Genomic DNA, 288,358 nt, shown 5'->3' on the forward strand with positions numbered 1-288,358 from the left:
GTTAAGGCCAAACCCAGAAGTGGGGAGATCGAACTCAAAAATGAAAGGGAAGGGATACACAGGCTGGACCTTCGGGTGTCATTTACTGATGAATGCATCTGAGGAGGATTTATAAAGTTAACTTTAGTCGTAGCTTAAATCATTTTTCGGTCCGAATAAGCCGAAAATAGAGTTGACTCCTACTCTGTAATGATCTTCGCAGGGTGACTTTATACGCGCGTAAGTGTTGCGTTCCCGATATAAATCCGCTAAGACGGACGCAGGAACGCTGACAAATGACGCTGCTGGGTTGCGGATTTACTGATGACGGCGTTACTGCAGCTGGGACCCGAATCCCTTCGGGCTGGTGCGAAAGAGTGCTGACGGATCCACTGCACACCGTTGCTCTGTTTAATTAATTAGTTGCTCTGTAGACACTTTTATAAATGACTCATACTGCTTAAAATTTTACCCATTCGTGTTGGTATTGAACGGATACTGATTGCGTTTAAGTGCTTTTCCTGAGACTTAAGCCCCGATAATCGTTAAGTACTGGTCCCGGGAGATCTTGACTTGACGCCTGTTGCTGATGAGTCAGATTCGTAGTTACTTATAGACTCTTTGATGAGTTTCATTTTTTTGCGGTTAAACTACTGGAGCTAACAGTGAAGCTGCTACGAACTGTTAGCTGAGCCGTTGGTATGAGCCAGCAAAGAAACCTGATGGTAAGAATCGATGCTTTTCAAATGAATATTTACCCACAGAAAATTAAGCCATTCTGTTCCAAATTGACCTGAATTAAAACAAGTGCTGCACTTTTTCCAATCTTAATGCATTTGGCAAAAAAAAGTTAATGGAATCCTGTGTTCAAGTGATGTTAGGCATGAACAAGGATCTGTCATAATTAAAAGGAAAGTGGGGTTTAAATTAAGTGTGAAGAGAAGCAGTCCCATGTGCGCAATATCATTACCCACAATGCATTTCGCCGCATTAAACTCTCTTTTACAATAGTCATTATTGCTTTTTGCTCGAATCTGTTGCTTTTACTAAGTGCCTTTACTGTAATTACCGCTGCAGGTACCCAACGAAATATCTAATATGGAATATTTTTTCACCTGTCTAAATGCCCAGAATAATAATGAACAATGGTATGGTTTCATATTTAATTACTTGGTGGATAAAAGGATAAATATCCGCAGAAAATAAACGTCTGTTTACCTTACCTTGTTAAAAGCATGCAGCTGGTATTCTACACAATTAACTAAATGTCGTTTTTATATATAACAAGCCAAACCAAAAAATCAGGGGCAGCGGGTTAAATAAATGTTCTGGCGGAAAGGAAAATATTGTAATTTTCTGTTATGTTCACTTGGGATAATTGAATTGGATGTTTATCATTGTGTATGTTTATGGGTAATGGGAGTTTTACTGGGAGACTTTTATATTGTTCCAGTTATGTTTATTACTTTTTTCATTGTTCCAGTTGTGCAAATGTTAAGTAAGAGAAACGTTAACCGTCAATATTCAGTACATATAAAGTGAATATATTTCATCTGCTCTCTGGATACCGCAAAAAAAGTATCACTAGGGAAATAAATGCAATAATCAGGCTTGCTATATCTGACTAACACAGCACGCTGCTGTTAAATCGCCTCGCTTGTGAATTGCTAACCATTTGATAAATTGTCCGCGTGCCTGCGGTCCACATTTCACATACATTAACGTCGACTGGAAACTGACCCGCTTCTGAGAATTTCCAAAGGCTGCGCTGAAGTAGACTGCAAGCACAATGCACTGGTTTGCGCCTCACACGGCTCCCAGCCACAAAGGCACAGCGTTGCTTCCCGCTTTCACGTGGACTGCTTTTTACATTACCGTTTTCCAGCTGAGTAAACTGCGGTCTGTTGCTATTACAGACATTTTTTTTCCCGAAACACATTCACGTAGAGCAGCATGGTGGCTCTATGGGTTGCACTGCTATTCGCAGATGCCCTGAGGATGCGCTCTAGGTACTCCCGTTCACTCTCACAGTCCAAAAGCGTTTTGCAGTTAAGTCAATTAATATACGTCTGAATTACCGTACTAGTTTGATAGTGCCTACCCTGCGATGACGTGGTATCCTATCCAGGATGTGTCATGTGACTCCTAATGATGGGCTTGATGCCAAAATGTACTGGATAAGCAGTTATGGAGGACATAATGGCTGTATTCATGTGTATATGTTATGCTAATAAATGTATAACTAAATAGACATAATTATTTCTGCATGTAAAGGTTGTTATAGAATATATATAATGTTTTTTGAAGTATTAAATATGGCGTTTTCTGTAATTATATATTTTATGTATAATTGTATATTTGGTGTATTTAGAATGTTCTGTGATGGCACTGCAAGAGCGAACTGACTTCAATAGCGGCTCCGATGCAGTCATGAAGGCCTTTAATGACTTCAGCAGTTGCGGTTTCTGACTCGAGTCGGTCCAAGAGGAGAGGCCCCCTTACCCCATAAATCCGTCAGCATTGGCCCTCTGAGTAATTACCACTTCCTCGCGATTGTGAGTTGCGGGGTATTAATAAAGCCAATAAAGAGGAATTATGTGGCTGCGGGGGACTTCCTGGAGGGGCCGAGGGAGCGCGCTCATTATTCCATAATTCGCGGTTAGAAACGTCCCTGTGAAGATGCCGGGCAGAGTGGGAACAGCCGGAGGACCGATCCTCGAACGCACCCTGCGCCCCCTGCTTCTCCGGCAGAACTGGCCTCAGCTTCTGCGCGCTCAGTCTTTGCCGTGGGTATTAATAGGGTTAGCCAATCAGTGACAGTTAACCAGCAATCAGTGACACTTAGCCAATCAATGACAAGAATAAATCGTCAGAGCTTAATCAAGGAATGTCTCATTGGTTTCTCGCAGCGATTCTGGCGAAAATGAACCGAGAAGCATTTATCGGCTTGTTTATTTACATCCATATCGTGGTGGACATCAGCATCCGAATGCCAGCCTCTAAATTCGCTGTCAGCTATTCCGAGGCTCCAGGGCGTACTTCTACACCTCCTACCAGGCTTCCACTCCATCACGGAGACAGACAGCCAAGTACCTAAAACCAGCACCTATTCAGACAACAACCTGACATTAGCGTTACCAATTGGCCATGACACTCCTTCATTTACACTTAATGCTCTCTCCCTGCTCGTTCCCTCCCCTTGTCGTCAATATCTGTTACAGATCTGCTGAAACCTGGATCTTGCACGTCTTCCTTCAGATAAGTGCGTGGGAGGGGGCAAGGTGTTGGTTTACCTACTGTGGCAACATAATTTGGGGCATACATTCCCTGCAGCTTGGCTCATTTTTGGAGCGCGATTAAGAATGCAGTGATGAACAATCATGTAAAAAATCCCTACGCATAATGTAATGCAAACTGTCAAACATTTACTAATGAAAGTGTGAATTATGTCCATGTTTTTAACACAAAAGGTTATATCTGAGTTTTTCAAAAGCAAACAGAGAAGTGGACATGACTTAAAGCCACGCCCCCTTGTTCAGATGCGCGCTACAGGGCTCTACAGGGGCATAGGCCCCCCACCCCTCACTATCCATTTGATTTTTGAAAGCTGAACGTGAGATTTTACTGCAGCAAAGGGCATAAATCTGGCTGTAAATTCAACATGAAAGCAGCACACTGAGGGCGTGAGGCACAGAAGGTGATCAGAATTGATTGTGTCTGATCCCTGCTTGTAACCGCTAAGTGTAAATGTTACTCGCATCTACATTCTTTGAAGTGTCCCCTCATGAAATATTACCTTGTGTAACTTTTCTGTCAATGTTTAGCTGCCCTTTTTCACAGAGTCCCCTTAAAGGTCTGATATACAGTGTGTTTGAAAGCTGTCTCAGTATTTTAAGTGAGGCAGTGAACTAGGTGGCTTCTTGAAGTCCTCAGTGGGATGGTTATTGATCTCACAGAACTAGTTACATAAGCTAGAGAGTCCAATTTAGCCAATCAGACCAGGTGACTCTTGGCTTTGAATCCATTTTAGCCAATCATTTCAGGTGAGTCTTGGTATTGAATCCATTTTAGCCAATTGGTTCAGGTGAGCCTTGGCATTGAATCCATTTTAGCCAATCGGTTCGGGTGAGCCTGGGTATTGAATCCATTACAACCAATAGGTAAAAGTGGTGTTTAGTCCATTTAACCCAATCGGGTTAGCCTTGGCGCCCATGTAAAATACCAGATTGGCCAGGAGATCCACGCAGTTAATTCAAATTATCAAAGCACAAACTTGATACAGGATGGGATTTTACATGGCCTCTCTTTAGAAACATCATAGTTAACAAATACATCCCCCCCCTCCATGGTACCATTGTCATACCATTTTTTTCTTCTGCATAATGTACATTCATGGTATTAAACTGTGTCATTTAGCATTTTACAGTTTTGCTCATTTGTCTAAATATTTACAAAAGCAGTTAAGATTAAGCGTTGGTATTATCCGGGGGTCTGAATGGAACCGCGCTCTCCCTGGGGTCTCCCCCTTTGAGGCTGTTTTTTCCCCTTCCTCCTTTAGGAGACCCGGTTTGTTCCCCCTCTGTGGGAAACTGCCTTTTGCTTCTGTTGACCATAGCTTATTCTTTGGCGGCTTTGATGTTTCTGATTTTTTTTTTTCTCCCAAAACGGACTCCGTCATCTGCACACCAAACAGGTTTACATCGATAATGCTTGAAAAACATCCGTAGTAACGTATTTCTTTATCACTACATTCAATTTCTTTGTTTCGCGGCGCGTTGGTTTTCTTATGTGTTATTTTTATATCCAATTACAGGGACGTTACGGTGCATTTTTTTAAAACAACATAATTTAGTTTGTTTATGGCGTGTGTAATATTTCATCCTTTGCGCCGCATGAAGCGCCCTGGAGCACAATTTTAAAATGATTGCAGCTTTACCAAGTTAACAAAGCGGATCTCCCTACTGCACAGTACATTTATATTAAAAGTAGGATCAGCACGACTTTTTTCTTATAATGAACCGCCGTTGTTCTGCATAAGGCTTTCCAGACCCTCATTTTCGAAAGCGGATACAAGCAACTTTTAAAGTATTTTTTTTTATTATTTGGTGTGATCTGTTACATTACTGTAAACTCTGGCTATGCGTTCTGTAGAATGTAAGGGATCCCATGTATTATGTGACCCAGAATATGGCACCGGTAGTTCAGTGAGAATAAGGAAAATACGGAGACCAGCCACACGGATATCACCATCCCACAGCACTGGAGAATAAATGGCAAAATATATTTGTTATACAAAATAAACCCGCTAGGTCGAGAATGAAGCTAAAACCTGTTACATATGATATATCAAATATTCAGTGAGCAGTCTTTTGTACATAACTGGTCAGCAAGTACTTCAAGCCATATTAAAAATGCCATCCACCAAGGTGTAAGGTTCCTACAACGTACAGTACCTACACGGGACTGGCATCGTTTAGAACGCGGAGGCGGGGTCTGAGAGAAATGTCAAGGTTGGGCAGCGTCCTTCGCTTCCTAATTGGTCGGACTGCTTGCTCATGCAAATGAGGAGGGCGTGGCGAAGACTAGACGCCGCTGTCTGCCGGCGAGGTGGGTTTTCGCTTCTGTCCAGCAAGCGCGCGGTCTTCTATTCGCGCGTGTCTGTGGGATTACAAACCTTGCAAGAGCGAAAAACTGAGACATTTCTCGTCATTGCCGCGTTCATCTACACATCTTTCAATCCCTGGATTATTAACATTCTTTACGGTCAGCGCACAACTTTAAACAATTGCAGAGCAACAGCATACCCAGGTAAATTGCCGCTCATGTTACATGCGTCTTGTGTTCGGTCCGTTTACCTTTTCAGTTGTTTTTTTGGGGCTTGGATATGGCATTTCGTCATGTACATGAGTGCTCGGGTTATAACTTGGCGTGTGCAATATAAAGCACGCTTATTACGTTTGCCTAGGTCCGGACAGACGCTATCCTTCGCCTGTCACTGTAGCTTGTCTCCTGACAGCTTCTGCTATACGCTAATACGCATAAATATGCTTGTTGCAAGCTTCGCATACATTTAACATGTATGCATCCTGTTTCTATTATTCAAAGTTCACTTTTCACGATATTAATGACTGAAAACATGCGAGAAAAAAATTACCAAATAAGAACGTATGTCTCATTGAAGCAAGCCTTTTAGAAAATTACAATTTTATACATGATTTACTAATAATTGTCTTTTAACTTTGTTACAGAAGCTAATTTGTCCTTCCGTGCTTTAGTGTAGCAGCCAGATAGATCTTATTCTAAGAAACGGAGGGAGTTTTACATTTTTTTTCGATGCAACACAAAATGTGTGCATCCCGGATCTTGTGATTTTTTTTATACGCTAATTTGCTAAGACGCATAACCAGGATAATCGCCTTAAATAAAGAGCATTAAATCCCCCTAGCAGTTGAGCACCCGGACCGTATCAGATTTCAGTGCAAACTTCACATACAAGTCACTTGAATGTAGCAGGGATATATAATTAGCCGATTCGAACTCTTGCCAGTTTCCGTGCAAGTGAGATGTCATTGAAAACGGCGTTAGATGGTTTAAAAACACTTATGGGCATGCCGTTTTCTTCCAAGTTTTGACATGCTGAAAACATGCACGCAAGACTTGGCTGTTATTTTTAGTTTGCAATTACGTCTTCAACTACGGCTTGAAATACCAGCGTTATCTTGACAGCTTACAAAGCAGGCGCCGCTCGCTGACCCCAGGCTGTATTTTACCAGACGTGTTTCACATAACGTCGTGTAGTAGGTCATTTAGACGTGGGAGATTTGCCAGTAGAGCGATGGAGATTTAGCAGACGTTTCGCAATACGTCTTTTTGGAATATTTTTAAAGCACTTCACTTATCTTGTAATAATACAAAATTCTCGTGAGGCATAAAATGTCTTAAAATGACTTCTCAGATCCGACGTTAGCTTTATTAATCATTCCGTTTCCTATATGATATCTTATGGTGCATCTGTCAGTCAGATGTATTGTTAGTCAATTATATTTAACGTGATAAATGGATTTTTACCTGTTTTAAACTGGATCTAACCGAAGCCATAATCGACGACTGTATAGTTATTTGCATATGTATCTGAAATGAGCAGATATGCTATTGTTTGTATATGTCACATATAATATAATATACAGTACAGAAAGACAAGCTTGATTAACTGAAGTAAATAAAATGCAATATTCCCCATATTACTATGCTCAAGACAGTTCAATTGCTATTATTTACTGATATTGGTCTTTGGCAAGAAGTGCGGCATAAACTTTTCTCCCGAAATGGATTTCAGTGCATTACGCACGAATTTCACTATTGGACAATAGCGGTGAACAATGACAAAAATTCAGTTAAGTGTTGAGCTGCGGTGCGACATATGCAGAAGCATCGTACGCGTAACATCTGACCCTGGATCAGTGCGATTGTCTGGCTCGTAGTGAATATGGGTATGGTTATAGAAAAGGCAAACTGATTCTAAATCAGTTGTTAAGGACTGAAAGTAACCCGAGCTAAGGTATCCTCCGTGGATCAGTTTCAGCACCTGTTTTCCTTTGTTCATGGGGCATGTGTGGCCAGTGATGTTCCGCATAACGCCTGGACGCCGGATTCGTTATTCCAAATTATGATAATTTATTTTCGGTACGATTTGTTCCTGGCAAAGGTAGCTTCGGTTTGAGTCGATCTTCATTAATTTTTTTTATCTTTATTGTTCTTGAGCATCGACCATCAGTGGAAAATTGGCAAGGTCAGATCTGTTTCGTAAATTAATCCGCCGTTTTGTTGCTGTTGCCTGTTGAAGATAAATGTTTGAAGATGATTCATCGCTGGAACTGATTAGTGATTAGTATGTGTGTGTCTGTGTATATGCGTGTGTGAGAGAGTTTTTGAACTACACGTAAAACTGCATTACAGTAGGTTATTTAATAGCGCCACTTGGGTATATAGTTATCTCACGCCTCTCCTGTCCGATACGTGAAAATAACAGGTCAGTATATCATTAGCATTGCACTTTTGAAAAATCTGTCGTGTGTTTTTATTGATGTATTTCCGGGAAGGTTGCAAAAAACTCTACATTTGTATACAGGGCATAAAGCACATGTAGGTATTTTTCTGGAGAACTCTGTATTGGACTGGACAACATAAGCGCTGCTTATTGTCAGGTTTTACCTGCCCGGCGTCTTTTAGGACTTCACGCAAGGTTATGATTAGTAATTGATGATTATGATGATGATTTATTATTATTATTATTTTATCGCATCAACATGGAAACTTGCCACTATGTTGCTCAACGTTGGCTTATGTCTGTGGAAATCATGTCTTTGTAGCTTATAGAACTGTAGAGCCGCCAAGAAGTGTCTCATCCAATCTATTACTTATTTTTTGGTAAAGCCAGCGGGAATACGGTTAACGAGGGTATAGGTAAGAAAAGTGAAAGGAGGCATGCATACGTCTCGGCTTGTACCCGGGACCTGTGCTGCCTGGGGTATAGGCTCCAGGCTCCCCCAAGACCCTGTCCAGGAAAAGCGTCTGGAAGATGGATTTAAAACACAGATTAACTGCATTTATCACTATCGAGAAAATTATTTGGCTACCTCAAGCCAAAATGCAATATTTAAATATATAATACTATGTTGCTGAGGGGATTTAACGTCGATTGTATTTGTCCTTAGACACTTTATATCGAGGACAGCTTGCGCATCGCCGATATTAGGATTTATCAAACTACGATGGCAAAGTTTTGTTTTCAGTTCAAAATAAAAGTCACCGCTTTGGTCATCCTACTGTAAAGAATACGGCAGAAATGTAACGTAATAAATGCAACCTAGTCACAGATCAGAACGTCAAAGCCATTGTAGGATAAAGCAGCGAAATACCATGAAATCTGTTTACCGCAATGTTCAGATAGCATATACAGAGGTTCAAAGGAGGACTTTCATTTAAAATTAAGGTCTGTGTGCAGCAAGCACACTTACCAGCAGAAGAACATACAGTGAAATCAAGACCGTGATGGTTTTTGTGAGGTAGGGATGCCATGAAAATAGTTTACAAGAAAGGACCTTTTTGGGACATTTTTCAAGTCTCTGATTAAGATAATGCAGTGTATGTGTTTGTTTGTTACATTTTTTTGGCCAAAGCGGAACGAATCCCATGAAATATCAGGAGATTTACTGGGATATCGTGCTGTGGAGCCTGGGATACTGGAGCGGGTGTCTCAGTGGGTGGCTTTATTGCCGTGTACCTCCTGAGCTGGGCGTTTGCATCCCACCACCGCTGCATGACCTGTGGGTTTTGTCACACAGCCCAAAGACTCGCAGTTAGGCTAATTGGTGCCTCCCATTTGCCTGTAGCGCGATTGACTGGCATCCTGTCCAAGGTATCCCCCCTATACTTGCTCCCCTGACTGCCTCAGATAGGCTCCAGGCCCTCTCCCCGCGACCCTAACCCGGATAAGGAGTTGGAAAATGATGGATGAGGTTGCTGGAGAGACCAAAAGCGTTACCTGCGGTGGGGCTTGTAGCTATGGAAAACAGACCCACGATGTGCAGTAACCTCTGAGACTGCATGTATTACTTCTTGCGTGGGAGGAGGGGTCAGGGGTTTCACTAGCGGTGATGCTAATTTCTCTTTTGCAGCACATTCTTCCCACTGCTTTTTAAATAATTCAGGAGACAACAGCCACATTTAACCTTTGCTGTGATATAAGGAAACAGAAAGAAGTTCAGATGAGATATTTTAGGGGAGTCAGCAGATTGAAGGTTGTAGCTGTAACGATTGTTGTTTTTTTTTCTGATCCCAGGACCTGTTGCTTTGTGCTTAATATAAGCGATGTTGACACCTCAATGCTGTCTTGGATCAGTGGGCCTTGGTCTGTTTTTTTTATTTATCTTCATAATGTTATTTTTAATATACTAAGGCATGGATGGTGGAATTTTGCCTTTGGGTATGAAATATTAATGAGGAATGCTTTGGAGACTGTTTTCACATGTTTGCCTGATCTGTTGGAGATGTTTGCCTGATCTGTTTCTATCAGACACTGGGATCTTGGAACCTGAGCAGAAACTCAATGTTTAACTTTCTTCAGATAGCATAAAATATGGCTTATAATCTGACGATCAGACATAGGTTCCCAGATGTGTGCTATCATGCTCGAAGTAATACATAAATATGGTATTTGTCAAGCAGGAGCGTCACTAGAGATTTCTGAAGGGGGCGGGGCCTAAGTCTTTACTACGTGGGTCTGATGGAAATGGCCCACATATTGGGGGATGAACTAAAGAACATTTTAGGGCAGCTAAAGCATCACAAAAATAGTCCTGGTGCCCCCCTCCCCCTGAAGCCAATAGCAAAGGTATTCCAGTTGTTTTTTCTTTAGTATCTTGCTGATGAAATTTACCGGATGGGGGCATTTCCCCCCCAATATATTTCACTAAACAGCAGATTTTGTCGTGGACAACCACTGGTTAATTTTGAACGCATTGAAGCATTGAAATACTGCAGTATACCCAAAATACCACGGTATACCATATTAACGTGATACCAGCCAAGCCTAACAATTGATTTATTATGTATTTGTTTTTCCTTAAAAATGCACATGGTTTTCACAAAACGATTCATGTAGACATCCCGCTTGTACAGTGGGACCGTTTAATTAGTTAGACCTTATTCTAATGAGATATAAGCTTAATTAGTGGCAAGTTCACAAGCTCAGGGGTGTAATTAACTTTACACTGACAGCACATGACACCCTTGCATCCCACAGATTTGTGTGTTTTTTTGCAGCATTTACATATTGTTGATATATTGTAACATGCTAGACTTCCTGTTCCGCTTTTGTTTGCTCTGTTCGTATTGTTATTAACATCATGTTAAACCAAATCTGGCTGCCTTTCAATAAATTCATCTTTAAAATTAAATTCAATTAAAATTGTACGCTATTGTGTTGTTCCTTGCAATTTAAATGAAGCTTTTATTGTTGTTTTGTTAGCAATAAAGTGATTATTCCTACGTTTTGTTTTGCTGTGACCTTTTTGTTTTTTATCGTCTGGGTTACCGTTTATCTTTTCATAGCACCAAGGATTCATGGGAAACTGGTGATTGGAAACCGACAAGCAAATTGGTGCCATTTTCTTCAGAGCCCCCCCCCCTCCCCCCCCCCCCCCCCCCCCCCCCCCCCCCACACACACACATTGTTAACCCTGCATATTCTATGTTCACACAGCCAGCCTGGTCTTGCAGGCCTGTCTGTGATTGCCGTAAATTGCCAAGACTCTTGCCCGTGCATTTCCAATCCCTTTCTCTGCCTCGCGACACTCGCCTGATGGACATGCTGCTCCGGCGCTCCGCAAATGAGCCGGTTAGCTACAGCTCGTGATTTCATTCCTAGTTTCCGATGCGGTGCTTTTGTCTTAAATTAGCTGCTGGTGTCACTCCTCTGCCTGCAGGGGGCGATGAGCGCCGAGATGGCCGATGTGTTAAGGGATGACGGCATCTCGGGAAACCAGAATGTCTGGCCCCCTGCCAGATACCTCTTGAAATCACTCTGCTTGAACGTCTTTCTTCTGGATGGCGCCTAGAGGTTCCTCCACTGCGCCACAGGGTGTTGTGGGAGGAGCCCAATGTTGGCGGCGGTTGTCTTTAGCTGTGCCCGCGCACAGAGAAGAACCGCTTGGTTTGCTTGGCTTCAAACAGGGACCTGGCTGTAGGAAGTGCCTGACAGCACGTATTCCACTCTCAAGCCCCAATATGTCATTCCCGAAGACGTAAAGACATTACGACAAGATGCATTGTGTACATTCCGCTACTGTGCCAGTCATTCTCTAAACGTGTGTGAAGTATGGCTTATTAATTATAAATGAATAATTACATCATAATGTAGACGTGTGGAACATCTCTACTAACTATAGACAACACGTCTTTGCTGACTGAAAATAAGTCTAAAGACTAAACCAACTAACTAGTAAATAAGTAGTAAATTGCTTGAGGTCTAGTGCAGCGTCTGGGAAGTCCAGTTTCTCTTTTGTACAGAAGCGTGGGACTTCCTGTATCAAGTGGGGTAAAAGTGTTAGCTGTTTTCATGCTAGCAAGTTTAAATTTGGCATGTTGACGTGCACATTTTTTACATGTTAACGTAAAAAATATTCACATCAACATGTCAATTTTCAGCGTGAAAAAAGCGATACGTTTTGACCTTTCTGGCATTGTGTAAAATGGCGTCTTATGGAGTGATGTTTTGGGGCTTGAGTGGTCTGGGTGTTGACATAGGACTCGCTCTCTCAGGCTCCTCCTACAGCCAGATGCCTCTCGTCTTCCACACCGTGCTTTTTGTGCAAAAAGTGGGAGCGACGGGGCCGTCGCCTTGACGCTAATGCCGCCGCACCCCCGCGCTAACCCGCCAACGCCGCCGATTTCCCTGCCTGCCCTCGGCACGAAGAACACTCCTGTTCCCATGGAGAGAGAGTGATTACCTGTCAAAGCGCAGGCCCCGTCATCGTCCATGGCCCCGGGCAGGTGGCAAGCAGGCCCAAGTGTGGCTATCAGACCGTACTTCTGCTCGCACCTATTGTCACGCTGCATTCTGTGATGCACATCGCATGCTGACCTCTCCTTTCTCTGCATCCTGTCTCTCTCCGGGTTCTGCGGGGCTTAAGACCAGCCATACTCGTTCTTCATGTTCTCATGTTTATCTTTTAAGAAAACCTCATTAATTAACTTGGCTGAATGTTTTTAATGCTTACATTTTGTACGCATTACTGACTTTTTATGTTACATTGCATGGTGGCTAAGTGGGGGGGGGGTGATGCTTTACATCTCCATGGTCTGCATTTTCTCTTTGTGTGGTGGGAGTCATTTTCCAGGTCCAGATTTAGGATATTTGGCATCTTCCTGTGGACGTTTGTGTTCCTCGTGATGGACGAGCATCCTGTCTTCTACCCTGTGCCACCTGAGAGAGGTTGACCCTGACCGGGATAATCGTTTCGAAGATGGATGAATGAACCTGTCACATTGATTAACACGCCCAAATCGTCATTAGAGTCATTATGTTCCTGTTAACATCAAGAACAGAACCCAAAACCAGCTGAACAGACGGTGATGCTTTTTTTGTCGGTTGGTGCATATGCTGCGTAATTGCGGTCGCATTGCCTGGATTGCCACATTTTGGGGTCTGGGGGGGGGACTAAGCAGCTCTGCACTACGTCAGGCTGACGGCAGAACCCTCCCCCCCCCCACGGAGCCTAAGGGGGCTGTCAGCTGTTGGACTTGCTGTGGCACGATCCCGTCTGCTTGCAAGATTCTCTTTCATTGCAGTACTTCATTAATCCTGGAGTCACTTCTACCAGGATCTTGACTCAAACACTTTGACAATGCTGCCCCCCCCCCCCCCCCCCCCCCCACCCTCAAAAAACAGAGTGACATTCTGGCACCTATTAAAAATAAGAGCTTAAAATTGAAAAATAATGTTATGCAGGAACGTCTGTGGCTTTAAAGAAAGGAATTTTGTGAGCGAAAAGCGGGGGGGGGGGGGGGGGGGGATATTCTACTGCCTGCAGATAACAAGAGATGACTAATGACTAAGAATATTTTATTTATTCAGTTTCATTCCTCATCACTGCGTGATGGGGGCCACTTGCATTATATTTCAGTTTGAAGTGTGGCCTGTTTTTGTGCAAGGTGGCAGGCGGGAAGAACACTGATGTCTGGGGTTTGACAGAGTCGGGGGGGCGGGGGGGGTCATCCCTATGACACCAGAGAGCTGAGTTCAGTGTTGTGTGTTGCATGTAATGCACCAATTGGTAGAGAGACTTCATGCTGAGGGAGCCCCCCCACAGTGCTTCCCGTCAACACACCCCGTTCGGGGATCCCATCACCTGGGGTGAGGCTCCCCCCCCCCCCATCAGTATGACCCTCCCCCAGCTTTTCGACATCTGGGTGTCTGCCTCAGGCGCTTCCGGAGGGGTCTGGCAGCTGGGGAACATCTGGAGGTCGAGCTCGGAGACTTCCGGACCACATGCCCTACCGGTACAGTGAACTTCCGGGGCCTTAGAACCGCTAGACTGGTGCCCTCCATCACACTCTGCAGTTAGAGACATTCTTCACCCTCCTCTGAGCTTCTGTACAGTATAATCTTCTCAGCATCCAGTTTAAAGCAGACTGAAAAGCAAACTTAAAAGGCCTTTTCTGTAAGACTGCAATGGTACCCGCTAGCTGCCTCTTCCCTTCACATCAGCATCAATAAATCAGCCTGGTTTACATTCTGTGGGGTATAAACGCTCCCCCCCCACATATCATGCATTATCCCCTAAACCCTCCCATTGAGGAAACTCATGCAGGAGCTGCAGCTTGAGCGTGTGTGAGGCCCACTCGTGCACGTTGGTGGCTTCGGCTCAGCCCGCTGTCATCCCCCCTCTGTGGAAATTGCAGGCCTACTACTGGGCAAACACAAGCAAAGTTTTATAGTATGGCGTTCCAGGCATTCCAGGAATGAAGATGTAGGAGCAGGGGTGCTATTGTTCTTGGAAGATGGATTCTTATGCATTCCTGGGTATGCAGAAGGGGTTTGTACAATGCAGAAGAGGCAGTGGGGGTGAGGGGGAGAGAGAGAGAGAGAGAGAGAGAGAGGGAGGAAAGAGAGGAGAGAGAGAAACAGATAGAGAGGATAGAGAGAGGAGGGAGGGAGAGAGAGAAAGAGGAGAGAGGGGGAGAGATAGAGAACAAAGTTGTGTAGCTTTTAAGTCACCTCAGCAAATTCAGGATTTACTGAGAGCTCAAGATACATCGTGCTGATGAACTCCACTCCGTTCAGCCCTTTAACCGCAGGAAGGGGTATTTTATGAAATTTGCGAAGTGGAAGGTGTGCTTTGTTTGGATTCAGTCCAGCGTTTCTTTGCCATCAACAGATTTGCGTAAGCTAGCCCCTGGAAGATCAGTCAAAGGCTGCAGTTTGGAGGTGTTACGTTCTTCTAGATCATGGCTACATTCTAAATGTTTATGCTTGCGGTATATTGATTATGATATCAGATGGTGATGACTGTATTGCTTCGACTAAATCATTTGGGGAGTTTGCTTTTCTTTATGAAAGGAGCAGGGAATTTTAACACTGCTGCCAGAAGCCACTTCATCATGTGTGAATGCTTCATACTTTTCAGTTAAAATTCCAAAGAAACTGCAGCGGTCTGTCAGCCCTTTAAACAAAGCGCTTTAGCTGGTTTCCAATGAAAGCTTCTAGTTGAGGCTGTGATTGAGTTGGTGTACACAGTGCCAGCGGAACCTGCAGGCTGTAAAATAGTTTTACGGTCCGCTTTATGTTCCAATTCCTGCCTCCAGTCTCCCGCGTCCTCTCCAGAAGCAGTGATCTTCTTCAATCGAGTGACTGAAATCTTAGGTGCGGGGATCGCTGATATCCACACTCTGCAGGCAAGGCCGTGGAGAGGTGAGACAGGAAGTGAGTAACAGGGATGGACGTCTCATGAGTGGGCTGGGCCAAACATCTGGCTACATGACTTTGCAGGAGGCGTATCTTGTGAGGGGAGGGGTGATGGGGTGAGTTCAGTTGCTGGATCTGTCTTCTCTTTTCTTGAATTTCTACTATGTCCGAGCACATGGGCTATGTTAAAACCGTCAGTCACACTAGAAGTTAAGGTCGGGAGTCGGGATTAGTGGGCAGGGAAGACGACACCTAATAGTTAGCTTGACTCTGCTAAGTTTCCTTTACCGTAAGGTCACACCAACTCATCCGGGGTGCTCACGCCGACCTCTGCTGTTCGAGTTTATTCAAAATTGGATTCATCTGTGTCATCTTGGGATAACTGGGCTGTGATTTTTTTTTAACCCCTAACTGCTTCGTCCACAAGCAGGGCAGCAGTGTGCAGTGACACCTCCACAACTCCAGAGGGAGCTAGCATCTGCTCAGACCACACATATATCTGTGGGCCGTCTCTGCATCCTGCATGCTGGGATCTTGGCTTTGATCGCGCCTCAGCCTCTGTATACGACTCCCCGCCGTCGGTCTGACGGGCCCCGACAGAGAGATCCTCGCCAATCGCGCAGCTGTGCTCACTCTGACGATGTGTCCAGGAGCTCGCATTCAATTCTCATTTTTCTGCACCTCTTTTTCGCATTATTTCTCTGGCTCAGGCTGTTTTGGATTTGGGGCTCGATTATGAGTGATGCTTGTATGCAATAAAAAAAAAAAAAACTTTTTGGTATGAATAAGTGTGAAACCACTGGAGTTCACCCCTTGCCACCACATCTCACACGTAGACTGTTATCAGCCAGAGACGTCAGCGGTTGCTGGAGAACCAGCCCAGACGGACTTGATGTTAAAATCCGCTTTGTGAAACTGTGGTTTATACAAAAAGAAAGCCGGTCACATGCTGGCTGTTTTCTGAAGCTTGTATTTTGTCGCTACTTCACTTCTGGTAGTAGCTCTGTGGCAAGCCTTTAGCCTGCCAATACACTAGATTTCTAATTTTATTACCCTTTTATACACTTTCATACTAACTAACTCATGATTTTACCAATTTACAGATGTGTTTCTGAAGCACTTTAGCCAAGAATTGAGTCCAGTCAGCGGGCACCGCCTTAGGAACTGGTCCATCTTGACACACGAGCCGTTTGCAAGGATGATGAATAGGTTCACCAGTAGAATGCTGTTAAGTTTCATGGAATGCCTGGTGCCATCGCTGAACCTGTCCAGCTCACTGCAAGAAACAAAACCAAGGCTCAATATATGGATTGGAGCAGTGTTTCCCAGTCTGGTCCTCGGTGACCTGCAGACAGTCCATGTTTTCGCTTCCGGTTGGGAGCTGGGAGGGAGCAAAAACATGGACCGTCTCAGGGTCCCCGAGGAGCAGTTTGGGAAACACTGATCTAATCCATATATTGAGCAAATACTGGATTAGAGGAGAGACATGCATCCACGTTTCACAAGGCCAGGTTTTAATTATCCTTTCGCATATATATTTTACTGTTGCTGAAAACAAAATGTCTTCCTGACAGAGCCTGCTTTACTGCCTATATTGAGTTAACTGGATCCTGATTTGCCCGCCAGTATTGTATTCTGTATTCAACAGAGATCTTTTATAAATCCAGATTAGCATGATAATACCCGTACCGGGGAATTGCTAATCAGATTTCCTCTGCGCTAAGGCTGGTTATTATACAAAATTCACTATTGGTAGAAATAACACTCTGCCAGTCCTTCCTCCCATCTGATTATTATGGGCTTCATTCAGAAGTCGCTGTCGGCTGCAGAAATGCTCCTGGAACCGACGTGGAGGTGAATGTAGTGCCACATCGGCGCCATTTCCCAACTGGTGTTATTAACTCCGTAACACCGACGGAGTGTAGTCTGTGTTGGTTTTGTGTAATTTCTACGTTGTTCTGATCCTCGATTCTTTAGGCAGGTGTAAAAATGCCATCATCGTCATGCGTGCTTCCTTTGGTGGGCTAGCAGTGCTATCCATGACTGCTAATGGGAATTGGTTGGCCGTGATCTAGCATGACCCTTTGGGTAGGCTTGTCCGGTATTACAGTAACACGGTATACCTCAGTTTTTCGGTTATTCTGCAGTCTTTTGGGTATTTTTCATTCCTGGCGAGAAAATTAGCCCTGGGATGGCGGACTGTATGACTGCATGAAAGGTTAGCTACCTTTGGATTCTTTTCAGTGATGCCCCGCTGTGTTTGGGGTCTTCCGTTGGTTTATGAGCCTCCACAGAGGATGTGCCGCGGATGTGTCACGGGCATGTTGCGGATGTGCCGCGGATGTATTGCTGTGTCGGACAGGACCAGCTACGTGGAAATAATGAAGGGCCGGGGCTCAATCGCCATTCCGTCACCGTGGGATGACGTTTCTGTGGGACCTTGATCTTTAAAGTCTGTGCCCCCCCCATAAGGAAACCTTACACTTAAATCTTGTCTTTCTGCAATATCCAAACCTTACTGTGCAAAGAAGACCATGGAATTCAAATGTCATGGAATTTCTAAAATTCTACAAGGGGTGCAATAAGGGACGGACACCCAGCTAGCTCCAGAGCCACCTCCTGTGATTTTAAAAACCAAGTCATGTGATCACTCATATCTGGCAACACCAGGAAACCACATGAGGAAAAGAGGCATTCTGATTGGATGGGGCACCAGCTGAGTCAGGGTTTATGGACCACCATTGCCATCTAGATGAATAGCTAGTATTGATACATCTGTCCCCTAATCAAAGCATATCAAAGCCCAACCTGGGAGCCATTTACCCTAATTAACAGATCAACCCTATGTGTTCTGCCAGTGAACAATTGTACCCAATCTGAGCTCAGCAAGCATTATTAGTCTTTTGTGGAAAGGCTTTAGACACTATCTAGCCCAGGGGCGGCGAACCTGATCCATGGAGAGCCGATGCGTTTTTTTGGGATGACGACTCAATCGGCCAATAATAAAATAATGGTTCTCAACTCCAGTCCGGGGGACTGTTATTAGCTGATTGAGAGGTCATCACAAAAAGCCACACTAGCTCTCCTTGGATCAGGTTCACCACCCCTGGACTATCAAATCAGCGCTAAGAGCCAGAGAGTTTACTGGTTAATGCATGTAAGGTTATTTGTGGGTCGTGCCAGTGATGTCAGCGAGACATAGCCACCTGGTAGCCGAAGCAACAAAAGGGTTTTTGCATTTTTATGCTATAACAAGGATTGATTGAGCCATAATGTCAAAGGAGTTTCTTGCTGCGCAGACAGGCCAGCTGCTTTGAAGACAGGCCGTCTGCGCACAGTTCTGATTGTGCAAGTTCAGAAGGCAGCATCAGAACTATGCTTTATGAACAAAGTACGTGTTCACTGTTCTGACTTATTTTCCACTGTGTATCATCGGAAGCAGATGTTTCCATGGCATGGTTCCTCATTCGCAGTGGCTGGGGGTGGGGAGGATGGGGGGGGGGACCAAAACCATTTATAAAGCATTTAACCAGAGGCCTGATCCAGACTGACCCCCCCACCACAGTCCCCCTTGCATATTAGCCTCTGCTGAATAGGTCAGCTCTTTTTAGCATCACTAGCGAGCTGTTTTGTGAGGCAAACAGTGTGTCGAAATGTCACCTGGAATCCTGTCTTGGCATTCTGGAACCTTCCGGCCTCGTCCCGGAAGGTGACAAGTCACCAGTGTAGCTCGGGGTCAGCTGGAGCTGAAGACACTTTGCTTAAAACGTCCGATAAAGTAAACCTTACATCTCGGGATTAATTATTTATTATTTGCTACTCCATCGCTATGGACAGGAAGCCTGGCCATACTGAGCATACCTTGATGGTAGCGCCCGCTGGATTGCCAGGCGTGCCACGAGGTGAAACCATATCGCGATCGGGTTTATGACTTTGGCACAGATCGACTCGCAAGACGAAACTGTTTCAAGACCCGCTTTCAGGTCCGGATCCTTAGGTACATAGGAGGTTTTATTTCGTGTTTTTGAGTGTGTGTCTGCGTCTGTGTGTGTTTTCCTGTGCAGTTTGGATAATTTATGGATTTATGCAAAGTCTGTGTAAATAGTAGGAGCTTGTTTTCCATTTATGAAAAGTGAGAAAGGCTCTTTTGATGAGAATTCCCCGTTTGTACACAGTTAAAAGCTTAATAAAATACTGAAATCTAGATTTTTGAAGCCAACTCACACAGAAACTCTGAACAACATCCTCAGGATTATTTAAAGGTCCTTTCCCCTGCTTTTCCAATCAAACCTTGATTTATGCTAATAAGGTAGTTTATTAATGTGCAGTCTTGATTTAACAGGTCTCCTATTTAATCTCACGAACGTCATGCAGGCCCTGAATGTGTCTGATTTTTCCTGCAGTCTCTGCCACGCGAATCCTGCAAAATTATTCTAGACACAGTATTCCCAGTAGTATCCGTTGTAGAAATACTGGCAAACAGACCTTCTACAGCAAAGATTCTTTTTACAGACGAAAAGCAGGAGACAATCTAGATAATATACCCAGAAACGTCCCTTTGGTCAGTATAACCAGTACAGTCCAAGCGGTACGTTTTTCTCTCTCTTTGAGTCTCCAAGTCGTTCAAGCATAGCAGAATGTTTTTTTCATGTGTGATGGAAAAAAGAAGGAAGTCTACCTGAATCTACCAAACTTTAAGCTTTAGCTGCAGGGTTAGCTACCAGGCAGACCTGGAGAGTCCGTGTTCATTTGTGTTTCTGGCTGGTTCCAGAGTTTTGACTCGTTGCAGCTTGATCCTGGGCATGAGTGTTTAACAGCGACCTGATTTGGGAAGATGTGGTAACTTGGGCTACTTGGGCTGACCCCTCTTTAATCTTCCCTGTAGGCCGGTCTCGCTTGGAGTAGGGGGGAAGGGGCAGTGGTGATCTTGGGTTTCTGCTGAATTTAGGGACAGCGGGCAAGCTTAATGCTCCAGGGGAAAGATCTGAATTAATACTGAGTCAAAACATCGGCCACACAGCAGGAATAACGTTGACATTCTTTGTTGACAGCTAGGCCCCTAGAACAAGGTGCCCTCCAATGAAGGTCCAGGCCCAGCCATCTATGACGTGTTTTATTTTTGCGCAGGCCAAAGGAAAAATGAGCGTTGTCATGTTTTGCAGACATTATTTTCTTTCCCCTTATAAACCCCCAGAGAAACACTACTCAGTGTTAAGGGTCTGTAAAAGTGCACCTGAAGGTGTCTTGTTTTGGAAAATGATGCACTACCAACAGCAACTACATCTTTCAGAAGCTGCGGACAAGTAGGCGGTAGTCATAGTTGATGGGCCATCTTTTAAAAAAATTACAATGCATGCACTTCGGCATGGTCAAGCATGAACACAAGTTGTGTTGTATGATCCGTGCGACCACGACTTGTTTAACGATTACCTCAGTTAGCGACCATTCGTAAATACGAATATAAATGCATCTCTATTAGTCTACCGTGATTTTCAGTTAGCGACTATCATACTTAATGACCTGGTCATTGGAATGGAACTTCATCATTAAATGAGCAGAGGATGTATTGCCAGTCAGAGTTCAGTTTAGGTGTTCGTGAGTGTTTTGCAATCTTCCTGGTCGTTATCTCACTTATCCATCACACTGACAGCCTTTGGTCTACCAGATAGCTCTGGCCTCTGATAGGCCAAGGAAATTAGTTATTTTTTAGCTAGGTATACTTAACAAACTGCTTAAACTTGTCGGGCTGGAAATCAGGAACGCTCATTCTCAGAATGCAAACACCGGGGCCCTGTTTTGTTTATGTTGGAGCACAGGCCCATCCTTTGATGCCGTTTGTGGTCTCCCGCATCGCGCCCGAGCAAATCAGCTTGAGGAGAAAGCGATGGTTTGAAGCATTTTCTTTACTGCTAGGGAACTGGATGCGAACCAGTACTTCAGAAGTTGGGAACTCCGATAGAAAGCTGCTCCAAACATTGGGCGAAAGCGGGGGCTTCGGATGGAACACTTTTCCTCGAACGACAGACGGATGTTTATTGCACTTAATGGAGCTGGCAGTTTGGACTGCGAGGTTCCTGTTTGCAACTATTTGTAATTCTGCAGAGTAAACAGCAGGGTGCCGTTTACAGGCTGAACGACGGCGTGCTTCTGCGCCGGGGCCCCTAGCCATTAGCAACAGCTCCTGCTTGAATAGGGCAGTGGGGGCCCGTAAAAGCCCAACCTGGGGTAGGATGTGTAGATAAAAATTGTGTCTCTGGGACCGGTGTAAGATAATCAGCAAGGGACACTCGTAAATTGAGCCTTTAAGGTGAACTGTTGTGCTGGGAAGTTCCTGTCAGTCGCAAAGCCGATTAACCACTGGTGTCAGTAGAGGGCAAGGGGCCTGCTTGTAGAACTTTCCGGAACTGGCTCCTTTATACAACAAACCACTTCTCAAGAATGGGGTTAAGTCTACAAAGTCTACATCGCCTACAACCCACTCTGTTGTATTTTGCCAAATGTAATTCTTCATTTATTTTCTTTCTTCTTTCCACAGATTGGTCCTGGGATCTTGGATGCCCGAGAGGTGTCCCTTGCCCATCTGCCTGGAGACGTCCCCAACCCCCACCCCGCAACTGCCTGCTGTCGGAAGCCTTGCCGTTGGGTGCTGGAGAAGCAAAAGTAAGGTGCTACAGATAGTGAGAGGGTCACCACTGTCAAAGGCTTCGGCTGCAGAAAGGAGAGTTCAACGAAAATATGCCTGGCCCTGCCTTTTTAAAACAATCTCTCATTTAAAAAATGTGTTGTATCAGTGTCCAGGCCGAGGATGACACAGAATTATTATCTAATATTAGACTGGTATGCAAATTTTGCATCTTTTGAAAGTTCAACGGCTAGTTGCGTAGGTAGGTGCTGTTGCTCGGAAGGCTGGTACGTAATGGACTCCTACGGGGGTTTTTTTGCTGTATAAGCGGATATGGGCCCAGTTTGCACCACAGGAATGTTACGCAAACAGTGATTCGGCAGTGGAGGGAGAGGAGGAGGACCCTGCCTCTGCTAGTCTGCTCCCGAGCTTACAGGTCACATCAGCGCCACTCGGGGAAATGGGGCCTCCCATGTCTTGAATATTAAAGCTCTCCCCAGGTCCATTTTCACTGACCGACTTAATGCGAAATGTGTTTCCATAACAAATTTAATGGCATATGGTTTGGGCACTCCAAGATGAAGCAAGCTGGTTGGGGGTTGGGGGGGGGGGGGGTGGCTTGTTCCTGGAGATCGATATAGCAGAAGCTCTCCTGGGTTATTTTAGGAGCATGTAGTGACAGCGTTATTAATGGATTCTATTTAGGAGTCAGATTCTTCCAAGTTTCCCTAAGCTCTTCTCTTAAAGAGGAACAAGCACGATACGGATCTTCACAGCTTCAGCTGCTGACCGTGGTCTTGTTTATTTTCATAAAATCTAGCCTGGCTTCACACCAAATTCCTGTCAGGCCTACGGCTTAGGTGAAGACCTGAGGAGTGACACTTCATGCCTCTCCTTCTAAAAACCAGCAGAGACTCCTAAGCCTTTTTGTAGTCACGTGACCAAACGTGCCTGGCAAAGATTTCAGCCTCGGTATGGCGAAAATGTAGAATCGCGGCCTCACTGGGCCTTGCAATCCAGCACTGTCAGTCGTGATTGACAGTTCCTGGGGATTTCGGGGGAAAGACTTCAGGGCAGTGAAAGACAGAGCCAAGGTGTAACACTGACAGCCGATTGTGAGAGCTTTGCGCTTCCTAATTCCCAAGTCAGATCATATCATCTACGCATAACTTGGCTACTCATTGCGTTCCGTCGTGAGTTCCCAGCAATGACTCATCATTTTAAAGTTCTGTCTCTGGTGGTCATTTGCCTCGATTTCTTTAGATTTTGTAGGATAACCAACACTTTTAGATAACCTGCGTGTCACATACCCGTTTTGGTGTTGATCTCTGAATATCTTTCTGATGGCTTTATTGTATTTTTGGCATAGCCAGGTGCCGGTACAGCCTGAAAATGAACGAACCATGTCTTGCTCAGATTAGGTAACAGCATGTCTTGTGTGAAGTCAAACTTCTGTCGATCCGATGACTCTCAAGCGCCCCTCTCTCTCGTCCTGACTGCATCGGAGAGGAGGGAGGAAGCAGGTATTCATCAGCAGACCTCTGAGCCACGACCACTTTTTCCGTGTGATCCCAGCCCTCGACGGCCCCAGCAAGGAGAGACAGAGAGAGAAATGTCAGGCACGTAATTGGGGTGAGCAGATCCCCAGGAGAGATAAAGAGATGGTTTATTATGCTTCCTGAAGCATGCCTTCCCGGGCGCTGCGCTCTGCCGCTCTCGCACCGCCGTAACCCCCGATTCCCCCCCCAAGGCTCACTCGTAACAGACAGGAAAAATTAAAACACCGGGTGCTTAAAGAGAGATTCCGCACAGGCATTTCCGCACGTAGGAGGGCCGCCCTGCGCGCCTGAGTGCGTCAGCGAGCGACTGCGTTACGCACAGGGCTCCGTGTCGTCCTGATCTCCCCCATCTGTGCTAGGCCCTTTACGCTGCAGAAGGCTTAATTACTTTTATCATTACTTAGCAAACATTTCAGTGTCAATTGAAGGCTTCCTTATAAGGATGGAAAATTAGTTGTCCCATTTTTGTTGTCGGTTCAAAAGTTAAGAGCACTTGGAAAAATGGGAATTCAGTAAAAATGGCAAGTAATAGTTTATGACGATGCTTCATTTGCACAAGTACAGTTACAATGGAGTGCTTATTTACATATATCCCATCATGCTCTCATTTGAAACACACACAGAAGTAAAGCTTGGGGTCTGCCATTTAGATGCAACCCCTGGAGCATTTTGAGGGATGGGTTAAGGGCCTTGCTCAAGGGCCCAGTGGTCATGTGACTATGCAGCTGAGGACAGGATTTGACCCAGTGACCTTCTGATCACAGACACAGAGGTCTAACCCGTGCTAAGCCAATATCACCATAGCTCTGAAGTGTTGCCTGAAGTTAAACAAGTTTTTCCGTTTATTCACTTGACTTCTTAGGATCTGCTTTGTATCATAACGTCAGCAGGGGCATCTTGACACGTGTGCTGTTTACAGGACGAGATCGAACATGATCAGAATTAGCAGTCAAAACATCCACAAAAGCTACATAATGAGTTTCACCACAGCCTTTTTTCCGATTTAATTAGCTTAATGCTAGTTAGCTGCTTTAAAACAATCTGTGGGTCCGTTTGTCCATTACCATTATTCACATTTCAAAATAGCATAAATGGCTGCTAATCCACGTCGGTATCTGGAAGAGAGAAGAACCCAGCCTAGTTCATAGTTCCTGCCCGAATAGGACATTCCCCTGGGAGCTAGCGTCCGTGGCTGCGGTTCATGACGGGTGGCATAAATGCATGATATACGCACGGCAAGAGGGCCGGCAGCTGCGGAATAATACGTCACACATGCGGACAATAATCTGTCGCCTCTTAAACTAATGTGGCCGGGATTCTTAGGAGACCCAGGAACACAACTGTGCCATAAAAAGGAGAAAATCACATACGTGGCGCTAGCAGATGTAGGGTTTTATAGCTCGTATAAAGTCAGCACTGCAAGTGAGCAGGGAATAGTTAGCTGGTTTTTAAAGGAGTTTTCCCGTGGATGGTGTCAGATGCTCCGGAAGACTCTGGAAGCCCACGTTCCATCTGCAAACCTGCAATGGGAAGTTTGAGGTAATGAGCCTTGCGGCCGACCTCAGTCTGTCGTTTTCCGGGGGACGCCTCCTTATCGTAATTTTGGCCTTCTGAGTGCGCTGAAATTGGAGCAGTTTCATGTGTGCGTATGTTGAGCAGCCCTGTCAGCACATGGAGTGTGCAGATGGGCAGATTGGCGGAATGTCGCGTGGACGCGGTTTAAACCCGTGGTTTCAGTCTCTGATCCCGGTTCCACACCGGGCCGGGCTCCTAACGAATGATGCCTTGTCGAGTTGCCGGTGAAATGGTTTGTGCCATTACCTCAAACCGCATTCACGGCTCTCGCTGCTATTATTTTTTTCCTTTTAGGTGAATTGATAAATAGCTATGGGCTTTTTTAAAAATTTCAAATAAAATCAGTTTCTTTTTTGTGACCATTCGCAAATAAAAATTAAATAAATTAATAATTCATTTTTGCTTAATTAGTTTTTTTTTTGCTGTTAAACAATCAATTTTATAGTCAGTAAAACTTAATTTAATCTAATAACAGATGTTCAGTCCGCTCTCAGTCGGTACTCCCCACAGCTGACTGTGAGCTCCCCCCAACGCTGATTCAGAGATGCACTGTCCCAAGTGTCTAGCTATTATTTGGCTACTGTCACTCAGGCCTTTATCTCTGCCCATTTCTTCTGCATTCAACTTGTCGACTATGAGAACTAAATGTTAACTTATCCGTCTAATATATCCCAACACCATTTTTGCTAGATAGCCAACATTATTCACTTTGTATGGGTCATAATGTTTTGGCTCATATATTTAGCATGGGTTCAGTCATCTTTATTTAACAGCTCAATCGAGGATAATTAATGAAGGGGCAGGGATCATGTCCTGCTGTTGTCATGCTGCCCTCTGTCACCTGTCACAGTATAATATCATTTGCCAATATGATTGTTTGTTTAGAGTTCTCTCTCGCTTAGCAATGGAATTGGCTTCCCTGACGAGTGACGTTGAATCACAATCAGCAATTAAGTGCAGTTTCACGTTTCGAGAGCTGGCCGACCCCTGTTTGTCACACTCCTGACAACATCTCCTCGTCTGTTGGGTGTACTACCGGCCTTCGGTGCAGGGGGGGGGAGTGTTTTAGGCTCATCATGCTTTGTGTTGACTTGATGCATTTATCGGCAAATAGACTCTAGCCAATGATGTTTGACGCGGCGAGAGAAAGTGGCGTCTCCATAAAATGCTTTGAAAAGTCGTGTCTGACTGCAGACAGCATCACAACAGAGGGCAAATTAAGCTAGTAGGCGATCAGTCCTGCTGATCCACAGGGACACGAACTAAAGTTTGTGTATCTTACTGTATACAGCCAACAGCAATACTAAACATCCTTATGGACCAGAATCTGCTAAAAGAAATTTTTAAACTCAAGGGTAAAGATTCCATTGCAGGTTTCGCCGAATGTTTTTTACTTGTATTCGCATCAAATGCTGAGGCCACCATAGTTCTCTTGCTTGCAAATTGGATTCTGGGGAGCCGTTCAGGCTTGGGCAGTTCTGTCTGCCGGCTTAATAAATAAAAAATAATAGCAAGTTTTAGCTCGTTAACAATCCTCAAGTCGTCAACACATCCCACAGAATCCATCGCAATTTCCGAAGCATTCCTGGTCCTGGAGAAAGACTAAGAACGAAACAATGACAGATGGTTTGACGTTTCACCCACGTTTAACAGAAAAGGGTCACTGCTTGGCTCTCCACCTGAATCCTTAGCCCCCCTTGCCTTTGTGGTAAACTTCCAGGGGAATTCTGGGTCATCAGCAGGCATGTAGGAGCTCTGAGCAGCAGAGCTGCCCGTGTTCATCCACGTGCTTCGTTCTCTTTCCGTTAAACGTCAGCTTGAATTTGTCGAAAGCAAATGCGACACAGGCACTCTGAAAGCACGTCCTGGTGCTTGAGAACAGAAAGGCTGCCTTTTAAAAGCTGGAGAATCTTGGGCCTTTTACTTTTATTATTAGTCTGATGCGATAAGCATACAGGTAGAGGATGAAAAGCACCTCATAATTGATTTTGCACGTGGAGTAAAGTTTCCTTGAAACGTGTGCATGAGGTGAAATCGGATTATGGTTGGGGCTGCAGACTCGTGCTGTGGGTGAGCCCAGTGTGACCCGTTTGAGTCGACTTCTGCGTGTTTTTCTGATGCTACACGCTGGCAGCTATTTAGCAGCGACTGACAAAAATTGAGTATTTACACCAAAAAAATTACCGACCTTCTATGGTGATGAGGGTAATCAGCATGCGCCCGGCACTGCGCAAAGCAGCAAACCACCAGACTCTGATTGGATTTCATCTGTGCCACCTCCGAGTCCTTCAATCAAAGCTTGTGACGCCGTGGGAAGCAAATGGACAGTCCCTCCACAAACGGGGGCTCCCTCCCACCACTGAAAATCACAGCAGCTCTGCTCCTTGTTTGAAACGTATTGTAAATGGGCTGTCGCGGCTGTTTCTTTGTCAAAAAAGATTAAATAAACAAAATCATATTATGATTGAGAGTCGGAGCCAGTTTTATGAAAAGCACAATTCTGCATGATGGTTATTCACCGTGACAGAAAAGAAACGTTAACAATCTTCGTAAGGATGCGGCTGTTTTTATCGTGTGTTTGCAAGACTGCTGCTCTTTTGTTGATGTGACTGGCATCTCCGTCACATCCCTGTAAAATGACTTGATTTGCACGTTGAGCACATGGAGATGAAAATTAATGCAAAATTATTGGTTAGTGTTTTTCGTTTGACGGCACGCTCATCGCAGCGCCTGTCACACTGTGTGGACGAAAGGGTGCAGATTCCAGGGCTCCTGTCATGGTAGGGTGAGGAGAAACCTTTCAGTTGTTGTGAGCGAGGCTGATTTATAGCAGTCTGGTGCGTTAAGGGAACTGCTTACTAGCAGAAAGAATAGCAGCTTCTCATGGCAGTCAGCAGAAGGCCTGTGGGCCTTTCGTTTGGCCCCAGGTCGGATTAACCCCCCAGTCTTCACGCTGAGCCTCAATTTCGAGCAAGACCCGACAGAAGGAGGACAGATGTGATGGCATTTCATCTTCTTTGCAAAGGAGGATGCTACGCTCTTTTTGAGAAGCAGACTGGGCTGCTACAGTGAAGGAGGGAGGTGATTGCATGTAGATGCTCTGCTTCCCATAGCAGAAGGACCAAGAGGAGCATGTTTAAGGGAGGAATGACCAGCTAATTTAGCTTTTATGACGTAATTGCTCACACCGAAGAGTGATATGGTCACAGGATGTCAGCCCGTGTCACCGCATGGACCTAGGTGGCGGGGCAGGGTGTGAAATGGCTGTCAGGATGCCGAGGTAGATCTGGGCTCTATCCAGAACATTCTGTGGTGGCTGCAGGGTCGATTGTAGGATTTTCTTTATGGTGGAAGGCAAAAGAGGGGTCATAATTCACACAGAGGGGCCAACCTTATCATTAGCCAATGATTTGTTTTTAAGCGATGAGTGACAGGGAGGGGGCACTCAGGGAAACAATTTTTAGCTGGGGCCATTGTTCCTCTGGCCCCACCCCAGTAAATGTTCTTGGGTGCCTGGCACTTTGGGTAAATTCATAGCTATGGTGGACCTGTACCACAGCACTCCCCCACCCCCTCCCCCCCACTGCTCCTCCCACTTTTACTTGTCACATTCCCCATTTTCGGCCGGAGCTTTCTAGAAGGTGGCTCTGAAGTTTCTCCTCTGAGCTTCTAACCATCCCAATAAATCAGCTGAAACTCCCCTGTTTTACTCCTGAATAAATTAGTCTAATTTTAAACGCGTGCTAACGAACCCACTGGAGCAGCCGAGGATCCAGGAAACTTCCCCTGATTCGAGTCCACTTTGGCTTCGGCCTAAAATAACAGGAACATTTTAAATATAATCCTTGCTAGATTCCTTCCATTAAACTTATTCATGTTAAATGGCAGATATAAAAATAACTGTGGATCTTGAGTCTTTAAGGAAAAATAGCCACTTAAGCCAGCAAAAACATTTAGAGAGTGTGAAGTTCAAAGTTGGGTGGATTTTTTTGTGTTTCTGGCGATAGTCCATTCGCCGCCAGCTTGGGTGGTTGGGTAGCCCACTTATTGGCTGTTTGTACAGTCCCCAGTTTGCCCAGTGGCACAGTCTAGCTTGCTGCTTCAAAACCACTACCTCCGACACAGCTGGTCTGCCCATCAGGCAGCATAGGTGGCCGCTAGGCACGCCATCTTCTGAGGGGGCGCTGACGCAGAGTGAGGCAAAGGGAGTTTGGGCAGTGAAGTGAGGCCTGGGTGCTGCATGGACATCGGTGGTCTCTGGAGACGGGATCGATGGATCCATGGGTCCAGGACATGCTTGCTTCAAACCGACATTCTTGTTTACGTTTGATTGGCTGATGACATTGTCCCCCACCTACCCACAATCCCTTAGAGAAAAAAAACACAAATCCTTCTGAAAGCCATTGTGAATATTAAAACCTTTAATGGGTGTCATTTGATCAGTATTCTATAGAACAGGGTTCCCTGATTGAGGTCCAGGAGGGCTAGTCTGCAACACAGTTTACAAACACACCTACTAAACCTAGCAATTAGCCGGTGAGCTGAGCAAGGTGTGTTTGTGCAGGGAAGTCTGCAGACTGTGGAGCACCCTGCCAGCTATTGTACCTTTCGCCATATGTGCCCGTATGTTGAATGGACTGGCATCCCGCCTGAGGTGCCACCTTCCTCGTTATCTGTGCATCCTGGGTTAGAATGTCTGTACTGGATAAGCAGTTATGGAAGGTGGATGGAGAGATGGCTGGATGGATGGATATAATTATGTCATTATTTAAAGGTCTGCCTGATTATATACACAATAGCTAGTTTATTAGGTACGGCTGCTCATTAACGCAAAAAGCCCCTACAAACAGCCAATCACGAGACTGCGATTGAATACGTACAACAACCAGAAGGAGTCGGGAGGGGAGCGGGATGTCAAGGGGCTATAAATGTGACGTCGCTGGTGGCTCCAACGGCCTCCTGGCTGGGATTTTCTCACACTTCCGTGCCTGGAGTTTACAGAGAAATGGTTGATGAACAAAAAGCGCCCTGTGATTGCCGATCTGTGTCGGAGAGCTCCGTGCTCATTAGAGAGGTCAGAGGAGAAAGGCCAGAGTCACTCAAGCTATCCGGGGGGGGGCCACAAGTGCAAAAATAACAACTCAGGGTGTGCAAAAGCTTTCGCTGGAGACGCCAGGGTGTCCCGCATGGGGTGTCCACTGAAGGGGCAGGTGGGTGTCTCTGTCACCAGAGGCTGCTCTTCAGCTCCTCTTTTTCTTCTCTTTTTCTTCATCTTCTTCTCTCTCCTTTCTGTCACGACGGGGTTAGTAATCAAAGCGAATCTTAGTTCAGATCAAACGAGCCTTGAACCGAGCGGCACCGGGTGACGATCTGAAGTGACACGGTGACAATGACAGAGGGCCGGTGACCATTAACTCCACAGGCCCCCAAAGGCGAAGTAATTCATCTAATGGCCCGAACGGGGCTGCCGTTACTCTCAGCCATTTCAGCTAAGTAGAATTAAAGACGTTTCACTTCTTTGCTCTGTTTGTTCTTTTTCCGTTAGATATTTAGCTATTTTAATTAACTCGGCCCATTCTGCATCTGCACAGCCAATATTGGCTTTTATTTAGAATCCCCGATTAGAATAAAGAAAATGATTGCGGAGAAGTGAGCATTATTCCCGATGCAAAGGCACTCCTGTGCTTGTATGTCTAATGGGAGACCACTATTCACACAAAAAAAATTAGCTACATTAATTAGCTAAAGTGGATTCATTGCTCCTTTTTCCGATTCCTGTCTCATATGAGCGACTCGTGTGGTCTGTGTCATATGCTCTCTCTCTCTCTCTCTCTCTCTCCCCCTCATATTCTGTTACCCTGACCGCAAAAGCTGGGCTGTGGTTTTTTTTTTTCCCGGAAGCAGTGAGTGCAGCTGCTTTACCTCCCTGTCACAAGTGCGGAGAATTCCGGATCCCATGACCCACGTAGAACAGGCAGATCGGCGGCAGCCGTGCTTACTGCCACTGCGGCCCGGTTCCTTCTGCCATCTTCCGCGTCCTGTTGCCACCTCTCAGGAAACACTTCTAGAGCATTCCGCAGAGGTGAGGGCCAATGAAATACGTGTGAGGCTTTACCAGCCTGGCATTCCCAGCCCCTTTCCTGTTTGTGGTCTTGTGGTCGGAGCAAATATACGGAGAAGTGAAAATTTTAGAGGAAACCCACTTCTGGAAAAGTGTGTCAAGTCAAAAAACCATTTTTCTGCATGATGATGTTTTTCAGATCATCACAGGATGGGGGCTTGCTGACACCCCCACCTGCGTTAAGTGTGGTACGTTGTAATGCCTGATGATATTTACTTTTCTTCTTTTGGGATTTGGGGCAATTCCGGATTCCCCTGATCCCGTGCAAAGCAAAATAGCTAAAGACAGCATTCAGTTATCTGCTTAATGAGCTCATAAGCGATAAACTGTGTCTTTTTGCCTAATGGGCTTTACTGAAGTTGAGGGTTCATTCTTGTCTTGTACGGGTAAACGCCTCCCCCCGGGTGTCGCATCTCATGTTAGCGGCTTTCGCGGTTATGCATCATGCAGTGTCATACTCACTGATGCCATCATCACTCGCAGAAATGCCTGGCAGACATTACAACAGAAGATGCTGTAAACATTATCAGCAGTAAGAAAAGCACATGTTTTATTCATACTTTAGAAGTCGTTAGGGACCATCTTCCCCTCCCAAAAAAAACTGCCCCCCCGCCGTTAATGCCACCGATCTGCAGCTGCCTGGTTCCTGCCCAATTCCTGTCCACCCCCACCCACTTCTCCTCCTGTCCGTACTCAGCCCAGGTCTGTCTTTCTGGGCGAGCAGCTGCATTCGGGAGTCTTGGACCAATGGGGAGGGCGGGGGAGGGTCATTATGACTTCAATGTTTAGCCCGCCTCTCTCCCCAGCCTCCTCGCCGGCAACCTCCTTCCTTACTCTAATGGTGCAGGAACTTCAAAACAAGAGGGAGGAGAAAAAAAGGGGAGAGAGTGCAGCAAGCGTAAGTGCTGCATCTGAAGCACCTTGGCTGTGGATGTGAATGCGCTCCGCGGCGGGAAGGTGGTGATTATCGACGCTCTTCTTCCATCCAGGTGGGCCGCACCGGTTCCATTAGGTGCCTGAACACAAATGAATTATTAGCGACTCTGACCGGTGCGAATGAGGGAGAGGTGGCCGCTGGCCGAGCGCCGTCGCCTAACAGCAGAGAGCTAATTAGAGAGGCAAGAAGGCTGTAAAAATAAACCATGGCGCTGCTGTGGCTAATGGCCGCCGTTAGGGCCTGCAGCTTCCCGTCGCATTACATGCACCGTCAGCAAAGGCACTAAATCGCAGCAGAAGAGGACATGACAAGACTGATATCAGAACAGTTTATACTGAGTTGGGACAATGCCCCCCCCCCCACTTACCTGCACCACTAGCGCAAAAATATCACAGTCATGGCAACTGATGATGGGAGACGGCAAATTTTATACAGGCGTGCGTCTAAATATCAGCATTTGCATAGAATGTGTCTAGACATGATAATCGTGGGAACCCGCCTGGGTCTCTGCCCGATGAACCTTGACTGCGCTTGGCTTTTATTGGAGAGACGCGTAGCCATACAACTCGAGCTCGCCTGACTCCTGTTTCCGTGCATCGCGTCTGCATCTCCCTCGACCCACGCCGGACGTGCTTCCCATCATCCGACGAGGACGTGAGCCTGGAAAGCGGTAGATGGCCAAGGTCGAACTCCAGCATTGGCTGAAGGACGGTGGGATTGAGACAGGGGGGCCTGATTTCTGGCCTGGCACATCATCCTTGTCCTTGTAAGGAGGGGGTACCTCTGGGGGCCTTCATGCTCTTAAGTCGGCCAAACGTGAAGCTACCTCCCCATCAGCAAGCTCAGCGGAGTCCTTTCAGGTCATCCGTATCTGAGGAAGGGCCTCCTGTGACCAGCGGTAGAGCCGGAGCCACCGGAAAGGAGCTGCTGTAGAGAGCAGCCGGCAGTGTTGTTTTGTCACGGAATCGAGTGCGAAAAACCCCTGAAGGTTGCATCAGTCCTCCGGTGGAGCGATGGCATGAAATGAACTCGCTCCTCCAGTGTGGCGTATCCTCAGCAGCCTAATAAACATGCAGGAAGAGCTCGGAGCAGATGAAAAAGATCCCGACTCATTATTTGGCTAGTTGGTGGCAGTTCTTTGCGATGCTGCATGCTCTGCCCTCGATACGGTGGGGGGCATTAAAGTTTGATGGCTTTCACTGTTTACCCTGAGAAGACCGGAGAGGCGACGCTACCTTGGTTTGCACGCACAAGCTCGCGGTCGGAAACCTGAGCTTGGCCCCATTCAGAAGGACGGATTTAGGGAAGGCAAAGAAGGGACCCTGTACCACAGGCGAGGCAGAGTCAGATCGCCAAATTTGATACATCAGTTGTCCTCATGTCCCAGAGTGGCTCATATGCCCTTTCAAACAATGTCAGTCTTGCCAAAAGAGGCAGATTGGATGGGATGCATTTGATTGGTTCAAGCATTCAGGGGAGTCGCGGCCATTCTGAACCTTGCACGACACTTTTTCCGGAAGCCAATCATGTGGCAACAATGCTAATATTACCATGGAGTTTTTGTCGAGTGTCGTACACAGTGTACACAATGGTCAGCAATGGTGTCTCACTGAGACATTCAGACACTTACGGGCTGACCAGCCTGTCTGTAAAGCCTCAGGTGCAGTGGGACATGCTGGATGGGCGCCACGTTCTTCTGTTGTGAGGTCTGCCATTGGGAGGTCTCCCATCCAGCCATTGCAGGAGATAACAGCCAGACCAGACCCATTTAAAATGATGGGGAGGAAGATGTTTGAAAAAGCCATCCAGCATTTGCTACCTTGTTGATGTTGCCTACTGCTTATTTACGTCATTGTTGGGTCCGTTGGTGTTTCATAGTAACAAGAAACTCAATGTGGGGGGGGGGGGGTGTTTTTTCAGAGCTGCAATCCCATTTGCAGCCGTCCTACAATTTGTTGAGGTTGACCACAGGTGTTTCCTAGAAATTGCCGGAGAAACTGGCCACAGAATCATCTCGTCTGAATGCAACACGGTGCTTGTAGCTGTCAGGAAGCGCAGCATCTGCTCAAACATGCTAATGGCTTAGGTTGGTTGTACATAGACCTCTTTTGCAAAGACAAAAAGCCTCTGTCATTCGAAATCCGTTTTTTTTTTTTTGTGGCTGTTATTTATTTCCCTGCTAGTGTATTGTCAATAATTAACGCTTGGGGTTAAATACGCCTCTTGGGAAAGTCTACAAGGAAGGCAGATAAGGGGAAGCCAGTTTGTCAACAAGCACTGTTTTGTCACAGTGTCGCATTTATTATTTTGTTTTTTTTTTCCCCCGCATTTGTTCTTGTACGCTGTGCTGCGTCCAAGCGTGGGACTGTTTTCCAGTACTGAACATCAGACCCGTGCAGTCCAGCGCAGCCAGAGAAGTCCAGAACATCAAACCTTATCATCACCACATCGGTGTACTTCTTTGTTTCTTAAGAGTTTTACAAATAAGAAGCGGTTTGAGATTGTTCGACTATGTATTATGGGAAATTTGGGCTTTGTAGGTCACTGCTAAGGCAGGGAGACCGTGACATAAATGCCCTGCTACATACTGTAGATGATGAACTCAAAGGAAATAAAGTAGAGAAGGACTTATTCTCCAATCACCTTTGACATCATTTGCTTAGTTCCCTAATTGGACACTGCCAGGAACTTTTCTTAAGCATCAGCGTAATATACATTATATACGTGTTTCATTGAAACTTTCTTACTTCCTTAGGTCAGCACAGTAGACGCATTAAAAATCCTTTCTTGTCTGCGACTGGGATGGATCTTTTTACGCCTCAATCTGGGCTGAAAGCAAAGGAATTTAAGGGTCAGCTTGTTGCTGCAGGGGCGATCTGCCTTCCTAATGAACGATCTGTATCGGGACACTTCAGTGCCGGGGCTTAGTGCATCACGGCCTGCAGAGGCCCCTTTGAAGGCGTTTCCTTCATGAGTCTGTGGCCGGGCTGCGTTGGCGAGCTTCATTCATCCGCCACGAGGAAGGTGTTAGAGGGCCATTAAGATTCCGCTGCTCGATCCTCTTAGAGCAAGGCGGCAAAGAGACGGACGTGGGAAACGGGCCGGCTAACGATTGACCTAGAGCCAGGAAGATAAGACCGTAGAGGGAAACCGGAGAGCTTCCAGCAGGGGAAGTACTTTAGCGAGCTGGTTCCGTGCAGAGGCTCGCTCACTTTCACCTCGCTCAGCAACTCCGCCACTCGTTTTCCGTCTCGTCAGCAGGTGTCCGCACCCCAGCACCGAAGCTCTAATTGACTTTTCTGCCACATGCTCTGTAATTGAGTTTTAATCACCGTTTTACATCATGTTTTGATATTCAAATTAGCCATGTCAGCTGAGAAAATGGCTCTCTTTCTCCCCGTGTGCCCCGTGTGCCCCCCCACCCCCCCCCCTTCCAGAGCTGCCGCATAGGCGTGCTGGCATTAATTGCATGTTTCGTATCAATGTTTATTTTTCGAGAACAAGGTACCAATAGGACTCTTGGAACGAATATTGAGATGAGCGGGCTGATATTTATCTTGTGGATGGCAGCCGTGCGCTCGATATAACAACATAATAAGGCCCACCTACATCACAGCTCCAGAAGGTTTTTTTTATAGAGCTTTTGTTTAATATATTTCAGATTATAGGTTTGGGAGTTTGTGGGTGGCTAGATCCTGGTCAGCGTTTAATCAGACGAGATATGGTCCTTGAGGAGTCAGAAGAAGCTTTCTTCTGTGAAGCCTCCTGATACATTGAAGGTCTTCCCGAGGACTGCTGGCCAGATGGCATTAGAGATCCACAAAATGGCCTGAGCACAGTAATTCAAGGTCAGATGGCCACCTTCTCTGATACGAGAAAGAAAGGACTTTCCAAGTTTGTCTCTAAAGCAGCCATTCTGTAGGTGAACAGCTGCTGGACATCATTGGGATGAGTGCAGGAGATCGCCAGTATCAGTGGACAGTGATTTAAAAAAATGATTTACATTTTATTTGTATCGCAGATGCTTTTCTCCAAAGTCACATACACTGTTTTGGAAAAACAGTGCAATTGGGCATCTTCAGGGACTCAACAGTGACATCAGTCTCTCTGACTCTGGGATTTGAACCGGCGACCTTCTGGCTACAGACGTAGCATACTAATCCTCTCACCCTCTCCTTGATTTCTCTTTGTTCTTGTCTTTTTTGTCTGTTTTCGCCTGCAAGGATATTCCATCCAATCACAGCTTGTCGTAAATGTAACATGGGGCCAATCACGTTACTGCCAGGCACTGAGACCGGACAGATGGCCGTGTGACCTGTGCTCTTTATTCTGTGGTCATTGGACACGGCAGAGCGGCGGCACCCAGGGGTCACCCCTCATGCTGACTGGGCCCTCCAATGCAAGAGGATAGACAAACTGCTCGGAAAACAGCTCAGCCATTGATTGGATTGAGCTGTTTCCACACTCTATAATAGGGGGAGGTTCGAAATCCGAACCACCACCCCCCCAGACATTAAAGCACCTGGGAGTTTTACTTACACAAAAATGTTCTTAGGGCAGAAGGATAGATGATTGGTTCAGAGAGATAACCAGTCAGATTATAGAAAAGGTGGGACTAACCAATCAGATGTTTTGTTCCTGCCTCCTCTACAATCTGATTGGTTATCTCTCTGAACCCATCATTTTTGCTTCTGTCCTAATGACATTTTTTCAGGCGCCAGGCCCACTCCTTGACCCTAACCCTGATAATAGATTGCAAGATGGATAGTAGAAGGGGCCGACAGCCAAGTGTGTGGACCCCCATTAGACCCCAGGTCATGTACCTGCAAGGCCACACGAGACAGTGGTGGGAATAAACTCCTTATGTTTCTTTTTATATCCTACTACTAAAATGGTCCCGTAAACGGGATGATTGTGAACCGGGGTCGCTTCCACTGGCTGCGGACTCGCTCTTTACGACTTGCATTATGGCCGGCGTGTCGTGCTAACGTCCCCCTGCGGCTAACGCAACGGCGTGGCATGCATGCCCTGCAGGTCCAGAGGGTTACCTTCGCTTGATCTCTGACCACGCTCCACTTCCCTCCCCCGGCAAATATATTTTCCATCTGATTGAAACGTGGCCTCGTGCCTCTCAGCTTTTGCGCCAAACGCGCTAGAAGGGGAGCGGAGACGTTCCAGTCAAATCAGGCCTTGTGATTTACTCTGGCAAGAGCCCATTAAGATGATCAATGTGGACGAACAGACTGAAAGCTCAGTCGTGTACCGTTAACGACCTCCACAGACCTGAGAGACCTCGCCTCAGACCCATTCATCAACTGCTCTGGGGCTTCTGGAAAACACAAGACCTAAATCTGGGTAGTCTGCACACCAGGGACCATCCATTTTTTTTGTCGTCATATTTTTTGTTTTTTGTTACCTGATTGGTCAATTCATCTGCTGTTTACTTGACCGGGGGTGATTTCTGTGTCCTCGTGACCATGACACTTCTCATCCACAAGGTCAAGTGCCGTCCAAGGAACAGAGACATTTGCTACCATCAGGAGAAAAGTCACCGACATTATTTTCTTCCTCTGAAACACTTCACCTCCACGTCAAATCGCTCACAGCTCAGCTGTGCCTGAATCTCACCCCTATGCATGTTATAAAGGCTGTGTGAAATGAAAATAAATTCGCAAGGCAGAAACGTGAGCAGGAAAGGCAAGGAGAGCAACAGAAAATAACAACATACAAGTTCCGCTCGGGCCTCTCATTCGCCAAGATATTTTTTTATTCATGAACCTACTCACAACCTTAGAAATAAACCAAACCTAAAATAGAAAATAAACGTTACTTAAGCAGTAGAAATTAAAATGCAATTGCAACTCCCTTTCATACATCCCCTGGTAAATCTGTAACATCTTTATGTCAGTGTAATAATCGAAAGCATTTTACGACACACTGACGGGCCGCACATTTCTATGTGACAAACCAAATTTGAAACTTGAAACTCTGGTCATGCACTAAGGCTTGTGGGTCTTTCCTTATTAATTATGGCTATAGAATACTCCAGAGCAGTAATATATCTAGTGGAGTATTCTGGGTAATCTGCTTTTACAGCCTTGGTTTTGTTGGAAGGATGAACCTTTTTCTTGGGGGGGGGGGAACACTCGCCCCTGTTTTCTAATGTTTTCCCATTGTGATGTTAGGCTTTGTTTTGACAGTGACGTCTAACCACCCCCCCCCCCCCACCCCTGTTCTCTCAAACCCGAAACGGTCAGGCAAGTGCCCTGCTTGAGTGTGTTGTACTTCTCTGCTCTTTCCTTTCCTTCTTTTATCCTTTCTTTTGGTTTTACTTTTGCCGTATGTCTCTGGAAGGTAAATTCCCTAAATAAAACTCCGCTTCGCTTCCGAATTCCCTGCAGCACGCAGTTCTGTCCACTGAGGCCACCCAGAATTTCCTGCTTGGCGTAACCGGATCCCAGGCAGGTGTTTAAGTCTGGTGCAGTTGCTGGGTCCATGCTCTTCTGTGTCCGAATCTGGAGCTTGTGACTCAGGGTAGTAAAGGCTAGACAAAGCAGGTTCAGTGCCCAGTTGCTCCAAGACCCTTTTGAAAATAAGATGAAGTAAAATTAGTGCCTTAATCTGATTGAATTTTTTCGGTCTCCTTGTTCTTCATCTACTTGTTGTTCGTTTTCATTTTCACTGTTGTCTGCCAAACAGAATTCACTTAAGAAAAGGGAGGCGGGCAGGTACATTCACTCAGATGCGATACCTGTGGCTGATAGTGTTGCTCCCCTGTAGGCGATTCCGTACTTGCCCTCTGTCCCATGAGCTGCCGGCTGAACATCTGACCGCTTGATAAAATCTGGGAATTGTCTGATAGACGCATATTACGTTTCATTGCGTCTGAAATTGAAGGTGCAGCCCCTTAGTGTGCAACCTGTGGAGAACTTGCTCTCGGGCAGTTGAACAGCCAACCGCAAGGGGTCCTCCAGCAGCCCAGTCACGTTATTGGGACTCTGTTAAAGAGGAAAGTGGGACAGCTCTTCAAAGGGTGTCCGGGGAGGTCAGAGACACGCCCTTCCCACTTATTCCCTGGGTCGGCCCCCCGGGTCCGGCCCAGTCTCTGTTTCCTTCCTGAGGTGTTCAGTACATAATTATAGTGGTAGTAACGAGGATATGGCACCGGTCCCGCTTTCTCTCGCACGGAAGCACGTTTGACAGGCCACAGATCCAGCAGGGCATCTTCGAGTCGACTTCAAAGGGGATTATTGTGCCGGAAACGGGCTCCGGCGCAGCCGCCCCCATGACCCTCCCCCTCCAGCACTCATCCCTGCTGTCGCGAATTAATTTAACTTGAAGGCGCATCTGTTTACTTGTCACTTATGATGCAGAGCAAGGTCATGGATGGACGGCCACGCCCGTTGAGGGATGGGGGGGGGGGGGGGGGGGGGGAGAGTACCGCATGCATTCGCAGATGAAGCCATTAGGTTTCAGGAAGCACTGGAGTCACTCTTCTTTTGGAACCTGCTTGCTCACCACCCTGGAAATAATGTGTCACTGAGTGCACAGACTTGTTTGGGAACCTTTTTTGGAGGAGCTAAACATGACAGGATGATTTCAGGTGTCCCTGCCCCAGCCCGGCATCCCGTCCAGGGTGCCCCCCCGTCCCGGATAACCGATTGGATGGATGGATTCCAGGTGTAAATCAGGGGGGGGGCACCGTATTTATACCTGTGAAATCGGTTCTCGTCTTGTATCACCTCATAAACCTTCGAGGTGTCGAAACAGTTAATATTTTTTAAGGAGGAAGATGAATGTCTGCAAGAGAAACAAAGTCATTGGGCAAACCGGATTGAATCCATATCGGATAACCGCCGCGGCTTCCCAGCGCGAACGGGAAAAGCTGGGATTACGGCAGAGCAGGGAGCGGCTTTCTGGAGGGATGTTGGGATCGTGCCTGGAGGTTTGAAAGTCTCACGGCTATCCCATAAGCCCAGCTGGCCCCGAGACGACCGACAATCCCTGCTCCGTGGTGCCGGAAGGCCCCCCCTTTAAATCCGAGACGGGCGTGAATAGGGAGGCCTTATGTGAGCAGAAACTACATAAAGAAGAGGAAGGGAATATTGCAGCTACTGTTTATGGCAGCTAATCATATATTATTCCTGGAAAGGAGTTATGCAGACATGTGAGCACGGAACAGGTCATAACTACTTAATGAGATTGTTCAAGGATGTTGGCACAAGTGCCTTGCAGGGTGTCGTGTGCCGTTGGAATAGAGAGATCAATAGTCGGAGATAGAACGGCCCCAGGCAGAAAGTTCAGTGTGCGGCGGGGAGGAAAACTGCGACAGGGAAACAGAGAAGTGTGAAGTCGGCAGCCACACTCCAATGGGAGGGGGAGGGGGGCAAGCCAAGGAGTGAAGCCAGCCAATCAGGGGACGGTAAGGTGGACGATAGCCCACTGTGATTGATTGAATTCCGTCGATGTGTATATATAAAGAATTGGGGAACTAATTCCCATATAATTGGGGGCGGCATGGCAGTGCCGTGGTTAGCACTGTCACCTCACACCTCCAGGACCTGCATTCAAGTCTCTGCCTGGGTCACATGTGTGCGGAGTTTGCATGTTCTCCCCGTGTCGTTGAGGGGTTTCCTCTGGGTACTCTGGTTTCCCCCCACAGTCCAAAAACACTCTGAGGCTGACTGGAGTTACCAAATTGCCTGAAGGTGTGAGTGAGTGGTGTGTGAGTGTGCCCTGCGATGGGTTGGCACCCAAGCCGGGGTTGTTCCATGCCTTGGGCCCATAGGCTCTGGACTCCAGTGACCCCAAATGGGATTAGCAGTTTCGGAAAATGGATCGATGGAACGATTCCCATATAAATCAGCTGTCTACTTTCACTGTTTTGGAGTCCAGTTAAACTGAATTTCTATGTACTTCTATGTACGTATGCATGCATATATAGAACAGCATAAATCTGCCCTATGATAGTTTGCATCGTTAAACAGCACGCCCCCTACTGGCGATGCTCATTTATTGGCAGAGAATGTAAATATTGCATTAGCATTACAGATACAGAATGTCAAAACACTGACACCTTGCCCTTGCTTAGATCCGCCAGGGGACTCGAGATCTCATTTAGACCCCAGACTACATCCCCCCCCCCCCCACATTAAACACTGAAAGCCAGCCTTCACCAAGCGGTTGGATTTTCGGTAATCCTACGTCCGAGCGGAGTTCCTCCCAGATCTCCCTGCCTCTGAGGGGGGCTTTAAGTCTGATGCTGGGGATTAAACAGCGTTGAGCGTATCGATACATTATCAATGACCGTAATCCCTTTTGGCAACCAGGGGGTGGCAAAAGAATAATGGATAGCCAGGCCCCCGAGTGTGTGGCTACCCTTTATATGTTGGGGGGGGGAGCGGTGAGCACTGGGTGTGTGTGTGTGTGTGGGTGCGTGTTTTTTCACTCTGCTGAATGTACAGTATCATTGATATTAGTTTTCCGTGCCCAAACCACAGAACTGATTACTCCATGAAAATACGACGCGAAGGTAAACAAGGCCTCGCTTATTCCACAGCGTGACGAAAGGAAATAGTTTTCTCTGTCCCTCCTGTCACGTGGTATGTGTGGCCCCTGTGCCCCCCCCCGCCCTCCAATCCTGTCTCTTTTCCAGCTCTCCCCTGTCCCTGGGCTGCGTGACAGCCTGTGTGTCCTCAGCTAGGTTTGGGAAAACACTGGAAGTCATGGGCAAAAAAACATGCCTGCTATCGTTTTAATCGCTTATATTTATTCCTCGTGAGGTGTAAAGAGGAGAATGATTATCCCGTTGGCAGCGAAGCAGAGCACGGCTGCCCACAGGGGGCGCCTCCCAGGTTCTGAGCCGCGGATCCAGCCTGGAGCCGCCACAGCATGACATGGCAACGCCATGGCAACGCTATGGCAACATCGGAGGCTGGAGTACCTTCGCCAAATCTCCTAAGAGACGGCGCTGCCGAGCATCCATTGCAGTCCGTCGTCTCGGGCGGAGGGCTCCCTGCCATGGTCATGCATCTGCGATAGGATTTAAATGAGGACGGCAACAAGGCTGCGAGGTTTGCGTCTCGCTGGTCCCATCAGGCTGGCGGACCTCCGGCCAGGTGCCCTGGCATGACCCCGAGCCGAGCGGGCAGCCAATGGGGAGCTTTTAATCCGGCTAAGCTCCGCCCTCGGCCATCTGTTCCAGTGTTGACGGCACTACATCGGGACCGCCCGCAAGCAGAGGCGGGGGCCAAGGGGCCGGGTGACAAGATTCAGGGCAGTGGAGAAGGGGGTCGCTGCGGCTCCACGTGGCACCTTTCAGGGAGGTCCAGCTGGGGGCCCGGAGGCCTCCCGCACTGGTACCAGCCCCCCCCCCAACCCCACAGCCCAAGCTTCATAAATTCTGATGATGCCTGGGCATCCCAGGAAGCAGCATTTCATCACGCATCTCCCCATCCCTTATCCACCGAACATCCCTGAGCCCCCCTCCAGTGTGGAACACAGCCCCCCCATTGCAGTTTCACATCTATGCGCATGGGACCATGGAGAGCTGCACCCCGTGCTTGGGTGACAGACCCCTCCTTGCCGGGACATGTACCCATGTCGTGTTCAGCGAGACTTTCGGCCCCTTCCACTTCAGTCGGGAAATGAGAGCATATAAAGTTCTCTAATCAGAGTCTGCGGCTGCTGAACACAGGGGCGGGGGGGGGGGGGGGAGATGATGAGTGGGTGCCCCCTACTGCACACAAGCAGAAATGTTCCAGGTTCCGGGACGCCGGGCGGGTCACCGAGCCCCACACCGCGGTGAGGGAACTGTCACCGGGGCAAGTGCGGAAAGCCAGTTGCTCATTTGGCACGAGACGGAATCCACGGCCTGCTCTCCCGATGGCTGTGTGCCGGGTGTATGATGTGCGCCACTCGAACCCGATGCCACATCCCGTCGGGAAGAACGGGGCTGCCCCTCCCACTTGGCCATTCCTGTTTGCGCAGCTGCTCTGAGTCGGCAGGCAGACAAAAGCAAATGATAAAAAAGCAGGACCTAATCCACCAGCACAGCCGCTGTGCGGACAGAGCGTCCAGTGGGGCACCGTGCCGTCCTGCCAGCCTCTCCCCCTCCAGTGGCTGCGGAGCGCTAACTGGCGCTTCAGCTATGGAGGAGGGGGCAGGAAGCTTCTGGAACAGCGTTTGTTCAGACTTGGGCCGACTGAGATACGGAGCCCGCGGCAGATGGCGGACGCTGACACTCCAGTGTGGGAAGAATACTGCCAGTGTACTGAACAGGATTCAGTTCAGGAAAATCCCCCGTTATGTTGGACTGGACAGCAAAGGGAGAGTGATTGAGAACAAAGGCATATGAGAGACGCTTTATTTGCAGAAGTACAGGTATATTGGAATGCATATCCCATCATGCTCTGCTTTGAGACAGACATATATACAGGTGACAGTGAAGCTTGGTCATCGATCCAGCACTCCTGCGTCATGCCACCCCTAGCTTGTCATTACAGGGAGCACAAATATCTTACAGGGTGATTTTATTAGGGACATTACGGGCAAGCAATTCAAAGACCAAAACTTAAAAGAGCGAAATACCATGAGAGTCACAAGCTCTCCTTTTTTTCTAATAGTCTTCTTCTTTAAGAAACCCTTAATTACAGGTGTAGAGCACCCCCATAACATCGACGCCCTCCCCATGCTTACGCAGTGGAAAGGTAAGGGCGTGACACGCTGTCTGAGAAAGGGAAACTGCTGTGGTATTTCGGTCGGCCACATTCCTTAACGGAAATCAACACCGTCCTCGTGCTGTCTAGTCAGGCAAAGGAATGCCACAGTGCAGGATGGCCGGGTGTATTTCTGGGCTGTCAGTTTAGCGCGCAGGTCATCAACTGCGAGGTAAAGGTTAACATTCGGATGTTGTCACTTTACCTATGGATTCTGGCAACTTTGCACCTTGAACAAGGACGGAAATTAAAATGTTTCGCTTTGCGCCTGGACAGCTCTAATTAACTGCAGCGTTGCATGGAGGCAGGAGAACGGTGACCTCTGACCCGTGATGCACCTTCTGAAAACAATACCTTCCGAAAACAATACCCCCGATGACAGATCTACAGAGGCATGGGATTGTGAAAATAAGTGGCCCTTTTTATCTCGTGGAGCCAATCGCATATTCAGGAGAGGATTATGGGAAATTTCACCAGCAAATAAGTGGAGAAGTTTTTTGAAAATACCCTGGGCGAAACTTCTTTAGTCTGCAGTTCTCTGTGGCTCGGGCGCATTTTGGCGGATTGCTGGGCAGACACTGGAACTGCTGTCGAAACACCTGTGTTGACATTTTTGTAAGTGAATGGATAGACAACTCGGATTCCCCTGAAGGAATGAGGGCTTGAGGAATCTCCAGTACGCCGAGCCGCCGTCAGCACACAGGCCTCCGACTCTCAGTCTCGCCCCCGAGTATCTCTCACTTGTATCTCGACACAAAATAGCTACTTGTAGACACTGACGAAAGCGGCGCTTTTAGAGAAACATTGCGTGACTTCCAAGCACGACCATCTGATAAGATGTCTTAAGGAGCAGGCGATAGCGGCAATTCAGACGTCTGAGCGTGCTGCTTTCACTGGGGCGGCGTGGCCGCCTTTAATGATGTTTTCTTTTGATCCTGAGTTTTCGGATTCAAAAGGTCACCCACACCCACCTCAACCGCCCAACAGGGTTTAGAGTGCCTGTCCTTCACCAAAACCCGCACTCCTCATTTGGCAGGACTCTGCGGGACAGCAGCTGGCGATCCTCAGGCGAAGGGTCAGGAACAAAGCAGATGCTGGAGACGGGGCTTAGAGATACAGCGTAAGCCAGTTTGGGGTTGGGTCGTACCTTAGCAGTGTACCGGAACTCTTTCTTGACTTTCCAGTCACCATAATCCTTCATCAGGCCATGTGATCCGTTTTCAAGAAAATTTCTGTGGACTTAGCGAGTTTTGGAAATTTAACTGAGGTTCTTCCCTGGATTACTGGAGTGACTTAGGATGAGGAAGCCTGACTTTATGTCGTTGGTGGTCACATCTCAAAGACAACGAAAAATAGACTGAGTTTGAGAAATTTGCTCTTCAAATCACTGCATCACATCCTTCTCGTCTTGTATTTCTGACTGTGTTTATGTTTACTGACAATGTTGTGTGTGCATTTGTACCCGTATGCCTGCTAATTTGTGGCAATTTACACGATTGAACTGTCCATTGCAACAAGTTAGGCCTCTATGCTTTTGAACGGAAGGTCGCCGGTTCAAATCCCGTGCCTGGCAGAGTAGCCGCGTCTCCGTTGTTCCTTTGATCTAGGTCCTTACCTTCTAAAAATGCTGAAGGGGTCCTGGATGCACAGCCGATCCCCGTGCTTCACCGTCATGCGTGCCTTTAAAAAATCAGAGCATGATGGGATATGTGAAAACAAACACGTTCCAATGTGCCTGTTCACATAGCTGTGCTAATAAAGCTTAGTTTCTTTTTTTTTACGGAGTTCCTCTTCAGAAATCTTGAGTCGCCCTGATGCCAGCAGACTCATCCAATCCCAGCTTCCCATTTCTTGTGTTCGTATTACACCACAGTCTGCATTTGCGCCTTGTTATCTAGCACTTAGAGATGGCCCCCACATAAATAAAGCAGTGGGGGTGTGGAATTTTCATTCTGTTCTGTACATCCCAGCACTAACATTGTTCACGAGAGACCCGCACTGTCGGAAATTGGCCATCCCTCAGCGCTGCTGCGTTCTGAACACACGCCTAGCAGAAATGCTTCGGTCATGTGGCAGTGCTGAGCCACTGCGTGCTGAAGGCATCGATCATCGCAGTCCCTGTTAACGACGGATTCAGAAGCGACTCCAAGTTTGATCTGAGTGCCAGTGGGAGTTTGTTTCGCCTTGGAGGAGCTGGTCCTTGTCCGTGGGCGAGCATCTCCGTGCCGGCCCACATCACTCTCTGCTGCGCCGAGCTTGCCGTCAATTACACTGTGTTTTTCTACACCTTTGTAGCACCCTTGCGGCAACTAGTGAGGCATATAAGGGAAAAAGTCCTTCCGATGTGTGGAGACAGTCTGGTAAAAGGCAGGTAGTTTCCTGGGGCCATTCGGCGTGGATTTACGACCAATAGGCAAGTTACTACATGGTCTGTTTCCTGATCCCTGAGGGTGCAGGTATCTAGCCAGCTTACCAGTGTTTCGATCTAAAATCCCCACAATGTCTCCTTTTTGGTGTCTTTTTGGCTGATGGTGCGGTGCGCTAAATCAGACAGTGTCCCTTTGAAGGAAGGTAATGCCCACACAAACACACAGGTCTTGTGCTTGATGTCTCTTTTTGCGAGGCCTTTATATAGGATGTCCGACTCACATTCACCCCCCCTTCCCCACACACAGTTGGAGCCTCCCAGAATTGCATTCATTCTATTGGCTAATTAGTGCTATCGCATTAACAAGGACATTCCATCTTGAATGATGCGGGGGAGGAGGCAATAGCGGTCAGTCCTTGCCTCAAGCAGCAGTACGGTATCGGCAGATGTTTTGATGCCCCAGTGGTTCTTGTGGGAGCTCCTGTTCCAGTCCTGTCTCTCCCTTTAATAAGATGACTTAATATAGCCGCCCTTCACCACATCATGGAGACATGAACCGCTCAACCCAATTGTAGTGAGATGCCGTTTCAATAAAGACATCCAGCGAAATCTAGGTTGCCCGTCTTCACTTGGGTGACACATGGTCCCAACTGTGGCTGCATTATGAACTCCAGGTTAGATCCAGCAGGATAATAATGCTGGTATTTTGCCCCAGGGAGAGGCAGATATGGTCGCAGCAGAGAACCGGGGTGGGTTGCTGCAGGGAAGCGGTTCGCGGCTTATTTTTGGACTTGCGTGGGGACGGTACAGCAGATATCTGTGACCGACGGGTGAGACATTCTACCAGATAGACCTTCATGAAGTTCCTCATTTACGACTTGCGTCCATCACTCTGTGTTTTTAGTATATTTCAGCATGGACAAAAGAATAGATGAGTATGTATCTATACAGTAAGCCCTTCACTTCCACAAAGATTACGTTTCGAAGATCCTCACGAATGTAAATAGTGAATAATACTCTGCCCCCCCCCCCATGCTCAACCCAGAACAGTCTGCAAACCTGAACGAAAATAAAATGCCCATTTATTACCAATTTCAAACCAAACACTACTATACTGTACACTTTGCATGTTAAATTGCTTGTCATTTCTTATGTAAACATTTTTACTACTGTACGGACTGGGAACTACGTTTTGGACCCATTATTAAAAATGCTAAATTATCGGTACTGAAAAGTTTAAAAGTTACTGAGAGAGATGCAGGATGTAAGTGAACCTGGTTGCCGAGACGATGAGCAGAGGAGACTGCTGCTTCCGTGAACATTTGCCAGCAGATCCATCGACGTTCTCTGCCCAAGCCAAGACTTTTAAATATTAATGATGTAGTACGCACTTACACCAACAAATATTATGTATCACTAATATTTATATGTTATATAATTTTATGTGACCAGAATCATTTACGCATCGTGTTTCTGCGATCTTTCAGCTCCAAAATATTCCTAATTGTTCAAGTGCAACTCCTGAATAACTGAAATGTGAAGGTGTTACTGTATGTATAAAGCAGTTCTGTCCCTAGGATATTCTTTAGTAGGACATAAGAGGGGCCTTAATCCACACAGCCAGGTTTATTAGCCAATGATATGTTTCGAATTGGTGAGGTGAGGAGGCACTCTGGGGACTAATCAGCTTTCAGCTGGGGACAGCGTCCCTGTGTTCCCGCCCCTGTACTTGACCCAAGCCGAACCAGGCTGTCCACTTAGTCTCCGTGTCTCCGATCTCTGCATGTTTATGTGAGGGTGAGGTCGCTGGAAATGACTTTTGTTAGTTAAAAACTGCACACTGTTCCCATGTGCATAGCAGCAACTAATCACCGGTACCCACTTGAGCGGCCCTGGCAAGATGGAGGGAGACAGGGAACAAAGCGAAGGAGAGACAGATAATGGTTTTTCAAAATAGTATCTCGGGCCCAAGTAGGCTGGCTCGGAGCTGAAGCACCCCTTTCACACACTCTTTGGTAGGAAAAGGTAGAGAAGCCTGAGTTTTCGAAGCACACATCGACCGCATGCTGTATTCATGCTTGAGTGGCATAAGCGTCATTTCGGTTCATGTTAGCAGGGCGTACAATTAAATCGTTGTTAATTAGACATATCTGATATGGCAGAGGAGGCCCTGCTGCTTTCGTGAGCGTTTGCCAGCAGATCTATCGACGTTCTCCGCTTTGCTTTCGCGGAGTCCGATTGGGAATTTTCCCCGTGTAATTAAAAACAGCGAGGTTCTACCTGCAATTGCCTAGTCTTGCTCCGGAGGTCAATAGAGACAGGTGGTGGGAGGCGGCAGGGTGTCTGAGTGGAACGTACAGCCCGGCGGTCTTCGTAGACTGGGGAAGGGCATGTCAAGGTCGCGGAGGGTAAGGTCAGCGCCGGCCTCAGGGAAGAAGGCTAACATGCGACAGCCTTTGGCCTGGTGGGGGGTTGGGGTTAACGGGAGGTTCAGAGGAAGGGGGTCAGGCGATGATGATGATATTATCGTAATGTTTTTTTGCCGTGAGGCACAGGGGCGTATTGCTCGTGTTTGGAAGATACTCCCTGGTCCGTGGTACGGCTTCTCTTGGATCCAACGGCTGCTTGGTATGGAAGATGTGGATGTTTCGTCTCACGGTGTGTGTTCAGTGTGTCGCATGTGTACAGGCTTCACGCTTCTTGCGGAGTCAAATTTTTTTTGTTGTCTGTAACGAAACGTTTTTTACAGTTTCGTTCACATTCTACGAAGAAACTGAATGTATTAGTTCTTGCAGGTTTTTGACTATTGTGGAGTAAGATTATAAGCCACATTAAATCAATCAGGAACCTGTGCAAACGTTTGTGTGTGTGTGTGTCTGTTTGTGTGTGTGTGTGTGTTTGTGTGTGTGTGTGAGATGGGGTTTCTATGTGTTTACATGTCAGTAACAATAGATTATTATTACACATCTATTTTTGTGTATCATTCTGCTTTGTTCCTGGATTGTCCAATTTAAAAAGCAATAATAGACAGATAAATAATCACTAGATAGGTCAATTGCTATCTTATCCCAAGTAAGCCCTGGCCAAAGATTACTTCCGATCACATTGTACTGATTAAATGGTCTTTGTTGTGCTGGGATGGAACAGCACGGTGAGCATGTTCGAGAAACTCCAGGGGGTGGAACCCTGGAGGAGCTTCAGCAGCTCCAAGGCGGATAAAGTGCCGATCTGCCTGCAAGAGCAGAGAGAGATTAAGAGTTTGGGGGTTATAGGGGCCCCAGTAGGAGGACAGTCAGATCCAGGAGACAGAGAATGACTTATTATAATGTGGGCAGCAGGTGCGGTCACATGACCGCCGGCACTGCGGGACTTCATCAGAAACAGCCGGAAGGGCTGTGGGGTGTGGGCAGGTGGGATGGGAGCAGATGCAGGGTCTCTAACTTGCAAATAGAGGGCAGCCAGCGACCCCCATGTTTGCCTGGGGGAGGCAGCAACACAGATTTCTCACCAAGAGACGTCGAAAGTTTCTTTACAGAAATCACGGTAGTGACTGGCTAATGTGTGCCTCCCTGGGGTGTCACTCTGACGACCGTGGCAGCTCCCCCCGCCCTGGGCCCCCCACCTGCTCTCAGTCCCTCTCTGAAGGTGTAATTATATGTCGGCTGACTGGAACTTGAGGAAGCAGACCCCCCCCCGGGTGGCCCGAGATGCAGCAGCCCACTTTCCTGAAGACAGGGGTGAAAACAGCAGCTTTGCTGAAAGCGTTCCTCAAAGTCCGGAGGGTCATGGGTGATCAAGGGGGCCAAGAAGACCCCCCCCCCCCCACAGAAAGTCACTTTAGGTCCAGGCTCCTGACCTGAAAACCTTTGCCACAGTGTATACATAGCATCCTGCTCTGCCAGCTAATTAATGCAAAGCAATGCTTTCAGTACCCCAACACAACACTGTCCTTTAATGGCTTGCATTTCAGTGGGGGCGGGGGGCGGAATTTTCCAGAACAAGGGGGCAGAACTTCCCTATAAATCTCCTATACCGTTTCCCTGAATCGCATTATCGGAGCCCTCGCTCTTTGCAAATGGAGTGGGAATCTGATGAGATGTGGCATATGGGCGGGGGGGTAATGAGCTCCTGTTGCAATCCGTCGCTCCCTAAATCACTTTGCTTAAACAGATCAGTGAGCCCCCCCCCCCTTTTGCCTGTATCACCATTTTTGGACACCTGCTCCCTCCCTTTCTGTTTCAGGAATATGCAAGTATGGGGCTAGACCTTTGTTGTAGATTAATGCATCATGTGACAGTAGACAGCACTCGTTGCATGCAGCGCTAATGCGTGTTGAATCTGGGCCCATATCGTTATTTCTGGTGTCGGTGCTTCACGAGATAACTAACCAGTCCAGGCAGGAATCAGACTGGGGAGAAAGACATGTGTCTCACTGAGGCTGTGCTTTCCCACACGTTTTCCCCTTACGGTGACATTCTCTCTACCCTGCATTTATATATAAATATACGTTCCCTGGGTGAGACCACCCCTATCTTCCATGAAGCCACTGAGACAGAGTTCGCTCCTGGTCAAAACGGTCAATATTACCTCACTTTACTTCAGACACTCAGTGTCACATACAAGCTAATGTCATTTGAGAAGAGTCTCTGCTTAGTTCAAGGTCACGGAGGTTCCCTGGAGTCCGTACCAGGCTGTGTTGGGCACGTCCTGGACTGGATGCCAGCCCATCACTGGATACTCACTCACTCACGCAGTGTGGGAATATTTGAGACACCAGTTAACTGCATGTTTTTGGACTATGGGACCAATCTCAAGCACGTAGAAGAAACCCATGCAATACAAAGAGAGTGTGCAAATTCCCCCCACGCACAGAGCGGATGTGGATGGAACGCCAGTCCATCACCAGGCACACAGTTGAACACACACATACAAAATGGCTAATATAGAGACCTCCCATTCACTTAACCAGAAATAATTGGAGTGCAAGGAAAGCAATCAGTGTCCGCACCATGGGTGGGGTCAAACCATTTTTTTTAACATCTTGTGATTTTTCCCGGGCCTATGCTGATCAGGCGCCAACTCTAAAACGCAATCACACCTGGGAAGAACATGCAGACTCTCACGTGGGACTGAGCTCACAGCCCCGGAGGTGTGAGACCACAGTTCTGCTCATTAAGCCTCTCTGCTACCCTCAAGTTTCGCTTCAATTTAACTGAAATAAAGATTTGTGACTTTTCCCGAGCGCCAGCTCTCGATGTTCACCGCCACGGTTCATCGGGGGACGTCCAGGAGTGCGGGATACCCTAGACCTGTTTGTACCCCTGAATAACAAAGTCACTCCTTCTAATTACACGCCTGTTTGAAGAGGAATCCAGTCTCTCCTAAAGCAAACGGCAGCGACAGTGCGGAAGATTGAGAGGAGCTGCCCTCTGACGCAACTTTCGCATTCCAGCGCGGCGCTTGCAGGTCCCACGCAGACGCAGACAAAGCCGCATTTCTCCGCATCTCGCACGCACACGCATGCACTCGCGCAGCAGTCTCATACTCCTAGTGGTGAGGAACAAAAACTATGACCCATCCAAGGTTAAATTGCACATCATATATATCCACGGTCATATATTTAAATGGTCGCTGGATAAAAGGCCCACCTGTAAAGTGTTTGTCGCGATCAAAACGTATATCTTTATGGCGCTTGCCTGCCTGGACGCAGATTCCACTTCATCTACATACTTCTCCCACTGGCAGCCATGGTATTATTCTCTGTATATAAGAGCATAACGTTAACCATGATTCAGAGCTAAGCCCTACTTCCTATGTCGACATCACTGCACGTGTTATATCTGTGATGGGGTGGGTTAGGACCCTTTGCCTGTGATCAGAAGGTCACCATCAGCAGAGTGATGTCACCATCAGGCCCCTAACCCTAATCCTAACCCTAACCCGGGCCCTTAACCCCCAAAAGCTCCACAGCCCAGCTGACTCTGCAGAAATTTGCATCTCTTTGGATAATAGCGTCTGATAAGCAGATGTAAATACTATTTACCCAGGGTCGGAGGGGGGGAGTATTGTGTAGGGCCCCTGAAATCTACTGTCGTGCCCCACGTGACTTGGGACCCCAGACCGAAAGTGCCAAGTCTAGCAAGGAGTCTCCTAAGGAAGCCGTTCTGCTGAAGACGAGGGGCGGCATGGTGGAGTAATTCCGTAACTGGGCTTCCCCGTAGAATGGGTTAAATGGAATATTCCAAACAGGTTAACCTCTCTGAAATGGCATAACCATTGATATTATTCCGTACGGAATCCTGAGCCCCTGAGGACTGCCGCCTTATCCGGTTACATATTCATGAAACTGCCAGTGACATAAACAAAATGAAATATCGAAATAAAAATAAAAAAGAAATCAGGGATCGACTTGCCGCTCCTAATAGAGCCAGTATGGGCTGGGGGGGGGGGGCTTTTGTATTTTGTGTGAACATGTGTGTCATTCTGTCCTCATCCCTGCCCGTTCCAGGGTGCCCCCCATGATTAATCTGTACAGTAAACCTGTTCACTGCCCGCAGGTCCCCCGAATCGCACGCCGTCTGCCCTGGAGAGCCCTCGCACCCGGGTAGCACTCAAACTTCTGGCCAGTCCCTACTGAGGGAGCTTTACCTTCTGGAAGGTTCCAGAAGAACTTAGCCTGCTCTCATTTAGCCGCTGCCCCCTCCCCTAAGACATAGCAATTAATCCAATTGTGGCCACATTGGGAACCATAGCCTGGCCCCCACCCATACTAACAGGCAGTATGACAGCGACTCTTGAATTATTAATCTCTTTATTTCTGGAGTCGGGGAGCCTCCGGAGGGGGGTGGGGGGGGGGGGGGTCCATTGATCACCAGGAGAGCATGGCAAGCACACTTGAAATGCTGCCACTTTTAAACAAATTGCACATCACTTTGCCGGGGGCGGTGTTAGGTAGTGGGGGGGGGGTGGAGAAGGGGTGGTTTGGCGGGAAATGGAGACCAGAGAGCGGAAGGTGGGAGGTGGAGATGTGGGAAAGGAGAGGGAGGAGGCAAGGAAAACAGCCGGGAGTGAAGTGAGATGGGGGTGAGCTAGAGATGTGGTGGGGGGGTGGGAATATGAGGGATAGAAGAGGAATAGACAAGGGATTCAGGAGTAACACAAGTACAGAGTGTGGAGCTGAAGGAAGCCAGAGAGGTGCATGGTGGAGGGATTTGCACGTAGCCAGTGAGCCCCCCTTTGGCCAGCAGGGCAGCTCATTAAGGGGGGGCTATTTTTAGATGGACTATCACTTGGGGGCGAGCTGAGGAAATGAGGTACCAAGCAGCTAGGGGGGCCTGCTTCAAGGCTGAGGCACCGTCTGTCGTTAAAACTGACTGCTAATGAGTCACGGGCATGCTTCAGCCAGCGAGGGCCGTCTAAAGGAGCTTCTGGGCCACGTGAAACACCCCCCTCATTTGGGAGGGGAGGGGGGGCAACACATCAAAAATTAATCAATCAGTCTGCCAGCAGAAGTTTTGATTTAATGTGTATTTTTCCCCATCTACTTCCGATCTTTAACTAGGCCATTAGAAGATATGCAAATGTGGTATGTTTTTGTGTTGTGAGGAACGGTAATTATGCATAGCATCTAATTACCATGATTTTGCAAAGCACATGGCATGGCCTTGCATTTTCATCATTGATTATTGAATGTTTATTGACTTGGATGGATGGATGGATGGATGGATGGATGGATGGATGGATGGATGGATGGATGGGTTAAGGCTAGTGTGGCGTCCTGAAGTGACCTTGGTCCCCCCGCTGCCTTAGGTGAACCTCACACATGGGATAGCAGGTCACCGAGCTGCAGCATTAATATTCGGTGCCGGCAGGTAGGCATTACCACGACAGAACCCGCAATAACCGGCCCAAAGCCCATCAGATCAAGCCCATCATTTCTCTGTCCACAGATGTCACATTTTAATATTTTTTGTCATGAAATTTAAAGGATACCTGTTATTCTTTTTTCTATCCAATGTCATGCCATTATTTCTCTCAGAAACCGCACTTGAATTATCCATTGGGATGCAACGATTTTTTTCAAGGGTTCAACCAAAAATATCAATTTCACCGTCTGTTTTGTCATAGAAGCTCACACCCCCACTAAACTACATACCAAAATAAAGCTTGAAAAGTATTTTTTTCAGGAGATTCATAGCAAAATCCTACAATCAATGGGTGAAAATAAAAGAAACCCATATATTAAATATAACCTGGGCCAGTTTTCAAATTTGACTTGCTGGTGCTATAGAGGAGGACAAGCCTTGGTCCTCAGTGACTCCTAACATGTAGCCTCCTGTACAGTTAGTGTCTATTCAAATTTATGTGCTTTAATTTTTCATAATGTGCTTAAATCTTGTTCTGTGTCTCTCTCTCCTCTGTCACTTGTTCGATCTTGGTTCTGGTTTGAAATGAGGATAATTTGTGTGTGGGATTCCGTGACACGAATTCCCATCTCTTTATGCAACATTTTTGTTTTAATGCATCCGTTCGCTGACCTGCAGCAAGCACCATATAAAAACGACCCTTAAAAATAGGCCAAATGGTATTTCAGGAATGCATATCATTGCCCAGATGACTGTAGGTGCTATTTCGCGAATATATTATTAATGGTTTTCTTGTCAGCCTGTTCCAAGGTTTTCTGCTTCCCAAAGATAGAAAATACCCATGCTATTGTCTCTTAGAATGCGTCGTTGAACTCTGTTTCCAGCAAAGACATTAGCATCTGGCTTGGGGTATCTCGCTTAGCATGGCTGTGTTGCTTTGACTGCAGTTACATGCCTCCTGCGATTGACCTCGTTTCACTGCTGCTGCTGATACATTGCTGGAGAGGATCTTATGCATAGTAAAAAGTCCACCGTAGTGCTGGGCAGAGATCTCTTCCAAGACGCACCTCATACTGCACCATTAGAGACAAATTAAAATTGAACGATACTTTATTAGCATGAAGTACATTGAGCGAATGCGTGTAATTGCTTTTACTTTATTTTCTGCAGGGATTTTTTTTGGTGTGTTTTTTTTCCCTTTCTGTCAAGAGGGATTAGAGTTTGGATAATCAGAGGAAGGGAGATGGAATCAGACATTACTAATCACTCAGACATAAGTGACTGGTGATAGCAAGCCGAAAGTCTGGATGATGTCAGCAAGGCATCGAATCTATGAGTTGGCGCTGGAACGCAGAGGTGTTACGCAAAAACTAGACATCCAGCTGGCCAGTTTTCTTTTTATGACAGACTGTACAAGTTGCTCCAAGTACTCCGCTTTACAGAAGCACAGTGATAAATCTGACAGAGTGGCTTGCGCCGAGAAGGGGGTCATTTATGAGTCAGTCCTCGGTTCAGAGTCCGGCAGCTGGCTTTGTTTAGACAGCCATGGCTCGACTCTGTGAGGATGTCAGGGTCAAGTTTACGTTGGGTGTCGTTGACCCTTCCTGCTGCCATTGTCTGGTGTTTGCTGCATAATTGTCTTCCAGGATGTGCATCCTGTTTGCGGTATATATATATATATATATATATATATATATATATATATATATATATATATATATATATATATATATATATATGACTTCTGAGACATGTATCTCTGTTCCAACAGGACTTTGAGAAGGACCAGCCCTTTGAACCTGGATTTTTCTGTGGGGGTCCAACCCCCACACCTGCTCCCCGCTCGGCTGCTGGAGGGCGGTTGCTGAAGTGTCTTTCGATTGGGCGGAAACAACCGTCAGTCACTCTTGACCGTGAGTATAGCTTGAGGCTCTTCCTGTTGCTTTCCATCTCGCCACACGGCACTTTTCACATCCTGTTACACCAGGCTGTGGCGGATTTCACCTTTCAATTTCTGCGATTCTTTGAATTCATCGCGCCGTGAAGCTAGTCTTTCAGTGCCAGCGTGACTGTGAATGTTTAGCTTTTAGCCTAAAAACAACCCATGACTGTAACCACATTTTCACTACTCACATGAAGCCATATAACATGGGCCGCAGTTCTAGCGGCTGAAATACAAAAGTTATAATATTCTTTGATAATCAATTCACTTTTTCGGGATGATGTAAGTTGCTGGACAGCAATAATCATATGGGCTTTTGTCTCTCATCACCGTCCTTTTATAATAATAGAGTGAGCCATGCAGGGAGGAGGTGCAGTGAGAAGGGATTATTCCTGATTATTCCAGAACCATCTTTTGCAAACTTAAGCAAATTTCAAAGCAGATCTATATACATAGGGGAAAGCATAAATTAGCTTAGTACAGAGCAGGATAAAGCCTTTATTATGGAAGTAAATGATATCTGAAGGGAGAGCTTGGGGTACTAATACAATGCGAATTTAATGCGAGGCACGCTCTTAGGGCAGGCGAAATGGCATACAGCAGCACAGGCTGTCAAAATGACACCGGACTCCCGCCCCTCGAGCCGAAAGCCGAAGACCACCCTAAACGAGGTTCTGGAAGCGTCCGTGGGTGCCTCGTCCACACCAGCGGCTGTCACTGCCGTCCTTTGACCCCTGTTTAGGCACCCCCCCCCCCCCCATTATGTCACGACATCGGCAGTCAAAGGCTCGCCGAGCACAGCGGGGGCTGCTTACCACTGGGTCCTTTTCCACGGGGGCCTGAAGAAACTTCAGGCAAAAATGTACGGCAGCTAAACGGTGAAGAATAAAGGCGAGGAAGGTCCCTTCTCCCCCTCGCCCCCTCCTGGGACGCTCGGTCTGCCAAGCCACACAACCTCCACCGTCCTGCTGTTTCAGAGATCGGTAATGAGCAGCGACGAATTTCCAATATGACTGAGCTTTTAGCCTTTTCATGTTGCACACGGACACTGTGTGTCACCAAATGACCACTTATACACCCGGAGTTTATTTCATTCACGAGAGTCAATGTTATATTTCCGTGTCTGAAGAGAATGAACCGTTCATTAAATTCTCTTTTTTCCCTACATTAGCTTGGGCCCACGTACAGTGTGAACAGTGGGAAGCCTTTTTATGCCTTTTCTGTGCACCTGTACTCCAAATTTATTCAATTTTGTGTTAAATATTTCCAAATTACATTGTTTTCATAATCCTGTGTGAACAGCTGTTATTACGTGAGGATAATCATTTCCCTACTATCAAGCCGATTGATATATAATGGAACAGTCGCCGCCTTTGTCCTGCCTTCCGCAGGGTGTCATGCACACAGGCGTGACGCACCCGTATCACTGGCGTCACAGTTATCCCGCCCAGTCGGAACCCAACGCTCATGCAGAGAAGGCGTTCAGTCGCGTGTCTGTCAGCTCCAATGAACTGCGGGAGCTCATCTGTTATAAGAAGATACGGACTTATCTGACGCAGAGATGCGGCGCCCCCTGCAGGAGGGGCAGATCACGGCAGTGGGAGCAGCAGCTCTGCCGTGACCAGCGCTTTCCCCGTACGCGTGCTCTCAGGCAGCGTGTTTTTACCCTCCAACTTATGCCATTCTTTGAAATCATCGCACCATGAAGGTAGAATTTCATTGCCAGCATGACTATGAATGTTCAGCTTTCAGCCTAAAAACAAACCCATGACTGTAACAATGTATTCAGTACTCGCATAAAACCTTATAACACGAGTCCAGTTCTACTGGTTTGAATATAAAAAGTCGGTACAGTCTTTGATGTTTGGTTTCATTTATCGGAGTGATGTGCTTTTTTTCTGATGGGCGAGATGCCATTGCATGACTAACATCACAATTGTTTTCCCCGCCTTCCCATCGTTCATGTAAACATGCCCTGTTTTTGCACGCTTATATATGAATGGCAAGATGCCTCAGTAAAAGTCTGCTGTGACCTTTCGTCCCCTAAAAAGGAGGCTGGTGCCGGTTTAACTAGAAGTAGCACTCAGGGACTAATACAATTAAATTCCAGAAATTAAAAAGAGAGCCAGCACATTCCTGTTGTTACCTTATTTCACCCAGCAATTTATTCACTAAAACAGACTGACATTGAATAGGGACTTTTTCTGTGATTCTCTCGTGAATTTGTCATTGTATGGCCGCAGCAGGCGACGTGCGAGCCAATGCCGTTAACTCGTCACTCGTAAACTAAAACCCGTCTGCTCATGTGCTGCCAGGGATGCTGCTTTTCCCGCTCATGATGAAGCAGCCTGTGGCAGTATACAGGTGTGGGGCTGAAATAAAGAACGAAAAGCTACGTAGGGCAGGGGAAAAGAGGAAGAGAGGGATGGATAGGGGAAAAGAGGGAAAGATGGATAGGCAGGGAAAAAGAGGGAGAGAGGGATGGGCAGGATAAAAGAAGGAGAGAAGGATAGACAGGGGAAAAGAGGGAGAGAGGGACGATAGGGGAAAAGAGGGAAAGGGATAGACAGGGGAAAAGAGGAAGAGAGGGATGGATAGGGGAAAAGAGGGAAAGATGGATAGGCAGGAAAAAAGAGGGAGAGAGGGATGGCAGGATAAAAGAAGGAGAGAAGGATAGACAGGGGAAAAGAGGGAGAGAGGGACGATAGGGGAAAAGAGGGAAAGGGATAGACAGGGGAAAAGAGGAAGAGAGGGATGGATAGGGGAAAAGAGGGAAAGATGGATAGGCAGGGTAAAAGAAGGAGAGTGGGATAGACGGGAAAAGAGGGAGAAAAGGATAGACAGGGCAAAAGAGGGAGAGGGGGATGGACGAGAAAATAGGGAGAGAAGGATAGACAGGGGAAAAGAGGGAGAGAGAAACAGTGAAGAGAGACAGACAGCTGAGGAGTCCATCCTCATGAATAAAAGCTGTAACAAAATTACTGCATCTGTCTGTCCATTTATCAGAGATCAAGTACTAATCATCTGCTTCTTTCATGATCATGGTCGGCTTTTTATCTTCTGCTGCCTCATGCTTAAATGTAAATCCGTCGTATAATGAAGTGACCCGCATGTCAGAGTCACGGGGGGGCGCTGAGCCGCTTTTCCTTGCAAAATGAATCACTTCTCCTATGAAAAAGCATGTAAAGCTCACACAGCCATCAAGCCATTTCTTGGCTGTTTACACGCAAGCCGCTGCCTTACCAGCTGAAACACGCCGGCTGTTCTTGGCCCTCGTAAACACCCCCCCCGCCCCCCCATCGTTTGAATGAAGGGCTTCTTGAAGTCAGGGAAGGGGCTGGGAAAGAAACAGGCCATCCTGGCTCAATAACAAGCCCCGCATTGACTGCGCAAACTTTGCGCGGGCCCTATTCCCAAAGTATTCCTTTGTAGTGACCTCGGGAATCGCTGGGGAGATTCCGCGGATTGAAGCCGCGACAGGCCTCCATAAATCACGTTCCGTGGGGCCGGCAGACGATTGCAAAAACCGCAAAATGCATTCTGGGGGATCGGCGACAAAGAGGGTTATTTACGGGACCCCGCCGCCCCCCAACCCTTCTGCCGCTCCCTCTCCAGGGAGACCCAGGCCTAACGGAAACTTGCTTGTCAGGGAATAGCGGCTTAACATCCATGACTGTTGAGGCATTGGTTGTTTTCTGGAAGCCGCTTCACCTTCCGTGTCAGTTTGGCGCCGCCTACCTGCATGTGCTTTCAGATATGGTTGAGGGTTGAGTGGGACAGTGATTGCATTTATTATCAGTTGGTATTCTAGCAAATTCCACTGACATTCTTTGTTTGATGCCCCAGTAACCCCTCTGTGATTGAATGGTCAGCTTTTTGTGTAGCTACATGTCAACAGGCTCTGCAGTGTGAGATCTGACAAGTGTAAGGAATCCCAGACAAGTAAGGATGTACTGAATGCCAGTTTCACTTTGCAGCACTTTAAGGAAGAAAAATGGAAGCCTAGAGAGGCTCGGCTCTCGGTTATATTATCGAAATGTCATTATTCTTGCTGTTTTAGAAGAACGTGTGTTTTGATTCAGGGGAAAACCTGCTCCTCTGTGTCCACATTGGAATGGTGGGTGAATTCATTCATCGTGAGCTGGCTTTGAGAGCAGAAGCATGACACCGAGCCCCGCAGCAGCCTTACTTCTGGCCCGGCTTAAAAAGAGCTTGTTTTCTCCAGTGAACATTAATGCAGAAACGGCCCTTTTGCCATGTAAACTTACAGCAGCAAACCTGCTTGTAGATTCCAGCACAAAGCAGTAAACACTCTACAAGATACAAGATACAATATATATTTATTGTCACTGTGCAAGCGCAACACTGTGCAAGCGAGATGATGTTTGGATCCTGTAGAAGCTTCTATAAAAACACAAAAATAAAATAACATAAAAATAAATTGCATATAGCAATTATAAATACACAATAGAAAAGTATGAGGACTATTGCACATGAATTATCGCACATGACATAAATGATTGCACCTGAAAAAGGCAGCAGTTGATAGCTGTAGCATTGCTGCAAGATAATGATCATGATCAACGATATTGCACAGTGTTACATGGAATACATGGAACACAACTGTGGTGCCGAGATGAATGTGACAGCAACAGCATCATGGCATCAACATGGATGATTGTATGACGGCTGGGAGCCAGAACTGTTGAAGAGCCTATTCTCTCACGCCTATTCCACTGAGATCTGAAGTCTCTCTTCCTACTGAGACACCCAAAGCAACATGGAACGGAAAGTACATGCAGGCGTGTTGCTTGGGAGGAACAATCTTCTAGGACCTTCAATAGAGCAGCACCAGAGCAGGCTGTCTTAGCTTCAGATACATCTGAAGGGATGTGGTGACATCCTGTTGTTTTTTTTAACATTTACAAGACCTCTAGAGCACCATGAATTCAAATAATGATAGATAATGACCCAAGCTATGGAACATGACAGCCAATGGGTGGCTTGTTTTGCTCCAAGCCTGATTGGGTATATGTGGCCCACAGATGGAGAGATGATTGATAGGAGCTTCAGAGATGCGGTCATGGAATATGGTCCCGTGGGCCAGGTTCACGTTTTGGCAACGAGCGCATTTTAAGATGACGTCTCGGTGAACCTTGCCTGATTTCCTTTTTTCGCGTTGCAGAACTGTAGCCAAGTTCTAGTGGTGAAGCCGCGATCGGGCCAAGCTTGGTGACCGGGGCCTCGTCAGACGAGGATCCCAGTGTGCGTGCTAAGCATCCGCGTCACATCATGTACCTCTTCAACCCAGCGTTTAAAAGCCAGCACTGCTGGGCATTAGCCCACCTAGCCAGCAAACACATCTGCTGCTTAAGCTCACCCAAATAAGAAATGCTCTTATTTTTCTACTCGACCATCAGCACAGTCCTCTGTCTCCTACCTGGCTATTTCCCTCGAGGCAACACCAATATATCTCTTTATTAGACTGTGTTGAGTGGCCACTGCAGATGTTGACATATTAGCTGCTCTTTATTGCTACAGGCTCTCCTGATTAACGTGATTTACTCCATACATCTTCTCTCTCATTTCCCCTAATTACTGTCAGTCTAATTCTATTCCAGGCTAACTAGCAACGGCAATTTTTTTTCTTTCCTCTAATATGAAATATTTTGCCCCCACCCCCTCCACCTTTCTTTATTAATGTCAACTCAGAATAATTAACGTGACACCTCATAGGCGATAATCATGAGCAATACCCAAAGCTAGATTAGACCACGGACTCTGTTGCCATATTTACTCTGCCGGCCTCTTCGGTTTAAAGTGGCAGCGTCCCATCTGGCTTTTCATACTTGTCCATGGTGCGTTTTGGTCAGCGTGTCACTCTCGGGGATTCCCTTTGTGGTTTGGTGGGAAACGTCATTCAGGGCTGCTTTACTGGGTACATGTTTTTCTCCAGTTCCCTCCTTTCTGGAACTTTCCGTTAAAGGTCACTCAAAGTGCTGCCTTGCTTACGCATTACCTGCTCTGGCCCATGTTGGTATGCACGGCCGTTTTTGTGGAAATATTACTCCTATCAGATCGATATAAGCAGGACTTCTTTTGCTTAGCCAGGTAACAGATTGGTCTGTGGGGAGCACGTAGGCCTTCGCTATTTGCATAAAACATGCATGCGCCTCAAATGCACACGCCATTTCATGCACTCAGGCTCCCAGCCTCGGCTCCCTCACTCCCTCTTGCCCACAGACTAATGAGAACGTCAAGTCCGACGGCCAAAGTTCATCCATCACGCGCTCGCGCCCGATGGAATCACCATTGAGGCTTCGCGGCATACAGCGGCTGCTCTCCGCAGGTTATAAATGGGCCTGTTTTTCCCCCATTTGTCTGCTGTAGGTGTGCTCAAAGCTCCAGGCTCAGTGCAGAGGCACAACAAAAGACACCGACATCCAGTTCGCCAGTCCCTGTTTGCCCGGGCATCTCCCATTCTCTCCCCTCCTCTCCCCCTGAAAGGCCGGGCCCGGCGAATGGAATTACTGTCATTTCAAAATGGGCTATTTGTCTCACCGAGGCTTGTCGCGTCTCGCTTTCAGTGTTCGTGCTGTGGAATGTACCCCCTCTGCGGTCTGGTGTTCTGTTCCTTTATGTCCTGAGCGCCAACCTCCGCCGTAATGTTACCAAAAACCATATCGCACTGCAGCACAGCTCTGGCGGTCGCATGCTATTGTTCTCAACTCTCTGTCTAAGATCCCAGGCATCGTGCCAGCAAGCATCTTCTACGGAGAAGGAAAGGGGGTTACCAAGGAATATGACTGAAACCATTAAAATCATTAAAATCCTTTCAGGAAGATGGGGGATCGTAATCGCTTCGGAATGAGATGGGGGATTACGCTTAGCGGGGGGGGGGGGATCAGGGGCTGTCAGATCCGTCCCATGATAGAGGACAGAGGTTTAGGGGCTAATTCTGCAGGGCCTCTTCCCCACCTCCAAGATTCTTTGAACAAGACATTTGGTCTGCAGCCCAAAGGCTGGAGATGGCGCCCTCTTCTGCTCCTTTAGTGTTTCTTGTGGTGTTTCAGTGCAGTGGCCACTGAAAGAGGAGCAAAAACCCATTTACGCCCAAAGGAAATGAAGCTATATTCTTATCCATCTTCATCTTATTATTCTTATTTTCCATACTTGCTTGTCCTGTGCAGGGTCGTGCTGGTTCAGACCCTATTCCCAGAGGGAATAACCCAGTTCTTATTATTATTATTATTATTATTTTCATCATCATCATCATCGTTATTCAAACGGTTCGCTGGGCCTTGCTATACTCGTGAAAAAGGAACTTTGGTCTTCATTATCTCATTATGAAGCAGTGATGCCTCTGGGATCACCATGGACACGGGAGCCAATTATTTACATCATTTCAGCAGCCTGGGCCTTCTGCTCTGAGGTGATGTCATAAGTGTGGGGACACTTTATGTTAATTGGTCAGTGATGCCAGAAGGACTCCTGATGCCAGTGGGCATCCAATCCAGTCCCACCGCGACATGTTCTTGCCTGATGTAGGTCGCCACGGCGATCACCACAGTTGCTACGCCAACTGGGTCCATGGATGGAGCGGAGGGTGCAGCAAATGCGTGCTGTATCAGTTTATGGGAAGAGCAGGAGGTGCAACATTGCGACGATGAAGCATTTGAGGCCATCAGGCACGGTCATGGCTAAAACTGCGCACGGCAAATTTCGCCATTATTGCTTTATCGCCTGACATGTCTGCATTGACCGAGCCAATTGGAAAATCATTAATTTGAAAAGATTACCCATTGTATCCAATGCCTGCTACAGACACGGAGAACAATGACCCTGTCATTCATTTCAGGTCTTTTTTTTTCAAATTAGCCTTGAATTATGCGTTGAGAACTGCCCGAGTTTTTAGCCTGATTGAATTCTCGCAACATCTTCTGGAAAGATCCATTTAGTTGTATAAGTGTATTTTCCCCCCATCATATTCTATTATCCAAGCTCAGTGCCGTATTTGTACTCTCTCTATGGGCTTGATAATAAAGTCAGAATGATTCCTGGAGTGGGCACGGGTGCAGTAGTATCCTCTGCTGCCTGTTTTGCATTAGATTTTCAGTGCAGCTAGCTTAAGAGAGAGCGGTAAAATGCAGTCTGAATGTAAATCCTCAAATGACAGCTGGTTCAGGTCTACCCAGGACAAGCATGTGTAATATCCCAAAGTTAAGTAGTTCAGTAAGGTCCATGCAAAATATGTTTGCGTATGTAAATGGGTCACTGAGTCAGGTCAGTGATTTGACTGAATCTGGCTTTGGTCGGCTGTCCTGTTCCTACCTGCCACCCCATGTTCCAGCTGAATCAGGCTTTGGTATTTTCTCAGAAAAGGAAGCAGGAATTATTATTGGAATACATGTAAATGAAAAATAATACAGTACAAAGTTAACTTTCTCCAAAACGTTACATACATCTTGTTGGGTGACTAGAAGAACACCGTATTGGGGTGGGACTTCCTAACCAAGCATGGTGTGGTCTATAAAGTAAAAAAATATGTTGGATATATTAAACATTTATTACAAATTCTAAAGGGACTGTTTGTAATGGCTGAGCAAACCTGCTTTGAGTGACATAATAAGTGACAATCATTTATTGGCATTACTGAATGACTATGGAGCTAAATTTTAGTTAGCTAAGAAAGAATGAGATTTAAAGCCTGATTATTTTTTGGTGGGACGAAAGACAAAGATAAAACGTGGGAAATTAAGCAGAAGGTCATGAGGTTCTCTGCTAAAGACAGTATTGTCTTTGTTCCACAAATATTGTGAAATTTGTGGCGAGTACTGAGGTGTTCTTCTCCCCATGAACTCTTCTGGTTTTTCCCCAGAAGGGAACAAGATACATTTTAGTTCGCATCACTGTATAGCGATTAAAAAAAATTTCTGGGACACCAGATTGCAACCTGCATACATGCTCCTGCAGTCTAGCAGGCGGAAGTGACAGGCACTCAAGTTACCGGTGTGTTTGTTTTTTTTTCTTCCTAATTATACTATCCATCAACATTTTCCTTATCTCATTAAATGCTAATGACAGCTCATAATCAAGCTCCAGTACCATAATGCTTCCCATAATACATTTCACCTGAATGCCTCCCCCGCCCACCTCTGAAAACAGCTGTGAAGAGCTGATATCGGATTTAGAATGGCACCATCGCTGATCCAGGACTGTTGTTGTGGTTCTTTGTGCTTGAGATGATGAGGTGAGCTGTGAGATTGAAAGAGCAGCCGCATGGCGTTTGTCTCTCTGTGCCTGTATCTCTGCCACCCTCCTCCCTATCCCCCTCCGCCCGCCTCCATCAATTGAGTCCCATCTTGATAAGCGGCACTTCTGTGATACAGGCCATGGGCTTAGGTATTAGCCATTTTTCGGGAAACCTGAAAGAGCGGGCATGACACAGAGCAGCTCGGGAAATACCACCCGCGTCAGAAATCTGCCATTGTGCGTCCATCGGTCTGGTCCTGCGTTTCTGGAAAAGGCTCTCAGGAAAGAATAGCAGAAGAAGCAGGTCTAACGGGTGACTAATCAGAGGGATGGTAATGGGGACGATTCGTAGTGCAGAGAAGGAGCCCCTGCTTGGCCCCATCCACTGCTTTTTTGCAGAGGATCAAGACGATTTTTTATTTTTTTTAATCGGCCAGAGCCAGGGTACCGAGCCAGCGACAACAGCATGCAGGACTCGATGCGCCGCATGGATGCGGTTTCACCAGACAGTCTGGGAGGTTCAGAAAAGCAAAGCGATCGCTTTTATTAGCCAGAGACTCCGTGTCCTCACCACTGACCACAACACCCAGATGAGAACAAGGGCCCCAAGTTACAAACAGTGACTGTAACGTAACCTAAACGCCAGTTGGTCCCAGAGAGCAGAAAAACACAGGACACCTATCAGCCATGCTGCTCTGTGGTTTGGTTGGACGTTCAAACTGAATAATATCTGGTTGATTGGGCGTTTGATTGATTGCCCAGCTGCTCTGTCGCTGGGACATTCTCTTCCTCTCTTCCATATCAATTGCCTCCCTGGGGGGTACAGGTAATAACAGACTCCTAACTCTCAGCTCTATTAAGAGCAGGCTGGAGATGTCTTCATAAGTGGATGTGGAGCTGTCAGGAGGAGAAAACGCCCCACTGGCTTTCAATTGAAGCACATACATATATATTTACTGCTGCGCTCCTAGGGCACCCGTCGGGCTTTAATGAGCAGGCTACCCACGGAGCCTCACTAGTGCTCGCAGATGGAATACTTGATAGGAGTGGATTGTCTGGGACTATGGTGCTCCTCGGCACAGTCAGATTCTACAAGGTTTACTTCAGGCTCCTACAAGACAAAAATCAACATCTTCTTAAAGTGTATCTGGACTGAATTTTTGGGTAGAGCTTCAGTTTCTTGAAGGATCCTAAAAGGCATTCGCCAGTCGTACTTAATTCTAGGCCAGCAGACATTTGACAGAACGAGCAAGTGATTGTCTAACGAGACTAGATTTAATTGCATAAATGTACCTGTTTTTAAGGGGGCATTAAGACTAATTTTGAACATTAATTGCTGTTAATTCCTTAGTTTCAAACAAAACCAAGGTTGCCATTTTAATGGTATCACCAGTAATAGTTTTTTTTGTTCATACAGTTAATTATTTAACATGCTCACAAATACTCTCTCCTACCCTACATCCAGCCATGGATTTGTGTTCCCCCTCACTGCAAGCACAATTAAATTAAATGAAAACATAGCAGTGTACATTTTTCCACTCCAGCTGCCAGAGTTATAGCGTGGATCCATGCGACTGTCGTCAAGGAGGTCCCCAGTGCGCTAATTAGTGGCCAAGCCGGGAGTGGCTTGTTGCTTCTTAGCACTCTCCCCCCAGTCTGCTGCTCCCCTGAATTTCCCCTGGCACCTCCCTCAAAGACCTCCAGGGCTGCAGCATCGGTGGTCCACTCTAGTCAGCTGAAACAGGGGTTCTGAAGGTGGAACAACTCTCACACCCACCTCTGACTGGCTACACTGAAGTCGCCTGTCGCGGATACCTCTGTGAATCCCTGATGAGGGGTATTGCACGGCTCTGGGTGGCAGGCAGCTGTATTAGAATGAGAGAGGCCCATTGAGCAGGACGCGTTGGATCTTTAATTGGTACCGGACACACTTTTATGTTTTTATAGCGAGGAATGTCCTGCAATAGCCGACTGCTCTGTCTCCAGGCAACAGCTTCACTCATCATGGTCCCCCGAAATCAAATCAGTCCTTATTCTGGCATTGCGGGTGGTGCAGGTTATGGCGAGGGCAGCAGCAAAATCGAAAAAAAAATCCCAGTCAAATGCTTCAAAAGGATGGCAATCGATTTCCGTCTCGTCCATGTCGCCATCCTCTGGGTTTGCTTACAGCTGTGAATACCGTCGAGATCGTTGCCAAGAAGAAAAGTATTATATTCACTCCCTAAAGCATTGTTGCATTGCAGCAATTGCTTTGATTGCTTCAGAAAATATGCTGTGTTCGTACCTTATTGTATGTTTTCTTATAAGTAGATTATGGTATGCTTATTTGCCAATATATAGTTTTGAAATCCATTCATGCTGCTGAGATGACTGTAAAGCGGCAATAATGTTCAAAGACATGTGAGGGATAGACCTCACCACCAGCTCTGATTTTGTGTCCTTGTGTCCACATTGACTCTCCCAATGGGTCTTTACTCATAACTGGGTTTTTACTTCCACTTTTAAGTGTCCCGCAGGTTATGAAAGTTCTACAGATGGTGTAGGCCTCAGCCGCTCTTTGATAAATTGGTGTTCGTAGCTCTTCATTTACAGCTTAAATTTCTTGTATCTAGGGATCTTCTTTCAAGAACTAGGATTAGCAATCTCCATACGGTGACTTTGACAAGAAAGAGTTTGCTGGAACATCAGGTCAAGGGTCAGGCCTAGAAAGTGCTTGTAGGCTTTTCTATAGGGAGAAGGTGATGGCTGCCTGACAAGCCCATGAGGGGAGGAGTCTGCCAGTAACCCACATATGTTGTGTCCCTGGATGTATCTGACATGGTGCTTGACACGAGGAAGATGAGTGGCATTGATGAGGAAGGGGCACTGGCTTTTCCTGTCAAAATGAAGGCCCTTCTCACCTTCTATGAAACAGAGAATGCCTTCTGGCAGCCGGTTAGGGATGGCATGTGGTTAGCCATAGGATTGACACAGTCGGCGTCTATGTAGACTACCAAAGAAAACAGTTGATGCTTCTCCCAGTCTCCAGTAGCGACACTTGTCATATATCCTTAGCCTTCCATGCTAAGCCATCTTATGAGCTGCTTGAATAAATTTGATTATTCTGCCTTGGATGCTGGATTCTGTTCATATTTTCTGCCTCATAATCCTACCATCACTGTCTTCTACCTTCCGGGGGAATTGTAGCTCTCGGTGGCAGCAATGTCCTTGAAACTTTCACAGACCGACAACCGACAGTGTTTGGGACTGTAAACGACTATCTTGAACCCTTTGGGGCTCCTTGATTAGCACTAGCCTCTGAAAAGCCACTGTTCATTTAGCTAAGCCGCCTTGGCACCGCAGCTAATAACGGCTGTGAATCACTCATAAAGACTGTCGTACCAACAGCAGTTCTCCTGCAGGGCCATTTGCCAGAGATGGCTCTCTCTCTCCTCTAATCCTCTTCGGCTTCGCCGCCACCGCGCAGAAGCATTTACAAAACCGTCGGTCTAATTACCATGGAGAAGTTACCGATCGTCAAAGCAGCTTGTTTGGAATGGGTACAGCGGGTGGGCAGGGCACAAGTGGCTTGATCTGAGTTTCTGAGCAGCACACAGACAGACTCTCCGCTGCGAAGAACCTTTGTGTCTCCGCAGACGCCTAACGGAGGTGAAGGAGTACAGTAAGCTTGAAGGTGATCGGTGACCTCCTGAGGATTGTCTTCACCATCAAGCATGCAAATAGTCATGTGACTTTTGGTCAGGAACCACTAAGCTGCTGTGGCTTGGGCAGTAGGTTGAGAACAACTCCAGGGTCTGGGATAATTATATAGAGTCACATTAGACACCGTATTTGTGGCTCCCCGACTGAATTTTACTCCTGTTTATCTGGGCTACATTTTTCACTATTTCACCAAAAGAACAAGGGTTTTCAAGCTTTCTGAATCCAGGGACCCCAAAATTAAACCAGCCCAGAGCTGGGCCCCCCTACCATTAATGGGTGATTGTGTAAGTGAAAAAATAACTGAGGGCCTTAAAAAATCTTTTGGCTCCTCTGATATTTTTCATATTGCATAAACCAGATGATTATACTAACATTTCGACAATTTGCAATACATTGTGGACCCCCTGCAAATGTTCTACAGACCCCCAAAGGAGTCATATACCTCGGGTAGAAAACCCCTGCAAGGGGAAGGCTTGTCCCGAGTAGATTACACACATACATATCCTGACATGCATAATATATACCTGTTTACTATGTCTTTTCCAGTCCCTAACACATTAATTTACCACTCTGTTATTATTAGTAAATGTCCTTTTTGTGCTTTAACATGCCGTCAGAGGTGAAATATATTTGCATGTTGTGTAACTGTTTCCATTATGTTTTCCGTCAATATTTTTGTGATTGTTGGAGGGAACAGCTCGGTGAAGTGAAAACCATCAGTCTCTCGGTTGCCACTGCTCTGGCCCCGGTCCCCCTCGTCGCCCCCGCTACGTGATAGCCTGTGAAATGGGCAGGCTGGGTGGTAGTTAATGGCCTGTAAAGAGTATGGGCTAATGTGTCTGATCATGTTAGAGACAATATCGGCGTCCTGGGTGTTTTACACGCACCACGAGCGGGATGTAGGTGGGCAGGGGAGTATGGGGGGGTCAATGCTCATCGATTTAATGTTTTTTCATACTCAAATGGGCTGACGCATGACATAAATACATTCAGACGTGCATATCTGTTTTGAAGCAATCAAAAATACAGCTGGGTTTATAATGCCGCAGAAAGGGGGCCTGCCGTCGATCATGCCCGTTCGAAGGCTTTGTGAGAGAGCTTCAAGAGGCTCTCTCTACATACTAAGGTCACCGAGTCCGTTACTCGCAGCTTTGAAGGTTCCGCAACTGAAGGGTTACGCCAAGAATGGGCCAAGAACAATTTACTTCATATCAAAAGTGATTTGAAATATTTACAGTTTCATTAGTAGAATGAGGATCCATCCACTTGGGTCAAATAAGTGTCCTAATGAAATAGGTTACAGGCTCATTCCAAGTATGCAGTCTGAATATAATTAAGTATATATTCTAAATATATTGCTGGACCAACTGATTCACGCAGTGTATTTATGGAGGTGGACTTACACAAGAGAACCTTGAGGAGCATTACCTCAAGGTCATGTACTCCAACTCCATGATGCAAACTCAAGTAGACACCAGTCTACTGAATTTTACGTGCTTTTAGAATTATCACCTGACCTCATCAGTAAATGCCGTATCTCGGCTGAATGCAAATGAGGCCGCATGCTAATTAATCCTAAAGCGGGGGCAAGTCTTGGATCATTTCAGAGCCACTCATGCTAACATCTCAATTTAGTGTTCTTTGGAGAGCTAATGAGTTCCATAGAGCTAGCATCAGTGCTCGCCACAGCAATTCTGCTGCCTGGTTAGGTCTGTAGGTCTTGGTGCTCTTCCATCTCTTTTCATCCTCGTGATTGGTAGGAAGCAGGTCTTGATATACTCCTTGGCACAGCACTGCTCGCTGGACCGTTGGCACAGAATGGTGGGCTAATGTACCCAATGACACCGACGCTCTTGAGACATAGTCAAGAAGCCCTTTCGGTTCTACTGTTCTGCCGGACCGAGTGTAGATATGAGTTTGTAGCACCTGGCTGAGAAGCCAGCTAGTCTATTTTATCTCATATGATTACGGCATCAACCATGAGAGAGACATTACCGTGGCTGTTCAGACAGGGCCTCTTTTCCTCTCGTAATTTAATGACCAGACAGGAAGGAGGTCATCTCCACACTCATAGTTTGCTTACATAACAGCAGTGGAAAAGCTAATATCTGCTCTTCAGCAGGTAGGGGACCTTCCAGATTCACAGTCTGTGTTTCAGGGATGGTACATAAAGGTGTTTTATGGGGGTGACTCATATTGATTTCGTACCCTTTTGTTTCATGATAAAGCCTCGTCTTTTAATGTCTCCCCCATTATCTGACAGGAGGCTTATATGGCATATTGATACACAGAGGATATGTGCAGCCCGTTGATGATATTTAATTTACCGTTCAATCGTCACCAACGCCGTCAGTCTTATTTAATGTTGCCATTCTGTGCATCTGGGCCATGGTCTGATTGTCTGTGTTGTAATTATTCTCTTTGACAGAGCGACTTTCTTGTAGCTGACATCTACAATGTACTTCTGAAGCTCGGACAAGGACTACTTCTTGGTCACCACCCCCCCTCCAGTAACCCTCTCCCTCCGTCCAACATGGTGCCAGTTCCAAAGATGCAGCCATTCCTTGCCATAGTATTTACCCTTACTTCCTGCATCCTGTCCGTCTCCTCCACGGCCACGCCTTTCCCCAAAGACCTGGAGCCAATCAACATTGTCGGCCGGCAGCGTGAGTATAATTCTGTTGCCGATTGGTGCGTCAGCATGCGATGACACCACCCCTTTATTCATGCAGAAGTTGACAGTCACTAAGTGAAAATCTAGCCTCTACTATGACCTCTGCTAAGTTGGCCACATTCACTGTGTGACAGAGGGTGTAATTAAATAGAAGCAGCCCTGGAATCAGAGGTGTGAGTAACCCTGTCTCTGCTTTCCATCAGTGACACATCAGCGGTGCTCCCAGATATTGGTAATGTGTGGCAATGCGTAGGGTCGTCCCTGGAAATGATATATTGATTTGTATTCATTAGGCAAACTAGGCCAGCCTGTGTTTGCTCACCACCGGGCAAAACTTTTAAGCAAGGAAAAGCTGTGAGATATAATTAAACCGCAATCAAGGTGGGACACAAGACCGGCCCCTATCGTGTGACCTGCATTAGTCTGTTCTAATTGTGCTTTGGATAAAAAGAGAGAGAGAGACAGAGAGAGACAGAGAGAGAAGGACTGACTCCTACAGACTACAATTTATGTGGAAGGTGAACCGCTGATCTCACTGCCTCTAGTCAGAGGGGGGCGACCTTGAGTGCCTTAATGCAATGATGCCTGGTCATAGGTCGCTGTCCCCCCCCCCCTCATTGCATTGGCCATGACAACCTGAGTAAAGTGTGCTTGCTGTATTATTAGTCTGATAAAATCCATGCTAAGGTATTCCCGACTATAAAAGTGGAAAACCTGTCAGACTCTAAATTCTTAACAGACTAGATTTCTGAATTACCCTCTATTTAAAACTAATCTGGCTCCTTCCGTACCCCTGCATTAATTACATCAGTTTGCTGTTTCGGTCATTAAATGCTTCAGGTATCATCGGACATCCTAGATCAATGTTTCCCAATCTGATCCATGGGGACCCCCAGATGGTCCATATTTTTGCTTGAGAGCTGGGAGGAAGCAAAAACGTGGACCGTCTATGGGTCTCCGAGGACCGGGTTAGAAAGCACTAGATTAGGATATTGGCAAGAAGCTGGTCGTTGAACCGAAAGCGATCTCTGATGAAAGTGGAGGAGTAGAGGGCCTGGGGAGTCTGGGGGGAGTGCACTGCTTTGGATTAGCAGCATTTGGCTGTGATCAGGTGGAAAGATCAAATGGCTGAGCCGAAGCGAAGGGCAGACAATGAGCATTTCACTGTTGCTTCTTCCTCAGTGAAGGTGCCTCGCATTCAGCTCCATTCGGCATCTGTAGTAGACGAAATGTCTTTGTGTTTCGTGCTATTAATCAGCTCATCATTTAATTCCTTAATCAGACACTAATCATTTAATCCCTTAATCATTTAATTGGACTTATTTTACAAAGAGAGGTCAGTACTTTTGTTTCTATGTTCTTAAGTTCTTTATCAGATTTTAGCCGCACCTTCTGGTTGCTATTATCTTAACCCCCCCCCCCCCCCCATCCCTGTTCCCGTGTCCCCCTGTCCAATGGAGCAGCACCTAAGGCTCTTCTGTCTCACTTAATTTTCTGCAGCGAAAAAAAAAATCACAGTTTTAATACCGGGATCCACTCACATTATTATAAACCTTTTAGAAATGCACCAAGACTTTGAAACGCCAGGCCTACAGTCCTCAGGAAGTACATGGCTTGAATGTGAATCCTGCCAGAGGTGTCTTGGAGTGGTCGGCCTGACTTTATAAGCAAATGGCACAGGGCAGTCATAAGTAAAGTAATCTCTGATCAGCCTGTCATATAGGATTAATTTTAATGCAGCCGCAGACTGACATTCCAGGTACTCAATCAGCAAAATGCCAATAGAGGTGGATGTGAATGTGTCTCCCCAAGAAATCTCCTTTGGTTATACATGCGGTCCACCTTGGTTGAGTTAATGCGCGGATGGTGTCATTGGAATGGTGTCCCGCCTCACCTACAGACTCCCAGCTGCACCCCGGGTTTCAAGGGCTGACGTCGGACAACGACACAGCACGCTTGGGCCTGGACTTCCAGAGGATGCTGCGAATCAACCACATGCTTTACATAGCAGCCAGGTAGTGCCTGAATCTTCGTCCTACCCCAGTTCAGTGCCTGATTCTCTGAGGGTATTTGTTGTGAAAACAGGAATTAGCTGATATACTCCAGTAAGCTCTAGGTGTGCTCCATAGGCTATAGCTGTCTATAAATCAACCGTAAAGCAATCCTTTAAAACAATGGTACAACAATACTCTCAAACAACAGTACAACAATCCTATTAACACTAAACAATTCTGTCAAACAACAGTACAACAATACTCTCAAACAACAGTAACACAATCTTTGGAGACAACGCTAAAACAATTCTTTCAAACAATGGTAAAACAATAATCTCAAACAATAGTACCACTATCCTGTTGAACAACAGAAAAACAATGACCACCTGTGATATACCCACCTCACGGTCTTCATTTTAGAAGAAGTCTGATCCGTAATAGAGGGAAGGTCAATAAAATAATCATGTTTCCTGCACTGTCCGCTATCCTCGAAAATGAGGAGCGTGCCGGTCATATTAAGCTCTGAAAATGTGTCACTTGGTTTATGTCATGTTGACCGTGAAGTTGCACTGCTTAAGGGGATCAGCGGAGACTCAGGACTGATGGTTTTTCGTCCATTTTGCAGGGATCACGTGTTTGCGGTCAACCTCAGTACCTCGACGGAGCAGATTGTTCCCCAGCAGGTACTGTAATAGCATCACGCTTGCTTTTTGTGAATGACTCCGCATACTACGAAGGCCGGCCGGCCGGGTGACCTTCAGATAACAGCATGGTGTAAGGGCTTGAGAGAAACAATGCATTTATAATGTTTCTTGCAACATCAAAGAAAACAGTTCCTACTACATTAAATCAGCATTGACATGTGAAGAATGATGTCAGTTATTTCTCCATTAGAGCCATATTTATGACCACATTCAGGTAGGTACTCGAAGGTGAAATGCATTCACTTAAAGAAACATTTAAGGGCCGGTTTTAAGGGCCCCGTGATGGCTTGGATGGCCCCATCATCCTGTACAGGTTAAGTGATTGGAAGGTGGGGCAGTGGATGGTTTGAAGGAAAGGATAATGATGATTGGATAGGTCTGAAATGCAACGCTCTTGACAAATTGCATTGGCTAAATTATACAGATGTCCAATTGTTTTGCAAGATACGGTCATGTGACGGGGGTGAAAGCCGAGGCTGAAGCACCTTCGGAGATCACCCAGTCCATTGTCGTCGATAGGCATTTAAAAGTGAGGGGTGCTGCCTGCTCCATTACCCATAATTACTAGCTGTCAGCACATCCCACTCCCGTCAAAGAAACACAACGAGCCTCAGAGCTCCACGCTAAGTTTCTGCACAGATTGCAGGTTTCATTTCGTTCCCTGCTTCTGTTCTTCCCACTTCGGAGACCCCAAAGTCTCTAAACTGCCCCAGCAGCCTCTGGGGTCTGGAGAACATCAAAGCCTACAACTAGACTGATGGATCCCCTCCTACTCCAGAGTCTCGCTCACCTAATATGAGCTTTAGTTTCTGAGAGCGGGATGACGGCTCTAACAACACCCTGAACGCTGCTTCTTACCCTCCGGTTTACCAGTAGTTTTAAAGGGATTCTCCTGCGTTTTCTCTGTTCTCCCCAGTGCTATAAAACTTCACAGTATGACTGGTTCAAGAGGTGTGAATTGGAGCTAGGCTTGGGCATTATCTACCTTTTCATATCATCATAGCATTCAGACATTACACCACAGTATACAGTAAAAGTTTCCAAGATTTCAGAATACTGGAATCGTGTTGCATTTAAGTTCTTATCCATAGGTGGAAATCATCGGGACAGTGTTTTAAACTGGATTGGAGAAAGCACCTCTTTACTCAGCATGTAGTTAGTGTATGGAATAGTCTTATTGTCAGTGTAGTGCAAGGTAAAATCTTAGGTTCTTTTAAATCAGAGGTAGATAAGATTTTTACAAATTTAAGCTATTAGCTGAGTTCTTTCCAAACGAGCTTGATGGGCCGAAGGACCTCCCCTCATTTGTAAATTTCTTATGTTCTTATGAAAATACTATCAAATTACTTTTATCCCTGCCCACCCCATCTAACCAACCTGCTGCTACTTTGCACTGCACTTTACACATTACCTTCACCAAGCACATTACTGTATTTTCTTGATGTATATAGTTCATTATATGTGATCCGTCGCCACGAAATGAGTCTTAAGTCGCACTGGTAGAACTGCACCCATAAGACTCATTTCGTGGTGATGGGTCACATATTGATTGTCATTGTCTTGATTGTTCCTGTTTCTCATGTCATCTCAAAGCAACATTAGTGACAAATGAGCGATTCTGATTTTTAATACCGTCCAAGCCTAGTTGGAAGCACGGCACGGTTTGGATAATCGTACACTGTTTCCGTCACAGAAGCTGACCTGGAAGACGAAGGATGTGGAGAAGTGCACAGTCAGGGGGAAGAATAGCGTGAGTAGCAGGATCTGTGCGGCACAGTGTGGCATGGCACCGCCGGCTGGGTGCTAAGCGCGCACAGGAAAGCCCGGCGCAGGCAGAGGCTCCAGTCTGGCCAAGCGAATTAGCCGGTCGGCGGGGGGGCAGATGTCGAGAGCGGGGTCATGCTCTTGAGGAGGCCTATGTTGTGTTTTGCAGGACGAGTGCTACAACTACATCAAAGTTCTGGTGCCCAGAGACGACGAGACGCTGTTCGCCTGCGGCACCAATGCTTTCAACCCCACCTGCCGCAATTACAAGGTGCGTGAACATCCATGTCGCATTTATTCATAGGATTACTCAGTACAAATGCCAACCCCCAACAGTCCTGCTTTGGCTAACCTTCATGTCATGCGACTCTGCATCCATGATCAGAAGGTTGCCAATCCTAGGCTCGACGTACCGATGCCACCGTTGGCCCCTCGAGCCGGGCCCTTAACCCCCAGTGGTTCCGGGGATCGTTGTATAGGCTGGCTGACCATGTGCTTTACCCCCCCCCCCCCCCCCCCCAACCTCGCTTTCAAAAACATAGTTTCCCCATGACGATCAATAAGGTGTCGCTATTCTGTTCTAGGAAAGTGTATAATGTCTAATAATCTTCATTGTCACTTATGTAAGGCAGACGCGTAGTGCGGGGTTATGGCGTCTCACCTGCGTCACCTTTCTGCTACATATTGGCTGGGTATGAGAATAATGGTATGATTTACAGACTGCTTCTAGAAGAGGAGAAGTGTGGGCAAGTCCATAAATTCAGGAAAAAAGAAAAAATATGTATCTAGTGCAAAGTCAACCAGCGGTCAGTGCAGCTGACTACTCAGAGTACGGACCCCCCCGTAAATCACCCCCACCCCCTATCCAAGCCAAAAGCTGGGTATCGTAATCCATGCCGCCCGCATGCTCCGCACTCCCGCGTTGCTCGTCGTGGATCGGCCAGCCTGACAAACACCTCGATCATGGGGCGGGACACACATGTCCTGCCACTTCGGCTTTGCAGTGCACTTTCACAGTGTGAGGCTCGAGGAGAAAGGCGGGTTTGGGGGGGGGCTGGGGTCCACAAGTTATACTCCACCAGGCGCATTTTTCACAAAAAATGATAGCTGGCTTCTGAATGTGGGCCTGCGGGGGGAACAGAGGAGCAGGAAGGCAAATTGGGCCACAGGCTGTGTGAGCCAGTGGTGGGCCAGTGGTGGGCCAGTGGTGGGCCAGTGGTGGGCCGGTACACCCTCTGAATACTGCCCACATCAGCAAAGGCCCAGTTTATAATAATAGTGAGTATATCTGAACCGTTACTAAAGTATCCTGTACGATACGTTTCTTTGCATCGTTACTGTTTATTGTTACCTATTATGTATTGTCACTGTCTATTCATATCTAAATGACATATCTAATGTCATATCTAAATGTGCTTATTTAACCTGCAGTTTCCTTCAGTATCTATCTATCTATCTATCTATAAAAATGAAATCTTTGAAGTGTCTTTTTGGCAGTAGAGTCTTTTTTTGCAGCTCAGATTCAAGCCAATGGAAAAAAAGTCACTGGAGTCTTTTTTGAATCAGTTTTTGTTTTGCTGTGTCAAAGTTTCCTGCGAGACGCTGCAGATGGTGGCCAGGCCCCTGGCGTAACCTGAGCCGTTTGTTTTGGTGGGTGCCGCTGTGCACCTGCGTAGCTACTCTGGCGCTCACAGCCCATCTTCTGAGGGAAGTAGAGCCAGAGGTCAGAGGTTAAGGACTTATGGTGTGGGTGTTGCTGCACGCAGGGAGCGATAGCATCTCTCGGGGTTTGGCTCGGACGCTGGCCCGTGCTGGGCACCTTAGCAGCTGTCGGTGGCGCTGGTAGGAAGCGAAGCTTATTGCATCTTGCCACGCAGCCACTCTCTCTCTCTGACGCTCTGCATTCCGTTCCCAGCCTTCACTTCCTGTGAGGATTAGCGAGTGTCGCTATGCTAACCACCCAGAGAAACAATGACTGCTGTAAAGTCCCCTCAGCAGAAGCTGTCTACCGATTCCTGTCCTAAACAACTGGATCTCGTTTTTTTTCCACTCTTCTTGTGCTTTTAGTGTGGCATAGTGGCACGGTTCATACTTATACAGAAGTGCCTTTGCTCTTTGTAGGGCTGTGTTATGTTGCTTCATCATATCATGTTGTGACACAGAAATTCCAGCTTGTGTGATGCCCTGTAATCAAGTAAATGATAGTAAAGGTAATGAGGAAACTGCCTAGTCCTCATCTCCTGTTGTCATCACAAGGCAAGGTGCATATTGTCAAAGAAATATGCTTATTGCAAACATGGACTGAGCGTTCAGGATGCCGCGAGGCCAGATGATCCAGAATCAAAGTTGTTCATCTCCACTTCCTGCTTTCTGACTGGCAGTTCCTTAAGAGCCATAACTCATACAAGCCAGGAAGTGAAGTTTGAGAAGGTTGTGAGAAACATCTACTGCAGGAGTCCCACACTTTTTCAGCTTGCGAGCTACTTATAAATGACCAAGTCAAAATGATCTACCTACTATAAAAATGCAAAAACATATATTTATTTATATTTATTATTATTATTATTATTATTATTATTATGCTTTATGACACGCCTTCCGATATGGAAGCAGAGTGTGGGGACTTGGGGGTGGACTCGCCTATCTCTGGGGCGGAGGTTGCTGAGGTGGTTAAAAAGCTCCTCGGTGGCCGGGCCCCGGGGGTGGATGAGATTCGCCCGGAGTTCCTCAAGGCTCTGGTTGCTGTGGGGCTGTCCTGGCTGACACGCATCTGCGGCATCGCGTGGACATCGGGGGCAGTGCCTCTGGACTGGCAGACCGGGGTGGTGGTCCCCCTCTTTAAGAAGGGGGACCGGAGGGTGTGCTCCAACTATAGGGGGATCACACTCCTCAGCCTCCCTGGTAAGGTCTATTCGGGGGTCCTGGAGAGGAGGGTCCACCGTATTGTTGAACCTCGGATTCAGGAGGAGCAGTGTGGTTTTCGCCCTGGCCGTGGAATGTTGGACCAGCTCTATACTCTCCGCAGGGTTTTGGAGGGTTCATGGGAGTTTGCCCAACCAGGCTACATGTGTTTTGTGGACTTGGAGAAGGTATTCAACCGTGTCCCTAGGGGAGTCCTGTGGGGAGTGCTCCGGGAGTATGGGGTGCTGGGCTTCCTTTTAAGGGCTGTTCGTTCCCTGTATGACCGGTGCCAGAGCCTGGTCCGCATGGGCGGCAATAAGTCGGACTCGTTTCCGGTGAGGGTTGCCCTTTGTCACCGATTCTGTTCATAGCTTTTATGGACAGAATTTCTAGGCGCAGCCAGGGCGTTGAGGGTGTCCGGTTCGGTGACCTCAGGATTAGGTCTCTGCTTTTTGCAGATGATGTGCTTCTGTTGGCCTCATCGGACCATGACCTTCGACTCTTACTGGGACAGTTCGCAGCCGAGTGTGAAGCGGCTGGGATGAGGATCAGCACCTTCAAATCCAAGACCATGGTTCTCAGTCGGAAAAGGGTAGAATGCTCTCTCCGGGTTGGGGATGGGGTCCTCCCCCAAGTGGAGGAGTTTAAGTATCTCGGGGTCTTGTTCACGAGTGGGGGAACAATGGAGCGGGAGATTGACAGGCGGATCGGTGCGGCGTCAGCAGTTATGCGGGCGCTGCATCGGTCTGTCATGGTGAAGAGAGAGCTGAGCCAAAAGGCAAAGCTCTCGATTTACCAGTCGATCTACGTTCCTACCCTCACCTATGGTCATGAGCTATGGGTAGTGACCGAAAGAATGAGATCGCGGGTGCAAGAGGCCGAAATGAGTTTCCTCCGCAGGGTGGCTGGGCTCTCCCTTAGAGATAGGGTGAGGAGCTCAGTCATTCGGGAGGGACTCAGAGTAGAGCCGCTGCTCCTCCGCATCGAGAGGAGCCAGATGAGGTGGCTCGGGCATCTGATTAGGATGCCTCCTGGACGCCTCCCTGGTGAGGTGTTCCGGGCATGTCCTACTGGGAGGAGCCAGGACACGCTGGAGAGACTATGTCTCTTGGCTGGCCTGGGAACGTCTCGGGATCCCCCCAGAGGAGCTGGATGAAGTGGCCAGGGAGAGGGAAGTCTGGGCCCCCCTGCTGAGACTGCTGCCCCCGCGACCCGACCCTGGATTAAGCGGAAGATGATGGATGGATGGATGGATTATTCTTTATTATTATTATTATTATTATTATTATTATTATTATTATTATTATTATTATTATTATTATTATTATTATTAATAATAATAATAATAATAGGGGGCGGCATGGTGGTGCAGTGGTTAGCACTGTTGCCTCACACCTCTGGGACCCGGGTTCGAATCTCCACCTGGGTCGCATGTGTGTGGAGTTTGCATGTTCTCCCCATGTCGTCGTGGGGTTTCCTCCGGGTACTCCGGTTTCCCCCCACAGTCCAAATACATGATGAGGCTAATTGGAGTTACTAAATTGCCTGTAGGTGTGCATGTGTGAGTGACTGGTGTGTGAGTGTGCCCTGCGATGGGCTGGCCCCCCATCCTGGGTTGTTCCCTGCCTCGTGCCCATTGCTTCCGGGATAGGCTCTGGACCCCCCGCGACCCAATAGGATAAGCGGTTTGGAAAATGGATGGATGGATGGATAATAATAATAATTTCCCTTTATGATAAGTAAAATAATTTTGAATTGAACTGGGATTTTAGTTCCTTCACCTTTCTTTTTCTCAGCTCGCTTTTCGGAGGAAAGTTGATGTCATAGTTTTTATGAACAGTCCGAAAATGCCGCTTCACATTTCCTTTCTTCAGAATAGCGACGGTAGACTGACAGATGAGGCAAACGCACCTCGAATATGGCATGGTGAAAAAAAACAGTCCTCCTTCCATTCCATATGGAAGTGGTAGGATTTTGGCTTCTTACTTAGTCCAACTCCCCCATTCATTTTTATACCCTTTCACTCACTCGCTTGTTGGAGTTTTGCAGCAGCTGGCGCAGTTGAACGCATCATCCATCCTCTATTTTTTATGCCATGCCATCTACCAGCTCTACCTTTGCGATCGACCAGTAGATCACGATCGACATATTGGGCACACCTGAAGTACTGCATCACAGAATATCAACTGGAAATAAGCTCCTTCTTCACTAAGAGAAAGCTTCTCATCTAGTTCATCGCGTTAAGCGTGAAAGAGCGGAATCTAACACATGCTCTTTAGTAAACTAAAATTCTATCCGCAAACTCTTGGTTATGAATTCCCCAACATAGATACGTTTCTGTAGTGCTAAGGAAGATGAAGCGCTCCTGAAGTCCTCTATTTTATTCTGCAGATGTCCACGCTCGAGCAAGACGGGGAAGAGGTGGTTGGTCAAGCTCGCTGTCCCTTCGAGTCCCGGCAGTCCAACGTGGGGCTCTTTGCTGGTGAGTTTCCACCACTGACCACGTCATCGGCATTTCCCCTATGACCCACCGGTATAGAGCATCGGGGCATCACAGCTGCCAAGTTCGGGATATAGTTGCTGTTGAAACAGATTGTGAGCCTCAGGCATCACCGTGTTTACTCTTAGTCTTTACGACCTTCAGGGGGTGACTTCTACTCAGCCACCATGACTGACTTCCTGGCAAGCGACGCCGTGATCTACCGCAGCCTCGGTGAGGGAAGTCCAGTCTTGCGCACCGTAAAGTATGACTCCAAGTGGCTACGAGGTGAATGTTCTCCTTGGTTTGTTAAGTTCTTACCGTGAAATGACATAGACAGCAATAAACCCTATTATTATGAACGTGACAATCTGTTTCTTTGTGTTGGCTTGTTCCAGAGCCTCATTTTCTCCATGCCATAGAGTATGGGAACTACGTGTATTTCTTCCTAAGTGAGATCGCAGTAGAGTACACCACACTTGGCAAGGTAAGAGACCAGCAGACAAAGGATATATTTATAAGCTGGCAGGAGATTGGAGTCTTGAGACTTGCAGCTCTTTATATAGTAGGGATGAAGTCCGAAGTCCTACTGTTCCTGTTACTTGTCTAGGCCAGGTCCTTCAAACTCACTCATTGTTTCCTGTAACTTTCTACCAAGCCTTTGCTGCCTTCCCACTCGTCTTGCAAACCCTTCGCTAGCCCCTTCCCTTTCTTAGCCCCTCCCACTGCCCATTGCTCCTCCTATCAGCCAATAAAAGCCTTGCTGTATGTTCTGTTCTCGCTACATCATCAGTTGGCTCCTCCTACCCCCAGGTGGTATTTTCACGGGTGGCACGGGTCTGCAAGAATGACAATGGCGGCTCCCCACGGGTGCTGGAGCGCTACTGGACCTCGTTCCTGAAGGCCCGGCTGAACTGCTCGGTCCCAGGGGACTCCTTCTTCTACTTTGACGTGCTGCAGTCACTCACCAACGTGCTGCAGATCAATCAGCGGCCTGCTGTGGTGGGCGTCTTCACCACCCAGGCCAACAGGTCAGCTCCGCCTCCCCTCAGTAACACCAGCAGTCGGGACCGAGCTCAGACCATCCCGTTGAGTTGTGTGTAACCTCACACGATGTCCAGTCCTCTCACTACCTGCTTCCTGACCTCCACACGCCCCTCAGCATCACGGGCTCGGCCGTGTGCGCCTTCTACATGGACGACATCGAGCGCGTCTTCAACGGGAGGTTCAAGGAGCAGAAGAGCAGCGAGTCAGCCTGGACCCCAGTGCCAGAAGATCAGGTTCCCAAGCCCAGGTGGGATTAGGTAGCATCTTAGTACATGGTTCAGACAGAGGGAACGACCTTTATCTTCTATAAGAGTTTAACAGTCCACTATACTGTAATCCGGACCTCCCTGACATTCCCTCCCTGACACCAAGCTTTGTCTCCCAATGTTGACCTGACAGTATAAAGTATATTTATCTACTAATTTGTTTTTTCACTCCGCTATATTTAGATTATTTCTGCTGTAGGACCTGTAGCCTGGGCAACAGCTTCTAGGCTAAGTGGCCTTCAGTAAATTGGGTTCATGTATCCTAGAGAATATCAGAGCTTCTGGATGATTTGCTATGACATGATTTGCTGGAATTCATAATGGTACGATGACGTTGGAATTTGCAGTGAACATTCCAGGAGTCTGTACTGCAAGAAAATAACCCTGTAAATTATTTATTCAATAATTTAATTAAAACAAGCTCTGCAGCTTTGAGTTATTCGTTTTACCGCTTGGGGCAGATGCATTTTATTTTAATAACTGAAGAGCAAATTTCCCAAACTTAGTCTTACCTGTTGTGCTGGAGGTGAGAACGTTAATAGTCTAAAATCAGGCTGAACCGTCATATGTGAAAGTGAATTCAAAATTCACTTAGTCCTCATGAAATCCAAAAAAGCATATTTGTAATATTTCCACAACTCACATAGTCCACATAAGCTTTCTTGGAAATATATCCCATGGATTACTTGTCACTGGGTTTGTACCCTCGAGGGTCTGCTAATCACTGTAGGTAAATGTATCTTTTAGTCTAATTTAAGGCACAGAAATGAAACATTGTTGTACTATTGGGGTACATTAATGTTGTCTGTACCAGGGCTGTGCACTTTTTTTCTGACAGTAATGCACAACAGAATAACAGAATCTGCAAGCTTTCCCTTCTTACTGGTGAGTTCAGTGAAGTACGGGGGAATGAATTCTCGCACCTTGAAACAAATCCTCCCTCATCATCCTCTCAGGCCCGGATGCTGTGCAGGTGACGGCCCAGCGGCCGCCTACAAATCCTCCATCACCTTCCCCGATGAAATGCTGACCTTCATTAAGTCCTACCCACTCATGGATGAGGCGGTGCCCTCCGTCAATGACCGGCCCTGCTTTACCCTCACCGGCAGCAGGTACGCGCCTCCCCCCCCTCCCCCACAGCGTAGGTACGACTCCATGGAGCTGGCAGTGCCGCCCCCCATGGAGGAGACAGTGTGGGGCCTCGTACAGATGCTTAGATTTTGCCGCAGCCATCTAGCAGGGCTGATTTGTCTCTCCACATGCGTCAGGGAGACTGAGTCAGCAAGACTAGATGATGAAAAGGTAGATGACACACAGTCTGCAGTTCCTGTCCAAAATCAGCCTTGTTTTTCCATCATGCATAATAATGAAGCCTAATTTCAGAGAAGTGTTTTCTGTTTAATTGCTAGTGCAGCCTTTTCAACAGAATAATTTGACAACACAAATATACATTAAGCATTATTGCATTATTAGAGACGAGAATGTCACTTTAACAGGGTGTAAGTTGTTCTAATTATTTTTGTGTCCATAGATACAAGTTAACCCAGGTTGCCGTGGACCCCTCCGCCGGGCCCTACAGGAACTACACCGTGCTGTTTCTGGGCTCGGAAGATGGCAGGGTGCTGAAGGTGCTGGCCAGCGTCCACCCGAACGCCACCTTCGCCTCGCAGCTCCTGGAAGACATCGACGTCTACAATCCCTCCAAGTGAGCCCGGCGCGGTCTGCGCGTTTATCCCTGTTTAACCTCTATCAGCTGAAGGTTAATTAAATAGGTAATAATGTGTGAAATATGCAATGGCCCGGTAGTGCCGTGTGGCTCAGTGGGTTAGGATGCTGGGCCTGTGGGGGGAAGGTCACAGGTTTGAATCCCCATGATTTCACCTTGAGTACGGCCTTCACTGCCAATTGCTCAGTGCACTGTCTGACCCTCTGTTTCTGGTTGCGCATTGCTTTGGGATAAATAAATAAAATGTAAATGTCCTCATAAATATAGGGAAATTTAGCTCGTCTGAGAATGAGTTTCAGAGATATTGCCTTGATATCACTGCACTCTCTCATGGACTTTGGCTTCTGGTCTGGTGTTCTGATAGATGTTTCTCCTGGGTTTTACCTCACAGTGACAGGTATCCATTGACACGCATGCATCTTTAAATAGGCCCAGCCAGGCACCCTGATCTGACAGCTTTTCCAGAGTTTGAACCTGTAACTTTCTTGCTGAGTGACAGGAGCTGCATCAATCTCGTGGCCCCCCTGGGGGCTCTCTCTTTGTGTTCTTATTTCCTCGTGCAGGACTCTTTCAGTCACAACATTTTGGTCCTCTTGAACGAAATGTGCTGCCGTTTATAATCATGGTTTATCAGTTTCACAAATTTCCAGCCACCTGCAGCCAGAGTTAAAGATTTGGAGGCTCTAGGCAGAAACAGGACCAGGATCCTGCTCAAATATGTCTGTTTACCTAAGTTTGTAATGAAGCAGGGAGATTAAGATGTAGAATAGTCCATTACAACTTGGACGGGGGGAGCAGGACTTCATACTGAAAACCGTTGCTAAAAATGCTACTGACAATATTATATTCATCAATGTAAATTCTGTCTTCGTGGGGCCCCTGGTTTTTGGAGGATCTAGGCAGGGGAAGCCCAGCCCCACACACAGTTGCTGGAAGCCACGCTGATGTTGACTGGTTGTGCCGCTTCTCCAGGTGTAATGTGCACGGGGAGGACCGGAGAGTCCTGGGCTTGGAGCTGGACAAGGAGCACCACGCCCTGTTCGTGGCCTTCTCCAGCTGCGTCATCCGCGTCCCGCTCAGCCGCTGCTCTGACTACGGCTCCTGCAAGAAGTGAGTGGCATTCCGGACATCCAGTTTCCTCAGTGACAGGCTCCCAAAACAATCCGCCTGTCAGTCTGGGCGCACAGCAGCTCGTTACGGAAGCTGTCGCGAGCGAGGTGTCAGATTTGAGCTTCCGAGGGTCGAATGTATCCGTCTCAGGTATAAAGAGAAGCTGATGTCACTTCATTCTGCCGCTATCTATACACACACACACACACACACACACACACACACACAAACATACATATATTAGCCAGAATCATAGATTAAGTTGTTAAAATGGGATAGAGGAAGAGGGTTGTTCCCAAATGATCAAAAACATTCGCTCACATTTGGCACGTGCACGGCGACGCCCACAACATTGGTTTTCATTCAATAGCGACAGCTGATTGACAGCCTGTTCCACCAGTTACTGCATTCCTATTGGCTGAGAACCACCAATCAGCAGTCACTCTGTGGTACCGGAGGTGGTGAAAGGCTCCAGGCCGTGTCTCCAATTACAGTTGCCATAATGCATGCATCAGGCATCCCGGGATTTCGTGGAAATGACAGGTGGGCTCGCAGCCAGATCACCGGCTGTAAAGCAGTGCCACTGGAAACTGATGTAAATCTGTGACCATTTAACCCCAGAATGCACTGGAGAGATCTGGACAAATGGGCGTGGCATAATGACTCAGGGTTAGAGGTTTAAATCCCATCTCCACTTTGTATGTGTGTGGTTTGTATATTCCTGTGTTGTGCAGGATTCCTTTAGGTTTCCTAACACAGTCCAAAGGCATGCAGTTAGAATATCTGTCATCTGTAAATTGCCCATAGGGTATGACTATGTACGTGTATATGCCCTACAATGGACTAGCATCCCAAGTGATGTGCCTCTGCCCAGTACTGCTTGGGACTGGCTCCAGGACTGTCCAGGAAGTGTAGCAGATAAATGAATAAGCATATATTAGAACAACATTTCATATCTTTCCTTCAGATGAATGAAATCAGACTTGTATCCCTTTCTGAGTAAATCATCTGAGGTGTTAAGACCTTCAGCCCTAAATCGTGTGCTTAATAGGAGAGAAGATCAGACTTGGTACAGATGTCCTACCTTAAAAGTTTGCCGCACAGCTTGTTCGCATCCCCTGCGGCTCTGCGGCAGTCAGAGTTTGAGCGTTTCAGACAGCCTGTCACCAGAGCAACAGCGGCACGGTGTGAGACCTCATCCGAAAGCCCAAGAAGTTGCAGCCTTCTCTTTTTCTGTTGCAAGGCTCAAATAGACCTCACAGGTTTGGCAGGACAGGAGAGAGAGTTTGTGTCCCTAAGTGAACCTGAAGCCGCCTCAATTCTCGTCACAGCAAAAAACCACTAAAATCAGTGCAAGGCAATCCAGAGAAGCCCGATCACCATATCGGTGGATTTCTGCTAGATGAGGGTAGAGTAAGGAAACAAAGGAGAGGATTCATCTCCATCCCACCGAGGTTTCCCACTGCGAGCCTGTTCACAGTGACATCCTAAGACTTTTGTGGAGCATCCATTTAAGGATGGGGCTGTAAATGCAGGTGTTGTTCTTCCTGTTGTAGTCATGTTGACAGTCTGAGTTCCCATGGTCGGTCGAGCATCTTGACAAGGCAGCGTCGGACTCCAGGATCCCTGGGGCTGACAGTACATCTTCCTGCATTCCAGCCATGATCATTCTGGAATTTTGATTGGTTCTAAGAATGAATCCCTGAGGCAGCCCAAGCCGGAAGGTTTCATCCCCAAATACTAAAGGGGCCAAAGCCATACAAATACCAAGCCTGTAGATAATTATTTACAGTTTAAAGAAACAAATATAGGATCCTGATAATTAACAGACCTGCAATCAATTCCAATATCTGGCAAATATACCGACATTTTCCCATTAATGGGAAATGTAATTCTAGCATCACATTCTCTACAAAAACTATTTTTTTTTAATAAAAACTGTTCGTGTTTAAATTTAAAAGCTTGTAATTACTTTTAACATTTCAGTGGAAATTCAGTCTGAGCCAAAATGAATGATTTTTCTTTAAGTAGCTTGACTCAACTTAGTTTGCTCCCGTATGAGCTGGTGGATCAGGCAGTGTGACTCACTGTTATCTAATTTTAAAAAAACGCTCCTGTCCTGTTCTGTAGCCTCCATATGAAAACATTTACATGCGGATGCTTGAATGTCAAATTTATCCAAAGTGACTTTTTCCACCTGTGTGTACATCTGGGTATTTTTGCTGGAGGGATTCGGAATAAGAGCGAACCTTCTTCTGGGACCTTCACGTTACTTGTCCACTATGTCAGATGACTTCCCCCAGGCATGCTTATGGCTCTTCCAAAGTGCTGACATCACTTCTTCCTTGGTCTCCTAGAAGCTGCTTGGCTTCCCGTGACCCATACTGCATCTGGCTGAAGACAGGAAGCTGTGCCACCAGTGCACCGGGCTTTAGGTAAGAAGAGCAGCTGCTGTATGCGGCATCACCCTCACTGCCACCCGATGAGTGAGACTGGGCTTTAGCTAAGACCGACAGCTGCTGTATGCGGTATCACCCTCACTGCCACCCGATGAGTGAGACTGGGCTTTAGCTAAGACCAACAGCTGCTGGACATGGGTATCACCCTCGCTGTGACTCGATGAGTGAGACCAGGATTTAGGTAAAACCGAACAGCCCCTGGACATGGGTATGACCCTCTCTGAGACTAGATGAGTGACACCTGGTTTTAAGTAAGACCGACAGCCACTGGACGCAGGTATGACCCTCGCTGCGTCTCGATGAGTGAGACCAGGATTTAGGTAAAACCGAACAGCCACTGGACATGGGTATCACCCTCGCTGAGACTCAATGAGTGACACCTGGTTTTAGATAAGATCGACAGCCGCTGGATGCGGGTATCACCCCGCTGCTAAACTCAGTGAATATGCTGCCCAGGAAATTAAGGGATGCTACACTATCATCCATGCCGGTGGAAGTTGGGGCTCTTGTCTCGCTCTACTGAACCCTTGCATTAAAGCGAACATTGGTCCGTGTCCATCGCATACAAGAGCACTGACTCACCATATGTTTTTCACAATGTGTCCGTATGTTTGGCTGCACCTATTTCCTCTGATCCAATTTATAAAAGCATCCCTGTCTCACTGGAGGCTCTTAGAAGGAAGGATTTTTGTTTTGCTGTTCATTAATAAATCATAGTCGTACCCCAGGACACAATGCCTTCATAACAGACGATCACCAAGCATTTATTCTTTAACTTTGACATGCTGCAATTGGATTTGAGCAAAACCAATCTGTCCGTTCTTATGAAGTGGAATGGAGTAATATGACACTTAGTAATTTGACATGCATGCAATCGAAAAAAGTGTTCAGGCGAATGGGGTCCATCATGGTCTGTCTAGCAGTCTGCCTGTCTAAAAAAACCCAGCCTGTTTCTTTCACTCTTTCCAGAGCTACAGAAAGCTCATTGTCAGTGTTGTTTTTTTCTGCCAAATTGCATTTATCTTGATCACTTTGCAGATCAGTTTTCATTCCACAAAAGTCAAATTTAGTGATGCCCCTAGGCATTTTTATTTTTCCCATAGATCAGCCATGTGGATTAACCACCCTACATCGCTCTAAGTGCCATCCAAGGCCTCCGTGAACATGTTGGCTGGCATCTGCATAAAGCACACCCTCAGCTATGGACAGATGCAGACCACTTGTTTCCTGAATACATTTTCTTCTTTTTGTTCCATGACCTAGAGTCATTCGATGATGTTGTGACCTTAAAAAGGAGCAAAGGCATCTTTTCAAAGCTGTAATTATGACATGATTTCATTTTCCCAACCTGCAAGATGATACGTGACACAACGTGATATCCGTATTTAAGGGAGAGCGAGGAGAAGGATTTGAAGGGATACAAACATCACGTTGTTAAGCCCGAAGACTCCATAGAGACATAAATTTCAGGCCTTCTCTCATGTGGGTAGTACAGCTGAGGAGCAAGAGGCTCACGGAACGTCTTCGGATGGATTTTTTACGAGCGAAAAGCAGTACAAACAACAGGAGGATTTTTTTTCATTACGGTTCACGAAGCCAGACGTTCTCCCGGTTCGCATAGCAGAGCTGCCGGTTTTTTGTGGAGGGGGAGTCGATCCAGATGTGACCTCAGCAGATGCCTTGGCGGTGAATCTCGTCTCGGAGAGGAACGTACTGTGGGGCGCTTGGAGCGAAACAACAGATGAGATCCAGTGAAAGGGGTTCTAAGCATCTCTGCAGTGCGCAGCCCGGCTCTGCACCCGGGAGCGCCGGCACGTTTAGCGTCGAGCGCTTTAGCCGTCAGGAGTAGCATCTCTGATGCCGCGGCGAGTGGCACATGAAGTCATTGATTAGTCATTTTTCTATTAGCAACATCTGTCAGAGAGTTGTAATGCAGTATAAGAGCGTGCTGCGTGTCGATGTTTCTCTTTCTTGCTCCTCCTCTGTTTAGCACGAGTGTACTTATGTAGCGCCATCGCTAGCCAATTAGCTAGAAGTGTGCCTGTCTGCCCTCTTCCCCATCGAGCCAGGACAGAGACCAGCGGAGGTGCACTGAAGGAACCCGTCACCCAAAAACCAGAAAACATATGTTTTAGATGGGCTTTAGCACCAAAAAAAAATACATTTGACAAATTCAACAGTGACCTCTCTCGCTAGAAATCATAACTCATTACTGAACATAATACTCAGACTTTGCGGTGAGCAGTTCCTTATAGGAACTATTTTCTTCCGCAGAACTCCACACACCAATCGTATCACTGCACTGAAGCCCATTTAAGAGGGTCAGAGGCCTCCGGACTGTTTCAGTTGTAAGCGGGCCCCATATCGTTTTCTATGATGGTGTAGTTGTCAAGCGGAGAGGTGGTTAGGGGGAGCTAAAATTTATGTCCTGTAAAAAAACGGGAAGGATGGCAAGTCTTTAAAATGTAATTAGACAGGCTTTGCTGAGGTCCTTTTTTAGCATAGGCCCCTTGGCTTCGGCCTGGGTGAACCTGTGCATTAAAGCACCCCTGGAGATTGGCCGATAACGCAGGTGAAGGTTGGGCAGTGATGGGAGCCCATATGTAGTAAGCCATATGCTTCCATATGGCTTACACTAATGGAATGGGGGGGAGTGGGGGGGGGGGGCGGTCAGGTAAACAACTAACAGGGAAACTTTGGCTCAGTGCCGGGTTGAAAAAAAATTGAATCAACGGGTAGCCACAGATGAAGCCGCTTGTACGATACTGACAGGCCCCTTAATCTGCCCTCCTAATGGAGACAGAGGCTGCTTCCACGTAAATGGAACACCTTCTCACATGCCCCCCTCCCCACCACCAACCACCCGCTGTCAATACTCCTTATAAATGGATTTGCCGGTATTTATGGTACCGGGCGGTGGGTGGCTGATTGATCGGCACACCGAGCGTTTCGGTTTCTCGCCAGAGGGGAGTCGAATTATAAAAGTGGCCGTGTTTAGTTAAGCCACGTGTATGGGGAGTAAAGGGATATCAGCTCTGGGGGGGGGGGGGGGGGGGTGGCTGCTGCCAGAGAACTCGAGGCACAAGAATCCAGGAAGAGGCTAATTCAATCTATCCCCCAAAATATTAAATGTCACCGTGGCGAGGGCAAATGAAATCACCCCAAGCTGGTAGCGACATGGAGGTGCAGGGACTTCTGGGTATTTGATAGCGTAAAGACTCCAGAGACACTCCGGTTCTTTCTGATCCCGTTTTTTTTTCCTGGTAAAAAATAACTTTTTTGAGTCTCTTTCCTTCACATATTGTACTTCCTGCAGCCATTAATTGGATCTTTGAGAAGCAGGTGGCTCAGGGGACAGCTAAACAGTGTCAGTGTAGCCTAATGTGCTTTCCGTCGATTCCACGGTGTTTATTTGCATCTGATTGCTGGGATTTGGCAGAGCAAATGAAGCCAAGGTAGGTCGCATTAAAGAACAACAAGAAAGCATGCAGCCAGGCTAATGACCTGCTGTCTTTACCTCTTGTGTCCCTCAGGGCCGGGTTCGAGCAGGATGTTGAGAACGACCACGCTGAACACGTGGACAGCTGCCATGGTGAGCATGACGCACATAATTAAAATGTACCCAGGGGGATGCATGGCATGTTCCATTCTGATTATGCCTGGTAAAAATGTAATTATTGTTTTTTTTTACTTTTTACTTTACTGCAAGCCTATTTCAAAACGTTATTGTTGATGTGTCTTTCCCCGTTGCCAGAATCCTAAATCTGTTTCACGGTGTCCTGAAACACAGATGCCATTTTGAAAAATTAATTAAGTTAATAAAAAGTAAATCCAAAGGAAAGTATCAGTAATGTGTGATACTTATAAAATGCCCTGCGACTGTGAGCAATGAAATATATCATTTATTAAAAATCCTGGATGGATGGATGGATGGATGGATGGATGGATGGATGGATGGATGGATGGATGGATGGATGGATGGATGGATGGATGGAGTGAAAATAGCAATATTTAAAAAAAAACGAGTTGCAGTTCAATGGTAGAATCGATTGTTTTATCGATCTGGTTTATGATGTCACTTTTTCTGCTTCCAGTTATGAGTCTGTTGCTTGTCTGTTTGCAGATGTACTGGCCACCACACGGAAGCAGAACATAGCCATCGATTCCGCTTACGGTCAGTGGGCTTTTGTTTTCTTTGACTCCTCGATCGTCTGTTTCGCTCATAATTCTTCTGAACTTTGCGTGGGTTGAGCTCTCTCCAAACGACACAAATCGTGGTTTCCCATTTTCTGTTTTGGCATGTGGCCTTTTATACGCATTCTTTTGCCAATTTGCAATTGACAACGCAAGTAAGCGAGGAGTTGTACGCAAGTAATTTACACTGATACAGTACATTAAATTGTTAAAATCAGTTAACTGAGCTTGTTCCAAGTATAGCTGACATTTTAAGGGCAAATTTCCAAAACTCACTCAGAGAAAATTTCTGAGGACTAAGTTTTGGTTCCCAGTACTGTAACATATGATGATGCAGCCTGACTTTTGGTCATTGACGGTCTCATCTCAAACACAACAAAAAATGGACGGAGTCAGTTATTTGCTATTCATTTAATTAGAAACATGGGATTCTGTGGTTCCTTCTAGATGTCATGCAGGGAAAGGCTGTACCATTTTAACCCAGCATTTATTTAAGTTCGTCGTTGGCCTGTGCATTGCATTAGTGACAATGACACATAGCAGCACCATCAAGGTGGTAACTGAACACACCTCTCAAATGGCCAGTCAGCTTGTCTCTCTCAGTTGTTTGGTTATGTGGCATCTGAACTCAAAAGGGAAGAACAACAAACTTTGTAGAAAATACAGTTCATTGTGCTGAAAGTGCCCCCCCAGTATATCAGGCAGCTGTAATAAGCACAGATAGTTCAGGGGTGTATGCAGGGGCGGGGCCATTGAGCAGTGATCCCAGCTGAAAGCTGATTGGCCCGCAGTGTGGCCCCTCTCCTGTCACTGACTGATTCACATCATATCATTGGCTAATGACAAGGCTGGCCCCCCCAGCAGGAATTATGGCCCCTCTTATGATCCCCGCCTTAAAAACATCCCATAATCGCTAATCGCCCCTAGAATAGATCATCAGAAGGTGGGGAGTGGCTTCTTACATTGTCAGGGAGATGTCCATCTTCCAACATTCCCATGTGACGCACCGCCCCTTAGAAAAATGACTGGAGCCATTTGTGCATCCAAAGTAGCTTCCATTCCTTCCCACCCCCGCCATCCCCAGCAGCAATTCTGATGATGAAGGACCCCCCCCCCCCCCCCCACCGCCCAATTAATTCTGCTTTTTGTGTCACACGTCCTCCACGTCGCCACAGAAACCAGATGACTCTGCCTCGCTCGTGTAGCAGACATTGTGGCCCTCGAATCACAGGCAGCTCATTAATTTCAATCTCTGCCTGTGTTGTACTGTTTTTTTTTTTTTTTTTAACAAAAGCACAAAGTGCAACAAAGAGACCTGGATTGAGCAAGGGAGCCGTTAGCCAGAGGGTTCATAAGGGTTCCTGGGAGGCCAGACCCTGACACACAACCCAGGAAATACGGCCCTTTAGATCAGACCCTGCTGCCTCATCCTTCAGGGTGATGTGTGTGTGTGTGTGTGTGTGTTCTCATTCCATTCCTATACCTGAAGGAAAAAAATCCCAAATCAAATTAAGGAGAGAATGTAAGGCGCCTCCTTTTCCATTCTCCCCACTCCCTGTCCTGTGTGCTCGCTCATCTCCCCGGGGGGGCAGGGAGCTTTCGTGCGTAGGGAGTCCCACCCTGGCAAACCCTGTCATCAGGAAAACAGGAAGACCCCCAGGGTGCATTCTGAGCTGAGCCACTGCATCGCGGTCATGGCACTGAAGATGATGTCTAACTATCAGACCCCCTCTGCACAGTATGTCGCCCATAATGCATTTCACCGATTACATATGAATATGAACACACAGACGCCAACTGAGGCCTTATATAACCCCGTCCCAGCAAACGCTGGGATTTCCGTCTCCACTTCTATGGTTCCTTCGCTTCAGCTATGACACCAGAGTAAGATCACGCTGCAGTTGCTTACATGATGGAATCCATTTGCATTTTACTCGCGCTGTTGCTCTTAGAGTGAAATGTGAAGGGTGGGGGCAAAAAACAATTTGGGGGTCTCAGTGGTGCCGGTCTGCTGCCGTAGTGCAGACTGCTGCCGTAGTGCATTGGCTGCAGGATTTGTCATTCGCACAGTGAGGTGCTCCATATTGAGTCCCTTCTTTTGTAAAAATGGGACCATTAAGTCTGCTGATGGTTCCGTGGATCTCACAGATCTTAGGTGCATTTCACATATATTTGGGGGGGCTGCTTTTATTCAATGCAACTTACAGTAGAGGGAAGACTTACTATTTATGTCTCCTCCCTGCGATCTGAGCCCATGATCTGCGTTGTTAGTGTAATGCTCTACTTGTTGGGCTGTAGGACCTTATATACAAGATATATATATATATATACAAGATATATATACTTTGGTTAGTTGGCAGGGGAGATTTTCAGTTCGAGACAGACATGCACACACATGCACCCACATTTACATGCGTGTAACGCTTTTACGACCTTGTAAATAGTCTGTAGGTTTTGCAGCTACTACTACCCCAATGCTTTTGATGTAGCTAATTTTAGGTTTATAATGGAATAATATAGATTTGCCTTAAGATTTCTTGCATAAGCCCGAGAGTCTGAAAGTGTGAGCGTCACGCCAGATGCGTGAGAGTTGGCAAGTCTGATATACAGCAGGAGAAGCTTATATTAGTCTACTCAAGTTCCCCCAACCCAGGACAGTGGGAGATTTTGTGCTGGTCAAGAGCAGAACATTTCCTAATATAACTTGTCCAATAGTGAAATCTGTGAAACTGAAAGCCAGTCACAAGGAAACCTGAATCACTAGTCCATGTGATCCCTTTGGCAAATATCAGCTAAAGATCTCCTCACTTGACCCGATATTAACATCTAATTAGACCAAACTTAGTCCCTGAATAGGTCTGTGAAGCTAATGGAAGCATATTATTATGTATTTTTACAGGAACTGATACATAAGGACCACTTCATGGTCATTAGCCTCTTCACTCTGTTCAGAACAGCTTGATGAATATAGACTAATACATGCACAAAGACCTGATGTAACGATTTAAGAGCAGAAGGCAAATAGCATCCATTAGCTGCCCGAACTCCGTCAGCAGTGCATGGGCAAATGACTGCACTGCAGCGGTCGCGACCCCACCTCCTACCAGCCCCGCAGCCTTTGACTGACCTCAGAGCCTTGTTAGCAACGTGAAATGTTAAGTATATGAGGAGCAGGGACAGAAGCTAAGTACCCAGACTCATAGCCTTAGCATTAGCCTGAGTGTCTGGAGGCCACAGAACTCAAGCTCTACAAACTGATTGTCAAATAATTAGTGATTTATGCTAGATAAGTGTGGATGGCACACAGCGAATTATGTAAAAATCAGTTGCCCTTAAAATACAATATGGTCTTTAAACTGACACTGACAGCTGACCTCAGATCCCAGTAGATATGAGCTCACAGGAGACAGCTTATCGTTTTGAAGATGGCTCCTTCATGCGCAACATTTCGCATTTCGGTGAGTGTAAATTCTCTCGGATGAGTATGCCAGCTAGCAGAAAATCGCCATGCGCGTAAAGGTTAGATAAGTCGGCGGTTCCCGGTTACGGCAGTTTAAAGACGACTCTCGCCACTGAAGGCCTTGCGGGATACCGGAGAGTGTTGTCGATCAGATGCTTGCATGTTCGTGTGTCAGCAGCCACACACACCTAAACAACGGTCACGAAATGTAAAATGAGTAGCTGGATGCTTTGAAACTTAAAAGCCTGAAGCATTTTATCCAAATCATTCCAAACAAGGACGTTTCAATGACGTTTTCAGCAGCCACAGGGCAAACGGTCTGCTTTGCAGTGCTTCAAAGCGTATAAAGCTTTGTCTCAGACCCAAATAAATGGCCATCCCTTGTTTAAATAATAGACAAATGATGTATTTAAAGTTAGAAATGTAGCCATGCTGCTGGGTTGTCGATGCGTCTACTCAGATACACGCGTGTGCATGAAGTTTACACGTCCTCTGTGACCTTTGTGCAGAAAAAGCTCCTGCAGTCCAAAACCACATTTCAGGTGCAGGTCCCTTTAAATATTTCTGTCCATCCTGTAGTCTACGGCAGTGATAACTTATATGGTTCATGCCTGATGTGCCGAATTACCCATCATTCCAGGAGCATAATTTTATTCCAGCACCCTGCATTATATACGTTTTTATGGCAGACGAATGGGCATATTTTGATGTAATCCTAACTTGGTCTCTTCTAGATAATAGATCCAACCATCATCACCAGATATTATTTTGCCCAGAATTTAAAGTGATCACCTCTAGTGAGCTGCAGACATAGGCAATTGGAGTCCTGGGTAATAGACCAGTTACTGTGAGGTATCTTTAGTCCGTCGCAGCAGCAGTCTAATGAGCCGATTTGGAAAAGGCCAATCGTGCCGCTCCTTGCACGCCTGCCCGGGAATCCAAAGGATGCTTGGTAACCTCAGGTAACTGCCTGAAGTAGGTGACAGAATAGCGATTCATCCCTTTGGGGAAACTGGATGTCCAAAAAAAATGTTGGCCCCAGATGGTGAACATATCCTTTGCTTTATGTGAATCCGATGAAGCGTGTCTCTTTGTATATGTTGCTGCTCATCCAAGTTTCTGAGTCTTTTTTAGGTGGGGGGGGGGGGGCATTGAGCTCCGATTTCACAACATTCAAATTGAAAAACCGTTTAGAAGGCCGCTTGTTTGCCAGTCGTCATCCTAATTGGACAGAAGTGAGGCTTTTCATTGCCTCTGTGGAATTGCCAGACCTGAGCCTTGGTTATGTTGGGATTTATTAAAGCATAATCAGTGGCCCTTCAGGTCCAGAACACAATGTCTCTCTCTCTCTTTCTCTCTCTCTCTCTTTCTCTCTCTCTCTCTCTCTCTCTCTCTCTCTCTCTCTATGTGAAAATGTGGCATAATAGAAGCCTACTAATCTGTGTGTGACTGCGCATATCTCTTGCACCGGGATGGTTTAGTCTTCTGTAGTCTTCTCTCCGACCATCTGTCTGTTTACCTTTGTACTAATTTGTGAATATCTTTAATCTGCTTTGCTGTCCATAGCAGATTACGGCTTCATTAACGGGCATATTAGGCTGACGAGCTCCGTCACAATTAAACATGGAGCAACACTAAATGGGAATAGACATAAAAAAAAATTACCAGCTAATGAAAAAATTCGTTAGCCAGCTCCAAGTCTCCAGTGATTACTGTTACGCTATAATCACGCTGCACTAAATGTGTTTGTACATATGACTCTCCGGTTTTAATGGCTGTCTGTAGCCAGGGAAGAAAAAGAAAATTATTTTATGTGTTGCTAATTTAGGCATATTTACATATGAAACAGGAACTTGTGTGGCTGTATTACTCGATAGCCTTTATAGGTAGCTGGACAGGTGATAGATGTATTTCATTTACTTGAGGCTTTTATCCAAAGCACCTCATAGTTACATTTTTGGTGCTCCTTGGCATTTTAACTTAGAATCTTCACATTTACAGTGCAATGTTGTACTTGGTGAGCTACAAGAAATCCACCCCAAGACCAATGGTGGGCAGAGTTCCACTAAATCGCTAACTGCTAATTAGTGAAGCTAAATTTTTTGTTAGCGGATTAGCGTTTCTGCTAACTTTGAAAACCGTTCGTGGTCCAGTTAGCTTCCGCTAAATTCAGTTCCGCTAACTTTAAATCTGCTAACATTTTTTCGCAAGTAAAGTAAATAAAGTTTAATGGTAAAAAACGTTTGTAAATCCTAAAATCCCACATGTTTGTTCTGGCCTGTTGTGAACATGTAACAGTCTATGTGGCACACTGTTAGCTGACTACATGTAAAAACAAGACATGATTGGTCAATTACTTGTATTTAAGGTAGTCTGGGCTTAATGTAATCAAACAAAAACAAATTCCGTTTAAACCGGGGTACCCTGAACTAAGCGGGGAACTCGGGCCTGTGTCACAAAGCTGGATTTTTTGCTTAGCTGCATAGCTTGACAGATTTCAGGTACCCCAGTTTAATTGGACTTTATTTTATTATATATTTTATATGTTTTATTTAGTTATTTTATGTTCACCAAATTTTTCATTGGCTTATTGGTTTAGCGGTATCAAGTTAGCGGGTTTGCGGTTATCAAAGCTAACTTTTCTGTTAGCTGCAGAGGCACCGCCTAAGGACCCATAACACCGTGTGCCGCTAGTTTGTCAGTTTGCTCAGCTGAACAAAGTATCACTTCGATGATTCAGCGAAGTCCATGCTATCTACCCTCCCCAGTGACACAAACACTTGACCCAGAGCAAGGCAATTTAAGACTCCAGTAAGTAAAGAGATCTTTGACTTTTAAAATTTCTTTTTTTTTTTGGAGGGGGAGGGGGTGCTATATGTTGAAGCCAGGAAAGATTTTGGGTGATGGGGTGATGAAGGGGTGCGGGGGGAGTACGATACTGCAGATTGCATGGTGAAAAAAACGGGCGCCATTTGATATTCCTGTTTCCACTATGCCCTGGAGCTCACAACACAGCAAGGGATTCTGGGATGGAGCTCTCGTACCAGGGGGCACGTTCTTTGTCAGCCCTAAAATAGCATAAAACCCGTGCTTTGCAGGCTTGATGTTAAAATTGAGCTGTGATGGAAGGGGCCCTGGCAGATGCCCCGCACAGGCTTCTCCTTCTTGCTGGACCTCCCGCTTCCATCACTGCTTCTCACATGCACACCATGCCGGGTCACGGCTGTATTCCCATTGGTCCCCCCGCCACCAGCGCGCAGGCTGCGTTTTATTTTTGCATTTTTGAATTTTTCTGCTGCATGTTATGCTTTTTTGCATCCAAGGGCCTATTAAAGCTGAGAGTTTAATGGCACGATCACCCAGAATCCCAGCCTTGATTACCACGCGTCTAAGGCTGATGGAAATTTTTGTTAGCGGATTGCTACTGTTGGAGACCCCATGGCAATAAACAGTTAACAATTAGGGCACAATGCGGAGGGAGAATGAATACAAGATACGCAACATAAAGGAGCAAATGCAAGGTATATGATAAATACAGTCATTTGTCTTACCCAGTATTGAACCACTGATCTGTGCCGAAGTAACATTGGTGTCTTTTCAATGACTTTGAGGATCATAATGGAAAAACTGTAGCCATTAAATTATGCCCCTACTAAAGCGCCTTTATCTTAAGTCCAGGCATTTCAGCCGGTTGCCATATATTTACAGCGAGGAGGGACTTCAAATCCGAGTGCGCGGGGGATTCTGCCAAATCCGGGGCGATAATGGAGGTGGCGTTAACTTAACCGTACTGGTCTGCTTGCCTGCCAAACATTTCGATACCAGTGACTTAAAATGCACGCGTCGTTTTTTCGTGCTTATAGAATATATACAGGGATTTGCACTGAAAACCATGCCTGTTATTAAGACTAAATCAAGCTCCAACTTTTTACTAACCAATGCATAAAAACTGCATGCATAAGCAATGGTATACAATAGAGAGTGAGTGCCACCAGAGTTCAACCGTAACGTGAAGTTAACGCAGATATAAATATTAATATACCCAGGAGGCTCCTGGGGTCTATGCAGCATGCTGTGCACACACACATAGTCCAAGTCTTGTGATTCCACACCATTTTTATTCCGACACACATTCCACCGTGACCTTTAAAGCGGGACTACGGAGAGCTTTCTGAAGATAACAGAACGACGACAACATCAAACCCCCCCCCACCTCCCCCCATCCATAAAAACAAAATATACAGCCGTGGCAGGCTTTCTGTGCACAGAATCACAAGCTCGAGCTTCCTTTTACACCCCTAAAATACGCAGAGTGTCTGACGGCTGAGAAGCCCCCGTCGGAGCTGGCCAATCATTTGGTTCCCATTAGAGACGCCTCCAGCTTCACTTTCCAGCAACTTTGCGACCCACATAAAGCGTCTTATTAGCTCCACATGGGACAGCCCACATGAAAAGCTCCTTCGAGAAAATGATTTGCGTGTCGCAAAGGCCAGATTCGCAATGTGCAGATTCGTAAGCGGTTAAAGGGCAGTGTGACGCACGGCAGGAGCACTTATACTCACCTCAGTCACTAGTGCAGGAGAGGAGCCATTTTCAGGTTCTGCGGCAAGGTGGACGTTTGTTTTTGTCGCGGTCATCCTGTTCTCCATCACGCCATTGCCTGGCCTTTTATTTGAACTTGGAGATGCATAATCCCACCCCCCGCTGTCCATGACCATCTTAGGCCCTAGCTCTCATTTTGGCACCTGCTAACTATAACAGCCAATTAGCACGCTGCCTGTTTTCAATCGCTCCAGTGATGTCATTTGTTTGTTTTCCCCCATTTTGAGGTGCTGTAAAGTTTCCACCCTGTCGGTTGTCACTGTTTAAGAGGCCTGAGGAGTCTAGTCTGCCCACCTTTACTGACGAGAGTTGCTGCCAGTTAGCATCTTGCATTTCAGCAGGGGGCACTATCTCCTAATAGAGGCCGGCGTCTGGCACATGGATGCTTGTGTTTGCATCCGTATTCTCTGTGATAATGTCGGAGAGCAGCACGGGGCCCCGGCATTATTTGGAAAGCCACAAAAAAGAGGCAACTACTTCCTGAGATGTTGTATCTGTATTGTTTTTTTTTCCACCTGTATCACTATGATTATCTTCATTATCATCATCATCCTCCTCATCACCCCAGTCTATTACACTGTCTCGTCCAGTCTGGTAAATTATGAAATTATATCATTTTCTGCAGCTTCACCAGATTTCAAGGATTGCCGAGGGTTTCATTTGCCACATGCAGCTATATTGTCAGACTACAACCTGCAGTGAAATGAAAGGTGGTCAGTTTCACCATAATAAAATAGTAATGTCAATAAAAGAATAAAAAGAAAAAAGAAATAAATAAGGAACAGGAAGTGATACCGAAAAAAAGAAGAACCGGAGAAAAAAAACACAGCATAGCTCAAAAAACAGTTGGTGCCTATGAAAGGTGTAAGTGTTAAATTATAACTGTTGTTGAGGTGTTGAGGTATTTGGGTGTCCTGCCTAACAGTCTGTCTCTGTAATCAAATCTATGAGGCAGCGTTGAGGGAAGAGAAAGACCCCACAGCAAACGAGCATCGTTTGTGAGCTGCACGTCCACCACACCTTCCACATCCTACATCTCCCCTCGTGTGTCACATGACTTCTGGTGGTGGGGTTAACCCCCCCCCCCCTTCCCCCCCCCGCCCCCCCATGGTGGTCAGAACCCAAGCTAGCAAAGGCTGGGGCTTCCAAGCCCATCAGCGCCCCCCAACCACGCAGATACATAAGAATATGGAGCATAACGATCCCGAGGATGAGGCCACAAAGTCGTTTGGTGGAACAGTGAACCCCAGTTCATAAACGAAGGCCGACCAGCGCGCAGGAATTTCACTATCGGCTTTGTAAATGAGGTCGAAGCCTGTGCTTTTGTGGGGCAGTGTAATTTTCTGATAAGCAGGTGGGCCTAAGTGTTGATTTTGGCACGTTGAAGGTGCCAGGTGCACTTTCATCGAACCGTGCTTTTTAATATGCACGATTCCATTCTCGCTGGCTCCTTCCTTGGTATTTGAAGCCTGAATGAACTCAGAAGTTTAATCATTACCTGGGAGGACTTGGTCCTGGCTCCTGAGATGCAGGCCAAGCTCTTGGTTCAGTGATAATGTTTTTTTTTAATCAGCAGATGGAGGAGACCACATGAGTGGGGTTCAAATGGCAGTTTTCTTAAGCACCAACATCCTGCAGTCCTCGCTTTTTCATTACATCATTACTTCCTGTTAAAGTGATTCATACCATATTTGAAATCCTGATCGCTTTTTTTTTCCCCGTTGCCACTGTAGGTGTCCGACGTTTTCCCGAGGCAGACAAATCCAGCAACAGTGTCCACTACACCCTCCTGATCGCCTGTGTCTTGGTGGCCTTCATCCTGGGTGCCATCCTCTCTGGGTTCCTGGTGTCCTGCTACTGCAGCTACAATGTCCATAAGACTAAGAGGCTCGGCAAGGACCCTGAGGCATCCATTTCCCATGCTCTGTCCCTGCGAAGTCTGGCCAAACTCAACGGTTTGCTGGATAGCCAGGGTAAGGATGAAAAGCTGGACGTTCCCTCACCCAAGCTATACAATTCGTTCCTGCCCAACGGGAAGGAGCATCATTCAAGCGGGAACTGCCGGTCTGGTGTGGGGATGGACCTCACCCCACACCACCACTCCGAGGAGCTCTCAGGCCTGCCTACGCCAGACTCAACCCCAGAGCTGCCCATCAAAAGTATGAAGGCCTTCAGGAATCAATGGGAGAAGAACCAAAACTGCAACAATGCCAAAGACTCGAGGCCACCAAGTTTGGGCTGCTCCCGGTCCAGCTCGAGCATCGCCCAGCAGGCGTTTCCCTTCTCTCATGGTCTGGCGGAAGGGCAGGCCCTCGGCAGCGCCCTTCACCTGGATGACCGGAAGATCCCCAACGCCGAGCGGCTGATGCCTCAGCCTTATCCCTGCTATCCCCAGACGGTGGTGGACGTCACCACTCTGGACGAACTTCTCAGGCACATCCATGAGACCAGTGCGGCCGGTGGTAAGAACTTAGCCCTCTTGACTTCGGCCTTGCTCCCCAGCGGAGGACCCATGGCCTACAGTGGTCGGGCCCAGGCACAGATTCCTGACACGGAGTCATCCTCGTACTATAGCTCCTCCACGCTGCCTCGGGACAGCCTGACACGCCGCCTGGATGTCCCGCCCGACATGCCGCCTTCGCAGTCTACCCTGGAGAGGACCTCGCGCCACCCAACGCAACGACACGGCCTGTTAGCGCCCTCGAAGATGGCCACCAATGGCAGCATCGTGTCCCGCCAGCACAGCTTCAACCATCGCAGTGGTCACCAGCCGCCCCCCTTGTTGGCACGGATGAACTCCGTGGGCAGTGCCAGTGAAGTGCACCATCCTCTTATGGGCACCGGCAGCAGCCACCTGGCTCGTCAGCACAACTACAGCGAGGGGCCCCAGGGTTCCCGGGGGGCCCTGGTTCGCCGGAGCTCCTCCCTCAAACCCGACCTGCCACCCAAGCCCCACTTCCTCCCCGCCACCTCCCCTGTCAACCCACGGGATAAGTTCAACTACTGAGGCGCACTAAGCAAGACCGGCCACCCAGCCTTAACGGACGAGAAAGGACAGGATGTCAGTGAGGGTGTATAGGGAACTCTGGGGATCAGTTCCCATGTGGATGAAGCCACAGACCTGGCCACACCCCATGTGTATTCCTCAAGCCCCAAACAAACCTCTTTGTACCATATTGGTATTGCTTAAATAGTCGTTTCCCAAAATCCATGACTCAGTCTTCTTCGGGACACCTTCAATCAGCTGCCCCAGTGTTTGCTTACACCCCTAAATCCAACCAAGATTAAAGGGGTCAAGACCTCGAAGTCCAAGATTCCTTCAGGTCTGGATGGTGACCATTTCTGAATGGGTCCGGCTCTTGAGCATCGTGTCCACGTAGTCAAGCTGAGGGATGCCGCTCAATCCTACCTTAGACGTGTATATATGCATGTGTGTATACGTACGTGTGAGTGTCTTCATACACGGTATATGTATACATGCTAACACGGCATATAGTGTGCACTCCTTGGTGTAGCATGGCAGGCTCTCTGGAGGCATCTGTGTCCTAGCTTATCCCCGGGCTGCATTGCAGGAGCCCTGTCGGCAGAGGGCGTCGTCCCTAAAGGTCCTCCTGTCCATCTTCACTTGAACGAAACTGAGCAATCAGATGGCGGTGGTACGGCAGACTAGTCGGGACTCCGGGCCACGGTGCACCATGGGGATGTGCTGGGTGGCCATGCACAGAGAGCGTAGCCTACAAACAGACTCCTCTCTGGAGAGGTCAATAGAGGAATGCAACACGGAGGTGGAAAGTTCATTTATAAGGAACACCGGTGTGGCAACTGCCCCAGTAAGACGGAGGGAGTTCACTGACCTCGCCATAGCCGGCTCTGCTTGAAGCAAACAAGGCGTCGACTTATAGTGGGTCTCCTGGAGAAATGTTTGGGAGGCTGGTGCTAATATTTACTGAACACTTTGAGGCTGTTCCCTTCTCCCACAAATAAGACTGAAGCAGGACTTGCACTAAGCGGTTTTAAACAATACGGTTTATCCCCTGGCAAGAGCATCAGATCAAACTGCAGAACTTGCAGATTAATGGAGTTTAACATTGTAAAGACAGCTGTTATTATAATTACCACAATTATTATTAACTCTGTGTATATTTGTGTAAATAAATGATACTGTGGAATAATAACTAGCCAAAATTTAATTGTATGTGTAAATGTGTGCCTTATTTAATATAAAATGTGATACGGACAATGTTATGGAAAGAATAGGAAGGTTGTATTTTTTTGTTGTTTTGTTAATTTTACTCACTACTGTGTATCATAGCCATCTTAGATTTGTATTTTCTCTCTATTTACTATCCCAAACCACGAGACAGTGTTAAAATGTATAATGCTATGATAATTGACTTTGTAGCTTGATGCTACAAATAAGCTTTCGTAGAATAATTGGCCAACATTATTATTATTTTTAATTCCAATAGGGCAGCACAGTGACCCAGCAGGTGGCGCTGTTGGACCTCTGGGAACGTGGTTCGAAACCCATCTCCACTCTGTGTGTGTGGAGTTCGCACCTTCTCCCCCATGTTGTGTGGGTCTCTTCCCACTATCCAAAGACATGCTGTTAGCTGAATCTGCATCTCTATTGCTCACATCGCGTGTGTGCCCTGTGATGGATTGGCATCCCATCCAGGGTGTACCCCAGCCTCGTGCCCTGTGATGGATTGGCATCCCATCCAGGGTGTACCCCTCCCTTGTTCCCTGTGCTGCCTGGGACAGACACTGATCCCCCTCCCCCAGTACTGGATAAGCTTTTATAAGATGGATGGATGTATTTTCAGATTATTTACATGCTGTAAGTAGTAGCCAGTAGTTTGGTTTAAATGCATTTGAAAAGCATCATGGTATATACTTTTCAGGCCCGATGACCTACATTTTTGAAGAAAATATACATTTTGCCACATGACATTTGGGAGAAAAATATAAAAATCTGTGACTGGTGTCAGTTCACAATGGCTGGGGAAACTAACTCCTTCTGACATGTTTCCCAGTCAAACCAGCCAGTGTGAGAATTTGTAGTTTGCCTCAGGTGACTAGGAGAGTAACCTGGCTGTTTTAATTACCCGAAGGAAGTGGAATACTTCGGCAACCTGCATGCCACCCCCACCCCCACCCCCTTCCCCCCACTGGGAGGAGCAAAACGGGTGACAAGTACACTTAGAAGCAATGGTTCATGGCAGCAGGCGAAGTCTTCGGGTACTGCAAAGCCCTTAACACCTGAACGACTGCAAAAGCGGAAGTTTGACTGCCTGCAGAAGGAATATGATCTTTTAACAATACAGGGCTGCAGACTTTTACTTAAGCGCAGGCATACTGGGAATGAAATGTCTGCAGTTATTGCTTCTCAATTACACTGTGTAAATAATGGAAAAAAAACACCAGATTCGTTTTTTTAAAGGAGGCTGCGGCTACTAAAGTCTCCTCAGTTCTATCCAGTGCTGTTGTTATGTCCCTTTCTAATTTAAGAAATCAAATAAAATGGTTCTGCGGACATGTCCTGTATTTTTGTTGATCCAGGTCTAACACGAAGATCATTGACTTCATAGATCACCGACGATCACCTGTGTCCCATAATCGATCACAGACCGTCTGACGGTATCCTGTGTATCGTCAAGCGATTGATTGGGCCTGAATTCCATGGCAAGCTGTCTCCAGGGAGACGAGCGGGCAGTAGGAAATGAATTGGTTTTGTCAATCAGCTATTACTGGCTGCGTATTACTATAACCAATAGCACACTTTCATTAACACAAGACCATGATTATTGGACAAGGGCTGCTATCCAGAATGCCGCTCCAGCTCTGAAGAACAGCCCGGAAAAAGTGCTACTTAATTTAGTTTGTACATCAGCCTGACGAACAAACCATCATCCCACATCTTGCTATTTGGGATTTTTTAAATGTGCATTTGAACTATTAAAAAGATCACATACAAATTTAAAACTTGTATGTATCCGTTATAAATTAATAATAATGTTGTCCATTAAATATTTTATCAACTTCTGGTTATGTAAATGTTCCGAGCAGTTAAGTAGCTGAAATATTTTTAGGTTGTACTGTAATTACACATCAAACTGAGAAAATATTCTCTGTACACAAATATATCTTCTTTCAAACAATTATGTTAACATTTGATAAATGTAACGATGCGTGAGTAATCCTCAGGTACACCAGTACATTAAGTATTCCATTAAGTACTCGTAAGTACTCCAACTATGAACTTCTAAGAGAAATACTCTGATATTTGTTCAAAGTTTCTACTTCAAGCTCGAGTATGAAAGTAATGAAGAATTTTTTGTGTTTATCCTCCCTGAGCTGCTAAGAAAAGACGACATGCTGTTTACATAACGCCGAGGCTGAGTAGGAGTGGGCGGAAACGAGGCTCCTATTGCAGGGTTTTCTGACAGGACCTCATTGATTGGTCTATGCGAGTTTTTACCAGCCAATCAGATATTCACTGTGAACGGTTGCTTCGGGGATGGAACAGAGAATTATGGGATAGCAATGATGTGCAGAGTATAATTAATGGGCTATGTTGAAGAAAAAGTCGAAAACCTTCATTCTCCAGCTGGAGGTGTAATTTAATTATGACACGAAAAGATCTGCTAGAGTGAAGGTAACCTATTTAGCTTGAATTGTAGTGAACAGACCATTAATTGCTGTTCATTAACGGAGGTTGTGAAGCAGCTGATTAGATGCCGTGGGGTTTCCTGAAGACCTGTCATGCGAGGGGCAAAGGGCAGAGCCTCCCACCCCTACCCCTGTCTGGATTGGCACCAGATTGCACGTACTGAGTCCGTTCTCGGGCTGCCCGCAAAGACACGTTGCATCCTGCCGCAGTGACAGGTGGTGGATCAGTCAACCCGCGTGCCTGACAGGAAGGTCCTGGGGTTTGGAGATGTTGGACCAGACGCATGTCACCTTGCAGGGGTGAGTATGCTGGGAGGGACTGATTAGCTCTTGCATTTCCGCTCCAGACAAATGTCTTTGATAGTCGTGTTATTAATTGATTTGGCTGAGCTTCTTGGAAATCAGCGCGGCTCGGTAGCTCTGAAAGAAGTTAGTAGTTCATGTCCCCACAATTTAAAAGCGTCCATCAAGCGAAATAAACTTTAATTCTTTGCGAACCTTCTCCTCAAAATAGATGCTGTGCAAAGCACTTGTACGTGTAGCAAAAAAAGTTTCTCCCCACTTAAAAGCAGAGCTTAGTCTGCATCTGCTTGGTATCCTTTTAACTCGGGAACTATTTCAAGTTCAACCTTAACTTCCACTCCACATGCCCAACGGTCCCTGGGTGGCACAAACTGGCCTAATAAAATTCAAAGTGAAATGACTGTAATATTAGCAGAAAATAGGTTTTCTGGTTTGTTTGCACAGTTACGCACTTCTAATCCACGTGACCAGGTCCTTTTGAAGATGGCCTATTTTCCAGGTTTTTTTTTTTTTTGCACTGTTAAGTTTTTTTTAAGCTGTCAGCCAGTTTAACCCTCACCCATCCGGACGCCCCCGAATTTCAGCCGTGCCGAACATTCCCTGTTACATTCTCATCACATCTACATCCGCGACGGCTCCCTGACAGCCAGCGCTAGAATTCATTGTCTGCACCGCACAGCATAGCCGCTGCGGTAGTCAATATGCTTCAGAGAGACCTGTCAAAAAATAATTGTTGTTGTCAGGAAGGAAGAAAAAAAAGTTTTGCCTGGTAAAAGAAATGCTGATCCAGGTAATGGAAGGCATGCCTTTTTATCACGGATCCGGCGTACATGTTTTTAAAAACGGCTCATTGACAGATTGGGTGGAGGGCTGTTTTCCTCCAACATGTTCCTTCCTGAATGACAGAGCATGGAAGTCTGTATGATGAGTGCATGTGAGGTTAAATCACTGAGAACATCTCCGTCGGAACTTAGCTCCCCTTACCTGACCTGATTTGGTGGGCCATGCTTCTATGCAACACATGTTAAGTCCAATAATAATGCCCAGTTTTACCCCATAGTCAGGGTAATACAGCCTTTCTCATTGATTAATGACTAAATTGTTAGCCTGGTGCAATAGTCTACCAGTAATTCAAATTCTATTTGGGTTTCAGCATTGGCGCTGGTAATCTTCAAAAGTTAAAAAGCTACATATACTATGCTACGCTGCCCCATCGAGTATCTGATCCCCACCTCCATTCTCCATTTGCATGCAGGACCTTACGCTCTCCCCTGCAAGCCTTCTAACAACAGCCTGTCTCCAATGATGGAATGAGTGCAGCCTGTCTATGTCGTACACAACGGCAAGATCTATTCCCCTGTAGGCCAGTCTGCATTAGCATTAGGATATCCAAAGAGCTAGAATCAACTTTATTCGCCATGTGCAGCCCGAGAATTTGTTTTGGTGTAGTTGGTCACATTGTAGTAAAATTAATTAAACAAAATGTACCTGTAATATAAGAGAGTATTAACGTGAACCAATAACTAGCCGACAACGCAGCGTATGCACAAGAAAGTAAAACAAGATATTTGGATTAGGTAGGGCGACTGTATTTGGTTTTGCAACGGGGCCAAAGAGAGGCATGAAAGCTATGCATATATGCACACAGTCTATCTGAATGTAGAAAGCAGATGTCAAAATGAAAATCAACATTTCCTGTATTTTTAGTCCCAAAAAAGAGGACACATGTGGGAAAATGAGGACATATGGTCACCTTAGGATAAGGTGCAATGAGAGCCAGTGCAACGACATCCTTATACAACACAGATGTGCAAAATTAATTAACAGACAGGCAAGGAATGAGAATGAAATCCCTGCACCTCTGCAGTGGACAAAATAATGACTGCACCTTCAAATGCTCACACCTGTTCCACCATGCTGCACTAGGGCCCACCGTTGTCATGACAATCAGCCAACAGGTAAACGACTGATACTTGCTTTTTGTGATTCTCCTTTACTGGAACTCATCACACCTACAGTACAGCATGTAACTGGAATCAGACCTTCAGCGACGCATTGGGCCGCGTCATAGCAGGGTTTACAGTAGTGAATTTGCGGTGAAAGGCATGTTTGAGCTATTGATAAATTACTCCGTTTTCTTTACTGTTCAAACCTGACTGTTACACAACTCTGTGAAATTACTGTTTCCCCCAGGAGTGTATTAACCTGTTAATTAATGATAATTAATCTTGGCACTTTATTGTCATTATGATTTCCTCGCTTAGCGATGCTTTTATTCAATAAAGCACTAATTAAGAAATTGAAAATGAAAAAGGTTCCGGTTCCAAGCCTAGAGTTATGGTTCCTGTTATGATACTGAGTATAGTGCTTATTTGGAAAAATACGGTGGTATAAATGTGTATAAAACTGCAATATTCATTTTAATGAAAGCTTTGGCTAAGAAATTAATTAAAACGGCATCCTGTTTGAGATGGCATACTCTCTACACCTATTTCTATAGATGAAACAGATCAAATTAAATCATTAGTCGATGCTAAAGCAGTTGTAGGCAAACTTTAGCTTAGCTTTGGTTTTACCTGCTGCGCTACATTATGCATGGCTTTTTGTCTCATCGATAGAGATTAAGGTCGGTTTGAACTTCCAAAAAAATTCCATTCTCTATAAACTGTATATTTACCCCCGCTAACTGAATTAATTTGGAATTCATATTCCAAGCTTTTTCGACAGATTACACCATCCCAGGGTTATAAAATCCTGTTCACTAATTTTTAGACTTCCACAATTTACAATATTGAAACGATTCCCGTTATTCTATAAGATGTATAGTTTGCATGTCCTCCCCATGTGATGTGGAATTCCTCCAGGCCCAAAGATGTGCTAAAGCTGCCCACATGGTTGTGTGTCAAGCAGGATAAGCTGTTAGACACTACATGGATGGATGGATTTTTCTGATACCTGATTTGAAAAAAAATGAAAGCAAAGTAGTTAAATCCTCTTGGAGTTTTATAAAAGCATACATAGTGGCTCTTTGCTTAACATTTCAAACACAGCCGGTTTTAATTCCCTGCCAGAAACACATGGACCTCACTCAGATTCTGAAATCTAACCTCCAAAAGGTCCTCTGTGGGTGTAATTTCTGCCAGACCGAGCTTGTTCCAGGACTGCAAATTTCCACCAACGGGGACATTAGAAAAAATGGGAAGACGAGGCTGTTCCATCCTGGGCCGGAGTCCTGAGTGTCCTGAGGTCACGTTTGATGACGTACCTGGTAAGAAGGCCAGCAGTGCAGTTCACCGTAAGGTCAAAAAGCGGGGACTTATGAAGAGGAAGGACGGGTAGGCCTGTGATACCCGGCACAAGGTTATACCACAGCCTTAAGGAACCTTCTTATCCAACGTTCAATTAAAAGAAATCAGAAGTGGTCACGGGAAACGCCAGGGGTGGCACTAAGGCTAAAATATTCTTTAGTTCCCCCCAAGATCTCTAATTATGCTCTAATTAGTCTAAATATTATGGGCCATTTCCATCAACTACCCCCCCAGTAAAGATTTAGCCCCCCTTTTCATAAGTCTCCATTGATGCTCCTGGGAAACGCTAATATATGTGAAGTATCTCAACAAAAGTATTGGAACGTTCCTGCTCTTTAGCACCCGGAGAATTTTAATAGAAGCATAGATGGTTTCAGAGGCCTGCTATTGTTCGATGTCCTTGCCTTTTGTGGCTGATATATTTCCATAACAAAACGCAACATTTTCCCACATCTGTACCAGAAGTTGGCCATTGCCGCTATCATCGTCAGTTTGGGAAGGTTTTATATGATCTGTCTTGCAGTTTCCACATCCCTTCCATTCCTTAGCTACTCTTGGTGGTAGCATCATATAACTGGTGTTTTTATAAATCCTGGAGGATTTCCTTCAGGACCTCCTGGGATCCCCCCCCCCCCAAACTGCACTGCACTGTACTGCCTTGAGAGATTAGGGAATGTCACCTGTCTGACCAATTATGGTGTCAAGGGTCCCGGTACAGAGCGGTCATTAGACCTTTGTACTGTCTTAGCGACGCGCCAGTAAAATATGCCAACCGGGGGCGAAATCTGCACTCACGGTAGGTGTGAGGCTTTAAATCACTGACGTCAACATCCCTCTCTGAGCGGAGCCAAAGAGCCGAAAGGCTTGCCCAAATCATGCACACCCTGCCAGCCTGCCAGTGTTGCATCCTGCCCCGGTGAGGACCCCACTGGGACCACTGCTTCCTCTTCCTCGCCAGGTAACTCTCCCACGCTGAGTGTACGGGGGTGGAACTGAGGTCAACATGGAGTCAAGGAGGCTCATCTGCAAGCTTGGCTCGTCACCAGTCTGGCTTGTATGTGGTCAGACTCCTCTCTCATTCTAAATATTCTGATTGCGCCTCCGCATGTTTGGGCCTTTAAACCCTGTGTCTGAACTAAATGTGTGTATACATGAGCATCTCTCCTGTGTGTATCTGCGTAAATGCGTCTGTGTGTGAGAGGTGTGTTTACATGTTTTTGTCCATTAACATTTTTGTGTCGCACAGGTGGTTCTCTGTGCCCCCCGTCGTGTGTCAGCGAAAAGGACGACGTGCAAGGCGATGGAAACGACAGCGTCTGCTGTCAATTTTCCAGCTTAAACAAGAGGCTCGTTGGTCACCAGGTCTTACATGTGTGTGTCTGTGCGTGTCTGTGCATGTGTGTCTGTTCGTGTGCATATATGACCTGTGCTGGCAAAATGAGTCCGAATGAGGAAATTTTCAAAATGGAGTTATTATTATTGTTAGATTCTCCTTTTTAAAACCTTCAAAATGATGTATGGTTTGTTGGAATCGGACAAAAAATGACCGAGTTACATCCGTTAGTTGTTTACATCAACAGGGCTTTATACAATCAAGTTCTATTGGTTCAGAGTGATGTCATTGGAAATTCTATGCAGATTTTTAGAACGTAGGCGAGCCTCGCTTCACGGTGATACCAAACAACCGGTGGGGGGATTCCCAGTCATGCCGTGAGTGAGAGGAGAAAAACACGTATTTTCTAAGAAAATTTAAGATAAAGGACTAATTTCTGAAGACAAAGCCTGTACAAAACATTCAAATTATGATGGTTCATGGTATTTATTTGTTATTTTGATTATTGGGATCGATAAATGATGACTTAATGGACTAATTTTTGGGAAAATCTCAATTTCGACGAAAATTAACTTTGACATTTTTGACTCTAGCTCATAATTAGCCTTCCGACTCATTTTACCAGCACGGGTCACATGTGTGTGTGCATGCATAAGCAACTCTTGGCTTTTCCCCCATGGAGTGCCAGGTGAGGGAGCCCAACAAATTATTCATCCAGATAAATAACTCTGAGACTCATATTAAAATTAAGACGCTGTGAATTATAATTTTGCCATCTTGCCCATTTGCCCTCTGCCGCCCTCTAGAGTCTGGTTCCTCTCATGGTTTCTTCCTTCTAGGGAGTTTTTCTGTCGCCTCTGGCTTACTCACTGGGAGCTTTGGGCAGGGATAATGTAAAGAACTTTGAGACAATGCAATGTTATGAAAATGCGCTATACAAATAAAATTTGAATTGAAAATAAATTTGTGAAAAAATAGTAAATGCATTTACAATAAATTACAATTGTAAATTATTATTATTAATATTAGCCACTGTCACGGGAAAACGTCGGACCTGCCGGACGGAAGATCGCTCAGGCAGCGCGAGCGATCAGGAACAGGCAGGCAGGCAGAAATCGGGGCAGACTGGGGTTTATTCTGGACAAAGCATGAATCTCCACTGACAACATCAATGACAGACACGGAAACAGGGGAGACCAGGACTTAAATACATTAAAGCTGGGCAACATAATCGGACGGGGCTGGAAACAATCGGGGAAGCACATGTGGGTAATCAGGGGTCGTGGCACACATGAGGAGCGGACGGGTCAGGCATCACAGAACCCCCCCCCCCAAAGGTGCGCTACGCCGGGCGCGCCAGGGAGGAGGCAACGAATGGGAGACAGGAACCAGAACCTAGAAAACAAGAACCAAAACCATCAACGGGGAACCGGGAACAAGACGGAGACGCAGAACAAGGCAAGAGACAGGACATAGGACAGGACGTGACAAAGGGTAGGAAACGCCGAGAGACTGACCAGAAAGGGCGGAACAGAGGGAACAGGAGGAACAAAAGGAGCGGGAGTGACGGGAGGGAACGATGGGAAACCAGGAGCGAAGCGGGGCAGAACAAAGGGACCAGGAACAGAGAAAGGGGGAGCAAAGGAAGAAGGGACCGAGGCAGGGAAGAAGGGAGAGAAGGCGGGGGAACAGGGAGAAGCCCGAGGGAGCCCCAGAGGGCGATGGGAGGCGGCCGGAGGGGCCGCAGCCAGCCGGGAGGCCGGAGCCGGAAGGGACCCCGGAGGGGCCGAGGAGACCGGGCGAGGGACCGAGGAAGGGGCCGAGGAGGGAGCTGGAGGGGTCACCGGGGAAGGGGACGAGGAAGCAGGAGGGGACCTCGGCGAAGGCCCAGAGAGGGGGGGAGCCGCCACAGGCGACGACGTCCAGGGACGGGCCGGAGGTAGAGGCCCCGTAGGCGACCGAGGAGCCGCCGTCGGGGGGCCCGCAGGAGCCCGACGAGACGCCGGAGGAGGGAAAGAGGCAGGGGGACGAGGCTTCGGAGGGGGACAAGCAGGCGACTGCCGACCCGGCGGGCCAGAACCCGCAGGCGCCGAGCGAGCCACAGCGCAGGTGAGGGAGGGCGAGCCAGGGGGCCGGGCAGGAGGGACCCCCGCCCTTCGTCTACGCCCTCTCCCCCTACGGGAGACAGATATAAGGCCCCTTGATCGGGGTCGGGCACGCCGGGAAGAGGCGGAAGGGAATACCAGATGGACCCCCAAGGGGTCCCATTCGAGCTCCTCAACCTCCGAGGAGGGAGGAGCGATAATGGAGTTCCCTGGGACCTCCTCGGGGACCAGGGCAGACAGGACTGGATTCGGGTCAAGAACAGGGTTCGAGCTAGGAGTGAGGGCCCTTGGGGCCACAGTCACGCAGGTAGGTCGAGACGGGGGCACCATCCCGGGAGCTGCAGGTTGCTGCAGAGGGGACGCCAGCCCGGGAGCTGCTGGCTGAACGTGCTGAGTGTTCACAGGTCTAGGCGGCAGCACGAAGTCAACAGCCAGGGTTAGAGGAAGCTGCGCAGGTATGTCGGACAGCGAAGGCAGCTGTCCCGGCTGCGCAGATTGCAGAGGCAGTTTCTGTGCGAATAGCACAGACGGCCGTGACCGCGACCGCTTGGAAGCGGATCTCGCAGGCAGCGGCGGTAGCTCCGGCGCGGGGTCCGCAGGCAGCGGCGGTAGCTCCGGCGCGGGGTCCGCAGGCAGCGGCGGTAGCTCCGGCGCGGGGTCCGCAGCCTTCCGGAACTGGAGTAGCTGCTGTAGGTCCCCGGTAAGGCTCTCGAGTGCCGCCCAACCAGAGGCTGGAGTGAGGGTCTCGAAGCCTTTGGTAAGCCGAGCGACGAGCTGCTCGGCCTCCGGTCCCTCTGGCGCCGCCAGGTCGGTCATCACCCTCACATAAAGCCCTTGGAGGGTGAAAAACCTGTTTGCCAGAGTAGTCACTTCCTCTGGCAAGTCCCGGGAAGGGGAGACGGGCGCGGTCCTCCTCGGGACCCGAGGCACTCGAGGGATTGAGTCCCTAACAGCCCTAATACCTCCCCAATTCGCCAGGCGTTCTGGCCGGTAATCATGCCGGTTCAGGTGCGGTAGCTGGTCCGGAGCGATCGGCTCCAGTTCAGGGTACGAGAAGGGAGCGTCCTCCTCGTCGTCGCTGGAAGCCCCGAGCCTCACCAGGAAGTAAGCTCCCATGTGGAGCGGTTCAGGGTCAGAACCCCAGACGAGCTCCTCTCTCTCGTCCTCCGCGAAAGACCAGGAGTGGGCGAGGGAGCACGTGCCCAGGTTGATGGGCTCCGGCAGGGGCTTTCCTCTCCTCTGCTTCTTCTTTGTCTTCTTAGGGTCTGTCATTCTGTCACGGGAAAACGTCGGACGTGCCGGACGGAAGATCGCTCAGGCAGCGCGAGCGATCAGGAACAGGCAGGCAGGCAGAAATCGGGGCAGACTGGGGTTTATTCTGGACAAAGCACGAATCTCCACTGACAACATCAATGACAGACACGGAAACAGGGGAGACCAGGACTTAAATACATTAAAGCTGGGCAACATAATCGGACGGGGCTAGAAACAATCGGGGAAGCACACGTGGGTAATCAGGGGGCGTGGCACACATGAGGAGCGGACAGGTCAGGCATCTCAAGCCACACTTTCAAATATAACTGTGATATAATTAAATTTTAGTGGACTTAAAAATGCTATTTGAACATATTATCTGACCAGTAGGGGGCGCACTCCCAGTAGAATCGCCTATATGCGCTTGTGTGTGTGTTTCCTCACACACAAAACCATCCTATTTGCCCTGTCACTCTCTCTCTGCCGCACCTTTATAGAGCTCTGGCCCTCTTTGTCTCCCATTATGTTTGACCCTCCCCCCCACTGTCACCCCAGTACAGTTCCAGCCTCATCAGCCAACTCCCCCCCCCCCAAAATACCGCACTCCACTCGTTGAGTCCAGTGGCTCCCGTGGAGGGAGGTGGCCGTCCTCCTCCCCCATAATCCTCCCTGATGCTCTGTGATGGGGCCCAGCAGCCTGCGTCCGCACAGCATCACCACAGCAGCTCCAGGCTTCCGGGGAGCTCCAGACGCTCAGGACGAATGACAGATGGAGGAATGATCCAAGAAAATTCAAGGTGCAGAACAGAGCAGGCCTATCGAGGTGCCAGCCAGAACAGGCCCATCGCAGCCTGTCACGGCCTGCCGGGCCATTATCCGCCGCATTCCGTCCAGCGGTTTCTCAGTGAGACCAGCGGGCACATGAAAGGTCTCCAAAATCCCGCTTTTCAGTCTGCTGTAGGATTGCTGCAGACCCTGTGGTACAAGTAGGTGGGGCGGATTTCTGTTTTCTTGTCAGTGGTGGGAAGGTGGATCCTAGTAATTAAGCACACTGGTTGTGGGGAGAGAATGAGGGAAAGCATCAGGTCAGACACGTGTTTGGGTTTTATCTGCGGAACCACGGCTTTGAAAACTCTCTCCTGGGTCTATTTGAGCCCCAAGCACTGGTGGAGGGGGGGGGGCACCCTCACTTCCGATGACTCTTCCTCAGTGACTTGTCGTCCCCCCCAGCCCCCACACACACCCTTTTTTGTGGGGCAGTTGAGCTGCATCACACCAAGGTGTCAGAGTTACAGCCTTCGCCATCCAGCCCCTGTCCACCCCCCCCTCTACCCCCCAGGACTGCTGACATTCAGTTCACACTTAAATCTATGCAAGCAGCCACGCCAGCATCCCGCCACCCCCACCCCTCCGTGCCTAATGGTTTAGAATATGTCTGCTCCATTTGTTTTACGTTTGAGAAAGCTAATGGTAGCATAACATGAAGACACCTGCAGGCGGGGGGCAGGGTCGGTGGGGGGGGCGCAGTGGGACCAGACCCACTGGTGTGTTGTGACTCACGCTGCCTCGATTTTCTGTTGTTAGCTGTGAAGTCAGCAGGCGCTAATCCTCCAGAAAGAACAAACCCAGACGAAACCTCGGGTGGGACAGTATGGGGGGGGGGGGTTTACAAGGACATACAGCACAAGAGTGAAGATGCCAGACCTTGTGCATGTAAATACAAGCAGCAATTCCTTTGCTATCTGTGCGGCTGAGCGGTCAGGGAAGGTCAAATCACACAGAACCCTATGAGCCTTGGGGCCATAGAAGGACAGACAGTGTTTGGGGGGGGGGCAGGAAGGCTTAAGCAGGAGAGCATCAAGTGTGACAGGAGTGCACGTCACTCCCCCGCATGCCAGCCGGGCCAGATGCACGGCCGTCATCGCCAAACGGAGGTCTCCTGCATTCCACCGGAACACCGCAAGGAGGTACATCACAGCGCTGGCAGGTTCTCACCGATTCCGGAACATCCGCCCCGGTCAGCAGCCTGAAATAGGCGTCAGGAAGGCGGCGGGGTCGGGGTCCCAGGCTCTCCGATATTTATTTTTTTGTTTTCTTTTTCCCTAATAATTTCATGGAGATGAACGTATAATGAAATGGTGCTTTATATGCCGTCTGCACGAGTACATGTATATTGGAATACTGCTTTAAGACACACACATACACAGACTCACAGTTAAGAGCGAGGCTTTAGGTCTCAATGCAGAGTCAGGCAATTTATCAGGGTGGGGGGTGGCTGCTCTAGAGCCCAAACGAGATGTGCAGAGCCTGGGGATCAAACCCTGTGTGCAGGTGCCTTAGTTCATATGCCCCCCCCCCCCAGATGTTTAAATGATTATGTATTGATTGATCTTTCTTAATATGGCACTCACTGAAAAGCCAATGCATGTTTTTCCTAAGTTAGATATATTTCTAAATGCCCTAAGGGTAGAGAGGGCCTGGGTTCAAATTAGCAGCTCCGGTAACCAGTCAGATACTCGACCAGCTGAGCCCATTGCTATGTTTCTTGAGGCAGGATGCGGCCTGTCATTTAGCGCCACGTGGCTGGCTGACCTCCAGATAACCAGTCACCCGCCGACACGCCAATAACCCAGTGGTACGTCCCCCCCGCTCTGCCCCATCCTCCTGGATCCCTCTTCTGACACCTTGCTAGTCCACCTATAAGGAACATCCGGACGCCTCTCAGCGACCTCAGAGCAAACGTGTTGCGTGTTCGGAAAAGGATGCAGGCTGACCCATAACAAAGGTTTGTGGAGCGAGAAATGATACTGCTGGCTTGTGTGGGACTTGACAAGAGAAGCAGCAGAGAAATCCCAGCCCCTATTGTAGCCATGGTAAGGATGAGGGACCTTGACTCACTTTAGCTCCATAGATAGTTTAAGCACAAAATGGTGAGCTGTGTGTTTCAGCTGAGATAAGTGCAGTTCCTAAGCAAAATAAGCGCAGTGCAACCCGGCCCAGTTCAGCTGTATACAGTGCAGACCTCAGCATTTCACTTGTGTCGGCTATATGCTGCTATTTGTGATGTGACACTACAAAGGGACATACAGAAACACCTCGAACAATCGCTCCGAAGGGTAGCTACAGTGTCTGTCGAAGAACGGCAGCGGCTAACTGCCAGCTGTCACGATGACATGTTTGCATAGAGAGCTTTGGGGGCTGAATGACTTAAAGCTACTCGCTCTTATCCAGAGCCAGAAATATATCGATTACATTTTTTGTTCATTTGTTTCATCATATGGGATTCGATTTCTTAATTTTGACTACAGTTTGTTGAAAACTAATAAAATAGGTTGAGTGAAATGTGCAGTATATCTGTAGGTCAAGACGGCATAGTGGGTAGTTTTGTTGATTCCCAGTTACAGAGTCCTGTTACTGTGTGTATGTGGCCGATACATCTATGACTCCAACCAGATGATCCTTTTTTTCTGGTCTCCTGTGGTCTTCAAGGCTGTCAGGATAAGGTCTGCCTAGGGTAAGCTGCTCTGAGACTCAGTAAATGCCTCTCAATGACCCTGGACTGGCATCATAAGGTGATGAAATCTCTCAGCTGCCTTCTGGGGGTAATGGTTTCTCACCAGTAATTTAGCGGTCGCCCATTTCCACTCCTAACAGAACAATTGCAACGATAAATCAAGTAGGTGACTCTGGTGACACTTTTAGTGAGACAGACTCGGAAGGAAAGGCAATGTCAGAGGACCTTCCAGAAATTCGTTTTACAGAATCCATGGTGTACCCTTTCGTCTGTATGCTAAGCTGTGATTGTGTCTTACAGAGGTTTATAACATATTAAAATGTATGAAAACGATGTACTGAGATTACCATGTCTAATACTTCATGGCCGGTCAATAACAATGTACTAACATTATTCTCATTCTGGTTGATCAGCAGGAAAAATAAATAAAATTTCGACGCGCTGCGACGATGATTAGTTTTAAACTGAGTTTATGATGCCATCTAGTGGTGGATGTATTTGTTTCATTATTTCATTCACTACATCAGCTAAATGTTTTAAATGGTTAGATCATTAGAAAACAAACATCCACGAAACATAAATGCACTAGTGAAGACAATTGTTCGTTACATTACCTGTACCCGTCTCAAAGCATCCGCTGAAGTATTAATAAGTATGACGATGTAAATTTGGCCAGCCGTTTTAGTAGCACGTCAGACTAATGATTCAGTGCTTTTTATGTCAAGCTGTTGGAAAACAGAATGCCCCCCCCCCCCCCCCCACGTTCATCTACACAATTAATGGAGTATAACCAATAACTGATCCAATCAAAACAAAAGAAACATGACATCAGCTCTTTCTAGAGTGTTCCACGGCTTGGTGCCTGCATTTAAGAGAAAAAATAATACATAACACAGCACCTGGGACCTCGCCTCGACCAAACAGTCCGTCCAAACTTGATGATCGAGCAATAAGAAGCTGATCAGAGCAGCTACAAAGAGCTCAATTGAAATTTCTAAGCAGCTACGGACCATTATGGAAAGGATTGATAATTTTGTGCACCCCCCCCAACCCCGAAAACAACAATGAAATGCATGCCTACAATAAAGCAGGCATAGAGTAGTGGCGCGGCTTTACTTGGGGAGCGTTTCTTTTCAGCAGGGACTGAGGCGCCTGTCAGGATAGGATGGTGCAAGACATTGACAAGTACTTCCGGACAACCTGCTGCTCTCAGCAAGCTGGGAAGATGGTTCACAACTGAACATGACTGTGATCCAAAGCTAGTGTGCTGTGGTCGAGGAACAAAAGGGTCAAGGTCAAGGGCGGAGCTATAACGGGGCCTCCGCCCCTGGGCCCGGGCCCTCCCTCCAGCAAAATGAGGACCCTCCCATATACTAAATACGCATAAAGCTATATTGATATAACGTTTCCGAAGCTTTTGGCAGATAGAACATAATATCCACAGGTTAGTCGTCAATAGCGATTTTATATATCTGTCATTTTTTGTATACATTCTTATTATGGTGGATATGATGTATTTTTTAGAAAAATAATCTGTAAAATCCCTACAATAAACTTAAAATATAATTCATAGTAATGTTTTGAAGTCAAACGTTTGATAAATTTGCATTAAAACCGAAGTGCATCATGGGTAGGATCTAAAGGCTCCCTAACGTCCTCATCCGTCTGACGACATACATCAAGACTAGGAAGGTGCATAATGTTCATGCCTGGTTGCATTTGTTGATCCAGAAAGTAATTCAATTTCGCTATGTACTCTACGTTCTTAAAAACTGCTTGGATATAGCCCGATTATATACCGTGGGTCTTTTAATTTGTTTGTTTGCAGTTTCGCCAGGTAGGCTACCTTCTTTAAACTGCGTTTTGTTAGACTACATATTTCGGGATGTTTTATTGTAGTCTTTGTAAATATGTATATAGTTTAGCCTAACCCAACCACTTAAAGGAGCAAGCCAGCTGGACTAGGTGCCGATCCCAAGCCCGGATTAATGGGGATGATTGGCGTCAAGAAATAAAGAGACTGTATCTTTACTGCATCACTGATGTCACTGCATCACTGATGTAGTTGTATAAGTAAATGCGTTAAAGTAGGTTAATGATTCTGTGCTGTCTAAACTGTATACAAAATTTCTAGGCATAGCCAAACAAATATCCTCCTGTCTGAAAAGGCGTCGAAAACGCAATTTAGCCACTAAAACTTTACAGTTTTTGTGAGGGACAGTCGAATTCTCTCGTTAAGTTTTTTGTGATCCTGCACCTACACTTTAAAACTAGTTTCAACGCCGCCACATATACGCCTGCTTGCGTACGTGCGCGCGGGGGTGAGGGGGGGTCCGATCGGTGTTTTGCCCCGGGGCATTGTATGCAGTTGTTCCCCCACTGGTCAACGTCCTTGAGTGTTCTAGTCAGCACTGTCCTCGCTCCAGTCAAATTTCAGCTAACAGGAAGGGGTCTGTGCATCAATTGTCTCCCTCCAAACCTGCAAAGAAGGTACAGATGTATCTGAACAAGCTAATAAGTCTTGCCTTATACAAAAAAAATATGCTTTCTTTCAGAAATGTCAGATTCCTTTTTCACTTGTATATTGCAAGCAATGATTCTTGAATAAAGGTGATGAATGATTTTATTTGTTGTTATTGAGTTGTGGCACATTTTGAAGGGTGACAGTGGGTTTTCACTTGTGTGTATTACACACATCACAGTGTATAACATATGTAAGGAGGGCAACTATCCCAGGGGAAAACATACAGAGTGGGGGCAGGAGCCAGGGAGACCAAAGTGAACAAATGCTGCTCTTTTCTGCAGACATTTCAATCTAAGTTTCAAAGACACACAGGTTATGCGCTGCATCACTGAGAGCCATAGCTTCAGAGAAACAGGCTAGAAGAAAAGTTAGAAATGGCTGAAATATTGTATAAAAAACTGAATTACTGCCTATCTTCCTGATTGTAAGTTTGCCAAGTACTTTTTTCTCAAAAATCCTTCAATTCCCATGGACATTAAAAGAGGGTGACTTTTATGTAGCACAGAGTGAGTTTAAACTTTTATCACAGTACTACTCACAGTGTTTATTTCATAGATTCATGCACATGCTTTATCGGCCTGTGGTTTCTGATTGATGGTGACATAACAAACCAAGTAGCTCAGATACAGGTTTATGACCTAGCAGGTCATTCAGCCGACGAGGTGACTCTGTCAAACATCTAAAAAGATAAAATCAATATGTTACAAGCCTATGTCGCCTGTTTGAGCAATTATGGAACTGCCAAAGATAAACAAGAAAAGAATATGAAGCCACAGGGCGTGTATATTTCAATTCTTTTTAAGAGGTGTGTTTAGAGGCGTCTGCCTTAGCTGAACATGCACAACATCAGCAGCAGGTGGCGCCAAATAACTTAATTAAAAAAAAATATATATATAGACGATTATATATATATATATATATATATATATATATATATATATATATATACACACACACACACACACACAGAGAGAGAGAGAGAGAGAGAGAGAGAGAGAGAGAGAGAACTGTGGAAAAGAATTAGGCAGTCAAAGGATTTTTTAAAGGCTATTTATTTCGGTGGCTGCAGTGTTTCTGCCCACATAGTAACTGATTCTGGACCAGATCCATCTGCTTTTCTTTAAATCTGGACACCAGGGACATTCGGGCAGGAGAGTCTGCACCAGAATTTATCCAGAGTTCTAAATGATTACAGCTGGTCTGTGTACACCCTGAAGATCCAGCATTCGCCTGACTACATACGTACCATCAGTGAGTTGCCTGATGCACAGCTGACGTTCTAAGAATGTGGGAGGCGATCATCTCACAAAGACGAAAAACGGGTTGTGCAAACGGATACCGGGTCAGATCCAATTGCTGAACATTTGGGCCGGATCTGGATGAGACATATCTTGCTATGTAGGTGCTCAAAGCAGAACACAATTTAACATTACAACATATGCAAATTAAGAATAACACAATACAAAAAGTGCCAGGAATTTCTTCTCTTCTCCAAAAACTGACATATCTTGCTGGATGGCTAGATAAACACTTCCACATGGGCACCCCAGCCATTCCATATATTAATTAAATTCCACCACAAGCTCACTTAATTCATTAATTTAATTAGTTAACAAAAGTCAATGAGGTGTTGATTAGCCACAGGACATGTTAGTGGTCACAGGTCAAAAAATACTGTTTCTGCAAATATTGTGGTGACTTTAGGAGAGGTATTGAAATGGCTACAAGCTGTCAGACAAAATGTCACAGTTTTACACCAACATGAAAATCATTTATATATCATTTATTTTGACTTCTGCACAGTACTGTGTGGGCATATATGCATATGTATGTGCATGTATATACAGTGTGCGTGTGTGTGTGTGTGTGTGTGGACAAAAGTACTGGGAGCCACCACTTCATCACTGAATTCAGATGTTTCATTCACAGCCATTGCCGCAGGTGTATAACATCAAGCACCGAGCCATGCAGGCATGTTTACAAACGTCAGACAGAATGGGTCACTCTGAAGAGCTCGGTGAATTCAAGCGTAGTACTCTCATAGGGCGCCACCTTTGCAATAAGTCAGTTTGTGAAATTTAATCCCTGTTAGATATTCCACTGGTCAGCTGTAAGTGGCATTATTGCAAAGTGGGAACAATTAGGAGCAAAAGAAAATCAGCCGCGATGTGACTGACCGTGATGAACCGGAGTCACTGGCTCTATGCGCACAGCTGATCATTCCTTTGAATACATTCTCATGGCCCTGACTCTGGTATTTGCTTTACATTTTTCATAGATACTCAAGACAAGACAAATGAATCGGTCCCTGGAATAACTAATAGTTAAGGAGCCAATAGCAGCATCACCCGGGTGACTACAGAATTAGAACCAGCAACCATCTGATGACAGGAACAGCATCCGAACCCAGAGCCACAGACTGCGCCTGGCTGGCATGTCAATATACAGTAAATATAATTGGCAAAAGCAAATCAGTCCACAGACAAACACTCATCAGGCGACTCGCACTGCTGGGATTCTGTTTGTTCAAAGGCGATCGTGTTTAAACCCGATGACTGTTATTAAAGAGTGACGCATAGGACCAGGCATCAGTGTTAGACATCTCTCACCATTTTGGCATGGAAACTGGGAGGTGGAAGGGCGGCCAGGATCAGCTCACTGGAAGTTACAGCTACCTCATGTGTGCTTTTAGAGCCATTAAACGGTTAGTTGAAGCCCAGTTTAATCACTGGTCACCAGACCCAACAACAAACCCTCACTCATGCTACTATTCGCCCTGAGCTGCTCGTTTTCATAACCAACAATTCATATAACCCATTTTCTAGTGCTTACCCAGTACTGGCTCACTAAGCCTGGACACCCAGTACAAAACGTGGACTGTCTGGCAGGGAGCTGGAAGTTAGCAAAAGGGAAACGCCGCTTTAAACTACGTCTTTGGACTGTGTAAGGAAATCTAACCAAACCCACGGACAGAACCGACTAAAATCAGACAGGCTGAACTCAAACCGAAGACCCTGCAAATGTGAAGCCACAGTGCCACCCCATGGCCAAGAACATAACTGCAAATACTCAAGTTCGGAGGGAGGAATGGCTGAGATCTCTGTCCATAATCGCTGTCGCTCAAAACAGCATATTGTTTCTTCACTAGCAAGACGACTAACGGTCACGGACAATGAACACTATAGCGATGAAGCAGTCAGTTAAAGGCTTAGTACATTATGCAAAACATCTGGTTCATTAGTCCCGATGGTGACACAGAATAGATAAAAAGCCGGGTACTTATTAAAAGACAAAAGACGCTATGTGTGACCAAGTAATACCTAGCGATTTATTTTTTGGATGCTCGGAAGAACAGCATCATTCTACGGCAAACATACATTTTATATTTATATTTGCAGTTTTATGTGCTTTCTAATTTTCACTGGAACCTGAAAAGATACTGTAGCGTTTTAAGCATTACCAAGTAACATTTGCTTATGATTCTCAGCCATGACGGATGCTATTTTCAGGTTCTAATGGAATGAGATAATTAAAGTTTCATATCTCGGACAGAAATTCATACATGTAATATCAACCTAAATTATTCAAATTAGTTTTATCACTAGCGGAATAGATTACTATGTGTCCATCGTGGCTCAGGGGGTCGCACATCTGCATGAAACCGTATCTGCATCGGCCTTGGCCCTCTGACTCTGGAGTTGGCGCTTGCCCCGTTTGTCATGCAGGATTATTCCCATCCTCCAAAAACATGCTGTTAGGCTAATTAGTGGCTGATGATTGCATATCAAGTGCGCAAACTACTATATTCATCGCATTCTTTGCACTTATTCGTCTCTGTTGTGTACCTTGTATTGTCTGTCCGCATTGTGCCCTGTTAGTTGTCTATCGTCATGACGTCTCCAACAGCAGCAAACCGTGCCAACAAAAAATCCCCCGGCTTTGGTCGCATGGCAGTAAAGATTCTGGTTCTGATTCATATATGTTTCCTATGATGAGCTGGCATCACATTCAGTGCGTTAAACATCGCATTCTCCCTGGGATAGGCTCTTGGGCTCGATCAGTATAAATGGTTCGAAGATGGATGAATGCAGTAAACAGTATTGCGACACCCGTTATAACAAACCAATGATTGTTATTGTTTTTTTTTTCACATGACATCATACGAGTTGTTACAGGAGAGTAGGAACAACAGAAGAAACAAATGAGCTTAGAAATGATTTTAGTCTATTTAATTATGCATAATAAATTTAATTAAAACTGCTGGCAAGATTATGAATTCTGAGCTGAACGGCGTAATGGAAATTGCGAATTTCTCCACTGAACCATAACCCTCCGTAATATGAATGTATAAATATAGAAAACCGCACAAAAAAAGTTCAATAGTAACAAAGATATATAGTTTTAACTAAAAATATAAGAAAACAAAAAATGAAGATCATTCTAATAGTGTTAGAATAACCAACGACTCCCCTTTGCATTAAAAAATATGTCCAGACAGAACAGAAAGTAACGATAATGCGAAAAGTTAAACGCAAACATTGTGTATGGTGGGAAGGGGGGGTGGAGTCCAACTCCATATGAAAATAATATCCAGTCATTTAACTGAAGTATAACACGAGACATTCCGAGATTCGATGTGACAGGTTGCCTCAAACTGACTAATACTGCTGTATTATTACTATTCTCAAAACCACCCGTCTTGGCCCAGTGATTTTGATAAAACATCAAACAGCTGTTTATCAAAATTCAGCTTTTACCTTGTTCCTTGCACCAGTACGTCAGAAGATGTGTGAAACATTCTTGCGCGAATGCATTGCGACATTGAAAGAAAAACACAAACGGCTGCTAAAAGCGAAAACTGTGTTGGAGGTGCCGTATGACAAGGACCTAAAAACGAAAAGCGATGAGCACCGCAAGCCAATCCATGGATAAGTAACCCAAGTGGCCAACACACGTGAAGCAAAAGGTATCATTTCATAACAAATAAGGGCTGGGGATCCACTGGCAGAGCGGACCGAGGAGCAAAACGAGAAACCGAAGCCATAATCGGGAGAACAAGAAGGGGTCAGGGAGATAAAAGGTGCAGGAAAGGCTGATATGACATCGGGGAAAACAGGTATCCAGCACCCTCGGTAATCGGACATGAGAATAGCAGTTCTTGGCACTGAAGAAACCGGCTAGAACTGTTAAATAGACAAGCCAATTAAGACGGACACCAGAATACGAGACAACTCTGGCGAGGGAGCGGAATGCTTCCTCGTGTCTTTTATACCAAATACACTTAGAGTTTCAAACTAACAAACAAACAAACAAATTGTAGACCTTGATCAGGTGACAATGCATTTCTTGAACACAAATGGGGTCAAATTGCATGAAAAAATGCCGTCTAAGGCACAGTTTTTGTATTTCACTGTTCCACAAAGCATAAACCACCACACAAAGTTTTTAACATTCATTTCAGCCTCCGCTCTGCCTGCATATACATTTTATTGATACACGCTATACGGCTGGTGACTGGTTCCTGCAGTCGCCATTGTTCCATTCAGCACGGAGCCCCTGTTCATGCAGAACGTGACCTGGCTGGCTTTGTAGATGGCCTCCTAAGGGCGGCCGAGATGTTCCTTTTCACATTTTATTCCTCCAACACCCTAAGGAGATGCTATAGGAGGCTGTCATGCCATACTGCTCATCACCCAGCTAAATATAGCCCCCCCTAATCTTCCTGGATACGTTCATACACTGTAGTACAACTGTATCACCTTGCTACTGGTGACAGCTTCGAGCAGAGATGTTTCAGGAAAGGTGAGTTGAAGTCAGGGATCCTCTGTGGGCATAGGCTGCCTCTCACACCTTCCGCACATTTAACTAAAAATAATATTCTACCTCTGGACAAGTACAGCTATGGCTTGGGTCAGAGTAAGATACCTGTTTTTAACAAATGACACTTAATCAAGATTTTAGCAAATTGCGGCTAGCAGGTTGTCTCGCAATTAAAGATACCGACTAGTAACTAAACAGTTAAGTCTTATGTGTGCAAAAACTGCACATTATAGTTAGTGGATTATCTGCACCATTGAATAGGTTTTGACATAAGAGACCTCATATAAATCTGGGGCATCACTATATAATAGAGTCAGAAGGAGTTCCAATTCTAACTTGGGGACGTTGGTTCAGATGCAGTGCTGAGAGCTGAAGCTGATTCCCTCATGAGTAACATTAATGCTTTACTCAAAGACTCAGCTTTGACCTTTAGTTTACCTCATAAGAGATGAAGCGTACCCATTGTCCATTAACATTATAGCCCATATGCAGTAAAATTGCAGGAGTTGAATGAACTCCGATCGAGTTCATTTGAACACAACGTACTAAAGGACTCTCTCAGACATCATATAACTGTGCTGTGTGCCGGGTGTACTCCTGCTGCTCGGCAGCCGAGACAGACACGTATTTCAGCGTGCATTCTTTGCAACTTTGCAACTGTGGTCTTTGCTGCAGCTCCGTTTCTCTAAAACCGCACCCAGCCCTCTGTATAGACAGCGAAAGGTTTTATAATATTGTCTTGCACTCGTGGTCTTTCGGGGTTAGAAATATATGATACGGTTATTTAGACTATGTTCACCGCTACATGGGCAGGGTGACAGCGGTTTTTCCATATTTTCCATACTTTCTAACACAATACCCTTAAATGAGGAAACATGCTGAGCATGGCCCTGCAGGGCGCCTCTGCTGATCATTCTGAACCGGTTAATGAGATAAGACGAGAGGACCTGGGTGGCTGGATATAATTCGGTGAAACAGACGTATTGCAATGAAAAATAACACTTTCTCGTTTTTTTCATCTGGGAGTGAATCGCATAGTTGTCCAGAAGGATGTTTTTATGCATATCGGCCTGCCGAATACTTTTCACAAATAGGCCACTGAAGTCGCGTAATCTCGTTTTAATAGCGGTGTTCGGTTCGTGTCTTGAAGGCGTTAGTTTTATAATCAAAAAGTCATCATCATCACAACAGTAAATGAAATCGCTATAGCAACTGGTTGCCACGGGTAACGAGGAATCGCTAGGACCACTTGCGAGAACGAGGGAGATTGGAGGAGCAAGAGAGAAAGACGGGGAGGGATGTAGGAATGGGTGTGTAGAGCGAATTGTATGACTCGGAAGGAAGGTGTGGGGAAAACAAAGTTAGAATCGTCGTTTCCTTAAGTGGCTGTTGGATTGCGAGATGCTGAAGTGAATAACTAACACCTCCACTTTTCTCCTGGATATTGAGCTTTCATCAGGTCCGGCGTGGTGCGGAGCGCATTCTCTGGAGTTCTTCGTGCCGACAGCACAAGTAAGAGAATAAATAAGACGGTCCGCGATTGCTGGAAACGAAAAAGATCGTAATGTCACTTTTACTGGCTTGCGTTAATGTATATCAATTACATTAATACAAATCTAACAACAGCGTGCGGTAGTACATGAAATTGATGAAATTCAGGAGCACGCGCTTGCTGTTTCCCCGGTCTCCACAAGCTGCGAGTGTGGATTTGATCTGTGTGTGTATGTGTATGTGTGTGTGTTTGTGTATGTGTGTATGTATGTATGTATGTATGTTTGTATGTATGTATGTAGATACACACATACAGTGCGGGTTACATTTATTATTTAGGTGACTGAGAGTATATCGGTATTTACTATGAGGTACATAATAAACACTTGTTATGTTATGTTTTTATGTCGTTACTCATTTGGAAATTAACTGAACAAACTGTTTACTTATGTTTTTTTACTAAATATGCGATAGACTGACTGTATGAGCGTTTTAAAAATACATAAAGAATGTTTATATTTAACGTGGATTTAACTGATGGGCAAATGATTCTTTTCCGACACCTTGTTTTATTCCCGCAAATAGCCCTGCGTCGCGAGGCAGGGCGGCTTTCTGACTCACAGCTATTAGGACCCGGGAATTGCGATCGTGCTCTCCGGGCGCGCGTGGGCTCCCGCGCGGAGCAGCACCGAAAAGGGGAGCAGGGGAAACCTGTTGTGTCTCCAGCGAGCGGGGAGAGGGGCACGCAGACAGGGAGCTGACGGGAGTGATAGAAGGATATAGACAGTGATCGAGGTGTGTTTTTCCGGAGCAAGTTTCTCTTTCCTGTTTTTGAAACGTATGGACTTGCTGTAACTATAAGCCTCGCATAACCTTACCCTTAATAACTACGTGTAATGCTGGAGGTGCAGCTATTCCATGTTAATATCGGCATCGTACTTGAAGAAAAGGGTGCAAATCCTGGACGGCTGTGATAAGCTTTGTGTGTGATTTTGGTCAGAATATTCAGTTTTTTATTTATTACATAGCCTACTACATACTGATTTTGACTGTGCAAAATAAGATTTATGAATTGTTGTATCTAATTGTACTAGTTATTTTTATTTTCCACAGTTGTTATAACTGCTCTTGTCTAATTGTCACACCTTATAAGGACCAGACAATATTTAAAAATTTGATTAGCATAAGAAGCAGACACACACGCATACAACTCAACGTCCTTTGCTTTCCAAGCAGACTGACCGACACAGACCGAGCTGAGCTCCTCGCCTTGCGCTCCACCTTCCAGCTTAGAAATGGTCTTCCGTTTCCCCACAGGGACCAGCCCCCCCATGCAGCGTCGCCAGCCGGCTCTGGCACAAGCTCCAGTATCACTTATGTCAAGCAGGATATGGGGGACCCACGACTTCTCCCCCCGCAGCTCATGGCTCATCCTCCACTTACCCCTATTACTGTCACAATAGCCACAGCAACAATAACCTCACGAGATTAATACTAATTTACTGCATTTCCAGATATGCATATAACCAAGCCCATTATTACAGTCTATCGCGAGATGTAATTATTGTTTTATCGCACAACGCAGCGAAAAATAACCTAAGGCATTTTTGCTAGAGAGACAAAATCCATTTAACCGTTTGTTAAAACCTAAAATATGAAACACGAAAGCAATATATAAAATAAACATTTTGCATGAAATATCCGACTTATTATTTAAAAAAAAAAAAGGTGTTAAGAGGGAGGGTTAAAGGGGGAATTAAAGTGTCTGCCACCCCCTGCAGTTTGACATGCTGTAAGTGTCCATGCTTTATCCCTACGTGCCTCACTTAGCTGCGGGTGGCTGCTGCGATGTGGCCCTGCATCGCGTCTGCCGCTCAGTCCATCATGAAGAGTTTTTCAAAGAGCTGACATACGTTAAAAACCCCTCAAATCCAAGTAGTTTTTGGCCTTGGATGTCTTTTCACATTATTCATAACTTATGCGTTTTGCATAGAATTATCCAAACATCTTCTAACCGCATATTCTGGGCTGGACGGGGCCTGGTGTCGATCCCACTGCATCCCACGCGGCAACCCAGCAGCCTGGACGGGATGTAATAATTTTCATTTATCTTATTTCTATAATTTCCTTTTATTCTTTAACCAGATTATGGTTCTGAACTAATCATATTCAGTTTTATGCAAGAAATCCGAAAGGGGGGAAAAGAACACGCTGATTATATGCCACGAGAACAAAGACGAAGTTCCATTCTTCCAGCCGAACACGCAGTGTTATATACACGGTGAATGGGTTAAAATGTCTCTTTCGAAAAATGTCGAGACTTTTTGGTTTCTTAGAAATGCTATTCTGTTTCAATCAGCTCTGATGTGTGTTGGAATGTTTTCTCATTCAGCCAGTTTCTTTTCTTATGGTCTTTAAGGCTCTTGCCTAGAAAACTACCATGTTTGGCTACTGCAGCAGAACAGACCGGAAAAACGCCTGTTCTGCCGTACTGACCACTTTTCGCCTTTATTGAAAATCTCCCTTTCAAATTGGGCAGTAGGCTGGACTTATTTCCTCTGGTTGTCGTGCCGTCAGCAGGCCGGCCAGCCTTCCGCGGGATTCGTCAAGGGCGTCGTTAAGGAGATTATTACCAGGTTGAAAACGCACAAAAACGGTGCAACAAAGGGGGAAATTACCGCGTTCCAGTACATGGAGCAGCTGACAGCCCTGCTTCAATGTGCCGATTGAATTCTCTACAGGTACCTTGGCTTTAATCGTTTCCATCCATCAAGCACTTGTTCATTTGCCTGTCGTCTACCAGTGTCACGATGTTCAACAACGTTTCACCAAAATTTAATTGGTTGCATTATAAATATGCATTATTTCATTATATTTTTAATTTGCTGGGTGTTACGGGAGTGCCACGCTTAATGATACTCAATAAAAGGTCGTTTTTCCAAATGTTCTCCTTAATTAAACATTTCTTTCCCATATTTTTATGTAAATACTATTTGAATGTGTATGAGCTACTTCCTGTTATCGTGGGAGAAGGATTCATCCGGGACTGACACACCCACTTGTGTTCATAAGCAGTACCCCATACATGACGTCACGATTCGCTAAGCCCCGCCCACATCGCATACCAACCTTGTACGATATATCAACACTTCTTTTTTTCCACTTGTTTTTATCACTAAGGGTCAGGGTGGGTGTAGTTTACAAAAAGAAGGATTTGACTATATATTGCATAATACACCTCATTTGATCCTCCCTTTTACTGGACAAACTTTGCTTAATAGAACATATTTTGAAAATATATAGCCATTGTATAAAGGAAATGTGAGATCTCTAGTATCAGCAAATGTAAAGCAAAACAATTGTACTTTTATGAAAGGAACAGATTCACCATCAAGATTCCAGTCACCAGTCATATTCCTGTCACCATAGAGTGCTGCAGGAAAACCTGAAGCATATCTCACGTACCAATGGAAACAAGGTCACCCTAAATAGGATCCCAGTTCATCCCAGATTATACACAATATAGGCAATTTAGAAACTGCAATTCAATAGTTGCCCAGTAGGGGGACATGATTCAAACCCCCAACTCTGGATGTACAAAGCAACATGGCTACCTATGAAGCTACCACATCATCCTAGCCAGGAAATACATAGTTAAGAATAATTCCATATGAAGATTATTAACGCTAGAAGTCTAATCCATCTGGCTTCCTGCCTAGTTCTCCACACAGTTCTTGGGGGCGGGTTTGTGGCTCAGCAGGTTTGACCTCTGTGCCTGTGATCAGAAGGTCGCTGCTTAGAATCTCGTGCTCGGTAAAGTAGCTGCATCTCTGTTGGGCCCTTTAGCAAGGTCCATACTTGCCTGAAAGATGTTCCAGTAGTGCTGGATGGACAGCTGACCCTGCAGCCAGGTTCTGCATTTCACTTTCACCTCTGTGTATGTGTGTGTGTTCCTGAAAAAGCTTAAGTTCATCGAGTAGGTGTTGAACTGAGTGATCTATCCTCAGGCAGTAGTGCCAGATTTGCACAGGTCCTGGCTACATGTTTTCTGATTTTCACTTCTGGAAACACGTCTGTCCTTGATTGCTCTTGGGTAATAACCTGCACATCGTTTGAATTCCATGTGTAAAGTAATTCCCAAACATGGTTTAAAAAATGACAGTTTGGGGGCAGAAAATATACTGGCATCTGTCCATCTTCCAGCCATTTATCCTGGATGGGGGAAGGAGGAGCCTGAAACCTGTCCCAGGCAGCACAGGGCACAAGGGCAGGGTACACCCAGGATGGGATGCCAGTCCATCACAGGGCACAGGGGCAGGGTACACCCAGGATGGGATGCCAGTCCATCACAGGGCACAGGGGCAGGGTACACCCAGGATGGGATGCCAGTCCATCACAGGGCACAGGGGCAGGGTACACCCAGGGTGAGATGCCAGGCCATCGCAGGGCACAGGGGCAGGGTACATCCAGGGTGAGATGCCAGCCCATCGCAGGGCACAGGGGCAGGGTACATCCAGGGTGAGATGCCAGTCCATCACAGGGCACAGGGGCAGGGTACACCCAGGGTGAGATGCCAGCCCATCGCAGGGCACAGGGGCAGGGTACACCCAGGATGGGATGCCAGTCCATCACAGGACACAAGGGGCAGGGTACATCCAGGGTGAGATGCCAGTCCATCACAGGGCACAGGGGCAGGGTACATCCAGGGTGAGATGCCAGTCCATTACAGGGCACAAGGGCAGGGTACACCCAGGATGGGATGCCAGTCCATCGCAGGGCACAAGGGCAGGGTACACCCAGGATGGGATGCCAGTCCATCGCAGGGCACAAGGGCAGGGTACACCCAGGATGGGATGCCAGTCCATCGCAGGGCACAAGGGCAGGGTACATCCAGGATGGGATGCCAGTCCATCGCAGGGCACAAGGGCAGGGTACATCCAGGATGGGATGCCAGCACATCACAGGGCACAGGGGCAGGGTACATCCAGGATGGGATGCCAGTCCATCACAGGGCACAGGGGCAGGGTACACCCAGGATGGGATGCCAGTCCATCACAGGACACAAGGGCAGGGTACATCCAGGGTGAGATGCCAGCCCATCGCAGGGCACAGGGGCAGGGTACACCCAGGGTGAGATGCCAGCCCATCGCAGGGCACAGGGGCAGGGTACATCCAGGGTGAGATGCCAGCCCATCGCAGGGCACAGGGGCAGGGTACACCCAGGGTGAGATGCCAGCCCATCGCAGGGCACAGGGGCAGGGTACACCCAGGGTGAGATGCCAGCCCATCGCAGGGCACAGGGGCAGGGTACATCCAGGGTGAGATGCCAGCCCATCGCAGGGCACAGGGGCAGGGTACATCCAGGATGGGATGCCAGTCCATCGCAGGGCACAGGGGCAGGGTACACCCAGGGTGAGATGCCAGTCCATCGCAGGGCACAGGGGCAGGGTACACCCAGGGTGAGATGCCAGGCCATCGCAGGGCACAGGGGCAGGGTACATCCAGGGTGAGATGCCAGCCCATCGCAGGGCACAGGGGCAGGGTACATCCAGGGTGAGATGCCAGTCCATCGCAGGGCACAGGGGCAGGGTACACCCAGGGTGAGATGCCAGCCCATCGCAGGGCACAGGGGCAGGGTACATCCAGGATGGGATGCCAGTCCATCACAGGGCACAAGGGCAGGGTACATCCAGGATGGGATGCCAGTCCATCACAGGGCACAAGGGCAGGGTACATCCAGGATGGGATGCCAGTCCATCACAGGGCACAAGGGCAGGGTACATCCAGGATGGGATGCCAGTCCATCACAGGGCACAGGGGCAGGGTACATCCAGGGTGAGATGCCAGTCCATCACAGGGCACAAGGGCAGGGTACATCCAGGATGGGATGCCAGTCCATCACAGGGCACAAGGGCAGGGTACATCCAGGATGGGATGCCAGTCCATCACAGGGCACAAGGGCAGGGTACACCCAGGATGGGATGCCAGTCCATCACAGGGCACAGGGGCAGGGTACACCCAGGGTGAGATGCCAGCCCATCGCAGGGCACAGGGGCAAGGTACACCCAGGATGGGATGCCAGTCCGTCTCTGGGCACAAGGTCAGGGTACACCCAGGATGGGATGCCAGTCCATCACAGGGCACAGGGGCAGGGTACACCCAGGATGGGATGCCAGTCCATCACAGGGCACAGGGGCAAGGTACACCCAGGATGGGATGCCAGTCCGTCTCTGGGCACAAGGTCAGGGTACACCCAGGATGGGATGCCAGTCCGTCTCTGGGCACAAGGTCAGGGTACACCCAGGATGGGATGCCAGTCCATCACAGGGCACAGGGGCAGGGTACACCCAGGATGGGATGCCAGTCCATCACAGGGCACAGGGGCAAGGTACACCCAGGATGGGATGCCAGTCCGTCTCTGGGCACAAGGTCAGGGTACACCCAGGATGGGATGCCAGTCCATCACAGGGCACAGGGGCAGGGTACACCCAGGATGGGATGCCAGTCCATCACAGGGCACAGGGGCAGGGTACACCCAGGATGGGATGCCAATCCATCACAGGGCACAAGGGCAGGGTACACCCAGGATGGGATGCCAATCCATCACAGGGCACAAGGGCAGGGTACACCCAGGATGGGATGCCAATCCATCACAGGGCACGCAGCATTGCAGCATCAGTTATCCTATCAGTATGTCTCTGGATGGCAGGACCTTGAGGATATTACATGTATTATAATTATTTCATTATTATATTTATAATAACAATTATTCATCATCATCATCATCAGCGGACCTTTTTTATTTAACGTGCAGGTGCAGGGGCATGAGCCACACCAGTGAGCCCCCTTCCAGGTAGCTGGCTAGCTGCACGCATGGCAGATCTCACCCCAGATCTCCAGTTGCCTCTGTCATTAGGGTCTACAGCTGAGAGCTTCCACTCCCTGCGGTCTCTCTCTCTCAGCGACATTTTTGGCCGGCCAGTTCCACACTTTCCCGCAACTTTCCACATGACCGTACCAGCGAAGTCTTATTATTATTATTATTATTATTATTATTATTATTATTATTATTAATAATAATAATAATAATATTACAACAGTTTAATGGTCCATTATTGTAGTAACCATTCATATCAAAAGCTGATCTGATGTAATCTCACAAACTCCAGGATACTTATTCCAGCTGTCACAGTTGCATATTCAAATGATAAAATATTCAGCTTCACTGCTGCTCTACAAACAGCGTCCTCCATGATCTATGAAATAACCCAGGCGGCAGCCAGCTTCCAGTCCGCAGTGGGACGCAATCCGCTGGGCACGGCTGGCTATTCAAAGACCCGTGGTGACAGAAAACTATAAACGAATTCGACGAGAATTGAAAGCAGGGGCTTCTTTTTAACATCCTGGGAGACGTTAGGCTGTTTGCGCCGGGAAGCGCTTATTCAAGATGATGAAAAGCCGTAGGAACCGAACTGCCCTCGTTTTCACCAAGCCGTAAAATGTACCGTTTCTGTTTCGAGGCTGAAACAACTGCCCCAAAGGCTCGATCGAGTTTCCATTAGCCGCCTCTGTCAATTGAAATAGTGAGGCGTGGCCGTGATGCATGGCAGGACACGCGGGGGTGGGCACACTGGGACACTCGCCCCAGCTGAAAGCTGATTGGCCCCTGGAGTGCCCCTTCCCCTGTCACTCGCAGATTCAAAACATATCATTTGCTAATGATATGGTTGGCCCCTCTGTGTGAATTATGGGTGCTCTAATATCCCCCCACCTAAAAATTGTAGAATCACCCCTGTCACCCCAGAAAAGGGAATGGTAGAGAATGGTATCTCCGGTTGTCAGGTGCTTCCCCAGCGCTCAACCTGGTATCGACTCCTGTCTTCATAACAGCCCCCAGTCGGCCTCACCTATGGACCACCATTACACTGTGTCTTTATTTTATGTTTGTTCAACAAAATGTACTAGTAAGGATCAAAGAACAAGGTCAGCCAATGTGTGTCCTTAGAGTAATTGGGCTTAAGGGACCAGCTCAGGGGTCCAGCATTGATGATACACTGTCAGCCAAGGGATTAGAACCAGCAAACTTCCAAACACAGGCACAGATTTTAACCCACAGTGCGACATGGCAGCCCTTCATGCAAAGAAGGTGCAATTCATCTTTGGTACAATGCAGGACCAATTACACAAAAGGGAGGCATTTGTTACAGAGTTTGTCAAACCAGCAGCTCATATTATTGTTTGCAAAATAAGATTCATGAGATAAGATGTGTCAGAGACGTTTTTATTTCTGCATTTAAACAGCGAGACCAAACGAGATGTAAATTCTGCCTCTGAACATTAGATTTGTTTCCCATCGCACCACAGTTGGATGGATATATCACACCTTCGAGGCTTCAGGGAAACACATCGGTTACCATGTGACCAAAATGATAGTCACTACATGGCACTCAACAGAATTCAATCTTTCTCTTAGCGTTGCCTGTCATACTTGGGCCTTGCGGTCCGTTATATTAGCAGATTGTTCGATTTCCCGGTTTGAAGGTAGGAGGGCTGCGATGGGCTGGCCCCCCATCCTGGGTTGTTCCCTGCCTCGTGCCCATTGCTTCCGGGATAGGCTCCGGACCCCCCGCGACCCAGTAGGATAAGCGGTTTGGAAAATGGATGGATGGAAGGTAGGAGAGGCACTATGGCTCAGCAAAAGCGATTGTCACCTGCATGGCTGCAGGTTCGAATCTGTCCTTGATGCTGTGTGTACCGAGTTTGCACTTCTCCCCGCTGTTCCAGTGGCTTTTCGACTCTAATCTAGTTTTCTGCCACCGTTCACAGCCATGCTGCTCAAATGAATCACTGACTGCGGATTGCCCTCTGTGCATGAGTGCCCTGCGATGCACTGGAATCACATCCAAGGTGCACCATTCAGACCTCTGCTGCCCTGAATAGGTCCTGGATCCTTGAGACTGTAATTGGACAGAAGTAGAAAATGGAAAAAATGGAAGACATGGGTGTTCTGTAGCAGATTAAGACGCTGAATCTGTGACCAGAAGGTCCCCAGTTCAAATCCCAGGGTCAGTGGGCCCTTGAGCAGGGTCAGTGGGCCCTTGAACTGCTCCATGGACTGTCTGACCCTGCCTTCTCAAAAAAAATGGATGTCACTATGGATAAAGTGACTACTAAGTGTCTACTAAATAGATTAATTGTAATTTAAGCATAACCAATGCTATAGAACAGCGTTTCTGAACAGGGTGCTTGGGGACCGCCAGACAGTCCACAATTTTGCTCCCTCCCAGCTTCTGCAGGGTGCAAGTAAAAGTTACATATGCACAACAAAGGCTCGAAATGTGAACATGCAACTTTTTATGTAGAATCCCGGATTTCTATAACAAACCTTGATAGGGAAAAATGCGTACATGGGTGTGTGCAACATTTTGTACAAACTGAGAAAAGGCGACACCAATGGTAAAGCAGGGAATTGCAGGTAACCAAAGGAACGCGCCCATGCTAACAATTCACATAACCAAAAATGTGAACTGGTATGTATTTTAAAAATTATTATTTATTAATATCATTTTTTTAATTCTACTGGGATGCTGGTTGTTTGTTAAGCAGGATTTAATTAGCTATTTCTCATACTAACCTTTATCACCTATTCCCATCCATCCATCCATCCATTTTCCAAACCGCTTATCCTAATTGGGTCGCGGGGATATCCCCTATCCCGGAAGCAATGGGCACGAGGCAGGGAACAACCCAGGATGGGGGGCCAGCCCATCACAGGGCACACTCACACACCATTCACTCACACAAACACACCTATGGGCAATTTAGCGACTCCAATTAGCCTCAGCATGTTTTTGGACTGCGGGGGGAAACTGGAGTACCCAGAGGAAACCACACGACGACATGGGGAGAACATGCAAACTCCGCACACATGTGACCCAGGCGGAGACTTGAACCCGGGTCCCAGAGGTATGAGGCAACGGTGCTAACCACTGCACCACCATGCCGCCCCTTCACCTATTCCTGAACTGCAATTGTCACTAGTTGCACTTAATGTGAATTTGGCATCAGACATTGACATGGATCCACATATAAGAATAGCCTATATCCACGAGAAGGTAACACGGTGCAACGGCATTCCTTCTAGTGATAAGATATATGGAAGGATTAGAATTATTTTACTGTTTAGACAATGTGTAATGTGTTTAAACATTATGCATTAAATGCATGTTTCCCAGTGCTGTGGGCATGAAAATTTGCAGCACTGTCCAGTTTTCCTAATGTAATCAGGGCGATCGACTGCATTCACATCGCAATAAGGGCACCTGAATCAAACCTAAATCGAATCGAATTTGATAGGCAAAATTCTCCATGGGGCCCCAGTGCACCCTCCCCTGGCATGGTAAAATGCTTTAGTTGTATTTTACTGTGAAGTGTAAAAGAATAATATCAATAAAGAGAATTTAATAAACACAATTAGTTTATTTTCACTTTACTGTAACAAACAGGGGATGGCATGGTGGTGCAGTGGTTAGCACTTTGCCTCACACCTCTGGGACCCGGGTTCGAGTCTCCGCTTGGGTCACATGTGTGTGGAGTTTGCATGTTCTCCCCATGTCATCTTGGGGTTTCCACTGGGTACTCTGGTTTCCCCCCACAGTCCAAAAACATACTGAGGCTAATTGGACTTGCTAAATTGCCCATGCCCGTGTGCCCTGCAATGGGCTGGCCCCCCCATCCTGGGTTGTTCCCTGCCTCGTGCCCATTGCTTCCGGGATAGGCTCCGGACCCGCCGCAACCCAGTAGAATAAGCGGTTTGGAAAATGGATGGATGGATGTAACAAACAGAATAGATAAATAAACAGATTTGTCATTGCAAGGTACTCGGTCCAGGTGGGGGGGCCCAGGTAACTGGTTGCCTTGCCTGTACTGTCTAATGGACTTCACACGGTGAATATAAATGCACATAATGAAAGGAGTGCTAAGTAACTACTTTTGTCAATGGAAAGCCACTTCATTCTCTTAATGTGTAAGTAATCTGTGATATCGACATGACATTAACAAATATAGTAGTTGGGTCAAGCTGTTATTCACTCATATTGAGTTTCATGTACCACATCAGTATCTCCCAACTGCTCTGGTGCAGCTGCCACATAATGCTGCATCCCCTATTATAGATGGCATATGCATATCGAAGTTTAAGGACAAAGAATGGCTAGGCATTGTTGTCTGTTATTGCGGTTCACAATGAAATTTGTGCAAAGATTGATAAATGAGGCCCTGGATGTCTACAGCAAACCAGTTATGTTTTTGAAGTCTTAAGAGATTCACGGGTTCAAAAGGAGTCGCAAGACCATTCGCCAAACGGCCATTGTCTTCCCGGTGGTGGCTGATAGTCCCGGTTAAACGTTGGTGAGTTAGATCCAATCTAGTGAGGGAACAGGCCGTTCCAGCACAAAACTGAGAAGACAGAATGACAGTGGGTCATTGGGGACGGCACTCGCTTTTCTGTGCACAGAGGAACAGCTCTGTCTCTGTTGCTTTACTTTTCGGCTCTTTAAATCTGAAGTGAATGTTGAAGAATGAATAGCGAGCCTGTGGGACAATCGCACCTGCTTCATAGAGCTGCTGCCGTTTCAAAGTCGCCCCAGTTTTTTTCCAGCCTGCCACACATTGTCCCAATAAATTCAATTTCAGGTTTTTCAATCAGTTAACAAAGGCCTGGTGACCCCAAGCACAATTCACGGCCCGGTCTGTCGTAAAAACAACGCTATTTCTCTCAAAAGTAGAGCTGCACTATCTTTGTCACCAAAACGCATCATTGGCTAATGATGAGGTTGCCCCCTCGTATGAATTATGGTCCCTCTTGTACCGTCACACCACAAAAAAACATAGAATCGCTCCCGGTTGCAGTTGCCCTGTTAGCTCTCCTGTCGTTTCCTTCGCTTGCCCAGCCTGGTTTATCACATGAATGCTAAAAAGCTCTTCGTTTCTCTCCAAACTCCCATCACAAGAATCTGTTCACTGTCCCAACAGATTCAAATTTCATCTCTTCATTAAATGCTGAATTAAAGTATTCCTAATATTGTTGTTTTTTATGTTTAATTTGATGGTTATTTTACATGCTCTCGGGCTTTTCGTTCCTCTCCTCCGCTGTTGTCTTTCTTTCCTTCCTTCCTTCCTTCTCCCCTTTTCCCTGTTTCATGCACCATTCAGTATAAACAATGTACTAATGGATTGCAACACACTCATGTCAAGTGCCTTGGACTGACTCTGTTGTGAAAGGCGCTATATAAAAATGTACTGAATTGAATTGAATTCTCCCATTCCCAGTCTGGCTGGTTCTGAATGAAGGTGCATCTCACCACAATTAGCATCCAGTTAAAGAAGCCTGGTAAAGAAGAAGCCCTTGTGAATTCTTATTAATGTTTATGTTAATATTTTTGGATGTTAGTGTGTCTGCCCTGTCATGGGTGCCCTAGATTGTTGCTTGTCTTGTGCCCAGAGCCACTGAGAAAGGCTCTAGAGCCCCCGCAACTCTGAACAGGACAAATGGTTACGGAAAATGCATGGATGGATGGATGGATGGATTTTTGGTGGCAAAGCTTGCCGTTTTATAGATAGCAAGACCAGAAAAGTCAAACACAAAATTAGCTATTTCCTTGACGTAGGATTCAATTTAAAAGAAAAAAATGCCTATTCTAACCACAATGTCGTTAACTCTTTAATGGTTTCGGTTTTGGGCAGGGGTCTTTGTCAACTAAGTAACCTGCCGCACTCAAGATGGCCGTCTGAAGTGGATGCACATGTAGGAGTCACAGAGCCGTGTGGCCTGAGACGACACACCTAAGATGGCGGAGGACTTCCTGAGCAGCACCCTGTCGGCGTCAGAGCGGGCGGCCCTGCCTGCGCCCTCCTCCCTGACGCTGGAGCAGAAGGCGGCCTTCATCTTTGTCCTGCTGCTCTTCGTCTTCCTTGGCCTGCTGATCGTGCGCTGCTTCCGCATCCTGCTGGACCCCTACCGCAGCATGCCGTCCTCCACGTGGACCGACTACATGGAGAAGGACACTTTCGACTATCGCATCGCCTGAGCATCGCAGGAACGGGGAACCCCTGAGAGTCTCCCGGCGTTGTCCTCAGCCATGTAACCTCTTCTTAACCCTTTAAAAGTTAAAAAAAAAGAACTTTTGTATTCATTATTTTTATTAATGCCTAGCCATTACACTGCTCATCAGTGGGCATTTTGATTGTTTCACTCAGTAGAAAGAACACTAAATGAGGAGTGTATGTACAGCACATCTCACCAAGCCTCAACGATAAGACTGTTGAGCCTGGCATTAAGTTGAGAGAAGATGTAGCTATAAAGGTGGAGATTCCAGGTCAAAAAAGTACAAATCCAGACCAAGATTTTGTTTCAACCAGCCAGTTAAGTGCTCTTTGACTCTGACTCTATACTCAACTGATTGGTTGAAATAGAATCTTAGTCTAGATTTGTACTGTCTAGACCAGCACCTTCCACCACTGTGCAGCTATAGACTGTAGGTAGGTTGCAATTAGCTAGTGGGATGTATTCAAAGGTTTCTATGTGCTTAGAAACCTTCTCTTTAATCCCTTTGCATGATTATTGTCGAAAGACTTTTATCTGAAATCTATGCTGAAAATTGTGATTAGTCTAACTGAAGAGCAAATTTCCAAATCTCACTCAGTCCCCAGGATTCCTGGAGAGAATATATTTGTAAGTGAGTATCGTTTCCATGGACTGAATTTTGTACATTTAACAAAAGTGCTTCGCTGGTGTACATGAGGACTGCAATCGATTTGGTTCCCAGTACTGTAACATATGATGCAGAAGCCTGACTTTAGGTCACTGGCAGTCTCATCTCAAGCACAACCAAAAATGGACAGAGTGAGTTTGGGAAATTTGATATTCAGTACAGCTAAGAGAGGTATCAGTTAGTCTCCCCACAACCCAGCCCTTAGCGACAGAGCATCCTAAGGACCTGTCCGCACCATACAAACGAGCTTTCTGTAAAAACACAGACAAGCCCCAGCATGATGAACAAATCTGCAGAAGTTAATGCCCCGGGCAGCCCCTCAGAGTGAGCCTTTTCTGCTCTAACTCACCGCTAACTTTCCGCAGCACAGTTTATAGCATACCTCTGTGGAAGGTGTGCAGTCGACTCTTAAACTCCCTTTTCAATGGCACTGAATATTTTCCCTTTAAGGATTACTGCGCTGCCACCTCAAATAGCAAGCAGACATGAAAGGTGTAGAATTTTTATCCCCTAATCCACAGCCAAGTTTGCTGTTTGTAGTCCAGGGCTCTGTCAGTATCAAACATGCAGCAGAAGTCACCATTATAAGGATATAAGTGACGGCTTAGATGACTAATCAAAAACTCAGACTCTGCTGAGGTACATTGGATTTTGAAGAAGTACCCAAAAAGTGAAGTAATTTGTTGGTTATAGCACAGTTATCAGGGACAATATGGTTTTATCAGTTGAAGCTGATGTGGGTATGACACTTTAATACATTTGTGAGATTTTCACCTTCTGCTGTTGAGTAATTGTTCCTGAATGAAGACTAATGTCACCCCTCCAGGCTATAGCCACTGAGGGAGAGAGGAAGCAGCCACACTAATGCAGTGTTTCTCAAATCTGGTCCTCAGGGACCCCCCTGATAGTTCACGTTTTTTGTGTGGGAGGGAGCAAAAATGCAGACTGTCTGGCAGGGAGCTGGGAGGGAGCAAAAACATAGACTGTGGCAGGGAGCTGGGAGGGAGCAAAAACATAGACTAAACGTCTGGCAGGGAGCAAAAACATGGATTGTCTGGAAGGGAGCTGGGAGGGAGCAAAAATGTAGACTGTCTGGGGATCCCTGAAGACCAGGTGGGGAAACACTGCATTAATGCAAAGCCAGCAGTGAAATCGAACCCTTTTCAAAATAGCAGATTATGCAAGGCATGGATATCAGAATGTGTGTGTTGAAGCATCCAGATGGGACCCAATGAAGGTTCAAGAGCATCATTGTTTACATGTTTATAAATATGCATAACAGCACGTCTTTGAGCTCATGAAGGTGATGCAGTTGGGGGGTCAATGGGCCCTCGGGTCAACACCAAAGTTGGAGATTCTCTTTCCCCGCTTTGCACTTGGAAGAAGTCCTTCGCACATGTCTCAGACGTAAGCTGTAATGTGTGGATTAATGGGGTTTACATTTGGTTCATGTTTTGCAGGCCGGCGTTAAGTCACAGAATTTTAAACCGATCAAGAATGAAAATATGTGGAATCGATACAATGAAGAACTAGAAATTAAAAAATGCTTTACATACAAAACTTGGTTTTAGGCAACAAAACCTCCATGGTGGGTAAAGAATTTGCTGTAAAATTCCAGAGGCATGATGCATTAATGTCAGGAGTTGAATGGCGAGATTTGCACAAGTGTGAGTCACATTGATTACGGAGCAATCCCTTTATCATCAGTGTCTGTTACTCTTCGTCAGTAAAAGACCCCATCATCGGTACTCTGCCTTATGAAACTGCTTGTTTACAGTGTGAGGCTGGCCAAGTTGTAACTGAATCACCATGGTTTCTGTCATTGCTAAAACTTCAGTCATGCCGAGGTTCTGTAGTACGTGTAGGTTCGCTGTACTGATGGTGTGCAGTCATGTGATCTTCTGTACTTTGGTTCATTGGCTGATACATGAGCACCTCTAGCACTAAGACTGTCTGCACATTGAACACCTTCTCCCTCCAGTGCATCGAGGATGGTGACGGAAGTCCAAAGAACTTGCACTATGTGAATTTACAGCATGGGGGAAACAGACCAGTCCGCATCTCATGCTAAGGTTTACTTTGCTGTTATGGTCCAGCCTACCTTTAAATCGCATTTGGAAATCTTCTTGATATCTGTAACTGTATCTTTTTTTTGTAATAAATTTTTCTTGGGTTAACTTGTGTTGTTTGTTAGTTTTTTTTTTTTTTGGGTGGGGGGGTGAGAGAGGGGACTTAATTCACAATCAGGAAGTCAACAGAAAACAGAACCACAAACTGTGGCTGAAAAACAAGTGAAATGTGCCCTTTTCCAAAGACGGCAAATGTGACAAGCTGAGTGACGTTGACCTTTTCTGTGGAGGAGGGACCTTCAGTCTGACCCCTGCATCAAGCGCGGGCATGAAGCCTGCAGCATGCAGACAGAGCGTAAACATACGGTGAATATAAAATGCCTGCACAGCCCTGTTAAAATGGCAGGTATTGTGATGTAAAAAAATCGCAAACAAGATAAATCACATCAGAACTTTTCCCAACTGTGAAAAACATGAAATTGGAACAGATACAAATAAATGGGGAAAAAAATGAGAGACCTATTAGGGAAAAAATACAAGGTTGCACTTTACAGTACAGTTCCTTAGGAACTCACTTACTGCTCAAAAACAAATCCATAAATATAATTTGTGGTTAATTAATACATTATGCATGTGTTAGTTCATGATTAATTAAGAGTATAATAGTATATGATGTGTGCCCCCTCAAAAGTGTCACCAAATGAATATTAAAAACGTATGATGACCTGGTTGCACAAGTGCGCACACCTGTTCATAATTGAGGGCGTGGCTGTGTTCATTATCAACCAATCACATTCGCTCTCAGGTTAAATAGCAGTTACTGTACTGCTGCTATCAATTAAAATGACTCTGCTTGATTTGATTATTAGGGGTATGTAAATTATACATACCTGTTGCAGATAGCGAAATAAAAAAGAATATCTATATATCTGTTTAATCAGTCAGCTATGTCAAAATACAAAAACCCATATATTGATAAGAACATAAGAACATAAGAACTATACAAACGAGAGGAGGTCATTCGGCCCATCAAGCTCGCTTGGGGAGAACTAAACTAATAGCTCAGAGTCGTTAAAATCTTATCTAGCTCTGATTTAAAGGAACCCAAGGATTCAGCTTTGACTACATTATCAGGAAGGCTATTCCATACTCTGACTACACGCTGTGTAAAGAAGTGCTTCCTTAAATCCAGCTTGAAATGTTCTCCCGCTAATTTCCACCTATGGCCACGAGTTCGTGTATTTAAACTAATGCTGAAGTAACTATTTGGTTGAACAGCATCCAAACCTGTTAGAATCTTATATACCTGGATCATGTCCCCCCTCAGTCTCCTTTGCTTGAGACTGAACAGATTTAGCTCAAGTAACCGTTCCTCGTATGACATTCCTCTAAGACCAGGAATCATTTTTGTGGCCCTACGCTGCACCTTTTCTAAGGCCACAATGTCCTTTTTAAGATATGGTGACCAAACCTGCACACAATATTCCAGGTGAGGTCTCACCAAGGAATTGTATAATCTTAGCATTACCTCCCTTGATATGTGTAGCAAGGTGTGTGTTGCTCTTAACTTTCTATGATCCTCTTATATACCACCAGTGTTACCAGACGTACGATAATTATCGTATTTGTACGATAATTGTAATCTCTGTACGATCAATAATTCCAAAAATCCCATAATGTACGATAATTTTACCCCTTCATTTTATGGCTAAGATATTTCATTAGCACGAGAAGGTACAGATCTGTTTTCATTCGGCTGGGCAGACATACTTGGCTTGTTTATAAGCAGTCCTCTCACGTGCCTTTACAGCCAATCAACGCACGATGTAACACGTGGGCCACACAAAGTAAACAATGATGAGCCGGCGCGGATTTGCATGGCGGAGTTGCAGTTACGGAAGACGCAAAGAATAAACATACGCAACATCGCCATCAGACTTACAGAAATGAATGGGAGAAATAACACAGTTTTACTGTGCTAGAGGTGCTGTTTTGCCCAGAGGTGGTTTTTACAAGAGTTCTGTAAGTAAAAGTTCCATCATACACTATAATATGCACAGTCTATGATAATGTGTTATTGTAGAAGATTTTTTGAGCAACATCGTACACACGCAATGGGAATTGCGTATGTACGATAATTTCTCTCAAAATACGATAATTTTAAGCTGTTGGTACGATACTTCCAACATTTAATATCTGGCAACACTGTATACCACTCACAAATCTCAGAGCGTTTTCAAAGTCTTGTCGGAAAACCCCTGCAGACGAGATGTTAGCATAGCTGCGGCGCCAAATGCCCAAAGCGCGGCGGTTTGCCGCGGGAAATGCTGACCCTAACTGCAGCTGGCGCGGGCGGATGGTGAATTCGCCGCCTACGCTGGGCAGCCCAGGCAGAAGTGGCCTGCGGAGCAATATCGAGCCGCCTTGATAAACTCGCACCACCGCACAAGGGAAGACGTCCTCCAGGATCTTTCTCATATCACTCACTGCTCATTCAGAACTAGCGAACATCACCAGCACTGGCTGCGGCCAGCAGAAGATAATAGGAAAGGTTTTCAACACTGTGTGGGGAAAAAAATTACTGTCACACTAGGATTCACACAAACGCGGCGCTCACGCCAGGGAGTAATGTGTCTGCCGGTGTTGCATGCTGGGAAGCCGGTGTAAACTGTCGCTATGCTAGTTTATTGATGGAGCGATAACATCTAACTCCTCATATTGCACGGGAGACGCCGTCCTCAGAATCATTGGGGATGTCAAAATAACTGACACACATTTTTGTTCTGGCTCGCGAAAAGCTGAATTTAAAATGGATAATTAGCATGCATGGTTACCTGAAGCCATGAACGAAAGGAAACCTGAAGCCATAATTTTCAAGAATATTTCTAGAGATGTTTGCCCTGCGATGGGCTGGCCCCCCATCCTGGGTTGTTCCCTGCCACGTGCCCATTGATTCCGGGATAGGCTCTGGACCCCCGCAACCCAGTAGGATAAGCGGTTTGGAAAATGGATGGATTTCTAGAGAAGATAGTCAGTTGAGTGGATCACTAATATAATAAATCTCCTGGAAAATCTTATATTTCTGAAGTTTCTATTTTTACAGAACATTTTTACAATGCATTCTGGAGTGCTGTATTTGATTATATTATCCATAATACATCTCTGCTCTAATAATAATCGATCATGTACAATATATCTAATTACTCATGGTTGCATATAAGTCAATGGCATAGGAGCTGTGTGGGTGTGTGTAGTCATTATGCCTCAGCAATATAATAGCATGCATGTAAAGTCCCATTTAAAAAAAAGATTCTTTTTGTCATTACGTTAGAGTGCGCCCCAAAGACCAACAGACTTAATGACGATGTTCACCCAGAAAAATAAGCAAGCAAGCTTAAAAGGCAATTCTTAGGTAATATATCTCTCTGTTTTCTTTTTAAATTTTACTGATCATACTGTATACTGTGCTTCTGTCATGCTCCGCCTCCTTCTGAGTCTGATGTCTAACATTTAAGGTGGATGCTCCCTAAAGCAGTTCAGGCCGTGAATTCTGAGGTACGAATGCAGGCTGTTGCACAGTGGGCATATTTCTGTTAAAATTCTCATTAAAGTGGCAGTGTCTCATAACCCCAGAGAAGCCTCTTTAATCCCTTGATAACTGCACCACCAGACATTAGGCTTGCATTTATACATCGCATTTATTTGGCAGAGACTTTTGTCCAAAGTGACGTATGACAGCTTTCCTGGAGAAATTTGGGGTTAGGGTCATAGTCAAGGGCCCAACAGTGAAATCTATTGAACAGTTAAGGGATTTGAACCAACAACCTTCTGGTCATGAGCGCAGTCATAACCGGCAGGTTTTCAGGCCCGGTACCACACACGCACACACACCTCCATGACACTTAATCTAATGATAAAAGTTTGGCTTGCTTTCCATGCTATGAGCACCGTCAGAGCCTGTAATTATGCTAAAGGCTCTTTTGTCAGAGTATAATTATGACGGCACAACATTGCTTGTTTGCCACCATTAATAGCACCGCAGTGGCCCATAACTCCAGGTCTTAATTACAAAATAGTAGGGGGTATGGTGAAGAGCCTGCTGCCATTCGCTGCTACCTCAGCGGGGGAGCACGAGCAGAGCATCAGGCCAGCGGCCGTGTGGAATGTCATGGCAGGAGGTCCTTCAGAGCGTCACTAATATACACGGGGGAGGATTCCATTAATTATTCTTACCAAAATAAAAAAATTAAGCACGGGGCTTTAATTCTGCTTTGATGTCTTACCAGTGAGTCCACACTGGGCTAATCGGATGTAGCTGCCCTACACATGAATTAGTGAGCGTTCGACAGCAATTACATAGCATTAGCGCCAGACAGACGTCAAATAACACTGATAAAGGGGAGGCAGGGCACCGACAAGCCTGTCTAGATGCAGACCTGATGTCATGTGACAGCGCCGTCTGAGCGGAGGATCTTTGATTGACAGCCTCCCCCCCCCCCCCCAACGTCAAAACACAAACACATTCAACATTACCACAGCACACCTCATGTTCTAACCATTACAGCTAGTTCCCATGGAAACTGCCCCCGAAATAGGTTTTGATGGCAACACAGCCTCCCACCTGCAACTGCCATTGGAAGAGAAGAAACTGAACGGAGAGCAGGAGGGAAGGTATTAAAGAGGGTTGTGAAATGAAGAGAGAAATGGGGCAAAACTAAAAGAGGAGGGACACTAAAACAACTAGCCGGCGTACTGACATGCTAGCACCAGCGCTTTTGATGTAAGGCGCCTTTCATTGTAGATGCTATCAAAGCATTTTTTTTTTGCAAATGCTAATACTATATCTTTATTGCTAGATGAGGTTTCAGAGCCTCAGGGAGGCGAGGGATGGTGCTGTTCACTGTCAATCACTGCCTAGTGTAACCCAACCGGAACCATCAGACCTCCGACAGTGAACAATAATCCCGACCGCGTGCAAATCCCGGCCTTTAGGAGCCTCAAAGCTTCACTGTACCGCGACTCTTTGGTACACACAGTCGTGTTATCTTCCCCTCATTCTCACTGATCTCTGTGCCTTGGCGTTACTGTTCATTCACCAGAAATATTCTAGTTCCATCTGTGCTCCGACGTTTTTTCATGAGTCATCATGATGTGATGTCTTCCATAGGGTCAGCAGGAACATAAAGAGATGCAGCGAGAGGAAGATCTCGCTCCGGGACTCTGTACGTCTTAGGACATCCCATTCCCAGGAACACGACAGGAGGCCGCGCTCAGGGAAGCTGCTTTTGCATAATCTCCGACAGTCGTCCCCAGCTCCCAAGAAAGAGACGTGAGCGGGACCTGAGCGTATTACCTTTCTATTTCAGGTATAGCGCTTCCTCGCTCTCTATCGAGCCGAGGGGCGCGGAGAAACTACGTGAGGAGATAAGGACGGCGTGTGAGAGGCCAGAGCGAGGAAATGGACCTGAGGAGGAGGACGATGTGCCCGGTCGTGGGGAGGAGACGGTATAGCAGGGGCCAAGGGAAAGGAGTGCGAAAAGGACAAGCAGAGGATGGGATCCGTGACAGATAAACGGGCACTTAAAGGCCATCTGCCCTGCCGCCGCCACTTATCGGGTCGTGCCAGAGGGCTGGGGGGCCCTACCAGCTTAGGCAGCTCCGGGGACATAGTCTCGCCAGCTGTGGGGGGGGGGCACACTCGCGCTGTCATGGCACTGAAAGGTACATCCCTTAGCAACAGTTACTCGAATGACGACAGAGTCCTTTTTTGGAACACAAATGGAATAATAAAACAAAGGGACGGAGACTGAGAGCCCTGGCATGGCACTAAAGCCGGCGTTCAAATAATGGGTGAATAGAGAGGGGTCTCGTTCGTCCCCTTCCGCTCGCAAAAAAGCATCCCTGGCCTCACCACCGTTTTAAAACAATGGTGTAAGCTAAACCACCCCCCTGCCCACAAGCTGCATGGCTCTGTCTGAAGTGGTTTCTATATTGCTGCACTGCACTGACAATCCTTCCTAGGAGGCACTAGCGACATTCTCAGATAATCTCCCAGACTCCAGTCTGAACAATACAGGGGCCCAAAGGAACTAGGAGCACTGATTCATACAGGCTTTTATCAGCCAGTTAATCCAGTCAGAAGAATTACCGTCGTGCTTAAGAGATTTCCCCTATTTTCTCATCGCGGGCCTCAAGAAATCTCCTCAACCCAAGGAATGACTCCGAATTCACCAGAATAGGCATTATGAGACCTTCCTTAAGATCATTTAATTAGGCTAACGGCCAAAACTAAGACTTTATTTCGAAGGACTGACACACTCTGCTGGGGCTAAACTTTCTACAAGAAGCGTTTACTGCAGGGTTTCCCGATCCAGTCCTCAGGGACTCACAGAAGTCCACGTTTTTGCTCCCTCCCAACTCCAGCAAAAATGTGTACCGACTGTGGGTCCCTGAGAAGCAGAATGGGAAACGCTGGTTCAGAGCCAAGTTCTGTAGTCAGCATTAACAGTCTGAGGGCTTGGATGTTCCTTGAGCTTTTAAATACAAAAGACAAGAAAAGGCCCAGTCGACTTTACATTTATTAGGTTCGAAAGCACATCGACTGTAAGCAACTTGAACTGCTTACGGCTTCACACATTTTTGCTGCTGGAATCATTGGTACAAAAACAGGATTTAAACTTTTGGCCACAAAACCAAGTCAGTTTGTTTCTTGGTTATAAAAGCTACATACTTGATGATTGAAGTTTTCATAACTTCTGTTGTTGTTTTCACATCATTGCAGTTTTGGCCCAAGTTAGAGGCATTGTGTTTTACATTAACACAGCACGTGCTTTTATCGCATTGCCAGCACCGGGGTTACACTGCACTAATTGCCGACTGTGGAATTGGGGGGGGGGGGGGGGGGGGGGGGGGGGGGGGGGCACCCTGGAACATGCTTGGGTAACTTGTGGAGCATAATTACAAATGCAGTGACAGATAATGACGAAAAAAACTAGCTACAAATTTACCTAAAAATGCAAACTGATAAAACTATATTGATAAAAGCCAGAGCAAATGACGTTGATTACTCACTGAGTGCTGTGATTTTATATCTACCAATCAGATGTATTTTTAGATGGTAAATTCAATGTTACGTCACTGGCAGCGTTGGCTGAATCTGAATGCGCATCACGAGGCAAAAAAGTGCACAGTGAGGTGGGCAAGCTTTGACAATTTCGAAAAACAATAAAGATGAAGAAGACTTTGTCTGAGGTTTTGTAAAGCAAACAGATAAACTGACATGACTTTAAAGCCCCCTCCCCTTATGCTCCCTCCGTGGTCAGATGTGCTCCACAGTCCATGGTAGTAATATTGGAATATGTGCATTTCCAGTTGGCCCTTCGTATATTTTTGTGTGGCTAATCCTCATAGGATAATGTTCTGCTTCTTTTCATTATGGCCTAAATCCCACTGCTCCTGCTAGCTGAGTCACTCTGAGAGCATTCTGCAAGCCTATTCAATCCCCATTGCCTACATAAACTCAAGCAAATCCATCATTTCGTGCACGGGGTGAGCAACGTGACTCGCCGAGCACGAAAAAAGAGCGAAAGGGAGAGACGCCAACGGCACTCGCGGCTGGCTGGCGCTCCGAACTGCCCACCCAGTCCCTTCGAGCAGTTTACATGCTGCAAAGTCCAAGAAGAAACATTCTTAAGCGTTAAAAATCTTGGCTGGAAACCTTGCGATACATGAGGCATGAAGAAGCGAAACAGGAGGCAACTCGGTGAAACTTAACCCTTATCAAGGTAGCCGCAGATGAGTCGTAGCGGTTTTGACGTGTCAAAGCTCTTATTACGTTCTTGTGAATCCATCCACGGAGGAAAGATGAAAGGTAATATGCCGCAGAGCTCAAAGCCTCCTGACCTTTCCAAGCAGTCTCTGGCCCAAAGGTGTCGCACGTCAGTCTAGGCGGGACATGTCGGATTTCATCTCAGTCGATCTCTTAGTTCGTTAACCTTTTGCATGCGAATGAGCCACCAACGCAATGTATAGCGTTAAGCCGTTTAAAGTACTTACCATAATTCTTCAGTTATGTTAATTGGAAAACTGTTGCTGATCTGACTCCCACTGCATGCTTCCTCTGATACTTCGTAAAACCCAAAGTAAAATTAATATAAAGCTGGCTGCTAATTGAATTTTAAGTTTATAGCCTGTTAAATTAAAAGGAATGTTGGATATTGAAAGAGCTAAAACGATGTAGATATTTTATGTCAGCGTAATGGGCATACCTGGGTAATTTTGGTTTTACACAACGAGCAGACTCATTAACCATGGTCTGTACTATGCAGACTGGTCCAATTCACAGCTCAAAGCGCACTGATGAATACTCCCGCGAGACGAGATTCTTTCATAAGCTACACGCTATACCATCTTCTGCTCACTGCGGGATGACATAAAAGGGCATTCAGATTATAATTAAAGGTGAAAGGCAATTATTAGGACACAAAACCTTTAAATTTAGAAAGCCCGTTTTACATTGTTATATAATTAGTGGAAACTCCCATTTTCATGAACTCAGAAGACCCTCCTGGTTCCTGAAGCAGGATGTAGTTATGAGTCAGAGTTACAGATTGGAGTTCATCCCACCCACATTAAATACAAAGCACGGATATATATATATATAATTCATCGGTATTTACAAGGTTTGGAGAGAAACACTAACTCAGAAACAAATTTAAATGATATTGTGGAGATCATAAACCCCAACACACAATCAACTGGGAATCTGGTGAAGTAGCCAGCATTTGAGAGACCATTTAACTGTACCAGCAAAGCACCTTGTAGGTGAATTCTCAGGATTGGCTTAAATTCTCTTCGGAAATCCTGCCATTACTGGTAATTGTCCATCATTAATTTATACTGCTGGACTTTCACATTCTAAGGTTACGTTTACTTATTTAGCAGCGGCGTTTGTCGAAAGTGACATACAAGCTGTGATCAGAGAGCAGGGCTGGGAAGGTCTGTCTTAGAGAAACAGAAAGCAACATACAGTCATGCCCAAAATGCTGCAGTCATTCCCTTTATCTTTTACATACCGTGCCCAGAAGTTTCCACATGTACTTCAAAAATGAATTAAAATTTCCTTAACACCCAAGTACTATAATACGCAGTTGTTCATGGACATAAAAATAATTAGAGTTACAAAAAAGATACCAAATCCTTGTGATAACTGGGAAATTACATGAAGCAGTGGATGGCAGATCTGGAAATTTGAGTGAGAATTCCTCACCTTGATCAATTTACAGCCAAGTCGTAGCGCTAAAAATAGAAACAGCAATTAAAATTTCTCACTTAAGCAAAGAATAAAGAACTCATGGCTTGCACACATGGGTTGATTTACTTTACATTTCATTTCAGTGCAGCTCCAATGACTTTTACTTCATTGCACAAACAGAATGTGGCCCGACATACTGTATATATATTTTTAAAAAATACCGACACCGTGAACGCAGTGTTATTCAAGTTCCAGGCAGCTATGGTGTCGCATGTAAAACCACCTTAACATTTGTCAGTTTGTACTTTACTATCTGTTCTCCCAAGGCCTACGGAGCTGCCTCGCACAGAAAGAGGAACTGCATCATGCCACTGTTTGAGCAGCATTAGCCTAGAGGTCAAACAATTATATTTGCACAGAAGTCAGAGCATAATGTCATTTTTGGGAGGACCCAGGCTGAGTCATGGGAGATCGCTTCTTGCCTTTCTGACGCCGTCTGTTTTTATCACGCAGCGCCTCGTCTCTGTAATTAACCCACCGTAGGCCAAAGCCACGGTCCGCTTGTGTCTCCAGGTGGCCCCCGCCTGAGACCGAGCCGGCTGCTGAGCCCACAGTTAAGCCAGGCCCCTGGAAGTACTTTCAGACTGCTGGCCGTAGCACTTTTTCCACCATGCTAAGTGCATTTGCTGTGCTCCAACCGGAGCACATTTTTCAAATCCATCTGGTGACTGACTGCTTGGTTTTAGCTGGAATATAAAAATCCATCAGTGGGACGAGAGACGTTTTTCCATTTTTTTTTTGTTTTCAAAATGATCGTCCTTCAAGGTGATTCCGAGGTGAATCTTCCTTCTTGTCTTTGGAGAAACTCCCGTAAAGAGCATTAATTCAGAAGCACCTGGAGGAGGACAGTGAGATGTGGATTTTTTTTTTTTTGAGGGGGGGGATGCCACTCTTCAAAAATAAATTCCAAGTGCTAATTATTTGGGTCTCCATGTCCAAATAATTCCCAGTTTTTTTGAGTGAGAAACACCTCCCGGTGACACGGGGTTGACATTAAATCCTGAGCTACCTAAAACATTCTAGAAAGGACGTAAGTGTCATTTCACCGACACCTTTCAGAACCTTTTCCTAGAGATACACTTTACTAGTCCATATAATCTTCTTTGTACAGTACCTTAGGATGCTAAGTGTTCTGTCTCGCCTTATTACTGCCTCTGCTGGCATATTTGATCTCTCCAGGCACTGTGTAAGTACGTTTTAGTGATGCTAAGAATTACAGGCTTCATTTCAGCCATCTTGATTTGACTGTTTGCTAAAGGAAAATTCAGAATCATGGTTTGAAATCATGAATTCTGAAACGATGAGCTAGTCACCTGCAGGGAACTTCAATCAAACGTCCCAGTATTTTTACACGACGCACAAGAGACGTCTAAATAGAGTCTTCATTAATGAAATGTTGGCGAACATTAAATATTAAATATGTCCCCTTCATACGACCGTGGCGACTGGTAAAATAAAGAGGAGTGGTCATGTAATTTAATCAAGGAAAATCGCATATATAATTTGAAAAGGGGTTCATCAATCTTTGTCATATGCTGTCATCACACTGAATAACTGCTCTGGCACAAAGGAGGGCAGACTGCTCCCACTGCCCCCTGCTCTGTGCCCGGGACTCTACACTGAGGGGTTGCCCATGACAAAGGTCACATGATGAAGGTCACATGACTCAGAATGCAATCCATCCTATCACATGTCACAGCACAAGCACCGTATGGCAGCAGAATGTATTCAGGTCTCTTTTGACTCTCGGGACTGCATCCATCTCTGACCACTAATAAAAGCGATTCCAAGACATCATGAAAAACAGGTTCTTTCTACTTAATAATTTGTGCATTTATTTGAAGTTAACGGCATCAATCCAGGGTGTCCTGTTTCATAACCTATACTTGCTGGGACTGGGTCTATGCTCACCACTTAAGGAAAATGGATGAAGTTAATGCAGGATATACAGTACATCCTGTACCGATTTCAAAGGTTTTTTTTTTTAAATAATAAACAGCAACAATGGCAACACTTTATGTAAAGCACCCATGCATAAATAATAATGCATTCATAAAGCATTATAAACATGCTATAACTATTTATAAAAAGGCATAACGCATTATAGCCTGTTTGTTATGTATTATGAATGCTTCATGAAGCTCTCGGTTACAATGCACTATAAATACCTTCATAATGGCTTATTCAGACTATTATAGTGCATTATGAAGGTATCTATAGTGCAATATGATGACTGTTACTGATGAGTGTTACCGTACATTCTACAGATAGTTTTTCGACTGCATTGACATTATACTTTCAACTACCATATTAATATTATTCAAGGTATAAAATTGAACAAAAAAATCTATAGAAGTGGTGAGAATATCCATTTAGTGTACAGCTGTTGCCAGGAACACTTCTGGAGAAGTGTAAGAGCCATCCGCCTACGCATCACAGCCCCCGTTCCCGACCAACACCAGCCTCAGCTGCAGCCCAGCACATCCGCCTTCCAGAGGTCCAGGGCCTTGATCACGACTCTGCCCTTGACCTTTTGGCAGAGGCAGCAGGAAGTTCTGCACGCTAGTTCCAGTGGCCATCCAGTGTCATTTCATGATTTGCAGTTTGGTCGGAACAGTACAAGCTGCCAGCATTTGTATTATTAAGACCTCTGCTAGTAGCGTAGTGAGAATGAATCAGACAGGCAAGCACTGTGGGCCAATAACACAGCAGCCGACTAAAGTATAGGAAGATCGGACGCATCATTCTCCGTTTTGCATCATACATGTTCTCAGACAGACGTGTTTCTGCGTGCTTTGAGTCTTTAAGTCTTCCTCAGGGTCATGGGGCAGAACCTCTTAGTGAAAGTGAAAGTACCTCCACGAAACCGATCATGTTTTTTTTTTTCACGGCACGTTGGAGCACAAAGGAGATCGTAGATTAGTAGTGTCAGAACTAAAATGTTACCTGAACTACAAATTGCAGTGTGCGGCTCAGCAGGTAAGAACTCTGTGATCAGATGGTCATCTGTTCAAATCCCAGGGCTGGTGGCGTGAACAAGGCCCTTAATCCCCAGTTGCAGTCCGACCTGCTTTATCAATTGTACGTCAATTTGAAAAAGTGCCTGCTTATTAATGGCATTCATGAATTTCTGTAGGGGCAGCACGGTGGTTAGCACTGATGCATCATACCTCTAGAACCGGGGTTTCAGTGCCTATCCCAGCTCTACATGTGGAGTTTGTATGTTTTTGTTGTTGTGGGGTCCGAAGGCATGCTATGATGAACTGAAGATGAGATGCCAAACTGCGAGTGTGCCCTGTGATGGACTGACACCCCGTGATGGGCTGTTACCTGCCTTGTGCCCGTAGCTTCCAGGAGGGGCTCCGGACCACAACCACCACCCCCCCAAGCCTGAATAGGACAATCAGGTATAAAAAATGGATTGATGGATGAATTTCTGTACTGATACTTTCATCAGAAAGAATATGACAGAAGCAGCGACGCCCTTTTAGGATTCGAACCCGAGTCTTCTAACCGCTGCCCCCTCCACTGCACACAACTCGTTTGTGAACCATTATTGGCTTCATTAGTCCTCCTTAATGTTTAATTTCCTGCCCGCGGAGCGAGGATGGCTCTGGACACTATCTCCCACACATCGGCTCACATATTGCTAGCTAATCAACACTTCCATCTGTTTTCTGTTAACTCGCTGCGTCCTGCCCCCACCGCGCGCAGCTTTACGCTAAGATGGCCAGCCGCTCTGACAGAAGCACTCATTTGTTTCCAAAATAGGACATGAGGTGAACTAAAAAAGCTAAGGTGCCATTTAATCCTCTTTTAACAGCGGCAGCAAAACATGTCCTTGCAGAAATATCCCTTATGTTTGCAGGACATGGCGATTGATATATTAGCTTCTGTGTTACCGTGACATTTATCCTTTTTTTAAAAAAAAGAACTTTACATATTTGTCTCATTGACTCATATTATTGCCCCTTTCTCTAGAAGCGATTCCAAAATTATAGATTTTTCTGCAAATAGCTAAAGACAGATTACCTCAAGCTTTACCCAGAATGTAGCGAGAGTTTAAACGATTCACGGCCTTACACAGCACCGCATTTACATATTTCGTAAAAAAGCTTTTTTCCAAAGCGAGGATAAGGGGGGGGGGGTTAGCCAACATCCCTGGAGTAACTGGGATTTGAGAATCAGACCTTGCCAAGGACACAGCAGTGACATCACTCTGTTGGCCAAGGGATTTGAAGTGGCGACCTTCGGGGTGGTCTCTGGCTCAGCGGGGTTAGGACTCGGTGCCCATGACTGGAAGGTCGCTGTTTTGCAGACCGATGCCACTGTCGGGCCCCTGAGCGAGGCCCTCAACCCCGATTGTTCCAGAGGTACCTGATGCTGTAGGATCCTGTGCCGGGCCCCCAAACATACGCTCAGCTCTCTGTCTCACGGAGAGCAAATCAGAATAAGCAAAAGAGCAATTCCCCCACAGGAAAGCATCACTACTGTCACATGCTTAAAGACCATTAAAAAAAAAACATTTTCTTGTCAATTTTCAATAACATTCTTTACTCTTAAAATAACCCTGCATCTAACAGTTTCCATGAAAAACAGTAAGAGATGCCTCACAATATTTTATGGAACTGCAGCATATTAGAAGGGCTGTTTAAAAATAAAGCACACCCTTAATATATCAGTAGAGAGGGTTAAGGTTAGGGATCACTATGAAGTGGCATCCTCACCGCCTACATGCAGTCTCCTGACAGCATCCTCTGAACACTTGAGGTGCAAAGATGTCACCCACTGAAGTGTGTCTGACAAGTAGCTCATTTCACAACTTTTTTTGTCCGAGATCACGTCTCTTTAAGGCCTGTCTCATATAAAAGCAGACGCTGACAGCATTTAACTATAAACACAAGGCATGAACTCCAGAACCAGGCCCCTGTGACATCAGTCACCCAATCACAAAAAGATACGAAAAGTATTAACTGCAGATTGTTTAAATGCGATGAAAAATAACTGTCACATAACTTACAAATCATGGATGCAGGTATTTGCTACACAAAATATACACCACATGAAAACATACAAGGTAGTACTAAAACTTCATAATGAAATAGATTGTTCAGGTATACCACACCTTTTAGTGAGGAAAAAGACTATTATTGCAAATTATTTAGAGCCATAGGAAAACATTGTGAAGACAAATATGAGCATTTTCAACGGTAAACAGCAAACAATGGCCACAAGTCCAGGACATACCAGATCCCAAGCACAATAACTGCCATGACACTATATATAGTCTGGGCAGAAATTGGGTGACAGCCTAGTGTCACAACCTTATCTTATTGGACAATCAAGCTTCCATTTGCATAACCCACTGTTCTGGGCTTCCCATAATGCACTGCAGCTTCTGTTCAAAGGCCCTTCTATGTGCCTTGACCAAGCACATCACTGCCCAGGAGGCTGCATTTGCAACTGACATAATTTACGGTAAATGGTCTCCCTATCCGAACCCTCACCTACTGAGTCCCATACAAAACACGTCACACAACGCTGGAGGAAAAAAAAAATTGGATATTTAATTCGGAGATACATGAGGTTACATTTAGGATACAGAACTACAGGAGATGCCCTTTTCTATGAAGGGCATGAGCCATCAGTAATAAAAGAACATTATTGAATGCGTTTAACTGAATACTGAAAATATTTGCTGTCTTTTATTTAAAAAAAGGAAACATGTCTTTTACAAAACTATTTTACATTTTCAACGCCAAAACAATTACTAAGTTGTATTGGTTTTAATTATAACTTGGTTCTTAAAAATGTCTGGAAGACAATCAATCCCTGATAGTGCTTCTTTGTTAATACAAAATAATGTATCAAAAGTCCCTCTTACAAGGTGCAGCTTGTTAATTTGCATACTAAACAGCAGCCCTGTTAAATGTTTAAGGTCTGGAAATTTCACTCACTATCTTGCATTCTCACAATAAAATCAATTAATGAGCACTGGAAAGAAAAAACATCTCAGCATTAGTTGGAAGGAATTTTTCATGATTTCTGTCCCAGAGTTAACAGTAATTAAATGACTAATTAGTACCTTTTTCAGGAAAGACCCATTCAGTAACATTACATGAACAAGTACTCGCAGAAGGTACGACGATGCGTTTCCTTCATCAGTCCACGTTACACAGCGTCTCCGACAAAAGAGTCACACCATGTAGATACATGAACTCCCATAAAAGGCACCATCAAAACTCTCCAGCCAGACTGACTCATCATTAACAGCTACCTTTTAGAGAGAGAAAAGCTGTTCTTACGGCTCTTGAAAAACTTAAGGACTGCGATGTAATTAATTAATATTCACTTCTAGGCAGAATTTAGACTAATGAAAATCAGTATTAGTTGTTGGGATCAACAAATCTAGACCTTCCCTTAAGTGTAGTGCCATCTGCAGGTAGAAGTAAGGAGTGCCACGCAAAGACGCAGCCGATTATGGGCGCTTACATCCCCGTGTGCATTTTGGTATTTAAACTCCCCAAAGGGGACTATTTTGGCTGAAACGTCAGAATCATTCTCCAAATGCAAGTCCTACTCCGCTGTTTAAACAGAACGCAGACAGGTGTATACAGAATGAGCATGAAAGGAAAAATAAATTGACTAAAGAACAATAAAAAAAAAGTCAAATATTCACATGAAATGTGGAGGAAATATTAAGCGGTTCTTATGTGACGCTCCTGCAGGCATTGCTAAGAATTGTAAGCAAGCAGTGAAGGACTGGTTTCACCCCGAGGTCGAGACGAAATTACCACCCTTTCGGCATGTGCGACAAAAAAAATGGTGTGTTTCTACAATGAAGCAGAGAGCCAGCAGTAACTGCTAAGGAATCTGAACAGCTGTCAATTTGCATTCAGACCTGCATCTCCCACGACAGCTGTATCCATGGTGAGGCCACGGCGTCTATCAGGATCCTTACTCTGTGCTACAGCACACCCGTGTAGCCACGTCCCAGAATGCACTGGGCTACAGGGAACCAAAAATCCCCAAAAAAACAACAATTAAAAAGCAATTAGGGACAAGCGATGAGATCTCTGTCTATGTGTGGCCTAGCTGCACGAGGGGCTTCTAGGAACCTCCAGGTCACGAAGCACGTGGCGTGTCGTGACAGAAATACGTGCAGACACTGGGAGGAGGGCTATGGGGTCTGACGCCGTCTGCCAGACACGCTGGGCAGCACAATGCCTGACTTCCCGTCATGGAATCTCGTTGGTACCAACAGGATGGGACAGGGTGTCAGAGGGGCCGCCCACTGGCTTGGTGCGGGTCCGAGCTGGACAAACGGTCCGATACCACCACCTCAGATCATCGCCGCTCACTGGCGGTCTCACAGAGATGGAGGACCACAGAACACAACCTCGAGGCCCACACTGTCCTTCAGAGCTGCCGTCTTTTAGGAAATATATAGCGCTTTTTTTTAACCCTGAAGTCCCTTACAAGACGACATCACCGCACGCTGAGCTGTGTTCCTGAGACCTGCTTCACACAGCATCCATGCATAAGCCTCTGTCTGAAAAATAGTGTCTTTTTAAAGGGCACACATCCTTTGCCATCCCGGCGTCTTTAAAACTCCTTTTGAAATCACTGTTGGAGGCTAATGGAGGCTAATGGAGGCTCGGCTCGCTGAAATGGCGCAGCCAATCAGATGCTTCACAAAGCTACTGAAGCCCCACCCTCGTCGCTCGCCTGCTAGCCTCTCTCAGGTACGCCCCAGACCTTAGAGTTCTGCTGCAGGCGCCCCACCCTCACCCCGCCCACACGGTATTCATTACATGGCTTTTCACACATAAGCTTTAGAAAAAAAAAGATGAAAAAAAAAAATAAGGAAAATAATCAACAACAGGAATAATAATAATAATCATCATGAGGATACAAAAAAAAGGGTGAGGAAGCGGAACGCTAACACGCTAACAGCGGCGGGGTGACAGTCCCTTGTCTGTCTGCAATCACTCTATGAAGTGACTTCGGCGTGGGCGGGCGTGGACTCCACCGTCTCCACCAGCGTCACCTGCTCCTCGGGCGCGTCCAGGTCCTCCGCCTTGATGATGATGGCGCCCTCTGGGAGGACCACCACCTCCTCTCCTGCCATGGCCTCCTCGGCCTCCTGCATCAGCTCGCCCTCGGTCCCCGACTCCTCGAGCACGGTGGTGGTAGTGCCGTTGGTCTGGCTGTGGGCGATGGCCTCTAGTCGCAGGCGATACTGCTCTGCCTCCTGCTCCTTCTTCAGCAGCTGCTGCCGGTACTCCTGAGCCTTACGGTTGGCCTCCAGAAGCTGCCGCTGCAGAAGCTCGCGGCTGTGCTTCTCCACCGGCTCCTGGAGTGTCACCAGCACACCAGCGCATTTAGTGACGACACACAGCATTATGCTATTACTTATGTATTAATTAACCACAAACTAAGTCTTAACCACACACTGATCTCATGTTTGTTCATCATCTTTCCTTTATATCGCATATTTTCTTCAACCACAATCGGAGAGTCAGGTGGCAAAGAATTTCACTGCACATTAGTACACTGTATGACAAATAAATCTTGAAAGTTGACACTATGGCAGTGTCACCCGCTCTGAGCCCCCCCACTGTCTGGCACCTTCTCAGCTCGGCCGTCATTTTAGCAGAACTAGTCCATCCTAACTGAAAGTCTGAACTGACAGTTCTTCCTCCGAGACACCATCCGAGCGTTGGACATAACAGATGTTATTGAAAATGTTGCGCTGGCTAACTGAAGCACACAGATTAATGGAAAGCATGAGAATGAAGCAGGTGCCATGCGTCAGCCTGGGTTGGCCAAGCCCAGCAGAGACAATGGGTAAATCTCAATACCAAGAACACAAAGACCATACAGGTGGTCTGGGCAGGGCCAGTCTCGCTAACTTGCCTTCCAAGAACGAACTGGGGGCACAAGGAATCCTGCGATTGGTCTCATTCAGTGAGGATGCAACCGATGTATCCTTGATATATGGGGCGGAGCAACAACAACATCCAGGAATTTTTCTGTCCTCTTAGTATTGGAACTGGTCTTTGGCAATGGAAGATGATGTAAAACGGATACGCGGGAACACAAGTACGGTCAAGTATGGATATTGAGATTCACCCAACGTCCTACACTCACCATGTCTTGCTCCGTGTGATTGGTCGAAGCCTCCAGCTTCCTCTTGCGGGATGGGAGTGCCTGGGGCTCTTCCTCGACCACTTCTTCAGTGATCTGTCCTGCTGGTACTGCTACCACTATGGCCAGTCACCAGAAACATGCACACAAACACACCCAGACACACAAGTGAGCTAACAGTGGTCCACCTATCCACAACAATAACCATCTTGCTAGCTGAGTAGTATATCATATTGCTGTAATGCAACCTGTAATGCAGTATTTGATGTTGCTTAGTGCACAACTACACCCTCTAGAGGAGAGAGGGGTGCATAACGATTTGACAGATGCAACAACGATGGAATAGCATTTCCATATCACTGGGGAGCCCGGCAGTATAAAGGCAAACATTAACTAAAAAAAGCTGCTAACCGTTTATAAACTGCTTAAATTATTCAGCGTTAACTGAATAAAATATGCTCTCCTGGGCTGCAAGTCAATGATAAACTCTGCACACTGTAAATAGTGCACGACGTTTTCTGTCCCTCACTGACGGCCAATGGGCAGCCAGCTTTAGGCTGCACGTCCAACTGCATGGAGAGACGGAGACTCACTCTGCTGCCCGTGCTGCATAGTAACGAAGAACTGCTGTCCGAGCCCTCCTGTTTGCAGGTTGCCATGCTGGTCCGTAACGATGGTGATCACCCTCTGGCCCCCATCACCCACCATGTGCTGGATGGCCGAGTTCACCGAGTCGGCTGCGATCAGCTCTTCTGAGTCACCTGTTCCAGCACACATATTACACTGGAGTGACAAAATAACACTCCAATATGACTCTGAGCTCCCAGCTGGGAACTGACAACCCAGGACTGTCTCTGCAAAGCTCACAAACTACATTTCCCATTGCATACAAGTGACAGAACTGAACTGTGCTATGTGACATAATGACAAAATGCAACTGCCCCTACCTGGTCTGTTAGAGTTGGCCATGGGCCCAGAAGCTTCTGCCAGGGCAGCAAGGGTGGCGAGGACTGAGGTGGTGGAGACACATTCTCCTAAAAGACAAGTGGCGCTTGAGCCAAACCCGGTGTACAGCCCATGCATCCATCAACGTGAAAACGCCGCTCGCGGATGACGGCGAACTTCACACGCACGACCTACAGCTGTCGCACAGGGTTACTATGCAGGTCGTTTGGTCCCCCTGATAGATTCTTCCAAGAAAGAGAATGAAAGCGACCATGGTCCAGGCCTCCCCCTGCCTCAGCGCCGGCCTCACCTGAGGTAGACTTGGCGGTGGTGGAGATGAGGTCGGCAAGGTTCACCACTCCGGCAGCCGACGAGGACGAGATGATGAACTGAGGCGTCTGCTCAGGATTCATGTTGACTTGGTTCTGCATGCCCTCCTGCACAGATGCCACCCCGTTTACAATTCATTACCGTTTCACCTGCAGCGATTTGCAGAGGCAAATCCCAGGACGTGTAAGGCACCCTGCATAGTGCTTCCGACCTGTTGGAGGCCGCTCGTATACAAGACTGTGCAAGATTGATCTGCACGTGGGAGGAAACCACACGGAAAATGAAGCGAGCATGGTGAGCACATTCTGGAGGCGTGACACAACAACCCCACAGAGCCAGCGAGGCACCCTGACTCTATTTATACACTAAGATGCATCACAGGAGAAGTTCCGGTTAGGAACTCTTTCAAATGATTCATTATGACGACAGATAAAACCAAGAGTGATTTCAGATCCCATTTAGGGGAGCTTCAACCACCTTATTTTTGGTTTCAGTCCCCCTGAAAGTGATTAAGTCGATTAAGACGATTTGTTCAGTATTTTCGTTCAGATTTCGTACAATTCCAAATTTCGTAATTAGGTGTCCCGGACGCCCCCACCCCCCCGATCGGCTAATATTTTATCGTGGGGACTCGCTTTCTTCAGATTGAAAGTGCACCCCCGAGGGTCAAATCCTGGAATCGCCCCTGGAAAGAACCATGTAACCAACAGCCTGGACAAGCACAGCCCCAGGACTGGGCTGCAAACTGACCTGCAGTAGGACCATGAGGTCGCTGTCCTGGTGGTCAGCCGCTATGTCAAAGGGGGTCTTGTCGAACTTGCTAAGGGCGTGAACGTCGGCGCCGTACTTGACCAGCAGCTCGGCGACGTCGCGGTGCTGGTGCTCCGCGGCCCAGTGCAGCGCCGTCATCTTCAGCATGTCTTTGGCGTTGATGTCGGCCCCGCTCTGCCAGGGAGGCAGATTAGGGAATGAATCAGGACCAATAGCATTTCTGAAGGCAGCTATGCAAGTTAAAACCCATACAGCGAAAAAAAATCACACAGCTAAACTTTCTGATCCAGGAATCGGGACTTTTCTGCTAAATTTAAAAATAAACGTCTACATCAGCAAACTCTCACATTCTTGCAGCAGTCGTGCCACACAGCCATGACTGAGAAATCTGTCCTCTGTACAGTAAGGCTGCTTCACATGATTTCAAAATTCAACCAGAAGTACTGCTGCGAACTCCGCTGTGAACTCCGCTGCGCACCCCCCCCCCACCCACCCCAAAAGCATGCTGAGACGTTCAGAACCACGTTCGATGCCAGCGGGATCGAATAAGCTGAATGCTGAATAAGCTGTGGAAAGTGCTTACCCGGACGAGCATGTGGAAAGTGCTTACCAGGACGAGCATGTGGAAAGTGCTTACCCGGACGAGCATGTGGAAAGTGCTTACCCGGACGAGCAGGTCCACTATGACAGAGTGGCCTTCCGCGGCTGCCATGTGCAGGGGGGTCCTGTCCACTTTGGTTCGGGCGTCTCTGCTGACGCCGGCCCTGAGCAGTACTTCCGCTGTGGAATAGTGTCCGTACTGAGCGGCCAGATGCAAAGGTGACGTCCCCAGCTGTTGACGACGCGAGACAGGTAAGGGGTCAGAAACGAGCCGATCCATGTACAGTGATGCAGACGAAAACAGCTACATGCAGGGTCAGTCAACCATATAGGCGGCCACCTAAGGCGCCAGCTTCTGAGGGGGTGTCGACCTGCCAGCCAATTTCACTTTGCCGTGGATGGAGGGGGCACCAGCCGTGATGCTGGCCTAGGGTGCTACATCAGATAGAACCAGTACTGGCTACGCTTCTCAAAACATACGCCTGTGCATTTACTGATCTCGTACCCAGATGCATTAATAACACTTCATTCTCTACTACTATGGCATGTTGGCAATGCAAAGCACCAATGTCGTTATAGATGCTGTTGCTATTTTAATGACTTGTACAATAGAAAATTCAGTATTTATGTTTCGCAATTTGTTACACTCGACACTTATCTCAATAATTTGAATAATTCTTGAAAAACACCAGAAATTAATTTAACTTAGAGCTAGAATGAAAACAGCGACATTACCCAGTCCGTGGTGAAGGGGGCTCCGTTGGCCATGAGCGACCTGACCTCGTCATCCTGCCCCTTCCGAGCGGCTTCCAGAAGTCGCTTCCCAAGGTCCACCAGTGACATCTAACGAAGGTGCAGAGGTACATAGAGGCGACACCTTTACCAACCAGTCACATTATAGGGCTTCAAAGAGTTTGATGGTGTCTAAATACTTAATATGATAGGCGTGATATTAGTGCACATCTCCAGGGGAAAGAGAAAAGACTAACACAAGGTTTGTGTAAAACTACTGGAACTAGTAAGGGGACACTAGCATGTCTGTTGTGATCCTCAATTTAATAAAACTAATATAAAATGTATGCATGACTGCACATTATACTGAATTATAAGTATGACCCGCACATCTGTAATATAAGCTTTATTGTTAGATCATTATCATGAGTATAGAACAATGCAAAACAGACCATTTCAAACCCCGATTAATTCGGTAAGGGGGTTGATACGTCATTTGTGCACAATCTGGATACTTGGTACCATGAGGCGCCATGCAGTGCAGTGGCCTAAGCCTCTTTGCCTGTGACTGAAAGACCGCTGGTCTGAGGATGAATAAAACGTATCGATTAACGTATGTTAACACTGCTGTGTTTGGTAGTCATTCATGCTCCTAATAAAAGAAATTTAAACTCGGTTGTACATGTATTAAGATCTTAAAGTGCAGAAGTTGGGGTAAAACACCCTAGCGGTGTACTGGAGTACTGAAACTATAGCAACTGGACTGCGTTCTTTTTTTGCAATTTGGAATAACAACGGTGTCACAAATCTGCACGGTTGACTGACTGGTTAAACATAACTCTGAATATTATACCTGCTCGATAAACTATTTGATAATGTACCCGGAGAAGGTATTTTGTTTTAAATACACGAAGTTATCCTTAAAAAAAATAAAATGTGGCAGCAGTAAGGTGGAAGTGGCCTAATGGTTAGGGACGTTCACTTGTTGGTTTGAATTGAAAGTACCCCTGAGGTACCCTGAGAAAGGTACTGACCCGAAGCCCTGCTCCCCGGGTGCTGAATTAGCTACCCCCTGCCTTGTCACTACGTCACATATGGATTAAATGCAAAGGACGCATTTCATTGTTGTGCTATGGTGTGTCAACAATTACAACTAATAACTTTAAACCCCTGTAATAGTTGCCTCGTCTGCAATCTAGATATCCAACAGAACGGCAGTGATAATCGTTACGAAAGACTTTTTCATTTTATCACTGACGTGCACACTGCATGCAAAGTAGATGCATTATTAATATTTTTAATAAGGTAACTATACTTTGTACGAACTCCCCCCCCCCGCTGAAACGGGACGACCAAGTCACAGCGAGCTGTTTTTCAGTCACAATCAGACTAACAGGCTGCCGACTGCAGACCACAAACCGATCATTCTCATTTAAATCATGAAAGAGCCACGTAAACAGTACACAGATAACGAGCCCGGTGGTGGTTTTGCTAACAAGGACCGACACATCTTTGTCCAAAGAGCCGCGCAACCCGAGCCCCGGCGGGCCAGCAGCCATCTTTAGCGCCGATCTGCCGGAGCTCGGGACATAACAAAAAAGCCGCCGAAAGCCGGCCGCTACAAGTCGTTTTATCCCTTAAACCACACTTTGATCGATCCAGTTTAAGCACCCGCATGCACAGGAAACCGTTTTAATATTTAGCCGCCGATGTTCCGGGGGAAGTCGGATCTGAAATTGTAATTTAAACGCGAAGAGAAAAAACCACTTCCACATCCGGTCGGTAAAGAGCCCCACGCCGCCGACAAAAGCCTTTCGCGCAACTTTTCAACTTCGCGGCGCGGCTCCTTTTTTACATGTAAGCTTTTAGCAGCTGCCCGTAAAACCCGTCGGACTTCTGCAAACGGGCCACGGTGCAGGTAGTAACAAAGCTTATTTCAGCTCGCAATAATTTTTTAAAATTTACTTTCTGCTTAACTACTACCAACTACTATCCGGAGCGTTTTGGTTAGTTTTGCCCCAATATTACCTGGAGGTGTTATCCGGAGCAGTCCGTTTTAATTTCAGTATCGAGGCGAGTAACTGTGGGTAGTTACCGCTCTGTCGCCAGCTAGCAAGATATTTAAATGCAACATATTACTAACCCAGCTTAACGGGGTAATTTAACAAAAAAAAGTCCGATTAATTGCGTGGTGTTTTTCCTGGTACGTACCTTGGCTTGTCGGCGGAAAGAAAGGTCGCTGGAATTACATGTAACGCCTTAAATCAGACTTTCTGTATTTTCCTTTCACAACTTTTTAAAAAAATAAATATTTATTATTGTATTTCAACGGCGGTACAAAGATGGCGGCGCGGAGACACCGGAAGTGGAAAGTGACGCGAGCGCCCCTTTTTTTGGGCGGATAGATAGTGACGGTGCTCCCCCGGCAGCAGCACCGCTACTGCCCTGTTTCAATTCTTCTAATAAATATGTTGCATTGCGTTTTCCCGTTTCTAAACAATCTTACGTCTTGAGTATATACACGTCGTTCATTGTTACCCCCGTAGAGTCTTGGATGTAAACCTATTTGCTATGGGTGCCTGAAATATACATGCATGCTGATTGTCCTTATACGTAATAATATAAATATTTGAATCTGTTTAGTGTGCTGGTTTCTGTATGATAAACCTTAATAAATCCTGTTGCCAAGGTATCTTCTGTGAAATGCTGGTAATTGTTATATGAAGAAGGTATACAAGAATAATACGATATTGGTATGAAAAAAATGCACACGTGACTTCAGGCCTTAAGGATACTATTGTTACACCAGAATACAGTTTCAAATGTTTTTGGTACAGGTCCATTTTTGTCTTTGCTAAGCCAAGTCACTAAGCTCATCAAACCACATAAAACGTTTACCTGACTCGGTACAAATAAACCTATCAAAGTAACTTGTTCAGTGCAAACAAACCAATCAACATGGATTTTGCAATAGGGAACAAAAACCAACATAAGTCTGTCAATAATGTCTGTGAATTTTGCCAACTTCCTATTTTAGTTATCATTTAACTACGTGAGGTCTGGTCTCTAAGCCTGCATACTTAAAGTCAAGTTCTTTTGTTTTACATGAACCATAATACTGCTGCAGACATCTGCTTTTTAACAAATATACTTGTATTCTTTAAAAATCGATGGTGCATTATGTGGTGGGAATAAGCACATGAAGCTGGGTATTTCATGCAACTGCACACTAATGGTAAATGAGCCAAGAATCGGAACAGATAATTCATATGCATTGGACCTCATTCAACATCAGGGTTAATCGAAAGAAAAGCAAACTGAAAATGGGCCGAATACAGTAATGGTCATGTCATGTCACAGTGTTTTATAATGTAGGCCTTTCTGGCTATCATTTTAAACCCTGTAGCCTTTGGCAATTCATTCATACGCCACTTTCACTTCTATGTTTTGAGCTTTTAAATTACATATAACCAAATTAAGAGCATACGGATAGTACATTCCACATTACTTCAGTACATCGAAAGGCATATAGAATGTGACGATCGAAAATGTGTTTGTTCATTTTTTATTTAATGGACGTTCAACCCGAAAAAGTGATGCGACTTTACATCTAGGTAATTTTCTCACTTTATTTTTCTGTATCGTAAGCAACCAGAGAAGTAATGGGGCAGTCATTCATATGGTATGCAAGACATGAAGCCTTGCTATGCATCAAATGCTAATACTACATTTAAGTTATCAATGTCTTGCAGCAAAATGCAGTTTACATAAAGCACATTCTGGGCTGTCACATTTTTGGCTTCTAATAAAAAAAAAAAACCCAATCTGATGGGTCATGTTAAGAAATTTTCTGTAGTGTAACTATCTAAGTTATCCTGGTTTAACAGAAATAGATCTGGCCCCCTCTCTTCCATTTGAAGGCCTCTCCATAAGGCTTAGGTTGGACTCACAATTTGGCTGGACCAACCTTTATATACACATCATGATTAAATAAGCAAAATGGCTCCATCTGTCCGACTCACAATTCATATTTACCAATAATGATCTACCGAGCTGTCCCGTTGCTTAATGCTCAATGAGGATGTATCAGTGGCTTGTTATGGCATTACTTATGCCTTTTTAGTATAGCATTATAGCACAATAACTGGCATAATCAGTGTTCTGTACAATCCATAAGCCATATCTACACATTACAGAAACTGGTACATATAATCACGTGCTGATACAAACACATATTTCAAATAATACTGATAGTTTTGATGGGTGGGCTAGAAGCCTCACAGCGGTTTTAAAACCTGGTGTGTGCACATGGCAGAACTGTGATTAGGGGGGTGGGGGCAGCCTCACAGCAGCAGGTTGAAGTCCAGCAAATCGATGCTGGCTATTGGCTCCCGCCAGTAGTTGAAGCTGTTGTACTCGGAAAGCTCCGCCTCCTCGTCCTCCTCCCACTCCTGGACCTTCTTCTGAGAGCTCTTTTTGCCATGCTTGCTATCCTTCATTGATGAGCTGTCAATCAAGCCAAGGCCCTCTAGCTCTGACAGATCCAGTTCTGGGATTGGCTGCCTCCAGAACAGGAAGGAGTCATACTGGTTGTTTGCGTCCTCCAGCACTTTAACCTAAATAGAAAGGAAACATGAAATTGATACATTACGAATAAAGCTTTCCTTTAAAATATCACTGTATACATCATGGCACAGCTGAAATATTTCGCTCAAATGTGTTACATTACTTTCATTTTGACTTTGAAATAAAGATACATTTTATAATTATTCTTTTCTGTGAGTGCTAACATGTTTTGTATTCTTAGTTCCCTAAGACCCCAAATAATTACAAGGTAGCAGAAATACAGACTAATTTAATGATGTTCACAATAAACTTGTGACTATTAATCGACGAAATTTAGGGAAAGCATTAACAATACGATTTTTAATTACTTTTAAAATAACATCTATTCCCCGAAGAATTTTGCTCATTAAGTCATTTCTGTCTCTTTTGTCCTTTACCAGGACCAGTGGTTGTTCTATGGTATTTATACCTGTTTAATTTTTACTTTAAATTCGAATACACATGCACGATATTATCACTCAGTAGTTCAATCAAATCGTCAATTCATCAAAATGTGTTTTTGCTTAATTTCCTAATCAGAAATAAAACGTTTTGTTTTAAATAATAGTTTTCCCGTATCCCAATCGTTGACATCTGAGTCAGGATTTTGGATACTAAAGGTTTTCTAGCCTGGCTTCTAGTCTCTAGTTAAAACGCCTTAGTTAGGCCTGGGGGTTGCGTTAATATCCCATGCATTTACAATTAGCATTTCTCCATCTTATCACCAATGGGCAACCCCCGCTTCTCTCCAACCCCCACCCCAATAACTGATCGCCGGAACCAGGCTACCATTTCTTATGCGCATATTACTGTTGATGCAAAAAATTCATGTCGTTCCAGGCACAGATCTTTCCGTCCTACATCAGATCTACTTATACGTAAACCACAACGCCGAATTTAGAAAGTGGGCCATGCAATGCAGATCACTCCTATATATAGATAAGCTATTTGACGTTCTACTAAATGGGATCTTTACATGACAAAGCATTTTATGTAGACGATTTATCAAATAATCGACGACGATTCCTTAAACAGCAAATCATTTGTAATCATAAGGACCATTCTTAGGTAGCATAAATACTACCATCTACAAGATAAAAAAAATAACATATCTAAAATCCTGCCTAGTCTATAATATGAAATATCAGATAAATAACTTGGATTATATATTCAGGTAAACATTATTTCACCAATATAAATAAATGTAGTCAAGTCACAAATTATGATACGCAGCCAGATGATAATTTGGTAAACAGGTCTATTAAAAAGGCACTAATCAACATGCACATGTCAGACATACAAGACAATTTGTGCCAGTAAAATAAGGAAATTCTAAGCAGAGAGTTTACCATTTTTATCCCTGTGGCGACAAGAACAGTTCTTCTTTTGTAGCTATGGCTTGACCCTTAAAAAAAAGACGTCTTTGTTTGACTGCTTGCCTATAGCTGTGCAAGTGCAGCGGTCGCCCCTGCGAGTACACCGTATCCCACGCGCTCGTTCCCAAACCGGGCGCTAGACGCAATTCGGCCACACCCTCTGCCGGTCACGCCAACATACATCCTCGCTTATCCCCATCACATAAAAATAACGTGAATTCCTTGCCTAACAGCACGCACATAAATGGAAAAGCACGTTGAAAATTCAGGAAAATGTAATAATTTTATTATGGCACTGAGACACATATATTTCAATTCAATCTTTTTGCCTGTATTGATCATATATGGGTTTACTAGGTTTTGTATAATCAAAGCTGATACAGTATTATTCTCATTATATATATTATATATATATATATATATAGCATTAAAGACACATAGACATATGAAACCAATCACTATGTAAATCACTGGGTGAATTAATATAAAGTAACGGACTTAACACACGGTATGATTTCAAGGTTATTTTGCAGCATCGCCTTGTCTAATTTTTCAAATGATGAGGATGACGGATAATCATAATGATGAAAGCAGGCTTTGAAATCCGCTATGAAGAAATCACGGCTTTTCTGCGCCGTGGTATTTTTTCCGTCCGTTGGGGGCGCTAGGCGGCTTTGCTTTAGAAAATTGGCTCAGAAAAAAAGAGCATTTTAAGATCTAACAATTTCCTGATTGAAAACTTGGAACCACACCTCGGGACTCTGAGGGGGAGCTCCGGCACGCCGGTTGTACGTGTAACCGTCGGCAAAGAATCGCAATTATAATTAGAAATAAAAGCCGGCATCTCCGCGCGGCTGGGAGCGGCGCGCGGCGGTCGGTGGCACGCGTTAACCGCGAGGGCGCGGAGCTTGTTACAGTGTTACAGCCCCTCACTGAGTCACCGCTAACTAAGTAACTAATAGCTTTCTCATGGGATCCCATTTTCTACGACGGCCGAGAAAGTAGGGCGCCACGACGGACTACTCGGACGAGGCTTCAACGGTGAGATTTGCCAAACTCTTAAAAGATTAACAATCTGGGTAACAAGTTTAAATAACTAGTACTCGAGCAGTGTGTCATAGAGTTGAACTTGACTGGTCTTCCTTAGTTACAGCAGTTCTTGGTACGTTCCGGTCCCTAACTTAAAAACGGATAACGCTCTAATTCTTAAAGCGACTTTACTTTTTTCCACAGTAATTGAAAATAAACGTCTGAATTTGGGGATATTTATTACGTGTAAGTGAAGGTAATGTTGTGTTTCCGTAATTTTCTAGCTAGCTAGCTTGCTGGTTAGGTATGCGAGGCAGTTGAATTAGTGGGGGATTCAGTGAGTTTTCGGCACTTTGGCTCTCCAGCACATGGGCGCCTTCACTTCGGAGGCTGTTTTGTTTCTCGTTAATCCGATATGGGCACTTTGAGCCTTTCCGGGCCGGTTACTCGGCCACTCTGTTAGCTAAGACTATCGGTTTACGCGTGGGAAAGTTTAGCAGATGCCCCTGGGCTTTCTAGTCGCCCTGACTTATAACGTGGCGTTTATTGAAGCGACGTGTTGAAGACACCGTGTCCTTACATCTCAGAGGAGACCGACCGTGCAGATGCACCGCTCTAGGTCCTCTTCTTACCAGAATGTAATATTTATCGACCCGTATTTATTAGTCTACGATGTGAAACTTAAGTATACACGACTGACTTTTTCCCCCATCTTCGAAACTGTTTCTTGGGTAATTTTATAGATCTTTTTAGGAATTTTAAAAAGAAACTACTCTTCGAACTATCTATTTGTATGTCTTTTTTCCCCCCAATGCAGGTTGCTTAAGGGGCTCATGTGATTAAATCATGGGGCTGTGGACTGAACTTGTCTTCACCCCTTTTCTCATCACAGTTCGCTTTTTCTGTCTGCTCCATCATTTCCCAGGCTGTCTAGTTAGAACTTGATTGCACTTTGTGGGAGTTTGGGGGTTTCTGTTCTTTATACTTTGTCAGATCTTGTGCTGAATTAACAACCTGTGCAAATGTCACCAAGATGTGTGGTTAAGAGGCTTTTATGAGGGGGGTGTAAGATCCTTGTGCGTTTAACCCAGGTAAACTCTCAGGCTACTTGCGTGGAAAGTCCAGAAGATACACTGACCCATGGTTTCCCACTGGAAGACTAATCAGGGCATGTGTCAAATGGCCATGAGGTCATGCCTGGCATGTGAGGTCTTGCGAATAACATGTAGGAGGCCTGTGGTCTGTGTTGAGGTGTGCAATATGATTCTGAAAGCAAAAAACCGCTACCGCTGTTCCCAAGCCAGGCTGAAATGAACCGAAGTGACGTTTAGGTGATGGTGGTGATGCTCATGATGTATGTAAGTTTGGCAGGGTGTGACCTCTGGGGAAACTCTGTTTAGTACTTGTGGTACACCGTGAATTGTCAGACCTAATGGTGTTTTCAGTAAGCGGCACGGTGGATGATTCTGTGCACCGGTCAGATAGAAGACTAAACATGGGGAGGCTTCCTTTTAGTTAATTTTTTAAACCGTTAACTGCTTGGATCCTTCTGAATGTCCTCGTTGTTGGTGATTTGAGTTCAGAGCCGACTATTCGTGTTGTGACCGGGCGCACGGTCAGCCTGAGACTGCAGAGCTTCAGAAATAGAATTAGCATGATTCCACTTTTCCTGGTGCCTCATTCGGGCCAAACAGTCGGGAAAGAGAACTCTGAAAGGGTAATGCTGTTCTCGGAGCCGGTCCAGGGAGCGGTGCACGCGGCTTGCGAGGCGGATAAACGGTCCAAAAGCCCGTGGCCCATGAAAAGCCCTTATTGTCGTCCTTCTCTGAGAGGATCCGATTCTTCCCCACCCACCCAAGCCCAACTTGAACCTTTACAAGCCCTTTTTCACTAGATGGTGCTTTTACAAAAAAAAATGCAGTGTTTTGCCACGGATCTTGTGCGGTTAGTAAAATCTGGAGGGGCTTGGTGTGTGTGTTCAGGTTTTTACCTACTAAATACTATGCTGTATTTGGGTGTGCACTAAGGAATCAGCTGTCAAGTTCATATTGGGTTTTTCGATTTGTCTCGTGATCTGTCGTCATAAATATTGATGGGTCACTGAGTTAGCAGCACTGTTCTGTGTGGGCAGCTTTTCATTGTACTATTGTTCCTTTGTTTAACATGAGCGGTGACTTCCTATTTAAAGATGGTTTTAATATCGCAGTCATTATGTAGCAGTATGGGATTTAAGGAGGTTAGCACTTCAGTGTTCAGTGTTGCATGACGATGTTGGCTTTTTCTTGAGGTATGTCTGTGTTCAGTTTCTGGTCACCTTGTCTCAGATTATATGAATCCTGCCATTGTTGTGCCTTTGTACTGTTGATGATATTACCCAGAGATGCTGTAATGTCATGTTTCCCATGGTTACTGTAGCAGTCGACACTAATTTTGTGTCGGTAAGCAGTACAATCGCATTTATTCCTTGATGTATATACAATGCAGCCTCCAGATGTATGATTCTAAGGTAGTGTTGCACCATCATGCAAACATGTTTATTTCTTTGTTTTTCGTCTTTTTTGGAAACTGCGATCAAGTGTGCGGGAACCCAGAGTGGAAATATCACAATATTGGAATATTGTTTAAAAGTCCAATGCATTGACCTTGAAGAAGATGGTTTGGCACTGAGCAGTTGGCCCTAAAGCTAAAGCTAGAAGATATGAGATGCTTGTAAAGCATGTAGATTCACTCCACGGATGACCAGTACAGCCTCCTGATGATTTCAGAGGGTGAGTGTTTTTCGGAAGCATGTAGAGCAGGAGCAATTCTGTTTGAGATGCACGTGCTACGTTTTCCTTTGGTTGTCTAGGTGATGGTGACTAACTAGAATATCGTTTTGGGGAATTGCAGTTGGTGAAATCTGAGTGGGGGGGACCAGTGTGGAGCCCATGCTGGTATCCCAATATAGACGTGTGTGATGACTGTGTTGGGCTGCCCGTGATGAGTGTTTGTGGCTGGCAGCGCCAGTGCGGCTCACTAGCACTCGATGGGTGTTGCCACTCCAACAGGAAGCAGCCTGTCAGCAGGGGCTGTTTAGTTCTCTCATTTTGAACGCCTTCTCAGGAAAACAGATAACAACCCATGCAGGGAAGTCTGGGCCATGTCAGGGGTTGATAGGGTAGCAGGAAACTGTGCCCCCTGTCACCTTGGTTTAGGAGAATCACCTTCCGTCCGTCTAAAACGAGGGCTCGCGGCTGGACGCCGTTTTTCCGTCTGTTCTGTAAATACTACAAGTGTCAATTTCCTGTTTTTCATGGGAATTCTCTTGCATCATGTCCTCTTATTTATATATATATATATATATATATATATATATATATATATATATATATATATATATATATATATATATATATAAAAAAAAATAAAATTTTCACTGACTAACACGGAATTGTCTGTGTGAGCATTTCAGCATCGCAAAACATCCGAATGGATGATTATGAAGTTGGCGAGTCTTGGCGTGCCTCAGTTGTACATAGTTTTGAGATATTTGCAAAACGGTTAGGGGTGTGGTGGTTTTGCAGATGTACACATCAAGTATGGGGTTCATATTCGGCTCTGTTTGCAGGGGACGTGTGTGTGTGTGTTTTTCTCCTGGTACTTGAATTTCCTCACATGATACTTAACCATACCACCTGCATTCCCAGTGAAAAGCCAAAAACTTGTTTGGGGGGGGCGGGGCTTGAGGCTTGGACAACCTCCTTAGATGTGTTATCCTCAGAGCATTGACAGTTACTCCAGTTCAACTTTAAGTTGACTGATATCAGTAAGGCACTGGAATTTGAAATGGACCAGTTGTGCTTTTGAGTTTTACCGAATTAGACTCTTCCTTGGTTTTATTTTTTATGCCGACACTGGGAGGTTGCCAAGTAACGGCGGCCAAAAGTTCATGCCATCTCCGAACGTTGAGACGATCTTATCTTACTGTGTCCCCTGGAGATTGAGGAGGCAAATCAGAGGAAATTGTTTTTGCGACATGTAAGTGGGTCTGGGATCTTGTGCTTACAGACTGTGGTTTTCATCAGGCTCTTCGTTCTCCACCATTTGGACTGTCATGCGTTTCCAAAACACTAACATCAGCAGTGACACGTGGTTTTCAGGCAAGGAAGTTAATTGCGTCATTCATAGAATAGGTGATATTTTTGGTTGACTTGTCTCCGTCATAATGACTGCTATGAGGCAGTACTTTTTGTCTCTTCATTCTCCTGCCTCCACCTTCCTAGCAATGCTGTCTCAAACATCAGCAAACTTTCCCCTGTAGCTGTCAGTCTTAAAACCAATTTTTCTCCCCTCTCCTGTGCACTCCGCTCCCATCACACCGCAACATCTGCTTTCGTTGTCTCGCATCCCCACCCCCCACCCCCCCCCCAACTGCGGTCACTTTAAGAGGGTTTTTCTCTTGTCTCCAGGGAGACCTGTGTGCCAGCCGCTGGAATGTCAGGGAAGCTTCTGCTCTTAGCATCTGTCTTGGTGGGGCATGCTGGAAATAGCCTGCTTGTGATTTAACTAAACAAACATTCTCACAATTAAAGCCCCCACCAGGCTATTATAAAATCTCTTCCAAAGAAGAATAACCGCCCTTTGTTTTTAGCTGAAATCGGTTGGATGGTCCCGCTAGCAGGAAAATGAGGGTAACCTAACAAAATGGCTTCTCTTTCTGGTAATGTCTGTGGGAATTCTTTCCTCGTGAGAATGATTTAAGCTATCAGTTTTCATCGTTCCACGGTCATTCCAAACCTTGTCATTAACAGCCTGCCTCTTTGCTAAGTGCAGTTTAGTTACCCCTGTTCGTCGTGGGGGGTTTGGCTTTTTTTAGGTAATGTGTAATCACAGTTTACATCAGAGCTGCTTTCCAGGGGGCTGCTCATCAGGAAGTAATGGTTTACTGACCGTCATGAGATTGAAAAAGGGGGAAAAACAGGCAGTGACCGGGCCGTGTGTCCGCTGAGCTGGTCAGTGTGAGCGTGGCGTGGGGGTTTAATTTGTGCCGGGTTTTGAAACGAGCCTGTTTTTGGTTTTCGTGCTTTTTTGCTATTCTGTTGCCTTTTCTTCCTGCTTCACAGACCCCTCCACCCTATTTGGCAGGTGCCAAGCGGCTAAGCCACAGATACCTCTGCTATACGCCTGCCAGGGGTCCTCTCCCCCCCCCCCCCCCCCACAGACATTCAGCAATTTACCGCACCCACTGGCGTCCCAGGAGGCCATGCAAAGCAAACAAGGCCTGTGTACACACTGCCTCACAAGGCTTCCTCCAACATGTACTTTCAGTTCTCTGATTTGTGTTTTTTCCCCTTTCATGTTTTGCTTTTCGAGTGCCAGAGTGTACAGAGATGCCGGTATATTAATGGGTCAAGGGACGGCCCTGGATGCACCGGGACTGAGGCGGCCTGCAGTCCCCCATCCAGCCCCTAGTCCTCCATTTACACATTCTGTTCTCGTCTAAGATGGTTTTAACTTGCATCATCACTGATTGATCTGCTGGTACCACCCCACCCCCAGCATCTAAACTAAAGTGAAACAAAATCCCATTCCTGCTACCTCACGATAAACCGGCGAACTGAACAGGTCACTTCTTGGCCGGCGTGGTAGGCAACAGTTGGTGACCAGCTGCCCCACTGAAAATTAGCTAGCCTCTGTTTGAGCTTATAGCCCCTGTCGTGTGTTGCTGGTCTGGTTTGCCTTAAACTGCTTTCTACAAAAAATGTGAATCTAGAAAGATGGATATTTTAAGGTAATTGAGTATGTGTATGTGTTAGGAATATGTCTTCACATGATTGTCAGAATGCATCCTCAGGATTCCTGTTTGTCTTGACAGGTCTGACCTGAGGTATCTGGTTACGCCCACGCCAACTTTGGACCTCTGAGGCGATTGCAGCTGCTGGTCACAGGGACGGAGGGGGGGGGGGGGTTTGGCTCAGGGGAGTGACCGAGCAGTCGAGGGACAGCCCTGGATGCACTGGGACTGAGGCAGCACGCCGTCCACCAGATCATCGTCATCCCGTAGGGCGGCAGCAGGGAGCCGCAAGCCCCCAGTGAAGGAGGCTGGACATGAGCGAATTTTGGCACAAGATGGGCTGCTGTGTGGTGGCCAAGCCCCCTCCGGTGAGCCTGGAACCTTCCTCTGGCTATTCTTGTTTCTGAGTCCCCAAAATGGCATGCGCGTGTCCCACCACTGTCTAATAACAGGGTGGCTTTCTGACAGCCCTTTTGGCTATACAGCGGGTCCCATTAATGAGGGTCTAGCAGAATATTGGAGTCTGGTCCTCAAGCGGATGTTCACATACAGGAAATGGGACCAGATCAGTCCAAGTTTAACACTGATTGCTGCTTTTATGTTTAGGCATTTCATCAGAGGTGGAAATTTCAGGTCCAGAAAGTAAAAATCCAGTCCAAGATTTAGTTTCAACCAACCATTTAAGTATAAAGAAATTTTCACCTCCTGAATTTCATGTAACTAAGAATCTGCCTGCTTAGTGTATTAACAGCCCATTTAGGTAGTTCAGCTATAAAAGCTTGTAGTTTTGTCATGCACGCTAATGTCATTCTGGTTTTTATAGTGTGGTGTTTTGTACTTCAGCACTGATTCCGGGCTCATCCAGGGTATCGCCATGTCTCTCTGCCTTTTCTCGCGCAATCTGTCCTGGGAAACACTCCTCCTGTAGCCCACGCTGTGTCCCAGTTTACCATAGGGCCCCCAAACACTCCTCCTGTAGCCCACGCTGTCTCCCAGTTTACCATAGGGCCCCCAAACACTCCTCCTGTAGCCCACGCTGTCTCCCAGTTTACCATAGGGCCCCCAAACACTCCTCCTGTAGCCCACGCTGTCTCCCAGTTTACCATAGGGCCCCCAAACACTCCTCCTGTAGCCCACACTGTCTCCCAGCGTACCATGATGTGTACCCTTGCCCCCCCCCCCTTGCTATAGCAGGCCTGCTCCCTCTACCTGTGCTCCGTCCCTCAGGGGTGGGCAGCCAGCTGGTCAACAATGAGCAGGGTTCGGGATACAGGAAGTGGACCAGCCGCCTCCCCCCCAGAAGCCCATCCTCTTATTTTTAGTCCTGTTTGTTCTATTGTGCATGACCCAGGAGGCTGAGCTCAAGCTGCCCCCTCGTTATCAAGCGCACACACACGCACACTTCCCAGCACATGTGGAGCCTCTCTTCGAATATTCTCGGAAAGGTGTCTATGATGCCCCTTTGACCTTGAGGGTCCCTTGTCCTCGTGGCAGTGCTGTCATGCCTCATATAAGGTGCCGAGGCTTTGTTCGCACAGGCCATCGTCACCAGATGCTATTACCCACCGACTCTCCTTACCTGGCACCCAAAACTGCTCTTTCAGGTACAGTCAGCTAAGCTCTCGTTATCAGGTATCATGTAGGATGCAGCTGCCTGCATCGTGTGCTGTATGTTTAGCTGAAGGCCTCACGGTTTGGTCACCCGCACGATGACCTTGCCCTCAGTGTCTCTGGCTGTATGTGTCAGTGGGCTAGGCCAATGTGCCTGTGATCAGAAGGTCATAGGTTCAACTCCCAAGGTCGGCAGAAGGGTTAGGGTTAGAGTTTTATTTTTTTTAATAGAAGTGTCTGCTAGGTAAAATGTATATGTCAATAACAAGCCCCCTTCCCCATGCACTGTGGCACTTGGCTTGTTCCGAGAGAAACAGATTCTGCGTGTCCATGCAAGCAGGGAAGGCTGCAGCCATGTACTTTTGTCTGTTAAATGCTTCCTGTTGGTGTTGGAGCTTGCAGATGTAAACACAATCACAAGCATTGTTGAGGAATGCCCCCTACCTGTTCGGAGAGGGGAATTAGGATTCTGAAGTGCTGCAGCGTAACCTGAAGATGACTGTGTACCAGTGTTTCTTTTTGATGAATACTTATTGCATCCTGTCAGTTAAATGGGTGTAAACGTTTTCCTTATTTCAGAAAAAGAGAAGGAGGAAGATCGACCGCAGCATGATCGGGGAACCAATGAACTTCGTACACCTGACGCATATCGGCTCAGGGGAGATGGCAGAAGGACTGGCCCCGGTAAGCGGAGTTGGACGCTGTCACGCTGGGTGGGGTTCCTAGGCATTCTGGTTCAGATGTATATCAATACTTGAGCCGCAGACCTTAGTGGGTTTTTATAGTGATGGGCAGCCGTGGACCATGCAGATACGGTGTTAGTGCCAACCTGCCCAAGTTGTTGCCATTTAGGGGGCTGCTTTGCAAACATAGCAGACGAGCATCACAGAACTGATCTCTGCTCAGAATGCATTCAGTTATACGTCTTTGGAATGGAATTCCCCTGGGGGATCAAACTAGAGCTTGGTTTCAGTGTTTGCCTCTCCTGGACCACAATCATGTTTACGTTCCCTGGACCACAATCACTTATCAGTTAGCATGGTTAGCGCTGCAGTTTAACAGTGTAGCTTACAGCACTTCTTTGTGGAAGTTCCTGTGTGTGTGTACCTTCTGTTCCACTTTTTCCACATCTATATCTATCTAGTTGCTTAGCTACCCTTTTATCTTATGGATTTCATCCCTGCCACCAGCCACGATGCTCCATGCCGTTTTGACCTGCGAAATTCTTGCCATATCTTCTCGTAAACAAACAATGGTGAGATGTACAGTGAACTTTTGGCTGAATTCCCCTCCCCCGATGTCCCCCGCCGGAATGCACCGGCTCTTTGTTCACCATCCTATATTTAACCCTGTGTGTGATCTCAGCTCGGTGTCAGTGCTCTGAGAAAAGGCTTCCCTCGAGAGACCGTAGGCCACTTCTTGGCACCCACCCCCCATTTTTTATTGGTCCCCCTGCCGCCTGGCCAGGTCCCCCAGCCTGGAGGCTGCTGATGAGGGCCCAGAAGCCTTGCTCCTAAAATAAATGGCCACCCTCCCCAGGTCCCGTGGGCTCCAGACACAGTCTGAGAGGCGGGGCTTCTCTGTGGCTTCCGCCCAGCTGTGCCTCTGAGCCCCCTTCTCTGTGCCTGTCAGCCAGTTCCCTGCTGAAACAAGCAGCGTCCCCCCCCCCCCAAAAGAGATGGGGCAAACCCACAGCATAGCAGTACAGTTACGTAATTGTCTTTGTTCCAGCTCGCGTCATGTAACCCGCATCCCTTTCTTTGCCACCTTGCCTCTGTGGGCCGGGCGTGGCAGGTCGAGGCCGCTGTGTGGCTCGCTGGGACACGGGCAGGGTGTGAGCAGGCCGTCCGCACCATCACCTGAAGATGGCGCTGTGCGTAGCCTGCCTCTGGCCGCGCACCCCAGAGTTTATTCGGCATCCAAACACTCTTTGGATCTCGGGTCGAGCCGTGGTCGTGGAAAGGGGGATTGTTTACCCCCTTGTGGTGGTGGTCTCACTGTTTATGTTGACGTGTGTATTTATTGCACATTCGTTTCGGCTTCTATAATTTTTTTTAATTATATTGTCTTTTCTACTTCTGTCTCATTTGTATGTATAATCGTATACCTTGTGCGGCAAAACAAATCCTGATTTTGAATCCTAAGATTCTGATCCGACGGTACGCCCCCCCCCACCAGCCCTTTACTGTTAAAGCGGTATGGGGAGTTCATGGCGCTCCCTGGGAATCCCTGCTGGGCTCATCACATCGGGAGGAGGGGGGTGCAGAGGGGCCTGGTCTCCCCTCCCCCACACTGCTGTTTGTGTGTGTATGACAGCTGTGCGGAGCGTTCTGAGACAGGAGGCTAGACATCTTCCTCCTGTGTGTGTGTGGGGGGGGTGGTCTTAGCAGGATGTGTCCTTTTAACACATCAGTCCCTTCCCCCTTCTCACAGAAGTATAGGATCTAAAACAAAGGATGGCACAGTTGAGATCAGGGGAAGAGTTTGGTAACAGCCTGAGCCGTTACCTAAGCCTGTGTTACGAAACTCCTCATTTCAAGACGTTTGATCTGACGGTGCATCAGACTGCTAGACTTGCGACAGCTACTAATGAAAGGCCAGTGTGATACAATCTCACCCCCCACCTCCCCCACCCCACCAACAGCAGAAAGCTACGCTACCCATAATATCCTTGTAAGAAGTGGAAGATACACTTATCCCCTCACTGGCTTAAGCACTGATCTGTTTCTCTCTCTCTCTCTAGTCTGGCCCTATTCAGGAGCAGATGAGGTCAAAGGGACGCAGTGCCAATGGGCGGGGTGCTTTCCTATAGCCTCTAAGCCCCCTCCAGCTTTACAGGTATGCATAACTTTAATGGGTGTGCCCCGCTAAAAAGAAACGGAACCTTCTGGCAAGGGCAGGGAGCATAGAGAGGCCTTAACAGAAAACGGTCCTGAAGCCAGACACCTTCCGTGTTGCGGCAGTTCCGGGTTTGTTTGGGGTATTTGTCTAATGAGCTATATTGTCTGGCTTCGTTAATTTATATGCAATAAATTTTGTTTGACAGAGCACTTCACAAGGTTTTCTACTTAAACATTAATTCGGCAATCTTCTCTTCTCTCCATTTTCAGGAGAAGCTACCAATTGCAGCCGTATAAAGTCTCTGACCCTGCCTGCCCACAGTCGTGCTGGGATCCAGCCCAGCACTTAGCAATTTGGAAGATCCCCGGCTCCCATCCACTCTGCTGAGATTGTTTGCTAGACGTCCCAAAAACAGTGCACCTCAGACATGGCATTAAGCCCTTACACCTGTATTTTTAGAGGATGACTTATTTTACGTATTGTATAAAATGTTTCTGTAGTAGTTAACAACTGATTTTGAGTGTGCGTGTTACAATTGAGATAGGGTTGGAATTTCTGATTTTAAAGCTTTGATTGGGCTGTAGAGTGTCACAGTTGAGAATTCTCCCCTCTAGCAAATGGATAGAATGCCGTTTGCGATGTGCAATCTTTTATCAAAGTGAGTGTGTGTGTGTTTATGTATGTAACATGTTTCAGCACATTTCTTTTTACTGCCACCTTAAATTTTGTTTGGCTCCAGTGCAGATTACTGCCTTAGTGTTGTTTATGGTGGCTCTCAATTTTAGCTCTTTTTAAACCTGTTCAGCTTACAAATTTTCAAAGCGCGAGTTTTCAGAATACTGTAGAATTAGATCATTGGTCTGTCCTGTATGCGGAGGTTGTCACAATGATGACACGACCCAAAGTGTTAATGCCAAGGAGTCTTATGTTCAGTTTAGCATTCATGGCTACGCATCATCGCTGCCGACTGACGGCACTCCTTCCTGTCCGCTGGTGCTCACCTGAAAGCACATGGACGGTTAAACCATCGGGCACCTGAGCTGCCTGTTCGCATGAAAACCTGCCCCCTGCCTCTGCCGGCAGGTTTGACGAAAGACTGCTCGGCTCAGCCTTAACAAGGCCATCTGGGATATTTCACCTTGGAGCAACATCCGGATCTAGTGTAAAAACGTGCCCTTCTTAAGCCCTCAAGCCGCATTCCGCCATCAGGGTCTTACACCCTCTCTATAGTGGCCAAACCTGGGACTGGACTCCTGTCATCTACTACACTACCCCCGGACCAAACACACACCCTGGAACCAGAGTGTGGTAGGAGAGCGGGCTGTGTTGGTGTTTTGGTGTCCGGCTGGCCCAGTTCTATACCAAACCCTGCAGTGGAGCTGAGGTTAAATGTCACTTTTACACTTCCTGGAAAAGGACTGAACTTTACCGTTACTCTTCGTATTAGGGATTCAGCTTAGATTTATTTTTTTTTGACTGAAGATTTTAAATGTTAATGAATTTTGTTAAAATACTGCAGCCAAACATCTAGTTTGCTTCTTTCGTGTTTTTCCCCCTCGCCTCTATACCCGAGTGCTTTTTATTCCTTTAATTTACAGCTGTAGTCCACTTCTTCCCCCAGCTCCCAGTGCATTGGTTAATTTTTTTTCCCCCAGTTGTTGCTTGATATTACATTTTTTTTTTTTTTTGGAAGATTGCATTTCAGGTCCGTTAAGATACAAGGAAAAGCACATTAATCCCTCAATCCATGATTTTGCTCTGGATTCTCTCACGGGGAATATAGTTTTTGAAATAACGTGCTCTTTCATTTAAAAAGGGGTGGTGTTTAAGGGGGTGCCAGTGTTTGTAGTGGGAGGGGTGGGAAAGGTTCACTGGAGAGTACAAGTTTTTTTTTTGTTTTTTTTTTTTAACCGTGTACCGGAAGCTTCAGTAGTTCTGTGGAAGTCACATGGCCACCCCCTGTGGTGTGAAAGGGGCAGTGCACTTCCTAATGGCTGTCTGTGTGCAGATCTGACCTAATTGCAGGTGCGGACTGGGCTAGAGTGCCTCAACACTGCAAAACCTTCCTGTTAAAGTGATGCATGTACAATTTCACCCATATACAATCCCATGTGCAATGTACACTGCTTGCCTTAGCCAACTTAGTGTCATTAAAATTTATATTTCCTAAATTTTTTTATTCAGCAGTAATACAACAATCTTCATTACTGTGTAATGTGGGCACACTTAAATTTTCACAAGCAAACCTTCACTTAATAGCATGGCTTCTTGCTCACATACACCAGCTTAAGTCTCACTGGAATTGGTAAATTGAGCAAGTATGGGCCGAGATTGCAAGAACCCTCCATATGTGTCTGACTTGGACATAAGGTTAAACCAACCCGAACCAGCACCAATACTGAAAAAGTACAGGTAATTCAGCATTGTGCTAATACTAGCCATACTTACAGAAGATGGATGGGTATCACGCTGGTAACTGCTTGTCCTATTCAGGGTCACGGGACCTAGAGCTTATCCTGGAGTGTGGGTGGAAGGAAGTGAACAACGTAGGACAGGCTGCCAACCCATCACAGGGCAGACACACACACACACCTATGGAGAATTTGGCAACTCCGGTTAACCTCAGCATATGTTTGGACTGTGAGGGGGAAACTGAAGTAGCTGGAGGAAACCCCACGACGACACGAGAACATGCAAACTGTACACACACACAGAGCCATGATGGCGACTCAAACCCTGGTTCCAGAGATGTGAGGCAACAGTGCTGACAACTGCATCACCATGCCACACTTGATATTTAAAAAACAAATACAAAAAAGTGACAATGCATAAATCAGCATCAGCTTTGACTGACTACAGAGTTACAATGAATCACACTAGAATGTTCTAACAGTATTTACAAAAACATTGCCAGTACAGTAGTGACTCAGGTTGAAATTGGCAACTTTGAGAAAACAACCTACTTGTAACAGGTGTTACCTGTTGAATGAGGCATTCAAAAGGTATAGTTATATATCAGCATAATCAAACTTTAACCAGCTGAAATAACTCTTACAATTAATTGCATAATCCATTACAGAGGCAGACTGCACCACTCTGGGAATGGGGGGGGATGTGGTAAATTAATTTTATTTGTACAGGCAAAGGTAACACTACAGGAATTAATTTTAGAGAATCACTGTTAGTTTTCAACCTACTTCTCTCAGTAGATTGGTGTTTGAAAGAAAGCGAGAATAGATGTGGAACACTGTGCTTCTGGACTTGAACAGCTGTTAATCCTTTGCTAATATTCATCTCCCACTATCTGACCAGATGGTTCATGGACAAACTCACTCCCTTCCCTTAAAGTCTGAGTTATTTACAACACTGTTTATTCATCTGTATTTCTACAAGCATCCATCCATACATGTTAAAGGCTTTAAATATTGCCTGGATGGGGAGTGTGAAAAAATATAAAAAGGTTTGATGACTAAACAAAAACAGGTCAGCCTTAGTAATTAAGAGGAGCAGGTGGATCTGTACACACAGCCCTTGGGCTTTCATTGTTCACTCGGATTGAAAACATCTTTCGTTTATCTAGATTCTAGAAGCTTCAGGTTGAAGCTGCAAGATTAAAAACAAATTAAATTAACTGACAAGTGCGGTGAAATGGAGAAACAAGATCTAAGAAATCCACAAAAAAAAAAAAAACACAAATGGCAAATTGTATGCGAGTGATTTGATTAATCTGCCAATCTACCTTCAAAAGCACTTGTCCTGATTGGGCTGTGGAGTGTCAATCGGTTAATTTATCATAAAAAATGACACAAAAGGATGATACTGAAAGTCCAAAATGAACTTAACTTTCTGTCCTCATTCTGAACTCATCTCTGATCTTACTTCCTCAAAGGCCACTTCCTGTGTCCTGTGAGATCATGCTGCCTGACACTCCTCTACGAAGCTGTAATCAACACAATGGGGGGGGGGGGGTGTCAGGTACCCTTCTCTGTGCTTGCAGTCCTCTAAAAAAAAAAAAAAAAAAAAAAAAAAGACGGCCAGCGCATGCCTTGATAAACACACCTCGCATCGAGGCAGCCAATCACATAACAGCATACTTCTTTGTATTTAAGGTTTGTCCCATTACACAAATTGCCCTGTCCCTTAAAGAAAATAAATAAAATCTTTTGTGTATTTAGAATAAGAACCTCTCAGTGGATACTGACCTTGCCTTTCCCATGCAAAGGGGCGTCCAGCATTTCCGAAAAGTTAGCATGACGTTACTGACAGGCCTGTGGGTGATATTTCAGACCCACAGGGGAGGGCCATTTGTTTTGAGGAGGATGACAGAATGCTCACCCTGGAGGGGGGGGGGGTCAGGGGGACAAACCATGAGCTGAAATTTCCCTTTCCTACCACCTGAGGTCCACGTCAGCAAGGCTGGAGTTTCCCTGTAATCCAACAGCCATTTAAAAGGAAGCTATGATCCATGTATAATCACTGTCACTCAGCTGGGAGATTTTTTTGGGGGGGGGGGGGGGGGGGGGGCGGCATAAGAGGGGTCACAGTGTGTACATTTGGGCCAACCTTATTAGCCAATGATAAGAAGAATCAGAGTGACATGGGAGGGGAACTCCTGGGGCCAATCAGCTTCCTGCTGGGGGGCAGTGCCCCCACATCAAAAACCTCCACACCCAATGAATAGGACTGAACTTTCCCCCCCACATACAACAGGTTAAGAAATGACACTTTATTGCAAGTAATACAGCAAATGCCCTTAACTGAGGCAATTCTGCATTTCAACATACAGGAACAATAAATATTTGAATACGAAATACTTAATACAACTCATCACACACACATATACAAGACGACTCTTGGGGCCTGGCATAAAAATCAGACTAAGCTGCCACTTTGAATGTACGTCGCTGGCAACAAAATGCACCATTTTTTGAGAGACTTTGCTTACTCCATCGGACAGACAACACTCATAGCCCACAAGAAAAAAAAAAAACACAAACAGGAGAGGTCAAGTCTATTTTTAAAATAAGAGAGAGAAAAAAACAAGTTATGACATACTACTGGTGTTGACACACTTATCTTGGTAGGATGCAGACCAACAGTTGCCATAGTGACAGGATCCCATTTCAGAAACCATGACAGCTCTGTGAAGGAACCGGTCAGGCATCAAACAGTTCCCAAACCACACGGATGATTCGGGATGAACTCGGGGAGGCGGGGTGGAAGGTTAGTGCGGTCCGATCGAGATGCGACTTGCTGAACTTCATCTTCAAGCTGCGTGGTGGTTTTTAGTCCAGCACCTTGGGTGGTCTGCCGTATTCCAGCTTTGTTTGTAAGATCACGCACTTCACTTGTTCACCGTCTCATCAAACCTGTACAGGATATACATTATATGCAACCGTTTAAAAAGACACACACACACACGTATTTTTAAAAACCACCAACCACAAAACAGCAACAAGTACATGCAAGGCAGCTGTTTCTAGCTATACACAGAGCATGCATGTGTTGTGGAGGAAGTGAAACAATCAACAGTTTTCTAGGTGGGGGGGGTGATAAATCTTAGCCTGAGAAGGTAGATCCAGCCCTGTGTACCCCACTTCTGTAGGTATGGGAGGAATGCACTGGCATAGCAAATCAAAGTCACCGTGTGCCGCCTTGACTTTCGATCAGCTCTGCCCCCCCCCCCCCCAAGCCTGAATGAGTGTTCAGGAGAGGGGCAGAGCTGGGGCTCAGTGGTGCAGACACTCACCTGCGGACACAGTCTGGGATCTGCACCTGTGCCATCGGAGAATCTGGGACAGCTCCTTCAGACTGTGCACCAGCCGGATCTTCCGGTTAAACTTCACACTGGGGGTATGCACGTAGGTTACATATTCAGAAGACACTGCCCACCCCCCCCCCCACCCCAAAGCAAGGAACAATTGGAAAAGCAGGGTCAGTCATCCAGAGGCATGTACAAGGGCTGAAAATTGATTGCCTGAGGGCCCATCCCTTATCATCCATGATTGGCTAATAAGGTTCGCCCCTGTCCTCACCTGACAAAAGGTTTAATGATGGTGATCAGGGCCTTGATGTACCAAAGGGGGTGAAACCACCAAGACACTTTTCAGGTTCTTCCTTAGCCTGGTAGAGAGGAAGCATGGTGAACTGGTTAGCCAAGGCATGGGTCTCTTCACTCCTATCTCACTGTACCTGCAGCATTCTCCTCTACACAGGACAGTCAGAAAATTCCACCATCGTCATCACCAACTTGACAGATTCGGTTCAAGACTTCCCCACCAAATCTGTGTTCTCCAGTAACCTCAGAAGTAGTGAGGAGTGGTCCTACTTCAGCAAGGAACGTGACTGCAGGGATGACTTGGGCACCACAAACCACCTTCACCACCATCAGGGGTTGGGCAATTTTATCCAGAAAGAGTTGCTGTGTGCGCAGGTTTTGCTGCAACCCAGTTAGGTCACTAAGAGGGCTGATGGGTGTGAGGACTCTTCAGCCAAAGTTTTAACAGCTGACAAAGGTTACCCAAAAAACCTGCACACACACTCGTCCTTTGTGAATAAGGCTGACCACCCTTCACCTACATCATTTAACAAAGTTTTTTTTTTTTTTCCTAAATCAGGGACAACACAAATTTCAGCTCATCTAACCTAAAGTTCGTTTTTTGAACCCAGTATGAAGACATCACCACTTTTACGGTGGGAAAGCTTTATTAATCATTTAAGGGTGTTTGCACATGGCTTTTGGGAACTGACTAAGAAACGCCTAGCGCAATAAGCTAGAACCCCCTAGACACTGATAGCCATGACTCATCTGCAGAGTCAGGCTTTGGGTGAGTCACAGCAGCGCTGTGGAGGCAACTGATGTCATGATCGCAGAGGCCAAAAGAGGCCAGTGGGTACAGAGTCACACAGCCATCAAACCTGCCTCCATTGAAGTAAGGCACCGGATGACATCAGCCCTGAGGGACACACGAGCAGCCCCACAGAGTCAAGATTATCATGAAAGTTTATAATATACCTTTACAGCATCATGAGCGATGGGAGTATGAACCAGGAATTATTTCCACCTTTGTTGTACAGCACAAGTCAGAATTGTAGAAGGCAGCCATGTCATAGACGGGATGACAGGGCACTGGCTCAGATGCTCAGACGCACACTCACGTACACTCAGACCTCAGGCTTAGTACAGGCTTGTTTTATGAATCACCTCAAAACCTTTTTTTAAACGAAAAACAAAAAGATAAAAATAAAAAACAATGGGAATGCTTTTCATATCCATTCTGTGTGACCCATGGCAGAAAATACTGAAAGGAAAAAGTACAGAACATATATAGAGGACAAAGCCCCTATCCTGAGAGGACTATCAAGCGCTGTACGGTGACAGTCACTCCTAAATAAGCACTCAGTCCGAAAACACCAACTGTGAGGGCGGCTGCGGGAAATACATGCATCTTCCAACTATTTATCCAGTAAAGGGTACAAATGTTGTCCTGCAAACCATCCCTGAAGGCACAAGGCAAGAGATCCTATACAGGAGCAGGAGTAAATACTAAGATGACTGAGCAGCATGTGTCTGAGGAGACCGAAACCTGAATAGCACAAATATAACCACAACTAGAGAAGAGAAGAAAAAAAAAAAATTAAAAAAATGAATGCTTAGAACTTAAAAAGGCTGACTACAGATGAAAGATCAAAGCTTACGAATGTCAATAGGGGGCGATGAAGTCACACACTCATAAGGCATAAATAAAAATTTAACGCTGGACAGCTGATGTCACGTGTGGCCTCTACGGATGGGTGTAGCCTTTTCGGCATTCTCAGGAGGTTTGAGGCTGCCTGCTGATACTGAAACACACCCGGATGGCCACCGCGGGACCAAGTTCCGCGGGTTATCAGAGGAATGCTAAAAAAAATCACCAGCTCGCGTCTCGCAGCAGCTCCATTCATGCATGAAATACTGCGGCATTTCTGTCATATTTCAAAAATGAGAGCTGATAAAGGGAGAACAGGAAGAGACCCTCACAAGCCATTTGCCAACACAATGAATCCCCTATCAAATCATAGACATGGGGGGGGGGGGGGAGAACCAAGTCCTTCAAGCGCCCTCTTGTGGCCCAATTGAATATCGCACCGGCTAGAAAGGCTGTCATCTGCTTCTACGAGAAAGACGTTGGAGCTGAAGTTCTATCAGGGCGTAAATTCACAGACATTTTAGGAACCATTTGCCTTGCGAGTTCGACAGACGCACCTCCTGTCGATGGTGGTGTAGCAACGACGAAGCCACTTGACGTTGGGCATCTTGCTACGCGAGGCCATCCCACAGAGGTACACCATGACATAATTCTCCGAGACCATCAGGTCCAGCGTGCCCACGATGTATCTTCGGCACACAGAGCACGAGTTAGTCTCAATCGGCTTTAGCTCAAGACACACATGGTCACATCAAAGCACCGTTATAAGCTGCAGAAAGCACTTAGTTAATTGAATTTACATGCCATGTAAGCAACTAGGCATATACTCAAGGCGAAACATAGGTTAGCCAACAGCTGTGCATTTACACAACAGGATCACTTCCCCAAACTGGCTGCCCCATCACCTTTCGGAACCTTCATACTAACAAACAATCTGGACTGGTACCTTTTCAGGGGCCCCAGGCAAAGCTCAACCAGGGAACCCCCCCCCCCCCCCCTACCAAGAAAACCGATGACCAAAATCACTTCCTCCATAAAACACAGGCCTGTTCTGTGAAACCGGCCCATCATACAATGGAGGAGAGTATTACATGCAAAAAATGCCCTAAGGACCACTATTCACCTTCAGAACATTGTGAGAATGGAAATGAATGGTGTCCTTTACCTCAAAGTAAACACACTCTGCCAACCGCAAATCACCACACCTCCTGGCCTCAGAGGGGTCATTAGGACACGCCTTGGACACACCCCCGCAGTCCGACGTCCCCGGCGAAACGCAGACACTAACCTGAAAAGGTTGTCCATGACATACTGGTAGTCCTTGGTGGTGTTTTCCGGGAGATAGCAGGCGGAGAAGACGATGATGGCATTCATTCCGTCACCACAGTAACCTGCACTCAGAGAGAGGCTACACTTAAAAGGTGTTTAAGGAGCACCTAACCCTAACCCTGCTCCTTCCTGAAACCTGTGGGAGATCAAGGTTATTAAAGACACTTCAGTGCCTCTTCTATAGACACTTTAGGTTGATTCTTTTTAATCATTTTTTTTTTTTTTTTTAAATCAAACCAAATTCATGTGGTAAAAGTGATTACAAGAACATAAGAGCACCAAGAATATCTCTCTCACACACACACACGCACACACAGAAGGTCCCGTGGACATCCCTGCCAGAGCTGAAATTTCAACCCCATTTCCCAGGAATCATGGAGCTCCGCCCCCACACCTAAGCCTCGTACTCACCGCCATGAGACAGCACCTGTAGGTAGGGCTCCAGCACAGACATATTGACTCTGCACTCCTGGCTGCCTATGCGGAAGTGGCGCCACCTGCAGCCCTGGCTGTCCACCTGGTCCAGTTCCAGGTGGCCCATCTCCGCCTGCTCCACCACAGAGGAGCGCAGCACCCCGCCCCGCACCCGGGATCTTCGTGGCAGGTCATCTGAACACAAGATGGCGCTCACACCCAATACATGGCACATAGTAGCTACTTAGCTACAAGATACCCCCAGAATGCATCTGGTGCCAATGAGAGGGGTGTAAATGCCCAAAGTAAGGCTGGGACGATAATAAATTATAAAAAACGTGTCGACGTGGAATTTTAGTGTCGACGCGTTGTATAAAACTATGTAAATGTTTTGTAACTGCAACGCACCAAGTGATAAGCTAAACATATAGTAAGGGAAAGTATTTTACCCCCTCGGGAGCACGTTAACTATGTCCTTTTAAGAATCACGCAATAAAAGTCTAATAACTGAATTTTACTGTCCACCTGATGATCTCTTCGCCACTCGAGAGCTACAATACTTTATTTATTGAACCTGCGGCATGGTTTTCATTTACAATACAAATTATTCCGCTAATAAGCTGGCTAATTGTTTCACTGCTGGCACCGTTAAAACTACATCAATTATACACTGAATTCCGATATAGTTTTGTCTAATATCGCCGGTGCCGGCAGTGCCACACTATTCTGATTCTGTAAGGCACGCACTGGCCAGTCATAAAGCACTTCTCTCATAGTAATGAGACATCTACCACCCTGCAAAATGGAAATTTTCTGCCCCCCCCCGAGGCAACATATCTGCGTTGCCGGAGCATCTGGAGAAACACAAAAAAGGCTCACATGCGGTCTTCCAAAGTTTGGGAATACTTCAGTCATGACACCTTTTCTGCACCTCTACTATAGCTGACGTTAATTATGCCGTTTCAGCCGTTTTATATTTTACGTTTACTTGTATTCTGTCATGCAAGAGTAAAATTGTTTAGGACTACTCTTACACGCTGTAGCTTAAATCGTTCCTTGCTCACTCTAGTAAGCTTAACTATAAGGTACCTTTGCTAGTGTTTGTTAAAAACATGTTTCTGTAGTTATGAAATCAATGCATGTCAAATTCATGTACTTAAGTAATTAAGTAAAAATTACTGCGCTAATTATTAATTTCAGTCTAACATAGAAATCCTATTGAATCTCTTAAGATTTGTCTTTTTGTTAATAAGGCTGTAATATTTAAGAAATGTTTTAATAAATAGAAATGTTAATGAGAATTTCAGATTTGCGTGTGGTGAATGACTAACTTGAAATTTATTTATAAGCAATTATTTTATCACCATATCAATCGAAAAATTAGTTGTTAGATTAATCATTTAAAGAATAATCGTCTGGGACAGCACTAGCCTCAGGACACCCCTGCATGGACCACAAAAGACAAGGAGGGGCCATGGGGGGGGGGGGGGGGGGGGAGTGCAAAAAGTCATTTCCATTTGTGTTTACTTTTCGTTTTAAAAAACGTGGATATGATTCAGGTTTTTACAACCAGGACAGCAATAAGAAAATTACTACAGTGTATTTTCATGGCAAAAAGAACTTTGAAGTAGATCTTACAAAATGTTGTTAAAAACATCCAATTCATGAATGACAGAATAAATTCAGAATGGAAGACTGACAAATTCGTAAGCAGAGTCGCAGTCATGCCTTGGCTACCGCAATTTTCACTTAACAGACCAGTGGTTTGATGACCTGGCCATAGGAACAGAACTTCCTCACTAAACGAGGAGTGACTATATTAATAATATTTATCAGTACACTTCAAAAAGTAATTTTTCATAATGATGTTTCTGAAGTCCCCTCAACCCAAGTTCTGTAATCCATGCACCCTCCCACTCCAGCTCGGCCACGCCCCCTCACCCTCCCACTCCAGCTCAGTCACGCCCCCTCACCCTCCCACTCCAGCTCAGTCACGCCCCCTCACCCTCCCACTCCAGCTCAGTCACGCCCCCTCACCCTCCCACTCCAGCTCGGCCACGCTCCCTTGAAAGTTGCTGGACTCGCTGTCGGACGGAGTGTCCATGGCATCCAGGTTGAAGTCCAGCTCGCCGTCATCGTCGTCGTCGTCATCCTCTGGGGAGGGCGAGAGGGCGGCCGAGGCGAACTCGTCGGACATGATGGAGTCACTGCGGTCCAGCGTGAGACTGAGGGTGGGAGCCACCAGCCGCCTCTTCCTCGCGTGACCCCCTGACAGAGCCAAGCTTGTAGGCTTAGCTGCAGCCAGAGGGGGATTGACAGGATGGTTATAAACTGCAGCCCCCTAATCTATAACCATTACAATATAGATGCATAACACCAAAAGACTCAGCGCCCCAACACAACCTGCAATAAACCCATATTTACACATACAGCAGGGCATCATGTCAAAAACAGCCCATTATTTGTCGAGAAGTCGGCTAGATGCAAGTGCAGCTAGGCTGTTTCTCCAATAAATGCTCAGGTATGAGTGCAAGCAGGACTGTAGCAGGAGCTACACAGTGACTTCTAACAAACAAGAACCTAACAAGACAATCAGAACATTCAGGGAATGCAAAAAGGCAACAGTCATATGTAGCAAACATCACTGACCACCCATGGAGGGAGAGACTACAGGCTCATGTAAACAACCCCCCCAAAGTAGTATTACAACAGCAGTAATTTTCTATACACTCGCACAAGACCTAAACAAGGCTCATCATCAAGGGGGGAATCCTTCTGAGAATCAGGCTGACATTTAGTAAGGATTTACATAGGGCAGGTGATAATGAGGACAGTGCAAACTCTCCCGGTCTCATTCACCTGGCCTCTCCCCACCTCCTGAATGATCCAACGGTCCACTTCCTGGGCTCTGTACATCCTCTGGAAGTGGCCTGCAACAGGTTTCCATTTGTTAAATTTTTACTCAGCAATTAACTACAACATACCTATTGGAAGTAGATCATAACTACCCAAAATTATTTTTTTAGTTTTATATAAATCTATTTTGAGTGTGTACAGGGAGCCCAAAGATGCCCTAATCACAAGAACTCCGACCTGGGGAGGTCTTCATCCTGCCATTCCTCTCTCAGCTCCATGTCCTGGATGTTATGACGCACCTTTGAAACTTCCGGACCGCTGGGAGACAAACGGAGACCCGATTAATGCTGTTTATTCATCTTCCCAAGTAATTAGCCCAAACGATAAAAAAAAAAACCTTCAAAATTGTTTCCAAGGATTATTCTTAATATATCCTAGAATTTCGCAGTAAAATGAAAGCGTTTAAAAGATCATTGTTTTAACAGTAGTTTTCTTTACATATGTCTTGAGGGGAAAACACAGGAGTCGTTTTTTTTGCATTAAATTGCTACTTGTTTTTCGTTTCTTTTGTGTGTGTGCTTCGTGGACGCACGGACTATATGACTGGTTGAGATGTATAGCATCAAAAAAAAAAGCACACAAACGTAAAAACATCAGCGCGCATACCTTCGGCGTCTGTACGTGCGTGGATTTGTACTCCAACAATTTACGATTCGAAAAGTTCTCGTCTTCACATGAACGCGTCCGCAGACGGGACGAAGTCAGCCAATGGGAGCACTGCTTCAGTGCGGAGTCAGCCAATGAGAGCCTCGCGTCCGCGCCCACGCATCAGACACACCTGAGACTCAAGGTGTGCTGGATTTTCTTATAGCGCCGCATCCCTGTCGTCATGGTGACGCGATCAGGGCGGCCGCGCCTGTATTTACAATGTGCGTTGATTTAACCCCACTGGTGTGTTCACCTCCTCTGGCAAGCAAACATGAGTCAAGTAGCAAATGTTGATTTTTCCCCCTTATTTACTCCATGTTTTATTCAACGCATAGTGGAAGGCCTTTAATGTGCGTTGCAGAATTGTAACTTTATGTAACTCAAGTTAGTAAAATTAATTAAAGGAATGGAAAACATTTCAATCTAATTTCCGCTTTGCATTTCTGCAGTTCATTGACACGCACAATACCGGCCAATTCTCAATATATTCTCATTGTTGGAATGTGAATTAGAAAAGATGGCTGATATAGGAATCATTTTAAAACAATGCTTCAACATTATATGAGTTGGAACTCAGCTTGATCATAATCTCACAATTTCCTTTGGGGTCCAAACCTCAGACCGGAGCAAACTACCGAGACTGCAAACAGGGAGTTACGGAATCGATCCTATCACCCTCTGGTGTACTTCACAGAACAGGATTTAATTTCTGTGATGTTTTCTAACATTTTTTTCCTCACATATATAAGGGCAGTAATATGTTAATCCAGCCAAAATATAAAGAAGGGTTTTGTTGTGTAAACGATGCACATAGGTAAAAATGTTTTATGGACTTGTTTGGGGGTGTTCCCACGCCAAAAAGATCTCCCAGTCACCCACTCAAAAATCTACTTTACCAACGTGAGATAAGAGAATAAGCAGAGGTGGACATTTCAGGTCCAGAAAGTAAAAAATCCAAACCAGGATTTTGTTTCAACCAATCAGTTGAACATAAAGAGTCACAGTCACAGAGTACTCAGCTGGCTGGTTGAAACAAAATCCTGGTTTGGATTTTTACTTTCTGGACCTAAAATGACCACTCTGAGAATAAGAGGACATCTTTATCGGACACATTAATGCACATTACGTTTCTGGAGAAAAATGTAACATCGGACTAATGAATTCTCTACTCTCATAAATCTTCTGTTGTACCTGACCCTGCCTGAAGACTGAAAGGTATGATTTTACTCATTATACAACAATATAACATTTCCTAAAACAGAGTTCTGTAACTTCACTGAGTTCATCTTAAAGCAGCAGTTTGATTCCTGTGATGGCAAGCGGCATAGCTTTGAGACAGGTGAGGTGTTTGTGTCAGCATCCTTAAGGCATACGTCATGTCACCTGCTTCCGGTAGCCCCGTGTGCTGTTACTGTCCCCTTAGGAAATGAAAATCATTATGGCGGTTCTTGCTATTGTGAGACCGCTATGCTGAGTCTGTATGGTAAGAGCCTGAAAATCCAGTTTGACTTTTCATGCCACACTACTTCCCCATCCCACCCAAGTATTTGTTACACAGAAGTCTTCCGGCATAAAGTCTATAAAGGTATAAAGACACTAATGTTATCTTGCTTAATTGCCGTTGCTGTAATAAAACTGCCACCTGTTAATGGGGCGATGAAGTCATGCTTATATGTGAAGTGGTCCGATTAACTGATTCTTTATCGGATTAACATTGCTAAAGAAGAGGACGGTAAATACGTGATTTTAAATTTAGCATCCAGTCTGCAGAGTAAAAGCACTTGAACTGACTATGTAACTTAGAATTCCCTACAAATGCTGTACAACTGCTTCTTTCAGTAGAGGAACTAGTATTTACTCAGATGTACATATTTATGTCGTTTGTGGTCAGCATTAAAAGGCCTTTCAATGTATATGACAGCATCCGACATTTCATGCCCACTTTGGGTGTAATTAGCCTATAATTAGGCATTTAGTTCTTAGTATATGCTGGGGTAAATGTGAAAATGTAAAGTAGAACTTAGCAAAGCAACTGGGATTAGGGGAGTTTGTCACTATGGTGTTTGAACAAGTATCACCTAACACACAAGGGTGTTATCTGAGACAGCGGTTCATAATGGAGTCAGATGGTTTCTTCTTCCCTGTCTGCATGGATATCCGACTGGAATTTATAGCTTAATGTGTCTATTCAGTGCAGGCATGAGAAAATTTTCAAAGCCGGCCGCAGAGTTTAGCAGACACACAGAAACCTGACATTGTTACCTGTTCATCGTTGTTGACACCAAAAAAATGTATTTCTCTGAAGTATTATAACCACCCTGACGACTGACTCCAAAACTATAGTCACCAGCTTACTCAGATGAAGGAGAATCACTTTGTGATGCTGCATAGGTTGGTTCTGACTTACCCATCAAGGAAGTGTTGGTTCCTCTTATCTGTGTATGTTCCCATTGCCTTGGGTCGGTAACGGAGATCAGACGTATCCCCTGATGATGGTACACATTGGGAAATGTGGTATTTTCGCTTCGGACAGGACTGGCTACTCACACCTGCCTGTTTCTGTTTTTCTCAAGGCCTTGAACCTAATTCCCTTACAGCCTCCCCGCAGGTTCTTACGGGGGCACCTGCCACGACAGATCTCTATTGGTTTGACTCACCTGAGCAGTCTCCCTCCCCAAGAAAAACAACTCAGTCCGAATCTGTTAGTAGGTATCCCCATGGTCCTAAAGTCTGCTCATTCATGTAATAAGAATCACACTAAGAGAAAGGTTATCTTTAGCAAGAAATTATGTCATTGAAAGACTCATTTGATGAAGCCACTATGTGGAATAATGTAAACATTTGTTTCACTGTAAATGGCCAATGGTGTATACAGTTCGGCAGTGAAATTCAGACAAGAAGTTTACTTACAAAATTAATAAGGATGAAGTTCAAATGACACTTCAGTCTGATTTTCCATCCACCCATCCTCTGTAACCGCTTATCCTATTCAGGGTTGTGGGGGCCCAGAGCCTATGCCGGAGGCTATGGGCGCACGGCAGGGAACAACCCAGGATGGGCCACCAACCCCCCCCCCCCCCCCCATCAAGCGTACAGTAAGTGACTGGAATATGTGTGATGTGGAAGAAGAGCTAAATCCACCTAACACTGATATTTCAGGACATCTAAAAACCCTGAGAAATGGTATGTTGGAGCCAGGAGTGTGGATTCAGAGAGAGATAATTTTGTAAGGGAGAGTCTACAAAACTCTGTTAAAATGCTTGTCTGTAGCAAGTCATCAAGTTGAGTTGTATACCTGGTCAATCAACCATGCGAGGGGTGACTGACTGAGTGACGCATCTGCCCTCAACCAGTATCACGTCAGCATACCAGAATAACGCGTGAATCAATTCACCAAAACTCACAGTTACTTCTGTAAAGTTGTCGTCTTCCTTGTTGTTCTGACCACTGGTATCTCACAAGAAATAAACACCCAGTGACCTCCCCACCTCCCCACTGAGGAGTGTCAAAGAGCAGTTCATAACCAAACAACAAGCATAATGACATTAAAGTGGAACGTCACACAAATCCCACATGTTCCTAATCCCGTAACACTATAAATAGACCTTTCTCTTGCAATGCTTGATCTAAAAAATTACCTGTGTAAAACGGCATTATCAAATATTCTTTATAAATAATAATAAAACCAAATAACTTTTGATAAAAAAATACCAATCTTCTATTAATCTATGCTAGCTGCCTAAGCTATATCCTGAACTTATTAGGACTTAATTTAACTAAGACACTTGATAATTAAGCACTGTATAATTAGGCAACACACACACACTGTTACTTTCTAATCTGATACATTTCTTGTGTCTGATGAAGCCATTGCCTTAAGTAATTTGTGCGTTTTCTCACTGTAAATAAAACTCTCTTCTGGAAGGGTTACGACTTCTCTAAGTATCCCTCTTTCTTGGTTATGAACCCTGAGCCTGTCCGTAACTCATGTACACCCAGAGCAGGAAAAAGTCAGCGATTCAACAGGAACAGTTCAGCATTACAGATGCTCACTTGCACCATCTCAAATTAGACTCCATTCTGGTTCTGCAGAATCTTCTTTATTGACCTGTGAGAGCTGTTTCCATGGTCATATATCCCGGAACGGATACCTCAAGCCTAAAGGAAAGCGGTCTCCACCAGGGTTAATAAAGCAGAGGGATCTATTTCAATTTATATAATATTGCAAATGAAGCAGGGAGGTCCACAAATATGATACAATATGTTATAGATGATACATAGTTGTCAAATCAGATCAGTTGTCAAAGATTGTGGGTTTTCCAAAAGCCTGGCTGAATATGTTTGCCAGTATGCTTTCTGGCATTACTTGTATCAAGCAACGAAGAATACAGGAGACAAGTCGGTTGACCTTTTGGACCCTGGGGAGCAGAGCTGGACTGCGCTGCAGAGGTGACTCACCTACGGTCTCATATATCACACCAAAATACATTATTCATTTAGAAGTGAGGCACAGTTGGTGGCCACAGTTAAGTCATTTTCTTGGGTGAAAACAGATTAACACAGTGCAAGGTGATCATCAAACCTCATGACCAAATTCATATATAACTCATGACTCATCATAATTAATGCTCAGCAATCATTACCTTCCAGTAAAGGTTAAAACACTGCCAGCTATGCAAGGGGGTTGATCATGAGAAAGCTGTGATTAGTAAGAATTTGAGAGGATCCAGACTTGATTTACATCAACCAGTAATTTGAATGATTTTTATTCAATTTTAAATAAATCAATATCTAGCCAGAACCAACAACTGCAAAAAAAAAAAAGAATGCTAAAATGTCATGTGACAGTCTTTATGCATGCAAGAGGTTCAAATGAGAATCGTCTTGTATGTTATGGTTCAAGTCTGCCCTCATGTGGTCTTCCTGAAGAGCAACGTTTAACTTGAGATGTTTGTGTATGGAAACCAAACTAAAACCAAAGTACTCATCACAGTGGTTTCCATAACAACTTCCCACACACACACGGAAAAACATTATGTGATTGTATAATGAATATAACAAAGGTCAGATTTGTAGAGTCGATACACCAATTATTAAAATCAGCCCTATTGGAGGTTTTATCTACCGTAAAAACAAAAGTTTTGGTCACAAAACATAAGCCGAAGAGACATCCCTATCGAGGTCAGGTCACAGGTCAGTCTCTTTGTCTGCACATGATGCTAGATGAGAATGTTGACATTTAACCATGATGTCATTATGTGAAACCCAAAGGAATGAAACACACTGCCATAAAAACAGGAAACCTTATGCTTATTTTTTTTAATTCTTTAATTAAACTTTGCATTCAAACACTAAGATAAAACCATTTTATATAGCTTACTAAGTTTGCATTAAAAGATAAAATTTATTCAGTGACAGAAACAAACCAGGTCTGGAACAGTGGGATTGTACACACACTTGATGAGCAGTTCACTTGCGATTATCCTGCATTATGTAAATGAAGATCATAGCAGTGGGTGGGGAGCTCATTCATTGTTTATTTTCTATTTAATCTTCATGCTTTTTTTTTTTTTTTAGATCTTTGTTGGGTGATGTGAGATAAAGTTCGGTCGACTGGGTATCTTTGGGCTTCGTAACATTCATCGAGACGCGCAGGGCATGCGCAGGGGACACAAAGGGGACATGGTGCAGGGACAGACACCTGAGAGAGACAGGAGATTACGGGAGACAGGACGACAGAGGAGGAGCTGTCAGCGTCTCCGCTCGCTGCCATCGACCGGACACCTGCTCAGAAGAGAAATCTGCAGATGGCATAAAGCCTGCCGCATCCGAAACGGTGACAGCGTTTGCTGCTGGCTTCAGCTTGACCCGTGAGCAGCAGTGATGGGATTCTGTGAGTCAGCACCCATGCAGCACAATTCCGGGCCTTCCCAGAATCCCTCATTCCTGACCTCCGTACCGACTCTTTGGTGGTGCGATGACTGCCTAACCTTTTTCCAGAAGAACTACAAAACGACTCCTGTCCTTTGGGAGAGGTGTGCTTTAGTGTGACATATATATTTTTTGCATTTCAAACTGTACTATTAGCAAAACAAGAAAACGATCATGAACCAACACCCATTAATAAGCAATGTTCTTATTTTCAAAAGTCCTGCATAGTACCTGAAAATGAATTGAAAATAGTCTTTAAGCACATTACAGTGAATATGTCAACATAATCAAAATCATGCAAATATATACAGTACCAGTCTCAATCACGCTGAATAACATATATACTTTTAAGATAAAAAATAAATCTGTACCAAGAGATTAAATCATCCAAAACTGTTATCAAAAAATAAAGAACTCAGTTAATCTTATAAATTTAAATCATGTATCAAGTATCTTTTGGCTGAATGGATTATTATTATTATTATTATTAATAACAATGATGGACATTTTTTCTAACCACAACACAGTTCTTAAGAGGAAATTCAAGACAATGTTACCTGTAAGAAACACGATAAGAGACAAACAAAACGTACCTCATTTTTTTTTATATAGATGAAGGACTTTCTGCTTCATATATAAATTTCTGCCAGAAACCTTAAATGCAGAATACACAGGGTGGAGCTTCAGGTGGCTCCTCCATTAGCAATGTCACACACCGCAGGTGGCAAAAAGAAAAAAGCGGGAACAAAGGTGTGTGGTGCAGTACTGGAGCGGGCAGAGTGGTGTTACAGGTGCTGATCTACAGACAGATTGTAGGCCACTTGATAGAAGCTCCTGTGAACGCCAGTTTTGAGGTCAGTCAGCAGACAGCCTTGAAGAACCACAGATTCTGCCTCAGAGATTCTGAGAAAAACCCGCTGACAAAACAAGGCTTCTCAAGAAAGCACAGTCATTCTATTAGTCAAACCAGAATAGAAATAGAGTAAAACAGGCATAGTGCGCTGCACCCGTTTTGTGCCATCCAGCGGGAAAAGCAGACTCAGACTGCAAAAACGAGACAACATTTTGACACCCGTCTGATCTTGTACACCTCTACACCGCTTCTTTGTGAACGAGTATCACGCACCACCAAATACGCAATCCATAGTATATTACAAGTGATGTGACCTGCTCTCTGACCACAAAGGCAGACCACTTTAAAGCCAAATGTCCTAGAGTTGACTCAAACAGCAACTCCTACTGCAGCATCACACCCACGCTTCTTGGTCAAAGGACTCCAGTAGCATTAGCCGATAGTGCATCAGAACATCTCATGTCCTCCAATTCCCCCCACTGCAAGGTACGTCTGTTTCCATGAATGACAGCGCTAGCTTTCTTACTAATAAGTACAACAGTACGCTAATACACAATGTAGAAACTGCCTTGCAGATACTGCTGTATTCCTGTGATGGTCATTTACAAAAAAAAAATGTTACTCAAATCCCACCTTCAAAAGGCTCCAACTCCATATGTTATATACAGTAATTGAAAAGAAGCACTTCACATGGGCCGAAAGCATAGCAGCCAAATTATCATTCAAACATATATGGTTTATGTGTCATTATAAATATACATCTAAGCCTATATATAAACATAAATCAACTATTCGGATTGACTAGTATCACAGCGACCAAGCAACACTGCAAGATTTGCCATCTTTTTAAAACCTTTGTCACCGGCTCTCTGGATTAACAAATCGTATCAAGTTGAAAAGACAGCAAGTCGACAGATTAGCATTGGGTGTTCACAGTATAGCATCATCAGATATGTACACTGGATAGGACATTCACTCAGTCTGCAAATGATAAGAAACGTGATTGCTTTAAAAGCGCACTGATGCTGTAAATGATCACGACAGGAAGGAAAGGGGACAGTGAAATCATCTTGAAACAACTTTGTCGAAGTTTGGAACAAAAATCTAAGCGCTCGTCTCAAGACGTCAGCTAAATCAAAACACAGATGAGCAAATTGAATGCGATTCCCCTCATCTGATGCAATAATTATACCAAACTGTATAATAAAGTAAACGATGCTGTTAACACTAAGAGGACTGCCTTCATTAGACACAGAAGAGGACTTCAACACCCAAGTGTGCCATCATTCATAACGTCACAGCCTTCCCTGATACAGGGCACAGCCAGGATTACTTGGAATCTACATCATACTTACGTTTCTTACATTTTCTTACACTGCATGAACCAGCCAAAGCTCTTCAGGGCTTAGATTACTGCCTGACATTAACATACATCTCTTTCAGACCCAGACTGATTATACAAGGCTACAGACGGCTGCTACACAAACCAGTGAAGACCCATCGCCTTCATTATTCGGACAAAGAATTAGAGTGTCTGGCCATCTCGGTGGGCCAGGATGGGAACTATGACACAGAAAACTGTCACTTTAATGAAGGTAACCTGCTGAACGAATACAGAATGTAATTAATCTACAGGAACAGATACTTCAACTGGGAGAGGTATTATTTAAATGAATATAAAGGGTTGGTTGGGTAGCAGCATGAGGCTAATGACTGGAACAGCTGTTTACGGCGAATATATATACAGCAGAGCTGTCAGTGATAAGGGGAGCAACATCCTATCTCATCCGCAGACAGAGAAGGGCGTAGCAGCAGGACACTCAACTCCAAGTTTAAAAACCAGCTCCACCTACAGTGCTCTGCATGCGCTGCTCTGAAAACAAGCTGCGGCAAATTATGCGCATCTGTCCATTCTTCAGGATGCGGGGGATTCCCACCAACACAGCAGATTCATAAGGAATGAGGAATTAATCTACATTGTCCAACACCAGTGGGGAGAAAACTATAGGTATCTGAAATCGGCTTTGCAGATTTTGGGTCAGAAAATCCTCCAAGTCATGCCTTGAAGCAGTATTTGGAAACCAACAAATAAACAAAAACAGAAAATGAATTTCCAGAACACAGACTGCTACATACTAATACCAGCTAAACGTAAGGCATCAGGTGTCACATCATGGCAGTGATGTGGATGCCAAACACTACAATGTTATGCATTGAGGAAAATAAACTAACAGAAATACATAGAACACTTTCATACGGCCCCTACACTGCCAGCTTCCACACAACACTTGGTAAAATCTGACCATTAAAAGACAAGAGTTGAAAAAGAAAACCCAGCCGCCTTTGGAAAATTCTGATAAATAGCGGTAGGAAAATCCAAGCACGTGTCACTCAGATATATTTAGGAGATGACGGCAGGTTTTCACAGAGGGACGCATCACGGCCTCTTGCTTGCCGCATCTAGACTGCCAGGGGCAGAAGATATGTTCTATTCACACGGCCCTTCCCAACAAGTATCGGAGAGGTGGTGTATAGGACCCAGGGGAGACGACAAAAAGATAGGGCCTCCCACCTGCCTCGGTGCAAAGTGTTTGCTTTTCTGTGCCCTTTCCTCGACTCCGGCTAATTCCATGACGTCTTTGGAGAGAAAGTTTGGGGACGCAGTGCTAATAATAAAACAGAATACGCAGTACAACGGTATTAAATTTCCCTTTGTCCACGACGCTGATGAATGAAATAATTTAAAACCGATTATTGCAGATGAAGTAGCAGTAAGGGATGCATAAAGCTACACCTCAACGAGTCTGCATCCTATTTCCAAGTCGCCTCTTTGCATTACTTTAGTTTATTTCCTTTCATCTGCTTTATCTAATCAGCTAGTGACCACAAGCTCTGGTCCAGAATATGGTCTATGCAGCCGGACTCGCGACACCCCAACTTAGCTATTAGTGACAGATTTGAACAAGCTCTGACAATCCATCCTGTTTCCAGAGACCTAAGTGACAAAGACATTTATGATCACCAATCCCTCGTTTACATTCTAACGTCAAAACGACAACCGTCTATGATAACAGGTAACTAGGCACAGCATGTAAAACTAACCCTTTAACCAGGGTTACTGACCACTACACCAAGGTATTAAAAAGTGTATCCGGAGTAGTATGATGCAGTCCCGGAGAGAACACCGAGGGTTTAATAAATGAAGAGCTTGGGCCAAAAACCAGGACTCTTCAAAGAACAAGTGGAACTGACAGAACGCCCCCAAAACCACACATCAGAGGCCAAAAAAGATGGCCGATTTAAAATACTGTAACTTTGTTCAGGAATCCGTTTGTCCAAAGAGATCGTAGAAAGAACACTGATTACTGCATAGAGGGAGATGTTGAGACTCCTGGGCTTGTGGTAAGGGTGGAGGTGGGGGCAGGAAGCACATACAGGAAGGCCAGCCCCCACCTCAATGTCCCCCAGATACTTCTTTGCCCTCTGTGGCCTCTGGGTTGGCCATCTTGCTAAACTTCTCCAGGATGGCCTCGGGGCTGATTTTGGGCAGGCCGTTATCCAGGGGGCAGCCCTCCACCAGGCTATTCATGGGCGTGGGGGGAACCTGGCAGTCCTCCTCTGCTCCAATGTCCTCCGCCGCTGCCCGGTGTTGCCGCGATGCCGAGTAACGCCGGGTGCGCGTTTCGTCGTCCATGCTAGGGGAGCGGGAGGGGTCAAATTGGTCCTCCAATTCTAAGTCCTCCACATCCCCACAATGCACTGTTCTTCGCTCCCACTCCCTCAGGAAGTCCTTGATTATGGGCAACACTTTCTTACGGGAGGCCAGGGTGTTCCCTTGGAGGTAGGCTTTGACATCAGCATAAGGGCTGCTCATTGGAGACAGGTTAAGGCAGGGATTCTGGGCTTTGTCCAAGGCTTGGCTCACCTACAAAAGGCAAAAATAACCAGAAACAGTCCAACCCCGCAGAGAATTTTGCACACAGAATGTACTCAGATGAACCACATTGTGAGAATCTAGTCCTCTGCTGGTAGAACAGCACTTCATGGAGTCTCTCACCCCACAACCTAATTCAACACTGAATCACTGAAACTTATTGCACACTTTGTATCTAAGATAATACTTTAGGGTCAACAAAAAGTACAATGAAAACACATGTGAAACAACTGAATAAAACTCAATTACATTTATGAATTTTTCCAATTCATGGAAAAAGGTCATTTACATGTTTCCATATACTTCCAAAAAAACAGAGGCTACGCAAGGCAGGAGTCTTTGTAAGACTACATTTCCTGCCTGGAGTTGGATGACCTGACAAGTTACACTGATCTTGATTGAAACCCCCCCATCCCGATGACAAAGGTAAGCCCACAAGCACTGTAGTAACTGTGGAACAAACCAAAAAAAAGGGTGATCTGCTGTGGTATGGCATTTCTTACCTCCTCCCTGTAGAGTGTGCTGGAACTATAGACCGCTAGCTGGCGGAAGGGCTCGTTCTTCTCGTTGAAGGAGATCGTCATGGCAACCAGTAGGCTAAAGCGGTGCTTGTGGCAAAACTCACAGAGCTCCTGTTGTAGACATCTCCGCTGCAGGAATGCCTGTCCAGAGCAATAACATACACAAACAGAGCGTCCCTGACATCAATAAGGCAAGAAACAGCATTCGGCTTTCATTTCAGCTCGGCGTGAATCATTATCTATAGCCGACGAAGCTGAACAGGGGTATGGATCGTTCCTTCTTAGACCTTATTTGCAGAAATATACAATTAGTGGGAAGAAACAGGTGACATGCAATACAGCGGAATGTAAACTGAACCCAGTTCTCTTTTCCAAAATCTTTTAATCGCCATGCTTATGCATCCCATGGATGTTCTGCTGGAAAAACATGTCTGACCATGGTCTGCTGTTTAACGATCACAAGGTGGAGCACAAGGCAGCTGATTCAACTCATGTTGTACCTCATTTATAACTCATAATAATAATCATAGACCACAGAACGCATCTGAAGTCATATTTCCTTTTAAAAAACTGACATAATTATTATTTATTTTCTAAGTTGTGGAGGCACATACACTTTCTTTGCCCTCGCGGTGCATTCTGAGATTCAGCAAACGCTGCTGGTGACATAACATCAAATATATAGTCTCAAAATAAAGCTGATTGTTTCAATTTGATCTGGACCAATCAGGGAGTGACAAATATTTTTCTCGCCTCAAAATCACATTTTACTACAGAAAAAAGAACACCAGTGAAATAACTCCGGCTTTTATTAATAGTTTCATTGGCTGGAATTAAATTATTTGCAGTCGATTTTTTCGTGATTGTTCATCACTGCATTCTGAATGAGGTTCCAAATGTTCCCCCGGTTCTGCGGTCAATAATAATAAAGATAAAATCTTTTCTTTTTCCCCTGAGGTGGCATTACTGTTACCTCACTCATCTTATTTCTTATACACACAGAAAATAATGAATAATGAATGAATGGGTGACACCACTGTCTACTCACATCGAGCGTCATATAAACAACACTGACGGCCAGTGCTAACTCTCCCCCAGACACTGCCTTCATGTCCTTCAGCAACATCTGCTCTGTCGTCAGGCCTGGAATCAAATGGACCGAGAAGGGGTATCAGGGACTGTGTCGAGATGAACGCCACATCATTACTGTTCACGTTCTTCCAAGGATACAGTGCACAGGCAGTCACGCCGCAATGGCTGAAAAGGGACAATGAGTCGAGCTCAACCTGAAACATCGAACTTGGCGGTCTGCAGGGACTGGAAGAGAGCGCCCCTCGGAGGCAGGTCCGGGAAGCGCGACTCCAGCCAGACAGCATACTGGCTGTCTTTGGGTGTCACTTTTCCCGCCTCCGGGGCCATGTTCACACAATCAAGGACAATGGCTCCTACGATGACAAAAACACAAAAGAGTGTTTAACTGTCTATTATCACACTGGGTAGAAAATGAAAGATCTTAAAAGACATTTAATTAAGGCAAGTTTTAACGCCTGATGTAATAAGAGACAGTGCATTTAATCAATTATTATTTTTTGATGATACAGATGTAAAAATATACAGGTTAGCAGATTAAATTTAGCAGCTAGTAACTGAACAAACAGCCCATTGTCAATGTTTCAGGGCACATCGAAAAAGTGATAACGTTAAGAAATTTAAATATAACTGCGCAAATGACACAGACTCTGCAGATCTCCCTGAACGTGTGGGTTGCCATGGGGATTACCATATAAGAGTTGTGCCACCTGTTGGTCCAGCACCTCAGGAGCTTTCTGGGCAATGCGCTCAGTCACTAAGGTGGAACATGAGCCCACCGTCTCTACGGTTACGGGGCAGAGGCTGGACGGTGTCCGCTCCAATTGGTGATGGTCGATGACCTCGAAGACCGCCGTCTCCAGGCCACTGTCAGAGCTGTCGGGTGGGTGGGGTGGGGGTCATATCTCAGTGAATATCATACATATACGTAGGGAAAATATTTTTTTCTTTTTCATGCTGGTACCTTTTTTTACTTTTAAAACTGGCCACATTGCAACCATTACCAGACTGAAGAATTCCACGATATAATCCTATATCATGCTTGCACAATCTTTCCCCACCAATCAGATTACTTCTTATTTGCACTATGACCACAGTATTCCAACTCAGTGTATGACATCACGCATCATATATCTGAGGCTGACAATTAAAGACACTTTGATGTAATAATGAATTTTACAAATCAGATATGTAAAAGGGGTTCAGCAATGGGTCCGTAGGAGCATCCCAGTGCCCGCATTACTCTGCTACTACTCTCACCTGTGCAGCACGTTGTGATCCACCAGCGTGAGAGCCAGCTGCCCCGCCTCGTGGAGCCCCGCAAGGTCCACCTCATCCCGGAACAACAGCACCTCCGGTGGAAGGCCACACTGGCGCAACAGGAACGTGTTGTCTGTGCGCAGCGCCAGCTCTGCTCGCCGGATGTTCAGAAGTGGGACAGCCACCTTTCCAGAGCTGCTGGACGTCTGCGAAAGTAGGAAGGATTAGGCTATGGTGGCGTCTTATTCCTGCAGAGCATTTACAATCCCCTAATTAATCCACAAAGTCATTAAAACATTTGAGTATCATGTGGAACAAACATCCAAATGGGATCAATGCCTTGTAATAAAGGTCTATAAAGAACCATTGCTAAGCACAGCTCGCCAATATTCACACTGCAATGAGCGTTTGAGCGGAACTGTGTGCAAACATCACAGATCACTTTGTTGCTAATGGTAACACAGAAAGTGAGTCAACGCTCATTAACCTGGACCCCCATTCATCAATACACACTTAATTGACTCCCACATCCAATGACCGGTGGGAACCTCAGTCTCTTACTCTGCCTTATTTATTGTACCTTACGAACACTGATATGCGCTACAGAGCAGGAACATTTGTTCAGGTCCCTGTTGACTTCATTTCTGTCCAGTAACATAAGCTATAAAAATGAAGATCTATTCACCGAGTTCCTGACATGCATAATGAGGCCTTTGTCAGAGGAAGCAGCCACTGTACCCACTTTGTATAAGAAATATGCGAAGGCGAGAGCAGACACCATGGAGTCCAGGTCGCAGGCCTCGTTCCCCAGGATGACGTGGACCTTCGAGCCATCCTCTGAGCAGCGCTGGGAAGAAAGCGGGGTGTCAGAGACTCCATTTTTATGCTAATGCAATTCTGTGTGCGGCACCTAACACCCAACCACACCCAAAACTCAAAAGAGAACATTTTTAGCATCGGTAAGCTAAGCTTGTTGTACTTAGATGGTACCGCAGGGCAAAAATTCCGGCCAAAACTAATCATCAATAACTTCGCTACAATACATCCTTCAAATCGGAGAAGCCTAAAAAGCAAAAGAAAAACTAAAGTATAGAACAATCACATCCCTTGGTGGACTGCAGGGCGTGGACCAAACACACTTTGCCAGAAGATGTTGATCGATGGTGATGAGGTACAAGAACTTCACAGCTGCTCTCTGTACGCCCACCTCATCCCCCACGACCTGTCCATCTTTCAATCAGTGTGAAGAAAATGGATGGACAGTTGCTGTAGACACACAAATAACTACCTAGATCAGCAGCAGCTGAGCACTTGATGTCTCTGGACGACTACAAATACTTCCTCTGAATGGATTATGAACAAATCATCTCCTCTCATCCAGAACAACTACTCAGCCGTGCGTACTAACCTCTTATCCAAACAGGGTCACATTGCCCGTTGATACAGAATTAGCAGAGACCCTTGATTCCCCCGCTATCCTCGAAGGACGAATCCGAAAATACGATACTCCATCTACAGACACTGTTGTGTGATGGATGCTCAGTCCATCGATGCTGAATTAAGTCCCCCATCAGTTCTCCTGACTCTGACATACAGTGCTTAGATGAAAAGGCATGTAGCATGCCCCGGCTGCTGGTTTGCTTGGTATGCATAAAAAAGGCGCTCCAGGTCGCTATCAGAGCATGGAGCATGGAGCAACGACCACTTTAATCTGAGAAAGGCCACGGAGGTAAACAATAGATAAAGCAAACAGTGGTGTGCTATGAGGAGGAGGGGCATCATTTGTCTGAGCAGAAAGCCTTAAACCATGGCCAAAGGTTGGAAGGAAATGAGCCACATGGCTCTAATCAAGCATGAGTGAAAGAGACTTTATGGAAGAGCGGCCTTTTGCAAAGAGAAGACGCAGCGTCCACTAAAATGATTACGAGAAGCCGACCCAGGTGTAGATCTTGTGAAGAAATCATCACTGGACACCACAGAGAGAAAGAGGGTCGCTAGTTAACGAAAAACTGTCTGGCCCTCATCAGTCAAGATGAGCGCTAAGGAAAGATAAAAGGCTTGCAAGTAAAATTAGCATTTGCAGTGTTGTGTTTTGTTTTTGTACTGATTGCGACATTATTGATCATCGATTGACTTTTCCAGTCAAACATTTTTTTGAAAAAGAATGAATGTGTTCCTGCCAGGACCTAAAACCAGTAACTCGTTGGTCATGTCCTGACAGCTGTGCTCACCTACTGCCCTAGCCCCATTTACCTTACTGCAAACTTTTGATTAGAACTCAGACATGACACACTACGTGCAGCAGGTTTGGATAAACATATCCTCCAAGTCATAATTACACCAACTTGTTAATAAATTAATAGCAGGTTCCCTTTGATGAACAGACCACCCCGTCACTCAGATTTTCTCAATGCTCAGACAACCTCTAGACCAAAACATGGCATCTCCTTATTGGCTGATAGGCAACGGTGTAGCCAGGAAACTAGACTATAGCTCTGGCTGGCAAGACGCAATTCATGCTCCCCGATGCTTATTCAAAACAGACAGATGGAGGCACGGTAACTCAAGCCAACGCAGCCGTTCCATCTCAGTTAGTCCCTCTCCCCGCAGCACAGTGAGGTGTCATGGAGAGGAACAGGTTTCTGCAAGGCTTCAGTCCTACACACACCTCCTGAAGCATTTAATTATAAGTCAGGCAGAAACGTCATAATCAAACCTAACATGCCTCTGGTGTTTCTGGGCTCACATGAGAGTTATAAAGTTTTCGTTTTTCTTATATTTTTAGGAGGAGCAGGTACCAGTCCAGGCTAGAAGGAGAAACAAATTCCTCCAGTGACCTTCCCAAGCTACAGACCATGCCTGGTCACGTGAACAGGAATCAGTGCCATCGCACCTCAAAGCCATCAGGGCTCCCGAATCACACAGACTCTGTACATGTGGCATGATTATCTCTTCGGACCGTTCCAGTAGGGAATTGTAAGGTTTTCCCTTTGATGGCACATTCCCCAGGACTCAGTGGGACACAGGTGGGCTGGTGACATTCACATGCCCGGAGGAGGAATGCCAACATGTGCAGCTACTGAGATTCAAGAAAAGCAGCTGTGGAGCCCCAACCCCGAACGATTCAGAAGTGGATGAAGAAAAGAACCACGCAGCACAACTCTGCTCATACCTGCCAGGGCCACAGGCTGGCAGCAGATGGCACATGGGGATACTCTTTTACCTCCCAGCAGAGGCGGCGCCTTGCCAGCCAATATGCTGGCAGCAGCTGCTCAAAAAAACAAAGACCTTTAATGTACGGTAGTACAATGAAAGTTGCTTCATTACTAGCTGGAGTTATTCAAAGGGCATCAGCCACGGTTTGCAAACTGAGGGAGTGAAAAAAAATCTGGCCGCTAACCCCGTACACACATACACCCTACGTCTTACCTCCTCTGCATCTCCCGTTATACAACACATCGCCTACAACACTGACTGGCAGATGTGGTCTTGATTCCGGTCTGGAAATCCGCATGCAAACAGTATTCAGCAATACACATAATAATATACAGTACAAGCTAAAGGTGTCCAGCACTGATTTTCTACGGGTCCTATCACCTGAATTTCACCGGAAAACCACGTTATGTTATCTGCTGTTTAATAAACATAAATGAACTACAGGCGCTCCGACGGGTGACGAAGGTCCGTGTTATGATATTACGACCTTACGCTGGGTAAACGTTTTTCACTTTCAGTACATTATTAAAAAATACATGAGGTATTCAGCCCTTTTTATATAATGTGGGGTTTGTGTTAATGATTTTGCCCAACTGTAGGCTAAAGTGAGTGGTCTAAGCATGTTGAAGGCAGGCCATAGGCTACATTATGATGTTTCTTAGGTTATATGTACTGTATTAAAATCATTTTCAAGTTTGTCGAAACGTAACCTCATCGAAAGGGTTGTACTTGGGAGCAGAAATCGAAATCAAACCTGCAAAACTCCCTTCTACGGGGCCATGGTCGAGCTGCTGCTGTGGTAAAAGGTACAATAGCTTTGGCTACTCGCCTTAAACAGGCGACACTCGGCAGCGATTCTTCCGCAACTTCACGCAGCGGCAGCGTCCACATGGGTCTCGCGTTTAGTTAACATTCGGTGTCGCATCGCTCCTGAAACCGCCGGATCGAAACCACAACGGAAAAAAGAAAAACGAACAGTTCTCGACACAATAAATGATGTGAAATACAACTTAAAGATATTTCCAGTATTACTCATGGCAAATTACTCTTAAAAGACACAGTCCGAGGGGGCAATTCGTAATTTTAAAGCCTAATACTAGTAAATGCACAGTAATGTAGATTGCACACTTTCACGATCACAACAATGTAATGTGGTCCCAAGACTAAAATATTAAAAATGTAACATAACCATCGAGACTACTTATGAAAATAATAAAATATGCTTATAGTAATCACTGCCAAAATTATGCAGTGAATTACAGGCCGAATTCACTTAAATCCTGTTTTTGAATGCGTGCTCAAATAATAATAACGTCACGGGTTTTAATGTAGCCTTATAATAATCACAACTGCCTTACAACTAGCGTAACTATTTACCTAGTCCCTCTGTCTCCGTTAACTAATATAGCGGACGAGCATATCCTCTAGTTCAGCCGTTCAAACTACACAACAGAATCAGCGTTTCGTCGTGCAAAACTCCCAGGACAAGGCAGCACAGACCAGGAATACAAAAGAAAACTATAAATAGCAAATAGATCACGGTGACCAGCTATTTCCATCTAAGACAGGCACTGCACTTACCTTAAGTGCTTCGCTACAGCTCCGTAAAAACCCCTCCATTTTCACCAGAGATAAATATGCCCGTGATATTCTGCTGGAAAGCAGTATAATTGTTTTCGCTCCGCTGTCAAGTGGCGGTTGGGCGCTCGTGGGATGCGCTTAGAGAGTGACGGTAAAACCTCCCAGCCTCGAACTAGCGGCGAGTTCACGGCGATAAACAAGGCGCCTGGCTCGCGGGCGCCGGGGACGAAAGCGTGTTCACGACAACGGTCTGTGCTGCGCGCACGCAAGCGAACGCCGGCGGCCCTCGAATGTCAAGAAGCATCGCCATGTGCGACAGAAGACTCGCTGTCATGCAGCGCGACGTGGCACTAGAAATACTCCAGCCTTCTTAAATTATATATACACAATATATAAACACGTGAATAATCGAACAATTACTAAACAGAGAATATGTTTTTACTTGCAAAATAAATCATTCATATAAATGATTTTTACTTATTTCATACATTTGTACTTCTAGGTGTACGTGTTTGATGTTTTGTGTTTCTGTGCTGTCTGTTTTTGTTACGGGTTACTGGTTGGGTGGTGCGAGTAAGATTTCCTGTGTACAGATATACAAAGCGCAAATAATTTTGACTCTTGAAACATTACATTATGCAGTAAATTTAGATCAGACAAAATCTATCATTAAAGCCACTGTGGGCTTTATGTCGTAGTGTTTTGGAAGCGTGATTTATCATTAGGGTACAAATATATGGTTTGTTTTATTTCCTTTATTCAGTGCATAAGGGTATCAATAAACGTTGAAATGTACGTTTGTGATGATAACTTTTTTTTTTCGAAATATTAGACGTGTTTCATGAATAATATGTCAAGAGGAACCAGTAATTCCTCCAGCGAAATTTTGTTCCTCGCCGTGATTATTAGAATGGAGCAGCGCCGTATTTCCGCAAGAACTGGACTGATCGTCGCGAACACGTGTTTCTTTTTACCCAGTGTAAGATATCCTACGAAAGCGACCTCTGCGGATTGCCCATGGTATCGGCAAACATTAACAATGATTTAGTTAAAATATAACCAGATTTGGCGATTAACAGGTGTTACCAAGAATACATCTCAGAGTTTCAAAAGGGATTAGTTTGTGTTTTTGTATTTCTTTTAGTGTTGTAAAATACGTGTTATTATTAATATGTAGATTAATATTATAATTACTATTATAACCATTTGAAAAACCAACTTTGCAACCTTTTTCGTATGCATACAAGTAATACATAAAGAAGGGTTTTCAGGGATGTTTAACACGACTTGCAGTTTACTCCTCCTACCACTTGCCGCGCCCTCATAACGGAAAACTCACTTGATATGCACCGTGAGAGACTTAATTGTTTTTTTTTTTAATCCGAGTTTTTTCCCATTTATTCCGACTTTCTAAAAAGTCTTAATCATTCCAGTTATTTACAGTTATCCTCTGTTCTGAGAGCTTTGCTCGTTGTCGGGTGCGTTGAAAACCCTTGGTTGGCATGGCCGGGTATGTCCGTGACGTCATTGTTTACGCTGGCTGACAGGAGGAAGCGGAGCGGATGAAAACAGCCCTGGCGAAAGGAGCAGGATAACGTCGGGTCCGAGCAGCTAGTCAGCCGCCTGAAGACGGCATGGAAATGAAGGGGCGTCCAGCTGTATGAGTGGCCAGGGATGCTGGAGAGAAACAAACCTAGGCAAGACTCAATCACGCCGGCCACGGGAAGGCAAGTTACTGTTTAGTCAGCTACTTCTTAGCGGTGAACGCAGCAGTAAGAGCTTAGGAAAGTTAATCCTCTCAGTATATAATTGTTTTGCGCGTTATTTCAACAAGTTCGTGTTTGTTTTCGCTCAGATGGGAGGCAGTTTGTGTCAAGTAAAAACAACATCCCGGAGTTGAACTGGCTTTAACTCGTGAATTCGGTGGGATAAATCATGTCACAGTGTTACTGGGAAATTGTGAACAATATTTTACCTAAACTTCATTTTGTGTTTCAGGGCTGACTTCAAAATATGATGACTCGAATAGTTTAAGGAGATAAATCCGGACCTAATTTCTTGCGATCCAAACGGTTCTTACGCCGAACGCTTTCTGCAAAGAGGGGAGGGTGGACAGAGACAAAAATAACTAAGAAAATGCACGCCTTGTTGCTAAATACACTTGGAACTAAGTAATTTGATCGTATTCATGGATAAAGAAGTGGCTGCATTTTAGTATAAAGAGAAGCACAACTACGTAGAGATTTTTTTTTGAAAATTAACGGTAATCAGTCATCATTACGTAACGTAACCCAGACCAAACCGTCGCATAACCGTTTATAAGATATACTCAATTTTGTTTCAAACTAGGTCAAATTCGTTTTTAGCGAGTAATTATAAAATTTAATAATACCTGTATAAAAATATGGTATATGTATTCGTAATGTATTGGATTGTAAGTATCTGATGATGTTAAAGTAGTGAAGAAACAAGATTTTTATATTTAAGAAATCCAAACTACCAATAAGATAATAGGAGAATTATTCTCTGACCTTTCAGACACTGTTGGTGCGACGGATACTATCAAAACTCTTCACTATAGGCTCTTGAAACAGGAAATTTATTTATCTTGTTATGAGGAATGTGCTTTAGCTTTCCAGAATTCATGCTTTCCCCCCCAGTTCCTCTCACAACAATTTTTTTTGACCCATTATCCAATTGTATTTAAAAATTGAGTAGCCGAAAACTTTATCTTCCAAGACAATTTCCCCTTATCTTAAGCCCCAGCACTCAAAGGAACAGTCCGTTGCCAAGTCATGGCCGAACCACGTCCTGTGGCTGATGTGGACCCTACTAGAGGAGACTTTCAGAATACAAGTAAGCAGGAAGTCGTGGTAACCCAAGAAGTTCTGCAAAAAGATGCTTCTGTGCCGCCGCCTTCGGCAGCTGAAGGAGACCAAGAGCAAGAAACCGTGAACGGTAAAGGGCCGACTGGCAGCATCTCATCTGGAGGCTCAGAACACGAGTTTGAAGGTTCAGACAGATACAGGGAAAGTGAGGCTGACTCCGCAAATATTGAAGAGAAAGAGAAGTCGGATGTAACTAGCAGATCAGATGAACAGAGCCAGTCAGGAGATTCGGCCTCCTTCTCTCTGCCAAGCCTGGACTTCTCGGAAGGGAATAACGAAGTCTCTTTGGATGAGCCTTTGTCATCATCTTACTCAGCCATAGGCGCTGAGGGTCAGTCTCCACCTGTCGATGGCCCCAGCTTGCCTGAGGACGCTGCCATCGGGACCGCCAGTGGTACCGCCAGTGGTACCGCCAGTGGGACTGCCAGTGGTACTGTTGGTGCCACCGCCCCCTCAGGCCCGGAGCTTATTACTCCTGCCTACTACTTTGTGAAGTGGATCGACTGGAAGGGGAAGAGGACGCCCATCGTCACCCAGAGCGAGAATGGACCATGTCCCCTGCTAGCCATTATGAACATTTTGTTTCTGCGCTGGAAGGTGAGGGGATTACGTGTTTTAGGTCTCAGTAAATTTTTCAAAAACACTGTCAAAAGACTAAGTAAATTACTGAGATACTGCCTAGATTTTAATCCTAAACAGAAATCTTAACCATAGATTGTGATCCATGTTGGTTTTTCTCAGGCCAAATTAGCTCCCCAAACGGAAATTATTACCACAGAAGATCTGATGGCACATCTTGGTATGTCAATGGGAAGAAATATCCAATCAAATTAATGGAAAAAAAAAAACATGAGAGTTTTCCTGAAGTTGTGAGCCTCGAACTGACGTGTACTGTATTACCCTTGTTTTAATTTTAGGAGAGTGTGTCCTATCCATTAAACCCAGGGAAAACGTAGAGGGCATGGAGCTCAACTTTCAGCAGGTACCATCCATAACTGTTAAACACCCTCACATATTTCAGATGTTTTTCAGCACCCATAATCTTGTAATGGCATGTGGAGTAGACAAGGAGTGTCTGTAAGACAAACAGACATTCTGACACCACCTCTGAGCAGAAACAGGACTATATTGTGGCGTTGCTAATAATTGCTGTCTGTCAAACAGGTATAATCTCATATGAATGAAATCATTGGCCAGTTCCCTTAGGAGTGCATTTGCATTTAGTTCGTTTGATATTTCAGCAGTCGTAAATTATGACCTAGATGGAAACTGGTATTGTTTGTTTGCGAAAATATGAACAAAGAATTTTACTAGGTTCTAGGTATATGAAAAGTTTATTGCATGATTTATTTACTGTTCATAATGTGCTGTATTGTCCTGCCAAAACATTATTTGGGGAGATTAATCTCCGGACTTGCCTAGGCTCCCATAAGCTCTCATAGCTTTTGTGGGCTCTCTATTCCATTCATTTTCACTCTGTTCATGTTCCTTAAAAGAATATGAGTGATGCCATGGCTGTCCTGCCCAAGCTGTCCACTGGCCTGGACGTCAATGTGCGCTTCACAGGCGTCTCAGACTTTGAATACACGCCGGAGTGCATTGTGTTTGACCTACTGGACATCCCTCTTTACCACGGCTGGTTAGTGGACCCCCAGGTAACTTGTCAAGTAAACCACTAAGCCAGTGATGGTACAGTGCTGGGAAATTCATATATACTTTTCATATTGTGTATTATGGTCTTGCATTGGTTGTTTATTTGGTTAATGGCTGAATTTTACTGAATATTGGGTTTTAGTAGAGTTAAAAACAAAAAAAGCAAATGCATATGGTACTTCTCTCAATGCTACTAATTATTAATGTTACTGCTAGTTACATTTCAGTCCCAAATAGCAGCAGCTGTTCTGCTTGTTGTATTCATTTACTCGGCCACTGAGGTTGACATTAGAGGTCCAGAATGTAAAAATCCAACCAGTTGAGTATAAATAGTCAGTAATAGAGTATGCAACTGGTTGGTTGAAACAAAATCTTGGTCTGGATTTTTACATTCTGGATCTGAACTATCCACCTCTGGTTAGCCTTGTATGCTTTTTGTAAATTTCAGCCTAGTTATATTCCAACATGGCTGCCACAATAACTTATTCCTGGGTCTGTTCTTGATAATTGCCCCCTTAAATCCATCGGCCACCAGAGCCCTGAGATGGTTGCAGCAGTGGGCAAACTGAGCTACAACCAACTGGTGGAGAAGATCATCGACTACAAGCACTCGCCAGACAGCAGCCGCATCAGCGAAGGTACAGACGTTGCATGTCGTGTTGCTGGCCTGTGACCGGAAGGTTACCAATTCCAGTCACAGGGTTGGCAGAGTGATGTCATCATTAGACCCTTAAGCAAGGCCCTTAATCCCCGATTTCTCCAGGGATTTTCGTAACCTGCAGCATGTGGCTCAGTGGGCTATGGCTCTGTGCTTATGATCAGAAGGTTGCAGGTTTGAGCCAGGCCTCAGCACGTTTGTGGGTCCAGGAGCAAGACCCTTAACCCAGCTCCCTGGGTGTTGCTATAGGTGGCTGTCCTACACAGCCAGCTGCTTTTACCTACAGAGAGCAAGTTGGAGGAGGTGTAAAGGGAATTTCCCCAAGGGGATCAATAAAGTATCTATCTATCTATTGTTTTTTTCTCCAAAAAAAATGTATGTTACATTGGATAAAAGAGTATGCTAAATAAATAAAATATAAAATAATGTAAATGTATTCTGCATTTCTGTGCCAGATATCTGGTCCTGTTTACATGCACTGATTATGATGCTGTTAATTTGTTGCTGTATTTTATGACTGACTGCACAGGGGGTCATCTGCATTGGCAGTTATAGAGATGTTTGTAACTGAACTGGGATGCACTATAGAGCTGTCAGCCATTTGCAGCCTTTGGCACTAATCTCTCCCACAGGCTTGCATGTCATTTACCCGTGCCATGCTCTGCCTCCTACGACTGCCGCCCTCCCTCTTCATGCTGCCAATCTCCTGCCTTTCCTTGTAGGCCTAATGGCAGAGCAGTTTCTGGAGTCCACGGCCACACAGCTGTCATACCACGGGCTGTGTGAGCTCAACACCACTGCCAAAGAGGGGGAACTCTCGGTGTTCTTTAGGAACAACCACTTCAGCACCATGATCAAGCACAAGGTAAACGCAGTCTACAAATACACAGGGATAGCTTTTTGTGGTCTTGGTAAGCTATATTATTGCCAATTTCCAGTCATAAAGATTGTAGTATGTGGTAAGCCACACTAGATAAAGCAACAGGAAGCTAAATAAATGATTTATCGGTAGAGAACTCATGTACCTTGTGGTGAGGTGGAGTGCTGCGAATGAGTAGATTGATGAGTGGTTTTAACACAAGAGATTGGACAGTGAGAGGCTACAGAGGACTTGATGTTTGGAGTATTCTCTGCTTTGTTGATTTATGCGGAAGCTGTGGTTTTCTAGACTCTGTACTGCTGTAATTAAACAGTGCCAGTATTGACCTTTGCCCCAAACTCAGGGCCACCTGTACCTGCTGGTGACGGACCAAGGCTTCCTGCAGGAGGAAACAGTGGTCTGGGAGAGCCTGCATAACGTGGAAGGCGACGGAAACTTTTGCGACTCGGAATTCCGCCTGTGCCATCCGCCCCAAAGGGCCGCCCCTTTGGCAGCCCCCACACCGTCACCTCAACAGCAGCAGAGGCAGATCGACCAGGTCATACCCCCTCCCGTGTAGCTCAGACTGACAGGAACCACCCTGACTTCCTTTCTTCTGTACTGTGGCTCATTCTTGCATGTCCTCATGCTCCAAGCGCTGTCTGTCTAATCCAAACACTTTCTGCTATATAAAGATAATGGTAGCACTTTACTTGATGCACAAATAATATAGTATTATGTGATTAGTTATGCATTGTATAACCACAAACTGTCTATAAGCTGATCTCATGTTAATTCATCATTAATGAATTATTGGTGCATGTTTGATCTCAAGCAGTTACTATATTTGTTAATTCTGTAAACCTTTGTGAACTACTGAAGGAACAAATAATGAATGACAACATACTGATTTCACGTTTATCATCAAGGAATCCACTTATCTCATATAGCGACTGTATTTATTTTTGAGTTGTGCTTCAGTGGTAACTGAGTTATTACTATATTATTTGTCCCCTGTCAAGTAAAGTGTTACCAAGATACTGCTGAAGTAAATGGTAGTGTCTCTGTGTTTGTGCGTCAGGACTACCTGGTGGCGATGTCTCTTCAGCAGCAGCAGGGGGCGCCCCCAGGGCCCCTCAGCGATCTGGAACTGGCCCAGCAGCTGCAGCAGGAGGAGTATCAGCAACAACAGCAGCAGCAGCAGCAGCTGTCGCCCGGCCAGCCCACAGCACCTCAGGTACCAGACAGTGCTCACCGCAGATATATTACTTCTCATCCTGTCGTTTGGCTGGGCCTTTGGTACCTGACAGCAGAGCGGCGCTGCTTTTCCTTCCAGGTCAGAGGTCAGGCAGCGGCTCAGCAGGGCAGCCAGAGGCGTCGTGGTGAGAAGAAGGAGGGATCAGATTGTGCCATAATCTAGGTGGCCTCTCCTGCCTCTGGACCCTCTGTACTCCCTTTCTGCCGTCCTGCTCCTGAACTCCGGAGCCTCCTAGAGGCAGGAGGCGCCAGGCTTTCCCAGGAGGAGGCGCACACTGACCCACCCACTGACTAAGATGGGAGAATACAGCCACGCACTCCTATACTCACTGCTCCTCCATGCCAACCCGCCTAATTCTGCTGGCAATGAGGACTCAAACCGGAACCTAACGCAGGGAGTGTTGATGTTGAGTAAAGAGATTCTTCAGTCCACACACAGCAGGGGCAGGGGAATGAATCAAGGTAGATGTAATGCGTATTATAGTTGGTGGTGGGTTAAAATTTAAGGGCAGTTGGTTTGGTCTGGCACAAGGATCTTATGGTTAATTGGCAACCCAATGAAGGGTTATGAGAGTTGTATCTGTAGACATTTAGTAACTTCACAAGGTGTTCTTCATTTTTAGTTTGTTCCGTTCAGTCAAGAGAACTACTCTGCTCTGGAGCCAGACCTCACTGGACAAGCATTTCATTCTTTTCTTGTTCAGTTGTGGTATTTGGTTCCTGGACGGCAGGAGCCCGACTTGTGGAAAGCGGGGTAATTGGGTCATTCCTTCCATTGCTGGCCAACAACCCAAAGTAACCTCTACTAAATTCTGGCAGGAATGGAAGTTCTTTCTTTGTCTTCATATAGCTGTCCTTATATAAACATGCAGATGTTTAGATTGTTAAAAAACGAATAGTGGTAAATCTGGTGAATTTGTGTCCTTTTTGTGAAAGGAGAGCAGTGTACCTATGCATAATCCTTGAAGAACATCTCTGCATCATTCCTGTCAAATGCAGCTCGAACAATAAAACCCAGGGCATGGAATGAACTAATATATGCTTCGGTAAGTAGCCTGTGGTATATGAACCCTCTATACTGCAGCCTCACACAAGGGCATAATTTAGGTGAAGGTGTCAGTGCTCTTGCTGCAACTGGTTATATATTGAGTTTAACCAAAACATGACACTTAAACCAGGGGGTTTAACAAATAATTGTTTAATTTGTGGGAAGCCAGCACTCATAGGTGTAATGCACAGCAGGGGTATTTTAGTAGACAAAGCAGGGAGTTCCCTCATAACTAGACCTCCTTGGGTGTAAATGACTTAACATCACATGTTGCTTTGCATTTCATTTGTAACACACCTTAATAAAACTATAAATTATACTGCCCTGTTGTGTTTTTGTCTAAGACGCATGCTAGTTTAAATAGGCAAAGAAAACAATGATAGCTTTTTGCTGATTGTTTTTATTTTAAAAGTTTAACAATAGTTAGAAAAGTTCAAAATACAAAAATCACAATTACACTCCAGTGGCATAATTTTTTCACAAAAAAATAAATCAGGATCTGCTGGTACGGATCAACGGCCTTATCGCCACCTCACAGCGACACATTCAGCCACTGAGAGCCACTGTGAAAACATCACAAGCATCTGCCACACCTCTGGCTCTATATCTTTGCCACATAGTTCCCAGGAAACAAGCCTTCTTTGCCCTTTAGATGGCCAAACCACCAGCCAGAGGGATCTGAGAGACAAAGGCAGAGATGACAAACTAATGCCCATGTTCATAAAGAGACGGGCCTGGATTCCACGTTCACTGAAGCAGGGGGTAACTCAAAATATTTTTATTGTCTTCAGCTATTTGATCTATGGGTCATATGCTGAGATGCAATAATGATCTCATTGGTCATTGTGCAAGAAAATCGATCGTGATAAATAGAATATAAATATGAACATGAAAGACAACCATACTGAGGCATGGACATAAGGCAGAAAAATATGATCAAGTTAGTTTAATAGTTTAAAAATGGTTTAAAAATATGGTTGTTGAAATGGGCAGTGAGTTGTATGGACAAACTGGCACAGATAACACCTGTGTTTGGCATCAAAAAGAGGAAATAGCAGTTGCTCGTGGGACTTCTACCACAAAAATGTTCTGAGGGCAGAAGGAAAAATGATTGGTTCAGAATGATAACCAATCAGATTGTAGAGAAGGTGGACCAAAGCAACTAGAAGAGGCGGGATCAAGAGATCTGACTGATTGGTCCTGCCACCTCTAATTGCTTGGACCCACCTCTCTACAATCTGATTGGTTATATCTCTGAACCAATCATTTTTCCTTTGGCCCTTAGAACATTTTTGTGTAAGTAAAACTATGCGATTAGTAGTTCCCCTACCTTCAGCAAGGAGGTCAATGACGTCGGCCACACTGAAGCTGAGCTCGTCCGCATCCTGGGCCTCATAGGCCCACAGGGCCCGGCAGCGCGGGGCTGGCGGCTTGGCCTTTGGTGTCGACTTGGCCGGTGTCACCCCAGCCACAGGCTTCTGCACCGTGGATCGTCGGCACCGGCTTTTATGGAAAGGGAGGAAATGGGCTTTGGATGCCAGTCTGATACAGCCACATGCCTCAAGGATGAATCAGTTTACCCTATTATTAGGAGGGCTATACACAGACAAGGCAGGGTGGTCTTTGGGCATGCGGCCTGGGGCAGAAAGGGCTCGCTAGGTGACAAGGAGCCATGCACTCCTCATCTTTGTCTTCCTGTCATCAAAATAATCTGGTATAGAAAGTGTATTCCAGACATAAGGTTTTGTTTCATAATTTTTGTTCTGACCTTGAAATGCAATATAATGGATAAAAGTCCTGTTTTGCAAATGGACTGCTGGTCCTCTGTGTTTCTTAGCATTTTTTCTGCAGAACAGAGATAATTTATTGATCCCTGTGGGGAAATTGGTCTTTTCGCCTATCCTGTCTCGCTCTATGTGAGACACACACGACTATCGGGGGTTAAGGGCCTCGTTGAGGGGTCTACCAGCTTGGGGTAGGGGGGGCGGATCCAAAGAATTTTGCATGGGGTGGCAAGAGGGAGGCATGGAGATTTTAAGGTGTTGCAACAAAAATATTCATTCATATGCATAAGCATAAGGTACGACTGATGTAACATCATGCAGCTTCTTTTCAACAGTCACAGCTGTGTGTTGGGTGCAGATTCCCGTATAACTGGTACAGATGTGCCCCACCACATTCAAATTAATCCTGCCAAGCGGACCAGACTTGTCTGGGCTTTTACATGACTGGTGATGTAAAAGCAGACACCTATTCACGCCCTGCTGCGGTCGTGTTTGCAGGTTATTATTCTGCTGTGTGGCAGCAGTGCTTTGTCTTCTCTGCGTTCTCTCTTTTTCTCACTCGATAATTCAAAATAGACATTAGACCATATTCTTAGCTCAATATGATCAATGATTGTTGTCTTCAGTTTCTTGTTTTGCTCCCATTATCTTTTGTGGCATGTCTAGCCACACCACATGTCATTAGTTTCATCAATGTCATCAAACTAGAAATGTCTGCTAGCAAGAGACCTGTCTGAAATGTCCTTCATATTTCTGAATTTAAACTATTACTTATAAAAGCAATACAACATAGGATTCACTTACACTGATGCACACTTTGGCAAGGCACACCTGTGAATCTTCTGTGAGTATTTCAAATGTCCCCAGAATGTCCTGTGAAAATCCCTAGCCCTCATTCCCTAAGACTTCAGTAATTCCAGTTCAACCTGGAAAATCACTCATTAAGACCAATGACTATACAGTCATGGTTCTGTTAGGAACCACAGTGCATCTTCATCCATCTGTCTCTGTAAGCATGGTTATACCCAGGTCAGAAATTTTCATGATAGCCATACCAATGACTTTCAGAGGTACCTCCACAGTCAACAATGCGTCCGACTTACCCAGCAAACCCTTGCTCAGGGACGCTCAGGAAGTCCATGTCTGCTTGCGCCTGGCTCTGGGACTTGCCTGGACGTGGCCCACGGTGCTTGGGTAGACTGGGCTGATCCATGCTGCTCTGCTGGCATAGCAGGGATCTCCTGGCCGAGGACTTGGGGCCTTGCTGAGGTACCGACCGACCCCTGGGGGCTCCTTTGGAATAAGAGGAATCAGAAAGAGAATGGTGGAATAAAAACCTACATACTGAACATTTTTCATATCTATGCAAAGATCCTGCCAATATGGATGAGCGTAAACATGTAACATCACCCGCTGACCTTGTGACAGGCAGCCGATGCCTGGTGCCTGGATTCCGAAATGGAGGCTCTTCCTGTTGTCCAGGCGGGTGGGCCCTGTGAGTGACAATATTTTGCAAAAGGATTCAGAAAGTTTAGGACGGGCCTGGAAAAATCTTTCCCCTGGAGGGTCAAATCTGAGCTTCATCATGTCAGCAAGGGCCATTTTTAATAATTATTTTCTTGTCCCATGAAAGCTACAATAGAATTCTGGTTTTCTTTTTGGAGAAGCTAATTTTTGACTGACGCCTATGAAATAGCAGTTTGTGATATTTCATGAGACTTAAATATAAATCTTTACCTTTTTTCATTTTAATGACCATACAGGCGGGGGTGGCATGGTGATGCAGTGGTTAGCACTGTTGCCTCACACCTCTAGGACCCAAGTTCTAGTCTCCGCCTGGGTCACATGTGTGTGGAGTTTGCATGTTCTCCCCATGTCATAGTGGAGTTTCCTCCGGGTGCTCCGGTTTCCCCCCACAGTCCAAAAACATGCTGAGGCTAATTGGACTTGCTAAATTGCCCGTAGATGTGCTTGTGCGAGTGAATGGTGTGTGAGTGTGCCCTGCGATGGGCTGGCCCCCCATCCTGGGTTGTTCCCTGCCTCATGCCCATTGCTTCCAAGATAGGCTCCGGACCCCCTGCGACTCAGTGGGATAAGCAGTTTGGAAAATGGATGGATGGATGGATGGATGACCATGTAGGCAAGTAAAATTAGCTCTTTGGGCTGGCTATTGCTATAAAGACCTTTCCACATACATTTTATTCTGCATTTTACTCAATTAGGATGAAAATATAATGTTGCTGTTAGGGCCCATGGGCTAATGGCACATCTATGTCACGCAATGCTCTCTACTCACTGGAGTTCTTGGGAAGTCCTGGTCCAATAGTGACAGTGAGGAGCTTGCTGCTTGTTTTCAGGACAGCTTGGTCCCCCTGGCCCACTTTGAACTGGATCTGTCTTATACCAACCCCCGCAAACGGACCCCAGCCAGATTTTTTCACCTTAAATTCAAGCCTTTGGGGTAAAGGGAGAGACATAATATTCATAAACGTGTCCTTTCATGAAGGCTATACAGCCCTGGAAAAGGTTAAGAGAGCACTCAATATTCTGTATTTTAAATCTGTATCTTAAATCCTGGTTTGACCCTGGTTTTGCTGGCAGAAGGTTACGCTGAGCTGCAGGTTGGTACCAGGCTCAAAAATTCTCTGGAGAACAAGGTGAAGCAGGAGACACTGAGAAGGACCAGAAACCAGCCAAGTATACAGCAGAAGTGACATTCTGATGCCATATATGATCGTTAACTTATTTCTCAATGACAGTTTCTCATGAATCAGAGGATGACATGGGGTGACCTTCAAAAGGAATGGGACACATTAAGTGCAGGTGTGAAGTGCTCTAACTAGGACAGTTCATATCGGACTCCTAGAAGCAGATCTGAAGTCCCATAAAGCAAGGAAGAAGCCCTTCGTTAATGGGAAACAGAGAAGAGCCAAGTTCAAGTTTACAAAAAGTAAATATGTTTTTCACAGAAGCACACCTATAAATTGGGTAATTTGTAAACTAAAAATTGTGGTCTCATTATTGTTTCCGGAGCTGAATGCATGAGTTTGTACAACCAATGCCCAAGTTTACAAAACACAAGTCAACAAAATCTGAATTGTGGTTCCTGGCTAAAGCAAAACATGGGAGAAGATAGTAGCTGAGAAACAGAGACGCCCACAACTCATGATGGCTACATTCCAAGATCATCTTATAGTATCAGGGACCCAGAGTGGACGGCTGAGACTAATGCTATGCAGCATGAAACGCGTGTGACACCAGGCAAGTAGAGGCCACATGAATGGGAGTCAGGAATGCACTGGGCGACTTGAAGGCTTTGCTCACTGGTTGTGGAACATCAGTGGCAGCTTCCTGTGGGTCCTCTCCTCATAGCGCTTACACAAGAGGCCCAGGAACTCCGTCTTGAAGATGCACTGCAGCACGCTGTCGTATTCGTCCTCGTGCAAGATGAAGAAGTCATCCTGGAGAGTGCTTAAATGGAAGACGAGCGAAATGAAGGAAAGTCAAAGAGAAACTGATGATGTTTGTGTGGTTCAATCAATTCATGGTCAATAAAAACATGTTTGTTGTAATCAGACTGTGGTACCTGAGGGCAATGGACTGGACCTTCTCCACTTGAATCCTCCGCTTCAGAACCTCCCGGATCTGGCCCTTCTCTGGACCCTGCTTCAGCTTCTCTCGTCCAATCAGGTAAAGGAATTTTTGGGTCAAGATGAGGTCACGCTTCACTGACTGTACAATGAAGGAAAGAAAGGTTAGCAGGTAAAAGTCTCCACCATTTTTTTCATTGTGTTACTATTCCTCTACTCCACATACAATTGCAATTTCCACCCCAATTTTTTTTCCCCCGAATCAACCTCTTTCAGATCCCTCACCCTGAACCTTCGGTCATACTTGACCACCACATCGGCGAAATCGACCCTCTCACTGCGTCCCACAAATTGCCGGATCTCGGGCTGGCAGTCGGTGCCGATGTAGTCGCCGGCAAAGTTGCGGTTGATGCTATTCCGTCGCCTCTCCTTCTTGTTCAGTAGGATGTCCGAGGCTGCAAGGGAACCAAGGGCAAGATATAGCTTAACATGAGAAAGTCAACTCAGTATGACGCTCTGAGCACCATAGGGACCCCTGAGCACCATACGGATCCCTGAGCACCATACGGACCCCTGAGCACCATACGGACCCCTGAGCACCATAACGATCCCTGAGCACCATATGGACCCCTGAGCACCATACCGATCCCTGAGCACCATACGGACCCCTGAGCACAGGCAAAGACGGTCTCACCTTCGTTCCTCAGACGGACACATTTGCGGACAGCGTTGTGCTTGCGCCAAGCTTTCTGGATGACCCGAGCATAGCCATCGTATCTCCTTTCCCTCATCTCCTCCAGCAAGAACAACTAGTCAGATGGATTCATTAGGTTAAAAATCTATGATGTGATGGATTTATATATCACAATACAAGGCTAGTGGCCATAAGGCCATTGAATGAACTCTTTAAACGGCCTTGCATCCATTGCGGCACTGATGTGGAGATGTTGTGTGGCTCAGTGGGTGAGGCTGTGGCGTCTGTGATTGGAAGGGATGCTGGCTCAATTCTCACAGTTGGCAGAGTGATTTCACAGAGGACCATAGCCTTTTATCTACTGTATGTTGCTCTGGATATCAACATCTGCTAAATACAGAAAGTGGTTATGGGATCACTAGGTAGGTTGCATGAACGTTCAAACCTCCTTCAAACTTTGGAAATCATCTCTATCAGAAGGACATTGACCCTTAGGTGTCTCATATTGTAGTTTCTTGCAGCAAGGAACCTGGGATGTTCAAAATCATGTGAAAGAATCCATCCATTCATCACTTATTGAATTTTAGTGACCAACTATCATTGTTGACACACCACAGCATACAGTGCATAACAACGAAATGTGTTCTCTGCATTTAACCCATACGTGACAAAGCAGAGGGCAGCTAATTCAGCGCCTAGGGAGCAGTGCTTGGGAGCAGTACCTTGATGGTCAGGGATTTGAACCTACAATCTTTTGATTACAAGTGTGCTTCCCTAACCATTAAGCCAGCATCATAGAGGCCCATTGCAGCATAGGGCAGAAGGCTGGGAAACATTCAGAGTGGGATGCCAGTCCATTGCAGGGCGCATACACACACACACACACACACACACACACACACACACACACACACACACACATGCACACACGCACACACACACACACACTTTGAGGCTTTGCACTTTTTTACTGCCCAACAGGTATGATTATTAGAGAGAGGAAATGAGTAAAAGGAGAGGAATCTAGTGAGCTCACTGATTCAGGCGCCTTGATGAACACCTTGCTCTGGCCCAACTGGTACTGGTCCTGCTCCATGTTGACGGAGCGCAGTACGTGTAGAACCCCCTTCCTTTGTTCCCCGTGCCATTTAGGCCAGGTGTCCTTCGTCAGAATAGCATACCTGGGGGGGGGGGGGGGGGGGGTACACAGCTTATTACCCATATATGTCTTGCCTTCCTCACCTCTGATCATCATGTTCTGTACCTCCATGAACCAGGACATACCCTCAGCGTTTTCCAAAACCACATCAGCACTTAAGACCAGCTTCACAGGAATGCTGGCAGTTTCAATACGAGACCGTTACTGACGATGAACAGGGATCAGGTTCCTTATAAAATATCCAGTCGTACCCAGAGCAAGGGATCAGGAATTCAGGTAGAGCCCGCTCCGCCCTCCATGCCCCGTACGCCCTGTGTCCCACCCACCTTAGCAGGAACTTCCCAAACGTCCGGCGGTAGGCATATCCGGCCCGGCGCACGCGGATGTTCTCGCAGAGACCCAGGTACTCCACTTGGTGGTGGACCCGGGCTTCCTCCCAGTCGCGCGGCCGCTTGGTCTCGTTGGGCTTGATGCAGCGCACATAGTGGGGGCAGCATCTCATCAGCTTCTGCACCAGGTGGTTGGCTTGTTTCTGCATGGATGCATGGGAGGGTCAAATGCAGTTCTGCATGTACCCCAACAAAAGCGCTACTGGGAAGACTGAAAACCAGAAGAAACCAAGCCGTAATCCTTGGATTATCGAAGACGTAGTATCGATATCACTAACACATACACTACAACAGTGGTCATCAACTAGAGTTACTATGACCAATGTGATTGTTTTAGGATAGACGCCGCAAACTCATGAACCACTTGCTGTATTTTCTTACCCCACTAGATGGTGCTTGATCCCACATGCTAGTGGGGTCAAAAATATAGCAAATGAAGCTTTGTTTACCCATGACTACATGAAGGCTATTGTTTAGGAGGACAATAGTCAAAAATCTGCTAATCATGGGGTTATGTGAGTGAGGAAGCTTGATCAGTGGGTGTGATTAATTATCTGTGAAAAACTAAAGGTTGACCTGCAGGCCAGATTTATTAATGAATTAAACATTTTACAGGCTGTATAAAACCATCTGGTGGGCCGGTGCTTTGAGACCTCTGTTTAAGGACATGACCTGATTAAGGTGAAGAAGCAGCTCTCGATACAGGTGAGTATCATTTTACAGGCTGGGTCCCGCTGCTGATACAACACCCACACCTCCTCGCTCTCCAGCCCTCTCGCTGCCCCCTCGCCTGCCCTTACTTTGATCTTGTTGCTGGCGGTGGAGGGCCGGCCCTTCTTCTCAACAACCAGGTTCTCAGGAAACAGGTCTCTGATGAAGGAACTGGGCAGAGCAGAAGCACAGTGAGACAATGAGGAGGTGTGGTTATGCATTTGTTTAGACATGCTAACTGGAGAGCGTTGGACAAAAACCTTCAATGAAGGAGTCTCTCCTTCCTGTCATTTTAATTTGCCATTTAAAAAGTTCACAGAAAATTTTAATCAACAAGATACTCCATCCATCCATCCATCTATGAATCCATCTGTAATATCCTTTCACACATTGGCCTTGAATGTAACAAAAAATGTGTAAAAGTAACCAAAAAAAGAATATTTTGATGTAGTTCTGTCATAGTTGGTCATAGTTTGATCATAAATGCTTCATGCTTTGGGCAAACTTCTTTCTAAAACCTGTGGACGGGCATTATTATGTGGTTAAAATATAAAAAACATCTGGTGAGTGAACATGCAGCTCCAACAGTAAAGGCAAATCACCCACAATTCACTGCTCTGCATCAGCTCGATGATGTCGCTGAACAGCACATCCCTGTTCCTCTCGCAGAAGCCGCTGGCGTCGTAAAGCACCTGTGGACGGCGGGATTTTAAATGAAAACCACCCATTATTAGTACTCAGTGAATGTGGTCCATCCATCCATCCATCCATCCATTTTCCAAACCGCTTATCCTACTGGGTTGTGGGGGGTCCGGAGCCTATCCTGGAAGCAACAGGCATGAGGCAGGGAGCAACCCAGGATGGGGGGCCAGCCCATCGCAGGGCACACTCACACACCATTCACTCACACATGCACATCTACGGGCAATTTTAGTAATTCCAATTAGGCTCAGCATGTTTTTGGACTGTGGGGGGAAACCAGAGTACCCGGAGGAAACCCCACGACGACATGGGGAGAACATGCAAACTCCGCACACATGTCACCCAGGCGGAGACTCGAACCTGGGTCCCAGAGGTGTGAGGCAACAGTGCTAACCACTGCACCACCATGTCGCCCCCGTGAATGTGATCCATTATATTTAATTGATACTTTCATTGATCCTTGGGGGGAAAATCTCTTTATGCCTCCCCTGGCTTCCTCTGCATAGGTGAGAACAAGCTGGCTGTGAAGGGCAGCCAACCATAGCTGTGCCCAGAGATGTGGGGGTTAGGGGCCTTGCTCAAAGACCCACAGGTGTGCGAAGGCCAGGCTTGAACCAGTGACCTTCTGATCACAGAAACTTAGCCCACTGCGCCACACAGCGCCCCCGACTCACTGCTACATCTGGTTGCTTGAAAAGTACATTTTTCCGCCCACATGACCCATTGTCTCTCCTGTTCATGTAGCTAAGTAGGACCACCAGTTATGTAAACAAACTATTTGTGTAAGTCTATGTTTATGTAAGTCTATGTTTAAAAACATGGACCAGAAACACAAACAAGGTCAAGCTGCACCAGGGTACATAACCTGAAATGCTCCAGGAAAATATCTGGCTTATAAGAAATACTGCAGCTAGAAAAGCAACAAAGCAACAAAGTGTATTGATTTGATCTCATTCTCTCCCACAAGAATTATTTATGAGCAGAGCCTGGAGTGGATGCCTACAGCTACAGTGAGAACTTGGCTTTCATTTCATCTCATTGCATTTCATGTCATTACTGTTACAAGAAATATATTTCGATGGTCTGCCTGCATTCAGTCTCATAAAAGTGCTTATAAAAGTCTATTTCTGCAGGAAGGGAGGGCAGCACATGGTTCATTAAATGTTAAAACTCTTCCACTGAACCAACCACCACCCCTCCCCCCCCCGTCGCGCCCCCCTCCCGGGACAGCTGGGAGCCACATGCCAGAAACAACTAAAGCTTGAAAGCAAAGTAATGCAGAGCACAGGGAGGACTAACAGATGAAGGGCGGCAGCACGTCTCCCTGCTCACTGCTACACAGCGGCCTCTCAACACACTGCTGTCAGAGGAGTTTCTATGGCTTCATTGTGTGTGTGTGTCTGTTATTTCAATTATTCTGTCACTACTTACGCAGTTAGGAAAATTGAAAGCTATGCGAATGTTTACCTTAATCATGAAGCAGATCAGACAAATTGAATTTAAATTAATCCTCACCTAACCACGGAAAATCAAACCAATCTCTGTTTAATATTATTTGAATTGCTTGAATAATTTAATGCAACAGCACAGTTAAGGCCTATTAATTAGGAGCTCAATGGAACAAAATATCCACCCATCCATCCATCCATCCATCCATCCTCTACAAATACTTACCCAGTTAGTATTAGCATTTAACATTATTCTGACATTATTAAAAAACGAATAGCCGTAATTCATGCTCATACATAACTAAAATATATTGGGGTATCCCCAATACTTTCCCTATAAAGCGATTTTAGTCATACAAATAATTTAATTGACAGTTAAATTAAGCAAAATTAATTAACTAGTGTAAAAAGCCCTAAGAGATCCCAGGGCGTATGTTCTGCCTGGAAGACATACTGTATCTCCCAGGAAGAGTAATCTATAGCGCCCCCTGCCTTGAAGACATACTGTATCTCCCAGGAAGAGTAATCTATAGCGCCCCCTGCCTTGCCAGCATAGTGGTGCAGCACGAAGCCCTTGCTCCAGCTGTTGAAGTGGTCATGGGCGCCGATCTGGATCTGCAGCTTCTGCAGCAGCATCTGGTCAGACCCCTCGCCCTTGGCGTGTGTGGTGGCACAAACGTCATCCAGAATGCTCATGATTCCGGGGGGGTTCTTAATGGGGGGGCAAAGAAGACCCACACGGTTTATCCAAATCTGCCAGTAGCTCACGTGTCACATTTGCATCCAGATACTGTACAAAGATGTATAAGCTTAAAAAAGGGATGCTATATTAGCAAGGAATTTGCGTCATAACACTGGAGAATCAAATGGTGAGGGTATATCTGTGAAAGGTTATGGACCATCTGCGCCAGGGGTGTCCAATCTTATCCGCAAAGGGCCGGTGCGTGTGTGGGTTTTTGGTAAAATTCCCTAATTAGATCACTAATTAGAGGACTGATTGGCTGAAGAGTCCTCACACCTGGGTTTGAACACCTGACCTACAGGTTATCCCAAAAACCTGCATATACACCGGCCCTTTGCGGATAAGATTGGACACCCCTGATCTACACCATAATGTATATTTGAGGGGCCGAGACTCACCACTTTGGACTCAATGAGGTCACACACCACTTTGTTGTTGAAGTACTCAATGGCGGTCCACTTGATGCCCTCTTGGATATACTCCTCCTATGATGGCGTCACGCACAAATCAGGAGCAGAGCGTCATTGCAGAGTTTTGGCACAGAGTTGGGGCTCCAGCATATTTTAAAGTATGAGGAGAGATAAACGCCCGTCTACCTGTTCAGCTTTCAGCGTCAGCTCGATGAAGATCTGCTGAAGCTTCTCATTGACAAAGTTGATGCAGAACTGCTCGAAGCCATTTTTCTAGCAGAGCGTAGAATGTTCACTGAGAATTGCTTCGCAAACAGTTTTACTCAGAAGCCTGCAAAGAACTTGCTATCATAAAGCCATTTTCAGACTCGGATTTTAATTCTGTTGTGGGTCGGCACCAAACAAATGCTCGCTACAGAAGACAGAATAATACAGAACAAAACATCTCCTTTTCAAACGCCCACACGGAAAAACTTGTCAGGACATTCCCTGGCTCGTTCTCGCCCACCTGGAAGATTTCAAAGCCGTAGATGTCCAGCACACCAATATTGAGCTCCTCGTAATCCTTCTGTATAGCTCTGTTAATGGCCTAAGCAGAAAGAGCAGCAACAGCAAGTGCTGAGAGACACAAATAAACTACGAGTACCACAAAATGTAAAAGAAATGTAAAGGAAACACACGAGGATTTATGTTTTCTGAGTCATGCAACATCCAAGTGTTTAGGAACTGGACTTGAAACCAGAATATTACAGGTTTTCATGGCTGCCAGCTCTCACGCATCTGGCGTGAAACTCACGCTGTCAGACTCTCACTCTCACGCAAGAAATCTTACGGCAAATCTATGTTATTCCATTTTAAACTTAAAATCAGCTGCATCAAAAGCCTTGGGGTAGTTTGCAAACCCTACAGATTATTTACAAGGTAATAAAACTACATGTAAATGCGTGTGCATGTGTGTGCACGTCTCAAACTGAAAATCTCACTCCAGCTGCCTGACCAAAGCTGACAGCCCTTTGTTTAAACCATGCTGTTGCGACATTTACCTAGTTAATTAAGTCTTATTCCTTTGGTTAAAAAATGCAACTGCCTAAACAAAATCTCATCACAGATAAGCTAAAAATGAACATTCCAGGCTGAGGAGAGGATGAGGCAAAGAAGTGGGATGGTCACGTGACTCACGTCCACGAGGTAGTCGAAGAGGCGGGCGTGCAGGGCCTTGGAGAGAGCGTCCCGCGTGAAGGCGGCCTGCTCCGCGTTGAGGGTCACCAGGATGCTCTCAAGCTTGCCGCCCCACTTGCTGTCCATGGTGCGGCTGGTCAGCTTCTCCTTTAGGCCGCTCTGGGAGATACCCAACAGGTAGGCCGGGAACGCCAAGACTGGGAGCAGGACGGGGCAGGCAGAATGAGGGAGACAGTAATCAGGGACGCCTGTAACCCCCCACCCCCAGTGGATCAAAATATCAATTCAATTCAATTCAATTCAATTCAATTCAATTCAATTCAATTGTATTGTATTGTATTGTACATTTTAACAACATTGCATTGTCTCAAAGCTCTTTACATTTTCTCCACCCAAAGTCCCCAGTGAGAAAAACCAGAGTTGATAGTGGCAAGGAAAAATTCCCTGGAAGGAAGAATCCTTTGGAGGAATCAGACTCAAAGGTGGAGCCTATCCTCCAGGGGCCGGCAGAAGAAGTCAAATGAACAGGATGGCAAAAATCCTAATTTACACATCCATGCATGCATGCATCCATCCATCTTCTATAAATACTCACCCAGTTAAACAAATTAGCATTAAGCTAATTTGCATTAAAGCACAATGGGGGTGGGGGGGGGTCCTTAATGATAAAATTTGCTCAATCAGCTGGTTCTCACACAGCATTTTATTTTGCGATACGCGGCGATACAGTATAACACTAAAACGAAGCCGCTGCTGTTCTGTGATGGAGCTTTTGGAAAAACCAGAATCTGTAACTTGTAACAGTAAATGTTTAACTAATTATCTATTTTGACACAGCTGATTTAAATTACATAATAAGATACTAAGATGTATTCACATATTTGTCTACCTCATTACTATTAGCATTCTATATATTGATTAATGCATACTTGGCAATATTAGTGACTCCAGGTTTCACAAAAACCGGACAAAAATGCAACTTGTGACCAACCCTGCATTAATATCAAAAATCAATTATCCTGTCCTATTATAACATATATCTCCTAGTTAACAACCAAGTGGCTGGAAGATAGATGTATGGAGACATGTTTGCATCATAAGTATATTTTCCTGAACAAGAGAACGCAACCTTATTGTAACAGGTGATGGATTTCACATAAAGCTACTGAGGTGGAACACAGTGGCATGTATGTAGGAGCTGATGTAGCACATGGCAAGAGAGGTGGAGCGCTGAATGTAGCACATGGCAGAGTAGGTGGAGCGCTGAGTGTAGTACATGGCAAGGGAGGTGGAGCGCTGAGTGTAGCACATGGCAGAGGAGGTGTAGCGCTGAATGTAGCACATGGCAGAGGAGGTGGAGCGCTGAATGTAGTACATGGCAGAGGAGGTGGAGCGCTGAATGTAGCACATGGCAGAGGAGGTGGAGTGCTGAATGTAGCACATGGCAGAGGAGGTGGAGCCCTGAGTGTAGCACATGGCAAGAGAGGTGGAGCGCTGAGTGTAGCACATGGCAAGAGAGGTGGAGCGCTGAATGTAGCACATGGCAGAGGAGGTGGAGCGCTGAATGTAGCACATGGCAGAGGAGGTGGAGCGCTGAGTGAGGAGGGGTGGCTGAATTCCACTCACAGTCCTCGCTGTCCGCTACAGCGCAGTTGGCTTCCTCTCGGAAAGCGATGTTGCCCAGGTGCAGGATGCCAGCCACGATCTGCAGGACGGCGCTCTGCTCGTCTTCGGAAAGCCCCACCACAGACATGGCATCCTGAATGACGCAGGAAACGGCAATGCCATAAAACAGCAGCACGCTTGGAGTTTAAGGAGAATGTCGATGCGCCCTAGGGCTACAAATCACGGATGTCATCCGCGTTCGGAAAGATGCAAGACAAAAAAATAAATGGTGCCTACAACCATCGGGAAACTACTGCATGCTTCCATGCATGTGAGGTTCTAGAATATTTGGTAACCTTTTACATTAACTGCTCCTTCATAATGCATTCATGATGCATTCATAGAACATTAATAAGCAGCATGCAAATATACCTTAACATCGTAACAAACCAGCTTTAATATGCATTAATAACAAACATTATATGATAATAACAAATATTATAATTGTATAATGTTTGTTACTAATGTATATGAAACCTGTTAAGGGATGTTAGAATGTTAAGGGATACTTACATGCTGCTTATGAAAGTCCTATGAATGCATCATGAAGGTGCACTGAATGATCTACGAATGCATGACGAATGCATTATGAAGGTGCAGTTAAGGTAATGTGTTAATTTTTTAATTATTATATATAAGAGGGATCATAATTCACAGGGGTGGTGTGTTTCTAAGCGGGTTAAACCTCAGTGACCTGTGTGCGTCTGTGATCAGAAAGTTGCTGGTTTTAGCCTCAGCCTTCACAGATTACTCACATTTTGGTTGGGTTCCGAAACCCCCCCCCCCCCCCCCCCCCCAAAAAATGCTGGCCCCAAGCTTAGTTTTCATCCGTGTGCTTGTGTCACAAAAGAGAGCATGATGGGATATGTGAAAAGAAGCATTGCAGTGTTCCTGTACTTGTACAAATGGGAAACAAAGGATCATTCCTTGTACAGGGGGCCAAACTTATCATTAGCTATCGATACACTTTGAATTGGGAAGTGCCTCCGGGGGGCAATTGGCTTTAAGCTGGGGTTAGTGTTCATGTATATGCACCTGCATCCAGGACAACAGAATCAGAGCGAGAAACCCCAGCCTCCGCAGAGGTGGGTGCAGGCTGAACTGTCTTACCATTGTGTTTAAGAACTCCTTCTTGTCATTGACATCATCCACTGTGTAGGTCCCAGACTGGCTGAGGTAAAAGTAGTAATCAGGGCTGGTGACTCCCAGGTACTCTCTCTGCTCCTTGCTTGCTCCCTCCAACAGCTGCATGATGGGAGATTAAAACTGTTCCAATGAGCCCAAATAGGCATTGGGTGACTCAATGCTGGACCTAGTCTTTGGCCTGCTGGAGAAAACCGAAGTACCTGGAGAAAATCCATGCAGCCCGAGAGGAAAAAGCAAACTCCACCCACACAACAGCGGTGGGGCTTGAACCCTCAACCTTGGAGACGCGAATCAACAGTGCTGCCCAAATGTACGAAATCTTACAGTAAATAGACCTGATATAGCAGACAAAGTTACATGCTTAATATAAAGACAAATGCATCTTCACAGCTGGTTCCTAATAAAGAATTTCCAGGGGTTAAAAATATGAGAAACACATCACCACCAGACATTTGAGATATTTAAGTTTCCCGATCAAACATCTGCATACTTACAGTCACCAAATGCTTTCCTTATTTTTTCTGCTACACTTGCCTGAATGACTGAATGTCCTACCTGGTAATATATGTGGAAGTTTCTCTCTCCTTGGTTCTGCGATACAACTCTGGATTTTTCCAGCAGAAAGTTAGAAATCTTTCCACCATCGGGTTCTCCTGCTCGACTGAACTGGATCTCAAAATACTTCCCCTGTATGACACAGAAGAAATAGTGTTGGATCTTACAGTATAGTCCACATGGGATGAACGCCTTTACATCCATTCATTACTTCTCCTCTGGGGTTACCCAAATCCTAAAATTAACTCTTGGTAAGCTTTGCATTATCTAATAAAGTCATAATATCACAGCAATTAACAATGAATGGTGGATAAAGCCTGCTCGTAGAATAAACAACCTTGAAAACATCACACAATCACAAAGTCAGACCATCAGAAAGGTCACATCTGATAAATGTCGACCCCGTGCTCTTAAACTCACAAAGCGACTGGAGTTGTTGTTGCGGACTGTCTTAGCATTTCCAAATGCCTCCAACAAGGGGTTTGACTGCAGGATCGTATCTTTTACTTGCTGTTTGGGAGAGAGGAGGAGTGGAAACACTAGAAACGTGCTATTGGTGCAGAGCAGGGCCTCCCAGCCCGGTCCTCAGGGAACCCCAGACAGTCCGTGTATTTGGATAGACTGGCAGGGTTCAGGGAGGGACCAAAAACATGGACTGTCTGGAGGTCCCTGAGGACCGGGCTGGGAAACACTAGTGCAGAAAGAACATCTAAGAATGAAGGCGGGGGAGGAGACAAAATTGACTCACCTGTACTTTTGGTCCTCCCCCGGAAACCTTGGAGATGTAGCTCATGACGCACTTGGCTGACACGGTCTTTCCTGCTCCACTCTCGCCACTTTAATGACAAAATAACGCACAGATATGCCTTCGCATCAATAACACTTCAGTCAGAAAGTCGTCTATCTGTCAAGTGACCCAGACAACTGAGATCTGTCCAAAAAAATGAGGAAATGTAGCTCGATTAACATCAAAAATTTCATGTTTCTACATTTGAAGTGAGCAGATTTGGTAGATAGCGATGTAGCAAACCAAAGCACAAGGTAGTACAGTAGTGTTAGACTACTCAGACCTGATGATGACACACTGGTTCTCCACGTCGATCATCATGTTGCGGTACATGTTGTCTGCAAGGGCGTAGATGTGGGGAGGGTTCTCATACTGAGCCTGAGTTTGGGAGAAAGAGATCAACATTGCTGCAAACATCATGAACATTGGAGGTCCCAACCCTGAAAAGCACCCAGGAAATGACGCATCCCTGACAGTCTAGGTTAATTTTGAACATTTTTTGTGAACATGACATAACGTGACATGACATCACATCACATAAATCCATACATTTTCTGTCATCGTTTCCCTTACTCAGGGTCACAGGCGGTCAGGAACCTATCCCAGAGGCTACAGGCGCAAAGCAGGGAACAACCCACACACACACACACACACACACACACACACACACACACAGCTATTTTGTCTGCCTGTCTATAGTACTGTTCCCCGAGTCACTCAGGTGGGAGTCTGATAGAGCAGCGTCTACTCACCGCCCCCTGGTACAGCTCCACCTCATGGTCAGTGAAGTACGGCAGCTGTTTGAAAGGATTGACTGATATCAGCACGGAGCCTATGTAGGTCTAAAGGTGCAGTTTAGGGTTAAAGGTCAAGTTGTTCACAAATCCCAATAATCCTGTTCAATTAAGTATATCATCAAAACACCTTTCATAGCACATTATCCATCAACTATATTAACGGTTTACTGTCAGCAGGATTGTGGCTTGGGTTCAATCCTAGATGACCTGGGGAAACTCTAGACAGGGGGGCACCTATGACTGAAGCCAGCAATTAAGAATTTCTTAGGCAACAGTGTTACCTACTGAGCCACAGGGCTGTTCAGAAGACATCATAACGCCACAGAATCTGGAGATATCTGCAGTTTTGTTTTTATTTTCTGCTTTCGAGCTGTCATGGTCAAGACAGCAGATACGCCCCAATGGCCACAACCTTTAACCTGCGACTGGGCACTTTCAAGGATACAAAGATGTGGTCCTCCATGTATCTCTTCCTCAGGTTGTCCCTGACGACATCCTCATGGATCTTGGTGAGCAGCACCATGTCATCCACGCCGCTCACCTTCACGTTCTGTGTCTGCCACTGAGGAGGTGAAGAGAAGACGACACAGAGAGAAGGATGGGCAGATGAGAAAGGAGAGAAGAAAGGGTGGAGAGTTGGGAGGGGAGTGACAAGAAAGCAGGAAGTTGAGGAAGAGAGGAGGAAGTAGGTTTCGAATAAAAACAGCGACTCATTACATCAATATCAATTCTAATGAACTTGGTGCCATTACAAGAGTATATGTAGGAATTCTACATGTCAGTGACTGCAGGCTCAACAACTTAAAGAGGGCCCAATTTCTGAAAAACATCTCTTTCAAAAGAATGTATATTGTGTGTTGTCAGTTTAATAAAAAAATGCTATTTCTATATATAGTTACCCAAGAAAACATTTCAATTTCCAAAAAAGAAAATTAAAAAAAATATTGCACTGAGATTACAAAAATTAAGACCACTAAATAAGGACGGATGGGAAAACGGCCCACAGCGTGTGGCTTTACCCCGCAGAGTGTGTAATAAACGGATGAGCGATTGAAATGCACTAACGCCATGACATTCAACACTGTCCTGCTATAAGTTCACTTGGAAATTTTCTTCAGGTGGCCCTCTAGTGGCCAACAACGGTATGAGCGTCAGGGTGACTTCAGGTCGTGCGGCGAAGAAGCTGACACTGCAGCCAGGATAGGTGAAGGTCGCTGCCCGCCGCTTTCCTTTCGGTACGAACAGGGACTCGTGGTTTTTCTTCTTTGTTTCATATCAATTGACTGGGAAGATACTGGAATTCCTGTTATCCTCCCCTATGGCTCTTGGGCTTGTGCTTGGCACATCACCGTGTTCGGGCATGTTGCGGCTCACTGGCCCGCTGCCTCAGAACTGCGCCTAAGCGAGTTCAGTCTTTAACACGACTGAGCATTAACCTGATACAGTCGCATGCGTGGTTGCATGCCATTATATTTAGATAGCTATTCACAATATTTTTTACCATTTATATAGCTGCGTACTTTACCCAGGGTAAGCATGTCAACCAGAAGTGCTACAGCAAGGACCATCATGTACAAACCTTAATGTACAAATGTAATACAACCCTATAAAGGCAAACAGTAACTGCTTTGAAATTCATGTACATATGATGTATAGATTAAAACAACTCAATGTCTTCATAAAAAAGGCCAAAAAAAATAAATCATACGGAAATTATAAGGCATCCACTGAATGGACAAAGTTTATTAACGGTGTCAGGTCTAATTTATTAAGACCTTAGCTGTTAGCACCAGTGCAAACGGATGTATGCTGTAGTATCGCTGACACATACCTTACAGTTTACATAATCTATAAGATCATTTAATATACGCCTATATGGAACTGAGAATCACAACTTACACAACTTACATCATCCTGCATATAAAGTTTTGCTGGGTGACTTAGTCATTTAAAGTTTCAACCCTTTTCTTGCGTCAGACATTAATATATGGAACGAGTCAATGGTCAAAATATGTGCCCCGAAGGTACGGATTAATGTCACAGTGACATCCTGCGCTAAAGAGCAGCAAAACGTAATAAATAAATAAATAAAAAAACATTTACTTGCAAATAAAAATAAAATGACGCGTTTCTCAGTCCAGTAATACTCACCATTGCGGTTTTAGACGTGAAGTCTCGTTTTGTTACGGGTCAAAGGAGATTCATTTAAATTCCGCCTCGACATGGAATAGATCTGAATCTTCAAACATAACCATCTAACCCCAGAGTCATAGCATATTTGTTTGTTTGTTTTTACACTTTTCTGGAATCGCGTATTTAATGGTTTTAATGTTTTCGATAGTAGAACGGGTGGTGTCGGCTTTTTCTTGATACTGCAGGTTTCAAGCAAGTAAAGGCAAGTTCAATAATTTTGGAGCATGCCGAGTTACTGGCTTTACAGTCAAAACTAGGAATCCGCGGGAAAAGGGTTATATACTGTATTTCGCAATGGGATCCATTGTGTTTCAAGGGGAATGAAAAGCTGTAATATACTGAGGCTCCTGGCAATTAACGCAAGCAGTATAGAATTTTAATATATATTGCAAAAATAAATAAAAGTCGGTTTTATTAAAATTACACGAATAATCAGCTGTTGGGATTTTTTTTATTAAAACAAGCGCGTCATGTAAGCGATCAAAGCAACTATCTAGGAAACCTAAGTGAAGGTATTCAAGGAGCAAACTATACTGAACAAAAATGAGGCACAGACAAAATACTGATGATGCTGTACATAGGAGATAGAGTTCATGACAAGCTTAATTTATTTATATAAAAAGAAACATTCACAAGAGGTCATTCACATGATCATAAGAGCTGGTCCTATACATTGGTTAGAGTTCGAAAGCAGTGAAAAAGAAATTTAAAAAGAAAGATGAAAAAATAGTTGTTTTTTTCTGACAGTAAAAAGTTTGATAAATACAGGGAAACATGCATATTGTCCATCAATTTACAAACAAGGATCCAGGAGAGCCCAAATACAGGTAATTTGACATATCTCCTTTAAATCTCGTCAAGTAAAATGTTCAGACATGATTAATGCCTAGCGATACCATAAGGAAACTGATTTTGGTGATGTCCAGGTCAGTTTGGGCACCCCTGGTGTGACGCATTTCACACTGAAGACCCCCCACATGTCGAAGCTGCACTTGTAGCAGACCCCCTGCCCTTAGTGTGTTAAACAAGGTACAGCTTTCCTTGATGTAGACAGAACATTGTAGAATTAAAGAGTTTGATTGGCAAGGCACCTCGACTATCACTCTGCCTGACAGAGGAAGATATTGTAACATACACACTGCCACCAGCAAATAAAAGGCATTTAAAGCCACTGTAAAATGTAATAAATATTTAATGCTAAATAAATGCATAACACTGTCCTTCTTCCTTGTTAGACTCTTCAAAACTCAGACACCCACCAGACATGTAATTCCATAGCTCTAGTCCTACCTTAAATGATGTCATATAACCTATCTTTATTCTTCCATCTATCTTAAAACAGGCATGTTTCCACCCTTTGTCGGAAAACAAGGGAGCATTTGGGAATGCGATGCAGGCTCACATCTAGCCACAAAGTGGAACGTGAGCATGATTGTTACGTAATGCTATAGAAACACCACAAAATCCATACAACAGAACGGACACCCCAGGAGTGTGTAGTGACAGCACTTCATCTAAATGCGACAAGGTGGACAGACCTTGGGCATCCTGGTGGAAAAGCGCAGGAGGGATTTCAACTGGATCCCAACTTGCTTCTGGACAGCCAACACGGTTTACTGCACAGTACCAGCAAAGTCACCAGTAAGTTTACTTATCCAACGTAGTTTGGTTTATTGTGATTTCAGACCAGGTGAAATGGTCTATTCGTTTCAAATGGAATTTCCACTAGGGGTAGCGTGCCAGGTTTAGCTTTCCTTGAAAACTACAGCTACATTGGTTGTGCCATTCAAGTACTAGTGTTACTTAAAAAACCTCTCATTTTAGTGGTTTCAGCATCACATGATCCACTTTCAATATCCCATTTCATACTCAAAAATTACTTTATATACACATATTTACACATATATTTAGATATTCAGATTTCAGAGGGACAGAGTGGACAGATGGGTCACTGAAGGTACATCAAAGACAAAGACAAGCTCTCAGTCACCATGGAGACAAAACAACAGACCACCGTGCACTTTAGTCCCTTCTCATCTGTTCCTTCTCGTCCCGCTCATCTCCTGGCCAGCGTCTCCGGCTGAAATGATTCCTGAATCTCTTCAGTAGCTTTAAAAGCAGTCACTGCTCCCAGGCAGTGTTTCTCTAAAAACCGAACGGCTGCCACTGAGTGTCACAGGGCACAGGAACAGAAAAAGGGTGTGTTCCGGTACAGGGCTCCATGAGGAAACTAAAGTCAGGTTTCAAGTTTCAAGATTCTTGACAATGAATCACATTTACTCATCTATTGAACGTTATATAAAGTGGTTTTAGGGCATCAGTTTTAACAGCTCAGGCCATAATAGAATGGCGATAAAAATGACCCACTGTTCTGCAATAGTCAGAGAGGTGAGTGAAATCACTGGGCATCAAAAGCCATGGCGAGGGTGGAACTGGCCTGGCAGCAGCAGAAAATGTGCTGTGCTTCAGGATTAGTGGGTAGTCTCTCCCGAAGTAAGTGTCTACAAAAAGATGGAGATTCATAACGTATGAACTATTGAAGCAGGAATTTTAGCTAAGGCACACAAATACAACAAATGTAAGCGTACACAAAATCACCAATTATTGTATGGGACTGCATGTTTGGTTCTCTGGAAATGGGCTTAACTTAAACATGGACTACAGCAGTGTTTCCTGATCTGGTCCATAAGGACCGCAGACAGTCCACATTTTTGCTCCCTGCCTGGGAGAGAGCACAGATGTGGACTGTCTGGCACGAAGACAGAGTTGGAAAGCACTGGACTAGAGTTTGGGCTTTTGACAGGCAAATAATCTAAAAAAAACCTACATTCACGTTTCTGCTTCATCGTGTATTGTATTTTCTGAATGCCATAACAGTTGCTTCAATTCTGTTATATTTTAGAAAAAAAATCCCATGACACCAGAGGTGGAGATTTCAGGCCCAGAGAGTACAAATCCAGACCAAGATGTTTCAACCAACCAGCTGAGTATAACGAGTCACCCTCACAGAATACTCAAGTGGTTCGTTGAAACAAAATCTTGGTCTGGATTTGTACTCTCTGGGCCTGAAATCTTCACCTACTACTGCTACTCTTTTTGGTTCCTTGTGTATTTGCTGGAGTCCCTTATCCAGGAAAGGGGTGTCGTCACCTTTGTGAAAACCCCCAATCACACCCCCAAACCATGGAACCAGGAAGCTTTCTTTCAGGTTAAGAAAGCAAGTGAGGGGCGACTGTAAAATGGAAAAAAAGAGACTCTGGAGCTTGCTAAAGACAAGGAAGAGTGGATTGGTAAAATATATTCGACCTGCATCACCACAGTGTTTCTCCTCTTCAAAGACATGATGGGTCAGGACAGAAACTGTGGCTTTCCAAGTACAAGTAAATCAGGAGACTGGAGGCTCATGTATCCAGGCCAGTTCCAAAGGCAGATGTGCAAAAAGACGCTGTTGAGGACGCACAGGGAGCAGGGCAACTGCAGAAGCGGTAAACCAACATCCTCCCCTGGATCACACTCGAGGCAGAGGGCATTTCACAAGCTCAAGTGGAGTCTACTAGGAGTCTGTGCCCCGCCCATAAAGGCGCACGTGTGGCGCGCCTATTCACATGATGCCGTTGGTGAGATACTGGAAGCCGTCGTACAGCTTGGTGGTGAGCGAGCGCATGGAGCCGTCCACCATCTGCTCGACCAGCACCTGCAGCTGCTCCTCCGTCAGGTTCATGTGGAAGCGCTCCTTCAGGTTCCGGATGGTGCTGGAGCCATGGAAGCAGGGCAGCTGAGAGCCTGGGCCAGAGGGACAGAAATTGATTCTGTGATATTCATTCTACCTCCACATCCACTGTTTAAATGCCTTGGTTACTCCATATTTCTGTTAAAGCAATTCAGCTTAAGCATATTGCCCATATAGAATTGTCCACAGCAGAAGATCTACTCCTAGGTCAGGGATTCCCAACTCCGGTCCTGGAGAGCTACTATCCAGTAGGTTTTCTACTCTACCTGGCTTCTTATGAGAATTTACCTAAGAACAGTTGTGGCTCATCAGAAGCCTTGTAGGTTAAAACCCTAATGGACAGTAGCTTTCCATGACTGGAGTTGGAGACCTGTCTTAGGACTTGAATGTTTTGGGCCAAGAGTCCAAATTTGTACCTAATACACTAATTGTTTCCCTTAATACTCTAACCCAGTCATGAAAAGAATGAAAAATGACATGGGAGACAAGAGCTAATGAAGCCAGCAAGCAAAAGGAGCTTTAGACAGGCGCCAGCGATGGGTGGATCCTGCAAATTAAAATGGAAACTAAACAATCCCTTTAATAAACTCATGTTACCTTAATCCATTTGGCCATTATTTATCATGAGATACAGGAGAGCAGAGTGATCACGGCAAATTAACACAAGAGTGTTACCTTGCTGCATAATCTCCACAATCTGGACCACCTTCTCCATGTGCTTGCGTGCGGCGACCAGGCCCTGCAGCATCAGCATCTTGTAGTAATTAAACATGTCGCCATCCAAGCCTCCCATAACCTGAACAAAAGAAAGACCCGTAGTTTGAAGTCTAATGCAAGACCTTCCACACTGAAACTCGACTCACCCAAAACCACTCACAACATACGTTTACAAACTCTTCAGTAATATAGTCTAAGGTGATTCTTATTGCCACACCAGCTGCAAGGTTTATATTCACGGTGAGAATAAATGGGTATTAAAACAGAGCGAAGGACCGAAAAGGCAAAAAGTTCAGAAATAACCATAAAAATGCTACAAACAGTTCAAACTATCTAATAAAGATGCCTTAGATTACCTTTCAATAAATTAAAAAAATGCCTCTCATGGAACTTTATTAAAAACCTCTTAAAGAGTCAATAAAATGGTACAAGGAGAATACAATAAATATTTTTAGATAACAGTAAAGGAGAGTCATATGTAGGACATGCAGGTGGATCTTCAAGTCTTCTGTGATGTAATATTTGTGTCAGTTGTAGGTCGCTTCAGACAAAGCTGTCTGCTAAGTAAAAATAAATGAAAATGTATAATTTATGATTATTATAACACAGATCTGTAATTTCTCAAAGTTTTAGTTTGGTTGGGCTCTCAGCTCGGACTCACATCCACGAATTCGCTGGTGAGTTTGAAAGCAGACGTCTCAAAGCCCAGATTGCGAGGGGAACTGGACAGGATGAAGCCAAAGTCGATGTGGATGATGTGGCCCTCGGCGTCCAGGAGGATGTTCCCGTTGTGTCTGTGGAGAGACGGGATGTAAGCGAGACAAATGCAGAACGGATAGGCGGGCAGGACCACCAAAAAGGAGATCAGCAGCAGCAAAAAAGGACAGACGTAGAAATGAAAGAGATGGACGGTGTTGCAGGGAAGAGACCTTGAGAACAAGGGTGTATACAGGGGTGGGGCCACAGGAGCACTGGCCTCAGCTCAAAGCTGATTGGCTCCCAGAGTGCCCCATCCCCTGTCACTCACCGATTCCATACATATCATTGGCTAATAAGGTTGGCTACTCTGTATGAATTATGACACCTCTTAAGTCCCCCCACCTTCAGAAGTGGGAGTAGCAAGAGTGACAAATGACAGAAAAGGATGCCAACGCTAACCTGTCCTTGACCTGCAGCAGGTAGCAGATGAGGCAGTAGCCGGCACAGCTCTGCACGAAGTTGCGCTGCGCGCTGAGGAAGGCCTCGGTGGTGTAGCTGCCGTGCTCCTGCAGGAAGTAATCCAGCAGCGACAGCTGGCTCTGCTTCTTCACCTGGTGGATGGACACGGCGTTCACCACCGGCTCGATCATGCCGCTGTCCGAGGAGATCACCAGGATCTTGTAGGGCTTGATCCACAGAGGGACTCGCTCCTGCTCCCAGATCGACTGCATATACAAAAGCAGCACAGAGTCAATGATCGGTTCAACACCTGTTAATTTGCCAAAAACATACAAGCACCCTCAGAGCCTTCACTGTTAACCGAAGTACTAAAGTTTCACAAATGTATTCCAATTAGAAGGTAAGATGGTCAGTGCTGTAGATGTTTTTTAATTGCACATACAGTGCTGTCCAAAAGTCTTAGACCGTCAAGGAAAACGATGTTCAAATGACCTTCATGTTGGTTTAGAATCATATTATATTATGTCTGTCAAAGCATTCCAGCTTAGTCACTTCAAAACCTCCCCTAAAGTCAACACAGTGTTTGCAGCAACCATCCAATACACTCATGTATTTTTTTTTTTTTTACTTGACGCACCTCCTATAGCTAATCAACACCTCACTGACTTTTGTAAACTAACTAAATTAATGAATTACGTGAGCTTGTGGTGAAATTTTAGTTAATATACATTATGGAATGGCTGCGATTCCCATGCAGAGAGCTTTGGGAGTCGAAGCGATGTTCATCCAGCAATCCAGCAAGATATCGGTAACTTTTTGGAGAAGAGAAGAAATTCTTGTAAGTTTTTTCATTGCTGTTAATCTGCATATATTCTAATGTTAAACTGTGTTTTTTTTTTGAGCGAATATACACTTACTACCCAGATAAAGAGCACTAAACATTTTCTTTGACGGCCCACAACCTTTGCACAGTCCATTTTGCATAACCGCTTATCCTATGCAGAGACGCCAGGTTGTCGGAAGGAACCATCCGCTAATTTATTTAGTTAATGTTTATTTACTTCACTAATATTCCATAATATTCTATTTTTCAGGAGTCTATTTGTGTACTGTGTACTTTTTAAATTTGTTTGCACTGTGAGTACTGTCTTAGCAATTTATTTTGCAGTAAATGTATGTTCATCTGCTCTTCGTATCTTTGCTGCTGTATGCAGAAGATTTTCCCACTTGGTTCAATAACGTTGATCTGATCTGATCCAAACTAATCATGTCTTGTAACATTACAGTCCTTTTTCTGAGATTCGGCACCCGAAAGCTCACCTGTAGCTGGCTCAGCACCTGATAGGCCAGAAGTTCCTGACGAAGGTCATCCCCACACTTGACGATAACTGAGAGCAAGCGCCAGTTGGGGAGGTGCCCATAGGGGGAGCCCTCGCGTATTCGCCTGGGTCATGTGGATGAGGAGGAAGACTTAGCAATCCTTGGCTGCTTTGTAACATATTGACTCGATTAAGTGCATTTTTTTCGCCACTAAACTCCAGTCAGATGGTCGTAATTTTTAAGAGAGCCCCTAGAGACGTCTCGACCGCTGAGACATCCCGACTCGGCAAATACTCACCGGACTTTCTCCTGCCAAGGTTCTTTGAGGGCCACGGCGGAGGGATCCTCTGGGTCTCTCCTAAATGAGGTGGGTGTGTGGGCCAGCTGTTCGGACAGGCGCCTCCTGGACACACCCACAAGCAGCTGTTTGTACATTGATCCCTGTGGGGAATCCCTCTTAATAACCCCACCCCATTTTTGTTACAACAAAACAAAGATGTTTTTCTGCTTTATTAAAAACAAAATTAGAATAAAAGTAGAGGATATTATACAGAAACCCCACACATTTGTTCTGTCCTACAGTACCTGATATCCCCAGCGGCGATGAAGATCGGCTCTTTGCTCTCCTGACTGGTGATACTGTCCACGGAGAACTGCGAGATGTTGTCACAGCTGTTGGTGTGGGTGTCCGGAAGCTGGAACCACAACCGGAGAACTGGGGGGTCATTCTGACATTGACAATTGTACAGGATCTCGGAAACACACAACCAGCACAGCTGAGATTCAGAGTGTGTAGCGAGCTGCCCGTAGCGAACAGGGGATATCAGCTGCTCTTCTAGATGCCAAAAGGGCACAGATTGATTCCTGCTCAGCCACAATCAATAATGTAACTTCTCACAGATGGAAATCCAGACAGGGGAGCAGAATTAGGGACTACAAGAGTCTTTGACACAGAGGTGCAGTAACCCAGGAGCATTGGGTGCAATGAAGTGCGATGAAGTTCTCATTTCTGCTGCAACAAGGTTAAAAGGGAAGCACAGTGGGGATTTGAGAGTGGGGATTTCTCCTTTTGAAAGCTTGTGATTCACATCACAACATGGTTGTTCACAGGTGAATGACACAGTGTGATGTGGGCTGTGAAGGTGATGAGTGCTCGTGCTCAGGGTGATCAGGGAAGACATAAATGGGTTGACTCACTGACTTCATGTGACAGTCAGCCGGCATATCTTTGAAAAACCATAAAGCATGGTGAAACAGGAGGGGAAAGGGGTTAGCATCAAAATCAGCATAGCTACCTCCACTTGCAGCTCCCCGATGTCGTCGACGGACCAGGCCTCGTCGTCGTTGTCATAGTTGGGCACGGTGGAGAAGCTTCCGGTTCGCTGCTCCCCTGCCACCACGCAGTCAGACAGGCTCTCCTCTGAGCGCGTGCAGCGGATACGCGTCTCCGGAATGCGCTTTGGCACACAGGACGTCTCCAGGTTCTCACACTCCAGCACCTCCACGTAGATCAGGTACGGCGCCTGGGAAGGCCGCATACATGTGCGCAGGCACACGCACAGGCGCATACATGTACAAACACACACACACACACACACAGCAACTGTAAACACACAGCTGGTGTGGCACCACGCAGTGATACAACTACCAAGCAGGGCTTAACTCATTCAATGAACCAAGTGAACACGACTGGAACAGACGACATCACATACTGACATCACATGAGCAGGTGATGTCACATACGTAGCAAACTCCAACAAAGACAGGCTGGGGTACATTTCCCAAAAGCGTAGCTGCTAACAATCTTAGCAACTTACATAGTTGGAACCGTTCAGTTGCATTGTTCCAAGTATATAAATTGCTAAAGGCAACTTTTGGGAAACGCACCCCTTAGCCACTGATGCTTTAGCAACAGGCAATCAATGGGATTGAGCCAGTTTCCTAATGGAACGAGATGATAATATTCCCAGTCTGCCCATCACCCTTTACACCAAAAATATAAAATGTCCCATTTTAATTATATTAAATCAAATGATTACAACCCAATAACAGAAACTAAAGCCTCATAAACCCATTTCTCCTGTTAGCATGATCAAAGTCTCAGAAATAAGCTGGCCTGTCCCCTGCCGTCAGAGTGTCTCCCAGGCCCTGCCCACCTTATCCTTGGAGTTGAGCACCACGGCCTGGTTGGGAGGCACCCGGAGCACGTGGTGGTCAAAGGCCGCTGTGGGCAGCCAGACTCGTGCCGGCAGCTTGTGGTTGAGCATCGACAGCTCGGACACCAGCCGTTGGGTCTTCTGCTCCTTGGTGGGCAGCGTGGCCAGCCGCTTGCCGATTCCCATCAGGGACTTGATGAAATCTCGCTGGGGAGTCAGGCGGGCAGGCTGGGGAGGCAGGTCATTTAGTCAAGGGTTATTAGCAGTGCGCTGACCGTACGCCAAAAGCACCGCCAACCGGGGAAGGGGGAGGAAATAAGGCAGATACAGTATTCTGAACATGACCTTCCATCGTGGTCTTCATGACTCACGAGAGCAAAGCAAGCACTTATCAGCTCAACAGCCGCCCCCGCTGCTGAATGTGCAACAGAAAGCACTAGTGTTGGTGACCAGAAGACCACTCTTAATACCAGCCCCATGAGAGAAAAACAGCTCATCTATGACTCATGACAGCATTACGCGAAAAAAATGCAAACCGCTCCTAAGCCTCATAATGATCTCATATCCAGTTTAGTGTATTTATATCTGATCACGTATTAATCCATTTCACATTTAATTTCTCCCCTATTTGAGAGAGCAAAAAGCAAACGCAGAGGAATCATGGCAGATTACCAAAACTGACAAAACAAAACAACAGAAATGACTGCAGTACCCTGAAAGAACACTAGGTGGGTATACAGGCATGGGAGCTAAAAAAAGGGAGGGGGCTTAAATGGAGCCTACAAGCAACAAACATTCCGAGACACACCTATTATACCAAACTTGTGTTTTATCCATATGTTCCCTTGAGGAATATTAATTAACAAGCAGAAATGTCTCCGTCAAAAGACACTACACATACATGGAGTGAAAAATAGCTGGAATACAGACAGCAGCGGCCAGCAGTTGTCACGCACAGAGGCCGAGAGGTTATGCAGAAAGTGACACTCATGTCAGCAGGACACATACTGAGCGGAACGGAGTGACAAGGCAGGCGATAGTCAGACAACAGCTTCTGCTCTTCGTACCTTTGCTTTGTATGGCAAAGCAGCCGTTTGGCGCCAGAGCCCGTGCGTGACATACTGCGATCTGTGCGTTTGTCCAAAGCTCGCCCACCACGAGCCGTGAGTGAATGCGTGTGGCCCTACCCTACAAGGACTGACCCCCATCACCAGCAAAATGGAGGATAAATCATCTTTGCTCAAAGCATTTGCCCCTCGATCAAGTTCTTCTTATCTACAGAGAATTAACATTTTCACTGTTTGTTGAATCAATCAACAATAAAGCTTTTTTGCTTTGCACATACTCCAATTTTTTGCTCTCTAAAACGTGTTTTTTTCTCCAGTAAATTTTTAATACTAAACTAGCAGCTAAGGCCTTATTCGTGTCACACTATATTCAGGTTGTATCTAAAGTCAAAATAAAAATAAGATAAAATTCCCCAAGAAAGGAAAACAAACAGTTATGAAATTCTATACAAGGTGTTTAAGGCTGGCTTTAGATATAAGAAACTACCACTACCTCCGATTTAACCAATGAAAATATGATTTAAAACAATTACAGGAGAACATTTCTCTAATTGAATGAAAACAGCAAATTCAATAAAATGTGCTTTAGATATACAGGACCCTGGCATGCGAGACATAAAAGGCATGGCAGCATACCTGGTGTAAGCAATCTGTTCCCAGCAACATTTGAAGCCAATTATTACTGTACTACGAACAATCAGGTTGATTTCATGAAGGTTTTCACTTAAACCTAAAAGCATCATACATGTACATACGTTTCCAAACTAATGAGATGGTCCAGAGTAATTCTTCCTCATCTAAAGCCACTCAGGAATTGACTTATCTGATTATTAGACTAGAGACAAATAGGGCGATCATTATCCAACCTCTCCTTGTCTTTACATTGATAACTAATTCCTGTTGGGCATTATTAGTAATTATTAGGTCAGTCTGACCCTTGCCTGGCTTAGGCACAAGTATCATTATTACATTTTAAGAGGAAAGCAGTATATTTCCTGATAACTAAACAGATTAAATATTTGGGGAGTGACAAAACAGTATGAAGTATTTAAAGAAATTGGGAATTAATTTTATCTGGCCCAAATGCAGTGTAATTCCATCTATACAAAGACAGCAAGAGCTTTTCATTGGTAAATGACTGGTTAAAAATCTCTGCTAGTTTGTTTGTCATTTCTTTAGTGGTTACCAGCATGTCCTGTTATTTAATATGCAGCATTGATTCTCAAACTTGCTCTCCTTTCATCCTGAAGATCAAATTCCAAACCTTTTTTTCTGGTGCACTAGAGGTTACCGTCTGCGATCTATATCTCCGTTTCATTAATTACTCTGCATGCCTGTTCCCTACTTACACTGAACTTTGTAGGTTAGTCACAGATAGTTCCATGAATTTCTCAATAAAGTTCCATGGAGGTCCTGAGTACAGGCAAGTAAATTTCCATTGGGATGGACAAATAAATAAATAAACACAAACTACCTACCTACCTATCTTTCTGTCTGTCTATTTAAGCGTGAGAAGCATTATATAACAAACATAACACATGGTTAACAATACAATTTTCTCCCTTGCCCTTAGTGTTGCAGTGATTGCTACCCCACAGTGGATCATGACTGTTAAATTCCTCCATAAAGATCCAGATGGATGCCAACTGGCTAACAAGGTAACCAAGTCTTGGTGTGTCACAGATGTAGAACCACAAATCATGATGGGCTTGTGTATCATCTTACCAAGACTGCTGTGCCACCAGCAGCATGCATGTTGTTTGAATTAAAGCTACTGCAAAAAAAATTCTATACGACATAGAGATGCAGAAATATTTGATGATTTCAGGAGACAAAAGGCATGAGGATTAAGAACTGTAGCCAAGCACTGTTGTTCAACAAAATTCACTTTAAAACCATGACAGTTCCAGCTGATAACGCAACTTCCCAACATCAGGTGGGTGAAACACGTACAAGGCCTTCAGTTTTGCCTTTTGGGGAATGGTTCTGACTGTGAGAGGCAACCTCCTGTAACATTTCAAAACAACTAACAACTGTTGAGTTGGCAAATTCTCATCTTGGTTTGCTCTATGTTGCTGACAACTTTACTTTTTTGTTTTTCTTACTTTATAAATATTAATCTGGTGTTGTCTGTCGTAAGAGTTTGACCAATCTGTAACTGGACTGGGACAGTCTCGTGAAAGAAGGGAGACCACAGTCACCGATCAACTGAGGCTTATCTTTAGCCATCCAGGTCAGATTCGTCTGCACAAATTTTCTTACAAAAGAAGCAAAGGTTTTAGTTGCAAAACGAAAATGTCAACTTGCTTCAGGGTAGTTCACGTTCTTCACACACTTTTCCATTTTGCTTTTTCTTTGATCCATACAGATAAATTCCTTTGATGAGGCCACCTCCAAGACTACAGCATATTGCTCATTCTTGCATGGCCATACAGAGCGCTTTCACATCACAGGAACTTTTTTCTGGAACCAAAACCTTTTTCCGAAACCAAGGACTATTTTGTAGTTCTTTGGAGGGAGTCCCGGATTGCTTTTTTAGTACCTACTCCAGACTTTTTGTTCAAACACAGCCTACTGTAGAGGTGTTTACAACAATAACTTTCTGATTTGGTTGACCACAAGCACCGACAGTAACTTGGAAGTTCTGCATAAGTGTGGGGAAAAGAGATGTAATGCATCAATGAATATCTTTTTGCTTGCTTCTCCATATTTTTGCATCGGAAAATTCAATAGATAACTGATAGACTTTTGTCTAACATCGCCAGTGCCAGCGCTCCTTAGCAGAATAATGTTACATTAATCTTTCCTTTTCCACAGAATAAAAACAAATTTGTGGGCCAGATTTAATAATGCATTATAAACATGCCATAGGCCGTATAAATAAAATACAAAAAGGCTGTGTCCTGTTTTGATAAAAAAAAAAATCCCCAAGTAACTGATAAATAATGAACAAAACAACTTGTTCATCCTTGTTTTGGGCTGGCAAGTGTGAAGTTTAACTCACAAGCTCCTTAGCTTATTTAGCATAAAGGTCCCAGTTCCTGTTGTGCGATGTGCAAGTGACACATGAAAGTGGCCAAGAACTGCAAAAGTTCTCGGTCGAGACAGCTGAGGGACTTACAACCAGGAATCAGATTCCAGAACTTCAGTGTGAAAGCGTCCATTTTCATTGAATGAAACAATGCAATGGATGAGGAATGAACAAATCCATGGACATGCTCAAATTGCAGATTTGAATGCATTCCGGTGAATGTAGCTCGCTGAAAGTACTGAAGTAGGTGTCTTGGCTTTTCATTGTTATTCTCTTCATATTTACAACATGTTGCTGCACCATTTCTAAGGCCATCTCCATCTCACCCACATCTGCAAACTCTCTTGTGTAGATCACCCCTTAGTTGTTATTCAGAGTTCGACAGAGAGAGGCCTTTAGGCCTTCACCAGTGCACATATTGCTATGCAACAAATCATCATCGTGTGCCTTCTTACACAGCTTTAACTATCGAAAATGAAGAAAGCCTGGTAACTAGCATGTCACATGATAGAGATTCTGTAATTATAAAATTTGGCCAATCGTCAATATCTGCAGAGGGTATACTGTACTTCCATTTTCCATAACAGTCTACGTCCTAATTCTAGAGTTGGTTTTTTTCTTTTTTTAATGGAAGGGGGTTGCAGGGGATCCTAGGGCCTATTCTCTTCCAGGTACCCACTGGGAGGCATTGCTGGTTCACACACACACACACACACACACACACACACACAGACAACATGATGATTTACTCATTTGCACAAAGAATACTTTTGCTGTGACCCTGGCAAATAGGGTTGTCGCTCACTCCCTGCCCAACGAAATAACTGTGGCAAAACACAGGACAGTACAGTACTGTGGATCCTGTCACTAAGATGGCAAGTCTGGCAGCAAAACCAAATGAAAAGCAAATAAGTCCTCTAGAGAAAATGCGAAACAAGTGCAACCTAAAAGTTAACACTTATATACAGGGGTACTGGTTCACAACCAGTTCAAAAGATCAGCAGATAGAGATAAGGGCTACTGTCTATTATTTATGGCTAGTCTCTGGTCAAAGTTGAATCATGTGTCACCAGGGGTTCAAAACTGGGTACACAGCCCACACCTAATGCCCATCCAATAAGAAGAGTGGGAGAAGGCCAAACCAGCTGGCAGGCACTCTGCAGTACCACAGCAACACGGCAGGTAACTAAGCCACAGTGCCACCTAAACCCCAGTGCGGAAACAGAAACTAGTTTCTAAAGAAACAGAGCACTAGACAAAAAAACTAAACGAAAAAGCAGTGGAAAGCTGAAGCAAACACTTAGTGTTTAAGATTTAATGGTATTTATTATTAAATTAAGCCTAAACAGTTTCAGAACACAGGCCAACTTGAAATGAAGACAGATCAAGAGAGTCGCGTTCAACATCTTGATTCTCAATCTTAAAAAAGCATGACCAACGTTTGCACATCTGGATGGATTGATGTTTGGATTCATTCCAGGGTTAAGCCCACGACCAGGGAGAAAATGCAGCAGTGAGATGGGGGCTTCTAGAAAAATTCCAGGGCTTTCATAACAGAACAGCAGGTCCTGGGTGGGGGTGCGATTAAAGCCGAGCAGCGGGAGACACAAGAAACTAAACAGAGATATCTGGGAATTTATTGGTCAATGACAGCCCACAATTCTAGTGGGTGTTGATGGTCTTCATGCTGCATTGAGCACAACCATCTGTCCGCAGCAGACTCTCACACCCACAAGGCTAGAGAAGCAGAGGGTCTCTCCCACTTCCTCTGCTGATCCCAGGGTTCCCCAGAAAAGGGCCCACGTCAACCCAGAAAGCCCACAGGTTCTACTGCCCAATAGCAAAAACGATCAAAGGATGTTCATTCTGGTCACAATGAATGCTCACTTTTGTTCCAAAGGCACCTTTTTTAGGCCATGGTCAGTGTGCTGGCTCAGCAGTAACAAAGTGGTCCCATATTCCAGCTTCAGGTTTGCCAGTGCGTGCGAAACATGGGGTTTAGAAAAGCTGGTGTGTGCGCAGTCTCTATGATGGACTATCATCCTATACAAGTAAAACCCTGGGACCTTTTAAAATATTGTACAATGCTGCATCACGGTATAACTCCTCTCGGCCTAAACTCCAGTACGCAAATGGTTCATTTCCTGAGGCCTGTATCATAAAGCAGGATATCATGTTTAGCCAGATAACTTCTCAGATGTAAGGTACTCTAGGCGAAATGCAAGAGAACAAAGATAAAGTCCATTTCACCTAGAGTACCTTAAATCTGGCAAGTTATCTAGCTAACCGGCAAACCTCACTTTGCGATAGATGCGTCTGGCTGGTACTTGTAGCAGCTTGAAAGCAAACAAATTCCCAGCTACCTGCCCAAGATAAACACAGATCAGCTGACAACAGCAGGGACTTCCTGGTCAACAGTAAACCAAAACAGACTAACATAATGCCATAATCATGTTTGTTGTTGTTAAATACCAGCAGCAAAATACCAAGTTATCTTCAGATGCTGAAATATCCAGTACCCAGCGGCAAAAAAAAATGGTACCACAGTTTTTTTCCAGGCCAAATACACAACAGGCTACACTGGCCTGATCGCCGCTAAATGACTTACTCACAAATGCATACAGCATGTCGTTGCAAATGCCCGATTAAGCGGTCATGGCAACTGTACTGTGGAGGGCGAGGTCCAACCAGAAGCCCATTTCATGAAGACATTAAGAATTTTGGCAGAGCAGAAGCTGCAAGTGAGGAGACAGGACCAATAATAATAATAATAATAATAATAATAAATCGATACTTTTAATGTCCCCGTAGGGAAATTGTCTTTACGCCTCCCACAACTTCCTCTTTTTTCATAGAGGAAGTTGTCTGCGAAGGGCTGCCACCCGTAGCGGCGCCCAGGGAGCTGGGGGTTAAGGGCCTTGCTCAGCCACAGGCTGATGCTGGGTTTGAACCTGCGACCTTCTGATTACAGGCACACAGGCTTAGCCCACTGAGCCACATGCTGCTCCCCAAAATGAATACAGCACCAACCAGTTCCACTTTCCAAAAGGAAACACAAGCAGATAGGCTAAATAAAAAGGGAAAGTATCTGCGACCAATATGGAGGATTTGAGTTTCCTCACAACACTAATAGCATTTATATTATATGTACCTGTTCAGCTGATTTATGAAAACCACCCTAGATTTTTTAGACATTTACACAACAGGATATTTGACAACATCACAGCGGGTTATGTACCTTGGCTTTGGGTTCCTGCATTAAAGCCCCTTCCGGAAATCTAAAGCGGTAACCTTTCAAGTCACGAGTGTGTGGTCTTAGCCAGTGTACTACTTATAGCCGAATAATTCGGGATGTTTAGATGTTGTGGAGCTTAAAACGGCAGATGGGAACCAAACACACAGCTGCGGACTCTGGGATAAGAGAGAGGGAGAGAAAAGGAGGGAGAGAAGATGCACCCAAGGTGACTGGGGCGGGGGGTTCCTCCCACAAGCCAAAAGGCTGTTCTGATGCTTAGTCTGGAACATTGCTTTGACCACAGGGATAAAACAGGAGACAATCCAAATTCTCTGATATCCAAGAACAACTCTGATACCCATGAAAATTAACAGGCGCTGACTGCTTAAAAGACAAATTGATTAAATTAACAAACAGCCTTTACCATCCGGCCAAGAAGCACATCCTTATAAGCATATCCTTACAAAAAGCTTCATTGTGAGAGACCTATATAGGAACAAGTGTCCCTGTTTGCAGAAGTAAACATTTGCTTGAATATAAATCCATACAGAATATTCCAACTTAATAAACAGACAGCCCTTTAAATCGTCTGCCGTGCTGCTTGTTAAGATGGACAGTCCATTTCACTCGAGCCAAGGTACAGTCACATGACTGCCTCTCTGGCTCGTTGTGGCTCGATTCCATCAAGAGATGAATCAACCGAGCAGGAGTCACCCTTTGGCAGCCAAAAATGGAGCCCTCCACATGGACAAACAGCAAGCCACCTGGTGGATCTGTGATAACGGGTTTCTTGCGAGGATTACATCATGCAGACGGGGAGGCGGAGTGAATCAAAAGTGGAGGAAAACATTAAGTGAGAGAAATGTGAAATGAGAGAAGGTTTGGCCGTAAATCACAAGCCGCACATAGCCAATGCTCACTGCAAGGACATCTCCTAACCATAAGCACATCATGAACTCTCTACCTCCGCGCAGCCAAGATGTTAAATCCCGTCCCAAAATACGAGCCCTTCCCAAATGCAGGTGGTGTGGTTATAGTCTGTGCAACGTTTTAGCTAACACACCAAAGCCACAGGTCTCACTTTCAGGTGAACGATTCAAGGCTGCCTGTAATTCTGGGTATGTTTTGTCCCAGGCGGCTGGATGAGACTATGAGTCACAGAGAGAAGAAACTCAGTAAAGCACCAGTCTTTCCCTTAGGTTTGGTGGGGAGAAGTGTGTTTGGTTCTCATAAGGGGGGGGGGGGGGGCAGACGGACACTGATTCATGGTGTTCATGTAATGACAAGTCAAAAAAATGCAGATATTTTTGTCTGCTTTCAGGTGGTTGATGTGACATTTTCCGACGCGCTCTCTGTCTGCTGGTGGGCGTGTGCTCACCTGCGTGTGCGTGCACGTGTCTGTGCACGTGCATCGGGGCGGAGCTCCGCCATGCGCGATACAGAGAGCAGAGGAGAATTGTAAATGGGCGACCGTGTAGAGACAAAAATGACAAGCTGTTGTGTAAATAAGATAAATAACATAAGGCTGTTTAGTTTGTTTAATAAAAGGACAATGTATAGACCTGTTCTATAGGAAAGGTAACCTTAAATGACTTCTGTTGTGATCTGGCGCTATATAGAAAATAAAATAAAATTAAATTAACTTGACCTTCAAGGGGGGGCGGGAGGTGCCGTTGGGAGGGGCAGCGCGCCCACTAATATAATGGTAGGGGAAACACTGAGCACTCAATCCCAAGTAGCAGTGACCTAATAACAGCTTTACAAACCCACTTCTCAGGCCCTCCTTTAGGAGGGGGAACCTCATGCGGTTGCATCCTTGTGTTCAGTCATTCAGCCCACAGAGCAGCTCAGTTTAAGGAACATGTCTGCAATTTCTGCTGCTCTGGCTCCCTGACGGACCACCATGGTCTTTCTCTAATCTGCTCACGCTCTAGGGATGCTGGTCAAAGGCTGCAAAGACTTTGATGCAATCACCCCATAAGAGGCGAGTAAAAATGTAAAGGAACAAGAAGAAACCTTTAGAAAGCAAAGACCAGGAGAAAAACAGATCTGCGATACCGCTGTAGGAAAAGGCGTCACACCAACAGAGGGGAGAGTGATGAGGGGAGAGGCACGGGGTGCAGATGAAAGGTTGCGGTGTCCCCCCTTCACCATTGAAAATGTGAGAGCAGCCAAAGATTAAACTGAGTGTAGGTATGCAGATGGACATGCAGAACCTCCTGCCCGACAACACAAGAGACCACACTGCTTATTTCCAGTTCTTAAGCTACTGACTTTCCATCATACATTTGGCAAATTTAAATGGTAAAGAGTTGCATCACTAGCAATGCAAACAAAACAAGGACAAATCTAGAACTTTGCAGTTACATGATTATACTCCCCAACTGCCACAGCTGCTACAGCCCTTAAGTTGATGGGATATTTAAGAGAAGCAGGCCCATTGTAGGAGGAGCCATGTCTGCATTTGCCTTTACCTCCTTTGCTATATCAATATAGAAAACACCAGGGGGCCTCTGATAGCAGAAATACATCATGCTGAATAATTTACATGCACAGCCATCACTGACCTCTTCCAGTCCGCCCTCCACCTTGCCGTTGCCCGTCTTTTCCAGGCTGCCGAGCGTCGCATCCGATTTGGAGCGCTGATGCATGCGGCGGGACGGCGAGGAGCAGGCTTTGGCGGACGAGTCTCTCAGCTCAGTGGGCCCGAGGGCATCTGACAGGATGAGGCGGCGCAGGCGGGCGCCCCGCGAGTGCCGCTGCGCCGAGATGTGCATGTCGGAGGAGAGGGCTCCCAGAAGCCAGGTACAGAGCAGCGAGAAGGCCACGCCCTGCCGGCAACGGTGTAGCACGTAGGGCCGGATGGCTCCCCCCACCTCCGCGTCCATGTGCACGTACATGTTGAGCAGCTGCGGCAGGTAGAAGTCCACCTCTTCGTGGCGGAAGCTGAAGAGTCGATTGCCGATATAGGCCTGCACGCCGGGCTCCTTGGAGTTGTACAGGTAGGAGATAGCCATGGAGACATCGAAGAGCTTGGACTCGAACAGCCGCAGAAGCCAGGACTGCTTGGCGGCGCCATTTGGCTCCCTCCGGAACAGCACCCCCCTGTCTTCCTCATCCTCATCCTCCTCCTCCTGCTCCGTGCAGATCTCAAGGTTCTGGACACTCCTGACCTCCGGCAGTTCGGCTGTGCACCCCCCATTGATGACTCCCTGCCCTCTGGAGCTGCTCACTGGCTCGCTGTCACCCTGCAGCTGCTGGGCCTTCTGCAAGACCTCCTGGCAGGCCACCCTGGCCACCTCGGGGTCTATCAGCAGCTCCGGATCCGCCAGTCCTTCCGTGATCACATCCAAGTAGGGGCTGCTGCCTCTCAAGCTTCCAGAGCTACTACTACTGCTGATGGGACTGGCCCATCGGATATGTTGGTGGCCAGGGCAGGAGGAGGATGTTGAGGAGGTGGAGGGTGAGGAAGGACAGGAGGATGATGAGGTGGAGGAGGACGTTGGGCTCAGCTGAAGCTCCTCCATCTGGGCCGGAGGGAAGGCTATGTCGGTGTCAGCCATGGCCGAGAAAATCAGCACCACTGCAGGGCAGGGAGGGAGAGAAGTCAGCGAGGAAGGTCATTGGCATCATGAAGACGCGTTACTCCTGGTGGTGACAAAAGCTGCCACAGCCTAGCTTTCATCAGTAGTGAAAACAGAAACTAAATCACATGTGCTTCCACTGAACCATGTCCATTCACAAAACAGTCAAAACCTCCCCGTGTGCCTAAGCACATAGCTGGAATTCTATGAATTCCAAGTACAATGGGAGCCTCTTCATAAAAAATTAAAAATAAATTCCGGAAATATATTTTTAAAATATCCCATGCGCATGTGCTGCAATGTATACCGGCTAAAACGCCTGAAGCAAGCGAGCAGAGACGTCACACCTACACAAAGCACTGTTCACCCAAGACCGCCCTTCATGGCACATGATTCAGGTCAAAATTACCACAACTGTGACCAGTACTTGCAGCATACACAAATTCATAAACATCCCTGCTTGCTGGTTAGTTTGGCTTCGATACATATATAGAATGCAACATAATTGCTGAGCCAAGCACAAGAAATGGAGGTCAGCTCTGGATTCTGGTCTTCCACGGATATCATCATCCATGTAATAAAATAAAAATTAAATTAGAAGAATAGATTTAATTTAATTTAATTTAATTTGAGAGTCAAGGTTCCCGCCTCAATCCTCTACGTCACGATAATTTGTTTTACCACATAGTACTGGGGCTTTGGATTACAAAATTTCTGATGTGCGTGTGGTCATACCCTAGAGAAACTTTACCCAGACTGCTTTGGTATAAACTGCATAAATGGGTAAACAGACAGAGCTACATAAAATACTTTGAACTAAAGTGGTTTAATAATGGAAACAAAAACAGCGTTCAATATCTCTCTACCCACATAATCAGTCCAATGAAAAAAAAAGTTTTTGATCTTATGCTAATTCTCTCCATTCGCTGATACAAGATTATTACCATTAGCTACTGGAGTCAGTGAGCTGTGTGTACAGCCACTGACAATGGTCCATGTTCTCCCAGTGGGGTTGGGAAACTTGCATAAGGTGACCTTGAATGCAACCGCAGGGAAGATGCAACTTATTTAACCGGGTTTCACTTATTCATGATGATATTCATTTAAGTCAAACACAGCCCAGTATCACAGCAAGCCTGTACTGCATAACAAAACGAAGCTGTCAGCCCGTATTTATCTCAATGTAAACCAGCAGTGAAAGTGATGTTTATTAGACAGGGCACAAAATAGTACGAATGAAAAGCTGCAGTAAGGCAGGTTGATATGCCATAAATGCCCATCATGTACTGTACTTTAGAACACACCTGTTACCCATTCATTCACAGAATAGCCACTGAATAAGGCCTGACATTGCCAGAGCAGGACGAATGACATGTACTAATGCAACGTGGCATGCGGAGAGAGGCAGAGGGGCGTGAAGCTGCCTGGCAGGTTTGACGTGTCAAAGAGCAGCTTTCTTTGTCTCCAGGCCTACCATCAGATCTGCGCGTGTGATCAGCGCTGACACCTTCTCTCATACGACGGGGTCAAGCTGTGAGATATTAAATCAACATGTCTTCTTCCCCCTGAATGCTACATGAATTTCACACTCTCCAACTGTGTGAAATAGCTCTCTTGATCTGACAGATCAAACAAAGATTCAAAACGTAATAAAGCTTCATGCAAAACCAAGGTTGGTAAAATATTTTATCATGGTAATTTCCCCCGCCCATAATTAGTCAATATCGATAATTACCACAATTTAATTTACGTAATCGGTTAAGTAATTCAAGACTCCATTGCTACTTAAAATTCCATTAGGATTCCCGTTAAACAGATTCAGAAGATGAAAAAAGACAAACTTAAATGGACTGCAAACTGAAATTCAATTTTAATAAAACCTATTAAAATAAATTTTTGTTGTAGGGCGTAACCAAAGGCAAAGGAGAGAGGTTTATGCTGAGGGGACACAACGCATGTGTGGTGAATTGTGGAACTGTGGGATGCAACAGTTATCATTAATGAACAGCGGAGAACCAGTTTGCAGTCTCAGCCAGTCTTGAAAGCAGGCTTTTTCAAGTGCTAATCCGTCCGAGCAGGAGTCCTGCCTACTGCAAAGGAAATTCCTGCTGGCAAGGGACATTGGGAATGCCTCTTTTCAGGGGGTGCACAGGTCAACAACCAGGAGAAGCATAACAGGGACGGGTTACATCAGTGTTTCCCAAACCGGTCCTCGGGAACCCGCAGACAATCCACGTTTTTGCTCCCTCGCAGGCAAATAATGTGGACAGTCTGGCAAGGAACTTGGAAGGAGCAAAAACGTGGACCGTCTGTGGGTCCCTGAGGACTGGGTTGAGAAACACTGGGTTACACTAACACCTTTTGAAATCATGTTGCTGCACATCACATTATAGGAATCATTGATGCTTTGATGTTTGAAATGGCTTTCTAGGGAAATCACTAGAAGTGGTGCTCTTTTTAATAATGAATAGGTTGAGTAAATGAATGAAGACTATGGAATTAATGCTTTAAGGGCACATAAAAAATGTAAATGTGAAAAATTAAAAAATGCTTCTTTTTTGCACTGAATACAATTCGCAGTCAGACAACCTTGAGCAGACAGGGTGTTACCACAAGACCAAGGCTTCACTGTATCGGTACAATATCAGTCATGTTGCGCGTGGCTCACAGGGAGATGTCACCCACTGGCATGTAACCGGAGAACAGGCATAAATAAAACATAGCTGTCCCTTGCTTCAGTCTGAGACTGTTTCTGATCCATCGAAAAACAAGACAGAGGTGAACCTGAGAGTCGAGGTACATCTTTCCGTAATCAGAGGAAAGTAGGACTGTCACTATCGATTATATCAATAATTGAGTAACCTACCAATTAATCTGAGGATTCATCGAGTAGTCGTTTTTATTATTATTATATATTATAATAAAATAAATGATAAATTGCATTTGGCACACAGCAGGAACCAACCAACCATTGCAGGGTCACACATACGGTCAATTTAAGCATGCCAGCTTATTTAAGTTGCATGTTTCTGGACAGTGGAAGGAAACCTGAGACTCTGCCAAAAAGTCACACCCACACGGGGTGAACATGCAAACTCCACATGCCCAAAGTGGCAGCGAGCAGCGACAACACTACGTGCTGCATCACTGTGCCATCCCCACAGGCTTGCACAATGTGCAATGTTAAAATATCGACACGGCATTTAATGCACATGAAATTGTCACATCGCAAGGACCGCAACAGTCTGCTAGGTTCGTACCATCAATATGTTGCGCTTTATCACATTAAACCAAATTTAACAAGCTTAGGCAGTTTTAACAATTGTTCCTTTTCAATATCAAGTATATGTTTAAAAAAATCAGTCTAAAGTTCACTACTATCGCATGAGCTCTGCATGCACTCTCTGAGACAACCATAATCATTCACATACTTACTCTTTCACTGACCATGCGGTCTACTCGTGGGAACCTGAACAAAAATTAGCAAAGAGGAGAAAAGTGAGCAAGAACTGGTTACAAAAAGGCATTCACCTTCCTCTGTATGGAAATATTTTGTATTTCAAGGAGAGGATATTGAGCAAAAGCAAGTGATTTGCTGGCACAGTTTTGTGTCTGTTGGCACAAATAACTGCAGTACCCCAACTTCTCTGACAGACTTTGCTGGTAGATGAACTATGTAGCCAACTGGAATTTATCATCAATTCTTAAACATCGCAAAAACAAATATTATTCAGCCCTACTCAAAAACACAATATGTTCACAAAAAATAATTTGTTATATATTGTTAATATGTACCATATCATACCCATTTTACTGCTTCTATAGCACATCACAAGACAGTCACTCTAAGCAAAGAGGTGATTCGCAACTGTAATGTTCATTAGCACAATGGCTGCCAGTCTGACACATCACAATTTAACACAGTTCTACAGTTACCCTTTTTGGAAATATGGAAATAAGCCCAGCCACTACACTGTTAGAAGGAAGCCTGCATGGTCAGTTTCTGCTTTTCGGAACGGAGGTAACTCAATGGGAAATTCATAACCCACAGGCTGGGAAACCCAGAAAACTCCAGAAATATAGTAGAAAAAGGTCACAAATACCATCTGTTATGGGTGTAAGGAGTTCCTTCAGAAAACAGCTGGGATGGAATGGTTTGAAATCAGACTTTGTGCATGGTCCAGTTCAGCAGTTCATAAATTCAAAGAGCATAACAAACAAACACTGGGAAGCAAACAGCCTTATTAATCCTGTCTAGCAATGAAATCAAAACAATGCACAGATGGCGAGGGGTGCGGAAACACTGCAATTCTATTGTAGGGACCTATCCGCACACAGACCTTCAAAACAACAGCAGTGATTCTAATTCTATGGACTAAAATAATATTTAGGTTCTTTCTTACGTCCTCTGGGTACGGATACTGGCTCCGTCACTCGCGGTATCATACCGTTAACTGTGGCACAGATAAGCAGGACCGGACAGCAATCAACGTACGTTTAGCGTGGCAAACACACCAAAATAGGAAAATGTCACAGAAACGTGCTGAAGGCGCCGAGGGCTCGAGCCCGTCAGTTGGTCGCCGAAGCTGTCAACCGCCGGCACGTGAAGCTCTGAACACCACACCGGAAACGCCGCGCGCCTCCCAGCTCGTTTCGGATGCCCCACACAGCGTGGGCCGGCTGACGCGCACTTTCACTCCCCCGCATTTAAATGCCTCATAATTACCGAGTGTCGCTGTCAGCAGCCACGTCAACGCAGCCAGTTTATGCGTACCACTGTAGAGGCTGCTATGATTTAGGGATACCGGCGAGCGCACGACACACAGGGTCTGCTTCACCAAATAAACGCAACACAACTGAGCGTAGCTAGACTCGCAGAAACTTCAGCCATCGAACGATCAGCTGTTTGCTTTTTGAAAAAAAAAAAAGATACGCAGACATTTCAAATATTGATCCAACTTGCCATCTAACCTAAGATTAAGACAAGTAACAAACGTTTATAAAGGAGTAAGGCAATTACATATTCTGAAACCAAGTATCCAGCAATAACAGCTAAACATCTAAGTAGATTTGACTAGCATAATTAAAAACAGAAGACGAACTCAAAATATCCGATCACACTAAATACATTAGGAGCTCGCAATGTCAAATCAAAGCAGCCATCTAGCCTTGCATCTTACCTCGATGGACGAATATTTCTCCAACTTCCTCGTAAACTATTTAGCAAGTGTTCCGAGTGCGGATCTGAAGCTGCGTCTAACCAACATTTAGCTGGCGATTTGCATCGCTAGCAACACAACAGCCGTAGACCATTCACCTGTTAGTGTAATTTAACGATTCATCAGAAGGTGATCTAGTCGCTGACCAAATGTACAGGGAAATAAACAAATACCGACAGACGAACTGACAAGAGAAATCCACTGTCATTTGTTGCCTTGGACTGTGAGCCCTAATGGGAAGGTTTATTTCCCAACTGCGATCAAATCCCTAAATACATGATCGTTGATGAAGTAAAACTTAAAATATTAGCATACCTCTGTAACAGACGAGTAATGTTCGCTTCTTATTTCCAGCCTTTCATCTCCATTTGGTGGGAGTCTGGATCACCTCTTCCCAGCTTCCGATTCTGGCCAAGTTGGTACACACAGGCCCCAGTCTGGCCGTAACTAGCCTGCAGGTCCTGCAAATTTTTGAATTTAACCGGCGACGCCACAGACATCAAGTGGGCGCAACTGACGAAACCGGAGTGCGTTGGTTGCCATTTTGGCTCTAATGTGTGTTAGGCGGAGCAGGGCATAAAAATAATCACAGCCGTATGATGTCATCTCACAATTAATATGCCAAAATCTGAGGAGAGAATCGCCGCCAGGGAGCGACGTGCGGCTTGAGATGCGCTTAAAATTACGCCTAAAACGGAGCGCGTAAGCAGAATTGTCATTCGTATATGATTATGGCTTAGATAACACAGCTGCTCAGTGGAACACTGATTGTTGATTTCCGAGGGCCTTCTGTGGCCGGGAGACCTTAGATAGCTGTCCGGTTTGTGCCTGAAAATCAGACAGTCGAATCATCTCAGCAGAAGAATATTATAATTTGGGCATTTTCTGTAATCCAGTCGCGTGCCCCCTACTTCATTTTTAGACATATATATTTTTTTCACTGTCAACTATTTTGGCTTTTCATTAGATCTGAAACCATTCATAATGTGAATTTAATCTGCGGTAAGGATACGGACGCAATTCATAATTTTGATTACACTTACCCTAGATTGATGATCATTATTTAATGCCTACATTTTCGACAGCAGCAAGACCTAAACGACAGACAAACTGACATGAAACATGTTCTATAAAGTGTATTTTAAAAAAAATCTGGAATAGTTGATCTGCGAATAGTTGATTTTTGCCTGAAAGAAACTAACCTATTAACTACCTTAGATATAGTACTGTAACAATGGGAATTATTGAACATATAAACAATTGTGTCGCAGTCTATTTGAATGTTTCAGATTCCAACAAACACACGCCATAGAAGCGTCTGTGAAGACCTTCACTGCCAAATCACCGGGTAGTGTGTACTGGCCTACACCGTGCATAGATCGTGACTGAATGATTTCATCTTCTAATCGATAACATCCCTCTGTCGTCGTTTTGTGCTGCATATGGAGCGCCACCTGCTGGCGTCTCAATATCAAAACACGTCATACAGTAAAAACAATAGGCATCGTCGAACTACAGTCAAAGGAAACTACACACTGAGGTATAGTCAATAAATACATTTTCCAGAGAATACAATAAGAAAAATAACATAATTCCTAAGCTAAAGTTACCTGAGGATAAGCTGGATGCTTATATATTCTGTATATATTCCATTTATGCACCATGACGGAATTCGATTCCATTCACCCAGCGCATTTATCAGTTGATAACACAAGTACAGGACATTTCCTTATAGAGCAGTTATTTTTTTTCTATAAATAACTTCATCCTTGAGTTACACAAAGGACTGCAAAAATTAAAATAGATTGACAACAGCTGACTTGCCAGCATTTACTTGAGGCAAAAAAAAAGTTGTACAAAAACTGTGCATTTCACACTAATTTATGTACACAACAATTATTATAGTTGGATTATGAAAATATATTAACAGTTGGTGTTACTGTTTAGTTTTCAACTGGGTCAACGTTTCTGTAATGTAAATCTAAAACAAGAGATACTCAACAAACTGAATACAAGCTGCAGCCAGTTACATTTAATACCACCAACATATAAGGTGCCATATTGTTTTATCAAACCATCATTTTTAAAATCATGTGCACAACACTAGAAATGAAAAACACAATTATTTCATGGCTGAAATAAACAATAAAGTGCAAGAGACAAGCAGAAGGACTGGGGGGTGGAGGAACCGCTGAAAGCCAAAGAAAATGAGCCCTTATTAAGGTGACCTTTAGCCAGGCGGGATCTCCCACTTCCCGCCTGGATCAGACATTAAATACACTTTAAAATATGGCTCAAACTCACACGTATCAAATCACTCAACAAAAGCATGTACAGGTCGATTAAAAAAATATATTGGCTTAAATATGTCAAAGTCAGAACTTCTGCATGACATACAAGTACGATGTGATATTAACTTCTTTTATATGTCCATTCATTCGTTTGCTGAATGAATTAGTCAAATTAAACTATACAAGTTCTCTATCTTCACGTGGCTAACTGAACTAGTCTTGGATGTGAGGACCTGCATGGTGGAACCCTGTAAATAAGACTGGCAGCTAGCTAAGACACATACCAGTCAGATTCAAGCGTTTACACTATTACAGGCCTTTTGCACCTGGATTTTTGTTTTCCTTGCATCGCCTGCAGCTGCAGTTCATCACAGAAAATTACCTCTTACTGCAAAATTATTACAAAAGGAATTTGGTTTTGTTTTCGCTCCATGGGTAATAGACCCGCACCATGCAGGACTACACCACAGTAAAGCACCTTTCATTGGGAAGAGACTTCTTAGGAAAGGAAAAAAATTAAAGTGCTAAGCATTAACTACAGTTAAAAGTGCCAATTCAAAATGCTTAAATCTTTACAGCAGGGTTTTTGCGCCATTGGGAGTGGTCGTCAAGCACAGTCCAACAGGCTCTTCACTGACTGTTGTTCACATTTTTCTGTGAAGGTTTCAGATCTTTGCTTACTGATTCTGAGAGCCACAAAAGCATACATCCTGGCAAATTATCTTAGGTGGAAGCCGTTTTCCCACAGTGGGTTTTTCCGATATGTAACAACTGGAACAAAGAGGAAAGTGCTGTCAGTCAGGTGCACAAGAAAGGTACAGCTGGTTCCAAGGGTGCTGAGAACGCTGTAGATACCATGACAACACAGGGCACAGGGGCTGTTCAACATCCATCACTGCTCATTGGAAGTGGTCAAACTGCATTTTCGAAATCATTAGATAAGATTCTGTTGCGTTTTTCAAAGCGCTTGGCAAGGAACCTCAAATCACAATGTCTTCTTGAGATAAAGCAACTCTGCTGATCCTCTTGATGAAGGTTTGTGGTGATCAGGTGGGTACCGGGTACGTGCTGCAGTTTGCCGGGGCAAGTGAAAAAGCACAGAAATCACACAAACTTATACCATGAAAACAACAAATCATCAAACAATCCCTTTTAAAATCAGACACTGAACAAAATGGCAAGACACGCTGCCAAACTTCTCAAACTCAGCTAAAAACATGAAAAAAAAAAACTAAAAAATAAAAATACCAGTACAGTGTCATACTGTAGATAAATGTGGCACTCAAACTCATGTGAAGTCTAAACCCGTATAGATATATAGCCCCTTGTTACATCATGACAGCATAAATTAAGTGATAGGCTTGCAGGGACACAGAATTGCATTTACTTAAAAAACATGCACTATTTATAACAACGCAGGTCTTAACTGCCCACTTCGTTACCGAGGGACAGAGCCGCCTGAAGGGGGCATCGTCAGCTGCCACCAATCACAGGTCATTAGTGGTTTGGCTTCGCCGATCCCATCGACTACCGCCGACGCCAATCACAGATTTTTCCGACCGATCAACAAAATATCATGACTGTTTCAAAGGGGACAGTGGAGGGGATCCGTATTACTGATTCCTGGAAGCTCTCCTTTGCTTAATCTCCACTGGCATCTTTGGGGGAGGGGTAGCAGATAAAGGTTGGGGGGGGGGGGGCTGGGTAGGGTTAGGGTATGTTCGCTTGCCCGCTGGCACTGGGCTGGGGACAGTCCGATTCGGCCTCAGAGGTGAGTAGGGGTTCGGAGAGGGAATCCACAGGGGTGAGGGTGATCTCGACCTCCTTATTCTCCAGCAGGGTGTCCAGGGCTACAGCTGGGGCCTCAGCCTGTGACCGGTTCTCCCTCGCTACCGGGGCCCTCCGGATGACTTCCACCGCAGCCCCACCCCCCTCCCAGCCGGGGCTCACTACGGGCTTGAGTGGGTGGCTGGCCCCTGGCAGAAGCAGAACAGGGTAGGGCATGGCCTGCGAGGTTGCCCCGGTGGCATTGTGTTGCAGCGTTAGCAGGCGATGGGAGGCACCTCCGACATCCTCCGTGCCGAGGTCCAGCACTGTCGTGGGGGCAGACTCCTCCTGGATCACCAGCTCCATCACCTCCGGCCGGGGCTGCTGAGAAGGTACTGCTGAGGCAGGGAGCGCCTTCTGGATAACGCCCCCGCTCACAGGCACGGCAGCCACAGGTGTCAGCGTGGTCGGTTGTGCCGTCTCCTCTGGCCGGGGCTTCCTGGGCCGGCCCCGTTTCCTTTTGGGTGGGGCCCCTGCAGCCCCATCAGCGGAAACCGGCTCGGCAGTCCGCTTGGGGGCAGCCCGGGATCGCTGGATGGCCCCAGGTGCTGGTGTAGCCGGGACGGTGACGGCAGGAGGTAGCCTCTCTCTCTCGTGGTAGGACAGGCTCATGCCCGAGGGCAGGATCATGACGGGCAGCGTGGTGGGCATCGTAATGGGCAGCGTGACCTTCATGTCTTTGGGCGCCGGAGGTAAGGAGCGCACCGGCAGCAGGGCCTTGTCTGGGCGCCGTGGCAACAGCAAGGGGAAACGTTTCATTGCCGCCTCCACCTGCAGGTCGCGACCCCCGGGCTTCCCAGAATCCGCCCCTTTGGCCTGCTTCTCGGCTGACGCCGCCTTGCTAGGCGAGGCTTGCTCCCCCCCGTCTCTGTCCTTCTGAAAAAGGTAGATCGCATGTAAATGCCGATTAAACACTAATCAAATGCTGGTGGATTAAATCATGGCGTTACTCGGCGGTCCGATGACTGACCAACGGATGCGGTACGCCACACTGTCTACATTAAACTGCCATCATGCTGACATGACACACCTTTACTGTCACGACTTTACTGTAAAAGCAAACGATGATATTCTGTGTGGCGACTCTCATGTGGAAAAAACAGCAATCTGTGCGAGAACAATCCACACAGCAGAGATAATCATCAAACACACAAACTGTAACATTAAAGCAGAAGTAGCACATGCAGAATGGGGATCAGTCCTTTCAGTTTCTGGTGCCTGAGGGAACCCGGTCACCCGAGTCAGCCTGCTACTGTCAGGCTGGCGGTGCGGCAGTGGGAGGGGCCAACACCTGGGATGTGCTGCCTGGAGACTCCCCTCACCCCCCCCAACAAAAAAAATCAAGATATTGTACCTTGTTTTCAGAGCCACTCCCCTCTCCATCTGCACTGCCCCCTTTAGGGAGGGCTGGAGTCTTCTTGATCACCTTGTGAGGCTTTGCGGGGCCGCCTGTTCGAAAAGGAGAGGACCACTGAGTCCAGCTGACTCCGTGGGATGGAGGTACCTTCACACGCATGTGCATCGATGCCACACTCGCCAGCATGCCATTAACTGAATGCGAGTGTCCCTGAGCGACACTAACCTGCCAAGGTAGCAGAGGTGACGAGTTCAGCCTGGCTACAGCGCGGGTTGACAATGTGTTCCTGCACCAGGAAGCGGGCGATCTCCACCACCGTGTCGAAGGAACGCTTCAGGATCTTCTCGGCCCAGTTGCAGATGAGCTCGCACGCCGCCTCCGTCACCTCCTGCTTGTAGGTCTGCACCAACTCTGTAAGCTCCGACTACAAGGTTAAAGAGGGACGAGTCCAATGAGCGGCTGGCAGACAGCTGCTGGACACTGCCAGCCGGGCAAGGGCGGACACGACTGTCGTACCGGATCGTTCTTGAGGTCCAGGCTGGGCAGAAGGGGCATGCTTAGCACGGTCTTCCGCCGGATCCCGCTGTAGCAGTATGTGTCAACGGCAAAGTTAAGGTGCCAAACGTTCTCACAAACAACTGTTAAAACTATCAATGTCAGAAGCAAAAAGATCCATCCATCTTCCAATCGCTTATCCTGATCAGGGTAGTGGAGGGTCCTGGGGCCTGTTTCATAAAACAGGACTGCATGCTTAGCCGGGTAACTTGTCAGACTTTAGGTAGCCCCAGCTAAATGTAAACGGACTGAGATGAGGTCTATTTAAACTGGGGTACCTTAAATCCAACAAGTTATGCCTAAGCAAGAAATCCAGCTTTTTTGACATAGGCTTCTGGAGTTAGTGCCAGGCAGCGTAAGGCATAATCCCAGGAGAGGATGCCGGGTTATCAACAGGCACAAACACGCATGAGCAACTGAGAGACAGCTAATAGCCCTACTGCATGTCTCTGAACGGCAAACTGGATTGCCCAGCGTACGCGGTGACGACAAGCAACCTCCACACACAGGGAGGAGAGGCGGGATTCCAAACCACAACTCCAGAAGTGTGAGGCAGCAGCGTGAACCCCTGAACCACATGCCATTCTAAACACGAACATGAGTAAACCAGCCCATTCGTTCACACTGTTCTGTCACCCACGTGCATATTTCACAGAAGCTATTTAGGAAACGGGGAAGAAGGCCAGAGAGGATATTTTGACTGGCCCCTCCCACCAAGTCGCCGGGCCTTGATGTTGGGGAAGATGTCCCGGATGATCTTGCCGAAGTTGGCTGCACTGAGTGGCCGGTAATGTAGGTTGTCACAGTATCTCCTGGAGAGAAACAGAGGAATCCAGCTGGAACATCACGACATGCTGGAGAGAAGCATTTAACTGACATATCAGCGTTACATTACATCTGCATCATTTAGCAGTTGCTTCTGTCCAAAGCGATGTACAAGATTGGCAAACAGCACATTACAAACACAGGTGCTGTTGAGGAGTCGGTTAGGCGTAAGTGCAACTAGGCTGAGCTTCCAATGTATGCCCAGGTATGAGTGTAAGCAGGACTGCAGCAGGAGCTACGCAACATCTCTGGGAACGTAGATGTAATGTAATGTAAGAATTAGCCTAGAATTAAGAGTCTGAATGAACTTTGTCCTCAAAAAACTACCCATCGCAGGTGCCCATTTTCCATCCCTGTTAACGTCTCCGCGAGACCCTGACACTCACTTGTATGTCTCGTAGACGTCCTGCTTGGGCAGACAGGTGTCGGCGTGCTCTTCCAGGTGGCTGCGGATCCAGTTGCAAGTGTGCAGCTGGTCAGCCACATTGAAGGAGCTGGAATCGCTGCTGCTGCTGCTTGACGAGAAGAAGATGAGGCAGGAATGTAGAGGAGGCAAACAGAAGCTCCTGCCCCTTCACAGCTTCACATGTTAGCAGATTAAAGAGGCGGTTCACTCCAAAATGAAAAAAAAAATCTGATGTTTTAGAGGGGCTTATGTGCCATGTATCCATCCATGTTGTTCTGCCTATCGTATCACTGTGCAGAAGATCTCATCGGAGTGCTTGTGCTCATTTTTTTGGTGCAGTGATGCGATTGCTGTATGGAATTTCGTAGAAGAAAATACCTCCTACAATAAACCGCTCATTACAAGGTCTGTAGATTATGTTGAGTAACCTGGTCATGATTTCTGGTGTACTGCTAAATTTTTCAAAAGTATATTTTTGAATGCACTCAGGGCCACCACTGTCACCATATCCCCAACTAGTCACCATATCCCCAACTGACCCCCAGCTACAGGACCCGGCCCTGTAAAAGGAAGGCACACCTTTTCTCCGCAGCTCCAGGGCCAGACGGCAGTTGCAGGTACAGGTAGAGCTTGTCGTTATCGGAAAAGCGCTGTACGTCCTGCTGTAGAGGGGAAGCCAACTGAGCATGTGCAGACCCTCACTGGCAACAGACAGCACAACTACACAGATTCGGACACTTACCAGGATCGAGTCCACTTTACACTGTATCGATTTGCTGTAAACATAAAAACTGCATGAATACAAACACAGAGTACGGAGGCCTGCCGAAGTTACACTGACAAAGCAACACACATTTCTTCTGAGCAAGCGGGGTCAGACAGAGCCTGGAGCAGTTTGGGGTTAAGGGTCTCTGCAGGCCCTGGGATTCAAACTGGTGACCTTCCAATCACAGATAACACAGATGACTAGTGGATGGACAGACGAATACTACTACTGTTATTAAAACTCTCATTATTATAACCATCACTGTTATTACAGTTTCATTAACACAGGAATCCTTAAAAAACACTAAAAGTTACAGATGCAAACAACAATATTATCACAATGGTCTACAGGTGGAGTCCTGGGGACAGTCAACGTGACGGGACAGTCTTACGAGATGTTGCTCTTGAGCTTCTGGAGCAGCATGCTGGGTGCCGAGTCGCCCTCGTCTGCGCCAAAGCTGTCTCTCCTGGAGGCCACCGACCGCACACCATCTTCCGCCATGGCTTCCGCACGCCTCTGTGCCCAACCACATTCAGAGCCCACCGGGCATCAAAATCTGGAAAAGGGGGAGACAACAGTGAAGTGCAGCTTTCAGACACCAGGGGGAAATCTACTGTGCGGCTTCAGCAAGGAGCTTAGTCTGAAATTAACAAATATACAAATGTAACGAGCTTATCCGAATAACTTTAAGTCTCACTTCACGACCGGATGTCTGTCTGGCTTTTACTAAAGCTTTTCAATGTTAATCATGTGTATCCCCCATTAGTATTAAGCACCATCATCTGCATAAAACACCAGCACTTATTCTGAGTTGAACAGAAAGATACCAGTACTGAGCGTATTGTAGTGGCAAAATCCAGACAAACAAGAATAGAACACAAATATCAATGGTATTTTAGGTTATGGTATTGATATCATAATCATCATTCACATCAATCAACAATAAAGTCTACTCAAAGTTATTTTGGTGCCAGAATGTCTGGAAGCCAAACAGGAAAATAAGTCATTTCCAAAGATAAAGAAATAATCGATTGATTGAATTGATATCTTTATTGTCACTGGACAATGTGCAAGGAAATTAGATGCCAACCAATTACTGAAAAACCATTTTAAAAGTAGGTCGTTTATTTTGACATTTGGAAATACGGTACTGCTGCATGTTTGCTAATGACTAAAAGAATTTCATAGGCTTCAGTAATTACATTACTTTCTCTTTATGAATAACATATTCCGAGAGCACATGTTCATTGGGATGTGAAACACCCAGAACACACCCTTCCAAATCAATCTGAAATGCCGGATTACATTTTAACTGAGTTATTAGATAAGTTTAAAAGGCGACTTTCTGTTCCGCCCACACATGGCTCATGCCTTAAAAGGCCGGTAAAGAAGCACTCGAGGTCAGGGCGGCACTCCGGGGGAGTTTGGGCCGAAAGTGCGCGGACAGTCTGCGGGAGCGGACACTCCCACCTCGGCGGCGTCTACCTGGTGTCTGTAGCGGGAAGCGCGCGTTCTTACCGTAACTATGAGAAAACACCAGCCCGACTCCCAAGTTTATACATCAGTGGCGGGCAAGATTTTCAGCGTGAAAACGGCCAACAGGCGCCATCCAACTGAACATGTCTTTTTAAATTTTTGCCTGGAAATCCAGGGTAGTGCCCCCGACGTAACCAAAGGAAAGGCATACAGACAGTACGAAAAGAAGCATTTTTAACACCTTCCACACACATGTATACAGCGGTGTTTGTGCGAGACCTTAAGTACTTTGTCAAAACGTGCATAAAGCGGCGCTGCTGACTTGTAAGGCTGGCCAGCTTCAGTCTCTCAACTTTTTTTTCCCTCCATGAACATCGTCGCCGTCGTTCTGCATGCTACGGTCATGCGCTTAAATTCACATACTTCCCGCTTTCTTAGTATTTTTCGACGGACCTTTCAAGGGTACCGGGCGTCGGTCGCGGTTCTCCTAGACACGTAGCTAGTAACCCCAACCATAAAGTTTACAAACTATCGAGGCTCGCGAAACGTAGCCGACGCAATTACGCCGAGACTAGCTAAGTCACCAGCTAATAAACACATGTAGCTAGCTATCGTAGGTAGCCGAATATCGCTATTTCATCTCACTGGCTAGCTAGCCAGGCTAATGAAAAGCCGTGTAGGGCTTCGTAGCTACAACATCTAATTCCCGCAACACTTCTCGCGAAAACCTCTTGCATTAAATGTTCAACGTTAACAACGAATTTCAACCGTATATACAGATTGTGTATTTAAAAAAAGAAATAAGAAAGTACCTGACTCAAAGATACAGCAAAAATCCCCTTTCAGTTTTTTTATGATTGGACAACTGTGTCATGTCTGCCTGACTACCGAATAAGACTCAATTGTGATTGGCGGATTGTCGTCTTGCTACTCGGATACTGAGTTTATCTTAAATTCGATTGGTGAAATTTGTTTATTTTCTTGCCAAAGTTTATTGTGATAGGAGATTATGTGCTAATCTGCCCAGTAACGTAAATTAATGAATCATCCATTTTAGTCTGCCTAGCAACGTTAACCTAATTGGGTGTGTAGAAGCGTTCTCATCTGGAGATATGTAACGTTTACATGCTGCAACCGTAAAAAAATATGCATATAAATTCAGTTTAGCAAATTATATGTTGTCATTCTGTTTTTTAAAACACGTCACACTTCCCACAAATTTCCAGCTTCACACAATGTGTAATGCATAATAACTGCCAGGTATTCAGCTCGACTCGGATTGAAGACTTTAAATCCCACATACGGAATCCTTGAGTAAAAGATTTTAGGTGGCTATATTTTAAAATAATTTTCTATTTTTCTATACATGTATGTGAATTATTTAAGTAATATCCATGCCAATTCCTACTGCCATACTGCTGCTACACACTCAAGCTTGAAACAAAAAGCACTCTATCTTCCAATGTCCCACAATGCACCTTGCCAGTCTTTAACATGGCTGCCAACATCCGTAGTTTTAAAAGAACAAGTGACATAATTTCCGCCAGTTTTCAAAATGGATTCTAGCGGAATGAAGCTTAGTTTTTGGGAGAATGGGCCGAAACCCGGTCAACTTTATTCATTTCCAGGGAATAACAGCAGTACAGTACCTGGATGTGGACCCGTTCGTCATACGTTGTAAGTATATCTTTTCCCATTTATTACGTTTCTTCTTCGAAAGTGTATTTCTAGTAAACATTGTATGACAGTTTCGTTTTCCCCTAGTCGTGCTGTATCATCATGGTGGAAACTAAACAATTGGGACGTCGGGTGTTTTTATATTTGTAACATTTAACGATGCCTATAATTAATTTCTAATTTTAAGTTGTATTCACAATATATTTCCAATGTACTACATATTTATTATTTTAATTACTAGCTAGCTGTAGACTGCGTAACTCCGTTCGTTTTATAGCTATCTATCCCTTGCTCTAAAAAGTAAAGTGTAAATGGTTGCATCTTTACACCATGGTCAGATAAGGCGATTTTGTACTGAAGAATGGGCATTAACACCTGCTAACCGCTGTGCAGGTCTTAGCAATATATACATAAAGCCTGATATTCTGATAGTCATTCACATGCATTTTCCATCATTAACTTTGACTATATAAACCATTTGTTCAATCGATAGCCCACTGGAGTATATTGTGTGCGTTTAAGACTCTTATGAAAAATTCACGTGAAAATTGAACTATATTTTAAGAGCCCTTCCTTTACAAATTGAACTTACCCCTACAGGTGTAGAAATTTGTTCTTGCAACTTTGATGTTAATATTGACAGTTAAAATAGATTTTTGTTCCATAGTAAACCATATGTATACACATGATCTTTTGTTTAAAGAATTTGTATAATTAAATAGCAAAGAGTATTAAAAAAAAAAACAGCATTAATGGTCACTTCTCTTTGCAGAAACCCGATGGTAACAGGTACGTCTGTACTGGGCGTGAAGTTTACCGGTGGGGTGATCATCGCCGCCGACATGCTGGGCTCCTATGGCTCGCTGGCCCGCTTCCGCAACATCTCCCGCCTGATGAAGGTCAACGACAGCACCATCCTGGGTGCTTCTGGGGACTACGCAGACTACCAGTACCTGAAGCAAATCATTGAACAGATGGTGTAAGTCTGGTGTTACTACCGTTACAGTTCCCTTATCTCGCTGACACTTTTATCCAAATCGACCTACCGGTGAAAGCAGGGTCATAACTGGAGCAGTTGGGGCTTAGCGACCTTGTTCATAGGCACAAGGGTAAAATGAGTCTGCTGGCAATGGGATTTGAACTACCAAATCACAGGCACAGTGTTCTATTCTGCTGGGCTGCACTACACACTTGTTACTAGGCTTGTAAAAATGTGGTTGTGTTCAAGTGAGCACATTTGCGCTGTATCGGAAGTCATTGTTACTCTTGAGGTTGGATGTCCAATCCTTAATGTCTGGAGAAGCTAATGAAATGGACGAATGTGTGTCTGTAAGCAGGAGTACATCCACAGGCTATCACCACTAATGTGCCGTCACTTGTATGTACAGGATTGATGAGGAGCTTTTGGGTGATGGTCACAGCTACAGTCCCAAAGCCATCCATTCCTGGCTGACCAGGGTGATGTACAATAGACGCTGTAAGATGAACCCCCTGTGGAACACTGTAGTCATAGGTGGATTCTACAATGGAGAAAGGTGAGAGGAAGCGTGGCGTACAATATTCTTCATCAAGTTCATACTTGAAAGTAATGGAGACCTATTAAATGAAACTGTAGATGTGACTTAGGGAGATGATTTCCAGTTTCTCTTGCTTGTCCCTAGTTTCCTTGGCTACGTGGACAAGCTGGGAGTGGCCTATGAGGCTCCCACAGTGGCAACCGGGTTTGGTGCCTACCTGGCTCAGGTGAGTAGACACAGCATTGGCTTTCATAGCAACAATCAACAATATTAGTGACACTATCATTGTGACACAAAAATCATTAGCTGCATTTTTTGACGTTGTCCAAACATAACTCTTATTGACGGACATGTTGAAAATTTATGCATGCTTTTTTTCTAAAAAACTCAACATTTTTGTTTATACCATTGTGTATACAATCCAGATGAAGTGCTAGAATTGTGCGTATGTGATTGGCCTGTTCCTTTGCAGCCCCTAATGAGGGAGGTGGTGGAGAACAAGGTGGAGATAACAAAGGATGAAGCAAGAGAACTAATCGAGCGCTGCCTGAAAGTGCTGTATTACCGTGATGCTCGCTCCTACAACAGGGTATGTCTATCAGAAGAGCTTCTCAGAGCAAGTCACCACCAGTTCACTAAATTCCATTGTATACTGATCAGTCACGACATCTTTGGGTAGCCTTGGAAGGCTTCTCATTTTTAATGCCATAGAATTACTGCTGACAACAGACTCATTTTATGGTTATCGACGACACATTTTAATAATTGATTTGTAGACATTTGTCTGTATATAAACGACAGTGTGTGTATTAGCCCATCAGGATTTCCGTAACATTTTTATTTCAGCATGAAATTGCCATTGTCACGGAAGCTGGGGTAGAGATTCTTGGGCCTTTATCATCAGAGACAAATTGGGAGATTGCCCAGATGGTCAGGTAGGATGTCCTGACTGCATGTGGATTCTAGAGTTATGATAAATACAAATTCTTTGGAATAGGACAAGGTATTAATCAGAGATGGTGACTGATATTCTCTGGATAAATCACTGGTTACATAAGAACCTGGTGTAGCATTTTGAAAATCAAAGTCCTATGTTTCAGCCCTTTGAAATTTTTTCATCTGTTTGAATTGCAGTGGCTTCGAGTGAATCCTGATTGGCCGCCATGAACACTCTTCTTACTCACCCTCACTGCAATGTTCTAGCTCCCTCACCATGTAATCAGTTTAATCTTTTGTAAAAGGAAATAAAATATGTACACATTAAACAGACTTAATTGGGTCATCCCTACATAAAGCACCTTTACCTTATTCAGTTTTGTTTGAGATACCAATTTAAAAACTTTAATTCTGGAAAATGTTCCTGAAGATGGGGGAAAGACTACTGGACCATAGGATGGCTGGGTATCGTCACTGCTTTGATTGCCAGTTCCATTCAATTTGAATCAATATTGATTGTGACACCCAAAAATTAGTAATTCAATGTATCCTAATGTTTATTAAATTCAGTTGAAGCATGGCACATGCTAGTGTTTTGGTATATCGTGTAAGCAATAAGCATGAAAGTGGCAGGGATAGTCTTAAGAGGAGATATTGTGGATAATCAAGGCAAAAGATGGTGGTGTGGCAGTGTGTTTTGCAGTTAAGTCTGAAACATTCATTAAACACAAGGATGTTCCAAATTTATACAGATTAATCGATGAGGCTTCACAAAGATGCCTCAGGTGCCTGACTTCAGATTCTGAGTTGTAAACACGGTCAGTTTTGGAATTTGAAAAGTAAAAGGAGGTAAATTAGACCAATAACCCCTCATAATTCAGTGTACAAGAATGATTTTGCAAGTCTATTTCTTTAATTGAAATTGTCCTTATTTCATTAAAATTACACAAGTGAGGGTTGAAATCGGTAAAATCGTTTGAAGTTTGATGAATACATTAAAATCATTGTACAGTATGTTCAAAGTTACAGCAACTACTGTAAACATGTAAAACTCCACCCATCCATCAATGCACACATTTAAATTTTTCCTCATGAGAAAATTTTCCTGCAAAAACAAAAGCTGCAAGAAGCCAAGAAGGGTTCTGCCAAGCTGAGATTCCATGAGTTTTTTTGTTTTGTTTATATATAAAAGACTCAAGACGAAGAGTCTCAACAAAGGGACTAGATGATCAAGAGCAGCCCAGCAATTGCTCCTGCTGACAAGGCAACTTGGGAGGCTACAAACCAGCACTAGCAGAAAGTAAGAGATCCCACTAGTGATCTCAGCCTACGCTACTGGATTCCTGAAAGGCGTCGCCGTTGCTTTCAGAGACATCGTGCTCTGGTGAGAGTTCGTCCGCAGATGCCGATGAGCAATAAGAAGAATTGGCCACACTTCCTTCAGATGCATCACTGTCTACATCCAAGTGCTTTTTTACCTCAATGTCGTCGTCGATGCTCTTCGTATCCACCAGCAGGGCCTTTTGAAGTGTATGCACCATTGCTTTCTGCATGCTCAGTTTTGGCGCACTGCTGTCCTTAGGGAACATACCAGCCAGGGAGAACGACTGCTGCAGAAGCGCGGGGAAGCCGGCCAAACATTCTAGAGCTTCTGCCAGCCAAGTCACCAGCAGCTGTACCAGGTCCTTAGCCTTAACTCCTGTTGCTCCACCCTGTGACACCATCTGGTTCCAGCGGGCCTGCAAGAAATCCCGTAGTACAGGTTCCACACACACCTCCAGCGGATGGAGGCGGCAGGAGCATCCGGCAGGGATAATGGCCGGAAGCGTGGCAGCTTGCTCCAGCATGCACACAAATTCAGCTTTCCTATGGGCACGGAAGGTATCCATCACCAGCATGCCGCTGGCGCCATCCTGGCTGTCTATATGCTTCTGCCACACTCTTTCAAACCACAACCTCAAGACGTGATCGTGGGAAAAACCTCTTAGCTTGGACTCCAGCAGAATGGAGTGTGGCAGTTCATTCTGTACTCTTACTTGGCTATGACCGCTGTAAAACACCATGGTTGGAAGCAGCGTGCCGTCGGCTAACACAGCCAAGACTACGTCCAAGAAGGGCACCCCCGTGCCTACGAGCTGAAAGGCGGACCTTTGTGTGTCCAAGGAGGGGCTGGTCAGCATTTCTCGATTCACATAAATGGACAGCTCGTCCATGCTCCCAATATCAGAGAGAGGGAAGTTCTTGGATTTGATTTGCCTGTGAACGGACTTAATATAGTTCCGGGCCTTCCATTTGGCGTCCCTGAACAGAGGTCGGTCCAGCGTGACTGTGGTCTGCAGTCCCAGCTTATTCCGCAGGAAGAGGTCAACTATCCAGTCGTAAGAGATCTGAATGTAATCCGTGCCGACCGCCCTGACTGTCTGGAAAAGGTTGTCCTCGTCGATGGGCAGCTGCTGCTCCCGCTGGGTCAGCACCCACTCCACGATCTGGTCGACCACTTCCTTCTCCATAGGGCCGAGCACGACCGGGGTGAGCTGCCTCTTTTTCATCCCCAGCCAGGTCCATATGAGTGACTGCTGGGTTTTGAAGTGCTCGGCTGCCTGGGATACACCAGAGCAAAGCGCAAACAACAGTATCCTCAGCTTGTGCATGGTCAACGCCCCCTTCCCGGTCCTGTCAGATGTTTGCTTTTTACTGCTGTCCACAAAGTCAGTATTTTCCTCTGGCCCACACTCCATCTCCTGTTCTGAATCCAAGTCAAAATCCTCCACAGGTGCCATTTCCTCATCTATGTCCCCAACCATTGGCAAAGTCTGAGATGTCTGGCTGGGGATCGGGTGACTGGAGCTGGGAGGAATGGGGGAAATCACCTGGGCAGACTCTTGGACCACAGCCTGTTCTCCTTGCAAATGTTCCCCAGTTAAACACTGTTGGTTATCATTGTTTATGTTGGATTGTCTTCGCAACCTGTAGGCATGCATACACATTCATATAACAACAGACTGACGACAAGTCTGCATAGTTTCCACAACTGCAGAAAAGCAAAAATATTAACCAGTATGTATATATACACATCTTCATGGGCACTAAGCACATTTTAGTTACCGCATTTGACATTTATTAGGGATTATGTATAAAATAAAACGAAGGCTATTCACAATACCTCAGTGGTTTCTGAGTAAATCCATCTCTTGAGGAATCTAGAAATATGAAATAAGATAAAAACGCCAAAAGTAAAACAGCCATAATTTGCTCTCAAATAACTTCAGTTGAAGAAAAGAAGTCGTCCTCACTCTTCCTGAGCTGTTAGTACAGGTCTGAGATTTAAAGCAGATTAGTGGGAGGAGACACATCTTCATGCTTCTCGAGTTGACGGTAAGGGTCGGAGTGAAGCACTTTTGGGTTTGAAGGAGAAGTTTCAAGGTTCAGAAGGTAGCCGTTCCAGGGCACCCACCTTTGAGGCTACAGAGACCGTAGCCATGGTCGGGGTGCGTGACCTGGTGCTGGGCCATTAAGTCTCCCACCTCAGTTTTGAAGCCACACGATGAGCAGCTTAGCACTGCCAACCTGTGGTGCAAGAGGGCAAAGCAAGACCATTTCACAACAGAGACAGTGTTTCTCAACCTGATCCTTGGAGACTGTCAGACAGTCCAAGTATTTGTTCCTTCTGTCTGGCAGGGATCAAAAACATGTAAGGGGGGGGTTCCCCAAGAACCAGGTTAGGAAACATCGATATACCGAATTAACACAGTTAGCAGGCGAGGAGTGTATGGAACCTTTTCCCGTTACCTTATGTCTTCCTTGAACAACGTCAAATATTTTTTTGTTGTCTTGCGTGGCACATGATCTCTGTAGAAAGAAAGTCCAAATAACAGTTTATCTGCTTTCATTTTCACTGCATCCAAGAAAGCTTGGCGTCAACAGACACCCACTTCTATTTATCTTAATTATAGTACAAAAGTATGGAGGGTCCCTAGAAATTCTCCATGCTGGAGAAGCAAATATGCTAGCAAATTTACACATTCAGGTTGAATTCAAATCTAAATTTTGCAGACTTCTGACTGAACCAGCTAAAACTGCAGTCACACTCTTCAGCAGCAGAAAACTAATACAAAATGATATATATGAAATATAGAACACAAATGGGGGGGGGGGGGGGGGAGAAGAGGAACCAATAAAAAGTGTCTTTCCAATAGCTGTAATAACAACTAACCAACAAAAAACAATGCATCTGTGATGTTTCATTGCTATGGAAACCCCGAGTCATTCATTCCCTCTGAATATAATCTTAATTGTCATACAAAACTGTGACACAATTTAACATGTTAATGTACCATGGTCGGGAGGAGGGGGGGGTCATTACTCACACGATCATGTGGTTGGCATAAGCCCTGGAACAGCAGGTCTTGTAGTGACACAGAGAGCAGGAGACATAGCTTGGGAAGTGTGTGGGAAAGTCACTGATTTTGAAGTTGCACTCCACGCACTTGTAGTCATCCAGATCTGACCTGTTTGTAGTGGAGAAGAGGATTCAAAGGAACTGAACACTTTTCAACTATGTGCACAACACATTACTGACTTAGGAATCCCCCCAGGTATGAAAATCTACTGTCCATTTATAATATGGAATATTTTGAACAGCAAATGGCTGTCAAGACAATTTTTTTTATTTGTCCTTCTCAGCAGCAGAAATTGATCATCATGACAGCCGATCCTGGCTCCAGTTCGAGCTTCAGTCTGAGCTGTGGCAACCAGTTTGCTCTTAAGAGCAGCAATATAGCGGGACAGAGTCACCTGGGAGGCGATTATTAAACTGCAGACCCAGGAAGGACACAACAGCTAGCAGTTACTAACCTGGGTTATCATTAAGAAAAAAATAAAAATAAATATATATATATATATATATATATATATATATATATATATATATATATATATATATATATATATATATATATATATATATATATATATATATATATATAAAATTTTTTGTTTATCCTTAATGACCATTAATAATGTTCTGCCCATTTTGAGGACATTAGTACATACAGTACACCGTTTACAGGTAGGACTCTCTTGAATAAAATAGCTGTATAAACTTTCAGATTATACCTAGAAATAAAATCAATAAAACCTAAACTGAAAATACATAAAAACTAAAACACATTTAAAATAAAAACCACAATGAAAAATAAAAAAGCTAAACTATTTCAAATGAAAATTCTATATAAAATAAATTCACACCTTTAATAACACTGGATCTAACTGATTGACTATGTCAATATGGATCTAATGGATTTACGATCATATCTAACTGATTGGCCCTTAGGCACATTACACGATTTCATCACTGTAGAATCAGTGGCTTTAAGGGTTATTGCACTTTCCCCCAACAGGGGTAGGGGGCGCAAACTGCCCATCTACGCACCAATGCTGCTGGAAGTTGGTCATAATGTCCACTATGCTCTGGGCCATCTTCTTTTTGAGCACGATTTTTTTCTTGCCAGTGCCAGTGGCACTGACATGCTTGCTGGGCACCTTGGGCTTCTGGGGAGAGACCTCGCGTACAACCTCCTTCCCAGAGACGCTGGCCCCAGGGAGCCCGGGTTCCACCTTGGGCTGTACCGCGTATGTGCGAATGGTCACCTGGGACGAGAAAGGCAGCTCTTAACCAACAGAGATCGAATGAGTAGAGAAATGAGTTGCGGTTCAAAATCAAGGACGCGGATCTAGAACAGTCCATGCAAATGAGAAGGGTTTCGCCTGCTAACTTTTTCTGGCAATTTTACCCTGCTATCACCTCCCAAGCGGATAAAACTTGGCATTAGCACATTTTGCAGAAGCACCACAAGTTAGCAGGACCTGCCAAAGTAGGCGCGAGCCCCCACCTTAGTGCCGGGCAAGAGCCCCTCCAGCTGCTTAGGCTTGCGGAAGGTTTTGTGGTGGTGTAGCTTATGCTCGGCCTTGTCACGAAAGAAGAGGAACTGCAGCCGACATTTGTCGCAGTAGTAGAAGCTCTTAGTCTTTCAGAAGATACGGGAAAAGGGATCATGTCACCACAGGTCATATAACGAGGGGGGGAAGC

The 288,358-nt window shown here is 45.6% G+C and overlaps 10 protein-coding genes, 1 long non-coding RNA gene and 1 pseudogene across 18 annotated transcripts; 6 read left to right on the plus strand and 6 right to left on the minus strand.

Annotated features, from left to right (window-relative positions):
• Window positions 1-480: 480 nt before the first annotated feature.
• On the plus strand, window positions 481-105,641 carry LOC125718625 (semaphorin-6D-like). 2 transcript variants are annotated; one of them, XM_048992545.1, is made up of 20 exons: window positions 481-704; window positions 21,981-22,105; window positions 55,981-56,122; window positions 71,534-71,771; window positions 73,680-73,794; window positions 74,399-74,456; window positions 76,171-76,227; window positions 76,411-76,512; window positions 81,534-81,624; window positions 81,787-81,909; window positions 82,020-82,108; window positions 82,435-82,652; window positions 82,784-82,915; window positions 83,891-84,046; window positions 84,466-84,639; window positions 85,633-85,770; window positions 88,128-88,205; window positions 91,763-91,821; window positions 92,353-92,403; window positions 102,219-105,641. In XM_048992545.1, the coding sequence occupies exons 4-20, from the start codon at window positions 71,639-71,641 to the stop codon at window positions 103,490-103,492; spliced, it is 3,048 nt and encodes a 1,015-aa protein (XP_048848502.1). In that variant the 5' UTR covers window positions 481-704; window positions 21,981-22,105; window positions 55,981-56,122; window positions 71,534-71,638; the 3' UTR covers window positions 103,493-105,641. The 2 variants fall into 2 exon arrangements, with proteins under 2 accessions (XP_048848502.1, XP_048848501.1); XM_048992544.1 differs by lacking the exon at window positions 481-704 and adding an exon at window positions 5,583-5,787.
• Window positions 105,642-107,031: 1,390 nt separating this feature from the next.
• Window positions 107,032-113,064, plus strand: LOC125718649 (uncharacterized). The gene is made up of 2 exons (XR_007384855.1): window positions 107,032-107,457; window positions 108,716-113,064. It is a non-coding gene; the product is annotated as an uncharacterized LOC125718649 (long non-coding RNA).
• A 15,265-nt stretch (window positions 113,065-128,329) lies between these two features.
• LOC125718647 (cortexin-3-like) lies at window positions 128,330-144,743 on the plus strand. 2 transcript variants are annotated; one of them, XR_007384854.1, is made up of 3 exons: window positions 128,330-128,830; window positions 141,554-143,503; window positions 143,542-144,743. XR_007384854.1 is itself a non-coding variant. In XM_048992580.1 (2 exons), the coding sequence occupies exon 2, from the start codon at window positions 141,658-141,660 to the stop codon at window positions 141,895-141,897; it is 240 nt and encodes a 79-aa protein (XP_048848537.1). In that variant the 5' UTR covers window positions 128,330-128,830; window positions 141,554-141,657; the 3' UTR covers window positions 141,898-144,743. The 2 variants fall into 2 exon arrangements, 1 of the variants encoding a protein (XP_048848537.1); XM_048992580.1 differs by having other exon boundaries at window positions 141,554-144,743.
• A 14,762-nt stretch (window positions 144,744-159,505) lies between these two features.
• Window positions 159,506-168,846, minus strand: LOC125718631 (GA-binding protein subunit beta-1-like). Of its 2 annotated transcripts, XM_048992554.1 has the most exons (10): window positions 168,703-168,846; window positions 168,520-168,600; window positions 166,495-166,602; window positions 165,824-165,991; window positions 165,139-165,333; window positions 164,369-164,495; window positions 164,061-164,147; window positions 163,707-163,874; window positions 163,117-163,232; window positions 159,506-162,319 (listed from the first exon to the last, which is right to left on the minus strand). In XM_048992554.1, the coding sequence occupies exons 3-10, from the start codon at window positions 166,600-166,602 to the stop codon at window positions 161,957-161,959; spliced, it is 1,332 nt and encodes a 443-aa protein (XP_048848511.1). In that variant the 5' UTR covers window positions 168,520-168,600; window positions 168,703-168,846; the 3' UTR covers window positions 159,506-161,956. The 2 variants fall into 2 exon arrangements, with proteins under 2 accessions (XP_048848511.1, XP_048848510.1); XM_048992553.1 differs by lacking the exon at window positions 168,520-168,600.
• Window positions 168,847-170,040: 1,194 nt separating this feature from the next.
• On the minus strand, window positions 170,041-172,603 carry mllt11 (MLLT11 transcription factor 7 cofactor). The gene is made up of 2 exons (XM_048992579.1): window positions 172,446-172,603; window positions 170,041-171,107 (listed from the first exon to the last, which is right to left on the minus strand). The coding sequence occupies exons 1-2, from the start codon at window positions 172,446-172,448 to the stop codon at window positions 170,835-170,837; spliced, it is 276 nt and encodes a 91-aa protein (XP_048848536.1). The 5' UTR covers window positions 172,449-172,603; the 3' UTR covers window positions 170,041-170,834.
• Window positions 172,604-173,182: 579 nt separating this feature from the next.
• On the plus strand, window positions 173,183-185,897 carry LOC125719099 (CDC42 small effector protein 1-like). Its single transcript, XM_048993596.1, has 5 exons — window positions 173,183-173,513; window positions 179,356-179,642; window positions 181,465-181,569; window positions 183,629-183,723; window positions 183,996-185,897. Exons 2-4 carry the CDS (start codon window positions 179,589-179,591, stop codon window positions 183,695-183,697), a joined length of 228 nt encoding a protein of 75 aa, XP_048849553.1. The 5' UTR covers window positions 173,183-173,513; window positions 179,356-179,588; the 3' UTR covers window positions 183,698-183,723; window positions 183,996-185,897.
• Window positions 185,898-188,437: 2,540 nt separating this feature from the next.
• On the minus strand, window positions 188,438-199,382 carry LOC125719527 (BCL2/adenovirus E1B 19 kDa protein-interacting protein 2-like; annotated as a pseudogene).
• A 2,867-nt stretch (window positions 199,383-202,249) lies between these two features.
• prune (prune exopolyphosphatase) lies at window positions 202,250-215,416 on the minus strand. 2 transcript variants are annotated; one of them, XM_048993590.1, is made up of 8 exons: window positions 215,107-215,416; window positions 211,052-211,156; window positions 210,310-210,515; window positions 209,741-209,925; window positions 209,247-209,405; window positions 209,009-209,103; window positions 207,943-208,101; window positions 202,250-207,430 (listed from the first exon to the last, which is right to left on the minus strand). In XM_048993590.1, the coding sequence occupies exons 1-8, from the start codon at window positions 215,143-215,145 to the stop codon at window positions 206,960-206,962; spliced, it is 1,419 nt and encodes a 472-aa protein (XP_048849547.1). In that variant the 5' UTR covers window positions 215,146-215,416; the 3' UTR covers window positions 202,250-206,959. The 2 variants fall into 2 exon arrangements, with proteins under 2 accessions (XP_048849547.1, XP_048849548.1); XM_048993591.1 differs by lacking the exon at window positions 215,107-215,416 and adding an exon at window positions 214,355-214,367.
• Window positions 215,417-215,953: 537 nt separating this feature from the next.
• Window positions 215,954-223,788, plus strand: mindy1 (MINDY lysine 48 deubiquitinase 1). Of its 2 annotated transcripts, none has more exons than XM_048994105.1 (10): window positions 215,954-216,085; window positions 216,654-218,591; window positions 218,736-218,793; window positions 218,912-218,976; window positions 219,491-219,649; window positions 220,183-220,285; window positions 221,028-221,170; window positions 221,529-221,723; window positions 222,246-222,401; window positions 222,501-223,788. In XM_048994105.1, exons 2-10 carry the CDS (start codon window positions 217,902-217,904, stop codon window positions 222,582-222,584), a joined length of 1,653 nt encoding a protein of 550 aa, XP_048850062.1. In that variant the 5' UTR covers window positions 215,954-216,085; window positions 216,654-217,901; the 3' UTR covers window positions 222,585-223,788. The 2 variants fall into 2 exon arrangements, with proteins under 2 accessions (XP_048850062.1, XP_048850061.1); XM_048994104.1 differs by having other exon boundaries at window positions 216,031-216,126.
• Window positions 223,789-223,849: 61 nt separating this feature from the next.
• On the minus strand, window positions 223,850-243,646 carry LOC125719390 (unconventional myosin-Ie-like). 3 transcript variants are annotated; one of them, XM_048994100.1, is made up of 27 exons: window positions 243,379-243,646; window positions 241,673-241,789; window positions 241,183-241,272; window positions 240,714-240,808; window positions 240,392-240,479; window positions 240,064-240,153; window positions 239,644-239,775; window positions 239,053-239,187; window positions 237,904-238,036; window positions 236,278-236,474; window positions 235,607-235,687; window positions 235,285-235,371; window positions 235,087-235,173; window positions 234,490-234,657; window positions 232,403-232,488; window positions 231,886-231,967; window positions 231,023-231,228; window positions 230,574-230,718; window positions 229,538-229,652; window positions 229,129-229,298; window positions 228,840-228,985; window positions 228,578-228,724; window positions 227,550-227,707; window positions 226,672-226,746; window positions 226,357-226,546; window positions 224,800-224,972; window positions 223,850-224,147 (listed from the first exon to the last, which is right to left on the minus strand). In XM_048994100.1, exons 1-27 carry the CDS (start codon window positions 243,379-243,381, stop codon window positions 224,071-224,073), a joined length of 3,273 nt encoding a protein of 1,090 aa, XP_048850057.1. In that variant the 5' UTR covers window positions 243,382-243,646; the 3' UTR covers window positions 223,850-224,070. The 3 variants fall into 3 exon arrangements, with proteins under 3 accessions (XP_048850057.1, XP_048850058.1, XP_048850059.1); XM_048994101.1 differs by lacking the exons at window positions 240,064-240,153; window positions 240,392-240,479; window positions 240,714-240,808; ... (1 more) ...; window positions 241,673-241,789; window positions 243,379-243,646 and having other exon boundaries at window positions 239,053-239,269; XM_048994102.1 differs by lacking the exons at window positions 240,064-240,153; window positions 240,392-240,479; window positions 240,714-240,808; ... (1 more) ...; window positions 241,673-241,789; window positions 243,379-243,646 and having other exon boundaries at window positions 239,053-239,208; window positions 239,644-239,748.
• A 334-nt stretch (window positions 243,647-243,980) lies between these two features.
• LOC125719332 (phosphatidylinositol 4-kinase beta-like) lies at window positions 243,981-278,944 on the minus strand. Its single transcript, XM_048994001.1, has 19 exons — window positions 277,056-278,944; window positions 276,641-276,674; window positions 276,478-276,560; window positions 275,879-276,004; window positions 275,360-275,479; window positions 274,629-274,704; window positions 274,338-274,536; window positions 274,110-274,204; window positions 272,644-273,631; window positions 262,402-263,417; window positions 252,502-252,729; window positions 251,641-251,868; window positions 250,931-251,040; window positions 250,644-250,748; window positions 250,346-250,469; window positions 249,026-249,291; window positions 248,529-248,661; window positions 247,826-247,946; window positions 243,981-247,203 (listed from the first exon to the last, which is right to left on the minus strand). The coding sequence occupies exons 1-19, from the start codon at window positions 277,163-277,165 to the stop codon at window positions 247,022-247,024; spliced, it is 4,344 nt and encodes a 1,447-aa protein (XP_048849958.1). The 5' UTR covers window positions 277,166-278,944; the 3' UTR covers window positions 243,981-247,021.
• Window positions 278,945-279,685: 741 nt separating this feature from the next.
• On the plus strand, window positions 279,686-282,599 carry psmb4 (proteasome 20S subunit beta 4). The gene is made up of 7 exons (XM_048994111.1): window positions 279,686-279,817; window positions 280,590-280,796; window positions 281,206-281,352; window positions 281,479-281,560; window positions 281,807-281,923; window positions 282,181-282,269; window positions 282,469-282,599. The coding sequence occupies exons 1-7, from the start codon at window positions 279,696-279,698 to the stop codon at window positions 282,479-282,481; spliced, it is 777 nt and encodes a 258-aa protein (XP_048850068.1). The 5' UTR covers window positions 279,686-279,695; the 3' UTR covers window positions 282,482-282,599.
• Window positions 282,600-288,358: the final 5,759 nt, after the last annotated feature.

Source organism: Brienomyrus brachyistius, chromosome 23 (assembly GCF_023856365.1).
Source record: "Brienomyrus brachyistius isolate T26 chromosome 23, BBRACH_0.4, whole genome shotgun sequence".
NCBI classification, from domain to species: Eukaryota; Metazoa; Chordata; class Actinopteri; order Osteoglossiformes; family Mormyridae; genus Brienomyrus; species Brienomyrus brachyistius.

Coding starts and splice junctions, on each gene's coding strand:
- LOC125718625 (XM_048992545.1), top strand. CDS start 71,639: ATGGTGCCAGTTCCAAAGATGCAGCCATTCCTTGCCATAGTATTTACC. Junction 73,795..74,398: donor ATGCTTTACATAGCAGCCAG/GTAGTGCCTGAA, acceptor TCCATTTTGCAG/GGATCACGTGTTTGCGGTCA. Junction 76,228..76,410: donor CAGTCAGGGGGAAGAATAGC/GTGAGTAGCAGG, acceptor TGTGTTTTGCAG/GACGAGTGCTACAACTACAT.
- LOC125718647 (XM_048992580.1), top strand. CDS start 141,658: ATGGCGGAGGACTTCCTGAGCAGCACCCTGTCGGCGTCAGAGCGGGCG.
- LOC125718631 (XM_048992553.1), bottom strand. CDS start 166,602: ATGTCACTGGTGGACCTTGGGAAGCGACTTCTGGAAGCCGCTCGGAAG. Junction 165,334..165,823: donor TAGTGGACCTGCTCGTCCGG/GTAAGCACTTTC, acceptor CCTCCCTGGCAG/AGCGGGGCCGACATCAACGC. Junction 163,875..164,060: donor GGCCAACTCTAACAGACCAG/GTAGGGGCAGTT, acceptor GTGCTGGAACAG/GTGACTCAGAAGAGCTGATC.
- LOC125719099 (XM_048993596.1), top strand. CDS start 179,589: ATGAGCGAATTTTGGCACAAGATGGGCTGCTGTGTGGTGGCCAAGCCC. Junction 179,643..181,464: donor TGGTGGCCAAGCCCCCTCCG/GTGAGCCTGGAA, acceptor TCCTTATTTCAG/AAAAAGAGAAGGAGGAAGAT. Junction 181,570..183,628: donor TGGCAGAAGGACTGGCCCCG/GTAAGCGGAGTT, acceptor CTCTCTCTCTAG/TCTGGCCCTATTCAGGAGCA.
- prune (XM_048993590.1), bottom strand. CDS start 215,145: ATGGAGGGGTTTTTACGGAGCTGTAGCGAAGCACTTAAG. Junction 209,926..210,309: donor GATCACAACGTGCTGCACAG/GTGAGAGTAGTA, acceptor CCCACCCGACAG/CTCTGACAGTGGCCTGGAGA. Junction 208,102..209,008: donor TTGTTTATATGACGCTCGAT/GTGAGTAGACAG, acceptor TGCTCTGGACAG/GCATTCCTGCAGCGGAGATG.
- mindy1 (XM_048994105.1), top strand. CDS start 217,902: ATGGCCGAACCACGTCCTGTGGCTGATGTGGACCCTACTAGAGGAGAC. Junction 219,650..220,182: donor GCTGGTTAGTGGACCCCCAG/GTAACTTGTCAA, acceptor ATCGGCCACCAG/AGCCCTGAGATGGTTGCAGC. Junction 221,171..221,528: donor GCACCATGATCAAGCACAAG/GTAAACGCAGTC, acceptor CCCCAAACTCAG/GGCCACCTGTACCTGCTGGT.
- LOC125719390 (XM_048994100.1), bottom strand. Junction 232,489..234,489: donor TGCACCACTATGCTGGCAAG/GCAGGGGGCGCT, acceptor CGCCGTCCACAG/GTGCTTTACGACGCCAGCGG. Junction 231,968..232,402: donor CTGATGCAGAGCAGTGAATT/GTGGGTGATTTG, acceptor TGCTCTGCCCAG/TTCCTTCATCAGAGACCTGT.
- LOC125719332 (XM_048994001.1), bottom strand. CDS start 277,165: ATGGCGGAAGATGGTGTGCGGTCGGTGGCCTCCAGGAGAGACAGCTTT. Junction 251,869..252,501: donor TGCTCAACTCCAAGGATAAG/GTGGGCAGGGCC, acceptor CGGCCTTCCCAG/GCGCCGTACCTGATCTACGT. Junction 250,470..250,643: donor CCTTGGCAGGAGAAAGTCCG/GTGAGTATTTGC, acceptor CACATGACCCAG/GCGAATACGCGAGGGCTCCC.
- psmb4 (XM_048994111.1), top strand. CDS start 279,696: ATGGATTCTAGCGGAATGAAGCTTAGTTTTTGGGAGAATGGGCCGAAA. Junction 281,561..281,806: donor TTGGTGCCTACCTGGCTCAG/GTGAGTAGACAC, acceptor GTTCCTTTGCAG/CCCCTAATGAGGGAGGTGGT. Junction 281,924..282,180: donor ATGCTCGCTCCTACAACAGG/GTATGTCTATCA, acceptor TTTTTATTTCAG/CATGAAATTGCCATTGTCAC.